This window comes from Vidua macroura, chromosome 3 (genome assembly GCF_024509145.1).
Source record: "Vidua macroura isolate BioBank_ID:100142 chromosome 3, ASM2450914v1, whole genome shotgun sequence".
NCBI classification, from domain to species: Eukaryota; Metazoa; Chordata; class Aves; order Passeriformes; family Viduidae; genus Vidua; species Vidua macroura.
Genome location: NC_071573.1, coordinates 79,013,982 through 79,302,339, shown reverse-complemented (window position 1 = coordinate 79,302,339; position 288,358 = coordinate 79,013,982). Strand labels below are relative to the sequence as shown.

Genomic DNA, 288,358 nt, shown 5'->3' with positions numbered 1-288,358 from the left:
TATGGCTCTACCATCCCAGAACAATACTCTTACTTTCCCAAAAAATAGCAAGTATTTTATTTTATTGGTCAAGCAGGAGAGCTGAATCTTTCTCATGCTCATGACTTATAACTCTTCATGTGACAGGTCCTGATGGTGAAGGCATCTGCTTTGCTCTTTGGGAAGTAACTGGATTTCATCTGCTGTATTACAGAGTGCTGTTGAACAAGGTAGCTGATGTCGGAGTTGCTGTCCTGGCCATTTTCTGGGAGGATGATATACTGCCTAGCTGTGCACAATGAGCACTGTAAGCACAGCCCTGGTATGGTTTTATCCTGCAGGACACCGAAGTGTTTGCAGCTGATAGAGATGCAGGATACCATCAGCGACCCTTCAAGTGCTGAGCTGGGATTTTGTCCACGCTGCTGCACCACCGTTTTCACACGAAAAGAGGTGATAAATAACAGCCCTTTGTGTGCCTCTGCCTGGAGATCCATGGGTGAATCCTCCCCTCCTGTCTGTGGCACTAGTGAGACAGAGATAAGCAGGGGCATACATGAGAAGCCCCCGAGGGGTAAGGGACATACCCAAAGCCAGTGTTAGCTGTGTGCAGTGGGCACGGTGCTTGTGAAGTGGGAAAGGAATTGCCATAACGTTGGAACTAACATTCCTGCTTGAGCCATAAAGAAACCAGGACCATATCTTTGTGTGTCATAGCAATCCTAATGCTCCTGGTGGAGCTAGGGAGGCTGGCAGGAGGAGGTAGGGGACTGCAGAAAGCCATACTGCTGTCACAGTTGAGCTCAAGCAGGTTTGTATGGGCTGGTCACCCCAGGATGGATACATGCACTGCCCTTTCCTTTTCCCATGCAGAAAAACAGGTTCTTCTGTCACCATACCTCTTCCTCAACCCAGCAGATACATCTGCACACAGCTGGTTGGGAGACAGGAGGGACAGCCAGGGACTTGCTGTGGTACCTGTATTTTCCTTCTCATTAGGAGAAGCACCATCTCTGATTTCTATTTTATTGCCTCGACTTCCTTAACACCATTGCTTGTGTGAACAATAACTTTCTAATGCCAGCAGTATTAAGGCACTGCAGTAAATAGGGGCATTTTCAATTCTGAGCCATTCTTCTCTCTTCACTAGGACACTTTATGTATTGTTCAAAACTGAAAGACTGAAAATACAGCGGGAAAATGGTTTCTCAGTGGCACCAGTGATCTCTGTTAAAAATGTGTACTGAAGAGGAAAATCTCATCTGCCATGTAAAAGAAATTCAAAGATATCAGCCTCTGAAAAAATATGACCCAGGTATTGAACAGGTCTTATTCTATACCCTCAGACACATGATACAGTGTAGGGACAGGGTTTTTTCCCACTGTTGTATCTACATATGCTATCTCTTTAAACATAAACAAATACCTTTCTGCAGAAGATGACTGCGCCTTTCCTTCTTTACTGTCAGCAAAGATAAGAGATATTTTGACTGATAGAGTCATTCAGGTGGGGAGAATGTGTCATGATGTCCTCCTCACAGTGATAGGTGGCTCCTAAGTGCCCCCCAAATTGCCTCTTCTCTAGGCTGAGAAAGTGAGGTCCCTCAGGACATCCTCATGGAGCCAGTGTCCCTAACCATTTTGCTGGCACTCTGAATTTGTTCCCATTTACCAATGCCTTTCCTACTTATCAAGGAGCTCTAGACTGGATGCAGAAACTGGTGTAGTCTCATGAGTAAAGAGGGATAATCCCTTGCCACTCACCTGCATCACATGGAAATATATTTCCATGATATATGCAAGTAGCAGGCAGATAGATAATGATGTCCCAGTGAATTCTTTGTTCCAGTTGTGCTCTCAGTGGACTTCCACTTCTCAAGGCCTCTACATATTTTGGAGAAAAGCATAAATATTTTCTTCCAGTGTCATGTTGGCCTTTGGAAGGCTGACATCACTGTCTGGTCTCCTCCGACACAAAGGGAAACTGTCTATAAAATACCCTTCCTTTTTGGTAATAATATCTTAAATAGACTTTGGTATCACAGCAGTAAAGTAGGTTACAATATTTAATAACATTTACCTTCCATAGTGGACCTGTGAGACAGAAAACTAGTTTCATCTTGAATTTATGAATATGTAAATGAAGCATGGAAAAACGAATAGATTTATAGGTAGAAAGGCTGTCACAGAATAGGAGCTGAACTAATATCTGCTCAGCTATCATGCTCTGTGTTCTGGCTGTTTCTTCTTTCCTGCTTCTATTTTGGTGTCATGTTGTCTTCATGGATGACATGACTTGTATCACTGCACTCTGTCGAGATGTGCAGCAAGATGCAATCTGATCCCACACACCCATGGAAGTGGGAAAGCACTTGGGTTAATCTATCAGCTCATCAAGAGAGTCCCAAGGGTTGCTGAACTTTGTAATCTCCTTTTTTTTTTTCTTACGCTGCCTTGAAATGAGCTGATTTTTCATGCTATAAAATGATAAAACAAACAAATGCAGAAAGTTAATTGTTCAAATGCTGATCCAGGAGTACTAGTGGAATAAACACAATCTTCCTTTTATCTATTCTGCTTTTCTGTTTGGTTTTGGCATTGAACCGTCTCTGTCCCTCTTTGCCTTGTTCCAGTGCACAAATCATACATGGATCTCCCCAGCTCCCACTCCCTATTTCATTAAAAAAATGGGATATGAAAGGTGTGCAGAAGCCCTGGAGGGAAGTGACACAAACCCAGATGTTGTACAATCTATGTCCCAGCTGCAATAAGCCTGCATGTGGCAGCTGCTTTTGCACAGCCATCAACAACAGCAGCTGGAGGGGCTCTGCTGTTAATGGCTCATCCCCCAGGAAGGAGCTAGTGTGAGGAAAACCAGCAGGCTTTATGTACAAGATATCACATTGCTACGCTTTATGTTTCGGTTTTGTTATAAAACAAGCAAGAACCTAGAGAAAAAGAAAGCAAAATTAGATATGGTCCCTTGCCCTAAAAGTGCCATGAGATATTACTCCCTGCCCCCTGATTAAGCCCTTCCCTTTCTGATTCAGCCAATAGGAAATCAAGGTATTTGTTACTGTATGAACTACTCTAAATACCTTTTCTAAGGCAGTAAAAAATAAAAGTGGTCTAAAAGCAAAATGAAAATGAAAAAAAATCACAAGCTTTAGAGCCTGTCCAGTGAATGCATATTCCTAGTGGGATTTTTTTCTCATCCTCGAAGAAAAAGGCATATTTTAGGACAAATAAAACAAAATAGAGGTTTATATCCTCACTAAAGAAAAAGTAGTTTCCACCTTCATTGTCACTGTGTTTTGATATATGTTTAGTTGTGTTATATCCTAGGATCATCTAATTTCCATATAAAGTGTAGCTACTTTCAGTTTTACTATATAGTGTTCAGGGGAGACTTTGATTTGTGTGCCCTAGGGTGGACCTGAGAAATGCATAATTTTCTTTAAGTCCCTTCTGTCATCAGTAAATTCCTGTTCAGATTACAACATGGATGTTTAGTCAGAGGTCTGCACTCCCACGGAGGAGAGTGGGAGGGATGATAATAAATGTGTGGACCGAAGTGGAAAAAAAAAAGGTAAAAGAAAAGAAAGGAAGAGAGAGAGAAATTCCATTAAGAAAGGTTACTGAATCAAGAAGAATTTATCAAAAGTAGACTGGTGAGAGTGGCTCTTGAATTTTTATGAATTTGTGGGGCAGACTAGTCAGTCTGCTTTGGACTGTAATTTCAGGTAATAGCAGAATTGGGACCACTAGGGCATAGTCTGTCACTGTTTCTAATCTCCACTGCTCTGGAACAACAGTTACGCATCAATTCAATTAATCACCAGTGATAACAAAAGTTGTTTTTTTCCCACTTTAGAAATGTTATTTTTTTTTAATTATTTTTTTTTAGTGCAGAACTTTATCAGACACAATTTCTTTTTCCCTTGTGAAGAAAAGCTTATGAAGTTCATTTATACAGAGAGCATAAATCCTATCTCCTACTGTTTTCCCCTGTAACCTAACATGAAATATGGCTTATAGCTCAACTAATTCTCAACATTTAGTGCGAACTGATGAAAGTAGTTCATCATTCACAGGGATGCAGCAGGCTTGCAGCAGCACACACAGACCAGAAAAGGTGCATACAGCCGTGTCATGGCATGACACATACAGTCTCAGATATACCAAAGCAGCCAGGTATCTTCATGATGTTCATTGGGGATATATACCATTAAAAAATGAGTGCTTCCCGTTTTACAGCAACACTGTCTCTCTTTCTTGTCACTCTCCCCCCTGCCCAGATTTATCTCCTTTTCTTAATGACTCCCTTTTTTCAATTTGTGTCTCTCTCTGACAGATAATACTTTGTCTCCTTGTTCTCTTGGCTTGGTATGTGTGTTGCCTCGTTTGCTGCTCATTATTTGCACTATTTATTTGCAGGACATAGATACAAGTACTTGCCCATAATCAGTTCAATAATTCCACTTCAAAACAAGCCATTCTGCTGCCACATATAATCCTGACAACTCATTATCCACCAGCCCGGGTAGGTCTGGCTATTGCATATTAGCTGTGCTGCGACATCAGCCTCTTTCCCTTGCCTCCTACACTTTAATTCACTAGTTAATTCCCCTTTCCAAGTTTTACCTTCAGTTGCATCACTGCAATGGGAAGGGAAGGGAAGGGAAGGGAAGGGAAGGGAAGGGAAGGGAAGGGAAGGGAAGGGAAGGGAAGGGAAGGGAAGGGAAGGGAAGGGAAGGGAAGGGAAGGGAAGGGAAGGGAAGGGAAGGGAAGGGAAGGGAAGGGAAGGGAAGGGAAGGGAAGGGAAGGGAAGGGAAGGGAAGGGAAGGGAAGGGAAGGGAAGGGAAGGGAAGGGAAGGGAAGGGAAGGGAAGGGAATGGGCACAGCAATCCAGCAGGGATGGCCAGTTCTTCCTGACTCCCCAAATACCATTTTTCCTGGTAAGAACACTTGAAACTGTATATTTCAACTTGTGACATATAAATTATTAGCGCTGACATTTACAATATCTCCCATCTGAAGCCTGAGAGATAACATTTGCCAGCCTGCAGGCAGGCAGGTGTGATCACCCCATGTAATGGAAGGGTAAACCGAGGCATAGGGTGAGGACATGCACTTGCCAAAGGAAGTCAGCCCTGCACCTTAAATCATTATGTGCAGTTCCACTATCAGATGGATGAATGAGACAAACCTCTGTTGAGACACAAATGCACCCCAGCACCACAGTCCCGGTGCCAGCCAGTGATCCCAGCAGAGCGGGCAGTGCAATGTTTTGCACTGTCCAGGGGCTGCCCTGGAGAAGTCACTAGGAGCAGAGCAGAGTGATGGCTCCAGGGACACCAGGCACTTCACAGGATGGGGAAGTTTTCCTGCTGCTGCATGCAGGAGGATCTCGTCTTAAAAGATGAGATAAGGGATGGTCTCCATGGCGAACAGGAGTATCTTGCTATGTTCCAAGAGATAGCAAAGTCAGACATTTAGTAAGGCAGATGAGGACCTAACCACATCCTTCATAGAGTGGCAGGAGCATTCACGTACAGTTCCTGTATCACTGTGAAAGGAAAAGGTTGAATATGAAGTTTACTAGGCAGCAAATAGATGTGTCTTGTATCTCCCTCTCTCCTTCAGTCAGGAAAGAACAGGTCTATTTCTAGTCATGGAGACCCAACTAACCAGAATGTTTCTTCTTGCAAAGTGGAGGACAGGGAAAATTTCACAGCCTGATTTCTCTCAGATGGTTTGTGTAAGAGTCAAGTGTGCATTTAAAGCTGAGCACTCACGTATAGCTCAGAATATGAATCAGAGTTTTGGCTCTGGTTCCTCTGCAGAGACAGCAGCCCCAGTGATGACCAACGTGGTGGCTCTTGCATCAGCTCCTCAAAGTGACAAATGGCTCTGACTCAGTGTTTGTGCCAGGCCATACAGCACCACCTGGCTCAGCCTTTCAGGTACTGTCACAGCACAAACAATGGAAAGAGGCTCTGATTTTTTTGGACACTCAGTGGAGCCCTCAGGTAAGTTCAGCTACCACTGCCCTGAGGCGGCTGGGAAGGTCCCAAGCAGGTGTTGTGCACTGCAGCACCAAAAAAACATTGAGTGCACAGCAAACTGCTCCTTTTGTAGCACTAACCTGTGTCCCCACTCCACGTAAGGCATTCACCCTCCTGCCCGGTGTAAAGGACGTGCTGTTCATTCAGCACCATTCCACACCAGCTCCAAAGGAGCAGTCTGCGCAAGCAGAGGCAGCACGTAGACGCCCATTTCCAGTGCATCACTGATATGTGACCTCTGCAGCGATGCCCTGCATGACAGGAAACCTCAACACGTCTGACACGCCAGTTCTGTGCGATCCTGGGCAAGGTAAGGCAAGCTCCAGGCTTGCTCCAGCAAGCTTTGGGAGAGTGGATGCAGATGGCTTTAGGAGAGACCTGTTCACACCTCTTTTATACCTTTGAGTTCTGTTTGTTGGCTGCTTTTGGCTGGGTTTGGTGTCAATGCTTAGGTCAGAGAAGACCAGTCCCGGCTGAAGAAATATTCTCAGCTCTTTTGCACCCAGCTGATGCCCCCAGGATGGAGGGACACAATAAAACTGATACCTCGAACAACTGGGCAAGGGGGTGCATCATCTGCAGTCAGAATGCTCTGAGGACAGTAACGTCTCCTGCTTCTTGTCTATCTTAATCTTTTTCCACCATAGGGCTTTCTTTTTTGTTGTTTTTGGTTTTTTGTGGGGTTTTTTTTGTTTGTTTGTTTGTTTTGGGGTTTTTTTATTTTATTTTTTGTTTGTTTGTTTGTTTGTTTTGTTTTTGGTTTTGGTGGGTTTTTTTTGTTTTCTCTGATCACCTTCCTAAGTTGTGCCAACTGACTGCAATTGTCTCCATATCATCCCTCAAATTCATAAACCATTTTCCTGGGTCTCTCTTGTGGTTGCTCTTGCATGACCCTTACAGAAAATGTATGCAACAAGAAAGGGCTTTACACAGTAAAAGAACTGCTCGCACCAAAGGCCAGAGAGTCAGAAGGCCTTGGGTGGTCACTTCAGCTTCACATAAAAGCCAAAGAGGGATATTAAGCAAAGGAGAGAGCAGCAGTGGCAGCTGCCTGCCACGACGGTAGCAGGGCTAAGCACAGAGTGGGGGCTGTGGCTGAACGTCAGGCAGGCTGAAAGCATTTCACTGTGAGCTGCCACTGCCGCTCCCTGGCCCAGCCTCTCCTCTCCCACAGGAGCACTCCTTTGTCCCACCCTCCACTTATTCTGTGGGGTGAGCCGGGCTGTGTCACCACCCCAAAGGGACGGGGCTCATCACACCACCAAGACACATCCCTGACTCTGTGGTTTGGGACCTGCTGGCACTGCCCAGCCCCAAGGCTGACCAGACCTACCTTTCACAACTGGAAGCTTTTCTGGCATTTTTGCTCTTGTCAAGTCAATGAAGTATATTTTTATGGAAGGGTCAGAACAGTGCTGATGAACACCCTTTACCACCCCTTTGCATATTTAGCTTGCTGTATCTCCTGGTGATGTGCCTGTATCCTTCCTCTGTGAAAGTGGTTTCACTAACCTTAATGTCTGATTGAATCTCCTGTCTGTTAAAATCACTTACTGCCTCTGCCTTCCCCATGCCCCATTCCTGCCCAAGGGCTGGGCGTCACAGAGTCATGGTGTTTCTTAAGATATTTAAGAGAAACATATAGAAAGAAGTGGAAGAAATATAAGTACAGTGATGACCTAACACTCTGGGACAGTCATTAATAATCTAGGATCTAGTGCAATGACCTGGATGAATTAGGGGAGCTGTTAGGAAAGAATGAAATATGGCAAGTATAGGCTCAGCACAATTAAGAGAATTGCAGATGCAAATACAAAACAGGTTATCCATGAGTGGACAAGACTAGTGCAGGGAAAGAACCTGGGGTAATCAGTCATGAAGAAATAAAGATGAGTAGTTAATGAAAAGCCATAATTAAGAAAAGACAAATACAGTCTTGGGATGTATGAGAAGGAAAATATTATGAAAAATATTACCTAGAGTGTTTTGTCAGAGCAGCTACCATCAGCTGAGGTGCAGCTACTAACAGCACTGGTTTTGCACCTCTGGAAGGAGAAACAATACTCAAGAGCTCCCTTCCCTCCCTGGGCCAGCAAAGCCTCTGTTTGTTAACAAACATTCATACACTGCAAGGTCAGTCAATTTTCAGGCTGTTTCAGGGGCTGAAAGAGCAGGGAGAGCTTAAGCCTTCCTTTCTGGATCAGATGGCTGTTTTCACATCTTTATGTTTGAGGTTCATTTTTTAATTCTCTTGTTAGTACACAGTGGGGTGATTCCTAAAGCTATAGCAAACACATGTGTGGATGAAGAGTTTATCTTCTGCTCACAGCATGCTATTGTACACACTGTGGAAATTATACACAATGGTGGCCAATGCAGAAGGAGATGTGACGGTGCTGAAATGCAGGTGAGAGTCTGCTGAGCTGTAACCAGGCAGCATCTAATGTCTGACTAAAGTTACAAAATGACTTAAATTTTCCTGAAATTGCTGCTTCCAACAGCTCCCATGCTGTATGGCCAGCAGCATGAGGAGAGACAGGAGGACAGTTGGCAGTAGTCAGGGTGTCAAGCCTCTCAAGATAGCTGATGGCTGGAGGAATTGCAATACTCAAAGGTGGGATGTCCGAAGGTCATAGTGGACTCATTGCAAGTGCTTGCCTGCCTTATTGCTTTTGGAAATTTTGTCCACCCACAGGAACAGTTACCCACCTGGGCTACCCAAGCACTCTGGGATGGTGGGAGACTGACCCATAGCAGGCAGAAAAACATGACTCAAAGAGAAGATAGCTGCTAAACTCCAAAAATGATGGGGCTATCATGAAATACAAATCACTTGAGCTAAAATAAAAGCAGAATGTGTTGTAGAGAATGGGTAACTGGCAAGACAGGCACTGGCTGTGTCCTAAACATGAACAGACAAGGTAGTCTCAGAATGCAGCAGAAATGGAAATGCCAGTGGAAATGCCAGCAAACACAATGAGCAGAGCAGGAGTCTGCTGTGGTTCTTAATATGTCAATGGAGAACTATTGCTGCCATCAGAGTACATTTCCCAGATGATGAGCTGTATATCCCTACACTTCTCCTCCATGGTGGAAACATGAACCCTCTCAGCCCTGTTCCCTGGGGACTCTGCCCTGGTCTGACTGTGTCTTGACCACCCATCCATCACTTGCACTGGAGCTGGGTGTGGACTGGGGCACGGTGATAAAGAGGAAGGTCAAGGTTGCCTCAAACCATCTTGCAGGGAGACCCGTGGGGCTGATCTTACTTGGTCTCTTCCTTTCCCCTGTGTTTGCCATGTCAGGGGATTATCCTCTGAGGAGACTGATGGATTGTATGTTGGGATAGGAGATGAAACCAGAAGAAAAATATTCAGTACTCAGGAGAAGAGGACAATTTTGAGGAAGACAAGGTGACTATCTACCTATCCAACTTCCTTAATCCTATAGAGGCAAGAAGTTACTTTAAAAGTCAATATTCCCTCTGTTTCCTCACCTACCTGTCTTTGAAGTGAGCTCTTGCCTGAGTTCTTTAAATTCAACAAGGAAAGGAGAAGGAATAGGGGTTGTCTTACCTCAGGAAAAACATCCATGCTGATAACTGTCTGACTTCCCTTTGATGTAGTGAAACTTGAGTCTCTAAGTACCACCACAGTAAAACTGGACATGCTGGGCTCTATGCCCATTTTAATGCCTTGAAGCTGTGGAGGGACTTCTATGATCAAAAGTTTGCTGCTAGTAGACAGGAGGTTGGTCTTGTCCTTCCTGTCCTAGCTGGGCTACAGCAGCTGACATTGCCATCTTAGTAGTGGTTTTTAGCTCTTTGGATACAGTGTGTCCCTACCCCCCCTGACACACAGGAGAGAAGACTCCAGTAAGTGTTTGCACATCTAGAAAGCAAATGTGATTCATTATTAATACAGAGCTGTTAAAAGTCTGTTGCACTTTAGAGACTTTAACTGATTGACAGGCCTCTGACCTAAGGAGATTTCTTTCTATGTTTAAGGATCACAGGACAGGTAAGCATGGCAAACAAAGGAAGGTTGGATGGAAGAGGTTGAAAGGCCACAAAATTAATATTACATGCTAGCATGGTTCATTACACAAAAGTCTTACACACGCTGAAACTTTGCTGACACTAAGAAGTCTGTAAGGCCCAGAAAAGAATTTGGTATTTTACTGTTATGAGTAAGTTTGAGTGGTTTCTAGGGAGCTTGCCTAACTCCAAAACCTTACTGAAACCACTGGAAAAAGCAGTAGTTTTCCATGAGGAGGTGTTGAGTAAGTGCTCCTTTACTCAGCAGTAGTTACGGGCTCATGTGAAGATCAAGACACATAGTGTGGGGGTTTTAATGCAAATATTTGAGAGCCTACTTTGGGGCTGTGAGTCAGAGGTAAAAAGATGACAAGAAATCCTTTAAGCTGTAGTCTAGAAATAGCAGGTGGAGCAAACTGCTGCATGGCCTGGGGTCAAGGCTACAAGACAGGCAACCTCTTTGGGCAGTATTCCAGCTGAAAAAAGAGGTTTCAAATTTTGCTACGGAAAAGGCTTCCTGTGTTCTTGGTCCCTAAATAAAAAAGGTTCTTCAAAGAAACATTTGATCACATAGTGATAAAAGGCACAGTAAAGAAGATCATCTGCAGCAAATACAAGTGTAGGAGCTGCAGGAATTAACCAAGGATATATCCAGGTAGCAAAGTAATAAAGTCTGTCTGAAGTTACCCCCACATTGCAGCCCCACCTAGGGCTCTTAATCATGCTTTAGCTCCAAATTCCCTATTATTCATATACCAAATCCTTTGAAATCTGACTTGAGCTCTTAGGCTTTCCATGGCTAAGGATATGGCTTAAAGGTGTTGGGATACCTCTAAAAACTGTCTTTGGAGTGGGGAAACATCTCCTGCCCATATCGCAGACTTTTGGTAATGATTGGTGGGGTAACATTGACTGTGATCCTTTCAGTTCTTTTACACTCCTACCTTGGAATGCATGAACCAGCCTCTGGAGGGGCTTTTCTTCTCTTCATCCTGAGACCCGTGGGTGCTCAGCTTCAGTCAATTAATTGCAATTAACCTTCACTAATTTGCAGACCTCTCAGTCAAACAAGGCAAATCCCATTGGAGCTTGGCTGGCAGTGGCCAGGAAACCTTAGTGAATCTACTGAAGAGAATGTCATACATAGGGGTGTCCTCTTTCCTTCTGTACATTTACTGCTCTCTCTCTATTTAGTCTTCTGAGGCATACATGGGCATGTTTTGTTTTCATAAGCACAAACCACTTTTATTCCAAAAACAAATTTACCTTTTATTTAGGTATCTGAATAGAATTGCACTAGATAATTGTGGTCCTGATTGCTTTCATAAGCAGTACAAATGTGTCTTCTTTGCTTGTTTTGTTTCATTTTGGTTCATTTTTTCTTTTCCATATGCCTATATTACGGGAAAATACTGAGCCTACACAATGTATGCAAACACAATTTGTGGTTTAAGCAAGAGGAATCACAGTTGGGTGACATTCTGTAATTCATCAAGAGGTCTGACACTGTGTTATGAACAGTTATACCCTTTTCTGTATTTTATTGTTATACACTTTTCTGTATTTTGGAAAACCTTTTTCCCAACAAACATTCAAGTACATTATTTGATCAAGCAACAATAACACTTTAATCTACCTTGTGTATTCTCTTCAAAATAAGAGGTCAGAGAATAATAGTTCTCTCTGGCTTTAAAACGAATCCCTTAACAAATGGTTTTAGATGCAAAGATATGGTGAAAGGATTTTTCTTACTTGGAGAATTTAATATTTTGCTGGAAGAAAAACCATGTCCATGGAGTCCAAGATGACAGATAATGGGACTTATTCCTTTGGTGTCACAGATGTGTATCCCACGCAGATGTACAGCTCCCCTGTTCTTCAGCAGAGTCACTCTCAAATCAAGGTCTGATGCCGTTACTTCCTCCACTGCTATCAATCACCTCTGGATTAGGGGCCTTCAGAGGATAAAGGAAGAAGTGTCTGAATCTATTAATTTGCATCCTTGCCCCCCATTGACTCAGTATGAAGAAAAGGAGACTTGGCACATGGTGGCAGAAACTCAGTACGTTATGCAGAGGGAGTGAAACAAGCTGTGAGGTGGGTAAGACAGGTGTAGAGCAGCTGCAGCACTGTGGAGTTCACAAAATTCAGTCTCACAACTCAATGACACCAAGTGGGTGTGGGAAGAGACCTTGATCAAACTGTTACAGGATTCTCCTATTCATCACCTATATGTTCAACTCCTGACCATGATTGCCACAGAATATTACTGATCTCAAGCACTGATTTAGGAGCACCTCAAATACCTGCACATTTCTATCAAAGTCAAACAACCTTGAGCTGTGCTTCTTTTTCTTACCAAAAATTAAATTAGTGCTGGGATCCAGTTCTCCCAGATTTGTCCCTGAAAAGACATTTGCCAGTTCTATCTTAGTTTTTCTGGATATCTTCTTTTGCTACCAGGCAAAAATTGATACTTCCATAGACCAGTCCATCCCACACATCTTCCATACCTCCTACAGGAATGTAAAGTACTTGTTAAGCTTTTAAGTGGGCAACAGTGGGTAATATGAATGTGTCCTATAGGTAATATAAATGTCTTCTACAAGGACATGGGTATTACACCATGCTTGATCAGCATTTTGTTCACTGCCCACTGTTAGCCCCAAAACGGCATAGCAAAATTCTTTTCTGTCTTGGCTGTTCCTTTGAAAAAGATTAGATGCCTGGCTGCTTTCAAATTCATTTAAAAGTCTAGAATGCAGCCAGATAGCACAACAGTCAGTCATGACTGTTTTTATCAGGACCTCATCTGTTTCAGGATGTCAGTGGAAGTTCTGCTTAACCAACAAGGGTAGAAGTTGCCCTAAGCATTCCCCCCTCCCTCTGGCTATTATATTGCTTTGCCAGCAGTTCCTGTAATTCATCTATAGTTTTAGGAACACCTTTTGCTGGAAGTTAGAAAAGTGAAAGAAAACACTGGAAAGTTAAATTTAATAATAAGTTAATAAGGATAATTCAGCAATAGTGTAGAAAGACCATTTGTCTGAACAAAAAGCTCTGGATATGTATGGCCATGTTAGAAAAGGCAACAGTCAAAAATAATATAATAAGGAATTCTGTAAAGCTAAGGGGTCAAAGTGGAGACCCAAGATGATATTTTTCTACCTGCAATTTTAAAGCATTTCTAATGACACAGGACTTTTGAAGGAGATGGGGGAAAATGTATCTTTCAAGTTTGCTCATTTGGCAGACAGTAATTCAGCTGAGCTAAGCAAAATGGAGCTGATAAACGCCACTATCCTTGGTGGTAAGGGGTTTTTCTCCTTTATTTTTAATGAATACAAGAAGGACCCAAATTTTTTCCTACAGAAGACCACATCTGGAGATCTGCTACAAAATTCAGGGTCACTGTCTTGTTTAAGATGGAGCAAAATAGAGCTACCTAAATTTTTAATAAGAAAGTAAGACCTGAACAGAACACAGCTCCAACATGCTATGCTAAGCTGCTGCCAAGGCTGGCCATCTTGAGGAGCTGCAGCCATGGGTTAAACCCCTGTGAGTCTCCAGGACTTGGTGGTACAGGCACAGCAGGATCATGAAACATCAGCCTTGGCTGATCCAAAAGCTGTTTTCACCCAAAAAGTTGTTCTTTAAAATGAAACCCAAGCCTGTAAAATTATTTTTCTCTTTGTATCTTTTAATAGAGATGAGCAACATTTGTCAGGTTTTTTTTTTTTTTCCACTCAAATTACAGCCATAATTCTAGATTCTCTGCAGCATTTTAGGTAAATTTCCATTCCTTCCTTTTCATGGAATACATACTCCTGGAAGGACCAAGTGGAGATAATCTAAATAAATATCATTAATAGTTTTATGAAGACAAAGGTAATTAAAAAACAAGTCCCAAATGTTTGTGAACCTTAGACTAATTTCCACCTCATTGATGCTGATGCTGCACATCGCAAATCTGAGATGGCCTCTCGTGTCTCCCTGATGTTACTGATTGAAGAAGGTGCTGAGATGAGAACCAGGCTCTGCATTTCACATTTTAAGGTCACTTTTAACAAACGAACTCATTTCACACCAAGCTATCCTAGAGCATCTTACCATAATAAACATAATAATTAACAAGCCCTCTTGAGGCTTGCATAATAAGCAAGCCCTCTTGATAATTTTCAGGCATGGGGCAGTTGACCTTTTGTAGGAACTTCATGCCTCTCCTCTAGCCCATCCCTGAGGGTCTGTCACAGCCAGCTCTGCCCACAGCCCTGCTGAGAAACCTGCTCTCCTCTTCTGCCCTGTGCTGCCTTGGGCTGCATCCACTTCCTGCTAGCCAGGCATCCCATGGGTGTTGGGAAAAAGAGAGCGCCGAGCTACCATCTGGAGCTGATCTCAAAGCTCATAAAGCTTCCTCTCAAGTGCAGGGTCTGGGTAATCACACATGACCCTGCATGCAGATGGTGCAAAGCACCAGGCATTTGGAAAAGCCCAATTGCACCCAAGGAAAACCAGGGTTCTTAAAATTTCAATTAGTTTATAAGAGCACATGCATTGTTGAAACGTCATCAATGATGAAGTAATTTGCATTTAACTCAATTATTATGTTGTGGGATTCACCAGAGCTCTTCAATTCAGGTTACAAACTGTGTTTTCCTAAACAACCAGGACAGGCTGCATGTTAGTCACCAGTTTGTCTCATGGATGCTTCAGCCTGGGTGGTGGAAAAGGAGGTGGATGTGCACAGTAGTCCAATTGCAAAGAACATTGCCAGCACGATGAGGGAGGTGATCCTCTCTGTGTAGCCCTGGTGGGATGTCTGGAGTGCTAGGTTCAGGTCTGGGCTGCCAGTACACAAGAGATTTTGACATACTGGAGTGCATCTGGGAAGCATCTTCATGTCCCTCTTCTGAACTCACTCCAGTGAATCTTGGAGAAAGAAAAGCATCTCACCAGCTGGGGAATTCCAGCTTCTGCTACAGGGAGGAGGCAACCCAGCCTGAACATCAATGCAGTTTCCTAGAGAGCATCGACCGTGGAAGGTTGTTTGGTGTAATCAACACAATCCACATTTCCCAGACGGATGGTAAAGATAAAAAAATGACTGCTGCCTAAGGAATTTATTTTTTTAAGCTAAAAGGCTGTCTCTATTGGGAGAATTCTACCCCTCCACACTCAGCCCCTCAGTGATGCTCCAGGAGAGACTGGCTGGCAGCAAGAGCCCTGCTGCCTCTGCCATCCTGAAATGATGACCCTCTTCCAATGCCAAGATACTCCCAAGTTAGCAATCATTCAGCTGAGGTATCCCAAAGCTGCAATGGCTATAATAAACATTCAGAGAAAACTTCCTGGATGTCAGCAGAGGATAGAGCAATATCCCTACAATGCTATGAGAATTTTACCATGTAACAGTAGCTCTTTCCATGCCCCATAGCTGCAGGTGTAGTGGGATGACGGGATCACTGTAAGGTGTGGGTAGTGACATGCAATCTGAACACGTGACAAGACAAGTGTTGTCTTATTTGACTTTGGTTAAAAATTATGATGGTCTGTATACTTGCTGTATCACGATGACCTTTTTTCCCAGTTTCCACTTCCACTTTAGAAGATGGTCAGTTAGCTGCACTTACAAATTGCCAGTAATCCTTAGCTTAAGAAGAAAAAATTCACTGCTAAATTACTATTATCTTGTCCTCTCTTATTAGAGATTCTCCTATTTACTTGTATTTCTTGAAGGTTTCATTTCTCTTATCATTGGAATTATTATAAATATCTTACCTGTATTTGGTATTCTCCAGTTTGGTAATATTAGATTATAGTTGTGGAAAAATATATAACCCCTTGTTTATAAACCTAGAATCATGCATCTAGGCAATGTATCATCCAACAAATTTATTTGTTTGTATTTTCCCAGTGGTGAATCACTTTCTTCACACCACTGTACTCTAACCTCGTAATGACATTCATTATCATAACATATTCAAAGCCTCTGCCTTTGGCTTTGAAGTAAGGATTGGTTCTTATAAGTAGTAAGGATTGATTCTTATAATAAAGATAAATGGGATGGGAAATCTGGTAGTTACTGCTAAGCTAAGTTACAGTAACTCTTTAGAATAAGAGTTCTACATTCATTTGTCAATTAGAAGTTAATACATAACTTGGATTAAAACCAGGTATTAGCATCTGGACTTTTCCCAATTTTGTTCTGAAGGACTGCCTAGAATCATTGAATCATTGAAGGGTTTGGGTCAGAAGGCACCTTTAAAGGCCATCTAGTCCAACCCCCCATGCAATAAGCAGGGATGTCTTCAACAACATCAGGTTGCTCAGAGCTCCATCCTGCCTGTACCTAAGCGTTTCCAGGGATGAGGCACCTACAGCCTCTCTGGTCAACCTGTTCCAGTGCTTCACTGCCTTCATGATAAAAAATTTCTTCATTGCATCTAGTCTGAATCTACCCTCTTTTGGTTTTAAAAATTACTCCTTGTCCTGTTGCTGTAGGCCCTACTGTAAAGTCTGTCTCCATCTTTCTTACAAGCTCCTTTTAAGTATTGAAAAGCCACAGTAAGTTCTCCCTGGAGGCTTCTCTTCTCCAGGCTGAACAATTCCAACTCTCTCAGTCTGTTTTCGTAGGATAATTTTTGTGGCTCTGTGGCATGGTACCCCAGCAAAGATGTTTCTCATCCCATATTCAAACTTTTCTCTGTCCTGGGCTTTGAGATGTGTCCTACCCTGCTATAATGATCTCTGTGTTTGCTATCTCATGATAGCCTCATTTCAGAGGCTGGCATGCCTTCCCTGCTGCAGCTATCAATAATCCTGTGATTTTTAGCAATGTAGTAGTGGAAATAAAGGCAAATCAGGCTTCTGAGAGTCTCAGTTAAGTAGGAGGGAGGTTTTTTTGCATTTGATGTAAGGAATTGGCTTATGCTGAGGATGATGCATGGAGTAATTTTTTCTCTACCCAGAAAGGGCAAACAGCTTTATTTCAGCAGAGAAGTTTAAGCCATCTTTGTTTTAGCTGGGAAACAGATTATAAAAGATATCAATGCTTAGTAGTTAGGATGTGTACAGATTAAGTTCTGGGATCATTTTGCTTTAGGGAATTTTGGTAAGACATCTGCAATAGTAATATAGCAACACATATATACAATAATGATGATAAGGTAACCATGGCAATGATGATAAGACAGAACTGATTCCAATGTCAGCCACAGAGGAGAGATCCATGAAAATAAACAGTTTAAGAAAATGAGCATGTCAAATGCATATGCTCAGGCCTAAAAGCCACTTGTGCAAAGGGTAGTTGCTTTACCCATTAGAATATCATCTACCCTCTTGTTCCTTTTTTTTTTCTTGTTAAACTAGACACATGATGGACCTGGAGGGTATAAAAGACTGTTTGAGAGATTTGCCTTCTTGATTTTAGCAAGAGAGTGAGTTAATAAAGATTTTGGCTTCTGAGGCAGCCATACAAATACCGCAGTAATAATTTCTGTTTGATTGGACAGGCGAACCAAGTACAAGACAAAATGTTTGAGCATTTCTACTTTTATCTCAGAATAAAGCTGAAGTCAGACACAGAATTTCTTTTAAAATTAGAGGCAGCAGTTTCTGTCTGGGATGCCTGTATTATCATCAGAGGCTGACAATGGAGTGGCAGGTCTGGGAATGGGGATGATGTCAGGCCATGCTCAGGCACATGCACAGCCCCTTACTTGTGCAGTCACAAGAGCCCAACCAGGTTTTCCAGCTCCACTGTTGAGTCCCAGTATCTCTCAGTCCTCTATACACATGTCACAATCCACGTAGCACAGTGATCTCATAGATGTAAAGAAGTGCAGCAGGTAAAGAAGGGGACCCCATCAGGGAGGGTCTTTAGAGATGAAGAACAGTAGTTTTTCAAGCAGTAACCAATCCCATAAACCTGATTAAGAAAAAAATTCCCATTGATTTTTGCAGGAATTTTCCTGTGTTGGACTTACAGTATTCAGCCCACTGCAATGTATTTCACAAGCATTTGATTGCAAATATGGTTCACAGGTCCATAGGCTTGGATTAGCATTGTTAAAGACACTGAAGTTTCCACTCCTCCATCTTTCAGGCTTGCAGCTTCATGGCAGTATCAACTGTTGCTTTTTTCCTCCTTGAAACAGAAAGGAAAAATACAAATTTGCAATATTACAAATCTGTTTTGCATAAATCCTTGGGCCAAAGCCATCTCTGATGGAACTCTGTTGCCTGGAGTTGTATATATTTTCTTCCTGCATTTCATTCCAGAAGTGTCATCACTGTAGGCAGTAAGATGATTTGCTAAGAACAATCGCAGAGATTATCACAAAGAGATCCTGATCTCAAACCTAATCCAAATCTCTGTCTAATACTCTTCACATTAAGTCCAAGTTCAATGTACTGTGCAGTAAATGATGCACTTGGCATCTCTTGGACCAGGCAGCAGAAGAAGGTGATGAATGCATAAAACAGGACATGGATCATGGCCAATTAGTGGTGCAGAAACCATGGAGGGTCCTTCCGAAAATAACAAATGAGCCTGGCAGGCTGGCATGTCTTTGTGCAGTGACCTGGATCAGGCAAGTGTTGAAGACCTTATCAGTGTGGGCTGGTTCTGGTGCTGCAAGATGAGCTTAGGAGGCCCTGCTAGTCTGCAGGCACAGAGCAGCTGCGTGAGGAAAAGAACAAGAAGAACTTGAGATATAAGTCAAACTTGTCACTGCAAGACATTTACAAATCATCTGAACTATGGTCCCCATTACTCAGAGCCTGCTTCTGTCCAAGAGAGATATCTATCCAGCAGGGAGGAGGAGAGGAAAGTCAAAGCACAGATTTCAGCCAATTCCTTTCACTAATTTTTTCCCCTTCAGTTTTCAAGAGGGGAAAAAAGCATCTGAGGAGCTGGGAACATCTAGTCAGGTCATTAGAGGTCCATGAACCCAACTGAGCTCAGAGCCCACCAGGGCAGGCAAAACACAAACAAACCATACAAGTTGCTCCCTTCTGGAATGGGGCCGCAGGATAAAGAAGGGAAAGGGCAGAAGGGGAAACAGAGGCGGAGAAAGATGATGGGATTTGTCTTGGTTTGTTGTTGACCACAGTGGTGGGCACTGACCTCCCAGGAAGAGGTTGGTGAGACAACATGATGCCCCCAGCTAATGACTGTCCTGGTGGGTACCCTCTGGTTGGTCAGGGTGGAGTCCAAATGTACAGAGGGAAGATTCTGTTCCAATGTAAAAGAAAACACCTAGTAAAAATAACACTAGGGTTTTGATGTTTACAGATGTCACTGTTAAATGAGAATGATCAAATTACTTCACTGTAACTTGATGTCAAGGTGAAACAGAACAAAAGATGAAAGGACCAGATTTTTTTTTTTTTTTTGTGACACCAGAGAGCACTTAGAAGAGAGGGAAAAAAAGCAAAAGAGAAGAAAAAGGGAATAAATACATTTGAAAATCTTTTCCTCACAGCTTTTGTTTAAAGGAGAGCTAGGTACTTATATGTACTTAATATTTCATACTTGTTTTTCAGGCAAAGAACAGGTGAGAACTCAAAAGAATGTCTTCTTAAGTCCCATTGTATTTTCTTTCTGTTTTTTAACCTTACTGGTTTTTTTATGTGGCTCAAAAACATCTTATATCAGTTGTGCTTTGGATTTCTTTCCATCATTAAGGCCTTCAACAAATAGTTTTCTCCACAGAAACACTTGGGGGCTGGATATTAGAAATTGTAATTTCTAGAACCTGACGCATGAATTGATGAGGTATAAGTGAAAATGAAGACAAAGGCAACTTTCTTGCAAAAGAGGCAGTTGGAATTGCAGCCTGGAATTAGGCTGTACAATGCATATTCCTGACACCAGAAAAGTTTTACTCATTCTTCTTTCTGAGCTTGTTACTGATTCCATTACAGATAAACATGTTGACAGCTCATCTTAGGAAAAGAAACATCTCATCTCTATAGAGAACCACCTGCAGGATGGGGTGTGTGGCTGCATAATCTATACAAATCCTTAGGCAGAAAGAACTGCATCTGTCTAGACAGACAGGCAGAAAAATCTTCAACATTATTGTCTAGATCTTCAAGTCCTCAGTAAGAAAGTGACCCAGGACTACTAGCTACAGTAGGTTGTGCTGAATTTTTGAGCATTTTTATGTTGGGATTGAAGCTGTGCAGAGAAAAGAAATTCTGATTAATGTAAATTTTCAAGGTCTTCACCATGAAACCCTTACGCTTCAGAATTCTTCACAAAAACTTTTTGAAGATTTAAGTTGCTCAAAATACGTTTCAGCAATGATACTTCATTTTTATTTTATTTCTCTGAAATGTTGTTGCAATATAAAATAGAATACACAAATAAGCAATTCAAAGGAACACATTGCCTTTAAAACTAGAAACCTTGATGTTTAATTCCAAAATACAAGATAGTTCAAAAGAGGATAGTCTGATATCAGAGCTACTTTTGGTGTTCAGACTGGAATTTGGCGAATTTGACATGGTTATATAATAGAAAATGGTACTGCTAGTTTTTTTCCTGTCCAGTCCTCATGGACATCTGTTAAAATGGGTACAAATTATTAAGTATTTATCAATATTAACATTTTTCCTTGCTGCACAACAAAGTTTATCAAACAAGTATTGTAGCTGTTTTTTGACATACTTTAAAGAGAAAAACAGCACTTTGTTTTATATGAAATTTTATACTGCTTACAAAGGAGTTTTTATTTTATAAACTCAGTTTATAAAATTGTACTAAAAGCAACAAATGATTGGGAGAGAACACAAAAATATCTGATTGTATCAAATAATCAAATTACTTATTCAAACACCACACATATATAACAGGAGACTGATTACTATTCTGTAATAGGGCCACAACACAGTTGATCCTATGGTACAATAGGGAAGTGACACTGTCACATTGCACAACCAACCTTGGACGTGATAACTGTGTAGATAGGGTGAACAGAAGCTTTATGAAGGAACAAAATAACATTTTAGAGTTCAGAAAAAATGTACGCAGAAACCCCAAAAGTTGCCCTTTACCAGGTAGACCCAAAACACTTGCTTATGACCAGTGGACTTACAGCCACAAAGGAAGTCTGGGACCCCTTGTGGAAGAAGCTTTCTGAATTTGAGATGGTCATGAACTGGAGCTGTACAAAGGCACTGGACTCCAGAATAATACAAACACTGGGGAAAACAGGACATTCAGTAAGTCAGGAGGAACAGCAAGGAATATTAGAAGTTGGGAGGCTTCACCCTAGGAATGAGGACTGGGTCAGACTTCCAAAGGAGTGGAAGTGCTGTGTTAACTCATGGTCTAGATGAACAGAGGTGCAACAGCACGACATATGAGTTTATCCACTTAAAAGTAACCCAGCTGTGAGTTAGTTGAAGTTTGCTAACTGGAAATGACAGAGAAGAAAGAGCTGGGTGGACACAGTCAGCTGACCATAGCTATGACATTTCCATAGGTAAATAGGCCAGTTGAGCTATTTACACTTGATACATGAACACAACTGTTTTGGAGACTTAATCTGGACTTTTGCATGCAACTGTAATTATTCATGTTTCAGAAGGCAGCTTAAACTAGACCAGGCAAATGAAGAACTGGTAGGAATAGCCAGGGAATGGAAACAGCTACAAAAGTGAAGTCTAAAAGAAATTACACTTTTATATATGTTATATGGTAATAAACCATAAATTCAGTGCCTACAGTTACAACATGATGTTTTCCTAAAAAGATTTATTCCACTTCCTGCAAGTTTGGTAGCTTTAATCCAGCTGTTTTTACACTGCCTTTTATCAATCAGCTTATGGCAGAGTTTAGCATGTATAAACTTAGAGAGCAAATGCTGAGACAGAATCTGATTGCCACTCATAAATATACTGAAGGTGGGAAAGGGAAAGCAATAGAGAGGAACAAGAGCTAATGAAGCTCCAGGACTACATTGTCACCTGGACAAGAGCTAAAAATCGTTCATAAGCAAATTCAGTCTGGAATTCTGAAGAAGGATTTTAACTGTCCAAGTAGGATAGCTGGAGAATAGCTGTGTAGTACAAAAAGAAGGAGCAGAAAACTTAATTGGTTTTACAGTTTCATCAAACTGAAACTCAATTAATATTTTAAAGGGATTTCATGGCATAGCTCTCTGAAATAATTGAGATCTGGATTCAGTGATCCAGATCATTGCTTCTAATTCTATTTTACTAAAATACAGCTGTAAATAATATGCCCAGAAAACACAAAAGACAACAACAACAACAAAAAAATCCTATGAAAAAAAGCATAATGGAGAAAATAGAAAATAGGTACAAAGGGCAGTGTCACGGTTCCAGGAGAAAGAAGAATCTGAACTGGAAAGCAAAAGATGCATAGGGAAGGGAGAAAGCACTAGGCAACACATGAGAGTTATTTAGTAAAAAAGAAACCACAATGAAATTGTTTGTGTCAGAAACACTGTGATTTAGTATCCTTATAAAAAAAGATAGGAAATATGAGCTGTACACAAAGGGCTCTCACAAATGACCCTGGCCTGGGAGGACCTGAGAGGTAAGTCAGAATATGGAAATAACACAGAGTGGCCTACAGAGTCTGGGGACATTACAAAAGAAAATAACAAGATGAATTTCCACTTGTAAGCATGAAAATATACCTGAGGCAAAATCCTCCAAAACACTTGTAGTCAATGGCAAACTGCTAGCAGGAATACTGAAACACTTTGCAATGAGAGTGGGTGGCCAATTGAACATAAGTGCACATTACAGTTTGGCTGCAAAAATGCTGATGGCAATTTTAGGGTGAAGTTCCCTTGATATTTGAATCAAAGGCAATAGAGATCTATTTTCATCATAATTTTAATGCAAATGTATCTGGAATAATACACCCAGTTAGGGGCGTTGCTGTGCATGGACAAATTGGTAAAAGGAGAAAAAACAATAAAACATACTAGGAATCTAGACAGACAGTCTTACAAAACAGATTTAAAAGCTCTGTGTGTATGAACAACAAAGGTCCTTTCAGCCCTGCTTTTCTGTGACTCCATGCTAAGCAGGTATAGATTCAGAAGACAGGAATGGCAAAGGGGAGGTAACACTTTAGACTACTGCATAGAAACAGAAGTGCCAAATGGGGTGAAACTAGCAACATGAAACCATAGGCTGAGTAGCAGGTAAATCTTTCAAGATGTAATCAGCTGTAGAAAAGCTGCTGGGGGACCTGGTGGAAGCCTGGTCACTCAGGATTTTTGCAAGGCTGGACAAAACATTGGAAAATGTACCATAGGGAGCAATTCTCTGCTGGCCAAGAGCAGTGGAGCAGATGATCTAATAGGCTTCTTGCATCTCTAACCTCTGCAGTTTTATGATTTCTTACTGTAAAGCACAATATTTCAAGAGGAAAAAGAAATAAATACAAGGTAAAATATTGGATGGTAAAAAGCCCCAGCAAACAAACACAAAACAGATGGAGAATGAATCAAGTTCTGTCCTTTTGCCTTTCTGTATTTAAAGGAGTTGCTTCTGGCACATTGTTTCCTTGTCAGAGGCACTTCATTTTCTTTCTTTCTCTTACCATTTTCTCTCTCACTACAAAAGCAGAAATAGCCACTTGGGACTGCTGATGTCTTTCTAAGGAAGGATGCTGCTCTCATGCTGTGGAACAGCATCAAGGCTTTGGTCAGTCAAAACATAAAAATCTCATTGTTTTATTTGAAAACAGATTTCTTTTTAAATCAAGGCCCAAGCAATTACATGCATCGTGGTATATTCCCCAGCACAGCAGTCCTTCTCATCTTCTGCATTTCCTTCCTCACCCCTTCCAGTACAGACTCTCATTTTACCACCTTCTTCACCCATTGCTTTTGTGGAAGCTGAGCATTCACAAGTCCATACTACCTTTAGGGAGAAGTATGTGTGAACAGCATGTCCAAAAAAAAAAAAAAAAAAAATCAGGGACAGTAGTTCAGGTTTTTCAGTGCGTATTCATTTGTCCCTTTCATCATTAGTGGGGATTGTGAGACTTCTGGTGACTTTGAAATTTTGATCAGCACACAGGTCCTGATGACAGGCAAATGCACTTTCAAAGGGAATAATAAACTGATTTTCAGAAGTCATGGCAGCTTTGACATACAAACATGTCATCTAGATAGATATGTAACACAAGACTATGCACATCGGCTGTTACCTCTGTCTGCCCTGGGGCATTCTCACAGCACGTGGTCCCCCTCAAACACCAGGGTACAATCTACATGAGATCAACAGGGTTACTGAAACCTCGAGGCATTGTTTCAAAATGCTGTTTGAGCAGGGGTTTCTTTGCTGAGGTTTGTTTGCTGGGAGTTTTTGTAGAGAAGGAGTGTGGTAAATATAAGAGGGCAGATTGTAATTGTGTGCGTTGAAAAGAGTTTCCCAAAGCAGGAGCTTCAGCAACACTTCCTAAAGACATATGTATGATATTACTTCCTCAAAACCTACTTTCAGATAGCAGTAATAATCTAACTGTGATTTTGGTCATGACAATACCTTTAAATTGGGTGGGGTTTTTATACAAGGAAAAACTGTTTCTATTTTTTGTGCAAATCATGCATTCTGTATATAGACTATGAGTACTTTATCTATCAACAAACTGCAGCCAGCTTCAGATGAGTAGCTGTGATTTACCACAGAGCAAGGCTGCACTTGCACCGTGAGAAGAGAGATATTCAGCCTAGAGACTGAATCCAGGATCTTAGAGCTTCTGTCTAAAATTGCCTGCACATGCTGGGATAGTTAGCCTGTCAGGACCAAGCAATTCCTAGGGGAATGTCCTCCAGCACATGGCTAGTTTTCAGAAGATAAGCAAACCCAGCAGACATGCTGTTGAGTAGAAAGTGGTCCGAAGGTGCTTTGCATACCAGTTTCATTCTTCTTCCCTTTGCCATGAGTCAGTCCTTCCCAGCCTACTTTAGTCCTTTAATATTTTGACTTCTGAAGCTGGAGAAGGAAAAAAAAAAAAAGAATTAAAATCAATCAAAAGCCTGAAGTAGCCTTAACACAGGCTGTGGAAGAGTAGAGCCTCTCTGATGACAAGCTTGTGGTCAGAGGGTTGCCTGGAGTATCTGAGGGAAGGGGATCTGCCTGAAATGGCTGTCTTACAAGACATGAGGGAAAAGAGATTCCCATTTACCTTATAAAACTACTGGCAGCACATACAAACTTGTCACAGTTTGTGAAATTAATGATAGCAATGGGATATGGGACTTTCAGATTTTACATCTCAGCTTCACATTGCTGACAGCTCACTGCTCATCGTTTCCAATTTGGGGGATCTTCTCATCTATTTTTAGTTACCTAAAGATCTGGCATATGGTCTGAGCTTGTCATTTGCCTTCCTTTTAGAATCAGTGGAGAGGGCCATGACTACGTGAGCTGTGCCATCCTGTCCTGCAGGATTCTGAGCTTGAGTGGGGATGTCAAACTGGGGACAGCAGTGCTCACTGATCTACAAGCAAAGGTGCTTGAAACAGACGGAGAAAATGGCTTCGCTCGCGCAATTAGGAAATCTGGTTTTGTGCTCAGCTAGAGCATTGTATGTCAGTGAGAGAAAATATGAACCATGTCTTCATGCTCAGGTTTGCCCAATGTCTTTAGAAATTACAATAGGGTCTCTGATATTCTTATCTTGGCATGTCAGTGCATGTACACCCTCGCTTACACAGGGACATAAAAAACAATACAAGCCAGGAAGACAGAAACACTTGCAAATACCTCTTCAGACAAAAGAGAAAAGTCAGTGTTCTGAGCTCTGCCTGACTTTTAAAATCCTCATTTCCTCACTCCTGACAGGTGTGAACAGGATACCATCCTGTTTGGGGACTGTTTTCTAAAGGAAACACATACAGTAAATGAACCTTGATCTAAAGTTAGAGAATGATATGAGTCCAAACCATCTGGCTTGGGATACAGCTTCAGCCTCCCTCTTTACAAAGCTAAGGTTCAGCCTTTTTTGTGTTCCTTTGAGGACTGTCCTTTGCTCCTCTTCAGGCTATGTAGTCCTTGTGTTCATATACCCCTGGGAAAAAAAAATTAAACCAAAGCAAAACAGCCCAAAATTCATCCAGGGGTTGAAAGGAATATGTTACGCCACACAGAGCGCCCATTACTTTTGTTGACTTCAAGGCCGTAGTCACTCACAGAGAACGGGGCGAAAATATTTACATTGGGATTTCAAGGAAGACTGCTCCTATAAATTAGTAAAAGGCATGAGTCATCCCAGCGCAGTGTTGGATCCAGGAGATGCAGTTATCAGCCCAGCATAACACTCTAGCATCTGTCCAAAACACTGCACACCCTCATTAGCACGCTATTCCTGGGAGCTATGCAGGCTGAAGGTTGCAAAGAGGTGCTATTGTTATACCAGGAGTAATTCTTATGTTTTATTGATACCCAATAAACTGTGTGTTAGCCTGAAAGCACAGAGAGAGAGAGAGGGATCAGAGGGCTGGAGTAGTCTGTTATATAACACTCAAACACAGGGAGTGGAACTGGACAAATCCTTTTCAATTACTTTTTTTCAATAAACGTCAGGTTTGGGGAGGAGGACCATCTGAGCAATTTAATAATTAATAAGAATACATTCATCTCGCTGTACAGCTGGACACATCACCTGTGAATAAATCCCCCAGATAATATATTTGTGGATCTTCATAATATTTTTTCATTCTGGTTTTTTTTTTTTTTTTGTTTTTGTTTTTTTTTTTTTTTTTTTTTGTGTCTGTCTAGTCCCAGTTGTCCTAGGATTTTCCTGGAAATCAACTAGCAAGATAACCACTTGGGGGAAAGGGAACAAGCCTGTGGACCTCAGGCGCTTGGCTGTTCAGGAGCAGAAGTGATGTTTGCAATGATTAGGGCTCATGGCAATGCAGGGAACCTGGCTGGTGAGCTGCACAGCTTAGGTGATGCGACAGGACTCTGGAAAAGACAGATAAATATGGGTGCTGTGCACAAGCTGGGAATTACTGTGTGTGTGTCAATTAACCTTGCAGATCACAGGGTTTATTAGGCTGAATTATTTATCCCAAAGATAGAACACTGAAAGAAAGTAAGGCATCATTAAACAGCGCAGCCTTGCGCAGAGTTTCGGCAGTGAACCAAGTTTCCGAACAATTTAATTTATTAGGGACCTAAATTGTACTAGATTATCAAATCAAGTGGAATAGAGGGAGGCAATGCATTTTATGTTCAGTGTTCAGAATGTAATAAGTGTGTTATTCCATTCATGCCATGTCTCAGCCTGAGTTCTGAAGAGAAAGGGATATTTCCTCTGTAGGGTAATTTTCCATTTTATATCCATTTTTAAAAACTGTCAAACTGTTGTCATGAAGGAAAAACATTTCTAGTTTATCACTGAAGCTTGAAACCTGTTAAATGTTAAATGGAGCACTACATATAGTCCCAATACAATGGGAAGAAGCTTAACTGTTTGAAGTCTGTCTTTGTGAAGATTATACCCTGGCAGAAAAAGACAATAGGAGAGTTTTGCCTTGGGAAAAGAGAGATTGACAGGCCTGCATGTTTTTCTGCAATCAATATTGTAGACAGAGCTCTTCTTACACGGTGGGGTTCAATTAAAGAAAAAAACATGTGAATTTGGGGGAATTCCCTAAAGAGTTCAAATCCTTTCTGAGAGGAGGGAATATTTTTTTCAAGATGAGCTTGCATGAAAAATTCATGCAGTGGATGGATACATTCATACAAAAAGAAATTTGATAAATAAATAATTGTTTTAATACTGAGTTACATATCAGTTGCCCATCCATATTGACCACTTTAGTTGCAAAACTAGTCCTTAGTGTAAACATGTGTAAAATTAAATCATCCAGAAAAACAAAATAAGACAAAAGGTCATACATGTTAACTGAAGCAAGTAGTTCATACTAAAGTCTCTCACAACATCCAGGAAATAAGAAACTGCCACATGCAGACAAGAAACCAGTACAGGGATGAACACAAAGAGACAGACAAAACACAGCATGAGAATGGGTGATAAGCAGAGATTTGCAGCCATCAGGAAGAAGAGAAGAGGAGGCAGCTGCAAAGACAGGAGGCCGGAAAAGATAGACGAATTGAGCTGGAAATATATACAGTTATGATAGCGGCTATGAAAGCGATTACATGAAGCTGCAATTAGCTAGCTGCACTTGACTGCTATTCAGCCATACTTGCAGCCCTCTCCTCATTTTCCCCTGTATTGACTGCATGAGAATCAGTTATCTTTGAGTTATGTATACAACACCTGGGATAGGCAAATAAAGCCTGGTCTAGGATCTCTGCATCTCCAGGCCACGGAGAAATGCAAGAGGACAGGAGCTCAGGGAGAGCTCATCAACTAGCACAGCCTGCATTTCTACTGCACTCCTTCCCCACCAGGAAAGCAAAATCAAAGAGGGAAGACTCCAATAAGAAGACTCCAAGAAGCTTTTTCTTCTAGTAATTTCTGTGTCTTTGGTACCTGTCAGTTCCTCTCCCTCACTTTTTTTCCATCTTTGCATGGCTGTTTTTTGTGTTGTCTCATATAATTTTCTTTCCTCAGCCAGTTCTTCCCTGAGATATCTACAACTCAGTGAACAGTCCTGTAAACATCTTTCCTTTCCTTTTCTGCACCTTTCTCCACCTGCCTTCTCCCCTACCCATGCCCCTTGCTACAAGAAACCTTCCTTTGTGTTTCTTTCCCAATCTGTCTCTGCACATATTCTTTGGCCATGTGATTCTGTCTGCGCCAAGGGAAGCCCTAGGACATAAGATTGAAATGGCCTTTTCTTCAGTTGTAGGGTAAGCTGCTCCAGTGCTGGCATGATCCTGACAAATTAGATGAAATATTCTTTAAGAAGCTAGAAAAAAAGCTAGATAGTCGCACAATCACTAGCCCTTGATCTCACAGGGGACTTTAACTTATCAGATGTATGCTGAAAATATGAAACAGCACAGAGGAAGCAGTCTAGAAGGTTCCTGACACAACTGGTGAATGAGGCAGCTAGGGAAGGCAATCATGAAATGACAGAAATTGTTAGAGAAGCAAGGAGGAGGATCAGCAGAATTGCTAGCTTGGACTTCCAGGGGACAGACATTGTCCTGTTTAGGAGCCTGGTTGAGAGAGTCCCTTGAGAGGCAACACTAAGGGCTAAGGAGTCCAGAAGAGCAGGACATATTCTCCAAGAAGGAAATCTTAGAGGTGCAGGAGCAGACCACTCCCATGTGCCAAAAGACAAGCTGGTGTGGAAGACCAGCCTGGCTGAACAGAGAGCTTTGGATGAAATTAAAGAAGAAAATTACCTTTGGAAGAAGGGGCAACAACTTAGGAAGACTACAAGGATGTCGCATGAGGTTATGCAAGGACAAAAAAAGGGGCCAAAACCCAATTAGAATTTAGGGCTATGGTTTACTGGAGACTTGGGGATGCTGGGTTAATGGTTGGGCTCAATGATCTTAAAGGTCTTTTTCAGCCTAAACAATTCCATGATTCATCTTCCTTTCCCTTCTCTGAAGGGGACTCCCAAAGCCTTGCTCTGAGCATTTGTCTTGAACTGCTCCCCAGTGACAATGAGCGTGGCTTCCTAAGCAGACCAAAAAAATGAGAAGAAAAGTCATGCCTCCCATCTTTCCCCCTGTAACAGTAATTACCTTAAGAAAAGAAATTTTTTCCAATTTTTTAAAAAAAGAAGACAGAATTAACTCTCCTTCAGCCTATGGTACTACAATAGCCCATGCTCTGCTTTGACTCATGACTGGGTTAGTCACCTTCAAGTTAGAGAAGAGCACTATGTAGTAAAAATACTAATTTTTAAAGAGTTAACTAAAAACCAGAGGCTGGTGGTTGTTTTTAGTTATAGGATACATCCAAACTGCATTGCTTAGTCCCAAACTGTGTCCCTTACTACATTAGATGTTCCACCACAAAAGAGCCCCTCTGTGAAGGAGGCTGATGAGCAGAACTTCATGGTCATTGCAATGGTGAAGACAGGTTTTGGCAAATAGTGCTTGGGCAGAGAGCTAGGTTTATGTAAAATAACCCCAATCTCTGATTTATAAATCTGTAAAATTCATCCTTGCAGTGAAAGGAGAAAACTCATGTGCCTGGGCATTTTTAAGGTCTTGTCCAAAAGACCCTACTACAGAAAAGTCATTTAATCTACCTTAGAGGGATGAAGGGCTGAGTCAACCCTGCTAGGATTTGAACCTATCACTCCAGGGAGCCTAATTATTGCAAATGTGGTGTTTAAACCACTAAACCCTTCCCTCCTGCTCTAATCACTTCTCAAAGAGTCCGTTTTGATCCCCGAAGTTTACACAGCACCTGTGATAAAGGCAAAGTATTTAACAAAGTCTCTTTAAGCTGAGTATATCATTATTCATATTACAGCAGGTTTAAAAGAGCTGGGAAAGGATGAGAACATTGTGCTGCAACAAAGATCACAGCAGCAGCATCACGAATTGCTTTTCAGCTCCACTCTCACTTTTCTTTCTGCTACACAATAGAAAAATAGAGTGAGAGGAGAGCTGAGACAAACTGTGTGTGCTCCCTCCATGCTGCACTCCGAACCCTGGGTTTGCTTGAAGGAGGTTTCATGTCATGTGTCTTGGCCGCAGGCTGGTGCACACCTGGAGGGTGACAGCTGAGTGAGCTTTGTTCCCCTCTGTACCCACGCCAAGTGTCACCAGGAGCCATGCACTTGGGAATGTTCCTGATAAGGGCATGACTGTGCTGCAGGAGCACGGGAGGCTCGGTGTGTGGGCACTGGGAGGGCATCGGTGCTGCAGGGTAGCAGGTGATAAAATATCCGTAACAGGAAATGCTAATGACAGCTCCTTGAGTTTTTTTGCTTATCTCAGGATGTTGGTAGTATTTCTGCACAATTTAGAAGGCAGAAGTGGAAGCTGATGAGAAGCTTGACAAGTCTCCTGGTTGGAGGTGGAAGAAAAAGCAGGGCTGAGGAATAAAAGGAAGACTTTTTTTTTTTTTTCAAACTCTGGGCTTAAAAAAAAAACATATCCCATGTTCCTCCTCAGAGATAACATTGCAGCTAATAATTTTGCCTTTTATTCCCTGGGAGAAAAGGAAATTTTTGTCCCCCCCTTCCTCCTTCCATTACCTGGAGGGATGCATTTTTTTAGTACTGACACACAGAGAGACTAAATCTAAAATGCTAATGGACTGGCAGTGTTTGCAGTGGGGTGAACAGTTTTCTGCTGGAAGGCTGGTTGGCAGGATACCGTCCTGCAGTCATTGAATCATTGCACTGAATCACAGCCATGTTGGCAGGATCCCATTCTGAGGAAGTTCACAGTACTGTCAAACACCTGCTGTTGCCATTGAATGGTATTATGCAAGATCTGAAATTCTATTTATCGAAATCCCTATTTGATTTTTTCCCCCTCCTTTTCAGTCACTAGTCTCAAATGACTGCAGCAAAACCTATTCCCAAGAGCATTTTAATTCAGCCTGATTCCAGGATACCAGTTCTCATAGGGTGAAAATCTGCTCTTCTTTGTGCTGATGCAGAGATTCCAAGGTAGCACAGGATATAAAGATACACAATCATTCGTACAGCATGCACTCTGAAGAGTTACTCAGGTAAGAAGATCAAACAGACTGACTCACAAAAGCCAACCACCTTTTATTTCCCTTGAAATCCCCAGGTGTACAGCCTGGTGGGAGAGTCCACTGCTATAAATAGGTTTTATCTCTTACTCTTCTTAAAGGTAGCGGTCATTTCAAGTTTGAGTCACCATTATGAGAAACTTGGCTTACACACAACTAGGAAGTGAACAATGCCAGGCTATGAGAGCTAGAGAGCAAGTATGCTTCTCTTTCTATTAGCTCATAAAATATAGTAATTTAAAGTGGTATTTCACTGGCATGACCCCTACCTTCTGTCCTGCCATACATCCCATTTCACCTTGATGTTTTGGGGCCCTTCCTCAACAGCAGCAGCTCCACTCTGTCTCTGACTTTACTCACAGCCCAACTGGAATCAAGCATCTCTGGCACATCCCTGCCCCAGGGCAGCCTCAGCCATCCCAACTTTCCATGCAGCCACCTGTATCATGACCAAATCTTCTCCTTCTTTTTATTTCTACGGACCTGGCATTCTCTTTCCTGCAGTCCTCTAATTTTGTCTGTTCTGCAAACACCACTCCCTGACTGACTCTTTCCTCAACCAGTGAATCTGATCTCTGCACAAAAAACGTCTCTTCCTGTCCAAACTAAAATATCTATTTGGTTAGCAATTCATGAGGCGATGTCAGCAAGTTATGCCAGGCTGCAACAGAGCTCTTCCCATCAAACCCCAGTCTTTCCTGACAGTTCTTTCTTGAGCCATTGGATAACATCATTAGCTTGCACCAAACTCACAGTCCGTGTGTGAACTTCTCTTTAGCTTCTCACACTCATCCCCTAGCTTAAATTTCACCCTTTTAAAAGTAAAAATAAAATCTAACTTCCTTATCCAGTTACACAATAAAACCCTCAACCAGGAGCTCATTAACTGGGGTCTCAGTTCTTGCTGCATCCTTTACTTTAGCACTAACACAATCTTGCCTTGCCAGTATTCCTCTGAGCACCACTGCAAAAATCATTTTTGTAGCCTGTCTTTTTGCTCATGTCACCTCTCATTGTGAATCCCTCCACTGGCTGTCATTGCTCTGTTGTGTAAAGATATTGCTTGTCCCTGTGCTGTCATTTTCTTTTTAACACTTAGAAGATGATTTCTGTCTCCCATTTGCCCATGGCTCTCATCTCTGCTGCCCCGTTTGAATCTCAGACAAGTCCATTTTCTTTCATACCATATTCTCCTCCACGATAACACCTGGAGTTTCAAACGGCATGTCCCCAAACAGGTGTAAAAAATGCCTTGTTTTTGTCCTTGAAATCCTTCCTCTACACTTGCCTTGCATGGGAGAGTTACAAAAGCCTTCATATAGTTAGGCTGGCAACAAGTTCTTCATGATGACCAAGAATCCCTCTCCAGCTGTACCCTTCTCCCTTCCTTCCTTCCTTCCACAAGAAATCACCATCTCTTCATCAGATTGTGACACGATAGGATTTAACAACAAAAAAAAGATTTCAAGTAAGTTTCTTTAAAAGAAACCAACCAATAATCAAGAAAAAAAAAAAAAAAAAGCTCTATGAAAAACTGCAAACCACACACAGTTTTACACACGTATTTTAGAACAGAGCCCCAGAATTAGTTTATATTTGTAAGAGGGGTGTGACGGAACCTGCAACTGGGGTAACAGAGATTGGTTGCTGGGATATCAGTAATGCAGAACTGTGTCCAAAGCCACTTTCTCCCCCCAGTCATGTGTAGAGCCTGTGGCAGTGCAAGGGCCTGGACCCCTCTCACAGATCCCCAGTTAGTGCCAAGCACTCAGGCATTAATCATCTGCACACTTGCTGTCTTCAAGCTGATACAAGCTATTCACTTCTAAACTAAGAGCTTGGAAAGAATTGCTTTCAAAACCAGGAAGCAAGAGAGTAATTAATATGACCTGTCTATCTCCCAGATTATTAAACTGCACTATAAATGTTTTGTTGCTGAAGATTAATTATGTAAATCTTCACAGGAGTCTCACACAACTGAAGGAAATATTAATGTTTGTTCATCAGCTCTGATTTTTAGCTCTCAGCTGCTTTCTAGAGGTTGTTGGAGTTCTAGTCTGCTATCAACATCACACAATTACCATTAGCAGTAGCCCCAGTGCTTTGTGCTGCATGTAGCTAATAGCTCTGTGTGCATATGGTTGACTAGAGCTTGTCACAGAGAGTCACACAAACACTGTCTGAACCTACAGAAATGGCAGGTCAGAAGCTGCAGCTCTGGCTGTGGTCACACCCACTGTAACCTGCTCCTAATTGCATGACCAAGAGTTGCCAGCTGGTTCATGGAAAAATATTGCTTAGTGAAAAATAAAAGAAGCTGAATTTTTAAGACCATTGAAACATTAAATTTATTTTTATTACTTTTTCACTGTGTAACACAAATGCCATTCTGAAAAGCAACTTTGAAGGCTTTCATGGACTCCTTAGAGCTTTTTATTTGCTACTGGCAAGCAGAATCAGCTAAGAAGTATTATTTCTGCTGAAATTTTCATGAAGCTCAGTGAAATTACTTTCAGCATGTCCAAAACTCATAGGCTCAATAGAAAAATATGTTTTGTCAAGTTGGTATTTTGTCAATAGTCAAGTGCTAACATGAACCTGTGTCTTGAGGACTTTGTGGGAATGTGATCATGTGTTCAAGCTCCAGCTTCAGTTTTTGCTACCAGCATCTCCACTGCTCAAAGTCAAGATTTTGCAACCCAAGAGCTCTTCTGGACAGAAGGGAAGCTGTGGTGCAGGTGGAACACCTCATTACAAAAGCACAGTAAAAAACTAATTTTAAACAGGGAGCAACTCTGCATTTTAAGTTACAAGGGAAGGTGCATACTTGGCTGCACAGTTTCAAATTTAGGATTTCTCTTTTGTACTCCAGGCCTCACAGCTATTTAACAGTTTATCTTTACTGCTGAATGGAGATTTTCTTTATAAAAATGAATCGCTTTTATTAGAGCTAGCCATGGGAAAATTATATGGCAAACCTGTCTCTTGTTGATCCCACATATCTCAGTACATTGTTGACCCTGAAACATAAAGTCAGAAATAAAAGATATCATTGATTTTCAGTCCTTCCCTAATGATCATGTTAGCAGAAAATCTCAGCTACCTTGTTTGTTTTATACAATCTCCAAGCACCTCTGTGCCTCCTCAGGAGCCAAACCCAGTACTTATTAACACCCTGTTCCCCCAGGCTCCTTGTGGAACACTTGGTTGCTGCTGCTAGTGGCTTTCATGCATAACTGCACAAAATTACAAAACAAGCGTGTTAAAAAAAAAAAAAGCATGCAAAATTAACATGTGAACAAGCAACAGGGGCCACACAACTGATTATATTTTCACTGTCATGTTGTATTAATTAAAGGTTCCCATCCCATAATTAAAATGAAGCAACCAGAGAAACTCCACCATGTTTTACAGGGTGGCTGAATCAAAGGGCTGCTCTTAGGGGTTTACAATAATGCTGCCAGGTAGTACCCAGGGCTTTGAGTGAAGAGATCATTCTAAACAATGGCATTCAGAGCTTGGATCCCGATTTCCATGAAGTATAGGCTTGTGACCCAAGGTTTTGTTCTGGCCCCATCTTTAATTAGAACCTGCTTTGGCTTTCCCTAACTCAGCTTCAATACTTGGCATGGAACTCCTGCATATTTAGATGACAACTAATGAGGATTTTTATTAAACTTGAGCCTCGTCTGTGTGGGAAAAGGGAGCAGCTTTTTAGAATCAGATGGAAAAGACTTTTGCCTCTGGAATATTTCTCAGCACGGAGCAAAGAACTGGGGGAGGAGATGGCGATAGGAATGCTGTCAGTGCTGCCACTAATGGGGCCTGCCTGGGGCACACAGTTTGGTATCCCTTGGAAGGTGACCTTGACTGCTAACATTTGCATGTTAGCAGCCATTTGGCATATTTGATTGTGTCTGCAGCAGAAAGAAGCACAGTTCTCTGAGAGAGATGTAGCTCAGATCAATGTCTTCAACGCCACTGTCCCCTTGTCCTGCCACTCTCTGCTCTTTGCTAGTTAGTCTGAAAGCACAGGCTACAAGAACACCATGGCATTGCCCCTTCTTATTAGTGTGGGGAATCAATTCCATCAAGCACCATCCATACAGGCTGACTCAAGGTACAATCTGCAAATTAGAGGCCTTCTCAAAACAATTAAGTAATTGAAATGGGTAAGAAAAGCGTTTGTTGTCCAATGAACCAAACAGCTGGCCATTATTATTTGCCTTTGGTGTGATTTATCAGGCTTGGACATGTGGGAGAGACTGTAGGTGTGTGCCAGAGGTATTGCTGGGTCAGATCCCAGAAAGCTTTGTGACTGCAGCTCCTGTCATTTCCTTACCCCACAGGATCTGTCTTGCAGAAGGTGGAGTTATGACAATAATTCCCAGTCCTTTCTGCCACATGTTTCAGAAGTTCAGCAGATGGCTGTGTGCTCCTACCACCTGGCCAAAGGGTGCTGTCACCCTTCCAAACACATGGCATTAGCACCTCTGAGGGACAGGCCAGCCCACTGATGCTGATGTGCTTTAATTCATGATATCAGGATGGCTAAGAGCACACATGGGGCTAGATAGGATGGCTTACCAGATGGGTGGTAATTTGTTAAGCTGCAAAAGCTTTCAAATGAGTAATCATAGGCTAAGGTCTTCAGCCAACATAAGAGTCATCTGGTTTGTCTTTAATATAATTGTAGGAAAAAAAAGGAAAATAGAATTTTGGGGCATAGTGTATGCCAATCCTTTTATTTACTTCAAAAATAAAAATCTCCCTTCTGCCTTCCCTCTCTGCTGCTTAAAGTTCAACCACTTATCAAAATAGTGATGCCCTTTGTCCTGGTACATTACTGTAATGCTAAAACATATGTTATATTAAATATTAAGCAACTGCTAATTGGAGCATCATTTGGCCACAGAAAGAGGTGGCTTCATATTGTCAATGGTTGTTTTCAGTCTCCTCAGAGATAATAGGATAAGGTAACTTTGCTCTACAGTTAGTTTTTCCTTTTACTCCATCAGCCTTGAGCTTGAGAAGCATTGCATCATCTCCTGAAATCAGTCTTGTGCTCCCTTTTGCACCACAGTGTATGTACACTGGGAGTCTCCACTGTGGGCAATATTGCACAGAGTATGAGCTGATGAATTGAACACTGGATTTCAATTCAGTTTTCCAACTGTCCTCCCGGGTGAACACGGGAAAATCACTTCATTTACCCTGTGTTTCTCTTTCCCAGGTATAAACTACAGGAGGAAAACCATCATGTTTAAGTTATTAAGGTTGTCTTCTCCCTGCAGGTCATAGGAAGAAATATGCATTGTAAAATCCCATGCTGGAAAATCTTTGTCAAAATCATTGCATCAGCTATACTGTTGACAAATTCTTAATAGAGATTTCATTCAACACACCTGGAGATGATGAGTGGCTTACAGCTACAGTTGCAGTGTGAGATGAATAACTGTCTGATTAATTGAATGGCGGTGATTTTTCAGAACAAGATGTGTAACACACCTTCATTTGCATGGCAGGAACTTCAGGCCTTAAGATATTTTCCAGATTCCTGAGCAAAACCAGCTTCTCACTGAGAGCTGCAGCTGGGGCAGTTGCAGGGAGGGACCAGTTGGAAGACCTGCAGAGCTCAAGGAACAACAGAAGCTAGGGGAAAAGACAGTGCACACTAGAAACTCTGACCATACTGCAGTTTGGTCACTCTTTATCCTTTCAGCAGGGACAAGGTGTAAAAGTTAGCAATTGGATTAATAATTAACATTCCCCAAGCTTCTTGGATGTGGTCAGGTTTTTGCAGCTTCAGATATACCAAACTGGGCAAACTCTAGTCTCACAAATCTGGCCCTGTGGCCCATATTTCCCCAAAATCCTAACGGTACTGGTAAAAACTCTGAGGCTTCAGAGAAGAAGTCAATCATTGGCAACTCAGGGTTGGAAAGAAGCTCTCTCAATAAACAGTTTGTCCCCAGAACAGGGAGTTATCCTTAAAAAGCACTAGGTACCTGACTTACCAGGATAAGTGACTGGGGTGGGTGATGGTTCTCTGTTCCTGTGCTCTTCAACACCTTCATGAATGTCTTGGATGCAGGACTGGAAGGAATTCTAAGCAAATTCACAGATGATACAAAACTGGAAGGAGCTATTGACTCCCTCAAAGGCCATGAGGCCCTGCAGAGAGACAAATTAGAGAACTGGGCAATCACAAACCACATGAAGTTTAACAAGTGCCAAACTCTGCACCTGGGATGGGGCAACCCTGGATGCACGGACAGAGGAGAGAATGAAATGCTGGAAAGCAGAACCACAAAAGGGACTTGGCATTCTTGGTCAGGGGAAAGTTGAACATGAGCCAGCAGTGCCTTGGCAGCCAGGAGGGCCAACCCTGTCCTGGGGGACATCAGGCACAGCATGGCCAGTGGGGAAAGGGAGGGGATTGTCCCACTCTGCTCTGCACTGGGGCAGCCTCATCTCGAGTGCTGGGGGCAGTTCTGGGTGCCACAATGTAAAAAAGACATAATTAGAGAGCATCCAAAGTAGAACTACACAGATGATGAAGGATCAAGAGATGAAGACAGATGAAGAGCAGCAGAGGCCACTTGGTCAGTTCATCCTGGAGAAGAGGAGACACAGAGGAGGCCTCATTACAGTCTACATCTTCCTCATTAGGGGAAGAAAAAGGACAGGCATGGATCTCTTCTCCGTGGTAAATTAACCAGCTAAGGCTGGTTCAAAGGAGAAAGCTGTGGAGGAAGCCATGGTTTGGCAGTTCTGTGTTCCTCTTGGCATGCCTTTTGCTGCCACAGAATGCTTAGAGCTCTGGGATGTGAGGTTTTTGGAACCTTTACCCTAAGCATAACTCTAGGCCCAGTTGAGGGAGGAAAAGATGCATGGGGAGGATGCTGGTGCCAAGCAGAAAGGCGTGCAGGGTGCCATGTTTTGGCAGTTCTGTGGTCCCCTTGGCATGCCTTTTGCAGCTGCACTGTAGAGCTCTGGGCTTTTTGTTTTTCAGAGCCCTAACCCTAGGCATAACCCTAACCCTAGGCATGCGCCTCACCCTAGGTGAGGGTGTAAAAGATGCATGGTTGTGAGGCTGGTGTCAAGCAGGAAGGTGGGGAGGTAGCCATGTTTTGGCAGTTTTGTGTTCCCCTTGACATGCCTTTTGCAGCTGCAGTGTGCCTGGAGCTCTGGGCTTTGTGGCTTTTGGAACCCTAACCCTAGGCATAACCCTAAACCTAGGTACAGGAGAAAATTATGCATGGACCTAATGTAATGGCCTGAAGGTTTGTCAGGGTAGGTTTAGGTTGATTATCCAGAGAAGGCTCTTTAGCCATAGGGTGTTTTGTCACTGGAACAGGGTCTCCACGGAAGTGATCACAGCACCAAACCTGACAGAGCTCAAGAAGTGCTTGGACAACACTCTCGGGCACATGGTATCATTCTTTGGCATGATGCTGTACAGGGCCAGGAGTTGGACTTGATGATCTTTGTGGGTCCCTTTCAACTCAGCATATTTTGTGATTTTGTGCAAAGTCCTCTACTTCTGAATTAGAAAGAACAGGTATAAGCCGAGCCTCTTTGTATTCACTTCCCATCTTGCTGCCTAAAGGATGGATGAGAGAAGAACTGCTGAGCCACCTGTCTTTGGGGCAGGAGCCTGGGCTGACCCTCCTGGCCATACAGCAAGGCTTGGCTATCAGCTTCAGAGCTGAGCCAAGGAGAAATGCTGATGGCTGCAGTCAGGAAACAGTGAGGCAGTATGGTCTGAAGAGTTATCCCAAGTTAGAGTCACTGAGGAGCAGCCTCATCCACAGAGCATCCATCCTGTGTGGCCAAATCCACCATTAGCACATCTCTAGATTTGCTTACTCAACACAAGCTGTTACAGGAGTGAGACATTAAAGATTTGCCTGGATATTTCAGTGATTAGAAGACTGTTTTTTTCCCTTTCTTAAAGAACTTAGAAGTCCTGTTCTGTTTTGCAAAGAGTTAATTCTCTATTAAGAAATAAAATGCAAAAAAAAAATATTTTCATTGTGCAGGCCCCAGGTTTTTGAGATGCTTCAGTGGGCTACTGGGAAATCTCTTTAGGACAGAGTCTGGCTGAGCTGTCAGATTGACTGCTAGAGGCACAGCTGAGTTTCAAATGGGTGAGCAGTGTGCATGTGAGACACATCCCAGAAAAGGAAGATGTTTGACAAGTGAAGTGTTTTTATTTTATGATGGAGAACGAGCAGGAACATCAGACAGGTAAATCAGCCTGCCAAGCATGAGAGTTCCTGACTGACAGGCTCATCACCAGCCCTGCTTGCTCAAGAGGATCCAGCACTCATTCTCCTGAAAAGCAACCCTTTAAATTGTTATTTGCTGACTTTTCATTACTGATTATAATTGCCATGTGCAGGTTTCAGAAGAGCAAAGGGAAGCCTTTGCTTTGCAGGCAGGGGAGAATGGGACATGATTCTTCTTGAACCAAACAGAAATGAAGGAAGCTGGTGCAAGTGAAAAAAGCCTGGAAATGATCAGAATAAAAACCAAACAATCTGGTGCAAGTGAAAAAAAGCCTGGAAATGGTCAGAATAAAAACCAAACAATCTGAGGCAGAGAAGCAGGACTACCACTGATGTTTATCATAATTTAGTCATTAAAATCACAAAATACTAATTAGAATATATTTAAGGATTGACTCCTACTAACATGCTCTAGCAATGCAAGCATCTTTATATAAGAAATTCTGAAATATAGCCCTGTAATTTGAGATTATTTACTATCATGTTACTATACAAACATGTCTAATTAAGCATTTTGCTGAGTGCTATGATAAAGATGTTCAAATAAACAGACTAGAAGGACAGCATGAGGACATTGGACAGTGTGACATAAATTGTTCACCCATCTGAATGTGAAATGCCTTCTTTAGTCACAAGTGCCAAGGCCACTAGTGAATGTGTCCTTTCATCTCTGAATGGGTGAAGAAAAAACCTTGCAATACAACATCATGCATTTTGTATGGACTGTATTCAGCAAAGTGTTTAAACGTGTGCTTTAATCTATTACTATTCAACAGTTAAGTACTTAACTTTTACTAAAATCCAGGAGAAAAGTTATGCTGAATCAGACACTATACGCTGAATATTTTAAAGCAAAACTCTTTTGGCAATGCTTGGAAACACTTTTAAAACTTTATTGGGACCATTTTGAGATCTCTGTACTTCTCAAGCTCTGGTTACTGTAAGGTCAACTGTACACACACCAGAAGAAAACAAATATTAAACTTAATTAATCCAAAGTGATTCATAAAATGTCTGAAATTATTTTCCCGTACCTAGGAAAAGGTCTCTAGGAAAAGCTTTGAAGTCTGCTATGTGGAGAATACTCAGGGCTAAAGACAAAAGCTAAAGATCTTGGCAGAAGTCTTTGATGTTCTCCCTTCCACCACTGTTATAAAGTTCACGGTTCTACTCAGTAAATTATAAGGTATTTGATCCTCAAGCAAGACTTGGCACAAAACTGAGCCCTGCATACAGTAGCAGTGAAAACAGAATAACCCCAGGGGTGACGGCAGGGAGGATCTTTGGAAAGAAATAAATAGGCAGGATATCCAAAATGGCAGCAGCTGGAAGCTGCTCCGAGGTGGGATGTCAGGATGAACCCCCTGGGAGATGCGATACCGCACAGAGGGCAGGGGAGGAGGTCAAATGTGCAAGGCCCTGTAATTTGTCAGACAGCTAACACCATCATTACCTGTGTGTGTGTGCATGGGGCATGCTTGACAATAAATTACACGCGCAAATTTCCAGGCTAAATGTCCTCTTATTGGCAGTACAGACCACTGCACCACCCCCGCCCCCCATTAGGAGATATTGTTTTATAATGGGCAATAAAAGTTGGCTCTCACAGCGTGAGCCTGAAAAAGAGTCACTGCTGAAATTAGCAGCAATGTCAATAGTTTGGATTTTTCTGCATATTACATATTTTTCCTTTTTCTGACACAGCTGGGAGGAGGAGCGTGGGCTTGAAAATAGTCATAGAAGTGGAGAAGGGGTCTGAGGGTGGAGCAAGGGAGAGGAACAGGGGAGAAGAAAAGGTCTCTTGTTACCATTGTTACCCAGTATCAGGCACACCAGCCTCAAACAGCAGGCATCAGGGGCAGAAGCCAACATCTGAGCAACATCAGTGGAAGAAAGAAGGTGAGAGGACACAGAAAAGGGAAAATTAGTCTTCCCATTCCCAGTGGAGACAGGATCAAGCCCGGAAGGAAGGAAAACCAGCAGCCACTTCCATAAGGTGACTGCAGGGAGGAGATCTGTCCCATCACCCTGCTTGGTCCAAGAGCAGCATGTGACTTATCACAGCTGTATTGCCTTTTTGTATTGCTTTCTCACAGCCATCTCTGGCTCAGGATGAAGGCTCTCTTTTGCAGTTGACAGATGCCACTCCCAACACTTTCAGGGCTGGGAACCAAGGAATTGCAGAAGATGCCACTTCTCCAAATTAGATAAAGGCAGAAGCCTTGGCAGTGGCACTGACACTTCTTATCTATGCACCCTGTTGTGTTTCAGCCATAGTGAGCCTGCCTGGAGTGGGAATAGGAGAGGGTGGTGAACGCAGCAAAAATATCAACCCTGTGAAATTTAAATATGTTGAATTTTTCCTACATAAGCTGTATCTAGTGCTTTCCTAAGAGTCCAATACTCCTGTTTCTTTAGACCCCTGCCTTGTTACTCCCAGAATAGCCATCTCTTTATATCCTGTTGAAAAACATCAGCTGCTGCACTGGTACCTCCTCTGATAACCAATGAGGAGAATTGGCACTGAGATGGAAGAGAACAACTGCAAGGTAATGCACACTGAGAGATACCATTTGAACTACCCATATGCATTGCTGGGTTCTGAATTAACTAAAACCATTTAGAAAAAACAAAGGTCCAGGCAGCTCACTGAAAAATTTGCTATTTTATGCTGGTCATTATCTCAGATTATGTGGAGGAGAATTTTTAGTATTATTTTTGTTCCATTATATAAATTGAAGACCTTTGTTCCATTCTGGTTATTTCCGGTTGAAAAAGAGGTATGGTAAGAATAATAGGAGCCTGGGGACAGGTGACAAAGAGGATTAGAGGGATGGAAAAGCCAGGGTGTAGAAGAGATTGAGACGTAGGATTTGTCACAGTTCCAGGGTTAGCTGCTTCTCTGACCTCTTTCTAGTATAGAGGCATGCTCTGCTTCTTCAGGCCCCTGTGGGAGTCTGTCTATCTGCTTGTCCTTTCCCTGCTAACAGCTCCCTGACAGCTTAGTGAACATGTCTTTCAAGGAATTTGCTTTTTAACGTCCAGCATGCTTGGGATGTTTTTACTCCTGGCCTTGGCAAAAGAAATATATAGCTGGACTCTGAAAATAGCATCCTTCCATCTCTGGCTGTTTTGTCATGACCCCTACCATGCTAATTGCTAATCTGGAGGCACTGTGCAGCCTTCCAGCTAGTGAGTTCCCTGCTATTAAACTGAGCCAATGTTTGCATAGAGTAGTGTCCACTGCCACTCCATCACATACCTTATTCTTAGTGACTTAAAAGCAGCCCTGCATCCTCCACACTCTGGTTCACTGATGGTGACACATACTTGAAGCCTTTTTCCCTTTTTAAGAATGGGGGTTCTGTTTCTCCTTTTCTAGTCAGAGGGAACTTCACCAGACTCCCATGACTTCTCAAATATGTTGGACCGTGACTTAGCAACTTCCTCCACCAGTTCATTTACGACTCGTGGATACATCTGATCAGGTCATGGACTGAATCATGGAATCATAGAATGGGTCGTTTTTGAAGGGACCTCAAAGATCACCCAGTTTCAAACCCTCCTGCTATGGGCTATGCCATTCACTAGATCAAGTTTCTCATGGCCCTATCTAGCCTGGCCATTGTGGCAAGCACATTTCTCTCTCTCTCAGGATTTTTCATAGAGGTGCACAGAGAGAAAGAAAGAGAAAACAATTTCTATTTCTGCTCCTTGTTTTTCTCATGTGGAATGTGTTTGGAGAATTGTTTACCTGGGGTGATTGCTTGATTGGATTCTGGTGAGAATTGTTTGAGCCTGATGGCCAACCAGATCCACCTGTCTGGATTCTGGTGAACAGGGTCACGAGTTGTGAGTAGTTAGAGAAAGTAGCATGTAGTCTTTAGTATTTTCCTTTATATAGTATATTAATGTATTATAGCATAATTATAATAAAGAAATAATTCAGCCATCTGAACTGGAGTCAGACATCATCATTCTTCCCATTGGGTTCGCCTGCATTTTACAACAGGGATGGAGCATCCACAACTTCCCATAGCAACCTGTTCCAGGGCTTCACCACCATCTGAGTAAAGAATTTCTTCATAACATTTTCCCTACTCTTTCTTTTATCACTGATGTACCTTTTAGTACATCACTTTTCTTGTTGCCCTTGACATCCCTGGCCAGATTTAATTCTATCAGGGTTTTAGCTTTCATAACCTGATACCTGGCTGTTTGGGCAATTTCTTCTGTTCCTCTGAGGCTACCAGTCCTTGCTTCTTGTTTTGTGTTTGAGTTTGTTCAGGAGCAAATATTTCATCCATGCTTACCTCCTGGCATTTTTGTCTGACTTTCTCTTTGTTGGAATGCATCTCTCCTCAGCGTGGAGGAAGAGGTGATTCCTGAATATCAACCAGCTCTCTTGGGCCCTTCTTCCCTCCAAGGCTTTATCCCACAGTGCTCTATCAAGCAGATCCCTGAAGAGGCCAAATTCTTTTCTCTGGAAGTCCAGGGAAATGACAGGTATTAGCAGGGGAAATTGCTCTGCTCTTCCCCACTCAAAGCTGCATGGCTGAATGAGCATGATGAGGAGAAGCTCACCTGAGGCTGCTCTGGTCCCCAGGGAAGGTGGACTTAAATACTCCTGAGATACTGAGAGAAAGCCACTAGGCTTGTTTCAAGCAAACGTAGAGGGCTGAATAAACCCACCTAGCGCCTCTCATTTCCAAGGATGTTCCATGTTAGCCTACTGCCATCAAAAATAAAGCAGGCACTGAAGAGTAAAGAAGTGATCAGCAATTTTTCTAATATATATAAACATTCTAGTTCTAAATGCCCTGGTCTGTAAATTATTTTGTACCTTAGCTTGGTGTCATTTGGTCTCTCAGCTGCCCAAGAGAAAAATCAAAGTGGCATAGGTCCACTTTTGGCTCCTATATGCTTACACATATCAAAAAAACAAGCTGATGCCACTGAGGTCTGAATGAATCTATTCCTAGGAAAGCAATGATGAAAAAAATCAAAAAAATCTTGTAGGGGCAACTAACCCTTGTGAAGAATTAATGGAGAAAGCTGTTCCTGTAAAAAAATTAAGAATTAGTTGTGCCTTCAAATCTCCTCAACTATGGAAATGTAAAAATATCTTCATTTTTCATTTTTTGTATATATAAGCCTGTTTTGCAGAACTGCCCTTCTTTTACACAAACACTTACCACGGTACATACCCTTCCTTCCTTTGCTGTCATAAATTATCTTGTGGATATGCTCTGTGAAGTTACTAACTGTAGTTTAGCTATTAATCTTGTCTCTAACTTTTTGTAGACTTCATCTCCTTGCCAATCCATCTTAGGCAATAAAGAGAGATCTTTGGTCAGGGCTCTTCTCCCCTCCAGGGGAGTGTAAAGTGTCTGTAACAATGCACCTTTTAATGATGCTCCCCTTTGGCTTTTACTGGGCTCATTGCAAGGCTTGTACTCCATTTTCCTGTAATAACTCAACTGCCACCAGGTTGGTGCTCCTGACAGTTACATCCTTTCCAAGACTTTTCTGACTTGCCCCATCTGGAGCAGGGAGATGCAAAGCGACTGCCGTGCTCTGGGGAAGCGATAAGGGCTCACCTCTTCAGTGACCTGGAGTATGTCCACTGGGGATACCATCAGCAGCAGCCAGCAGAAGAGCACATGAATTAATGCTCCCTGCAGATCCCTGGGGTGGTGTTATTCACTCGTTTCCCTGCACATCTTTCTGCAGACCTGAGCACATGTATAGTTTGTGCCATGTTTACCACCTTAGCCTCTTCCTTTAGTGGACTGCATCAAAATAGAGTCAAAGAAAATTCATTCCCTATACTAGATGCTAATACAAATAAGAGAACTCTTCAGCTGAGTGAGTTCAGATGGTAAAATAATTGGTGTAACTATACTCAGGATGAATATATGCATGCCAGATGCAGTCAAAACATTTATGTCCTTTACCTCCAAAGCACACAACTCTACCAAATAAGAGCATTTTTGCAGGCTCAGCCAGTGGAAAGAACTGATAAGCACTTGAGCGACCCTCATGTATATTTATTCTGGTAGGCAAGGGTGATGGGTGCACACACACACACAAACGCTTATGTACCTTCTTCTATTGCTATATAGTATTTCTGATGTATTTTAAAATATTAGAGACTATACATGCACCTCCCACCTTGCATACCAGACTAGGAGGGGCAAGGATGAGCAGCGTGATAAGGCAAAGGCCATGCATGAAAATGTAGTGCCTGGAATTCTGTTTTATTTTTATAGGTCAGCACCTGATTTTGGTAAAATACGTTAGGAGGCTAGTGTCCTCCCACACCCAGATGGGCTCGGGCATGCCTGCTTCAGAGATTAAGGCAACGCCTGCAGGGTAGGATGGAATTCAACAGCAGCCACATCAAGAACAGAAACCAGTATTTTGTTGAAAACAGAATAAAGCCAAACAAAAGATCCTTCTCTGAACAGCAGCACACAGAAATGTGAGAATATCCCTTCCTGGGAACATTTAACTTCCCTTCCCTTCCCTTCCCTTCCCTTCCCTTCCCTTCCCTTCCCTTCCCTTCCCTTCCCTTCCCTTCCCTTCCCTTCCCTTCCCTTCCCTTCCCTTCCCTTCCCTTCCCTTCCCTTCCCTTCCCTTCCCTTCCCTTCCCTTCCCTTCCCCTCTTGTCCTCATCCTGAAAATTCCTGAACCCACAAGTTTAGCACTAGCTGTCTTTCTCCCCCACTTTTCCTCTCTCTTCATCGTTTTATATAACAATTAATTACCTATATTGCAGGGCATGTTACATCTGGCATGATGATATTTTATATATTGATAAAACAGGTATAACCACATAGATATCCCACCCCTTCCTGTTTCCTTAAATATGAGCTCTCAAAAAAATATTGAAAATTAAAGTGGTGGGCTGAGACTGTAAGACCACCATGGCTGGCACAGAAGTGCTGTGACTGACTGAAGTCGAAGTCTCCGTTGCAAGGCCCAGGCACCACCCTCCCCTCCTGCATCCTACTAAGCAAGGAAGGTAGTCAGCCATAAGTGACATCTAGGAACTAAATACTTAGGACAGAACATAACTTTTGCTAGGAACATTGCACTGTGACCTTAGAGTTTGCTGAGAGAAAATGATTGAGCCTCTTCCTTTGGACATGGTCAGCAGAGGAATGGCCCTGGTGAGACTACCTTCACTGGCCTATTCCATCATGACCTTGTCAACCCAGGATATGCAGAGAAGGGCAATAGTAGTTCCCGGCTTGTGAATGGTTACAATTCTTCTTAAGTTTGATAAACCTTAGGGCAACATTTTCCACTAATAACAGATGAGTGCATGCAAAGCTGGTAGCCTCTAAAACTAGGCGTGTGTATCCCCCCTACCAAGACTCAGTTGGCAGCTACAGACACAAAGTGCAAATTTTAGGAAAGTGCACCCCAGAAAATCTAGGAAAACTGTAGTGCACTTTGTCATGCTTGAAGAGTTTAATCCATTGAAAACAGAGATCAAATTGCTGATAAGCAATATACTTACTTAAGGGAGGAAAAAAAACCCCACTCTGACAAGGTAGAGTTGCAGTAAATAATTGGTAAAATATATTCACAGCTCAAACAAATTGCAGTCTTCTGGAGGAGGCTGGTGAGTTGCTTTTCCCATCACGCTGTAACCTTCCCTCTCAGTCTGAGACTATTAACTTCTGACAAGGTGTGAGGCCTGATTTAGACTGATCTGATCTGATGGAGTGACCTATTTCTATTATCTGCTCCCTCTCTCCTCCTGCTGCTCTCTTCTCTGATGGCCACTCTGGCTCACTCCCACAGCTCTGCCAGCAGCTTCTGTATTTCAGCTCTTGGAAGAGTCACCATAATAATGAGAACTGGACATGGTTTCTTAGCTCACAGGAATTTTTGAAGCCATCTCTCTTGTCTCACACACATCACAGGGAACTCTTACACAGTACTTTTTCCTTTATTTCTTTAATGTCATCACTCCCGTTGTAGCAGAAATGCCCCTCAAACACGTAAAACAATCTGGCTCTATGCTAGCCCACTATTTCCTGACACTTTTTCTCCCTTCTCTCCACCTGATGCTGAGGGTCACTTCTCCCTTGGGATTCCCACCCTGGGAACAGGGAGGGGCTGCGGGAAGCAGAGTGGAATGGAGGTGTCTTCACTCTTGACTTGGACTACAGAAGGCTGCACATATTTAGGTGTCTTTTTCTAGAGCAACTATGCAGGATCCTATCAGGTTCTGAACTTGTCCATTCTTGGATTTCTTTTATAACTCACTGTGAGAAACAAGCCAAATTCTCCAGAATGTGGGGGATTTTGCACATCTTTTTTATTTTCCTTTAGATTAATATTTTTCTTTTATTTGTTTGTTGGTGGTTTTTTTTGTCTGCACTCTGCAAGCTATTGCCCTTTTCAAACTGCTTGACAGAACACTGCTTCATGACACAACGTTGACAAGCAAAATATTGAATGGTTAAATGCTATTTTCTAAAACAACATGGGACAGCTTACCACCAAGAAATTTACCATAGACAGAGACATGGGAGAAAAACCATCACCACCTCAAGTCAATGCTGGCACTTGATATAACATTAGGGTTCTAATTGTCTTAAACCAGGATTTTGTGACCTAAGAGAACTTATGAAAAAGTTTCGATCTTTTACAGCTAGTCTTTATACTAGGACAAGCTGAAAGAGCTCGGAGATTCTGACCCAAAGTGAAATTGATATGAATTTTAAAGGTGAGTGTAGATAAAGTGGGTGCAATGATCAGTTCGAATATAGTCTATTAGTGCTTGTTGAGGCAATTTTGTATTGTATAACATGATAAAAATTGGACAAGACCTTATTTGGTTTCTGTGTTTGAAGCTTTAGCAGGTATGTGTCCCATGTCTAATCAATACCAAAACCATGTCCTGGTTTTTTTGGATGAGTCCCAGAGTCACTGCTTAAGGACTGATGGAACTTAAATGCTGGGACTTTACTTCATTGTGCAGTTTTCCTTTCCATTTCTGTATAATCATTGTCATTCTGGAGAGACAAGGTATTGTATATCAAGGAGCATATTCACAGGCCTTTTGTGTTGGCTTTCATCATGATAACAACAAAAGTACTGGTGGTAGCAATAATACAAGCAGTAATAAAAATATATATGCATGTCCTGAATTACACCCTATTGTGTCTGAACTCAAATCTTTGTAAATGCTGATAATATTTTGTCTTCCTAGACCTAGAAGATGGTCTACTGTTTCAAGCTTTTCTGCACAGAACCTCTTTTCAAGGTTGAAGCATTGTTGGAAGCTAACAACGGTGGCTTTGAAACATGTTATTTAAGCTGGAGAGTGACAAACACCCTACCCTTCTCCTGGGAGAGTAGCTGTGCTTTCACTTAATGAGGTAGCTGAAGACATGTCTGGTCCTTTTCCTACTTTGAGTCCAAATGCCAGAGGCAAAATGATGAGCTTTCCTTGCATGTGTGCAAAGATTTCAAGCTCTGTGTCTCTATGCACTTGCAGCTGTTGTCACCTTTCTGGAAAGGTCATTTTGACTTGCATAGTTATTAAATCCTGTCTCTTTTGTTCTACCCAGACCAACCCTAGGCCAATGCATCGATGAAGCGATGTCTGATTCTTTGTAAAACGGAGCATGATGGCTCGACTGTATTCTGCTTCTTTTTGAGAGTGTGGCATTGCTCAGTGGCAGGGTATGTGGGTCTCTGTGACCATTATGCCTGTTAGTACCACAAAGGGTAGCAAAGCAAGAGTACAGCTGTGCCAGTTATGATAACTACCTGGTTCAGTGGCACCGAACAGAGAGAAGCATCACTTAGTGATTTTTGCATGCACGGTAACAATGAACTATCCTTCTACCCCAGAAGATGCCTCAACTTGGAAAGCACATTTGCTTCATAACAATGGCTGTGTCTTCTGCACTATGTTCTTTACAATGTACACTTCAAAAAGATTCCTGAAAAGAGACCCTATGTAGCACCTCTGTGTGTTATATTCAGAGCATATGCTCAAAGAGAAATCTTATAAAGCTCTTCTTCGTGTAGCACTTGGATAATGAGTAGCCCCAACATTCTAAATATAGGGTAAATGTCACATGCACATGGAGGAATTCATCCATGAGATTCATTACAGATTTATGATGCACAACTCATTAGGTTTTGTTATCTGATTCACCAAGTTTTCAATGAAGACAGATTGTCAAAAGGAAAAGAGGAGAAGAAAATCCAGTCAATTTATTCTAAAGAATCCATTCTATCCATAGGACATTATTTTGTGAGAAGTCTGCTTTAAATCAGGATGTATGCAATTGGTTAATGAAACAGCTTGATTTGATGGTACTTGGTTGTCCTTATCAAATAGTATTTATTTCATCAAAGCAAAGGAAACAGAAACTCATCCAGAAATTGGAAGCCTTGCTCATTAATCTAATGAGAGCTGTCTTCTCTTCCCATTTCACTTTCATGCCTGTTGGGGACAAGAAGGTTGTTTGTTTTATCATCATTGTCCATACAGCTATCCCACTCTGCAGAATCCATGATGACTGCATTTTTGAAAGAGGGTCTCCCCAGGGACTGTAATTATTCATCTTTCAGGAGACACAAGATCTATAATACACAAGTGCTGCAGACAAGAACTAGTTTACAGGTTTATCTCATGACTGAAAGTATAATCCATCTTCCCTGGCATGATTTAGGAGGTGCTGCCTAAGAAAAGAAAGAAAGTGGGTCAATCCCATTTCAACTTGTATTCCCCTATTCACACAGGTCTTATTCTTTTAATTTCTCATTGAAGAGAATTAACGCTTGAGTGAGCAGAAGAAATGGGCCCTGTTTCCTGTATCCTGTAGCACACCTTGTAGCCATTAGGGTTGTGCCTGCACCAGCTTTGGACTCCCTGAGAGCTTTCTTGCCCCAGCAGCGACCCAGACTGGCATCTGCTCTGTTATGAGGAAGCAGAACAAGGAAGCCCTGTTTCTAGTGGAGATAAGTGGCTTAGGATCTGGAAACCTTGACAACTTCATGAGGTAGGAATCAAGCTATTCATAGAGAACTTGAGTGTATTAATGGAATTTTCCTAATGTTTACATGGTAGGTCTAAGCCTCTGAACAGGAATTCCAAAATTTTCCATGTTTCCTCTAATGAATGATGCCTTAAGACACTTCCTTGTGTCTCAACCCTTCCTCTTTTGCCAACAAGTCAGTCACTTCCCACTATCACCGCAGACTAGCCCTGTAGCTATCAGTACAACTCCTTTCCCAGAAAAGTTTATTCTCAAGATGGGACTTCAGGTAGTTTAAGCTTCTTGGAATGCAATTTAGCATCTAAAGACACTGAAGACACAAGACTGGCATATGTTCATGCATCTGTTTAGAAGTCCAAGTTGGGTGTTCAAAAGAAAACATGAATGGACATGGCACCAAACTGAGAATTCATCTGCAGAATAATAAGCCATGTATGACCGTGTTGCCTCCTTAGAACTTATTTTTTCACCGTCATCCCCCCATATCTTTAATTTCCATCTATGCTAAAATCCCTATTGGAAACAACCCATTCCTCTGTGTTTCTTCTCCCCACACCCTACAATAACCATCTGTTATTTCTAAAGGGTAAACATAGCTTGTCTTTTTCATTATGACATAAAATGTTAATCAACAACCCTAAAATATTTGCATTTTCTATAAAAACCTTGGCCAAATCTACTTTCTGTGATCTTACACACAGTCTTGCCTGCTCACCAAGCACTAAAAAGCCTTCTAAAGGATTGTTAACAGAGAAACCACAAGGTCTCTAGCAATGGGTACATTAGGAAGCAGGCATCAGTCCTGGGTGCTCACACTGCAAACTATTTCAAATACCAGAGTAAGACAGGAACAGCTACACTGTGCTCCAGACATCTAAATTTAAGGATTTACGTTTCTTCTGATGCAACAGATGACATTATGAATCCGAAAGCAACAGAAGGAATGTACTGCTCTGCCTTGCTTTTGCCATTAGAGATTAAATCAGCTCTGCTAGGTGTTTGCAGATAAAAAAACCTAAAAACTCTAAAGAAACCAGTTCAAAATTCAGCAGTGGTCTTAAAGAGTTTGAATCCAACCACCTCAATTTTAGCTGTAGTTTTTAAATACATCTAAAATATACTAAGATGGGTAGAAACCCTAAATCTAGGGTTCTTTGAACATATAAATCCAAATATCATTGTTGCTTCTTGAGGCTGTCTCTGATTTTGTTAGGCAGAATTACTGATTTTAGTAAGGAGCCATCCTTTGAAATCAGTATGATTTTCTGGGCAATATTTAGGAAAAACAGCCTCATCTCTAATATTTATACTCATTCAATTATGACCATCTGAAATGAACTAAGTTAAAAATAAGTCTAATTTATTTTTTACCATTTCACAGCAATGAGTGAGCTGGCTGATTTATATGATCATTGGTATCATCATAGTGTCTAGATGAGAACTTGCTTACAACTACCTTATTTTTTCTGGCTTGTGCACTTCTGTGCAGACTCTGGAAGGCTGCAGACACTGCAAGAAAATAATCACAGGCAAAAAGCACCCCAATAAATTAATAAGATAGTTTCCATAAGTCCCAAGTCTTGAAACACAAAGAAATAGCCCACAATTAAATGAAATTTCGGGGTTCACCTATTCAGACCATGTTCATTAAATAATATAGATCTTCCAAAATCTTATTTATTTGTTGCAAAAGCATTTTAGGTTTTCAGCTCACCCTCATTTTCATGCAATTTTAGGATGGTAAACTGCAGCAGGAATTGATTTGTCTGGAATTTGCTAATTCTCTGTACCTGCCTCCCATGTTACTATAGTTTCTCCCTGACACCTGCCCTTCTGTGACATTTTTCTGGGAAGCTGACCACTGTGCTTTAATTTATTAAGCCCTCCACATGAAGATATCAATTGCCTCCTGGCAACAGGAGCATTCATTATATGTCTTTGGGGGACAGGCACTTTCAAGAAAAATTTTGTGAGTGAGGGACACCACTTGCTGTTAGCTCTTTAGAAAGGAGGACACTTTTTACCCTTTCTTTCATCAAAATTATTCAAAGGCAGAAATACTGACATTTCTGCCAAAATGGTCACTTACCAAGAGGTGGAGACGCAGTTTTAGAAATGACACGTACAACAGTTGTGCCTGGGCTTTTGAGAGCAAAAAGAGTCTCTTGAAAGGGAGATGCACATATACATGACTCTGTGCCTCTGATAGTTTGTGGGTTTGGCTGTGAGATTTGCTTGAAGCCCTGGTGAAGCCCAGACTCCCAGGTCCCAGGGGAATGCTCACTGGTTTCTACATTCTGTCACTTGTTTGCATGAAGGAAAACAGCAAACTTAGTCTTACCAAATATTCTAAAGAACTGAACTGGGGTGTTTGGGATATTATTAGAGGACTAGACACTAATTTATAGGCAAGCGTGTTCTTGATGCAAATCTGCTAGTGCCAAGAGGGTCCAATCATTGCATGTAAATGGGCTCAAAAAATGCATGTAAATGACTGTAAATTATAAACCATAATTTTTAAAAGAATATATGTTGTAAAATTGATTCTAAAAGGACACTTCAATTTCTGGGCACCAGGACATAGAATGAGGAATTGATGAGCAGAAAGGAGACAGAACAGAAGGCCAGTAACAAGACAAAATGATTTGACACTGCATCTGGAGAACTTGTAATTCAGATTTGGAGTTCATATAAAAGCTGAGATATAAAGTGAGAAAACTGAGACAGAAAATGCCCTGGCAGACATTAGCTTCTGAAGCCACAAGACTGCTTGTGCCAACACTCCAGGTCCCACTCCTGTAGAGCACTTTGCACACAAAACCTATCTCACAGCTGGCTCCATTGTCCCCTTACATCCCTGATCTCTTCTGAGAACATCCCCAGGATGTCTGGCAAAGAGCAGATCCTATCTGTGCAGGGTGTTAGCCAACTGCTGGTTTCCCCCTCCTGTGAATCTTGCAATCAAATTTAAAGAGAAGTCAAGGTACTTTATAATGAACGACACTGGGGAGACAACAAAGGTAAATTGTAACCAACTCATGCTTTTAGCATGCCCAATGCCAAAAGTTTCTTCCCATAGCAGGTTCCTTCAGGACTGAGCAGGACGGTGCCTGGGATGAGGACAGGATATTCTCCTAAGGAGGTTGTGATAGTGAGCAGCAGCAAAGAGAGGCTGGAGAAGCAACAGGAAGGAAACTGCTCTTTCTTGGCAGCAATGCAGCGTGGCAGAGACCATGAGCAGAGTGGGCAGCACCACAGGGCAGATGAAGAAATATCTGGGTGGACAACAAGAACTGCCTGTAGCAGGAAGCAAAGGTTTGTGCTTGTAGAAGAAAGGAGACTTTCCTAGGAATCTAAAGAGCACCATAAGAAGTTCATAGATGTTGAGAAAAAACTGAAAGTTACTGGACAGAGTGAAGAGTGAGAAAGCTTCGATTAACCCATTTTGCTTTCAAGCCTTTTCTTTAATTTGTCTCACCCATCAGTACCTTGGTTTGTTCCGCTGCTCTGTTCGTGTTGTGGTTCAATTTGTTTCAGGGGGTTGTTTTGTTTATTTGTGCACATCTGTCTAACAAAGCACAACTTTCTTCTCTGCTAATATGCTTGCTTAAAAGAAAATGAGAGGTGCATCCTTCTGAAAGTGTCAGATATTTTGTTAGGCCAATCCAATGATACAACTGATAGAACCCAAAATAAAGCCAAATCAAACCGACTTCACCAGGCTGTACATCAAAGAGCACGTAGTAACAGATGAGAAAAGCTTTTCAGCAGCTTGCCACTATGAGTTAACTCAGTAATATACCAAATCTAGAAATACTTGCCATTTCACAGGCTGTTGGATCTGCTTTAAACAGCAGATAACTGCGGAAAAAAGCAAGATGGGATGAGGTGTTCATTCATGCATTTTTGGAGGGGATCAGTCCATGGATATTAAGTCAAAGGCCATATGTGTGATGATACAGCGAAAGTGATTTTTTAAGACAAAATATGGGCTAAGATACCTTGCTGACCACCCATTTGTGCTTAAGTGAAAGGACATACATCACTGGAAAATATTAATAGCTAGTCTTCAGGGAAAAACAGTGGAATACAGTCAGTATTAATCACATCCCTGACTCTATCTCAGGAGCCAAGAAGAGGTCATTTTTTTTTCCATCAGGAACATCTTGGTACTTAAAAGAAAAAAATGCATTCACACTTAAGGGTTTCTGTGGTGTAACCATAGAGATGTGTTAATGTAATAATCACACACAGCCATGTAGGGGCTTGTGCTGTTTTGTGCAAAGGGGCTTAGCAAAGTCCAACCTTTCTCCACACAAATGCACCCTTTTGTAAGTAAAGATAAGGAAATATGTAAGTTTTACAAAAGCAAAGGTTTTATTAAAATTTAATAAACTTAGTTCCCCTAATTATTTTCTTTGTGGTCTAAAATTGTGACAGAATCTCCACATTATGCAAATCAGCACACCCAGGGTAGCTCTGGGGATTTGCTCCTGCTAAGAAACCAGTCCATCACTTCCTCAAGGCTCTGACATTTTGAGGACCATGTTACGACACAGAACAGCAATTCTGAAATGCCAGAGCAATCCCACTTTATCACCACGTGGTCCTGCTGAGTAAAATAACAAAGCTCACTTTCTCGGTGCAGTGTACATTTCAGCATGCAAGTTTATTTTTCTGCAATGACAGTTTTCTTCCTCCTCTAATTTCACCAGGAATTACTATGGGCCTGCATACTCCTCAGGTGATACTGGCTTAGCAAACTGATTTGTTACAGCTTCTGGACAGAATCAAAATTCATTACATTAATCAGATTCTTTGATATTTCTGTAGAGCAATGCTCTCAGGTGTGGTGTGGAACCACAAATACAGATATTCTTAGTGTCCAGTAGTTTTTAAAACCTGGTGAGAAATATCTTAACGGACAGTTCATCATCTCTGCTGATGTGTGCACATGTACTGTTAACATTATACTGAGCAGGCATAGTAAAACCCACCAGAATATCCTATTTTCTGTATTTGTAACAAGTGAGTCCACCTCTGTGAGAATCCATTTCCAGCACAGTACAGAGACATCTGGTAATTAATAGGAAAGCCACAAATCATATCTAAACTCACCTAAACAAAGCCAGAGATGGTCTAATTTATTGCTAGTGGCAATCCTGCTTTGAGTTGCTGTAGGTAGCCCCTAGCAGCCCTCTAGCAGTTAACAGGAAAAGAAAAATTCTTACTGGACTTGAAATGAATTGCCTGTGTTTGGGGAGAGTAGATTAAGATTTTAAAAATTATGCAAACATTTCCTATTTGACCAGGAATTTGTCCCCTCTAATATTGAAAACATGTTTCATTTTCAGCTTGCTGATGCATTCAAAAGCATTATTTCTCTAAAAAGTGAGAAGATAATTGCCTGCCTGAGAATGAAAATGTATTGTGATACCTTTAGCTGTTTTCCGTTCTGCAGATCCACAATACTCCTTTGAGTTTGTGATTGGTGATACACACGATGTACTGTAACAAAATGTTATCTTGTTTTTGTGCTACTGAAAGGGTTCTTGGCTGTTTCTTTCCTGAACTGTGGCATCACAATATACATATTGTACTCACTGGCAAACAATTCTCTGACTGCTTCCATCTCCCACCTTGCTACGGGCAGAGCTGTATTTCGGCACTGCGCAGACATGCACTGATGAGTGCTGAGCTCTACACCTGGACCTGTCCAGCAAAGGGCAGCAAGGCTCGTGAGAGGTCTAGAAAACATGTCTTTTGAGGAACTGCTGAGGGAGCTGGGGTTGTTTAGTTCCAAGTAGAAGAGGCTCGGGAGGACCTCATTGCTCTCTGCCACTCCCTGAAAGGAGGTTTTTGGGGGCTGGTCTCTTCTGCCATGCCTGCAGTGTCTGGACTAAAGGGAAAGGCCTTGAACTGAGACAGGAGATGTTCAGATTAGACATTAGAAAAATATTTTTCACTGTTAGGGTGGTCAGGTGTTGGAATAGGTTGCCCAGGATGGTGGTGGAGCTATTCAAGAGGCATCTGGATCTGGCTCTGGGTGATGTGGTTTAGGGGATTAGGGGTTACAGTGGCAGTGCCGGGTGGATGGTTGGACCAGATGATCCTAAAGGTCTCTTCCAGCCTTGATGATTCTATGATTCTGTGTAGGCAAGACTGCACTTCTACATGGATCCAACTTGCCCGCCCTGGCAGTTTCTGCAACATGGCTCTGAAGCTTGCTTGCTTGCCCATTAGGGTTTCAGAACGAGGAAAATGTGGACAATTTTCCAGAGACCAAGAAGATACTCTACACAGGGGTCTGCCCAGTGTATCCTCTCTAACCCATATTGCTATGTCCCCTCCAGAAATTTCATTTAACCAAAGAAGGTGTCATAAAAGGTAGGGTACAGTCAGAGCTCTGACTGAGCTGCAGCTGAACATGCTTCCAGCAGTTAGGAGCAATAAAGAAAATCCTCTTGAGTGCTCAAGCAGGGAATTAATTTTTTCCAAGCTGTATCTTCACAAAGGTGTTTAGACTCCTGATAGTGGCACCTGAAGAACTGAAAAACAGAGAACTTGCTTCAAACATAAACATATTTGGGAACTTTGTACAGTCACATTGTTTCAAAACAACTGTTTGACAAATGAGAGCATGGTGAGTGCTAAACAAAGGTGATCTGTTCAAATAATGTCACAGCCTGAAAGAAAATACCACTATCAGAACTAGTCAAGTGTGCGTCCATCATGACTAATAGCTGGTGTCAGTCCCCCCTGAGTGACAAGCCCTGTGCTCTGGGGCAGGTGGAGCCCAGCAGGGCTGTGGTGGCAGCACACCAGCTGGGACCCTCCAGCTGGCCGGGGGCTGCGGCGGCCCCAGGGCTGCACATAGGGAGCCACGGGAGCAGGGCTGGGTGACTCACAGTGCTGGTAAGGAGGCAGATAAAGCACCCTACAAAATATAGGTCACAAGCCAACGCTAAACTAACATGAGGAACCAGTTCATTTACTGCTTGACAGCTGAAATGGGTGGGGTTAGGGAGGAATGAATCTACAGGTCCCTGAAGAACTCATCCTGCTGCTGTCCACAACAGCATGGATGGTATCAACAAACATATGAGTATTAATGGCACTGCAATTCTGCTATTTTTCATTTAAAACCCCCAAAACTATCAATCAAACAAACAAAACCAAAGGTAAAGCTTTAGCTGTAAAAGGTCCAGTGGAGAATCAAGAATTTCCCTCCTTTTCTTGGTTTAAATCATACCCAGTTCAAATTATATGAACCCATGTACCTTGAATCTGTAAGGGCTTTGTTGTGGTTACCAGGAAAATAGGAAGAAATTACTGTCCCAGTGATTTCTTTTTCAATTATCAAATAAAGGGTTGATGACTATAAAATATGAGTGACTTGTACAGAGAATATGTGATATCTTTTCTCGTTGTCCTGACTACTGCCCCTGTAATCATATAAGTAATTGAGAACAGACTGCACCACCCTTTATAATTCCCCTTCGAGGCACTTAGAAAGGATGGGAATTCATTCTGTTCCATTTGCAGCCAAACTTTGCAATTCTGAAATTTCCTACCCCAGAAAATCACATTTATGAGGTAAAACGACCATAGGGGGAATGTGAGTCTGATGGAGAAAGGAGGCTGATTAGGTTATTGGTGTGTCCACAGTAATAATCATGTTTAAACTGGAACTGGAACATGGCAATGTCCTTAACAGGCCTCCTTGATCAGACCCTATAGAAAGAAAGTGGAAAGAAGGGAAAAAGGTAAATCCAAAGAAAGAACATGGTAGAAATAATGTAGAGCAAGGAATATGGGAAGAAAATGCTGCACCAAAAAGCCAGCAATGGGCTGCATGTTTTCCCATGTATCAGGGATCAGTCAATCCAACTCATGGTTTGTTCTTACACCCTTCTTAACTGCACGGGGTGCCTGTTCAGCATAATACAAAATGAGATGTGTTTCTGTATTTTAGCAGAGTTTTTAAAGTTCAAACCACCTTTAAAGTGCGTTAGCAATCCTATAACACCTGACAAAGAGGAAAGGCTGGGTACAGTTCTTCCTCCCCAATACACCCAGTCTTCTGCGCCATACTCTCTGCCCCCAAAAAAGACATGGTAAGAAAGAGGCATTCTAATCTTTACAGACCATTCACTTCAATGGGCTTTGCTTTGCTTGAGCCCTCCACTTTTGTATTCTAAAGAAACCAAGAGAAAGCTTGTGAAGATCAGAGGCAGCTGAATGTCTTTATGTATAAAATAGCTTGAAAGGTAGGGCTTAACCCAGCAAAAGAGAAAAAAATTCACAGTTCACCTACTCCATCCAGTCACAGATTTGTAATTTTGACACTTGTGATAAAGCTAAAAGAAAAAATGTTAAAATTACATGGGGAAGGGAGGACGGTAATGAGTCTAAACGAAAAGCCTGAGAAAAATAATTTCAGGACTTAAATTGTCCCTATAGATTTCCTCTAAAGACTGACAGCATGTGGTACTATCTTACTCTAATTTTCTCCAAAGGGAAAATGTGACTCTGTATTAACATTGAATTAATCAGAGGAGCCAAATATATCTGTATGCACAACATATCTGTATCTCCCTATCTCAGAAAACTTTCTACCCCAACTGAGCACCAGCTGGAGGTGAAATTCTTGCAATGGAGCCCTTTCTGTTTAATCCCTTAATCTTCTCAACAGTAGGGATTCTCTCTTAAACCCAAGTGGAAAGTAACATCTGCACTGTTGAAAGAGAGAAAGCACCAGAAGGCAAGCCACAGAGGTCTCAGCTTCCTCTCTCCCACTCAGTAGTTTTCTCTTGAAGATGCCTGTTTAAGGACAGTTTACTTTTAATGGCAGTGGCACAGATCAGGCAGAACCCCAGAGGCTGAAATATTTTCTGTTTCTGAGCAGTTATGGCTCCCCATTCTCATGATGTGGCAGAAGAACTTTAAATGACAAGGAGACCACAGAGATGGATTAACCTGCAGAGATGGATTAACCTGTAAGTGTTGTTATTCCCTGAAAGTTACTACCTCTCCTCCCTTCAACCTTCCCTTCTTATTATTCATGGTTAGTATTTTGACAGCTTGGACCACAGTGATGTTCCTGTCTGTAGCATGTCCTGACTGTCAGTCCTGGAGTTTTATCATGGGTTTCAATGTCTCTTTGAGATTCGAGGTTAAGCAACATAGTAGCACAGATTAATTGAGTGGTTGCCTCCCAAATGCTAGGTCAAAATTTCATGGGTCTGCTGGTTAACTCAGCCTTTCAAAACCTCATGAAAAGTCAGGCACAGCACTCACAATCTTGTTATGTCTTCTGACAATCTAATAGAAAGAGGAAAACATCCCTCTCTAATCAGAATTAAATGTAAATATGTCTTAATATATAGAATTCTTATGTATAATGTCTTCAAAATATCAAACCACTCTGAACTCAGGTGACCAGATGGGCTGCTAATGTGACTCACTTCATTCTGTTCTCTCTTTGAATATCTGTCTTGTTTCCTCTCTGCCCCTTTTCCTCCCTTTTTAAATTCTCACAATGCTGCAGCACAAGTATCTGTTGCAGAAAGGAGAGGTGATGGTAGCTAGCCTTATGTTGTTAGACTGGCCTGTTTCTGAAACAGTACTCACAGTCAATTAAAGCAAACTTTTTACCAATGGCCAAGAAAATCTTCACAGAAATTCTTCACACTTACTTTTTTAGTGACCTTTCGACTTTATAATAGTAATCACTTGCTCTGGAGAACAGAGCCTGACCCATGCCGTATCTTAGGTTAGAAGCTACTTTTTGGAAGAAATACTAAGTTGTGAGTCCAAATCAGGCATATGCTGAAAAAGGCAAGTGCACAATGATAAGAGTGCACCTTTTTGGTCTTCCATCTGAAGTCTGTAATTTATCATAGGTTGCATTGGATATTCTGTGACTTCTGGTGAGGATTAAATATAAATAATGCTTTACTTTAGCTTTTTGGGCTCAGAATCTGTGACTTATTTTATGGTTGCAGAAAAATTGGTATGCAGGCCCAGTGCTTCCTTCAGTCTCAGCTGGAAGCTTCTGGCTCCTCACTAGGGTGGCACCTGCCCAAGAACCAGTGAGTTACTGAGCTGTGACACCACAGAAAAGGTCCCCAGGTGAGACATTTAGATGGCACTGCAGTGGTGTTCCAGAAAGATATTCAAGGGACTGGGGACCTAAGTTTATAAGCAGCCCTGAAGCCCCATGAGCATATGTAGGGCATCATGCCTGTGGGTATTCTCTTTATTCAAGTGATGCTGATAATATCAAACTCTTCCCCTACTGAACACACCACACTTTCCAGGTTGTCTGTGTCCAAAACAGACCGGAGACTTGAGGCAGACCTTCTGCTCTCCTCTGTCTACCAGCTGGATCCATCACACAGAAGACATGAGGGTATCCCAGACTCTCGCAGAATCAGGTCTTAACAAAACATATAAGTAATAACCTAAAGATAGGTAAATTATTTCAATGGGGAAAATTTAGGTAAAGTGACTGAAAAAGATGAACTAGAAAGGCTGGTAAAGAACTTTTCTCCTATCCACTGGGTCCTAGATAGGTCGGTACATTCCTCCAGTCCTTGTTCAACTTTCAGTGCCTTCATGAGCCAAAAATACCCCAGTAAGGTTTGGCAGTAAGTCAGCTTCCCTGTCAGGCCTCCTTCGTCTCTCACACGCTTCTCAGTCTGTTCCTTGCTTGTTGCCCCTTTTGTCCACTGCCCATCCCACCCTTGTTTGGGAAAGCTGTACCATGCCCACCTTTTCTTAGGGAAAAAGAAATCATCCTCCTTTCACCTCCTCCCCCAAGGTTTGGCTAGACCCAGAAGGCAGCAGCGAGGACATTCTTACTCTCATAACCTCTGCAACATGATGTACAACACACAACCGTGGGCCAGAAATAAATTAGAGAAGGAATACTTATGTTCCAAGGTTGTGGTATACTCTGCTGCTTTTATGTCTGCAGTGTTTCTGGTGGGGCCCTTTAGAAAGCCAGAGTTAATGCAATGGTCTATGAGTAACAGAGTGCAATTAGTGAAGGCTCCTGGAAGCTTGCAAAGCAGGAGAATCGATCTTTGCAAACCTTGGCCTTAGCCTGGAAAGAGGTGGTTTATGATCATGGTGCTTTTTGACCTATCAGCATCACGGCAGTATATTACAAAGGCTGTTGCTGTTCTTCCCTGGAGCAGCACTGGAAACAAAAGTGGATTAAGGGGCAGAGGGCACTGCACCACCTCCTCAGCTATCCAAATGCAAAAAGATATATATTGCATGGCCAAGAAGAGCTTGTAATGTAACAGCTTAGTACTGTTATGAACACACCAGCCCAGTAAGAATCCCCATGCCGTTGCATTCAGAAAGTCAGGTGCCTCCCCTCACTGTGTATTAACTGGGAGGCTCAGTGGTGAGCACTGATTCATGGTCAGCATCTTTCCATTTCTGCCCTGACCCAGATTCTGAGCTTTTGCTCCAAACTGGCATGACACTGCAGGGATCAGGGGCCATTTGCTCTGTTGTTGGCAGCTAGGTACAAGACTGTCCAGGGAGAGGTGGAGTGGAGGTGTTGGAAAACGTTAAGTCTCAAAAATAGATATTTTTACCTGGGAAACCCTAGAACGCCACTGTGCAATCAGGCAATGCCAGGGACATGCCATACTCTGCCCTTAGGAGCCAACAGCTCTGCTTTCCTGGGGGCTTTAGTGGAATTGCAGTTGGTGGTGATGTAAGCACACGAACCTCTCCCTTCCACTTCTCTTGATCCCATTGCTTTGAATTGCAGATTCAGGCTGAGCATACAAAAGAACACACTGTGAGAATATGGTTTTCTTTCTTTTCTTTCTTTTCTTTCTTTCTTTCTTTCTTTCTTTCTTTCTTTCTTTCTTTCTTTCTTTCTTTCTTTCTTTCTTTCTTTCTTTCTTTCTTTCTTTCTTTCTTTCTTTTTCTTTCTCTCTTTCTCTCTTTCTTTCTCTCTTTCTCTCTCTCTTTCTCTCTTTCTTTCTCTCTCTCTTTCTCTCTCTCTCTTTCTCTCTTTCTCTCTTTCTTTCTCTCTTTCTTTCTCTCTTTCTCTTTTCAAAATCTCTGCAAGTGTGCTGAGAAGGGGCGGGAAGGTGTCTGCCGCTGATTATTACTGAGACCACTTGTGACACTTTCTCATTAGCCTGTGTAATGGGAAGCCAATCTGCTGCTCAGGAAGCAGCACTGCAAATTATTTTCAGCCACAGATGATGCAGTCTGGCTTTGAACTGCTTGGGCCTTGTTGCAACAGAAGCACCAGCAATATTCATTTAATGTGCACTGACCTTTCCCTGACCTGGGAGACAGAGACAGCTCCTGCTCTGGCCTTTTTCTATCACCATGCTTTTTTTCTGTAAAGATTTTGCTTGGCAGACTACCAGGAGGAAAATTCTAAATGCTATCTGCAAAAAAAAAGTACCAAGTTTGTTTGGCTTCAGTACAGCTAGGGGAGAGAAACAAATTCGTTTATCTCTCCTCTCCTGTAGCCATGCTGAGGACACATGGCAACTTTTGAACCTTAAAGGACAACGATGTGGAGTGAGGACAAAGGAGTAATCTGGACAAAGGGTGCCCCTAGGGCATTAAAAATAACTACTCCCCTCACCTTCTGTTGCTGCAGTAAGCTCACAGCACTTGTCACTCAGCAGGAGATCTGTATCAAATAGGATGAAACTGGGGATGACAGGAAGCTCCTGAATGTAGACAAATCCATCAAGCCCATGCTTTGGACATGAAACTCTGAACTACTACCTGCTCCTAAAATGATATCACTTTAATATGCAGTTGTAGGGGCACAAGTTTTCATTTTCTGTGACGGCAGAAGAGAGACTGGGGATGATGCCCTGACCCCAAAGCTTGACATACTACACAGTGGCAGGCCAGCACAGCCATAGGACCAATTGCACCAAAATCTGAGCACCCACAACAGAGGCATAAATGAGAAGGGGAAACACGAGACACATGTGGAAGGGCATGAAGAAACACCTCTTCCTTGAAAATCAACCAGAGCTCAAGGGAAGAGGTCATGAAGAAGCAGAATACAAGATAAGAGATTACTGCTTGGTCAAAAGCATAAGGGTTGGATGAGCCTTTACTGACAACACTACACAACCATCACAGTGCCTGACTGGGTCAGGCACTCAAGACCTGATCACAGAATCACAGAATCATTAGGGTTGGAAGGAACCTCTAGAGATCATCCAATTCAACGTCTGTGCCAAGGTAGGGTCAGCTAGATCAGGCTACACTGGAACACATCCAAGTAGGTTTGGAATATCTCCAGAGAGGGAGATCCACAACCACCCTGGGCAGCCTATTCCAGGGCTGTGCCACCCTCAATGTAAAAAATTTCTTCCTCATTTTGAGGTAGAACTTCTTGTGTTTTAATTTATGGCCATTGCTCCTCATCCTGTCATTGGGCATCACTGAAAAGAGTGGCACTCTCCTCCTGACATTCACCTTTGAGATGTTGTATGAATTGATGAGGGCCCCTCTCAGTCTTCTCTTCTCCAGACTAAACAGGCCAAGCTCCCACAGGTTCTCCTCATGAGAGAGATGCTCCAGACCCCAAATCATCTTTGTGGCCCCTGCTGGACCCTCTCCAGTAGCTCCTTGTCTTTCTTGTACTGAGGAGTTCAGAACTGGACACAGCACTCCAGATGTGAGCTCACCAGGGCCAAGTAGAGGGGGGAGGATCACCTCTCTTGACCTGCTGGCCACACTCTTCCTGATGCACTCCGGGGTCCCACTAGCCCTTCTGGCTACAAGGACACACTGCCAGCTCATGGTTGTCATCCACCAAGACTCTCAGGTCCTTCTCAGCAGAGCTGCTCTCCAGCAGGTCAGCCCACAGCCTCTACTAGTACCTGGGGTTATTCCTCCCCACATGCAGGACCCTGCACTTGCCCTTGTTGAACCTTATTAGGTTTCTCTCCACTCAGCTCTCCAGCCTATCAAGGTGCCACTGAATGGCAGCACACACTTTGGGTGTATACCTAATGGTATACTTTTGTATCATCTGCCACCAGAAGGCAATTTTTGTTCAATTTATTCACACTCCATCTTGTTTTCTGCCTCCTTGCTCTACAGATTACTCTGAAAGCTAAGAAAAACATACTGCAATTTCAGTTGCCTCCTTGGAGGAAGGCCTTTATATTTCCTTCTCGGCCTTTCTTGTTCTCTGGTTTATGGATTGCTGACATACTCGTGTGGCCTTTGTTTTGACCTCTGCATTATCTGCCAGGGCTTGACAGAGCTCATCCAAGGAGCAAATGGCCATTTGTCAGAAATATTTATGCAAAGACCGAGCAGTGATGTCTCAGAGAGTCTGCCCTGGATGCAAAAGGGTTGTGCCACATCAAACTGTTCTGACATCAGTTGTCACCTTGGCCAACCACGTAAGCAAATGTTGGTCTGGTACCCACTTCAAAGAAGCTGTGCAGAAAGATCTCACTTTTCCAAACTGCAGGGCTGTGAATGCTTCCTCTAACATGTTTGCAGAAACTGTGAGGCTTAGAAGGGATAAAGGTTCCATTCCAGCTATTTATCCTGTATAGAATCAGAAACCCAAAAAGACATAGCCAAATTAATTTCTGGCGAAAGAGGAGTTTAAACAAATTGCAGAGTCACGGGACAAAGCCTTGCTGCCTAGAAAGGCCAAGAGGGAACAATACTAGAGCCAATTGTAATTACCTGCTAACCCTGGTACTTCTAAAGCTGACCTCTCATTGCTATTGCTGGCTGCTTATTTTTTACAGCAATCTTGAATGTTTACATTGAATTAATAAAATGCAAACATTTGGGTCATTTATTTCTGGGCTTGGTAATTCTGACATTTCTGGTACTTCTTCTCCAGTGTGCAGAAAGCACTCCCCCCCTCCCTCTCCTCCAGTTTTGTAAAGGTTCCAAGTAGCTCAGTATAATCTCTGCCCTTTGTTCCATGATCCCCTGTGTGGGTCCTTGCCCTGATTTGGGATCAATCTGAATATATCCTCTGACAAAATGACTACACCCCATCTCAGCACACTCCTGCTCCACATTCTGCTAAGTTGATTATAGGGCTAATTGGACACAGGCAACAGAGCAATTTAACTTCCCTGGAAGATGACAGCACTTAAATGCCCAGAGCCATTGAGAGTAGCTCCACGCAGGAGCTAATTTTTCCACCTCACTTATCACAGGCAGCTTTCATGCACTGGAAGTTTTAGGGCAATACTTCTCATCAGAAAAGAAACCAAGTGTTTGGAAGCACACTGCATCAGCCCAGGACATTAATTTTCTCATTCTCTAATCTGTGTTGAGGTGTGCCCCAAATGGCCCTTTTCCCTACTGGGAAACATAAAAGCCAGCAGCATTACAGCTCCTACAAAAAATGATGCAGAAGATGGAGTGAGCCTGCTGCTGTTCACTGAAGAAAGCTGAGGAAAATGGGGTGAGATTGGGAGGGAAAAAAAAAAAAAAAAAGAAAGGCAGACGAGAGGACAGAGGCTTCTCCTTCAGCTGAGTTGCTCCTTCCTGGACAAGTAAAGTTATGTCACTGAACAAATTTGGGAAAAACTTTCTGGTTATCTGGCAAGAGGCTGCTGAAAAAGAGAGCTGAAGAGTGCTCTTGATATCCTTGTAGTTTTGAAACCTTTCAAAGGAATTGTTTCCTTCTGGTATTCATCAGTGCTGGTTTCCCATGGGTGTGATAGGAAGGGGGACTCTTTTAAAAAAAGCTTTTAGCTGCTTGAAGGTCACCTCAAACACCACTCTGGAGACAATGACATGGGTAAACATTTCAGCCTCACCTATGCTCCAGCAGAAAGAACAGAAACCTCACTGGTTTTGTGGTATCAAAGTGCTCCCTTGTGAAAATGAGAGAGCCCATATATCCAGACATCTCAGTCCTTCATGTGACTTGAACCCCACCACACACCTAAGCCCTGTTCACAGCCATCCTTCCATGATGGGCATGGGGCTCTGTGCTGGGGACACACAGCATTGCCCTAGGAAATGCAACCTGTTGTGCGAGAGCACGTCGCCCCCTTTGCCAAACAAATAGCAGCTGGGAGAAAACATCTACCCCTAAATGTAGATTTATTAACACTCAGCACCAGGAAAGTCAAGGTCAGGGGTTAAAGCTTGCCTTTATCCATCACCTCTTGATATGACCTTGGTGGGGCTTTTTGCAAAGGGCAGGGACAGTTGAGGCTGTAATGAGCTGCTCTTCCCAGGAGACCCAGCACGATGAAACAGTACAGAACATCCACTTTCATGTATCAGTGCAAGAATACAGGTTTGATTGGAAAGAAGTTTCCCATTAAAAATACATGGGAACTTACCTCAGAGAGACAGAGAGTAGACCCCACAGGATAAAGTCTTTTCAGCCAGCTTTTAATGAAGACAATTATATCCATGCATCTGAGGCTTTCCTTCTTCATTCTTCTCTAAAGAAAACAGGCTCATTTCACGGGGCAAAACTAGAATGAAAAATAAACTTACAACTGTTGTACTTTAACTGGGTCAATTACATTTTGAAATCTGAGTGACTGTGGTTTTAATACAACTAAGATGGTCCATAAAAATATTAGCTCACATGAATGTGTAATAGCTGCTTTTCAGAATGAAATGGTTTTTAAATTCTGAGGAAATTAATAGTTTCTAAAGAAAGAAGAATACAACTTGGGTGGTCACTGAGACCATTTATTTTAACGAGTTTGCCAATAGATTCAATCAGACAAGGAAGGATCTAATGCTGCTTTATTCTGAGTACCTATTGAGGCATTCATTCATCTCTCAATCAAGACTGGATGTCACAAGTTTTGTCATTTGTTTGAACTTATATTCCAAACATGGTAAACAAGGTGCTCTTTGGTGCCCTCCTTCACTATTTCCTGTCCTGTCCCTCCCTCTCCAGGCACACATGGAGAGCCTGTAGCAGTTTGCTCAGTGGATTTGTGCATTTTACCCAGTGAACTACGGAGTTTGTTTCACCTATCTGTATTTCTGAATTTGAACTCCAATCTCTTATTCATAACTGATGTATCTCAAAGCATGGAAATTCACAGCACACAAAATATCCCCTTCTGCTCGACTGGTTCTCTGTTACTACTGACACTGACACAGGGCCATTATTTTTATGCAGGTAAGGACAGGGAAGAAGGCCACTCAGTCACCAATCCAGACTGGAATGATGCCAAAAATTACTGGTGTTTCATGTGGAATAAAGGCAGGAAGATGGTGCACAAAAAAACCAGTTTACACCCGTCTGCTAGCAGATCTGATCCATCAGGATTAGATTGTTCTGCACCTTCTGTGCAGTACATCATCTTCTGAGGTTCTGAGGTGAAGTTAGGGGTGCAGATGGAGTTCAAGCATCATTCTTAGAAAAGAGAGATGCTTTGGAGTACTCAGATCATGATACCTTTAAAGGTGCCCAACAGGTTCAGAGCAGACACTGTAAAGAATACCTCTTTTAAAATTGTCTCCAGCTGGAAATCAGAAGACAAATGAACCAAAGTCACCAGCATTTTTTAAAACTTTGGTCTTGGTTTAAAGAGCTGAACTGTGAACATGGTATCATGTGAACCATAACAGCCTCATTAACTTGAAGCAGACCTGGACCTGCAACTCTCTTAGAATGGCCAGGGCCAGTCACTTCTTCACCCACCTCCAGCAGCAGCACTGGGGAAAACAGAGGCACAAACATCTGCCACACACACGCTCCCACTCAGGAACCATCACACCAGATGGTATTAAAAAAACCATCAGATAGCACAGGCAAGAGCCCAGGGACAACAGGGACTACAGCAGCACTGAATCTTGGCTAACTCTAAAGCTGGGTAGATTGGGCAAAATGGCTCTTCTGTTCACTCTGCCTTGCACTGCCCTTCTACGAAGCAGCCACAGTGGGCCACCATCATGGCACTTGGCTGTGTTCCACTCCATCCCCAGAAGCTGTAAGAAACTCACACAGGGAAGTACCCTTTATCAAAGTGCCCAGCCCTGCCAAGACAGGCTTTGGGTTCAAATAACATTAATTTGCAAAATTCTCTGATTTCTCTCTGAATGTCTTCTGTGTTGTTTAGGCAAAGTGTTTTTCTTAGAGCAGTCTATTTTTTCTCAATATTGCATTTATAAGAAGAATTTCCTTACCCAGAACCAGCAGACACTCCCCCTGCTCCACACTTCCTTATCTTCCTCTCTGTCCCCATAAAACTATTATTTAAAAACAAGAAAAAATACCCTGGCAAACCATTTTTCCCCCCATTCTCCCTGCTATCTGTTTAAATATCCTTGACTGCAAGACATTCAGTACAGAACAGTCATCAATTTTTAATTCATTTAATCTCTTGGTAACAGTGTTCTTGTGAACTGAAGGGCCCCTGAGGAAACTTCAGAGAAACCTCAGACACTGGATCCAGGAATGAAATTTTGAGGATAGAATGGACTCTGTGACACTGTATGAGTTAATGGAGGAAACAAAAGATACTTAAAACCAAGAACCTTTCACCCCCAGCCAAATCAAAACACATTGTAAACCAGAGCTCTGTACCCTAACATGGCACAGATTGAAACAAGCAGCAGGGAGAGAATTCCCTGTGTCAGAGATGTTCATGATTCAGCAAACTTGGGAAGGAGCCCTCTGAGTAAACATGTGGGTTGTCTGTGCTCCTGGTCCTGCTCCTGCTTCTTCGTTCTTGTTCCAAGAAGCTCAGAGAACATCCTTTTATGCTGTCAGTAATTAAATTCTGCCTGCTTAAATGCCCTGGAAGTCTCAAGAGAGGACAGTTTTTCTCCTTGAGTCTATAAATGTGGGGGAATCTAATACTGTGTGTATCTGCATTGTTCTCCAAAGAACTGCCACTCAAAAATGCACAAAATGCTACCTGTGTACAACATTAATATTAATTGGCTCTGTAGGCATTTTAGGGTAGGTAGCAAGAGCATTCTTGGTTATACTCAATCATGTCATATAATGGTAGCACTCACAGGCCCCAGATGTACTGGAGTGTTGCATGAAAACAGGGAAAGAGCAAAACCCTTTCCCCATTATTTTATCATCTCATGAAAGAGGTTAAAAAAAACTTATAGGTCCAGTTCTGTGGCAGCCAGAAATTATGTGTTTTATCTGAACCCAAGTTTTCTCTTCAATGGCATGTATAAGAACTACATTTCTCTGAGGAGGCTTTTGGAAGGAGAGACAGGTTTGATCACATGCTGTACGATACCAAACTTAATGCACACATAGAGCCACATCAGCTCTACAGCACCCAACAGCACAAAATGCACATAGCTCCAGATATCCAAAGTGTCTGGATCCCACTGACTATCACAGAGAAACGCAGTGCTAACAAGGGTGACAGCAGAAAGAAGCCTAAAGCCTCCAGCCAGCCTCCTCAGCACCCTCAGCCCTCCTTCTGAGTTGAGATCCCTGGCCTGAATTTCCTTACCTGTAATACCTGGCAAGCTGCTCTGTAGGGATGGGAATGGCTCAGTCCTGCTCAGCTTCTAGAGGCCAGTGCTAAATAGCTACTTCAAGCAGACTCAGTTGTAAAGAGACTGTGACTGTCACACAACACAATTCCTGTCTTTCCACATGCACCTTAACGTAACAGGCAGGCTGCTGCTGTAATGACAGGCAGCACAAGAACACAAGGCAATTACACTTCAGGGCTACTCAGTAAATTGGTATGGGTTTTTTGCAAGATTATGCAATGTATAGGACATTTGGGGTCTATTTTTCAAAAAGTGTGACTAGAAAATCGCGATGCAAAACATGGCCTTGGTGCTTAGTGCTAAAGCACTTTCCACCAGTAGAACTGCACCTCATCCAGCCAGCCACAGAAGTGCTGGGACAATGTGCAAAGTTACTATTTCTTGCAGAGACTTCCCCTATTTGTGATGCCTTTTTCTAAACAAGTTATTTGCCATTTACCAGCAGCAACCTCTGATTCTTTGCCTGTGTACCTCCTGTTCTCTTTCACACTATTAAGAACATTATTTTCTATTCTTCTGTCAGTGGAGTGTGCTGATGATTAGCACTGCAATATCTGGTCCCCTTTATTGAAAACGTTAATCCTTCCTTTTTGCAGGGTTTCTTTAGCCAGGGGTGTTAATACTTGGTTAATAGAATCAGGCTGCCTTTTTCTGCATCGCTTGAGTTGCATGTGTTTTAGGAAGGGAATTATTTTTTATCTTTTGGTCAGAATTTATTATAGTCTCTTGTTTGGTTCTCTTTTTTTTTTTTCCTCCAGAGGGGCTGCTTTGACTTTTCTTGCTTTGTTTTGTTTTTGGGTTTTTGTTTGGGTTTTTTTTGTTTGGTTTGGTTTTGTTTTGTTTTGTTTTGTTTTTTCTGTGATTATGTTCTAACATTTAGCACTCAGACCACTCGTTGTTCTGTGTCTTTTTTGGTTCCTGTAGTCTGTAAAGGGAACTTAAGAGTGTGTCCATCAAGGAGGAGTTACCTGTGTTCATAACCAAGAAGACTGGGAGCTGAGAGGCTCCCCTCACTCATTGCAGAGGTAAGGCTTTCCTTGGCATTCCACAAGCTTCCCTTCAACCTGCAGATCCTTTCAGAATTTTGATAGTAACTAGCATCCACCAACTGCTCATAAGACATTTTTTTTCCATGGAGAGAGCATGATGTGAAGCATGGGTCACCTATTGTACCTTCAGGAATCACAGATCCTGCCCCAGGGGAAAGATGAGGTTGCCAAGATGCAAACCAGAGATGGCTGAAGAATGAAGTGTAGGTAACTTCAGTGGCATGATCTTTTAATCCTGATCAGGCAGCAGTTCAGTGAAAACTCTTCTTGTTTTGATGTGAAGAGCACAGGCCCTATTTCCCACAAATTGCTGTTGTGATGATTTTCTTTAAAAGGAAAGACATCACCTGGAGAAATGCAGCCACTCAAGGAAGAAAAATGCCAAGTCATCTGAAGATTTGTCTCTCCTGATTGCAATCACATTTTATTCTACTGTAAAGAGAAACAGTTTTGACATGAAACTAGGAAGCAGTGGATGTTCAACATGAGGCTACTGTGGATACGGGACTCCAGGACGATTTTCAAGGTCGCCTCAACACACAGATGTGCTCCCACTGGAGATAGTTTCGAAAGGCACACCTAAAGCTGGATGCAGGCAGCCAGCGGAAGGAGCAATGGGGGCACTGCGAGGCAACTTTCCTTGCGCCTTCTACTTGTCAGACCACGAGGCTGGCAGAGCTCTCCTGTGACCCTTCGCTGCTCCAGCTCCCCGGCACAGGCGGGCCCCGGCAGCGGCCCCGGCCCCGGCCCCGCCCGGAGCCGCCGCCCGCGCACGGCGCCGCCCGGTGGCAGCAGCGCCGCATTGCACGGGCAGCGCACGGAACCCGCCCTGGGGCTGCGGCGCGGGTTTGAGCGACAGCCGTCCCTAATTATGTTAATTGCACAGCTTCTTCTTCTTTTTTTTTTTTTTTTTTTTTTTTTTTTTTTTTTTTTTTTTTCCTCTCCGGAAACCCTTAGGCTTTTGTTTGCAGGGAATAAATAAAGAGGGATTAGTTACGTTTATCTGTGTTTTCCTAAGTCTTTACGGAATAACTGTTACGTGTAATTAAGTAATTTGTCTGTCCTTGACCAGGCTGATAGCAGCAAATTACCAGACATTACTGATGAGGTTCCATTGCATTTTAGAAATAGATTACATGGATCTGGGATTTATTGATTTTTATTTCTTATTTTAGACAGGATCAGCTGGAAATAATGGTCTTATGAAGGTGAAAATGCAATGTGCTTTTGTGCTTTGACAAGTTGCCTTTATCTAGCAGTATTGTTTGGCTATATGTGGATGTGGGACTCCAAAACCATTTTTAATGTTGCCCCAACACAGAGATATTTTCCCTCTAGAGAGTTTCAGCAGGCACACCTGGAGCTATGGGAACTGATTGAATCCCTCCCTCCACCCACCCATCCATCCAGCTGAGGGGCTGTTGTCTTCTCCACAAAGGATCTGCACTGAACCAGCTGCACGGCAAGTTTTCCATTCACAGCTTTCCCCTGCCCAGTGTCAAACATGCTGATTGGATATATTCAGGCAACTTTTGTTAAGAGCAATATCATCCTGGATCTGTCCTCTGTGATCCTGCTAACTGATATTTAAATAATTCACACTCTTCAAGGATCCAGCTTAGCTGCTTCCCCTATACTTTGCTGCATCTCAAATCACTAATCCATATACCCTTTTCTTCAAATCTGCTTCCTGTGAGGTTTCCCATATAATTGTCAACCCAGATTGATGAGTTTCTCTTCAGTAACCACAAAGCACTGATGTGCAGAGAGAATGTCAAAACATCATGTTTAGAAATAGATTCTCTTGTCCAAGATACAGATACCATTTCATTCACATACTTTGAAGGCACTTTATTGAGCCTGCCAGATCCTTACAGACTCCCAGGGAATATGTTCTCCTGAAAACTGAGACTGGATTCTTCACCTTAAAATTTACTAATCTTATTACATCTTTGTTTTTTAGGTATATATGAATTTACTATAATCACACAAACATAGTTCATACTAAACATATGCACCACTCTGCCAACAGAAGGCTTGGGAGTATGTCCACAACTCCTGACAAATTGCAAAGAGGAAAAAAATCTTCCAAGGAGATACTGCACTGGTGAATTTGCCAAGAGGCCTGGCCAGAACTGATTACAGCCCACCATGGAGCTCTAGAAAATGTGGCATCAAGGCTAGGACTTCAAAACTGAAAGGCAGCAACTAATCATAATTAAAGGGTGTGCATGTTTTTTTCATCCCCTGGGAGCTAGCTCTTGGGGTAAAATAAGAAACTCTTTCACTAAACCCCATTGTGTGGCTTTGTCTTCCGAACACACTGGGGAAAAGAAGGGGAGGAGATTCAATAAGTGCATCCAGGAGAAACTTGGATTACAGCCAAGAGTCGTGATCTGGACAGTGCCAAGACTGTCAGCAGCACAGAGAGGAGGGGTCGCTTCCAAAAGACTTTTTGCAGAGATTTTATCCCTGCCAAACCCTCCTCCCAAGCCTGTAAGTAAGCCATGGTGGTTATGCCTTTTTTTAGTACATGCAGAACCTCTACTACCAGAAATTAGAATGCCATTGTGATGCTTCTGTTTCTTGAGGAAATGTCAGCTGTTTCCTCAGAGAAGTAAGCAGCACCCAAGGGCAGATGCCAATGCACAGAAAACATTTTAGGTGGTTTTGGTCATGGGCCAGCCCATGCCTGTGGATACCTGGGCTAAACTGGTCTAGTTTTCTGGGACATGGGATTTCAGGGTTTGTTTCTCTGACAACCTGACCTGGCACACAGGCAGCAGAATATGCTCCAGGGAAGGCAGCTATTTTCAACAAGAGAAATGTGAGAAGGTGGGAGTCCCCCAGCCCAGTCTGGGGCAGCCCCAGCAGCCAGCGGGGCTGAAGCACTGGCTACCCACTGCTTTGGGTGAGGTTTACCAAAGTGGGATAAGCAGACTCCAGCTGCTCACTGGCATGGCTAAAGGACAGTCCCCCTCCCTACTCCTCTCCTCCTCTCTCCCCTGCTTCTCTCAAATCAGCTCTTGCTCTCAGTCTGCCCTAGGTGAACGGATTCAGCTCATTAAACTGGCTGAAAGATAATTAACTATGCCTGTTAGGGAAAAAGGGCAGGACACACTCCTCAGGGACAGGGAGAGGCAGCCCCAGAGACATTTCTCCATGCTGTGAGTGGCTAGTCTTGACCAATCCTCCCGTTCAAACAGGCCAAGGAGGGACAAGTAATCACAATTCTTGCACAGACTACCTTCCTTGTGATCATGTGCCCTGTCCCCCTACCTGCATCCAGGCTGGCAGCTAGAAGCCACCAGGGAGCTTCACGTGCCCCTCACACACTACATACACCAGCATGAAGGCACCTCCTCTCCTCTCTTCCACCTCCCACACGCAGCATCACCAGTCCGTGGATCTTGCCAGAAGTCCACCACTGGCAGCTGTAGCTGTGCCACCTTAGCCTGAACAGACACATCCAAGTTTTGTTCCCACTGATAAGTATGTGAGGGTTTCATAGTGCCCCTGAGGAAGGATGATAATTATTTTGCTTATTTTAGGAGTTTTTATAACTGACCTCTCTGTTGTCAGAACTACAAGTCCCACAGATCAGAATATAAGTTACATTGTCTTTTGCCATCAAGAGGAGCACAAACTTCTCTCGGTTTCTTTCTTCTCCTCCATGGGGAGAAACCAAACTTGTTTTTTTCAGTAGCTCAGTCATTGCCCCTTTGTTCTGTTTGTATAAAGCAAAATGCAAAGGATCCTGAAGATGCAACCAATTTTTGTATTCGTATTACAAAGAACAAGTATGTCAGAAATCTTTTGTTGTTTTCCCTTGGAACCTGTCTTTCTACATAAGTGCTTCTTGAAACATAAAAAGTAAGTCCTTATTTCATTTCCCTTTCCATTTGGAATGGGTGGAGAATCACACAACAGAAAAGGACAGTTCATTTTCCTAAATGTTTTTTTCTAACAACCAGCAGGATGGCAACTTAATGCTGACACCATCTCTTCAGGTCTTAGGGTCTCGACCAGGTCACTACGGAGAAAAAAAGCCCAGCGTGTCTGGATTCCTTGCACCGGATTTTCTGAATGGCTGCTCCTGCAGCTCTGCGGCTGCTGCCCCACACTTCACTGGAGAGCGCTGATGTCCCATGAGCTGCTGCTCTGCTGCCTGCCCTGCCTGCTCAGCCGGGCAGCCTGGCAGGGACCCGGCAAGTCCTGCGAGAGCGCTGCGCCGCGCTCTGCTCTCCTGTGTGCTCTGCTCTCCTGTGTGCTCTGCTCTCCTGTGCGCTCTGCTCTCCTGTGTGCTCTGCTCTCCTGTGCGTTCTCTGCTCTCCTGTGTGCTCTGCTCTCCTGTGCGCTCTGCTCTCCTGTGCGCTCTGCTCTCCTGTGTGCTCTGCTCTCCTGTGCGTTCTCTGCTCTCCTGTGTGCTCTGCTGTCCTGTGCACGCTCTGCTCTCCTGTGTGCTCTGCTCTCCTGTGCGCTCTGCTCTCCTGTGCGCTCTGCTCTCCTGTGTGCTCTGCTCTCCTGTGCGTTCTCTGCTCTCCTGTGCGTTCTCTGCTCTCCTGTGCGCTCTGCTCTCCTGTGCGTTCTCTGCTCTCCTGTGCGCTCTGCTCTCCTGTGCGTTCTCTGCTCTCCTGTGTGTTCTCTGCTCTCCTGTGTGTTCTCTGCTCTCCTGTGCGCTCTGCTCTCCTGTGCGCTCTGCTCTCCTGTGTGCTCTGCTCTCCTGTGCGTTCTCTGCTCTCCTGTGCGTTCTCTGCTCTCCTGTGCGCTCTGCTCTCCTGTGTGCTCTGCTCTCCTGTGTGCTCTGCTCTCCTGTGCGTTCTCTGCTCTCCTGTGCGCTCTGCTCTCCTGTGCGCTCTGCTCTCCTGTGTGCTCTGCTCTCCTGTGCGCTCTGCTCTCCTGTGCGCTCTGCTCTCCTGTGTGCTCTGCTCTCCTGTGCGTTCTCTGCTCTCCTGTGCGCTCTGCTCTCCTGTGCGCTCTGCTCTCCTGTGTGCTCTGCTCTCCTGTGCGCTCTGCTCTCCTGTGTGCTCTGCTCTCCTGTGCGCTCTGCTCTCCTGTGTGCTCTGCTCTCCTGTGTGCTCTGCTGTCCTGTGTGCACTCTGCTCTCCTGTGCACGCTCTGCTCTCCTGTGTGCTCTGCTCTCCTGTGTGCTCTGCTCTCCTGTGTGCTCTGCTCTCCTGTGTGCTCTGCTCTCCTGTGCGTTCTCTGCTCTCCTGTGCGCTCTGCTCTCCTGTGCGTTCTCTGCTCTCCTGTGTGTTCTCTGCTCTCCTGTGTGTTCTCTGCTCTCCTGTGTGCTCTGCTCTCCTGTGTGCTCTGCTCTCCTGTGTGCTCTGCTCTCCTGTGCGTTCTCTGCTCTCCTGTGCGCTCTGCTCTCCTGTGCGCTCTGCTCTCCTGTGCGCTCTGCTCTCCTCTGCCCGCTCTGCTCTCCTGTGCGCTCTGCTCTCCTGTGCGCTCTGCTCTCCTCTGCCCGCTCTGCTCTCCTGTGTGCTCTGCTCTCCTGTGTGTTCTCTGCTCTCCTGTGTGCTCTGCTCTCCTGTGTGTTCTCTGCTCTCCTGTGCGTTCTCTGCTCTCCTGTGCGTTCTCTGCTCTCCTGTGTGCTCTGCTCTCCTGTGCGCTCTGCTCTCCTCTGCGTGCTCTGTTCTCCTGTGCGTTCTCTGCTGTCCTGTGTGCACTCTGCTCTCCTGTGTGCACTCTGCTCTCCTGTGTGCGCCCACCCCAGCATCACAGGCTGGCCTCCCCCAGCAGGCAAGCTGATAGGGCAGGGGCTCTGTGCTCAGGTCTGGCTCCCCTGCACAGCGTCCTTTCACCTCTGAACCCAGCCAGGCGTTCCCCTGGCCAGCAGTGTCACCCGCAGAGCTGTGCATGGGGTGTCACTGACCGCTGGCTCAGCCCGGCCATCATCTTGCCAGGTGCCAACCTTTACCTGACTCCAGCCTGCTCCCTTCACACGGGGAAAAGATCACTGGGGCACAGCTCTGTGTGGCCTTCAGCCCAGATGGAGCTTGCACTGTTCTGAAGCACTCCAAAGCACCGCACTGTGCTTCTCATTCTTGTCACACAGACCCTCTTCCCTTGGCTGCCTCGCAGACCACAGTAGTCAGGCTTTAGTTAGTCATACGTCTCCATGCTGTCTCTGGAAAGATGCTGTGGAGCAGCTCTTTCTCTCCAGACACCTAACCTGGGTCTCTTTACCTCATTATCTGTGAAATAGAGGCCATCTATAACAGATTTTTTCTTACATCTGATTGCTGACTGTGTGAAAATCCTTGCTGTAATACCTTCTCCCCATTCAATTTTTAGCAGATTAGGACACAATTCCACTTTATTCAGAGATGTATCATCATTCTTTCTGAAATCCTGGAGTGTTTGAGGATAGCTTTTAATTTGGGGGGCTGTAGAAAGCATTGGCTCTCTCCTGCTTTTGAACTTTCAGCCGGTGCAGGGGACCAGGAACAAAAAAAAGGGACAAACACTGAGTTATGTGCTTACTGAATGAGACTCCCTCTATTTAAAACCAGTTTCATCTTAGGAAAGGTTTTCTCTTGACAGAGATTCTTTACTCTAACACTTGTAATGAGTATTTATTACAACAGTTGCATTTGTTGTATGTTCTTGCATGCACTGGGCTCTCTGGAGATTTAATGTAGCTAAATGAGACGATGGACTGGATTTCTGGTGAAATATCAGATACTTGTCCTCTCTTAAAAAAAACAAAGCAACAACTTCCTATAGTTTTTCAGCTTTTCTTACATGGCAGCACCCATTCTGTTTCATATAGTGCCAACAAGACACTTTAAAATTTCCTGGACCTTCTACCTTGGCAGCTCAGCAAGAACAGCTTTTTCTGAAACCTCCCTAATCAATTGACTTTGCCAAGCCTTTTGCTTAACAAATCCTGCAATTGCTTCCAGCTTTTTCCCACAAGTGATACCAAATTAATGGATTTGCAGTCTCTTGGCGAGTCTCTTGGCCTTTCCTTGTCTGATTAGGCACACTCTGGCCTGCTGGGAAAAATGTACTGCATTGATAAAGATGCTGGAAGAGGTTCATTTCATGTCCCACTTTTCTTTTGCATTCTTGGATTCATGCAAGTCAAAATGTAACATTGGCGAGATTAAAAATCTCAAAGTCCCTCAGTATGGGCACATCTCACGTCATGACTAATCCACTGTCTTAGGTATCCTAAGCAGTCATGCATGCTATTCCAAATCTGTCTTGTATTTAAGAACTTGGCCCAAATTCATAAGAGTGTATTCTTAAAATATACTTGGGGCTTAACTGCACATGCAAATAAAATGTTCATACAAGTAACCTAAGGGCCCAGCAAACCTAACTTTATGCCTCTGTCAAACAATCCAAACCAAAGCAGTATATGAAATTACTACATTTTTAAGCATGGATATTTTGAGCATACAACTGCTTTCCGAATGCTATTTTCTCTGTCATATGTTTAGAATCACTGTCCTTAAACAACAGACTTTTCTTAGAAAGAAAAACAACAAATAGGATTTTGTAATGTTTTTAAACAGTTTCAGTTCTATTTCTGCCTTGTACCAGATATTGTTTCATTTCCAGATAATCCAGTAAATCTCAGAAGTAGCTAACTCTTGCACCCCACTACATATGAAAATGCTTGCACTTCACTTTCCACACTCTTCCTTTGGCCACCAGTCATGCTGCACATATGATAGGGTTCAAGTCTTCTTTCACAGAATCTGTGTTCAGACTGCTAATAATTTCCAGTTCCCTAAGTGCCCCCCTAGAACTAGCAGATTCCTCTGACCCTAGGCTTTTCTTGAGGACAGATACTGATTGTTGGGCTGAAGAGATGCTCTAGGACTTGAGGATCATGAACCTACATTCCGCAGCATCCATGGATAGGAATCCCACCACCAAGCCTTTGCATACCCTGGGCAGGAGAGCTCTGCACAGCTTCTCCTGGCACTGAGCCATTTCACAGCCAGGAACACAGCCACAACCCAGTGAGACAGAAGGAGAGGCAGAAAATCCTTTGGTCAGCCTAATTACTGAGTTACAGCCTGGGAGGGGAGAGATACAAACCTCCTGGACTGTTTCTGTTTAATTTCTTTCTGACAATAATCCAACATGTACACAGGAACACAGAATCAGCACTTTAGTTCTGATCCTTGGTATGGATGTCATCTGCTCAAGAGAGTCTTGGATAGGATGGGAGCTATAAATCGTGGCGTATGTTTGGTTTTGCATGCTAGTCATACATTCAGAGATTATAAATTCCAATTTTAACAGTCCTGTTCTCCAGCATTTTTCTGTCATCAAACTATTTCTTCCCCCCTAAATGCTGGGAATGGAAAAAACAGGGATTTGAAACATTCTCAGTTCAGAGAGTTGTAGGCAGAGTATTTGAGGTAAATCTCCCTATTTGGTCAAGAGCTCCTCTGAACCTGATCACCCTTCTTTGTTTCTGGGGTTTGGTAACACTGCTATATCTCAGCAGCTCTTTATATTGCTATACAATTTTCCTTGGGTTTCTTGGGGGGTTTAGGGTTTTGTTTGTTTGTTTGTTTGTTTTTCTTCCAAAAGGCTTATTTCTCCTGTTCTTACCCCAGCAGTGAGTACTAGATCAATGCACCTTCCTTCCATTCCTTTTTTTTTACCTGAAGTTGAAGGTAACTTTTGCTGGACTGACAATCCAGGGGATTCTCAGCATTTTATCTAATAGTGAGCAGTAGGATAAATGTCACTCAGTCTCTTGGAAGATGTCCTCAAACGCCTCTCACTAGTTCTGATCCACAGCCACTCCAGTAATGGTGTCCCTTGAAAGGGACTCAACACTTGATACATATTACTTCCCACTATTAACATCAATACATTTCTCACATTTTATAACTTACTCTTACACCCATCTCTAATAAACCCTCAGTGGAATAAATTTTATCCTTTTTCTGACAGTACATCTGAAAACTCCTCTTTGTCCCAGTAAAACTGTGTGTAATGCCTGTGTCCTTGTTCCCAGCAGGCTGTCTAGGACATTCTTGATACAGCTCTTGGTTTCAGGTCAATCCATTTAGCATCTCCTCCAACACTATTAAGAAGAACACCTCTGAGCAAACAGGACCTGACACCATTCTCTGTTGTCATCATTTACCTTCATACTTGGGCAGTGACAGTGTTCAGAAATCACAGTCACATCCAGAAAAATGTCTGGCACCACTAAAGAGCAGCATCAACCCAGGCAGCTCCTATGGCACTGGGACTTAACAGGAATGCAACCAGGGCAAGAGATGTCACTCAGTCCCTCTAGTGATGTGTATGTCTCCATCCTGTTGTATTTCACCATGCAGGATACCAGGGCTTGCTTCTGGCACCAGGGCAAAAGCAAAGAGGTTCACTGGAAACAGCTTCTCCTCCCTCACATGTGTGAAGGAGAAAATAAAGAGTAGAGCAAAAAGGAATCCTGCTGAAGGCATCCAAATGCTCTTTCTGTTGTCATGACTTCTTATACCTGCATGTTCTGGCAAGACAAGAAAGCCATTGCAGCTCCTGGATGTTTCTTTTCAGTCACTGGCTCTTAGTCACGCCCTGTGCTTTTTCCATACTTCAGGGAGTTCCATGATCTGTTTTTGTGGCCTTTGGGTTTGGGACTTGCTTTTTTCTTTTCTGATAAGATATTTCAGATAATCTACAAGTCAACTATGGGAGTATTAACTTTTGCCCTAAGCTTCAATGTGAGCTAGGCAGCTATCCTTTGTGCAAGAAATTTTTGTTTTGTTGTCAAGGGTTAATTATCTTCACTGTAGTACTTCTTTGTTTCCCACTCTTACTGTCTTGGAATTTAAGGGTTTGAGGCAAATTTCTTTGTTACAGATAACAAGCTGCTATTTTATCTTCCCTGAAATTGCAAGATTGACTGGGAAACCTTAGATCAATCACAAACTATGTTAGGCCTTCACCTTCTCTGTAAAGTATCAGTTTAAAAACATACTTCTCATTTCAAGGGCAGTGCAACACTTTTCAAATATTTGTAGCAGTTTCACAGATAACTTTCTCTGTCTGAGTGGATAGAAAATGATTAAAAACATCTTCAGGACCAGCTATTGTGGAAAAAAGAGCTGCCTATTGTGTTCTTTCTCCTCTGCAGAGCTGACCTAAAGCTGACTTGGTACTTTCCTCACTTACCTGTTTCCATTTTCCCGGAAAACTCAACACTGGCAGTGCTTCTCTCTGCCTTGTAATTCCCAAAGTGCTGGCCTCATGCAGCTTACCCGTGGTGCTGTGTGCTGCCTGTCCAGCACTCAGAGCACTGGAGTATCCCAGAGGCAGGATCCCTCTGCCATCTCAAGCTCTAGCTGCTCATTGTGGGGTTAGCCTGACAGTTTGAAGCACATCACAGCTTGTCCCAGCCAATTCTTTGCAGACTCTCCGAGGCCATAACTTCTTCTTGCTTTTAGTGATCATTTCTTGGTCAGAGTGAATGAGTGCTGCCACCTCCAGACATACTTTTCAGGTATTAACCTCCTCTCAGTTATTTGCATTCACAGTTATACCAAAACTCTTGCTGGTGGAGCAAGCTGGTTGATCCACAGCACTGGAGGACATTATGTTACTGGAGACCTTGCTGGAGAAGATCCTCAGTTAAAAAATACCAGGAAATCTTTAACGGCTGCCTTCCTGCATTTGAGTTTTGCTGTTAAAAATTTCTTGGTATTTTTTTGCCCTGTCCATACTCTTTTGATCCAAGGGATAAAATATCTATGAGTTTGCCCATTGATCACAGCTGCAGTTACATTTTCAGCCTGAATGCAAGAGTTTACAAAATGGAAAATTTGAGCAGACATCTGTGGATATTCTAAACATAAATCCAAAATAGATTTTCCCCAGCATATTTCCCTTAGTATGAAGTGACACTCTCCTGTATAGCAGCTCATGTGCTGCTCCACCAAATGGAGAAAGACAAAAGTAGATGTTGCTGTTAGTGGAGACCATTTAGCTCATTACCAGCTGATCATACACACATGTGTGTCACCTGAAGAAACAGGACTGGGATATTATTAGCAGGATGGGGAGAACCAAACAGAAGATTTGGAGCATTACAACAGAATTCCAAAGTATAAACCAGACTTTAAGGTACCAGCTCAAAACACCAAATTGTCAGGTGTTGAAATTGGCAGCATCTACATTGGTGAAGGCTATGTCCTGGAAGTGTGCCTCTGAACAGGCTGCTTTGCTAGTTGTTGAGATGCCCACCAGCAAGGTCTTGGCATAGTCTCTACCCTGTACTGGATCCCAAATGCCAGCTGAGGCTGGTCAAAGCATGACCAAGGAGGCTGACCTGATGCACATTGTCACAGAGCAGTGAGAAGTCCCAGTCTTCAGCTCCAAATGAAAGAGAAGCAAGTTTGCCTGTTATCCAGCACAGAGCTCAGAGCCTGCTGTGTGATGCACATGTCCAGCTCAGGAGATTTTTCCCCTTACTGAGATAGAGAAATGGTACATTATCTCAGTAGACTTCTGAAGAGAAGAACCAACGGCATTTTGGGTTAGATCAACTCAAACCATGTTACAGGACTTCTACACAAAACACCCACTGAAGCATCTAGTGATAATGGTTTGTACACCTGACTTAAAACCTACATTTCTGAATATTCTCTTGCATGGCTTCATTGTAGTTCCACAGAGGTGCAGCACCAGAAAAATCTTATCCAAATATGTGTCAAGTTCACAATTTTGTAAGTCCCAGCTGTTGAAGAGATCAGAGAACTTCCAAATGCAAGTGCATATCCAGTTTCAGCTGGCAACTGCCAGCATGTTAAATGAAAAAAATCCCAATCCCACCCCCCAAACATATTCTTTGCTAGGCACTGTAATATATGACCTTCTTCTGTAAACTTCTGGCATCTCCAGGTTTCATCCATAGGAAAAGAATAGTTGGAAAAGTACCACAGCTTCTTTTAATAAGATACTATTGTGTTTTTAGTGAACTCCAATATCAGGAAGCATTTTTCAAGTGCATCACAGAAAATGAATTTCTTGCAATATTCCATAATTGAATTGCATTTTAATCTATCATTTGACCAATAATGCAAGACATTTATATTTTGGGATTTTCTGTCTCAAAAACAACTCTTTCTCACAGACCCCACTTCTTCATACCTGTGACATCACATGAATCATGACATCACAGTCATTACCATGACTGTGAGATACTTGCCTCACAATATTACTGTGTTATCAAACAGAAGCAGCTGGGTAATGTGGGTGAATAATCCTGTTCTGTATATTCAGCAATAGCAAAATGAATACCAAAAATTACTGACAAACTAAATAGCTACTTCTATAAATACTCCCCTTGCAAAAGTTCACCCTATTTTAAAAGCCACTTGTTAAATGCTATTTAGTATATATATAAAGACTAGTGGATGAAGACCAAAGTCCTTGAAACAGACAGGAAAAATACCTCATTACTAAATGTAAAGTAAAGTTCTCTGTGTCTTTGCTTTATTGTATGACTTTTGTGTCCCCATCAGCCAGAAAGAGGCATTTTGCTTGCTATCACTACCAGCTGCTTGGCATTTCTGGTTTTAAAAAAAAGTAAACAAGTGTCCTGTACATCGGTTACCATAGCACTTTTCACCACTGCATTTCATTCCTCTCAATGTTGAGAGGCAACATTAAATCCCTGCTTGGATTTAGAACCACCAACTTTCTCCACAACAAATGGAGACAAGTAGGTAAGTGACAAGTAGTGAGGGTTGAGCACCAGAAATCTGTTCTGGAGAGTCAAAAAATTCTGCTTCAGTGGAAAAGGAAGTATGATAGAGCTGGAAAATACCACAACAGTTTCAAACTAACCTAATTTGGGCCAATTTAAAGCCAATGCCAGTGAGCAAAGCACCTTGAAAGGAAGCAAATTTCAGCACCCCATGATCTGAGTTGCTTGGGTACTCAGCAAGATTACCCACCATGTTGTTATGACTGATGACAGCACTGCTGACCAAAGAAAAGAGCCCAGCAGCATCTGGGCATTGTGATAGGACTCATTCTTAGAAAAGGTATCCTGCCCTGCAAGTGGATAAACTTTGTGCTACGGAGACATGTCCTGTCCTTGTGCTTAGATAGTGAAGCAAGCCCATCCATATTGCACACAAAGTCCAAGCCACAGCCCAGTGAGTTGTCGCTGAAGGCAGATCTGTCTACACATGGAGAGAAAATGTGCACCAAATAGCACTGAAAGCTCCAGAGGAGAGTTTGGATAATAGAGCTGTTCCCTTTCCTTCACACCGAAACAAGTAAATGAGATCTCTTTCCCCTCTTCTCTCTTTAAAATATTAGAAATCATTACCAAAGCTTGGCTATTATATTCCCTGTGCTTAAAAGCCCCTGTTTTCATGTGAAAAGAACATTGAATGCATCACATTTATTGCTGAACCAATGCATTTGCCAGTTCTCTTAAATGCCAGAACAATTGCTTTAACAGAGTTAATAAGGGGGGGTGGTGATGCGAGCAGCCTTATTTTTGTCCTTAGTGCCCCAAAAGGAAATGTGTTTCTTACTAATAATAGTGTATGTGACTGAAAATACTAAGTACATGCAACTGTTCTCATTCACTTGCCAAAACGGATAATTCACATCAGGGCTTAAAAAAGTAAAACAAAATAAACAGAAAACCACCCCAAGTAAACAAATTAACCCTTCCCCTTCTACCAGCAATTCTCCTAAACTGAAAGCTTGAATCTAAATTATTTTGCCGTGACCAGAGGGTGAATTAAAGGGAAGAAGAACAGAGCTTGTGTTAAAATTCCCTGAGGAGCTTGTAAGAAACCATCCTGTCTGACACATTTTTTTTTCTCCAGTCAACCGTTAAGCACGCCCTGCCAGTGTAAACCAGACCTGTGGAGGAAACAGCTTATTCACACCCAAATTTACTTCTAGCCATGCATTTTTTTGTAGTACTCAATACAATTCTGACAGGCTCAAACATTCATCAGTCATAAATTCATTTTCCTCCTGCCTGCCCCTAGAGAAATCATGTAACTGGGCTTAAAACCAGAGAGACTTAACTGAAATTTATTAGTAAATGTTGCACAGTTTTGTTTCAGTTCCTGATTCTCAAAGCTACATGTACTCTCTGCTGCATTTCCAGGATTTTCTGTAACCACAATGACAAGGAATGACGTTCTTTACACCCCTTTATTTCCAGTAGCTGAAGCTGTAGGGGGAAAATAAAAGTGAATCACTATCCTACAGCTCCAGATGGAGCAGATGTAGCAATGCTGCTGCCTTGTTAGTTCAAGCCCAGCACGCTTAAACCCGAAACCCCAGCACACTGCCTTCAGGGGTGCTAGAAGTGAATGCCACACCTAATTCCAGGGGACAAAATGGTACAAGATAGTTGGCTGAGGGTATATGCCTGCACCTCATTAACAACATGCCTCAAATTAGCAACCAGCTCTCAGAGAAAAGTCTTCTGCTTGAAATGTAATGGACGATGGCATTCCCAGGCACTTCTTCCCTGACTTGGGAGATTTCAGCACAGCAGGAGCACTGTGATGACAGAAAGTAGCCAGGGGACCCTGTACCTGGGATGGCACCTGCAGTGTGTTCAGTGGTTACCAGGAGCCTGTTCTCAGGCTGGGGTGTGCCCCTGTGGGTGGGCTTGGCTCAGAGGGCCCATGGCCAGCAGGGCAGGGCAGGGGGGAGCTGGAGACTGGCCCCACTGCAGTGCTGATGGGGCAGGGGCTGGTGGCCAGGGGGTGACATAGGGTCCAGGGCCTGGAGAGGTGAGGGGAGCCCCACGGAGTGGGCAGGGACAGGCAGGGCTGGCGGTGCCGGGATGTGCCATGGCAGGGCTGTGACATAGTCTGGGACAGGCTGGAGTGGATCTTCTCTCAAATGTGGCCTTTTTTCCCTTCAGGAGGAAGGGGATGTTTTGGTGTTCTACCACGTGCACACAGATACCTGCAGATCTCTAAAGCCTTCCCCAAAGCCACTATAGACACCCCTGTGCAAAAGATTTATTCCTTCCTAAATTAACCCTGGGTTCATAGAGGGACCAGAGGCTTATAACAAGTACACCAAAAACCTGCTGCCTGCTACAGGAAAATCACTCTGTGCCTTCTACTCCCTCTTTGGCTACAGTGTACCAATGAGTAATTGTAGTGAGCATTTTCTTCCATGGAGCAAGGGCTCTCTAAATCCTCAAGAACCTCTGGTTGAATCCATTTAAGACAAAGCAATAGCTTAGCAGTCAGATCCTGAAAATCTATTTTTGACAGCCCAGGACCTAAGGATAGATCCTTCCTTTCCTCCCTGTTGGTGCTCTCTGGAGGCCAGCATGCCAATGAGACCTGGCATCCCCTGCCCACCTGCCCTGAGAGAATCAGTGGGTCCCTTCTTCCCCATCCAGGGTTTTGGCACAGCAGGATCACAGTTAGATCCAGGCCCACTTCTCAGCTCCCTTCTGTATGGCAGCTGGACACGAAATCCACACTGTTCCTCTCAAAGACTTGTATTATTTGTGCAACAGGACTTCAAAGGCTGATCAGGTATGAAGCTTTTCTAGTTTCTGGTTAATATGATGTATTTATTCACTGTAAGAACACTGCTTTCTAGTTTAATCTTCCAGGAAAAAAACACACCAAAATAAAGTAAGGAGTAAAGACTTACTAAATAAAACTCTTAACCCTGTCTCAATAATCTCCAATAGTAGAAAGCATTATCAACCAGTGCTGTGGAAAGAGCTGACCCAAACCCTTCCTCCTCTCCTTGCTTGGACAGAGTCAGTCCAGGCAGTACTCAAGCCTTCTCTTCTTTCCAAGCCTCTTCAGAAATGCTTGGTTGTGATTTAATAAAGACAGTTTTAAAGTAAACTTTTTCTATATCTTATTTTATGTCTGTCTTAAAATGTAGGGATCTTAAGGCTCTCTTGGCTTGGCACACTTGGATCTGCTCTGCTACAGGGTCAAAATAGCCACTAGTGAACATCAGAAGGCATGGCCTGTGAAGGTACAATCCCTCTGAGATCTGTTTGGGGCATCCCACACATCATTTTTAGTGTACAATAGATAGAATAAACTGATACTGTGTAGACTGGCTTAGCACCTAGACAGAGGCAGCCTTGCAAACCCAGTGCTGCTATCAAAAGAGCAGTCATAGTCCAGCTCAGAAGCATCTCCCATCTCTCACAAATTGATTTAGTTTCTATTCACCCTTCAATGAGCTCCAAGAATTAGCAAAAAACAGCTGATCTCCACAGCTGTCTAGATTTTGGGGGAGATGGTGAGGATCTGGGATCCACAGGGTTAGAGATATGCCTATGGGCTTCTGCACAGTGTTAACAGCCCTTCTACCAAAAAGTGTGGGGCACCAAAATTCTGCAGTGAAGAAAAAGCCCATTTTTTCTTATGTATTTGGAATGACAATCCAGCACAACCAACAGCCTTCCGGGTGCCCATTTTACATCAGCCCTGGTACATAGATTATTTTCCATGTTTTGGTAGTGATGTGACAAGCTTATGGCCTACATGGTAGGAGAAGTAATTCCTTTAAAAATCATTCCTAAAAAGCAGACACAGGTAAAAACCTAATTATTAGAGGTGTTCCTAGCCTGATTAGGCTTACAGTTATTTCCAGTTCATGTATAATGCTAACTAGTCTAATAATTTTTTTATTGTCAAGTGTGAAAATGCAGTATTAAAGGCCACCTCCTTATTTAAGACTGAGAGTGTGAAATGGGGAAAGCGTTAAGAAAAACAAAACAAAACCAAACCAAAACAGAAAGAAAATTAAAGCTCTGTATGGCTTTTTTTATTGTTATTTATTTTCAGTTGCTGAGAATTTTATAGACTCTCTTTCATCTTTGTTCCCTTCAAAGACAAGTCTATTTTTTCTTCATTCTGAAGGCATTCATTCAGTGTGAAGCAGTGGCATGGCTGCCTGGGCAGAGAGCTGTCAGCAAGCCCAAAGTGCTGCCATGCAAACCAGGCCCACATCAAAACTTGCCACAGGTCTCATGAAGCTGTCTCAGGGAGAGCCATTTTCTGAGAAAAATATTTCCTCCTTTCCCCATCTTCCCATTACTTTCACCATCCATATTTTTATGGAGGAGCCCTTTTAGCACAGTATTTATTTCTGAGTCATACAAATCAGCTCCAAAGCTTGGGTAGTGCCAAAAATGGGCTATTCATATTCATTCGTGCTCTTGTGCACATCTCTGCTCTCATAAAATGGAACATGTGTCTGATGAGCTTATTTATTTTCTAAATGTGTGGCAGGAAAAGATAGAGAATGTGCAGGAGATAATGGTAGAAGCACTGGAATAACATCAATAAGGCATTTGCAAATAGAAACTTCACAGTTTGCCTGATCTCTGCCAAACTCTGTGAAGTTTGGTTATAATGGTGTCGATTTTATTGTTAGGCCCTTAAAATACACAGGCAAACGCTTCCGTCGGTTAATTCCCAAAATAATGATGCTGCTCAGTACAGAGATGACTCACTCCAAGATGCCACTTGACTGGTTGCTGTTCACTTCCACAGGGTAGAAAACTGCTCAGGTTGTCACCTGAGCTGTCGCTTAGAGCCTTTTGGGGGCCAGGGCTTTTTGAGTACCCCCATCTGCAGTAGTTGGGTCTGCTGGGACTCATCCTGCACACAAAACTCACGGTCAGCTCCCATACCACAGCCCTGATGGATAATGCAGCACAGAAAATGCTCGGGGAGCAAATTTCTCCACTCCCTGGTGCACCCACGACATAACAACACCTTGCAGAACAGGTAGACCACCACCCCAGTGGCCATGGGGAGCACTCATGATGCTGGCCTGCAGCATCTCTTCCCACATAAGAGAAAAAGGCATTATTTTCACTGTAAGATATTGGTGCCCCCTAATAGGACCCCATACTAAAATGGAAGATGCTCCCCACCCAGCTATCTTGTGTACACAAGGCAGTAGTTAACTGATCAGTCCTCTCTTTGGCAATAAGCATGCAACCTAGATAAACCTATATCTACCAAGTTACTACTCCTGTCCTTTCTCCAAAGATATTGAACATAATTTCAGGTTCTGCAAGTGTGTTTCTTGCCCACATTGCTGACACTGTATCCCCTGTGTCACAACATTCTTATATTTACGCTAAAAGTATGATGGAATTAAAGAGCACGATTATGAAATATCCTTAGGGAATAATTTTGTAAATATATATTCAGTGCTATGAGTCCACTTCAACAGAAAAAAAAAAAAAAAAAAAAAAAGAGAAAGAAAGGAAAAGAGAAAAAAAGTCTCAGCTCTTCAGAAGTATTTTTATGAACCTCAGGGATGAGTCATCCCTGGCAGAGGAGATTTAACAGGATGCAAAGAAGGGCTGATTCCACACCGAAGCAGGGAAACCACCACTCCTTCAGTTTGATGAAGGAATCAATTCAAGGCTAATTTTTTTTTTTTTTTTACTAGAACTTCCCTTACCGCCACAAAGAGCCCCCAGCTCCTCATACATGACTGACAAATTGTCCTCTCTATTTCCACATTGTGCACGGACAACCTTGCCCATAACCTGGGCCGGGGGATGTGTAATAACAGGGACAAGAATCCCCTGCTACCCTGAGAAAAACCCAGAAGGGCTGCTTCCTTTTTTCTTTTTTCCTTCCCAGAAAAATGCATCTCCTTCAATAACCACCCTCTCCTTTCCTCACCAGGCATGGCAATTCAGTATCAGACAGAGCCATCTCTAATCTCCCATGTACCTTTCAATTTACTTGCTGCCAGGGCACTAAGAGTCGCCTCTCTCTGTGTGGCAGATAAAATGAGCTCAAAGTTACACTTTCAGGGATGGAGGTCAGTTCCCTGATATATCTAGACTGAAGCCTCTAATCACTTGAGATTTGTCCAAGTGAGAGCTGTGAATATGCTGCATTTCTACAATCTACTTATTAACATGATAACAAATGTAATGGATGCCTTCAGATGCTTGAAAGCTGAAGGCAGAAGCAATCGTGCATACACATAAGGACAGCTTCTACATTTTCAAGCCAATTTGCTACTTGCCTAGAATTAAAAAGAGGATAACAAGTTCAGATCTGCAAAGAGTTTAATGGGAGCTAACAAAGTCTAACTATGGCTGATGAGGCAGAGATGGATGATGTCTTCCCTACTGCAGATAGGATTTTATTTTGTGGTCTTAAATCTTTTAAGTCTAAATTTTAAATACTCTGTTACTGTCTACCATTTTGAAGTTTGTGTACAGCCTCCTGTAAGAGAGTTGCAAAAATCCATTTGGGATCATTTTTCAATCAACAGGTTAAAAGAAAGGCAAAGTGCTCCCAGATATTTTTCCAATGTATCTTGCATTTCTAACAGCAGAAAGTATATTTTAGAAAAAGCCCTGCTCTTGGTGCGGGCTCAACAAAGTTTTCAAAAATCTCATTCAAAACAAATTGATAAGAGGATTTTGCTGAATGAAGATTAGAACAGTCTCACCTATTTTGGTGGAAGGACCCTTTCCAAATGCAAGTCAGGAACAGCTTTTCCATTGTTCTCAGCTGAAAGGCAGTCATGCACTTGGCTTCCCAAAAGTCCTGGGCCAGATTCGACACTGCACTGTTACCTGCATGACACAGTCAATTCACCTGGAAGGGAAGAGCAAAGATCCTTCCTAACACCAATAACACACACACTTTGAAACAAACATGTGCTACTTACTCCACACCTGGAGTGGGAAGGAGGGTCCTCAGTTTTTAAGCCTTCTCAGTTTTAGATCAAATTGGGGGTCATAGATCATACTTCTGAGGCAGAGGTAGTGTCTTTCCTGCCCCAAGCACAGCTATACAGTGCCATGTGAATAAACAATAGACCAAGGCAAGAGATCAGAGAAATATAACAGTGCTCTGACACCTTGAGTTTGGATTACTTACAAACTGCATCAATTCCTGGCAAGGCTGACCTAACTTGTGATCCTGAGAGCTCGAAAAATTGAATTCCACAGAGTTCACCATGTAGTGTTTTTTTGATGAAAACTTTAAAAAACAGTGTTGTTTGGTTTTTTCCTCTCCACAGCAGGAAAGTTCTAAGAGTGTTGCATAAGCGTCGTGACTTCTCTTTCTGCTTTGAGACAAGTTTCTTTCCGTGCTATGCACTGAGTTCTCCTTGGGTTTTTCTGTCCACCCCAGAGGATGCTGTGTTTCCATGATGTATTATTAAAGTGTGTATGTTGTTTATGAGCTACCCTGATATCCTTCAGTAGGGAGACACAATCTAAATGTAAAATAGCATTACTGTGATAAATAAGGAGAATTCAAAGCTGTGGCATCTTCACTGCATGTACGAGATGTGCTTGGATACTAAAGCTATCCTAGTTTGCATGTAAAACACTAATACTTTGTAGTTTCTTCACTGAGATCTGTAAGTACAGAAACAAAGTGTGACTTCTAAATGACTAATGTTTGCGACTGCACTGCAGACCTGAGACATCGCCTCCGCAGCCACCTGAAAATGACTGACTGGTTAATAGCAGGCAGGATGGAATGGCAAGAAGAAAGGCCTGAAGTGAAAAACTGCCCCATCAGTTGGCAGGAAGCTTAGGAGGTGTTTTGTTGATTCATAGCACAAAAAATGTGAGAACTGGGGGAGACAGAGGCCCCAAACCTAGAAGGCTTCACTGGCATTAGCAAGGCGTCTCACGGAGAGACGGATATAATTCCCTCCCCGAGAGATCTCTGTGGGGACTGTGTACAAGAGCCACCAAAAGTGAGGCAGCAATGACCCCACTCTGCAGCACTCTTTTGACTTAATAGGAACAGCTGGTCAGTGAAGTGTTTGCTAGAAATTTAACAAGGCTCAAACCGTGAGAAACGTCTGCCAATAAATCAAAAGGGAGCACCAAGCGAAATGAGTTTTAATTTAAATTCGTACCTAGGGCTGATAGATGAGGGCTTCATGGCTCTTCTGCATTGCATTAGCACACACAGGTCTGTGCCCACGCAGCAGCAGCAGCAGCTCAGGGAAGATGTTTCTGGGTCGCAGCGTGGGGTCTTGGGTTAAGTGTGTGGCCATCGTGCACCACACCAAGGGGGGCTGTGGGGAGAGGCAACAAGGAAGTTCTCCCTAATGACACAATTTCCAAGCCATTTGAACACCATGAAAGCCACCTTGGCCACAAATGTTTTGGGGTCTGCTGTGCCCCATTGCTGCCACCAGCTTGATTCCGCTGTTCCCTATCAGAGCAAGCTGCCATAGCAGAAAAGGCTGTGGCCATAAGGATAATGTTCCCCCAAATGGTAGCTGGGGACAGCAAGGGGAGGGAAGTCAACTAAAATTTCTGTTCCCTTGCTTGAAAAAGCCCTCAGTGAAAGGCCAGCTTTCCCTGAATCCACAGGATATGGTGGGTGTGGGCAGAAGCCTCCAGATGGTCACCTCACAGTGACCAAGGCCATCACAGGTACAGGGGGTTCATGAATCCCTCCCGCTTCCCTGAGCAGTTTTCAGTCTGGTAGCAAGGGTTGTATTTCAGCTTGAGACACTCACAGGCAGACTGGATGCCTTTGATCCCCTGGGGGATCAGGAGAGTCATGCCAAGGGAAACCTGGGTGTTTGCTGATTGTGCCTGCATGTCACTCTGCTCTACCAGGAGCTAAGCTGACTTATTTTCAGGGAAATGCTCAGTCACACTTACTGTGACTTTGGAGAAAAACTTTGTGGTTGCTCATGGGCAACTTGAGCATTCACTATAGTGGCAATTCCACTGCAGACTTTGTGCCACAGCTGAGCCCATTTGGCATCCATGCCTGCTGGTTTGTCTGAAGGAAGCTGGCATCTGATTTCCAGCTGTGCTGCACCATGGTTTTCTGTGCCCTGGGAAAACTGAATCTACTGCTGAAGCAGCATTCACTTTGCCAGGAGGTCTTGTGGTGCCGTCAGTGGAAATAATCACTTTTCAGGCTGTTGGGGTAATGCAAGCAGCCAGTCAAAACCGCATGAACAAGAATAGCAATGGGATGTTGCTGCCTCACAGATGAGAGAGCACAGCCAGGTGCCGAGGTGGCTGCCTGTATGTCTCCATGATGCAGGGTCCTGGAGCCAGGCACCCCAGGGGCCTCTCCCTACCCTCCCAGCCCTCTGCCTGTGGCTGGAAAGCACTGCAGAGGTACATGGACAGCACGCTGTGCCTCAAAACATCATTTGTGCTGCCCAAGGTGGCTTGCTTTGGATCTCACAGGGCTGCTGGATTGTTTGCCCACAGCTCATGATCCAAGATACAGGGCTGGTTGTCCCTTCATCTGGGATGTGGCATCACTGGAGAGGCAAAGGAGAGAGAGTAGGTAGGAATGGCTGAAGGATGAGCTGCTGAATTTATCTGGGCTGGCCTTGTTGCATCCTGGGTTTGGGTTCAGATTAGGGGTTCTGATCTATGTTAGCTAGCCGAGTGCTGTGTACCCCTGCGCACCCCCTGTGTTTCCCCCACCCGCCGCGGTGGTCGGCTCCGTGTCTCTTACTATTGTAGCTTCAGCCTGCCACTCCTGTAACCACTCCCCGTCCTGTCCGGAGAGTTCTGTGTCTGTCACCCCAATCCCACAACCCCATTCACCCCGGAGCCCGGTGTCCACCCCTGTCGCATTCCCGTTGGTTGCCGTGGTCCACGTCACCACCACGGCGCCTGTCCCCATTGGGCGGGAGGGCTCCTGCTCTCCTTGTCCCACCCCTGATAAAACCCCACGCCTCCCAGATCTCGGGGCCATTTTCATCCATTCAGAGTTGGGAGCGGTCTGCAGCTTCTCCACCGCAGCTCCTGCGGCCATTAAAGCCTTCCAGCCATCCACGCGGACGAATTGGACAATTCCTTTGCCTCTTTGTTTCCTCTCTCGCACCGATGGCAGAACACAGCCGGCCCGCCCCGGTGTGCGGCAGCAGAAGCGCCCGGGAATCCTGACAAGCACTGGCCCCGCCGAGAAGCAGAGGCGCCCAAGCCGGGCACTCCAGAGCCGACCGGGGCCGGGAAAAATAACGCATTGTCGCATGGCCTGTCACTGAATTCTGCATGGCTACTCTTTGCTTGTGTTGGCGAATCAGTTTGGCTGCTTTTTTTGTTTTTCCCCCAAATGAAATGAGAGATATCCACAGCATGACTTACGACAAAGTGTACCAGGGGGTATTTCTGGTTTATGAAAAAATCTAAATAGATGCATCTGTATGGAAGGAATTGTGATCACTGCCTCTTATACTCACCAATGCTCTGACTGCAAGAAACTTCAACAAACTTATTTTTTTGTAATGTTTTCCAGAAGTTTCAAACAAAAGAGACTGAAAATAGTGGACAAAATAAAAAAAAAAATTAAAAAACAAAAAAGCAAAACAAAACAAAACAAAACAAACAAAAACCCCAAACAACTTCTATGCATGCACACACACATATATGCACATAAAATGGATTAGATTAGTTCTGAAGCTTTCTAAAACAGTAGCTAAACTTTTTAAAAGCCAGAGGCAACCATATTTTCTTCAGAAATGATCTGGTAGGAAAATATCAAAAGTAGAATGTGCAGGCTTTTAAAGAAATGTGTAGGAGCAAAACGAGCTCATTTCTGTTTTAATCCAAATTGAATCATATGTCTTATGTCAAAGCTATAAAAAACAAGGAAGGTAAAAGAGGTAATTCATGTTCTACAAACTTTTAAAAAAAATTGTGTTACATTATTTCCTTCTCTTTACACAAAAGAATCCAAAAAAAGGTATCAATTCCTAGCAAGAAAATTTCACCTCCTTCCTACCATTAAGAAGAAACTAAGGAAACACATCCCCTTCTGGTATAGTCTGTTACAACCCCTCAGGAATCAAAGGAAGTAGGACAGTTTCCAACAATGGAGGACATGATCCTCAGATCTTTAGTAAGTGAAAAAGCATCCTGTCTGGAACTGTTTGGGAGAGGAAGCTTATCCAGAGCTAGCTAATAAAATACTTTTGGTGCCCTGTAAAGGAGCTCAGTTGCTCCCGAGTTAAAGCCACTGCCATTGCCTGCCTGTTGGTGGAAGCGCCGCGTCCCCTGGCCCTTTTCCCCAGCCCTGTGCAGGTCAGAGGAGCTGCCCGGTCGGCAGAGCTGCCATCTGTCCCCTTGGACACGTCTGCCATTATGTAATGGCCCAGACTCGGCCAACTGACCAGGCAGGGCTCCCAGTGGCAGTCTGCTGCCACTGTGGATATCGAGTACACTGCCCTCCCCTCAGGTCTGGGGAGCCCAGGGGAGGGACAGCATCCAGAACAGGACTGCATGAAGGCCCTGGGTACCAGGAGCCTGCTTCTTCCCTCTGCTTGTTCACAGAATCCTCAGATCCTACTGGTGCAAGAGCCGAATCTGTTACACAGCAAGGGCTGTGCCACAGACTCAGCTCTGAAAAATTACAGCGAGCCAGGTAGTTCTGGAAAGCACAACACACTCTGCATGCACATCCTGTCTTCATGGCTCAACATGCCCAGCTGGGACAGTCAGACACTGCACAAATGAGCCTGAGACTGGGCTAGGACACAAGGAGGATAAAAGACCTAAAGATCTCTGGGCAAGCTGAAAAGGTTCTAGTAGCCTTGGAGCCATATTCAGCTAAAAAACCTTAGGCACTGATGCAACAAAAGGATAATGTCTGGTCCAGAGAGTATTTAGAGTGTGTAAATTGGGTTCCTGCAGGACACAGACCTCCCACTGATATTACAGACAACTTCAGAGTACCCAAGCAGCTGAAGACTCCAGGAGGGAGCCACATCCATCCAAACAATACAGACTCCCTGCTGCCTGCTCAGCACTTCCCTTGGTACATGAAGCAGGACCAGCCATCTCTCCCTCCATTGCTGCAGATCAGGGTGCATCCCCTCATTTCTCTTGACACAGTGTGGTGGAAGGTGATGTCGTTTCAATCCACCCCTGGTTTTTACTTCCTTCCCTTCTCAGAGCAGACTGAGAGATCTTCACAGCATGGCTTCTGTCAGTGGGTCCCAGGCCACAATGGGGACTCCTGGACACAAGATCAGAAACTAATAAAATAATAAAAATCCAGTAAAAGTTCTTGCAACTACCTCCTCCAGCTTCTTGCTTTCTCATCCCCCTCACTCCTGGGTTCTGCAGCAATAACAGCAGCAGCAGAATTTCTGTGAACAGAATAATACCACAGAATTCAGGTTATCTCTGGAAAATCTTCCCAGAACAGCCTAAAGTGGCCATATGATTTTAGAAAAAGTGGGAGGATGTCACTTTCACTCAAAGGCCAAGATTAATTGCTTTAGCTGGATCCATTAATCCTGTCTGAGCTGCACAGGTCTCCAAATCGCCTGCCTCTTCTGGGAACATTGAAATATTAGCAAACTAATGCAAAAACTATCATCACCCCAAGATGTGTTCATATCGTGCTAAGAAACTATTCCATGCCTTTGCACAAATTATGTTGGCCTCTTAAACCACCAAAGTAGCCTTTATTTAAGAGATTTAATCAGGTTCAGAACAAACAAAAGATCTTTCAGAAGATCAGAGAACTGCATAAAATCACTACCATAAGGAGAAAGATGTTTCTGAGATGCTCTCTCTATTTATTTTCTGCATGTGAAATCAGTCAGTCATTTTGAATGCTTGATAAAATCAAGGACAATTAAACTAAATTGAGCTTTAATTTCAGACTGTGACATATGTCTACGGCTAAGTATTTCTTTCTGAAATGTCTGGAATTACTAACCAGCAGCAGAAGCTAAGTTCAAATATCAGTCAAGGTGGCAAAAAGTTCTTCACTGATCAAAAAGCAGACAATAAAAGTGTTGGAATACTTTGCACTACTCTGAGAACAGGACAAGGTCAAGCAGCAATGACCAAGCTAATGAGGAATCCCACCTTTCTGTGCAGGAGGATAAATGAGCCCCATTGAGGGCTGAGCCCTCAGTATTCCTGAACAGCACCAGTGCCTGTGATCCCAGCTTCCTGCACACTCAACACCACCTTCCTGAGCTGCATCACTGAAGATCTGTAGAAAAACAATCCTTTATTAGCAAAAGCACAACTGCAGCAATTGTTTTTAATCCCAGTGTCAAATCCAACTTTCATATCTTTTAATACCAAAACCATTTTTCTCCGCTTCTTATGTCTATGTACCTGCCTGTTACAGGGTCTGGCTCTTCTTTTTCTGAGCAACTGGTGCTTCCCCTTGAACTGACCAGACAATTGCTCCTCCTGACAAAGTTTGCTCAGGCAGCAGACTTTATTGCCACCCCGCATTAGCTCTGAGTTTGACTCTGCTCCTGCATCTTTGATGGCAGGCCTAGGCTGGTTGTTAGCCTGGCATGAAGTGCTGTGCCTGCATGATTTTGATCATGTTCTTTCCTTTAAAATCCTCAGATGACCTATGAGAAGAACAAAGCTTTTCCAGGCTGAGCAGATGGCTTGCAAAGGGATACTTTTTCAGGAAGGGCAGGCTGTGTTAATGACTTTTCCAAAGTTCCATCATCCCATTGCCAACAATGTCATTTCCAGAAAGTGAACCCTGTGGCAAGACATCAAGGAAAGATGATTTTAACAACACAGCACTATCTTCTGCCTATGTGAAAAAGTTGTAAAGACTCTTTGGTCACTCAAACAGTGATCCAGATGAGTTTTCTGTAGGTTCTGGATGGCTGAAGTCCTACAGAGGGGAGCTGAAGGGAGATGACTTGTACTTTCTGGAAAAGTCAAGTCAGTTGAGACTAAAGAAACTACTGAATCATTTCATTAGAGACCATATGGATTCGGAAAAGGGTTTTGATTCCATCCAAACCTTCTCCTAATCACAGGAAGCTACGAAGTAGGATATTACACAGACTAGGGGAAAAAATTTCTATCAAACTCCTTATGAAGTTGCTCATTTGTGAAAAATCCATCCAGCTCAGTGTCTAAGGCACAATGGCTGGCCTACCAGCAAGGCACTATTCAAATCCCCTCTGTCCAGTGACAGCTCTATCACAGCTCTAACACAGAGGAGGTGTTAGATGTCTTACTAGAGGTCGGCAGAGCAACTTACGCAGGGAACTGTGGGTTCCTCTCAGCCTTAATGAGCACTCATTTCTGGAACAATAAAATCTCCTTTTCTCAGTGACGACTTTGAGAGAAAAATCACCTATGAAGCTGATTAAGATGCAGCTTGAGTACAGTAAAACCTTCTAATGTCTATTTCCATCTACCTTTGAAATGCAGGCTGCTACACAGAGGCAACCAAATGTCCTAGTTTAACCTCTTATGTGGTTATCAAATCAAAAGGAAGAACAGTGAGAAATTCAGCAAATCAGAGGCTTCACAAGAGGGTTCAGGGACTTCAAAACAGCCTCTTCTCACATGCAGCATTTGCATGGGAGAGCAGGGGGAAGAAACAAGTGTGTTCAGCTCTCCAGTTGATTTAGGACTTATTCCTGTAACTTTCTAACATCATTTTCTATTATAACAAAATTTAATCCACTTCACAGGAGTGACTTATTACCAGTTCTGTTTACAGCACAGAATGCCAAGAAAAAACCATCTGAAATAATGAATGTTACCAACTCAAACAAAATCTCTTGAGAACAGGACTCTCTTTTTTTCTATTATTTATTTCTTGGAAAGATATAGAAATGCTATTCGTATGATTAGCTACCCAAGTAAATCAGAGAACAGCATATAAATAGGATTCACTTGCAAAATGGAAGCAGAGACAGACCCATGGAATATGTCAAAAGGGAGTTTAATTATGCCCTGTTTTTAATGAGTGACAAAACCATGCCATGAAATCCATAACTGCGGTATCAGAGAAATTTGCAACTCGGTAAAGTTGAAACACATATTTAATTCTGCAGTATGCACAGACACGGCTGAGAAATTACGCAAAATTTTCTCTAAGAGACATCAAAGCAGTTAACTTCAATCACATTTTGCTGGGGCTGATATTCTCTTTCATTTTCAGAAAGTTTAGGGAATTAACAATGGTCTTGGCAAACATTTATTCTGATGAGTTAGTATGCAGTCCTTCTAGCTATAACAAATATGCTCATTCCCTGGATCTCAGTGTACACATCATTCTCTCTCCCCACCAGCATTTTGGAACAGAGCCCTGTGTGTTGAGGAAGTTACAGCAATAGAAAACCCTACCCCCATATCCAGTCACGTGGATATCATGAAGCTGAATTCTTCTTTATCCAGGGGAATAGAGGAGGAACCAAGAAATGCTAGACCAGGTCAGCTGAATGTCTGTGAGCTGCCTCTGATCCTGCCTGGATACCACATCCTGAACTTAGGTGATTCATCTTCCCTTCAACAGGAGCCATCACAGCCACCTTGGTTGTGACAGTCTTCCCTCCTTCAGGACATTGAAGCCCTAGTCCAAAACATGGCTACAGAAGGTCTTACCTTCACATCACTGTGTTTTGATTTGAGATGGATTGCCACACCTGGAGCAAATGATTTTTCCTCAATACTGAGCAAAACAGAAGCAGGCAGACTTTGCGAGCCACCAGAAGCTTTGAGTTCCCATTTAGGGAACATCAGATGAGGAAATGATTTAGGCATCACAGACATGAAGGAATGAGGCTGGGTTCCTATTTGGGAAATTACACTGCTTTAAATATAAGGCTGAGATTGGAGATATTTTTTGCAAAATCATCTTCTAATTACTCCAGGCTTTATGCACTTGTGGGTTCTTCAGTCCTTGCCTCCTTGGGAAAATGTTTGGGGTTGTTGTGGAGGGTAGTTTTGTACTCTGTCATAGGATCATGGCTCAGCAGAAAGAAGCTGTAGGTTTTGCCATGGAATGGCATTCCAAATTGCAGCTCCTCTGACTTTTTATCTCCATTTGCAAAACAGGACAAGAACCATCTTGCAGGAGCATAATCCAGTGTCAGTGAATACTTTTGTGACCCCAGAAGGGAGGCTACTTCAGAAACACAGAACGTTATTTTAAGCATTATTGTCAATGAATGCATTTGTGACACCAATTAAAAGCTTCTAAGAGACCACCTGCTTGTAAAACTTTGAAGTGCAATGGACATTGACAATGGGCTTCTATAGATGCTATCTTTCAGATTTAATCTATATGTGCTGTATGTGCACAAGACGTTGCACAACAGCCATTCACTCATGTTCGAAAGTAATTGTGGTATTCTGGATGATGATTTGTTGATTAGTTAATTGCTGTCACTGAACATACTGTATGTACATTAGCTGTCCTGTTTTAATGAGAAACAGAACTCTTTAATGTTCCTCTTCTGACATTTTTTCATTCTTAATATGCAATTTAAAAATTACAAATGCAGCCATCAGAAGAGGTTGGACTAGACAGTCTCTGGAGGTGTCTTCCAATTTCAGCTATTCCGTGACTTTGTGAAAATATCTTGGAATATTTAAACAGCATCAGGGGGAATATCATCACCTGTATGTGAACAGATACTTGAGACACCAACATGGCTGGTAGCACAAATGAGACTGAAGTGAGCAGCTTTTATCTCACACTGCAACAGAAATGCCTTCATTACAAAATGTGAATGCTCACTTAGTGCCATTTCAGATAGGTGCTTGTCCCATGTAATTTGTAAATATTTCTCCTGAAAGGCAGGTATCAAAAGCCATTATCTGGCTACATTTCAGCTGGACCCATCTTTCTGCACCTTACTCAACACCAGCACAATGAATGCATCTCTCTGTAAAGACTGAAAGAAAATTCCACATCAAAAAGAGCACAAGGCTGGGCCTTGGGCACGTGTATCCCTGGGGAAGGGTACACACACATTGCTGCCTGACCTTGTGAGCCCTTGGACTCGTCTGACCTGTCATCACAATGGTGGTGGCACAAACTGGGCTCTGCATCTCTAGGTTTGGTGTTCCATTTGGCATGGTTGATGCTGACATCCTGCTCCACAAAATTAAAAAATACCCCCCTCTGCCCTGTAGTTTTATGAGGACCACATCTACCTGAAAGTTACCTTGGTTGTTGCTTACCCAAATTTTTGCTGTGCTGTAACTTTCTGTCAACATGATCATCTGTGTTTCATGGAGTTTGTTCTGAATAAGCCTGAACAAAAGTTTGCATTATATCTGCTAAACAAAATTTCTGATTTGTGATACAAAATGGCTTAGCTGGCACCCCACAGCCTAGCACAATACATGCAAGCCTGTAGGTCACCTACAGATCGCCCGCCTGAATGTCAGAATTAATTTTGTCACTAAAGTACCTGCAGCACATCACCTACGATGGAGGTGATGTGACACTCTGATACCATTTATTTTAACGAACAACAGGCACTCTTTGAATGTGAATTGAGTTCCATTGCCACTTAGAATCTATCCAGGAACTTGAAAACAAGAATTTTAGCACTTCCAGTCTCTGGGCTGAAGCAATTTGCACAGAGTATTACAAGTTATTTTCAAGGCTCATGTAACAAAGCTGAAAAAATTCAGTTTATGAAAAGTGCAGAATAGATTTCCTGAATTCTACCTGCTGACTGTTGCACTGAAGAGCACATGGATAATCTGAATGTTGCATTGCCATTGCTGATCACCATTTACCCCATGGACTAGCTGGCCAGCATCTAGCAAGTGAACAATCCTCACATGCATTTTGTAGCACAACAAACCTGGACTTGATGATCTGAGAGGTCCTAAAAAAAACATTTTAATAGTTTTATGATTCTAAGGCACATCACAAGAGGTGATAACCCCTTCAGCTGTCAGTCCATTTGCTTTAGTGCAGTGGAGAGGGGATAAAGGCCTAGAACCAGTTCACTTGGGAAATGAAGCCCTGCTGCTGTGAGGGGGGAGGAACCCATAGTAAAAAATTACTTTTCGAGAAAAGAGCATAATTGTGAGACATTTTGTAGTTGTAATGCCTCACGGATAGATTTGCATTTGCATATTACACACTAACCAGTCCCTTGTGCATCATTTAAACTCTCTTCACACAGGCAATGCTCTGTCAGTTTTCATAACCCAGCTGCCTGTACAGGAATTGTTCTGTTTTCCCTCCTGAAGCTGTATGTGAAAGCAGAAACATTCTGTGCTCACAACTGGTTTTGTGGAATAGGTATTTTTGTCAAATCTCCACAAACTCCGAAAATATTTTGCCTATGAATTGAACAGGAGCTGCTACATAATGCAGTAAATTTTGAATTTCATAATCAATGAAAGCTGATCTTTTTCCTCCTTGAAGCTATCATTAGCAGATGTTGCAGGTGTTTGGTATCTGCTGCACAGTGCTCCACAGAGACACAGGTACATAGGCTCAACTCTTTTCTCCACTAGTAGGGTGAGGAGTCCCAGTGTCACATGCTGCTGTTCTCATTCCATTTGTGCAAGCCTCATGATCACTCCCTGTTCCTTCACAGCTCTGGGCCAGCATGACCAAATCTTAACGAGTGTGTCTCTAATTTTCTGTGAAGCATCAAGAAGCCTCAGTGGCACAGACAGATTTCAAAAGGACAACAGTTATTATACACAAACCCACAAGTATTTGCACAGCCACTCTGTGCCAAGGGCTCTGTGGCTCCTGTAAATTGAAGACAGAAGAGTTATAGGAGTTGGTAACTACAAAGCTGTAGCTGAAAGTGACCTCCTTTTGCTTTAGACCTGTGTGCCTGCATACCTGCTACTGATGGACAGTCAGCCCATTTCCACCAGTCAGAATGACCCAGCCATGCACTTCACCTCTCACTGGAGCTAAACAGCCTGCCCTGTTTCCCTGGAATCAACTTGCCTTCCCTGCTGATAAAATTGTGCCCTTGAAGGAAAGGAAGAGGGGTATTTTGCCACCCCATTAGACCAAAGCACCTCCTTCAGATACCTGTGCCTGTCTCTAAAGTCTCCAGCCCCAGTCCAGGGTACTGAAGAGCATTACCAAGCCATGCAGTCCAAAGCTGTGCAGAGGGGAAATACAAACAAGCCTGTCAGTATCCAAATGTCTTGGCTCACCTCCATGGGGCAACGCTTTTGTAAGGCCATGATGGAAAAAGCCAATTTGTACTTTTACTGCTACAAATGCTGGAGGAGATTGGGCTGGAAAGGAGGGTGCAACACCAGGCTTTTCCCTAATGCAGTCACACTGCTCTCTCTGTGCCTGGGGAGCTGCAGCAGGCAGCTTGTCCCACATGGAGGGAGAGTCCAGCACCACTTCTAATGGGTGCACCAGGCTCAGCAACAGGAAGTCACCAGCCTCATTTAGCTACAGGCACTTCTGAAAAATGACTTGGCTGTGACACCAGCACCAAAGGAAGTTGTGGTTTTCTGCTTGACGTTTGTAAGAGGAAGCCAAAGGCCAGCTGCTGGTTACACTGGCTGGCACAGGCTCCTCTTGGTTTCAGGAATAAAACACACAGATTTGATGAAAGCAGCAAATGGTGAAACGCACAAAGCCAACCATGACTGCTTCAAACTACAGCATTTACCTGCTGTAGATTATTTTTGCAGAATAGCAGCAGGTCACTGACTCACACGGATAAGTATTACCTGGCAGCAGAATTATCATCGATTTCATACGATTGATTTCTCAGCCAAAAAGTAACATACTAAATCTTTTCTGTTAAAAGAACAAAGTGCCATGGCAGGAGAAAGTAAATTATTCTGGAAGACCACAGCTTAAAGACCAGAAAATCTTTCAGAGACATTTTTCACTGCCTGATGGAGGAAAGAGACTTGTTTTGCTCCTTCGTGCTTTCCAAGCAGTTATTTTATGGGTCTCAAACCTCCATGTTGTCAAACCAGAATTCTTCATTTAAAAGATCCTGCATTCAATAGTCTATCAACCGAACCAAAGGAGATTATAAGAACTAAAATATACAATGAAACAGGACTGACTGCCAAGGAAACTGACAGGGGGAATTCAAACGAAGACTGTTTTTCTATTCTTATCTTACCTCATTATAAGTCAGAGCTTTTGTTTACCCTGGAAAGAGCCATGTTTCTGGTTTTGCACTCCTTCTGTGCCAGTCTGAGTGTGTCCCCTTGTTCCTGCAATGCCAGGCCTCTCAGCAGACTTGCTTTGCTCTTGGTCCACTTCATCAGAAATACTACATAGCCATGTTTGTGGCCAATTTATGACGCTTCTTAATCTGGAGTTCACCAGAACAGTATTTGGCAAAGATAGCTGCCTGGAATTTATTCTTTTACCTCTCTAGTCCTGGACTCTGCTCAGTTCTTTGTCTGAAATTAATACATACACAGGTAAAATGTGTGTATTCCTATTGGCAGGATATGAGGTAAGAGGAAAGTGGAACATGGAACCCTGGCCCCACATTCCCCAACTTGAGAGTCCAATTTTCCCTTGCCGTGGAGCCAGGGTAGGCAGCAGGAAGGCCAAGGCCATACCCAGCTGCTGCAACAGTAAAATCTGTCACGAGGAGCTCTATTGGCTCTGCACATGGGTTTATATAGCACAGATTTACCTAAAAAGGGCTCTGAAGTGTCTCCATGCTCCTGTGCTCTGATGCAGAGATGTGTCTCACATTCACTGTGCTACTCCCAGTGATCTGGGAGTGTGCTCATGCCCAAGGATGTGATTGTAACCCCAAGCTTTTGGAGCTCAGGAATGGTGTGGCTATTAGAAGAAAAATGTCTTACTGTAACTCTGCTCTTTTAGCACCTCACCACAAACACACTGGCTCTTGGTCCTCCCTCATTGCTGCCAGCCCTCTCTCTTGGCAGTGCACCTGAGTCTCATGGCTTCAGGGTAGCTCCTCACCTCCCACACCAGCCCTTGCTCCTTCCCTTGTTCTGCTTCCCCTGCTCACCACTTCTTTTCTTGTGTAAATGCCTCTTAGTGTCACTGATGTCTGCTCTGCTCTCATCTTTCCACTGGAGTTCCCTACTCCTAGTGCCATCTCATTATTATTCTCCCTCTTCCCTTCTTCTTCCATACACGAGATATGATCAGTCCTGGCTGCCTTTCATGCCCCTTCCTCCACAGGACCAAACTTGTAGCATCTGTATGGTGTCCTGTACTGTTGCCTGGTCTCCAGTTGCTCCCACTTCAATGCACTGATTTTCTGGCCACAGAAAATCTCAGCATCACCTTCTGCACCCACAGCAGTCTGTGGAAATTTGTACTCTTCTTCCAAGCTTTTTCTGTTGAATCATCTTACCTTCTTAAATGGAATTTTTTACCATTTGGATTAAAGTTTCCCATGCATTGATGATTAAATTAGTTCAGAAACTTTTGAAGTATGTTTTAATAACAAAATACTGTTCCTCCAGTGTTACGTTCTTGGCATTTACACAGACCTATTTCATATGATAATGTTATCGTCTCCCCATATTAGAGAAAGTTCTGAGTAGAAGAGTTAATCAAAACTTAATTTTCTCAAAGTATCATAGATGAATGCTCCTGAACCCAATTAGTATGCTTTCTGCTAGTCAAATAGACACAAAGATAGTGAGGGTGGAGGAAGGAGAAAGGAGAGATGAACAGTATTTCTGATGAAATAAATTCCCATAATGGGAGTCAAATTGACAATAATTTGATTGAAAAATGTCTATTGTTTTTACATCCAGTGCTAAGAGAATTGGAAATGGTTTGCAGTTAAATTTTACTTTAGGTTTCTTTGTAACGCTGAAAGAAAGTATTATTACTGTTCCCTCATCAAGTTCAGTCTTCTATATTTTCACACTTCTGGAAAGGCTCATGCTCATGGTCTGCCCCCCATTGCTGACTCTGGATTGAAATAAACCAGATTAAAATGAGCCCCGACTGAGGGAAAACTGTTTTGTAAATGTCTCAATCAACCTCCAACCTCAGCCCTAGAGATCTCTGCAGAAGCTCAGCAGACTCTCACCAGGGAAGCAGAGAGCGCTAACCTATACTCCCATTGCAAACATTAACTAATTTATCCAGATGTCAGTGTAAAGAGTGTGTCTTACCTTCATTTGTACAGGGAGATGGGGTCATGAGGAAGGGAAGGGGAAAAGGGCTTTCTTCATACAATGAAAACTGTCACAGCTGGTAGATGCTGTTTTGATTTCCCTGTGCCAGCATGACTGACAGGGACAGCACTGCCTACCATCGATCCTCAAGGCTGGGGTCATACAGGGATGAGCATGCAGGCTCTGAGTGGAGCACTGCCCTCAAAGAACATGAGTGGGGGGTCACTCACAGGGCACAGGTTTCTCTCAGCCTCACACCTGATCGTAGGACAACTGGAAAAGCAGGTAGGTAGGTGTAAGGAGGAGCCCAAGCTTGGGGAACTATTCCAGAAGCACAGAGGGTAGAAACTTGACACTGAAAACAAAGGGATGCAGGTGAAATCTAGCCCCTGCAGGGTTTGTGAGTCTTGGAAGCTGCAGCAACCCCCAGGCAAAGTGAGAGCAAACCTCATGCTGTAGCATAGGATTTAAAGCATTTCAGCCAAATGTTACTTCCATTCAAGTTAGCAGGACTGCTTGGATTTAGCAGCAGCTGTGTGGGGCTGGGCTGCTGGCTGGGGTTAAACCATGACAGAGGACTAATGGAAAGCAATATCATCTATTGAAAATAAATAGCTCTTGACCAACTAATTGGATATCTTTAAATGACCTTATAAATTTAACTGACATTTCAAGAGTTTCAATGCTACGAAATAAAAATATTTAACACTTTGCTCACAAAATCCTAATAACACAGGGGAGTAACATAAAATGTGACACATCATACTGATTGAGAAAGAATTGAGAGGAAGCATTGAAGAGACAAAAATCTGCATGAGAGATGCAAGAGGAACAAATCTGATTTCAGCTCCCTTTCTCTCTCTGCTGACTACAGATGAATCCTAGGAAATTACCTTGCTGTGCCATCACCTTTGAGAATACTCTGAGATTGTAAGAGACAATTATGCCTTACACATTATGCAAATATCAAGTCACACCTCTCAGGCACAGAAGCGAAGAGCTGCCATGCAGAGAAGCAGGGATCCTGAAGGACTGCTCCAGTGAAAAACCAAGCCAACAAAAACTACACAGTGTGACATGCTGGCCCAGGCACATAAATCCCCTTCCTTAATGCACACAGAGCAGAGGACTGAGCAGGGCTTAGAGAAGTTACTATATCTCTCCTGGTGTGCTCAAATGTCAGATCTGGTTTGGCATTTGCACTGAAGCACCGCAAAGTCAGAAATGGTTGAGCGAAACACCACAAGAATTGTACACATAACAAGAACATAACAGCAGTGGAGGCAGGATCTTAATTAGAAAGAAATTATAAAAATCAAGATAGGCTTTTTAGCTCCTGAAAAGTGCCACCTAAACAGCTGCAGCTTGAAAAGGAAACTGCCTTATTACAATACAAGTCCAGGGGCTGATCCAAGTAGGTGGGCTACCAGCTGTAGGGTCATGCTGAATGATAAATTGTCAGGGAAGACTCCACAGACCTCTTGCACAACTTTTGATGCAGCTGCACTTAACACTGAATGGATAAGCCACACAACATTAGCCTGCCATAGAATATGTACTTCAGGCACCAATTGGTTTCCTTCTGCTTCTATCTGCAGCAAGATCAAATTGCACTTAAAAAGGGCACAATGAATCATGGCCACTGCTGGGCTGGGGGGCTCCAACCTCAGAGAAACGCCACTGAAAAATGTGGACCATTTCTTGGAGGACTGAACAACAGTAACACTGAGGTATCCTTGTACTTTGCACTGGTACCACAGTACCACTGGAAAGGCATCAAAAGCAAATACATCTTTAGGGAAAGTATTTTAAACCATTGACTTTATTAAAATACATAATACACGTTTTTTAGAGGAATGTACTTACATTTTCTGGAAACTCCACTGAACCCAAATTTTAATTATATATTTAACAAATGACAAAACAGTGGATGAAATCATGCTGTACACCAAAGAATAGACAAGTTAGGGTATTGTTTTTCATCATCATTATTATTTTCCTGGCACAGGCTCTTCTTTGCTTTTTAGCTTCAATCTCTGGAACATCTAGTAACAGAGAAAGGAGGTTTACATTTCTCATGGCATTAAACTCATCTGGTCCAAGTGGAAGTCCATTTGTTTTCACCACCTTTATTCAAACCTTCCCCAGGAGCCTCCCCTTCCAGAAAAGCAAAGGTGATTGACCTCTCTGAAAAGCTACAGGTCACAGTGCAAGACGACTTTGACAGTCAAATGTGAACATGGAGCTCTGTACATTCTCAGAATCATTACTCTTTCAAAATATCCATTTCAAACCAAGAGTGGGAAAAAAGACACTGTCAAAATACAAGGGCCAAAACACACACATGGACTTAGTGGAATGCACGTGGAAGACAGCTTGCAGTGCTGCAGCTCTGAAGTAAAAGGTAAATCAGAAGCCAGGTTTTGTTGAAATACAGGATGCAAGAGCTGGGAAGGAGAAAGACGGAAATAACCTGGACACATTCTTAAAAAAATGAAATTTCCAAACCTCACGGAGAAGGCTGTAATCATCACACACACTGCAATTGCCAAGAACCATGGAGATCAGTGACAAAGTGTATGTTACAAAAATTTCTCTGACAAGTATAATCTGGGGGAAATTATTCATACTGAGCAAAGAAATAACTGTGTGTTTCAATGCAAGATGCACAGAGGATGCATAGGTTTTCACATCAAATTAATAAGGCTCTTTTTAAGAGATCATTTTGCAACCTTGCATAGGTGATATTATATCTTTTCAATAGATAATGTGCAGAAACTATGTACAGTTGAAAAAAAAGAACTTTGATGAAAGCATTTTTTCCCCTCAAGTTTTACCATAGTATAAAAAGTAACTTATATAACTCCTTCAGTTCTCTAAAACACATATGGAATAGCCCAGAAAGAGAAACCAGGAACACCATCTAAATGACGCCGTGTGCATTTATACAACAGGTTGAAACAACCAGAGAAGCCACCACAAAGCAGAGTCATAACGTTTACATATAGAAAAAAAAAAAAAAAAAACAGGAGTAAATTTTTTTTACAAACATGAAAACTCATTTAAACAGAAATGCATTTTAGTTATAACAAATTCATGACCTTCACTAATCAGACTACTGAATGCATGGATGACTCACACACTAAGTAAATGATAGAAAGAGCCAATTCAATCCCTGCTTGATAAATGGACAGTAAACTTTAAAATCTGCATTTGGTTTCCAATTAATCCCAGCTCAGAACAACTCCTCCCTTAGACAGCCAGACGGCAACTTCTCAAAACTAATATTATGAACATCTGCCAGTCTGCTGCAACAAAAGCCATTAGGGCATTCATGTGCTTCTTCATTTGGTAAGAAAGAAAGTCAGCCAGAGGATGAGCACAGTGCCACAGGACAGCCAACCCCATCTTTGAAAATGAGTGTCCTGTTCCCTGGGACACTCATTCACCGCCCCACAATGACTTACTTTTGCCCTGCAATTATGTCACTCAAGAGACTTCCTGTCTGATGGGGCTCTCTTCCACTGAAACTGCCTTCTCCTTTACACAGGAGCTGCCTGGCATTTGTTTTGCCATTTTGTGCCTGGATGCAAGACTTCATTATCAGCACTGCTTATTACTCTTGCATATCACAGTGATGTGTACTTTTTAGTAGTATTTACAATGGTATCACTGTGGAGAACTAAGCCCTGTACTAGAAACAGTCTCTTTAACAGAGACCTTAATACTAAAGATTTGGTGCATTTCTGATCTACAGATAACAAGGCAAAGCTAAAATCAGCCCACTATACATTTGGCATTAGGTTCAAACATGGGGAGAAAGCAAACATCTAGCACATTCCCTTGTTTCAAAGGGATGCTATTTACAAGAAGAATTTGCTTTTTTAATATTTCAGCAACAAAAACTCAGCTAATTTCAAAATTAGAGTAATCTAAGGCGACTTAGTTTTTAATCAACAGAGAACACAAACAATATTGCTGTTTGCTGTTAAACACAAATCTCAAAAATGCAGGGAAACTATGATCTGTTATACTATGGGTGACAAATCACAGCCAGTTTCATAACAACAGTAAAAAAAAAAACAACATTTCTGCTTTTTTTAAACACAGCTCCTAAAAAGTACAGCATCCCAGTATTTCCTCAGTTCCAGACTGCTGACATTATAAATTAAAGGTGAAAAGAGATCCATATATAAACAAGGCAGCTTTCCACTGACTTCATTGTACTTGGTTCTTGTCTAAACCTTTGGAAATTTAATCTTCAAATACCATAAGGTAAGGTTGAATTTCTCAGTTACAAAACAACGTCCATTTGTAAGTGGAATTCCGAAAAACAAAACAAAACAAAAACTAAACTCAAAAAACACACACAAGTATTTAGAGCAATCCAGATCTCTGTTTTCCCAGCCTTCACACTTGCATGTCACCTTCTGGAGAAATGTACACACACGATCCTCTGAGACCAAGGCCCTATGTTATGGTACGAGGTCTTTTGGGCGGCGGGGGTGGCATGAGTTCAGTGTCAGGATCAAGGTGGTGCTTCCGCGTCTGTCCTTGGGAAGCTGCTGCACATCTGTCAATGAACTCAAACAGCATCTCCTTCGTCACTGGATTCTGGATGCTGTTGCAGACAGCTGGGAACAAAGAGCACATTCTCATGTAACTAAACTGATTTGTTCTAGTTGGCACTTCAATAACTTCACCCCCTCTTGGCAAAATAACAACATACTCTGGCTCAAGTATTAAGCCTTAAACGCACGCTTTGACAAGGGGGTTGTGTCTGGAGTCATGAATCTCTGCTCTGCCCCCCAGAGAGCAAAGCAATGCCGTGGACATCTACTCCCATGGGAGTCTCTCTTTCTAAAACAAACTAAAGGCACATATGTGTGTAAGGCTTCCTGAAGCAACTATAAAACCACCAAGAACTGACATCCTACTGAGGCAAGGAACAGCAACGAGGGCCTTGTGAGACATGGCTTTGAAACACACATCAAGTCCAAGTAGATAGAAACAAGGCTGGCTTCTAATACTGAAAATATCTAAATTATGGTAACTTTTTTTTTTTTTTTCCACCAGTAATACTATAAATACCCTAAACCTGCAATGCACAGTCCTTTTTTTTTTTAGCCCATATACCTTCATGGGGCAGAAAGACTTGACACCAAGCAAATGGCATGTCTAGAACACCAGACTATAGGATGGAGGAGCAGCCACAGTGCTGTGTGGTGGCCAAGGCACACATGCACAGGCACTCTTGGGGTACTTAACACAACTCCCCAGACCACAGTTTGTAAGTCATGGTCCATGGGATTTTATGGAACAAATAAATAGGCTTACTTCACTTTAAACAAATGAAATATTTTTTAATGCCTTCCTATGTAACTTTGTATTCCTCTGATTAATCCTCCTGAGAGACTTAGAGGAGGGAAAAAAAAAGGAAAAAAGGAGGATGAAATTAAGTGGGAATCCTACAACTCTCTTGGAAGAAAGCACAAAATGATTAGAGGGTAATTGATAGCATGTAAGGGCTGGCCACAGTAAGGATGCAATTTCCATGCAAAACAATCTACTGACACCCTAGAGCACTAAATGTTAGGACTCCTTAAAATGTACTTGCAATGTAGCATTGTTATGAATAACAATGACTCACAAAAACATTCCTTTCTTTTCCTGCAGAACACCAGAAGCAAAGGATTACTTTACAATTAGTAAAGCACCTTTACGGAATTATTTTTAATTATCTCACTATTTTTGGTGAAAAGGTGCTTTAAGAGTTGCACAATATTTGACTTTAGCAGTTGGGAAGCATTACGATTACCATTAATTTAGGAACAGAATTCCAGTCTCATGGCAACTGGTTTAACTCATGTAACTGGTGTAACAGTAATTCATATAACTGGTCTATCAACTTTTGAGTGCTGCCTTAGCTTAATCACTCAAAAAGATCTCCTGTTTTCAATCTGAAAGGTAGCAAAGCCCAAAAGTAAGATTCAGACAGATGTTTATTTTGGTGCTATTTCAACCATGGCAAAAAATAAATAGCATTTTTCATCAAGAGAAAGCTAATAGAGGAGAGAGGATCTAGAGAAAGTCTCAGATGATAAAAGTATAACTTTTGGAGATTTTGAAAAATGATCAAAAGTGAAAACTCAAAGCCAAAAGAAAACTTTCTGTTCTGAAAATTCCTATAGAAAATTTGAAATTTATCCTAAAAATTCTTCCTGTAGCATTTAGTTTTCTTTTGATTTTAATTTTTAGGAAGTTCACTGTGTTTGGGGAGAAAAAAAGGTCAGGAATAACAAAACTGCTCTACAAATTGAGAAAATGAGAAGAGAGAACAGACAAATACATATGCTCTAAAGAATAAAGAAAAGAAGAATATGCTATTCATTAAAAAAAAAAAAAAAAAAAGGGAAAACGCCAGGGAAAACTAACTATTGAAACACTAAGGTGAACCAGAGAAGAAAAATTTAGGTCATGGTCACAAAGCGATGTCGTTATACTTGTATGACTTTCATGGCCCATTCCTCTTTCCTGACAGGACTGCTCAGTAAGTATTTCAGCTACATTCTGTGCTGGTTCCCTAAGGTGCCAATAGATTTATAATCTCCTAGCAAAATTACCACATTGTGTTTATTCAAGAAAATCCAGTCACTGATCAGGCAGAAATACAAGTAGAAGGGTCTAGATAAAATCCTATATCAGTGCTAGTAATTAGCATGGTCTTAAATATGATTAAATTTCATTTTGGCACTTAACAAAAGTCAGTGTCAATATGTTTATTGCTATTCAGCCTTGCACACACTTCTATTCAAACTCTTATGTTTCATCTCAAAGTAAATATCATCCTTTAATTTACAAAATTTGGCAAAATACTTTTTGGTAGAGGAACATAAAAGTTTTGTAACTCTGCATAAATATAAACCTTTCATTAGTTTCCCTGCTCCATTGTGCGTGTAACTATTGTTGAAACTCAAGATGACATTTTTCTCCTATTAATTTTCTAGCCCATCTGCCAAATAATGGTTTTGGCATTCTAATGGATTTTTTGTTTAACTAATTCCACTCATAATGTGCCAGTTTGCATTACATCCCAGCAAGCCAACACAACGCTAGGCACTGATGTCAGCTGAAGCGATGCTATTGTAAATAAAAACTTTCTTGGCTCTGACTTGAAAGGCATGCCCTGCCATTTAAAGTCATCTTTGCACAAGTGTTTGCAGTTCTGCAAAGACTTAGGCACTTGATTCTTGATTCTGTATTACCTGTTAAATTCTGCATCAGAGTATTGGTTTGACTGACATTATCAAATAACCTTGCAGCCAGAGGATTCATGCTATCTAAAAACAAGTGATGACATAAGCATTTGCAAGATGAGGCGTTACTTCAATAAGTTAGGGGAGTCAGGACTCAGACCATAAATGAGAACACAGAGTGCCTTTCCTACTTAGAACAGAACAGAGGTAAAACATTAAAATTTTAGCCTAAGAAACTTCTAAAGCAAATTGCTCTACTCACCGATGGCAGTGCTGTAGGCATTTGGAAAGCTTTTGTCTATCCTCTGTCTCATGAAGACCCAGCTGTTGTTCTCAAACTTGCACTCTATAATTTTGTTGTCATACTGTTTGAGTTCTTTTGTCACCTGTATAAAAAAAATTGTTTAGGATAAACAGATTTTAATTCACAATTTTTTCTTTCTTTTAGGCATAAATAATAGAAGATCAAAAGCTGCCCTGCATTTTTCAGCAACATGCCTCCATCCTACACAAAAAAAAATTGCACAGAATACATCTCCATTTTACATATGCTTAGCTACTTAACATTTAAAAAGTACTTTTCAAATTTGCTGTCAATATTCAGCAATTATATTATGCTAAAACATCAGCAGTGCTAACAGAGGGGGGGAAAAAGTCACTTCTGGCCCAAATGCAAATAGGTTTCCATGGGAATAAACTGCTTCCAGTTTAAGTGCTACTGCCAGCCTAAGTGCACAAAATGTATTATCCATGTTTCATCAACCTTCTTTGTTGAAGGTCTCACAGCAAAAATGTCAGATTTCAATTCTGGAAAAAGATTACAAAAAATAATTTCACTCTTTACGTGACTGAGGTTTTTTCTTTTCTTCCTTTTTCTTTCTTCATTTTTCTTTAAAAATTAAGATTGTAACTTCAAAATAATGCAGACTTTCAAATGGCGTATATTGTAGATCTCCTTCAGGCCTCTATTTATTGATTCATAGATTTGTCAGCAGCCAATATCCTGAGCTATTTGTCTCTCTATTTGGCAACACTGTGTGGTTTGGAAATGTAGTTTATATGCATTGGACTTTGTAGTTGTTTTGGCTACTTCATCCTATGCATCCTAATCTATGATACAATGCAAAAATTTTCATGTAGCCATGGTAACCTGAGAACCTTATCTAACGCTTTACCAATTTTACCCATATACTTCACTTTGTTCCAAAGAGCCTCTTCAGCACTATGAAGCTGTATTTAACTGCTAGCTGCGTTTAGTTGCTATAGTTTACCAATAAAAAGCTGCACAAGGTAACGTAACACTTTGGATTCAGGATCTTATCAAGCGCTCTCATAAAAGGAGGTGGTTATTGCAATTCATTAGCATAATTTTTCACCTCTGTTGTCTACTTGCTCCTGAGCAGTGACACGGGAATTTACTACTGACAGAGAGATGCAGATTTGAAAAAGGCCATAGCTGTCTCCAGACAGCTTAATAGCACATACAGTGGAAAAACCCATGACCCCCTTTTCCATTAACTCCCAGATAAAGACAATTAATTAAGGAAACGGTTCTGAGCATGGATCAAGTCCTCCTATACTGTATAGTACAAGATTTGATAAGGAGAATCCTCACATTGTTGGCATTTAATCTGAATACTTGTGTTCACTCCTGGATAAGGAGCCCTAGGATTCTACTTGTCAAGTGAACATGGAATTTTAAGAAAATGTTGTAAAACTTGCTTACAATTGAGTCCTGTCCTGCTGCAGCACAGACAGAGTTAGAGTCAGGTTTTCATGTCACACACTATTCTTTATCCATTCCAATACCTGCAAAGAGTTTTTTCTCTCAAATCATTTACTACTTAAGTGGAGTTTATGTCTTCTGTTGACTATTAGATTGCTCAGATTAGCAACCTTTCCTTTACAGAATGCTCTACACAGCACTGCACTTCTTCCATCTGCACTGAAAAGCTACATGCAGTCCACAGGATTGACTGACACGTGTTTATGGATGCATTATGTTTCATTAGGTGTATGTAGGAAAACACACCATCCTTTTCCAGTGTACTATGGATACATAAACCCAGGAAGAAACTCCTGGCTGTGCAGTGCCTTTGGAAGGTATATTGAAAACAGCTGCCTAGTGGAAGTGGGGGCAGTAGGGGGTATGGCCACATGTCTGATTTTCTGCCAAAGCAGGGAAATACTAGAAAGATCACCTGATAGAGAAGGAAATGCATAAATTTGCAGGTAATTACTTCAACTAACCACCCACCTCATAAGGTTTTCTCATGGCTTATCATTCTTCTGGTGTTCAGATGCTCAGAATAGCAATAAATTAGATGGCAGCTTTATCTGACTGTGGCAATTAAGCAATATTATTAACTATCCAGAGACTTGCTTGGCCATTCATTAGCAATCTGGAAGATGGATCTTTCCACAAAATATGAACACCTGCCAAAGCATTGACCTAAATGAATTTTCCCATTAGAAAACTGGTGATCACAGCCTTTAATGATTGCAAGTTGCAGTAATTACTTTACAAAGGAAGAAATACAGCACCTACTACTATTCCCTGTACTTTGTTAAGTGACCTTAGTCTTATATAGGTATTACTCTAATATAAAAGAACCTTTTAGCAACTGCTGGACATTTGATTGAAACTACACATATTCTGACCAAAACACACTTTCAGTATTAAAACCACTCTTCCACTATTGCATCTTAGCAGACTTCTAAATGGGTATTGTTTATACAAAGGACTGAACAAGGCTACAGTGATTCTTGTATCCATAATTCACATCTACCTACCATGCATATGCTACTTTCTGGTATTTCAGATTCAAAGTGGGACAGGGAAACCATCAAATTTAACTGTCTAGAAATTCCTTCCCTTTGGGAATTAATTCTCAGCTCCTCAACACAGTGTCTTCTCAATTCTCCCTTTGCAGTGTGTTCATCCCTCCTTCTTCCCTTTAAACCTTACAGTCCATAGCAGTATTTGAATAATGCACCATCACTTCTCTTCCTGAGAGGTACTTCTTCTAGCTTCTAGTGCATCACAGAAGGTCAGTTAGGAATGATGGCAGTTCTCAGCCAAAATGCTTATCCTCAGTGCTGGTACAGTGCCAGTGCTTCTGCCATACTGTTGATAAAAGGCCTTGAACCAGCATTCAGCAATTTCAAGACAGAAACTCCCACCACACCAAGGACTCCATGGAGCCTTCCTTAATTAAACATTTATTCCTTAGCCTATTTTCGGACAGCCAGTCAGAATTAGAATCCCAAAAGATCAAGTCTTGGACATGGGGCTGTCAGAGGTGGTGTGCATCAGAACAGTAGCACTGGTCTGGGCAACAACTGTGTCCTGAGCAAGGACAAACACCAACTTGTACACTTATTTCTTTTCAAGAGCAAGGAAATTGTTCAGCAGCAGCAATGTTCAGCGCTCCTGCCCGTACTTGATCTAATTATCAGCAACCAACCTATTTGCCCAACAGAAGTAATTTCCAAAAACACAGAGGAGCATCCTTTTGGATGATTCACTACATTACTGCTAGTCTGCAAGGTGTGACTGAAAAAAAACAGGCTTGAGCTGCATCCCCATTTCAGCAATAGTTCAGTATCAAATCAGACTGATGTAATACAACACCATTGCCTAAGAATGTCAGATTACATGATTATATCTTCCCCTCCCTGCTGAGAAAGGCTTCCCCCATCATCATCATCTGGACCATTCATGGGAAGAACTTCAGTGGCATAAGCTTATTTCTTTTTCTAAGAATGAAGATAGTTAAGGCTTAGAAAATCTCTCATTTTCCAGGCTCCTTCTATCCCCTATGTTCTGAAAGAAATTAAAAATATTTTTTAAAAAATTAAAATATCTAACCCATTTCAAATTTTCTTGCCCGGCTGAATAACGGAGTCATTTTGAGATGAGTAACATGCAGCCACAGTTTATGTTAAATTAGAGCAAAATATGAAAAAAAACCCTAATATATCCAGCTGAGAAAGAGAGGAACCCATTTAAATTGAATGTAGTTAGTCCCAGTCTCATGAAGATGCCTTTACTATCTCTGCTGACTACTAGCAGCCAATGCTTTTCCATGTCTCTCCACAGGGCACTGACTGTCAGACTGGTCCATTGTTCCAATCAAACATTAGTCTCATCACCCTTAACTCCAAAGGAGAATGAAATTCCTGGGCAAGCTCCTACTCTACATAAGAGGCACTAACAATGCAAATTTAGGTTTTGAGGTAATTAAATTAGTATTTCAGAAAGCATGTCTACAATGGACAGGCTTAAATTTACAAATGCATCTACTTTTCCCATTTTCAAGTTCTTTAGAAGGAAAAAAGATTTATTTAAATAAATGGAGACTCGGCTGAAAGAAGTTTTATGTGTCCATATGCATGTTTTTTTCAAAGCAATTTAAATTATTTCAGTTTAGTAAATAATTCCCTTAAAAGAAAGTGATGCTTGTAAGCAAAATCTTAAAACATTCTATTTCAAATTCTTTTCTCTTTAAATGCCTTTTTGCTGCACTTTCCCCCCTATTACCAAACATAGATAGAAAAACATTCTTCAATTCACCCATTTCTATTCTTACTCCACACCCCTAGTCATCAGCCAATTCTTAATGTCCCAAAAGAAAATATCATAATAGTACATGCAGAAATCCTTCACTTCCATGAGAGAAAAAAGGAGCAAAAGCAGCTGTTGAAGTCTTACAAAATTAAAAACATCATTATTTTCAAATAGAGAATTAAAAAACAAAAGGAACCATAACATAAAGGCAAGATGGATTCTAAATGCATTGGGTTTCTATTTTCTAAGAAGAATCTGCCTTTTTATAGCTAGCATGAGCAATGAAGGCATTTCTTTTTTATATGCTCAAATACACAAACTGTTTGTTTTCTTTTTTTAAACCTTAAGTTCCAATGCCTGGAGGCGAGAAAAGTTTAGAGCTGCTACATAAGGCCTAGAAAGTAATTCTTTCTCTTGCTGATACCATAACTACATTTTCTCCATTAGGATACATTCCCACAGCCAAAGCGAACAAACAGTCGAAAGAAGCACATCCCAAAATAAATTATCAGCTGTGTGGTCATGAAGGAGAAACCTTTTGGTTGCTTCCCAGTATCTTACTGCAGGAGAACTGGAGTCCCATACCTCCCCTAGGAGGTCACCCTGCAAAAATAAATCACATTCCTGTAAGAACCGTCCAAAACCATGACATGTGTGAGTTCCCTGTCCTGAGGGTATTGGGATATACCCAGGCACAAATGACAGTCTAGTAAATAAAACCTCTATAGCAAAACACCACATCTCAAATTCCATTATCTGTATTAGTCTCCACTGCTGTGACTGCCCTCAACTGCAAAGTACGAGAGACTATTTCCAAACTTCTCCAGTGCATGGAATGTCCAAGACAAAGGGAGAATTAAGCTGCCTACTGGTACTATGACTCCACAGCAGTAAGGCAACACCTGAAGATCAGGGAGACGCAATCATAACAGTCAGGGAACAAAAAGAAGAATTACATGGGAATTTGAGGAAACAAAGAGGAGTCAAGACTTTGAAGGAATAAGACGGACACAGAAAAAATAAAGAAGCAGCAGTAACAAAATAAAACAGCTTCTGAAGATAGAAAGATAAATCAAACTCAAAGCAAGATCTTTTTAAAGACCAGACACTTAAAGGTGATGAACTCCAAGGACATTCATGTCAAACCAAGGCAACTGAGAGGAAATGAGGTGTGAGAAACAGGGATCCTTTGAAAGCACTCTTACATGTGATTGCTGGTGAGGTCATGAATACAAGAAATTCTAATCACTTGAGTAAGAACATCTGAGACAGTCAGTCGACATGAAGTCATTAGAGCTCCCAGCATCTATAGGGCACAGACCAGCACCAAACACAGATCCCAAGCTGTTCATTCAGTGCTTCTTCCTAACTCTTGGACTGTTTGTTCAGATGCTTTTGAAGAACTTTTTTGCTCATTCACATAAAGTACCTCATGCTTTTCATAGTCAAACTTCACAAAGAATAAAAATATTACAAATTGCATGGTTACTAAATGCCTGTTCACATAAGCTGTGTATGCTGAACCATGTGAATACTATCTGCTGGAAAAAGTTATCAGTTAATATGCTTTGCATTTTTGCTCAAGCCCAAACAGATTTTGTAATGCAGCTTAATATCTATTTCTTTATACAATTCAAGAGATTATTTTATCAAACCATAGATTTATTGCTGAACTAAACATACTGATTGTGTTTCCTTTTTAAGGAATGTATTACCCAACAAATGGTTACCAGCTTGGGTAAACACCATGCACTTGAGATGGTTATTTAACATTAATAAAGCCTTCTAAGTGCAACTATGCTGCTTCTTATGTACATAGGAAACGGAAATGCTCCAATTTAGAGATGTCATTCCTGAAAAAGAATATTAAGAAATATAAAATTTTAGCACTTTTGTTCATGTTCGTTAAACCACAATGTTAACACCAAGCACTGTAGAATCAAGGGAAAAACAAAGAAGAAAAATCATGTTTCCAAATTAGAAGAATGAGGCTTTTTAAAATTGTGGATTTTGTTTGTTTGTTTTTCATGTCCAGTGTCTAGCACTCTCAGTTCATTATTTAGTCTTTCTTTTTAACATACAATATTTTCTCAAAGAATCTCTTATTCTTACATGTAGTAATTAAAAATATGGATACTGTTTTCTGATACATATAATGGGTCGGAGTCCTGGGGTTTTCCTGGCAAGTGACAGATGGAAACACCAGAAATAAAAAGCTTTCCTCTTATTAGTGATATTACAAGTTTAATGACTTTCAGTGCCAGCTGGAAATAGATTTCTTAATGTATCCTGGGAGGTCTCCTGTGCACCTGACCTTGCAACAGCATTTGAACTATCTGGAAGAAATCAATGTTTTCCTGACCTTTGCTTTGGACTCTCAGAGGAACACAGTGGTATCTATGAGAAAGCAGGTAACTGGTAACTGCTTAGACCAAGATGTGGAAATAGACATGTGTTTGCACAAATGTTTTGCTCAATGATCATTCTTCTAGATTTTTTTTTTTAATATATACTTTTATATGTCACATTTGACTCAATGGTAAAGCCATTTGCCACAGCAAACCAATGAACTCTTTGAACACTTTTGGGCATTATAGCTCAGGCATCTACATTACTCAAAGAGCAGGTGACCTTCCTGCTAGGCATTGACATGTCCACTTAATTCCTGAGAGAACTCTAAAGCTTTAAAAAATCCTATTTACTTTTAATCATCATCAAGAATGGGACACAGAGATTTGGGTGTCCATACACATCTTGAACAGTTAAATGAAACAAAGTAATAAATGATTGTCCTCCTAGATTGATATCCCTTTCCTCTGCACTCTAATCATCACAAGTCTCTGGATTAAAGAAAAAAAAAATCTATATGTCTTCTGTAAAAACTGAGAAACTGAAGAATTCTGTGCTGAGGATTTGTGAACTTGGCATAGCTCTGCTGTGATGAGTTCTTAAATAAAGTCTTGTTGAAAAAGCAGCTCATATAATTCTGACCCTCAGCATGCTGATGAAAGAGCAAGAAACTCTCAGGGGAACTGCAGAAACACCCAGGCATTAAGGGAGCAGCAACAGAGCTCTCAAAGCAAGTTGTCAGCGTGACCTTCCTGCAGAGAGGATGTGCATTTGGTGCAAACAGAGCTTCACCTGCTCTACGGCTCATGAATTTGTTGGAAGAGGTAAAAACAATGCTCTGCAAGCACCTGGGGTAACTTTGTGGAGGCCAAAAATAGCTACCTTGGTTTTGGCACATCATAAATAACTGGGCTAATAATAATAATAATCCCTGGAGACAGTACTGAAACTTGAAAGTGTTTAAGTTCCAAAGGCAGATGCAAGCATAGTAGTAAAATGCCACAGCAAACTGCAGAACTGTTCAGCAGGTTATGGAAAAACAAATAAACAACAAAACAAACAAACAAACAAACAAAATCAAAACCTTTCCGTGAAGGACAAGGAATTCACAGGAGGTTTCTGAAGAAAAAGCCACCCCATCAGAAAGGTAAGCAACTGTACAAGGGGGAAGAGAACAAGGATATACAGTGCAATCTGGCAAAAAAAAAAAAGCTGAAATAATAATATAGAAATGATTCTGTGAGAAAAGATTTCACTCACAGCCTGATACATTTTGAGGACTGTACCTCTGCTTGCCATGATCTAGCTTGTGAAAGCCAGTCTTAACCCTCATTTGTGCTTTGTTCACTCAGAGTGCTTTTGCAAAAGGGAGCCTGCCCCAAACAGGGAGTGCTACATAATGAGACACAAAGATCCAGGAGACAAGAGTTATACATTACTAGTAAAGAATATAGTTTGAAAACACCACTTAGCTCATTCATAAATTATTAATTCTTAAGGCTTATTATTCTCAGTTTGCAAATGGGGAAGAAAGAGATAGTTTGTGGCCACACCACAGGGAAAGCATTTACCCCCCATTAGGTTCTCTAAACCCAATCTTAATTACCCATCAGGTACTTACACTCATGCTACCAAGAAATCTTGTGACACAGGGCAGCTAAAATCTTGTTAATAATTTATCAGTAGAAACCCAAACAAGTCTTCCAGACACAAAGCAATGCTATCACTATTTTATAATCACTTTGGCAACACTATTCCTACACCTCAAAATAAATGAAAGAGAACTTAGATGGTTGTGTCAGAATAGGACTAGGAGTTTTTGTGACATTTGCTGCCTTTCATCTGCTGGAATTCACCTCCAATAGGATGGATTTCCAGACAAATGTTTGTGCTTCTCACACATAGATTTTACAGGGTACTTTCTCATATTACTGTTTTTCATCTGTTCATCTGTAGCCAAGCTCTTGCTATTGTAGGGGTCTAAGTTAATCTTGTTTTACCTGTACTTCTTACACCATACAAGGGATTCTGTCACTTGCTGTCACACAACCAGGGATGGGTTAGAAGGAGACTCCACAGTGCTGGGCTAGCAGGAGCCTCCCAGCAGCCTTTCTACTACTTTCACAAGCTTTCACTACTTTTTTTTTCACTACTTTCACAAGCTCAGACACTATCTGATGGCTATTCATGTGAGATCCAGCTCTACAAGCTCTTATCCTTATAAATTATATGCCTTTGAGCAGCTTCAGAAGATCAATTAGTCCACACTAGTGTCATCAGGATGGGGCCCTAAACCTAATTCTTGTTATTTCTTATCTGGCTTCTGAAATGTTCTCTAGAAACCGTGGGTTTATACTCTTTCAGGAAGATGCCAAATCATATCAGAATACACCAAAAGAAATTTAAACTAAAATCCAAAGTATCGAGTAATTGCAAGTGAGTCTTTTAAACCCACTTTTACTCCTAACAACACACAGCTTTCAAATGACAGCCATTAAGAAGCATATTCTTTTCTTCCATTTAGATCCCAAACAACCACTTGCTTAAAAGTTTTTTCCCCATAAATCAAAATTCACCACTGAGAACAACTGTGTCAACACTATAAGGAAATTTGTTTGCTGTGTTAAATTGAGCTTCAAAAGCATGAACTGAACACACATTTGTGATCACAAGTAATGCCTCTTCTTATAACCATTCAAAGTGTTTACCTTATTACAGCTTATTATAAATGTACTGTCTAAAATGCAGCAGCATGACTGTTCCATTTCCAGGCCCTAATTTTATGATAATCATATGTAATATATTCATATGTCTACTTCACTGCCTAACAAAGCCCAAACTGGTTAGCAGATCTGCTTCCTCCATGGTTCAAATTTCTTTACCTCAGAACGTTACTGAAAAACAACATTAAGAAAGATATAATCAAAATTTTACTTTGTATTTTGCACTATAGTAGACAAACAAAGGAGTATATCATTGGAGGCTGAATTTGGCATACTGACTTTATCAAATACTGGTATCTAAGTGGTATGTAAATTATTCAACACGCTATGCAAGCATTATTAGAAAAATGGGGGTAGGGAGCAAGATTATAAATTTATAAATGTTTTCAACATCTAGAAACCCTATTAATACTTGAAAATGTACAGAGAGAATGTGCAGATAAACTAAAACCAGAAACAGCGAAATTGCTTTTAATCTCCCATATATTTAATGTTTCAGGTTTTGCCTAGAACATATTTATAAAAAACAGTAACTTTTTTTCTTCATAAATTTCAGAGGCAATTCCTAGTTACTCACAAATCTGACACTAGAACATAGAGAGATTTACAGAACTCGTAGGAAATAGAAATTCTTTTGCTCCCCATCTACTCCATTAGACTGAATGGTTTGTCATTAGCCAAGTCTCCTAAGAACCAAAGTGCTGAGCTAGAGAAGAGAGCTCAGTCTTGCTCATCGTAGCTTTTACACAGTACATGTAATAGTTTTTTTAGACAAATGTCACATCTTGAAATCAGAGAAGTCTCTTACAGCAGAATAACATCTTATCTTTTAATGAAATTTTCAGGTTTTGTATTTGTATTATATACTTGTGCTGGTTTTGGCTGGAGTAGCATTAACTTTCTTCACAGTGGCTGGTGTGGGGCTATTTTGGATTTGTGCTGAACACAGTGATGATGATGTGGAGACACAGAGCCAAGGCTGTTTCTAATTTTTGTACTACCAGGCTGGTGGGGAGGGTGCTGGGGGGAGCTTGGGAAGTTGGGAGGGACAGGGGATGGATGGCTGGGGATGGCTGAACACCCACATGCACATGGGAAGCACTGAATTCATTCCTTGTTTTGCTTGCCTGCATAACTTTTGCTTTCCCTACTAAACTGTCTCTATCTCAATTAATGAGTTTTCTACCTTTACCCTTCCTATTCTTTCCCAGGTTCTGATGCTGAGTGAGTGAGTGAGTGAGTGAGTGGCTGAATGGGACTTGGCTGCTGGATGGACTTAAACTATGACAATAATAGAGCACAAACTTTAATTTTTGTAATACATGACAAGAAAAGTCAAACTACAATGATTTTTAAAACCCTGCCATTTTGAGGAGGCATTCTTACACCTAATTGTTGAGGTTGGACTTCACAACTCTGCTGATTCTACCTATATTTTTGTAAATAATTAGTTTTAATAGGACGAGTTTTAGGTAACTGTTAGAACCACTTGAATGAGGAAGCTGATAAATGCCTGGATGGAACACTGCAATAATATACAACATAAAGCCAACAGGAGCCAAACAACAATAACAACAACAATAAAAATAATCTCAGCAGTCCTATGACATCAAAATAATAAAGCAAAGATGTGCTGGGAAAAAAGCTGCAAAAGTCACGTTAGGGATTTTTCATCCTTTTAGTATTTCAATTAGAAGGAAAATAATCTTTTTTTCCCATTACAGATAATACACCACAACAAAAAGATTAATAGCTGCTGACTTAACGCAGACTTTCAAAAATTAGCTTTGATCAAAGGAAGTGCTGTAGTGAAAGGCAACTGCCCTAACCCACTTCTCATCTGCCTTTATAGTATTGAGCTGGCATGAACTCCCTCCCCTTTCTTGAATGGTTTCCTTTAAACTTCAAAGAATAACTGGCTTTGAGGCTTAAGACACAGAAATCTTTTTCCTTCTTCTTCAAAAGCAATTAATGACATGATGTAGAATCTGACCTACAATCTAGTATCTAAGCACACAGGTCTTCTTGATCATTGTGGGCCTACAGAATGTGAGGGGCTCGACAGAGAAGTTAATCGTGGCTCAGGAACTGCAAATGGTTTTAGGGTGCCTGCCAGCTGATGAGGTCAGTCTGCTGAAAGAAAGGTAAGCAAGGGCTAATCTATCAATGGCACAAATTTGTCGATAAATGAGGCTATAGAGGGATTCTCACTGCTTTACCTTCCATTGCAAGCTCCTCTTTCCTTTCCATGCTTTGTTTTTAATGAGTCTGCAGAGTTTGGAAGCCAGATTTCCCAGGACACCACAGTAATGGATGTGGGGTGGGGCAACACAGACTGCAGTAATCACGAGGCAGAGGAATGGACAATATTCATGGACTTTCAAGAGCCACAACTGGCTACCCAAGATATAAAGGATTTTGCAAGATCTGGTCAGAGAAACTTCTTGGTCTGTTTGGGCAGCAGTGTTTCCAGACAAATGAACAAAGACTGTATATGAGTTTTTGTTTTAGTGTCAGCTAAAAGGGATTGCAACTTCAAATGGTGAGTGCTCATAACAGGAAATAATTAATGGTTTAATAGTTGGTCCTGTCAAAGCCCTGAAAGATAGGGAATCTGGGAAAGCCCTCTGTACCTGAGCATGTTTTCATGGCTTTGTCCATACATTTTGTTATTAAATGTGGGATCAATAACAAAGTAAGCAAGCAAGAACATTTAGTCTTCATTCTTCTTTCACGAAATGACTTCACCCACTTAGTCTGCAAAAGCTAAGGCAAGCAAAGCCAAGGAAAGTCTCTTGAGTTTTCTAACCATATGATGTCTCCAAGAAAACCTCTGTCATAAAGTTGCTTTCTGCAAAGATCTCTGCATGGGCCAATTCTTAAATTCCCCAGAATTCTGAGCCTAATTTGAGTGCTCTGCTCAAGTACTACACTTTTGTTTGAGCTGCTGTACTCCCCTACCTAAAGCCCAAGACGAAAACAGCTTTAGTTCCCTAACAAATACAGCTAAAAACATTTGTTTTGCTTTCCACATGATGGAATAGTATTTCAGGTAACATCATAAGCACTTTCTAGAGACAGCCAGTCAGACACTAAGACCTCCATCCAGAAAAAACAAAAAATCCTTGAAGGCTCTTTCCCAGAAGAACAGAAATAAGAAAAGAGAAAGAAAAACAAAGTAACAGCAATGGCAACTCTGTAAATCTGTTATCCAGTAATCTCAAAGTGTATTCTTATACACTTGTAATGTATATAAATAACTTGTAACATTAAACTCATTTCATTAGCATGCTTTAGATAAAACAGCTGTATGTATGCAATTCTGCAGGTGAGAAGTCCAAGGTAAAATGGAGTTGATTTGTCAGGCAAGAGTGCACAACGTGGAAAAATTAATGAAAAAGCCTTGGTTAGTAGTTTCCTGCTATAACTACTAGCACTAATTACTAATTAGTAATTACTTAGCACAGACTTTTCCTTAAAGTTCTGAATGAAATATTAACAAGATAGTAATTAAGTAATTCAAGGTCTGTTTGCTTTAGTGTTTGCATTAGCATTAACTTTAGTATTGTAAATCCAAAATCTGACTCACTGATCTATAGACGTCCTTCTAAATTAATCAGAGATGTCCTTTGCTTTCCTTCTATTGAAGTTAAATTATTCTGAAACCCCTTTTTATGCATTAATGGTATCCAAAGTGTAACAGGAGGAAAGAGAAGGTAATGATGTAGTAAAATGCAGTAATTGTACCCTGCATTATTTTCTAAAAGAACAAAAACATTCTTGTTTCTAATCCTGCTTTTGCATATTCCTTTACATTGCTTCTACTACAGACCAGCCTCTTCCCTACATCCCAGCAGGGTTTAAAAGGAATGCTACAACATGTAGTTAATCTGCTCCTGCAATGATCACCAATCAAGCATGGCTAGCCATGACCCACTAACCAAATGAAGCAGAAGTTGGGTTGCACTTGTGTGCATTACTGTTAAATTACACCTGGGTAGGTTAATGTACAACCCTAATGGGGCATTTTATTTCTTGTGTGGTGCAGCAGGAGCATGCAGGCAATGGGCAGCTCTCGAGGCAATGAGGGCCACGGCCACCTCTGCAAGGGGCAAGAGGTTCCAGAGCTGTTTGGCTAGAGCATCACTGCCTCCCACTTAAAGCTCCATCAGGCTCCTGGCTGACCCAGTCAGAGTCCATGGATGACTTCTGCACACTTAAGTGAGACAATTGGCTTCCAGCAGACATCAGGTCATTAATTCTGTTCTGAAACAATATTGACTTCTCTACTTCATGCATGAAAAATAGAGAAAAATCTCACATCATTGCTGGTACAGAATCCAGCATGGCATCTCATGAATCTACCACTGAGAACATGCTCAAATATTTTTTATTACAACACATTAAGCTAAAATCAATAGATTCATTTACTGAAATGGATTTAGTACTTCAGCAAACCAAGGGAAAGTAACACTTTTTAAAAAGAAGTGACATTTCATTACAGCATTTGGTTGTAAACTCACTGGCAGAAATTTTTCTGTATATCAATTAAACAGTAACTCACTGAAGTTAGTAACATAAAAAGCAATATTGCGTATTTACAGTTCCCTTCCCAGTAAATGAAAACATCTACAGTTCTCAGCAATACAAATAAAGTCTCTGCACAATGGTTCTAACAATGCTGCCACTTCTGATCTTTTCAAATATTTCTGAACTATTTTCCCCAAAGATATAATACGCTATTGTCTCTACAATCAACTTTTTTTTTGTTTGGAGAGAAGCAGAAGTGGCATTTTGAAAACTTCAATTTGCTGAAATATAATAGCACTGCTGAGTTCTGTTGTTCTTCACTTTCATTCTCACTTTATGCTAGAAAGATAAAACTGCAGTGGCTTTACTACTGTCAAATAAAAAGTAAATGAATAATGGTTTGTTGACTATTACATAACAAGATACTGCATCACTATTAGTCAATTGAGTTTTAATATATATTTCTCTCTCAAATGGGAAACTTTACCAATACTATAATTGTTCTGGAAAACTGCCAAGGAAAGCTATATGTGAGCCTTGCAATAAGAACTGTGAAACCAAATTTGATGAAGAAATAATTTAAACATTTTAGTGTAAATTACACAAATAGAGAAACAAAATAAGAATTCAAAAGGAAATAATCTTACCTGATTTATTGTCTATGTACGGCTTAATTTTCCCCTAGGATTACTGCTTTGTAGATATCAAGGACATTTTTTGAATTGTACAGGTGCTATTTATCATTTCCTTGGGTAGATCAGCATCCTTCCACTTTTACTAGCATAAAATCTTATCTTTTTCCCTGCAGGCCTGTCTTTCATGGGCATAATCTAGTTTAGTTACATCTTCCTTCTTCGTTGCTAACCTTCTCTAAGAGTCACCAACTTTTTCATCAGAGCTCTAACATACCCTAAGCTCGCAGGACTTACCTGGTTTTGAAGACTTCTATTATAGGATAGAAGTGGTGGGGAAAATGGATATCTGAAAATCAATTACCAGCAGCTGAAGTGACAACTGAGCTACAGGACTTGTCTGTGGGGAATACTATACTGGAAATGCTAACTTCCAGTTAAAATAGCTGTACAATAAGAATGTGGTTCTACTCCAGCCTTTAATCACATACTTAGAAAAGCCCAGAGAGAAAGGCAAGACAAGTATTTATGCCATTATATTAGTTACTTAAAATCTAGGAGCTCGTTTCTATATGTAATTCACAGAGAGAGACTGGCACCTCTAGAAAGTGATTTGAAAAATTCAGTGAGGCAACCATCAGGCACTTTTCTTAGAGGATCCCAGACTCATCCTTGGATTCATCTGTTTTCCACTGCCTACACAAGGAGCCTGCAGGGTCTATGGTGGCTGAAATTAGATCATGTGACCTTCTTTATAGGTATTCTAATTAGACAGGATATTATCTACAACCCCATTTCCTTTCAAAGCTGATATCCTGCATAATTATCTCATTTGATATTTCTTCTACCTTCTTTGTTATTGTTTGCAACCCTATTCTTTTTCATTTATCTAAATTTAATCTGTATTTGCCTTTTACTAGCCCTAAACCAGCACAGTACCTCTCAATACGAAAATTTTTGCCATCAACTGCTTTTTCTCCAATGTTATCAGTATCTGACATTTAAAATATTTCTCATTCATGATATTCACTATTCATTTTACATATACTATAAAGAAAGGTCTCAGAAACAATTTCCTAGTCAAAGAATTTCCCTATTATACCATCTCTCACCCTTTGCAACTTCAACGTCTTGATTTATTCATGAGTAATTTATTTTAAAGACATTATCATCTGCATTTCACAAAGGTACTACAAGTTCAAGCTCATTTATCAAGTTCAACCTCATTTGTTCAGTTCAGATTCAAAATAATTCACCTCTAAAAAGCCTAATAAATTTAGATACTCTCTGCCTATAAACTGTACAGTAACAATTTGCTTTCTTTACCCCCCTCAAGCCTGATCTTGGCTGATGTTCTCATTCTTTAAAACAATAAACAACTAAGAAATGGTAAAAAATGTCTAAAACATTTTCTGTTGCCCCCTTCAATTAGAATTAATTTCTAATAGAGTCTGATATTTATAATTTTGCTTAGAATCTACTTTTTTATTTATTCTTTCTCTTTGACTGTTATCCATCCCACTGCCTTTATTTCATTCACCTCCACTACCAACAAAAGCCTCTAATAGAAAATAAAAGATGAAGAACTTATTTCAAAAATCAGAACAGATTAATAAAGAACAATTATGATCACGAACATGGTATGAAATGAGTACTTTCTGATGGAAACAATAAAGATATACAAATTTAGGACATTACTTTCTCTGAGGACAATTATCTACAATAAGTTTCCTAAATTGTCTAAAACTCGTAGAAACTTGAGCACACTGCCATACTGTCTGAGTATTATATTCTAGTAAAAAGAAAATGCAAATGCAATCACATTTATGGAAACTAAGCGTGGGGATGTCTACATCAAAGGAAAAAACAGTCCCTACAGCCACTCACTCAAGCATAAGAGCTGGCCCCATAAACAGCTGCTGTCATCAAGGTATCCTCAATTATTCAGAACAAATTACACTCTCTATGTGCAGAGGCACACCCAAACCAGGTTTGACAATGCACTTATAACAGAAGAACAGCTGCAGCAACAAATTACGATGTTCAAGAGCTTAAAATCATCATGGACAAATCATTCTCTCTGCCAGATGATTTTTGCAAAACATAAGAAAGCAAAACAAAAGATGCTGCCAACCCCAAATCACCCATGTATGGGAGCCAGAACACTCTCAAACACTGAAGCTTGTGAAATAACAATGTGACAAAGAGGACAAGGACAATAGCACAGCACAACTTGCACTACAGCACAAGAAATCTGGCAGTTTTACAATGACCTGATCAGTTATTCCACTGTGACAAGTATGAAGGCTCAACACAAAGCAGATGAGAAATATCTGCAATATCTATGCTCATCTATTGCAAAAAACAATAACCCCTGTGCTCATCTATTGCTAAAAACAATAACAATAAAACAAACCCTTCATTTCCAGGATCTTTCTCAGCAATTTTTAGCTGGTAGTGAGCAATAACTTTATGGTTCAGAAACAGAGCTTAAGCCTTTTGTTTTGCCATCTTTTCAAAGTGGAAAATAAACTGTCTATTAATGCGTTATTATAATGAGACATAATCTACATGTCCTAATGCTCACATTTATCACAGTATGTTTCCATATCATTGGGCACAGGAAAGCTACCATAAGAACAATCTGCCTACCACCTTGAAAATCCAGTTTTCTATATGACTGTACCTGTCAGAATGGTATCTGTAGGGGGTCAATGGTAAATACTTGGAAAATTACCAATAAGGTAAGAAAGCAAATGAATTCAAGAAGGAATGCTGAGGCAAAAAAAAAGAAAAAAAAAAAAAAAAAGAAAAAAAAAAAAGAAAAAAAAAAGAAAAATAGAAAAAAACCACCAAAGTCTCATGGCACATACATTAGCTACTACTGGTTTCAAATCTCATTACTTATCAAATTAAAGGAAACAGGAAACTCCAAATCAAACATCTCTAATGTGATAAAAAGCTGTTTTCTGGCTTAATCTTGTGGGTAGTACAACAGAAGTACCCCAACCAAAACAACTGAAGAAGCAAATACTAATGGTCTCAGGGATTAATTGTGGAGGCTTTTTCCAAGGGTCAGTGTTGCTGCTGGAACAGGGGCCACAGACAAGTCTGTAGGGGAAGGGAAGGTATGAATGTTAGATTGAATGTTAAATAGCAAGACTGCGACCTCCCAACACATATGCAAGTGTTGTTTCCTCAGGTATCCTGTATTGTAACACTCTTACACACCCTCTTCCCTTAATAATGCACAACAGTTACAAACCATTTGACACATTTACAGTCTCTTGGCTCATTTACATCCAACAGCTACTCACGGGCAGCTCTTCTTCCAGCCCCTTACTCCTGAGCTTTGCTACTAATCTAGCTACTGCTGCCACTTCCAATTTCTTTTCTTCTTTGCTATATTTCTTTTTAAATTAGTTATATGGCTCTGAACAATCTATAAACCTCTTGAGTTTTAGACACATTCCTGAGAACACCAGCTTCTCTCAGCTCCAGTTAGACTCACAAATTTTTAGATTAAGACAGAGATGCTTTATTTTCAACATATACCGCATACTCCATTAAAAAAATCCATACTGTGTCATTACGGGAAAACAGCTGCAGAATGACTTCAAAGTAAAACACCCATCTTTCTTCTTCTAAATAAACATTTTAGTGAAGAAAACACGGCATGTTCTTTGAAAGAGGACCATAGGATCTCTGGAATATAATGAAATTCTACCTCTTAATGAAAAAAAAGGGTGCATCTTTTTGTATTTTTTGTATTACGAGAAAAACAGACACTTTCAAGGTAAACATATAACAAGAAAGATCCCAAGATACTAAGAATGGAAGTATTGAAAGCCTTGTATAATGCAAGTTGTGGTCACAGCCATCGGAAAAGATAAGAAGAAGAACTGACAGGAATACTGTATGCTGAAATTAATTAATGTATGCTATTCAATCAGTAATAGCAGAGGCTCAGAAACATCCAACACTAACATTTCTCAATCATATATCCTTATGAACTAGTTAAGTTTCACAGCAGTGACTGCTTACACTCCAAAAAGTCACAGAACCTGAAAAATTCAGGTCAGAAGGGACACCCAGCCAACACTCAATCCAGCCTCCTGCTCTAGGCTGGTTAACCTCAAAGATGAGTCAGGTTGCTCAGGGTGTCTTCCAGTTAAACTTTGGAAATCTCCACAGACAGAGGTTTTACAGTGTCTTCAGGAAGCCTGCTGCTGTGCCCCATCAACTTCCATGCAATTTTTTTTCTTACATCCAACTTTCCAATTAGATTACTTCCATCCATTTTTCCTGCTTGTCCTTCCCCAGGCACCTCTGAGAAGTGTCTGACTTGACTTTGTTCTGCAATCTCACTTCAGATGATGGAGGATTGCAAGGGATTAATTTCATTTATTTTGCAATGGATTGCCCCCTTTACCCATCTCTTCTAAACAAAGCCTCCTTTAACCTCTCCACACAGGCCATGTGCTCTTCCCTTCAGCATGACCCCCACAGAGGGATGGCTTCTCATGCCCTGGGAGCCCAGAGCTGTGCACAGCTACCCCAGATGTCTCTCAGAAACGCTTGAGCAGAGAGCAGAGACCTTCCTCAACCTGCTGGCAACGCCCTGGCTAAGACAACCCAAGGAGTGGTTGGCTTTTCCCAGGCTCAGCTCAGCTTGTGGCCACTGGGACCTTCAGGTGCTGCCCTGCAGAGCTGCCACTCAAAGGCTCCGCTCTGCCCCTGGTGCACAACTCGAAGGTGCTGCTCCTGAACTTGCCAAGGTTCCTTTGTCAGCACGTGTTTTACTAAGCTTTTTGAGAAATGAGGTATGATCATACTGATTTTGTATTGCTAAGATGCATTTGTAAGCCCAGGGAACGGAAGGCTTGAAAAAACTGCGATCGGTTCATTTTTACAATAGTCATGAAAAGCATTTGAAAGCTTTTTTTTTCTCTACACAGTTAATATAGAGGTAAATAGAAAACAACAAAAAAAGCCCAATAAATTAAGATCTACAATCAATTAACTAGTATTTTAACCTTTCCAGAAAGCTTAATTCACCCTATGCTTGCCAAGAACAAACTTGGATTTATTTTCAAAATTAAAAAAAAAAAACACAACACAACCAACCTACTAGGAGCTGAAATAACAAAACCTGCCCCCGACCCCCAAAAAACCAAAAAACTCAACCAAAAAACCCAATAAAAAACCATATTTCAAAACAAAAAATACAATTATTCTATCTTTTTGGCAGCAACAAGAGAAAAATGCAGAGGTAATATTCCTAATTCTGTGGACTTCTATGGAACACTGCATGCTTTACAGAGAACCATTTTAAAAACTGAATTCATAGCAATAATCATGACAAAAAGCAAAATGGGGCCTGATCCATCAGAAGAGGGTGAATCTACAAATTATAGCTCATTAACATTTTGTTCTTAGGGGCAGCAATTGTGACAGCACACAGAATCACTGCTTCAGTTTTTGCAGTGCCAATGCAGATTTCATAGTTATTCTCTTTCTGTTTACATCAGCAGTTCTAAGGCTGGATTTTTAAAAAAGTATTTTATTTTTGCTCCTTAATATGTCTACAGAGAATAAATATGTCCACTGTATGCTGGCTTTTACTGTAATATAAATGCAAATATATATTAATATTTATTTCTATTATTGGTGTCTAACATTCCCAGGCAGGACTGAGAGCTCTAATATTTCAGGATCTATAGAAACACACAGGCAGTCAGGACCTCTTGCCCTTAAGAGAAGAAAATATAATCGAGAAAAGCTGCAACAAACAATGTCAAGATGTAGAGAAAGGTAAGGAGGAAATCAAGGGAAAAATAATTAAGCAATATGCTTTTTTTCTTTCCTAATTAATTCTCAAAGTAGTGGTTCAAAAGTGTCTTTTTCAAAACGAGCTAAATTCACTACCTTTAACAAACATATAACTTAGGAATGAGCAGTTGGTGATTTTTTTGCTAGCACCTTACATTTTCTAACTTGCAGTTTGTTCAGCAAATTCTCCCTAGCACCTCCCCCACCTTCTTTACAAGATATCAACTGTGTGGGTAGGGCAGAACCTCCCATGGATTCTGTAACTGCTCTCATGAAATCAGAATTTCATTATTGAATATGTTCAGATTGTTGTTTAGGACACAACGAAAGGCATCTTGAGCTTGGGCCAGAAGATTCCAAGATGTCTAAGTACTCTAGGTTCCACCAAGTTCACTCCAAGTCCTATGGTGTCCTCCTGAAAACCATCTTGCTGCTGAGAATTATTAACTTTATCTTCAATGTAAAACCTTTTGTAATTCCTGCCAAAGGCAAACACAGTCCACAACTCTATGCCAGGTAACTTTTCATGTATCTCAGAGAACCTGACAACAAAAAAAAAAGATGCTGAATTTGACTCAGTACTGTAGAATGATGTGGACACAGTGCAGAAAAAAAGGAAGGAGTGGAAAAGGACAGGTTCAGACTCCAAAAGGCAGCACTGTATGACTTCCCTTGACTGGGAAGTGCACTGACCCATAAAGACTTCCCATGAGAAGACTGTACATTGTCATTGTACCAATGAACATTAGGGCAAAATCCTAAATTCTCACTATATTGAGAAATTTATTTTGAAATATTATCTATCAGCCCAATTTTTAAAAGTTTTGATGCTAAAGCTGTTTCCATGTGTTGACTTCTGCATGACACACAAGTATAGGTGATTACCACGAAAGACAGAATAATAAAAACAAAGAGAAGGATTTCTTTACACAGTTCCAACAGCCTAATACCAGCAATTCCAATGATGCTCAGTACAGCTTCTATGAGTAGCAAGAGGATATAAAAATCCTGCTGTAACATCCCACAAAACTCTAGAAAATGTAAGAGCCACCCATCAGTTCTCTTGGAAGACTGTTAACAGTAATAAGTATATATAATTAATGTTGATTACTTTGTCCTAAAGATGCAGTTTGAACTTCAGTAGAGGCAGATTATACAGCTTTATCCTCATCTGGTGTGTTTTAATTTAGAGTGACTGTGTTCAATGAAATGTAGAGACTCAGATTACCTGGATTTATCTTCTTTCACAATCACCAAATCACGTAATTATCACATTCCTTCTCAACACTGTCAAGGTATTTTTTCCTAGTGGAGGTTGGATCCAGATCTCTAGCTCTGAAAGCATTCTTCAGCTTTCAGAACAAAATTATTTCTGTCCAGGATAACCCATTTGCTGTTCCATCATTACTTTCCTAGCTAAAAATAATCTTCTCCTGTTTTTCTTCCCCTCACTGTCCACGTTAACTCTGGTAATAAGAAGATGAAACAATCCTTCTCTGACACTATCTTGCTAAACTAACAAAGGTTACAGCTATTTTTCTTTAATTTGACAGGCCCCTGTTCAACCCAGTGATGTCTCTTTCAGTTTGAAATTACTTGCCTTCAATGTGAACAACCAGAACCAAACACTTAGAGATAAATATGCCCTTCTGTTTTCTCAGGAACATCTCACTTCAGAGATTCTAGGGCTGTACCATCTTCAAGCTGAGGACATGATTTCCCTAGGTCATATTCTATGGTATTTCACATCATATAAAACACAGTAACAGCACAGTAAGAAGGGGAGACAGGCTACAAAAGCAAAATTCAGGTTATGACTTGACCATGATAAAATGAGTTCTTTTTGCTCTACTATTTGCTCTGGTAGTGAACACAAAAATCTCTGTGATTATGTATTCAAGTCCAGTAAGCAAAGCATCAAATAATTAAGACACCAACATACTCTTAGTGGCTGTCAACAGGCTCAAAGGGAAAACTTTTAAACATTTTTTGCTAAAAAACTTTGCAGACCACACTGCTACTGTGGAGCTCTGTCTGGACAGCAACTGATTGCATGGTGAAAGTTGGATGAATTCTCTTTCTAAATTTGGAGTGGTCTGAAGACCTGTACCCTAAACAAGGGCATCCCAAGCTTTGGGATCACTCATTATCACTCAGGGAAGAAAAACACGCCAACTTCAGTTGAGAAATCAGCAGCTTATCCTACCTTAAAACATCACCTCTTAAGAGCAGCAAGATCATAAATTCATTCCTGTTCCCTCTTCTTCAGGAAAGGATTGTTTGGTAAATTGTGGCCAATCATTTCAGTAATCAGCTACAGAGGTTTGACATTGCTGAAGGAGTCATGCATTATGTCTGACCCGGTTCTCAGACACCAGTTCAGCCTGGGTGTTTGGACAAAGGTAAAGCAGCTACGGTCATGAAATTTCAGCTCACGAGGTTTCAGCTCTTGGGAACATTACAGTAAATTATCTGAGGTGCTGAGCCATTGCCTGCAGATCTTAAAGTAAAGCTGGATGGATTTGTATCGGGAAAGTCTACAGGTTCTGATTTGATATGATCAAAGAAATTATTTTGGGGTGATTACCTGCTGCAAGATCTCTCTTTGGCAGAACTTTACTATACTTTATCACGTTTTAAGTTAGAAGTGTATTTGTTGAGGGGAAGTGAGACAGTTGGACAAATAATAGTTTAGAACCAAACTACATTCCTGGAGTGTAGGTGGTAAGCTTAGCTGTCTCAGCAATCAGCAACACTGTTCTCAAGTTTAATACAATCACAGATTAGAGCTATTGATGTGCAGGTCAGAGCAGAGATCTTGATTCCTTGCTAGTCCTTGACAGCAAGACAGCTGTAACTACAGCAGCAAACTCCCCAGAAGCAAACTTAAAACAGAATCTTTCCACTGGGATCCTATCATAAAAACCAAAATACTAAAAACACATTATTATTTTCAAAATATTCCTTTCAATGTAACTGTCCTCATATTCTATCAAATCAAACAATTCTATTTTGAACAAAGTAGTAGTTACTATGAAACTTTTAATAACTACTCTTAATACTAAAATTAAAACAGTAGTAATTAATCTTTATTTAAATGGTAATTTAATGTGCTAAGAAAGCCAAAAAATGAAACTTGTCATTAGCTCATAGTAAAGACTGCCAGAAGCTTCATTACTTATTAATAATGGAGAACACAGTGTACTGAACCATTTCCCCTAACCCCAGAAGCTACTAGGAACTGAACTGCAAAAACTGACAATCCTAATAAATTGGTTAAGCAGTATGATTTTCTTTATAGATATAATTACTTCATATAGTGTACCTAAGTTTTCATTGTAATCTACATTGATGAAATCTCAAGTTTAAAAACAAAATGTCATAAAACCCCAGTAACATACCCTTCCATTGAGCAATTATTATGTATACTGGGACAATGGATTTAGTTACTTCTAATAAACAAAATTTCTATGATAAAGCTTTTGCTTTAATAGTATCCTTGTTAGCAAAAAAAATACTAACAGTATTTAGGAAAAAAGATAAAAGAAAGCTTGTCAGTTAATTCCAGCTAATGACAACACTTTATCTTCTTGATCAAGATTACCACTTACAGAAACCTTTTTCATTTCACCAAATTTCCAAGAGGTGTTTAATAAATAAGAAAACCACTGGTCCTAAACCTTTTAAGATCCAAAGAAAGCTGCAAATCATTGCATTGCTCTAGAGGTCTTTGAAGGAAAGCAGAAGTAACAGTAACCACTACTATTACTACTACTAACATAGCTTAAATGGGAAAAGATACTGAAAGCAAACATCCATGGTGTGAAACTGTTCTACAATACCATTGAATGGACATTAGAATTAAAAAGTAATTTAGAATAAATTTATTTAGAAACAAAATTCAATTTTTAAAAATAACTAGCCTCTATTAAATTGACCCCTTCAATATAACCTTAAAGAACAATCCCCTGAAAAAAAAAAGAAAGAGAAACCATTACCATAGCAGAATTTTGAAATAATTAATTGTCTCATAAGTTAACTGAAACAGCCATCATTTATATAAGTCACTGAACTTACAGAAACTCACTAAATATTGCACTAGAACAAGAGCAATCACAAACACTGTGCAAAAATTTAAATATTCTGTCATAAACCCCATTCAAAAAAGCTACACAAAAAATCTTGCAATACCTATGAACTAGCAGATTATTAGCAGAGTTATGTTCCAGGCAGATCCCTCTAGCCAGGAAAACTCTTTTTTCCCATTTCTTCTCTCCATCTGCTACCAGATGCAAGATTCAAAAGCTTCAGGAGTGAATGATTCACATTTCTCTTGCATAATGAAGTAGAGATATCCAACAGCTATCAAGCACAACCAGTGATACCACTGAAAGCAAGTTGAGCAGGAAGACCAGGTAATTTCAGTTAACCTTATCAGTTCAGCTATGTCTCAGAAACATCATCAAAATTAATATATATTAATGAATTATTGATATAAGAAAGAAAGACATAGAAAAATCACCCTAGAGGAGATATTACTATTTCAAAGTCTTTTCTCAGAATTGCCATCTACAGTTCTTCATCATCAAAGACATTTTTGTAATTATATCCTGCACAGTTTTGGAAAGCCAAACGTGTTTGCTTTTGGGAAGGGATACTTTGATAAGGAGTTTTTCTTTTTGCAGTTTTGTAAATGCATATAAACTGAAACACGAATATATGAGTACTATATATGAGTTTATACATTATTATGAATATTTCAAAGGCCTGGTAACATTCCTACTTGTCCAACTGAAAGTGCACTAAAATGAGCTGGAAGTACTGCTGTCTAATAATGGTCCACTTTGAGTAATAAATTACACTGGCAGAGGACTGTAGTGGTTTGGGGCATTCCTTAATGCATACATTTGGCAAAAAATGCTGTATCTTAATAAAATACATAATACTTGAGATGTTTGCAAATGAACACGGGTGGGTAATTTATATAACAAGAGGGACCAATCTATCACACAGTATGTAAAAGCATATTTGAACTAAAAGGTTATAAAGACTGCCTTATATATATTCAAGGACCATATGTAGTTCCCTGGTCTTTTACCTGATGGGATCATTAGTAAAAGCATATTAAACACCTGAAGAAGTGCTGGGGGAAGAATGAAAGAAACCTGTGTCAACAGTTATGAAAGACCACTGTACATCTCCAGAATACATAAACTTCTTTTTGCACCACCAGCTCTCAGTGTGAATTATTACTCCTTTTTTCTTTTTCTGGTGTTGAAAATGTCTATAAAGTTTCCATACCAGTTCCTCCTGCTGCCATGCAGCAAAAATCAATCTAGAATCTCAAGCAATCAGAGAGGAGCTTCAATTTCAAAAGCTTTTTGTCTTTGTGAACTACATGCTATTTCCCAGTTGAAGGTAATAATAATCCACACCAATCAGCTCACCACTGCAGCATTGCTTTTAGCACCAGAAGCAAAGCAAAGCAAAGCAAAGCAACAGTGTGCAAACATACACCCATATATATCCCTATAGCTCCAAAAATCAGTTCTATTTTATAGAGTACATCTTGTGGAATTCACTTATTCAAACTTATCATTGTAATCTCTAGTAATTAAGTGGAAAATAGGCCTTGTTTTTCGAAGGCATCAACTGAAATTTATTTTGATTATCCACTTAACCTATCCTGTGGCAAATGCAACATTCAGGATGAGACTAGACCAGTGATATATTACCAGAAAGTCCAGTATTAACTTACTCAAATTAACTGTACATCAGATATTTACCAAGCAAGGTACCATGTATAAAGAACTGCAGACACAACAGAAAACACAATTGTGCCCATATCTTCAACACTATGCCATCCCCTACTCTAAAAAAAGCAACAACAGAAATACAGAAGGGTAGGTAAAATACAAAATTGATCTGACATACAGGTAGGATTTCAGAAGCAATTAAATAGATTAAGTTTCTGTGGTCTGAAGGATGCAAGATGGGGTAATGTCAAGGGGAAGATAAAAATCAGGAATAGAGAATGGCTGCTCATCACTTCTCTTGACATAAGGGCTAGGTTGAGCCAAAAAGATTAATTTTGCAATAAATTTAAAAGATATAAAATAATACCTTAACTCACAATGATAGTATGGCTTTGTATGTTGAAAATATAGTGGAAAAACGTTCAAGCACACTGAGGGAGGGAAGTCCAACTGAGTCTGTTCAGCAACAGGATGGAGATACCACTTCCAGCAAAGACAGTGCATGCAAACTGCAGGAAGCTGTCTACATGCCTTGTATTTATCCTGTTAGTGCCCTCTTTCCCTAAGCATTTGCAAGTGGCCTGCCTCTCAGTCCTGCAGCTGGATCCTGTACAGCATCTCTGCAGCTGTCCTTGAACAGAAGGGTCTCTTCTTGGCCCAAAGTATTAGGAGGGGTACCACTGATGACTGCAAGCAGCAGAAAACCAGTGGGGTGTTCACCTCTTCTCTCTCACTTCCACCCAGGGGACTTAAACTTTTCCCAGCCATAGGGAAAACCTCCCATTTTGCTACTTAATATTCTTATAAGTGGATGGAGCAGGCAGAAATGGAGTCTCATTTAGAACAGGAGAAGAGTTAACTTTTATAAAGTTTTAAAGAAGAACTGGTCTGAAGAGGGATCAACAAAAGTATATAAGGTTATTTTTGAAGAAACCTCTAGCAAGCTGTTTCATGCAAGTAACATTTTAATTGTTTGGTTATTAGCCAAACTGAATAATAAGCATGTAGGAACTGGGGAGATGAGTGAAAGGGAAATAGGAAGATGAAAAGCATGCATTTCTTATTTTAAAATAATTTTAATACGGTACCAAGGTTTAAGTTATAAAACATATTTGCTAGATACAGTTGGGAATACTGTTTAGTAACATAATTAGGGATGGCAAAGGAACAATCTGAGTTTTAGAAACTTAGTTTCATTTTGATGAAAAATAAAACCAAGGTTTTTAAAATTCTGAAGGACAAGCATATGCACATGATGGAGGGAACAATGCAGCCAAGAGTGCAGAAGATGTAATAATTACAGGTATCATCTAAGACACAGGAACACTTCAGCATTCTAAAACAGATACCACATTTCCACATTGCAGTGTAATGGCTGACATGCTAATGCCTCCCTCTCTTTGTTCTAATGAAAATATCAATGACATTCATCACAATCAGTCCATATATACTTGTAAAACATTTTTGTCTGCAAGTGACATGGCAATAACTAATTAGCAACTGGCAATTAGAAACATGAAGCTATTGTAGTTTCAATGAAGAAAAAGAAACAATAAGTCAGTCATAAAAGACAAATTATTTTCCAGCAATTGTATGAGTCTTTCATAATAAATCTAATAATACTGGGAAAACAATCTGTGCTTTTTACTGCAGTGTCTTCCCTGTCAAGGATCACTTAAAGAACTACAGGGCTTCAAAAGTAGCTTTGCTTTGAAATGTCTTTGATGAGAAAACCTTCTGGTAACTAAACCAGAGTCAAAATTAATCTAAAGATGATTGGAAACATTAAAGTTCTTCGACAAGTTAAGAGCACAGATTAAACCAAAAGTAAACCCAGAATATGGTAAACAACCAAAGCAGCACTATTTCCCATTGTTTTTCCTGAAGCTATATTGATAACTTGAAGTCCTGAAGTTTTCTAAATCATACAGAAGTGAAATAATTGAAATAGCAGCTTATTAATCATACCTTAATTTGTGCAAAAGGTCTGTCAAGGTTTCCAACATAAAGAAGACCAACATTCTGGGTGAGTAGCCTAAAAAATGAAAAGAATCTTTTAAGATATCACTTTACATCCATAAGTTTTTTCTGCATCTGCAGTAATTGTTCCCAAACCCTAGCACGGCATCAATCTTCACCATAATAGCAAGAACTACCCTTGCAAATCTGATTACACAATTCTGTGTGAGATACTATAAAAAAGGAAAATGTGCATTAAAGATGGGTGCACACCAGTAATTTAGGTTCATGTTGCAAGCAGGTCTTCAACAAAATCCTTTAATAGGCTTCTTTGTGATGGATGCCACTGAGCAACGTAGAAGAATGGCAGGTATGTGCCTTTTCTATTTATTAGAGACCATTAGAGACAAAGAGACAGCAAGGGAAAAGAATTGAAAACACACACATTCAGAGCAGCAAGCCCAAGAGTTAAAACAGATCAGGGCACATAAAAGTATTCACAACAATACAAAAATGACATCACTACAGGCAGAGAAATACCAGAGAATCTCTGTAATATTGCCTAATAGTTTGCTAAATAAAAAGAGCCCCAGATACAGCTTGTGCTTGCTGTTCTCTTTGAGTCTTAATAAAGTTGTTGCATACACCACCAAGATCCAGAGGGACAGTGGGTAAGTTGTCTCGAATGCCTGTTGATACTTCTGGAAAAGAGTTTGATTTTGGCAGATACTGTGCAAGTCAATGCTATCAGTACATAACCTCCAACTTCCAGAGGAGCATTAGGGCACTGCTGTTACGAACAGGCTGACAAGAACATCACTGGCCAGCAAAAAGGGCAGGAGAGCAGTGTTCTGCTCTGATGGCATAATTACAATGTTCCTCTTGCTAAGCAAAGGCCCAGCAATCATCCCTCCATTTTAGAACCTCATAAGCATTGCACTGAAATACAGTGTCTTCATAATAATGATAACTTTTTTGATTACAAACCTCGGGAAGAGTTTCTGTTTTGACTAAAAGGGACATTGAAAACCCATCATACTCCTCAGCAGCTCCAAGTTTTCATTAAGTGTCTGCTGCTTTATATTTTCTTTCAATTTTACATCCCATTCCCCCTAGCAATAAAGCCTCATATATGAATTAAATTAAATAGCCAGATATAAGTACAAATGTAGGTATCACTCAGCTTAAGCAATGACACTGCGGTGTCTCTTTCTTACATTATTAAGCATACATAAATATATATATACACACACACACTCATAATTCATACTGAGATTTTTTTTATACTAACTAAGCCACCTGTCATTGTCAACTAATTTCTCACCATTGCCAGGCCTATTTTCATAAACAAAAGAAAACAGAAACTTAGATGGCAGTAAATAATTTTGAGCCCACAGAATGTACATACCTTAGTATGATCTTGATTCTTCCCAGTTCTGACAACAATATGATGTATATGACTTTAAACTGGTTCACCAACAGTGGGAATTGGTGGAACTCAGCAAAATTACAAAGTCAAAACATTCACACATATGAAACAGTTAAGTAAGAAAGGGTGTTGAACTATCAGTCTTCAAAAACCTTTCCGTAATTAGATATGGTATATAAATATTTCCAGTGCACTGACAGAAATACCCAAAAAAAGCAAAGACCAATAAGGATCAGACCCCATCAGCCACAGTATGGACAGGCTAGTGTATTCCTCCCTTTCCCTATCAGTGTGCCAGTCTCCATCAGGAAGACTTGTACTGTTAGGCAATGGTTTAGCAGTGGTATATGGAAGTCAGGATAAGCATACTGAGCACATTTTCAGTCACAGTAAGTCAAATTTATTCAGAACTCAGGTGTCTGGAACTGGAAAATCCAGCATACTGATCCTTCTCCTAGAGCTATAAAGCTAAATCAGAAAATATTTTACCATTTTCTAAATGGAAAGAAACATATGGGAAGTAATTAGCAAAGAAGGTTTAAAAAGAATACAAAAAGAATTCAAGGTAGGACATCATATTTCAGAGAGAGGCACCTTAAAGCAACAAGGTATTCTTACATCAAACTGCACATAATTACTATAAGACAGAAAAGAAAAAATAGTCCACTAGCTGTATTTCTAGTAAGGGGCCTTAAAAAAGAGAAGACATTCAGTGTGATAATTCCCACGTGGTTATTCACATTTTCTTTACCAGATAAAAATGTAGGATCATTAAAAATCGAAGTCTTTACAATTGCTTTAGTTAGAAGTAACAAACATCCAGGGAACCTTAAGACTGGTCTTTCCAGGAGACTGCCCAGTTCTCTACACAGTTTTAAGATGCTATCACTGATATACACTCCAAATGAACTGCAAGACTTGGCTACCTTAAGAAGACTGATACTGACACAGTACAAGCTGATTACTCTTCATTCCTCTTTCACTGCCTCTGCTAAAAAGTAATTTACTTATAACTTTTTATTTGTACACACATGGCACTTCAAAAAGCAATGTTAATGCAATGTTAGGAAAATGTTTAGGGAACAGAGTTACTTGTGTTCTCCCTTCCTTAAATGAGAGTTTGCATTCTATATTTCTCTAGTTTATTTCTCCTATTGAGTTCTGCAGTTCAAAATTATACCACCAGCACATAGTTCCATTTAAGAACTCAAGAAGGTTAAAATGAGCATTCCAATATGATCATAATTTAATATTCTGAAATATCCGTGGTTTATGCCCCTATATGGTCTGAGCAATTAAAAAATACCCAATCCCATCACTAGTCTAAGTTCTTTTACTCTGGGTTTTTCTTACAAGCATAATCTCTGTATTTCAGAGGCTGAGCTCACACAGAAGAGCCTGAAGAGGTAAGCAGGCTGTGACATGAGTCACCACTGAGGCTCTGAATAAGCCAGGCTAGTGCAAGAGTGTTACCATCTCCTCAGCAGTCACCAGTGGCAGTACCAAAAAGCCATGTGCCACTGAGGAGAGGGGCAAGAGAGAGGAGTATGTGCCAAACTGCATCTCACCCGGAGAAACTCAGCACAACTGACCTCTAAATGACACTTAGATGTACCTCCCACCAGTAGAAAGCTCAAACTATGCATAGCTGGTTTTGGAGTTCTTTACCACAATACCGGGGTGTACTTTTAAGTACCTAACATTAACTTTCTATTATAAACATCAATGTGTCTAAATTAATACATATTTTCTCTCCTAATACTCTCAGCTAATTACCCTTTGCTTTTATAGGCTTCTCAATGGTAATCAGGGTTGGCATGTAAGCACTTATATGCCAATGCTGTCTTTTAAATGTCACTCTATTTCTTACTTAGTTTAACAATTGCATAGTTCTGCTCTTAAAACACCATCAGCAGTACTCAACACCAAACCCTGATAAAAGTTGGACATCACTTGTAATTGGCCAAAATCGATACCAGGCTATAAAACAGTGATGACAATTTCACAGCACAATTATTACTTTTGAATTTCACTTCAAATAACTACCTTAAAATTATGACAAACAATCATCAGAAATACAAATGCTTACTGGCACTTCAACACATATTCATTTTTATTTAAGAATATGTAGCAATATACAAAGCTGCCTAGCTTACAGACTGTCATATATTTTATTTGTAGTCTCTCCCATTCAATACATTATCCATATAATTCCTTTTGTTTCCTGTATATTGAAGGAAAGAAACATGACTCCAAGAAACAGTAGTTCTTTAAGATGTGCTGTCCATATCTTACATGACACTCCATGCCTTCCTCTCCTATACACCCAAGTGAGCAGACCTCTAGCCCAATATGCCTGTTAGGGCTGCAGAGTTATATTTCAATGCAAACTACATAAAACCCCCAAAAGTGTCAGGACAAACCATTTCAGAGTTTTGACAATATAATACCAAGGTCTTAGAGGCCCTTCCAGTACCAAGAAAATGCTGCTAGATAGTTATCACTATATTTCCCTAGATTTGGTCTTTTCTGGGACATAAAAGCACACAATGTTTTCAAAATCCAGGGTGCAGGAGCCAGGTACTGCTGTTTGTGGGGGAAGTTGACCATAGGAGTAGGCATGGTCAGGCCACATGTTCCAAAAAGTGTGGTAGCAACAGTGACGTTGGTTAATGCAAATAAACACAGCACAGAGCTAAGAACTTGGCTGAAAAGAAACTTGGAGTAAGGCACTGTGGGGACGGCAGGGGATGTAGAACACAAGGGATGAGAAAGGTATAAAGGAGTGAAAAAGCAGCCCTCTGGGCTGGAAAGCACTGGGGTAGAGCTCTGGGCTGAAGACCAAAGGATTAGAGAATGGGAGCAGCATAAACTGATTTACCACAGGGTTCATCCTCCCTGAGCATAGCTGACCTGCTCTGGGGGCTGGGACATTGCTGGTACCATTGCCTCTTTCCTACTGCCTTTGGCCACGGGAAGCAGAGTGACCCTTGCCTGTGGACTTTATGAGGGCAGCACTTTTCAAAGAAGCCTGATCATTTCCTCTTCCCCACACACAGTCTGTTCCTGCTAACTTACTAATACATGTTAAGATGAAGATGAATTACCCTTTCAGTACCTAAAGGGGGAGGGCAATAACAGAGCTGGAGAGGAACTTTTTACAAGGGTTTGTCATGATAGGACATGGGAAAATGGCTTTAAACTGAAACAGGTTTAGATTCAGAAGGCAGGCTTAGATTTAGAAGGCAGGTTTAGATTAGGTATTAGGAAGAAGTTCTTTCCTGTGGGGGTGGTGAGACACTGGAACAGGTTGCTCAGAGAAGTAATCCATCCCTGGAAGTGTTCAAGACTAGGGTGGACCCACCTGGTCTAGTGGGTGGTGTCCATACCCATGGCAGGGGGTTAGAACTTGATGATCTTGAATGTTCCTTTCAACCCAAACCATTCTGTGATTTCAAGATAATACTGACAAAAATTCAGGCACTGCTCACCAAGCCACCAATGCTCCAACCATTAAGTAGTATTTTGTGAAGGCAGAAAAGCAGGCGTCAAAGAGTTCCCTCATATCTTTTTGGGAGGTGTACCTTGAGGACACCACTACAGCTTGATCTGTACCCAAATGCCCACCCTTCAGACTCAAAAGCTGCCTTGAAAATCCACTCAGGTTATCAAACAAGACCACCCAAGCTAGAGCTGAACACATTAATTTCTGAGTGGTTCGTACACAAAGCAGTTGTGAGTTTCCCTCTAGGCTGCCTAGTGCTGCTGTGCAGATTATGGAAGGAGGCTTCCAAAAAGGAGCAGAGCATAAGGAGCATATGCTTCCATAAGGTAGCAGAGAAATAAAGGTGCAGGGAGGAGCCAGGAGCCGCTACCTCTCACAGGAGCAAGTTACTGCAGATTAGCTGAACGCGGTAATTTGCTCCTGTGCGAGGCAGCAGCTCCTGCGCTTGCTCTGGTGGGTGCAAGACTGGTGACACATTGTGCAGGGACACAGACAGATCGGCAGCTCTAGCCAAGAGCACAGGGGTCAGATAGACTTGGAAAGCAGGGAGTATGGAGTGAAAAACACCGTGTGTGCAGTAGGAGGGCTGAAAAGGGGTAGTGGGCACTGGAAAGGTGGAATGCGTAGAAGGAAAATGATGACCAATGAACAAGCATATGGCTTGGGGTGGCTGGCTTCTCAGGAAGAAAGCTGCCCTGCAACAGGCAGTGGTGGGCACAGAGCTGCCCACAGCAATGCTTCAGTTACTCACTAGCCCTAGGAATCAGAACATTCAACTTCTTCCTTACATTTCAACAAAAGCGCTCACAAAATCCCAGAACTGATGACAAATTACCAAATAATGTCTTGCAGTATTTTATTAGGCAATCCTAAAATTTAACTTGACAAACATTATGCTCGAAGAGTAGTTCATTGCTCCACATAAGTCAAGTAGTTTGATACTTTATTTCTGGTTTATTCTTGATGGTTGCCTGTTTCACCAGCCACTGGAGCACCTGACCCTAGATGAGTTTCATTCTAGATAAGCTTGTGTTTGCTTTTAGGAGCTTGGTCAGTGCTATAGCCTGCCACCAAAGCTTTGTTGGATGTAATAAAACTTCACTGTTGTATTTTATAATCACAAAGGTATTTGAGGGCATGCAAAATTGCAGAAACTTTCAAAACTCATCTTGATACTGTACGTGTCTGTCTCTGCTTGTAATGACAACATGGATGGAATTGACTGCTTTCTGCAAAGGATAAGAGGCAGCTTCTGCTGTGGTCTGTTCTCTTACCTGAAAGAACTCTCTCCAGATCAGACAGGTTTTTTTCTGGTTTATATGAACAGCAGATTGATACCTGAAACATCCTTGGTGTCTGCCTGGAGGGATCTCGCTCTATCAGAAATGATTAAATAGGAATTCGACTGATGAGATGATGAGATAAAGGGATTAAAATATATAGATTACTTCCACTTCACAGTCAGAAGCAGCAAAAAGCAGCTACACTGGCACTGGGAACTGATGTAACAACTTCATCCTTCGTATGCTGTGGGCAGATTTGCACTCTTCACAGAGGTTGGTAGTGAAAAGATTTCAATCCTTAGAAGATTTGTGCCAAGACTGAAGCAAAACAGAAAGAAAAAAAATCCTGACACCCACTTGGGTTATTGACCTTTCTGCACATCTGCATCTTTATTGCTTTACACCTCAGTGTACACATCCATGGTTAAGGCCAAAAATGCAACACACCCTGTTTTGAAGATAAATTGGAGAGTCAGAACAAAATTTTAGGAAAATCTCTGTCGCTACACTCACAGTCTAAACTCCCATATTTAAAATAGATATATAATGAGGATTAATATTAGTTATGAATGTTTTATGTTTAATTTTAAAATGTATCTTTTGTGTGATACGCATATACAAATACTATACTGATATGCTCTGTATGTGCTTTTAACTGTCTCTGAAAATCATTCTGGATGCATTTGCACATTTTGGGCAGACATGACTGTTAGAAGTCATGAACACAGATGAACAACAGCCCTGACAACAGAAGTAACAACTCTGTAAGTTAAGTAACTGTATTTTCAAACACTGCTTGAATGCTCTTCATGGGTAGCTTCGAGGATGAAGGTACCTTTCGTATATAATGTTATAAATTTTGTATTGTATTGTACAAAGACATTATTCCACTATGTCATTAATGCACATGATGACCTGAACACAAATACAGCACTGTGACACAGCAGAAAGGACACCATAATTATGTGATGAAGCTGATGGCTTTTACAAATATGATAAATATTCTGCCTTTATCCTGTGTTCACTTAAACTGGGAGGGGAAACTGCACTGTCCTGCAATATCATAACCATAGAAGGAGAAGCAGCTTCCTAAATAGTTTTTTGAAGAATCACTTGAATTCTACTACAGTGACATTCCAAATATATTTTGTTTCTTGCTTATGATAATCATTTCCTATTGGTTTAAAACTCCAATATATACTTTCTAGGAATATAAAAAAAAGATTAATGTAATTCACTGACTATTTTAAGAGTAACACAGTGAAAATACTACACTAGGTATTTTAAATGTATAAATATTTTTTAAATATTTAAAAAGAAATAATTTAAAACAGTAATATTTTAAAATATATAAAAGGATCCAATACAAGTTCTGAAAAAGGCTAATAACAGTGCTTGTAAATTTAAACTGGCATGCATATATGGTCTGCAAACAACATGCATTTCATCTTTTTCTAGAAGTATAGAGAGTCAAGAACTTGACAGTTCCACAGAAGCAGTGCATGCAGAACAAGGACAATGGCAGAACACAGGCTTCACAGGAGACAGAAGAGCTGTCTCCTGCTTTCCACAGTGCATTTACCAACCACCTGTTTGGACTGCAAAAATATTCTAACAGAAATTTTTACTTATCAGCCAAACAAGAAAACATTTTTTGTGGACAAATATAAGCTATTCTAATATAATCATCATGGTAAGGAGGAGGCAAATAGACTGTATATCTGATTTAGGACATTCTTCCTCAAATAAGACCACAAACACAAGAAAGTTATGAGGGAACTGAAACAGATGTTATGCACTGCCACTTACAAAGTAAAAATGCAAAAATCCCTGGGTTAGAACACGAAGGAGGGAAAAAGCTAAGAAGGAATACATTAAAGTGCAAAAAAAGAGACCATAAAGAGTTTTATAACGTTAAATTAATCTCTACAAGAAACAACCCTGCAGAAATGTAAGTAAACCTCCTTCATTCCATGAATTCTGAATTTGCAGAATAGCCCAGGCCAAGTTAACAGCGACTACAATTAACATAAAAATGTATTCCAAACAATATTCCCAGGGAAAAACGCAGTGGGTAGCACAAACTACAGACTTGAATTTAACACCCTCAGCCCTCCCACAACAGTACTACAATAGCATGTGCCATTTGTCAGATTAATAAGCATGGTGCTTTCAGGCACATGCAACTGAGGCAACAATATCAATGTTATGTGCTAATTGCCCCCCGAGCTCTTATGTGTGGTACTTGAAAGGCTTCGCTGCACTACCTCACTCCCTCCAGTAAATCACTACCTGTCACTGACTATTGATAATGGGAATCTTGGCAGTAACTGATCCCTGAAAGACATACTTCCACTGAACAATGTCACCACAGTTATATACCAAAGGAAATAAAAATTACATTTAGAGGGCTTGAAACTGCAAACTGAAGTGACCTCGCATCTGAGGTAATGGTGATTCTAGACCATCAAAAAGAATAAACTGATTAACGTGAAGGTTTACTTTCAATTAGTAGGGTTTAATTTGCATCAGTTTTTGAAAATGTGTTTGGCTGTGGCAGGTGTTTTTTTTGGGGGGGAGAGTGTACACAAATACTTTCCTAGAGGCAGGGAGATTTTTTCAAGGCATATTCGCGCACTTAATAAATAAAACCACAGTATCAGATGTTCCCGAACAGCACTTCTTTTTGTTTGCTGCATTAATGTCTAGTGCTGATTATATTTTAACATTTGTCCAAAGCATGTTTGGCTTTGTTTTACAGGCAAATAACATCAAGAAGCATTTTGACTACATTTACATATAACCTATCCATAAAAAATAGAAAGAAAAACTAAGTAGAAACAAAAAGTACCTATTAAATAATCATGCCCATTCCTCCACCAATGGAATATTACTCCCTGTAGTATAATGAGCAATTTGGCCAGGCTGGCCATAAATTATCTGGAAAATGAGGCTGCTTGCCTTTTCCTTTGGGAGGTTATTACGTAGTTCAAGAGATTTCACTATTAGAATCTATTTCTGATCATAAACATCAATTTTTCTTTCTGAATATCATCCCTTTCATCTCACTGAAATATAGGACAGGAGTTAGGAACTATTCCCAATTTGCTGAAAGAGCTGCCTGACACTGGCTGTGATGCAACTCTGCCCAGATTTATCCATGTATCACAAAGCAAGAGCACTCACACAGCTCTGCAGTGGCCTCACTGGAACACCATAAATCCATATTCTAGTCTATGACCCCAGAGGGTCCTTTCACCTTGGCCATCTTTTAAAATATAACAGACACCACAATACAGCAAATTCAACTACCAGAATTAAGTGAAGAATTGATACCACAATGTGAAGCTTTGTATCATGAGACTTCAATAAAATACGAAATCTCATTACAAGTTTAAAGTCCAAACAAGGTATTTTCAGTGTTTCAAGAGCTATTTAAGAAAAACAGATTTCTAACAACAAGACACAGAAGAAATAAATGAGATAATGAAAAAAAATCTCAAGTATAGCCAAAGTAGAAAACTGGTAAAAAAAAGAATCATGTGGAAATACAGGATCATGTGAAAATACAGGAAACAACCAAGAAAGATAGGGAGACTGAAGAGGTTGAAAAGGTAGTGGATTTGTTTGTACCCACCAAAAAAATAAAGGCACTTAGTCAGAAACATGGGGTTTTTTAGTCACCAAAATGAAATCCCTGCAGAAAAGGGAGGTACTAAAAGGAAAGCTCTGGAGTTATATTGATAATTAAGGTGAAATAAATCACCAAATTCTGACATTTTTTTTTAATAGAGAGGGTCTGAATTGCTGTTTTTAAAAAATCCAAGTCAATCCTACACACAGAAATAGGGTATTTTCTGCAAACTTCCCAGAGCCCTACCCTTTAGCACAGCATTGTTCAGCACGCCTACCTTGGCCACACATGGCAGTGCTACTTAGGAGGATGCACATCCCTGCACTCACACTGTGGCTGCATCTGCCTCCCTTTTGATCATTCGAATGAAAGAGTGCTTGGAAAATAGTGGGGGACAGAGAGGCAGCACACTGACATCATCGATTCAGACTGCCCAAAGGCATCTGTTACACTCTTATTCCATACTAATTTATATTTAAAACCCCATAAAACTAGGCAGTAAGTACTTTCATATGGAAGACATTTCTTACTGTTAAGGACCAAACCCTGCTTGGAAAGGCTGATTAAATGGTCAGTCTCCATCTCGGCAAAGGCCAAGTGACTACTCCATTTATATAACAGACTGTTTAATATATTTATTAGTAATCAGAAAGTCACAGATAGAGAAAGTCTGCTGATGAAGCAAGTTATGAAGCAATGGCTGGCAACTTTTGCCAGATGACAAAGTTCATCACTTTGAAAGGAAGCTGATGTTGTATTTAGTATCACTCATACCACCTCAGCGTTGCTCACTTCCTCTGAAGTGGATGATGTGTGCTCTTTTGTGTATCAATAAGGGAAAGGTACTTACACCTTTTAACTAAGGGATGTATCATAATGTGAATAAGCCTGTCAACTAGAATTCTGTTATTTCCTAACATTTAAATGGTTGTTTTCAAAGCTCACTGAATTTTCTTTCCATGTGAAGTTTTGTCATTCCTTTATTCTTGGTCTTTCTAATGAAAAACAAACAAACAAACAAACAAACAAAAAACAACACACAAGAAAAAAAAACACAACCCACAAAAAAATACCCCAACCCCCAGGTTTTTGTCCTGCACAACTATTCTAAATCATAAGAGCAGAGCTGGAAATTTGAATACTCTGCAATTGTAACAGGTTGTTACTACTGAAAAACCGTGACAAAGAACTGGCAGGGAAGTTATGATGGGGTGATCTCATCTGGCTATAATTGCCCCCATTCTGCCCTTCATTTGACAGCACAGATGCTCCAACAGTTTTCTGGTTTTCCCAGTGCCCTGCATGCCACACCAGTGGTAGCAAGACTTCACTGGTACCCTGAGTAAAGCAGTTGCTAACAGTATCCTTTTCACAATGCAGGGCAAACCAAAGACTGATCAAGTGATCTGTATTTAATTCTTTTAACAAAAGAACAAGGAGTCACTGAATTAGTCCAAGTGAGTGAGAATTTAAATCTGATTAATATTTAAACACAAAACACATCATTAAACTGGAGCTCATAGATGCTGCTCTGGTGTGCAAGAGAAACAGAGATTTGACATGCATGTGCATAATAAAAACATCTAGAAGACTAAAATTTTCCCCTTAAACTAAAACAGAGAATACAAAATTCACCTGTCTACACTAACCAGAGATACAATCAGTATGAAAATTCCCATCTTCTTATTAAAGATCCTCAATGGGAAGAGGACCCTTAGCCATATGTATGCACACAGCCAGACCACTGCAACTGATTTCTTTTCCTTCCTGTTTCTCCACATCACTTTAATAATTTATTAAAAATAAATACTTTATTAATTAATCATGCACAACCAGAAAAATGATTGAATTACAGTCTACAAACCCTTTAGGTATGGGTTCATGGGGGACTATGCAGATTGCAATCCCAAGGTGAAGCCTGTAATGAACAATGGATTGTTTGTTTGGAATACAGGATATGGACTCAGCTGCCACTCTATCCAGACCCAAGTGCCACCAGCAGAATGCTTGAACAGCCATCTGCTGCAAACAAGCCTACCACCCAAAATAAGGTAGGAAGGCTGTCAGAGACCTCATGAACTCTACTGAATGCTTCAAGCTCATTACTGAAACCTTTACGGATGGTGCAAGATTCAGTTCCTCTGTCAATTATAAAATCAAATCCCTCACCAGTTATACACAAACTTGTAAATTAAATTTCTTTTATAGAAATTCTTCAGGTCGTAAGAGACATAAATGTAGTATTCCACATTCTGAAATGTTAAGAAATGTAGGCTTCCTGGGTGTGACAAAATAAAGGACTATCCTGTAATATCAACTAACGCTGTGATACTCATTATTGCATCCATAATCTACAAGGCATTTGCAGGAAAGCTGCCCTGTGATTCTAGCATGTTACTCTGCTCATAAAAAAAAAAAAAAAAAAAAAAAAAAATTTGCATTCTGACCCATAAAGCCCCCTTCTCTATAAGGGAAATCACTGGGGTTATCAGGGTGCTCTGCTTCACTTCAGAATGCCACATCCCCTTCAGTAACCCCTTTATGCATCTCTCTATCTTTATTTCTCCTTCATGTTCAGCTGCCCCTTGCTTTTGTTTTCTATAGACTCCTAAAGATGGTTATGTCCTCTCAATACATTCCATCCCTCTCTGACCTTTTACCCCAAATCCCAAATTTAGAGGGGAAGCGTACTTTTATCAGAGCCACCAGGAGGGGAGTGGGAATGCACTGGGACAATGGCAGCTTGAACAATGCCAAGAAATGGAAGGCAGACAGGATTAGGAACAAAAAACCCCTTCTGAGATGGAACACACAGCTCCACACACAGCTCCAAGGTTCACCACTACTGTTCCAGTTTGTTCTGAGCAGCCTTGATCTCCACTCCAGTTAAAACCTGGAGCTACTAAACCCACACAGGGCACTAGCCAGGCCCCCCCTTCCCAGGCATCTGGCACATGGTCACATCTCAATTCTCACCTGAGAAGTCCCATGCAGCCAGACCCACCACCCTGTGTGAGGAAGAGGACCAGGAAGCTCCATATTAAGGAGCTGCTTCTAGAAATTTTTTTGTCCAATAAAACCATTTTGCAAGCTCTTTGTATGCTATCAGTATTCTTCTTTTCCAATGCCAGCTTTTTAGAGTTCATTTTAAATTGTTATTCAGTTTTGTGACACACTCTCTAAAAAGCCACATAAGCTGAAGTCTGTGTGATAAGCAACTTGCAGAAATGTATCTTTTCTATAAACTGTGGGGGAAAAAACTGAATTCTTTATTAAAATTTCTGTATTATTATTACAGAAAGAGAGCATCTTTTCATTTACTGTACTGAACGATTAATTTTTATTATGTAGGGCACAAGTGAAAGAGCTATTATGATTAAATGCAAACCGCACAGGACAAAATATTGGTTACTTCCAGACCCTGGTTGATAACCAATGATTTAACTGGTATCAGGATGACCTGCTTTGTCTCTTCTTTCACATCTTTCTGAGAAGATTTATGTAATGTAAATTATTAAGTTTTTAATTAACAAATGTACAGTAAAGTAGGGGCGTTTTTTCCATTTTGCAGTCTGCCTCCAATACATATTTTTTTTACTCCAAGCAATTTTGCATGTCCTCTTGGGCTATAATTTACCCTTGCTAAAAAAAGCTTGCTTAAAAAAATTAGTGTAACATGGTCCAGTATATTTTGGTTTTCCAAGCAGAAAATCCTCATGGTGGTTTTTAAGGTACTTGCATGGATAATAAGACTTTTAAAGTAATATAGCTAACTGCAATTATCTACTAGTATTACATTAAAAAAAATCACAATCTTCATTATAAAAATTGTGAACTTAATTCAGGTTTGATTTAAGGTAGGACAGTCTCTATAAAAAAATAGTATGTTTTCTTAGGCTAAGTAATACAGCCAGAAAAAACAAGGATGGAGCATGCAAGTTAATCTCAAGTATGAAGAAAGACTTTGATGTCTAGAAATTTGGCTATTTTTTAATATATCTATGATAAGCATAACAAAACATAAGCAATTGCCTTTCCCTATATACCAGCTACATCTTCAGACCATCAAAGAAAAAAACTTATCAATCGGCATACAGGAATGAAATTTCAGCTATTTCATGGAAATTCTATGCATTTTAACCAGGACCTAAATGTTACAGCAAAAAAAAAGATAATCGCCTTTCCTGGGAAACCAACCCTGAAGACTCACATGCAAATATGGGTGAGAGAAGTAAAGGGAAATGAATAAAACTTCAGCAGGAACACAAAATTGAATCTATCTGGAAACAGTGACACAGTAATGAGAAGACACAGAAGAGAGAAAAGGGCAGACTGGTAGAGCACATATTACTGTAATAGATGATGGGAAACCTACATTTTAACACGCCCTGCTGTCAAGTTTTATATCAGCTAGGACACCCAAGAGCTGAGTGTCTCATATCTTCTTTTACAACCTTATTTCTTAAAAGAAGTGCAATTTAGGAGTGGTTGAAGTTATTCTGTGTATTCAGCTACTACAGAGGTCTGTGCTCTGGTTCTGTGCTCTGTCCCAGTACAGCCCCTGGGTGTGATTTGGTCCACAAATCTTTCTTTGTGGAAGAATTCCATTTCTTTTGGACATTCCTCTGCTACATTTTACATGCACAGATTAGTGACAATGGGATTACACTGACAGTTCCTGCAATTCTAGTTGTTTTGGTCCAAATATTTAATTCCAAATTCAGAATATTGCTTTAAATTTTTCACACCTGACATTTACACTGGAAGAAGTCTTATCCATGATCGATTTAAAATGCACAGAAAAATAATTAATTCCAAGTTAATGTTATATGCAAACACATTCCTGAAGCAGTAAAAGAATATCAATCAGACAACAACTAATACAAATACTGCAAAATCAAGTTTCAATTGTTCCTTCAGAGAAATCTTTATCACTCCTTTTTTGAAGTTACATTCAACACTACCTTGTTATTATGGCAGAGAAAATTTATTATCAGAGAGCAAACAGGCATTTCATTCAGATATAAATCTCTCAAAGCTAAGATAGAACATAATTACTGCATTTGACATTTGAAAACTAAGAGAAAGGAAAATTAAATTGTTTTCCTTAGGATCACAATGAAAGAAGGGTTTTTGGAGAAGCTAGAGAATTCTTGTTCATTAAGTTTTTATGAAGATAACCACGCTAAAATAGTCTGAGGGAGGCAAGAGTGTGCAGTCATATTTGAGAGTTTGTGGGTCAGAAATAATTTTGCAACTCTCAACTTTCTCAAGCTTGCACACATGGTACAAGCAGATTTTCTGCAACTGTCCCAACATCCCAGCCAGTTCTGTAAATGCAAGTTAGTCTGTCTGTACTGCAGTTGAAATGATGGTTATTCTCCTCACTATACATTCACTTTCTCCACTTTCAATAAACCCCACCTTTGTCTAAGTTTATCAGTGGTCTTGCCTTATATAGAAAACTGGTTAGTGTCTACAGAAACTTAGAGTTATGGGGATTGGGATGGTCTTACTGTTAGTTTTGTTTGCTTATATCAAACTTTAGTAGAAAGCAACCACAGGTACCAACAAAGAAATAACAGATTACCTAAAATGAGAGTAAAGAAGGAAGCTCACTAGAATTAGATTTCCTCCACCCTGCTTCTTCCAGCCACTCACCTTTCCCACTGCTAATATCATTCCATAACTTCTGTATTTCTGACTTATCAGGTCCCCTTATTAATTAAACTTGATGATAAGGCTTTGTCAAAAGAAACCAAATAAAACTGCCACCAGCTTCTCTGTTGACAGAATTGCTGTTTTAGAGGTTCAGAAAACCATTTGATTTTTTTAAAGTTAAAATAAAATCACATAAAAATATGTGATTCTGGAGCTATTACATCATAGGAATTAATGTTAAATAATTACCAAAAATTTGCCCTTCTGTCAGAAACATCTATGCACTTTGTCTTGCAAGAAATTTATATGAAGTCAAGTTTAGTGAATGAAAATAATAATTCAAGTTGAACAATAACAGAGATATGCCTTTTTAACAAGAAGACATATCACTAAACAAGAGTACATAACTAGATCACACTGTTTAAATAATAACCTGTTAAAAAACCACGTAAGAGAAGCAAATGCGCAACGTCTACATCTATAGCATCTTTATGCTCTGCATTCATTCCTAGACTGTTTAAAAATCTTTCTGCATTAAATTTTCATTTTAGAGGAGTCATCAGTTTCATAACTCAGCTTTCAGCAACAAATACTTTTGAACCAAATGCTGTAGAAAATCCTTTGGGAAATGAATGACCCTCAGTCTGTGCAGAGGAAAGCAGCAGAACAGCAGACAGTGCCGTATAATTTCAATATTAGTTCTTTTCTGCAGTCAGTACGGTTCATAGCTCTTCCTCAGGCTTGTCCAGTAAACTTGTCAAGTTTTTAAGTAATTGGTACAGGTTATACACCATGCTTTAAATATGTGGGACCAATTTACTTTCATTCAAATGTAAGTGTTTTACAAGTGTAAAACAATGGCCCCTCCTCTTACCACAGTCTGGACATAGGCATGCCTTTTGCCCATAGAGGCTCTATCAAAACACAAAATTTGCCAGCCAAATAACATCAAAAAACTTAACCTCTGAAAAGGTAGGATATAATCTTCAGAAAACACATGGAAGATTCCTACATACTGCATGTATCTGAATATTACAGAAAAACAACGGGCATATGATACATGAAAAAAAATGTGTAATAGCGTCCTCTTATTTTTAATATGAGAGCAAAAACTAAAGTAAACAACAGAGAAATTATCACCATGCAGAAACCATTAATCACATCTTATTAAATGGCTGAACAAAAGAGAAAAATGACCAGCTTTGAACATTTTGTTTTGGTGACATAATTCAAATAACTGAAGCTTAATACTTCTGCTGTTAAAGCAAACTGTATTTTAGCTGGAAGAAAGCATTTGCATGCCATACCATTGCCTCTCCAAAAACCAAAAAATTATTCCAGTTTTTCATGATACAGAATTCACCTTTTGAAACACAATTTTCTTAACACACAAGTAATGTGTGAAGATTTTTTTTAAAGTGACATTGTGCAGAAACCAAGTGCAAACATCCTGCTCAGTGGGACTTGAGTAATTTCTGCTTCTCTTCTTGAATGAGACTAAAATGATCAACAGTAAGTCCTGAGTCAGAACTGTGTTCAGATTATTTTAATTACAAATTAAGAAGTCAGAATGTTAATGACACTTAGTTGAGGAGAGTTAACCATGTCCATAGGAAATCTCCCCTTCTGAAGGATCTGAAGTTCAGATCCTTCATTAAGAGATATCCAATTCACTTCTGAAACTGTCTTACTCTACTCCACAAATCCAGAGATCTCCTGCAACTGAATATCCACTTTCAAGTAGAATTCTGTATTCCTGAGAAAAAAAGACTAAAATCCTGAGAATTTGATATTTGATACTTTAACATTCACCAAAAGAGTGAAGTGCTTTTATAAACATCTGTGTGAAATGATAGTTTTGACATTTTCCCATTGAGAAGAAAAAAAAAAATCAAATTCACTATCCTGTTTCACTCGTCTCAATCCAACCTTCTCTATCCTATACTTAGAGATATACACATTATATTTAATTTATAATCCACTGATAAATATTTGGTCACAGAGGAATCTTTTAGTACTTTGCGAAGAAAAGGCTTTAAGTATGAAAATAGCCAAAGATTATAGCTTTGAAAATATTTAGTTGTTTTAAGGGGAAAAATGCCATCTGCTGGGTACAGCTGAGGACTGTCCTTTTCTTACCAATACACCATGCTGTCCTGAGAGTTTTCTCTCCATTTCATAATTCATTTCTCCATCTGGAAAACTCATACAGATACATGCATTGTTTTTGAGGGGATGTAATAGCAAACTCATTAAAACTCTGTAACAAAAACTTCTTACCATATACCTCTCAGAGGCTGGAGGGCTGACAACAGATAGGATGACTAGCAAAGGAATAATATTGCTATTAATCTTTCAAAAACATTAGAACTGGCTCTAACACCACTCCCCCCCACCCCCAAATACTTCACAAACTCTTGTATTTTCACTTATATAAACTTCACTATTAGGTGATTTATAAGCCATGGAACACAGGGCACTGGTTGGTGGAGTACAGGTGAAGAACCACTTAGTTACCTAGCTTAAAAGCATGAAAGCAAGGCACTGAAAATCTCCTTAATAAAGGATGAAAAAGAAGTGGAGAATGTCCAGTTAAGAAATATATTTGTATGAAGAGGGCAAAAAATTTAAAAGAGAAAAACCTGATTTATTAAAATGGATAAACTTTAAAATTAAGACATGTGATAAAATGTAGATAGGGTTTCCATATGTAAACATGAAGAAGAAAACAAAAGAGTTGATTTGATTCATAACAGACAACGGGATTCCTTTACATTTTTGCTTGTTGTTAATTTTACAGTGTAAAATCTAAGAGCTGTCACCTGTGTGTGCATATACACATATGCATATAGGTATGTATATTTATAAATTAAAAATTCTGATTAATTTCATATGAAGCTGAACCAGCTTACAATCTTGAAAATATGGGTTTCAAAGTTAAAATAAAGTCTTATTTCTCGTGTATACAATGATGCTAAAAATCATGCAGCTTCTGTGATGTACATCTCTTTCTTCTGTTTAAGATAAAAGACTTGATTTCAGAATAGAATTCAGTACAAAACCATGCTTGTACTTTGCACTCACTGCTTTGTAAAAAGACAACAAGCATAAAAACTGTGAAAATAGTTTGGCCTTTTTAAGATCCTTGGAACTTTGGCCTTTTTAAGATCCTCTAGCAAGATGTCATGTTGTCAGATGGAACCAAAACTCTACTGAAAACTCTTAAATGCTTTTTACAAATTCCCACTCAAAGTGCAATACGTGCACCTGCTCCATACGCTGCAGTTACCGTTCTCTTCCCTGTCTCTCAGGTAAGTAACAACACAGATTCTCCACTACCACTGACTCATCAGGCCCTGATTATGCAAACTGATCTCCCACTGACAGATAATTGCACCCATAGCCTCACTGATTTTTATGTGCTTCTACAGCAGGACAAGCATCTTTTCCCGGAAAAAAAAAGCTAAAATCTGGGTGTTAGTTAACAAGACAGCAAATGTGAATTACCAAACCTACGGCACATCCTAAGTCATTAAACAGATATCAAAAATCCAATTTACTTCCTCAAAATGAAAATGTCCCTTAAAAATGCTAATTTTTAAAAACTCATCCTTCACATACATGTTTTTTTAAGACAGTCATCACAATTTGAATCCCTTCAAAACCAGAGATATTAGATAATTATCCTGAAAAGGGATTAAGTAGGTTTCTTTTCTAATGTCTCTGAAGTTGTAAGATAAGCACATGTACCAAGAGTTTCTCTTTGCTATCAACGAGGGAAGGTGAAACTGCTGATAATCTCCCTGTATTTCAGAAGCCCACAGTTGCATGCATACCATATTGATAACAGGGTTATGGCAGAAATGCAAACAATCTGCATCAGGGTCATTTATTTTGTTGACATATTTTGCTGATTCCAAACTACTTGTGAATTCAGTAAGACACAAAAAGCTAGGCTTCTAATTCCTAAACCAATTTCAAAACATTCTGATGGTATCAGAGCAAACTGAACGGTAGTCTTGGAGCTATGCCTGTCATGAATTATTTTTATCTTTTATATATTCATTATTTAGTACTTATATCTGTTCTTTTATGATTTCTGAGTTTGGTGTTGTCAGAAAATTAAGTAATAAAATGCTCAGAGTAAGATCAATGAAGAGCAGAAACATGTACAATATCTTTGTCTGTCCAGACTGTTTGCTCTACTCTACCATGGTGATAATTCCTTTTCCCTTTTAGTTTGCTTTATTCTTATTTGAACTACACCACAGAAGGCAAGGAAGTCATCTGAGCTGAGCTTTTTTTTCCTTTTAAATGCATGTTTCATAGAATCACAGAATGGTTTGGGTTGGAAGGGACCTTCAAGATCATCAAGTTCCATTCCCTGCCACAGGCAGGGACACCTTCCACTAGACCAGGTGGCTCAAAGTCCCATCCAACCTGGTCTTGAACCCCTTCAGGGATGGGGCATCCACAGCTTCTCTGGGCAACACATTCCAGTGCCTCACCACCCCCACAACTAAGAATTTCTTCCCAATACTTAATCTAAATCTGCCCTTTTTCAGTTTAAAGTCATTCCCCTTTGTCCTCTCACTAGAGGCCCTTGTAAATAACCCCTCTCCAGGCACTGGAAGCTTTCCTGTCTCCAGGCTGAACAAGCCAAACTCTCAGCCTGTCATTGTAGGAGAGGTACTCCAGCCCTCTGATCATCTTCGGAGCCTCCTCTGGACTCATTCCCACAATTCTTTCATTTCAAACACCATGGAAAAACACTTATTTTTCAGATCTGTAATAATCCTATACTAACGCTCCTTTCTGAACATAGTTTAAGATGTGTAGATCTGCAAATTCAAGAAAACAGACAACAAAATCTCATTAAGCAACAAATTAAAACCACAAACACATATCACCAAAAAAAAACCAAACCAAACAACTGAATATTAATTTGTACTGTAAACAATTAATGGAGAAAAATATATTCTGAGTTAAAGTACCCTTCATGACATACATTAAAAATCTAGAAAATACTCCTTGTCTGAAAAAGACCAAATAGTCACTACATGCAAAAATGCAAAAAATGCATTTCAAAGAAGCTCACATCAACTTCTAAAATCCATGTAAAGTACTTTGAACAAGATATTCACAAATACTCTATAATAAATCCTATAATTTAAAAAATTTATATGCACTCGTGAAAAAAAAAACATGTTCACAACTGAGTTCCAGTCAGTTTGAGAGCAGCATATCTATTTCAAGCTATAGCAAAAGGAACATGAACATTTTTTTCTATGTAAATTAAATGGTTTTTAAATTATGCGTCTCACAAATCTTTACAGTGTATCAATACCAAATTCCTGTTTATAGGAAATGTATGTAATTTTACTTTGCAATTCACAAATCTTCTCAAAAAGGACAATCCCACAATTTGTAAATTAAATATATGTACAATAAGTGCTCTTACTCTAAGTACTACACTGAAAAATCTCTATTTACAGTAAAGAAACCATAAAGAAAGAAAACTAAAAATGTTTCAAAATACGTATTAAAGTGTCTAACAGTTCCATGTTATTTGCAAAATATTTAACATCTGATCTGCAAATTATCTTAGAATAAGTCTGATTGGCAAGGACCATTGCATGTCATCTGCCTCATGCTCAGGACTGGGTCAGCTTCCAAGTTATATCAGGGTGCTCTAATTAACTTCTGAATGCTTCCAAAGATGGAGACTCCACCACTTGCCAGCCTACTACAGTGTTTGACTTTCATCACACCGTTTCTCCTCTGGCCCTTCTACAACGTGTGTCCTTTGCCTGTCATTTTGTCAACATCAATCTCAGAGTAATGTGGCTTCATCTTATCTACCACCTGCCATTAGGGAGTAGTAAACAGCAGTAAAGTATTACACAGCTTTCTCTTATGTGGACAGAGAAAACCCAGTTCTCTCAGCCTTTCTTTGTATGTCATGTTCCCCAATCCCCCCACGGTCTTGGAGGCACTCCACTGAACTTGCCTAGTGCATCAATGTCTTTCTCAATTTGGGGAGCCCAAAACAAGACACAGTACTCCAGATGCAGTCTCACAAATGCCAAATAGAATTGAAGAATCATCTACTCCACTGCAGCCCAGCTATCACATTAATTGGCTGCCTTTGCTCTAAGGGCTAACTCTTGCCACAGTTTCAAAGTTTTGCCTTCCAGTATCCTGAGATCCAGTTTGCCTAAGTAGTCCCAAACTTCAATTTGCCTGCACTCTGCCATGAAATTCAGGGACCTCAAAAGCCTGAGAACAGACCTTGCCATAGCAAAGGCTGCAGTGTGTACCCTCAGCCTTTTTGTATCTTTTCCACTGTTCATTGCTGCATCAGCATCACACCATTTCCTTAAGTCTTCCTCCCATTAACAAGGTACCCACAGGCATCAGTGACTTACCTTCAACTCCAGCATAGTTTTGGTTTTCCTATTTCCTTTTCTCTACACCCAAAAACTGTTTTTACATTCTTCACTGCCTGCCACTGTTTACAGATTCCATACATTTCATTGTTTTGGTGAGTTGACTTAGGAATTCCCCATTCAAGCAAGCTGCACTTGTTTGCCATATCTTCTTGAGCATTCCTGCACATCCTTGTGCATTTGAGGAAGCTGTTCTTGAACATCAACCAGCTGTCCTGAGCCTCTCTGCAGCTGAAAGGGACCTGATGTGGGACACTACCTCTTTTACATGAAAAAGCCAAAGCCAACTATTCTGAAGTCCAATTTCTTCACTGCCTGCTTCTGTCACTCCTCTCAGATTCTACCACCTTACAGTAGTTTAGTTGGGGGTGGTATCAGCCCTCCATTTCCACATTCACAAGTAGCAAGGAATCTAAGGTACATGGACAAATAGGAATAAATATCTATCCAAATGTAAATCAGAAGAGAGAAATACATGGGAAGTATGAAAATTTTGAAGATGTGGTATTTGGGAGCTTTTCTCCATCTCACTCAAGAGATAGAAATGGCTCTTAGAGTGGATAATCATGATGATAACTGACACAAGCAACTGGGAAGACTACTTTAAGGCAGCAACTATTTCAAGAAAAGAGAACAGGGTCCATAAAACATACAAGACTACATTTACATTCCAATTTGCTAGCATATAGATAATTTTAGGATGATATGAGGCAAAGCTTTTAGAAATCTGGAGAAATGAGTAGCTGAAGTAGAATAATTATCTGACAGATGGAGATTGCCCAAGACTGCCACTTGAACATATAAAAAGATGAGACCGACTTCATTTCTGAAATGCAACATTAGAAATTCCGAGAGCATCCTGACTATTAGCTGTGGAAGGTACAAGATTTTGTTCAGTGTACCAGAGTATAAATAGAGGTTAGATTCAAAGTTCTACTTTGAAAATAATTTTCAAACCCTGAAGCTTTACGAAAAGATTTTAAGTATCCTCATACAAACAATATAGCATACATATTTACAGCATAGCACTTCACTAAAATGTCTGTCTACCAGTTTCCTTTGCAATGCCAATGTTGCAGCTGCACATGCATATTTCTACCATGGTGGCATTTGGGCTTCCCCTTCCCGTGCCACTGCATTGCTCTTTCTAAACATTACATCCTCTTCAATCTGTTGCCACAACCATGCCCCTACATTTCCTCTTCAGAAGGTCAACTCTAGTAACAGCTGAATGCCTGAAGGTAATAGCTAAGCAAATTACTCCTTTACTTTGACTTGCAACTCTCACATTTCCACAAAAAGTAAGCAATTCCACAGCATGCTTGCTTCCTTTAACAACAGTACAGCCATAAACACACTGAACACATGCAAACCTGCACTCAGCCTGCTGCCATCCTCACATGGCACAACTTTGACTCTATTTGCAACATCTTGGCCTTACTTGTTCCATTATTGCCGTACAATTTCATCTGTCTTCTGCCTCATAACTCCACTGTACCCAACAGCAATGCAGCCCCAACACTGACTGGTCTTTGGGGACTAGGGGAACATGGGATTACTATTTTTATCACCAGGGGATTACTTGTAAAAACCCCTTTCTGATGCACAGCACATATAAGAACAAGTCTGTGCTCTTTGATAATGGACATTCTGCAAACAGGTGAGAAGGCAAAGATTTCACAGCCCAAACGAACAACTTCAGTATCACATAAAAGTGGGAATGGGAAGGGAGGAAGAAGCACCAAACCCAGGCCATACAAACTATCCCATCAGTTCTGCTGTCTTAGCTGATTCAATTAACTCCTATGATTTTTCAGCCAGTTACTGATTTTTTTTAAAGCAGAAGAGTGAGAAAGACTAGCTTATAAAAAGGACAGAAACATAGCTATATGAGAGCAAATCAAGAATATCACAGCCATTTTGAACCAGTTGCAGCCCTTCTTCTCCACCAGTCCTTTTTAGTTTATAAAACAAAAAGGAAAACACCACTTCCAAAAAAAAAAAAAAAAAAAAAAAAAAAAAAAAAAATTAAGAAGACATCCACTTGCCTGTAGTCATGGTATCTACATCTGGTCGTTGATTTGTAATTTCCAACTGATCCAAGGATATCCCCACTATCCTTGAATGTATTGTATTTTATCTCCCATTTTTTATTACTTGACAATGTCCAAGCTAAACAGAACCTTGCCTAAACACTGTTTGGGTTTTTGCCCCGTATGGTCTAGTTAATAATGGATACAATAAAAAAAATTACAAACATAACACTAATAAATAGTTCATGTCTACTTTAGATTACTAATATTTTTAGAGGAGTACAACTTCAAAAGTGAGTAGAATCCTTGATGGTTTTTATCTAGTACTTCAAGGTACTAGATAAAATTTATATTATATTGTGATTGGAAATAGTATCAAATTGACCCAATAAGATATTAATTCAAAGCAAATAAAGCCAAAAATTTGCTTGTAATTTGCTTTTAGCAGTCTGATACAGATAAAATTAAGGGATTTGCACAGGCTAATTAAAAATCTGTAAAAGGAAGCATGGACATTTAAGAAATTCTGGATATGGAAGTTACCAGAAATATGGTACTATGTGACATTTCCAGCTGGTATTTGTGACATTTAAATAAGACTCAGAGTTAGTTTGGGGTTTTTTGGCTTTTTAAGAAATATTCATACAACCAGACATTTTGAGAAAAAGCATCTCGACTATTTAAAAGCAGTCTTCCTTTTAATATAAGTGAGAATCTGCGCACAGCAAATAAATATCCTTCACATTCTCTATTGATAAGGTTATTTAACTTGTAGGTCATTGGGAAAAGCAGTTAATGTGCTTAAGACCCTCTTCTTTTTCATGAGCATCACCATAATTTAGGAAAACACAAGGTATACGTGAGACCATTGGTCTAATAAAGCTGAAATGAAAGAGCAGTGCTGGGAAGCAGGTCAGCCTTTTTAAAACACATGTAATATTAGGGCTTTTCAGTTCAACTGCTGTGTTTCACAAGAGACAAACAACAAAGTACTCTTGTTTAGCTGATTTAATGAGTTGCTGGTTGTTATTGCAGGGGTTTTGTGTTAGGGGGTTTTGGTGGGTTTTTTTTGAACAAAGACTAACTATATCGATGTAATGAGATTGACAGAGAGCACAAGCTAAAATTCTTGCAAACACAACACAAAAAGAGTCAATCTAACCATCATCCTGATGCTTGGAAAGGCTGGACTATGATAATGCAGAGGAGACAATTACCAAGGCTCAGCTGATAAGATGTAACTCACCAAGGTGCAATAATGCAATTTCTTTCAAATATGTGCACTGAACAGGAGTGTCAGTATTAGGTCACTGAGGTTACAGAAACCCTGCCTTTCTTTAGGATGCAATAGTATCTTTTTTCTTTATGTTTATTCTTTGTTATGTAGTCTTCATCTTTATCAGGCTTATTCTAAAAGTACTTCACAGATCATAAGACCAATCCTTTTTAATTCAATGGCAAAACTCCCTCCAATATCAAGAGTGAAATAATTGAAGCCCAGATAAAAGATCGGTCATTCATCCGTAACAGGACTACATCTGGGGTGAAACAGCAGCTATTTTGCAGTTAACACTTCTTTTGCAAACTGATCTATGGATGGAAATGCTCAACTCAAAACACAGGGGAATTTACATAGATGGAAAATAATCACACTGACTAAAATCTGGCAAACTCCCCAGAGGTAACTCCTTTATTCAGATGAAAAATGCACAAGATTGTTTACAATTGTTCAGGATCTCAATTACATATGCTATCTAAAAGACATGTCCAACAGCTGACAGAACTCTAATCTCATGTTACTGAATAAATAATGCTCCTATATGTTTTTTTTTTTCACTATTTGAGTGAGTAGGGAACTATAAATGCAAGGGCTGCATGGTTGTAGCTCTGTGATTTGGTTCAGTTTGTAGCACTACTGCCCAGGCTGTACACCGTGATAAGATCACACACAACTGCAGAACAGGTGTAGTTATGTCCGCATTTCAAGATTTAAAGATGAACTGTAAATCAGAACAGAGGACTTTCTTTCAGAGGACTTTCTTTACAGAAATTACAGACAATCCCCGTTCACATTGTTTCAGGCTGTTATGTATTTGAGATCAATATTTTAACTTGGGCTCCTTATTTGTCTGTAAGACATCAATACAAAGGCATACCTTCTATTTCTGTAAATGTTGTTTGAATTTGTGTCAAAACAACATGCAACTTCTGTAAATTCTGTTCCAGTACTTCAGCCACATCTGTAGTATTTTGCTGTCAAATGCCCAACAGATTCACTGGCTGAATGGCAGATCCCAGAGGGTTGTGATCAGTGGCACAGGGTCTAGTTGGAGGCCTGTCACTAGTGGTGCTCCCCAAGGTTCAGTAGTGGGCCCAGTATTGTTTCATTTATTCCTCCATGTCTTGGATGGAGGGGCAGAGGCCTCCTCAGCAAGTTCACTGATGACACAAAGCTGGGGGAGTGGCTGATACCCCAGAGGGCTCTGCAACCCTTCAGAAGGGCCTCAGCAGGCTGGAGAGAGGGGCAGAGAGGAACTTTCTAAAATTTGTCTAAGGGAAATATGCACAGTCCTGCATGTGGGGAGGAATAACCCCATGTGCCACTACAGGCTGAGGGCTGATCTGCTGGAAACCAGCTCTGCAGAGAAAGACCTGGGGCTTCTGCTGGACAACAAGCTGTTCATGAGCCAGCAGTGTCCTTGTGGCCAAGAATGCCAATGGTATCCCGGGGTGCATTAGGAACAGCAGTGCCAGTAGGTCAGAGGAGGGGATCCTGCCCCTCTACTCTGCTCTTGTAAGGCCACATCTGGAGGGCTGTGCCCAGTTCTGGGCTCCCCAGTACAAGAGAGACCTGAAGCTCCGGGAGCAGGTCCAGTGGAGGGCAACAAGCATGACTGAGACTGGAGCATCTCTCTTACAAGGAAAGCCTGAAGGAGCTAAGCCTGTTCAGCCTCGAGAAGACAAGACTGAGAGGGGACCTCATCAATGTCTGTAGGTATCTAAAGGGAGATATCAGAGGTTGGAGCCAGGCTTTTCTTGGTGGTGCCAAGCAATAGGACAAGAGACAATGGGCAGAAAGTGATGCACAGGAAGTTCCATCTGAACAAGAGGAAGAACTTCTTACTATGTCAGTGACCAAGCACTGGAATGGATTGCCCAGAGAGATTTGTGGAGTCTCCTTCACTGGACATATTCAAGAACCATCTGGGTGCAATCCTGTGCCATGAGCTCTAGGATGACTGCTTGAGAAGGGAGGCTGGACCAGATGACCAACCCACGGTGGTCCCCTCCCAACCTTACCCATTCTGTAGTGCTGTAATTCCTTTTTGGATTACTGAAGAAGAAAATTTTTGTTACCTAAAAAGTTGAAACCAGTATCAATGCTTGCTTTTAATCTCAGTGTGGTGGGAGGAAGCAGGAAGCCCAGTGTTGTCACATTAGAACTGCAGAAATGAGATACTCAGTTCATAAATTCAAACAGAATTTTAGTTAGTGCTCAGAACTCAGTAACTGTCTTTATACAGTCTAAAGTTAAAGATGCTTCATTTCAAACTCTGGTCAACTGTTTCAAAACCTGTTTTATTCCAAAGTTTCTTCAAATGACTTTAGAATTTATCCAAAGTAACAACTAAAGCAGACAGACCAGGAGTATTTCATTCACAGTTTGTGTTTCACTGAGCAGAAGCTACTGTTTCATAGGACATTATGTAAGATAAATACCTCTCTTCCAAGAGTGCTAAGTTATTCTTTTCTGCCCCATACTTCATTAAATTTTATTTTTATTGGATGAATGCACTTAGTAGCAGTCAATTGTCATGTGTGATGGAGTAAAACTTACCTGGAAGAACTGTACTTTATTTAAGAAATATCAGATTTCTAGGATTTTCTATATGCATGTGAGAGCAGCATAAATACTGACATATTTAAATATTACATTATTTACAGAGTAATTCAGGTAGTTATTTCCATAATACAAGAACTGCTTCATTTTCACACAGCTGAAATATGATAGAACTTTTCTAAATGTTAGAAAGTTAATTCAATTCTACAATGGATCAGCCATTCTTTAATAATTTGTTATTAACTGGTACTAACTTTTTAAAAATAGCTTTTTTGCTGGCTCGTATTTTATAACCTTTTCATGTTCTAATCAAATAATCTATGATGTAATATATTAAATATAAAACAACAGCACTTACAATTTGGTATCTGAAATCAGAGATAACTAGTCAACCAATACTCCTTTATTAATATGAAATGAAAAATGTGTTGCATTTTGTTTCTGAATCACATGCTAATACTGTATATGTGTAAACTCCAGCAGAAGTCATAAAAATACTCTTATAAAATAACGTTCCTATCAAATAATGGGCAATTTTAAAAGAACTTTTACATAAATCTTTCATATTAAATCATCCTGTGACTTAAATAAATTGCAAACAAACATAAAATGTTGTAATCAGCTGATTATCTGAAGTAAAATGAAGTATTTCTGTGTATTCTCTGAAATAGTTATGATGTCACTGAAGACTTATTGCATTTTCAAACACAAAAATTTGAACAGATAATTCTGATCTCATAAAACACTGAGAACTTATCAGTTGAGTATATTTTTTTTTCATAAAAACCTCATATCCTTAAGATTCTCTCTATTCACCAAATGTTTTCATTAATGTCACATGCAAATGTCTAAAAGTTAAATGGGCCATTATTAGCACCCTGGAATATGCAAGCAATATCTGAATCAATTGTTTAATCATACCGAGTTGCCTGTGGCACCAAGAAAAAGAAAAGTTAAATGTCAGTATTTCACATCGTCAATTGAAATGAGTCCCAGATGTTAAAACACTAAGCAACTTAAAAAACATTAATTTCATTTTAACCAAGAACTTTTCCAAAGCAGGCTTAATCTAGAGATTCAGTCTTTCCCTTCCCCTCCGCAGCACAACGAAACATGGAAATAACCCCTATTTAATATGTGCAGTGAGTGAACTAGGCAAATAGCAGGACCAATGTAAAGATTTTCATGTCTTCTGCCATTAAAACTCACTGGTTTTGATTAAGATTTTAATGGTTTTAAAGACAATACCAAAGAATCCAATACCAATTTTACTTGTTTACTAACAAGTAAAAATGTCAGGCTTTGTTTTTCTCTAAGAAAACAAGTACCGTTTTCTCTAAGAAAACAAGTGCTGACAAACAAAACTGTCATTGTGCACAGTTCTAAAGTAGAAGAAAGCTTCAGTTGTTCTCATTTTGTCTAAAATCAATGAAAAACAGTTTTAGGAATTTAAGCTAATACAGCCTGCCTACTCTCAAAAACATACAGACTAGTGCCAAATCCAAATGGGACTTTTTTCAGAAATTTGAAGAAACTTCATTTAAGAATGAATAAATTCACAATATAAACAGCTGCCATTGTTTTCAATACAACGATAATTACAACAGTTGCTTATATTTTGAATGAACAAGTTCTAGAGAATATAGAAAGGCTTAGCCCCAGGAAGTGTCAAGAAATCTCAGAGGACAGATTAACTGCTAAGGGACATTCATACCAGTGCTACAGATTTAAAAAGGGAAGAGATTACATACCCCTCTCCACCAACTCTTGTTATCTTTAGACGAAAATCAACTGAGTTCAGGCTGGGTGGCTTCCATTTCAAAATATCATCACATCGACCAGGCTTGTATTTCTGAAGTAAATTAAAATGCAGTTTAATTATGCTTATTGGTTTTCACTGGTTTTAAAAGTAACAATTCAGCCTTTCAGACTCTATTAGCTGTCTCTAATGAATAACAATAGTTAGTGACTGAAACAACGAATACCATTACCATGGAAGTAGTTGTGCTTCACTACTTTGCTTCTCCCTTTTAAAACTGCTTAGCACTGTAGCTCTGCCATTGCATATAATAAAAAGCTGAGAATGGAAATAAAAATTAGCATACTTCATTATCTTTCTCTGGCTAATGGAAAATTTCAAAAAGAAAATGAGACAGCACAGAAAGAAACAAAAACACTCATAGGACATACAAAAAAGACAAATTTAAAGTAATCTCAACATTTTGGAACTATTTTATGAACAATATTTTTGTTATCCATGCTGCTGGCTGACAAAACATGAAAAAAGCAGAAGTCACCATAGTGCCAGCTCTCAGTAACTCATCAGAAACATGTTCTTTCATAGCAAAGGAATTGAAGCTATGTAAAGATTAAAGAACATCATGATGTACAGGAACATAAATAAGAGAGCATCTCTTGCTAAAGAGAGAGGGTACACATTTGAACCACAAGTTGAAAGGAACAATTTTCTCTTAAATTTGAGCTTTAGTTTCTCATGGTCTCTGCTGTCATTTCCTAAGCTGCCATTTTGTTCATCCTCAGCTATCAGTGAGAGTTAACTTGTTGACCTCTTCCTTACCGAGTATCTTTCATAGCAATGGAGAAAATCTGAATTAACATGAATAGGGCAAAAGTAAAAGAATAATTTGCAGATGCACAGAATGAGAAAATTTACTTCTTTATTTATATACAGTGAGAAAATTTAAGCAATTTTGTATGAAAAATAAAACTAACCAGGAACATCCACCATCTTTTGGTAACAGAACAGTCATCAGCCTCACACTGCACTCCTCCAAAATACAGACTTTAGTGATGATAAACCTAACAGTTCTAGATCTAAAATGACAAAAGCAAATGAATTTTATGTTTTCTGATGGAAGAATGTAAAGTTACTCTTTCCAATACAAATGCAGAGTATCTGACCTACCATTTTTTGATGAAAAGATGGTCATTAATTCTTAATGATGCAAAAAGGATGGACCAACCTCTCTAAGTCACGGCACTGAAATTCTGAGGAAAGGCTACATCTGATCTGTATAAAAACCTTCCTCACTAGAGCTCTTGTATCCTGACTCTGACAACAGCTGACAGCATGTGCTCAGGGAAGATGAAAAGCAAGGCTAATATAGATGATATTTTCTATTACTACTTCTTGAGAAACTATCTATTCTGAAGCTCAGAGACTTCCTGATGTGGATATGATTCAAATGTGATTCCTACATATTTAGTTCTTTTCAGTTTCTCTGCATGAACTTAGATAGCGCCCCACTAAGATCATGTAAACCTCCATCAGCTGTAAAAGCCCGTGGCACAACCTTTCATGCACAGCCTGATTACCTTGCAGGAATAAAACCACTACCTTTTGTGTTTTTTGAACAAATTTTTGTTGTTTTTGAAGACTTGCACTTCCCAGGGATCATACTAAGAGAGATGCTTAACAATCAAACCCCATTGTTTCCAAGCACACCATAGTTTCATTTGCCTCTATATGCACAGAAATGCACTCAGCTCAGAGGCTATCATTTTATATGAACTGTTACAATTTTTTTTCCACTTACATTACTCTACATTTATCTTCATAAAAGTTTATGCACTCTTTTATCACTCAGCCACCCAGTCTTGTAAGAGCTTACTATAATTCTCCACATTTAGGACCAGCCCCTGCTGATCCATCAAGAAAACATCACTGAATGGTTCATCCCATTTTCATGCATGTGCATTACAGGTGGCTGGCTTCCCTGGTGAGGACTGAACTGTACCCCATCCCTTCACTCCAACTTTATAACCAATTAGACATCTCTGCAAGAACCTTTTAAGTCTCACACTACTTTAGTTTCTTCAAGAAAATTTTGACAAGAGGCTTTCTGGAAATCTTAACAAGAAAAACCACATGATCCTTACTTAAATGTGTTTTGAACCCTTTGTTGGAGAGGCATAACCTTCCTTCCAGAAAGGTATGTAATTTTCACCAACTATATTATATAAATCATGTTCACCCAGCTACCAACTACTATATTCCTTATTGTTTCTATTCCTTTGTCCATTCCAGATATCAAGCTTACAAGACTTATTTCTTCCCTGATCTTTCATGATACCTGTCCCACCTTCATTTTTTTTTTTTAATTGGCATTGTATTTTCTACCATACGTGCTTAGGTACTAATGTAGATTTTTCACACAGGATCTACTATCTAGTTTTTTCAAACTCTTTTTCCTAGACTGACAAGTTACATCCTCCTAAAAGTTAGTAAGAAACTAACTTGACAAGAGACAGGAATAACTATTCCAAGATCAGTAATGAAAAGCAATGTTTTGACAGAATATATCTGCATACCTGTAATTACACTGTGTGAACTACAATTTTGACTCAAGTTTAAAATTAACTGGCTGGCTTACTTGAAGGGACGATTGGGAGATGATTTGTTCATTAAGATGGAGATATTTTCTTTACCTTGAGAACCAGCATAGTGTGAGACAAGCCTTAAATAAACATTTTATTCTATTAATAAAAAAATAATCTCTAGCACACCTCAAGTTAGTCAAAGATATCTCACTTAGAAAGCAATAACAACAAATAACCCCTTTTATATACTTTTGACTATTACGTTTAGTTTTGACCACTGTCAAACAATAGCCTTCTCACTTCACAGCAATCTGTTGATACCAAACACCTGGTGAAGGTAACAGGTAAATTACAGCTATCTTTCAGCATTACAAAGCCTTATATAAGCCATCAGAATTCAATGCTCATACAACGAACAATTTATGCAGCTCCTCCCTGGCTTCCCCCAACTTCTTCTGTTACCATGAAAGACAGAAATCCACAGAAGTCTGTCTCAAAAGGAGAATTCATTCAAAGGCCATATGAATAATCCCTAAGAAAGAGATTAGTTTTTAACAGGTGAATCCACACATATAAGACAGCACTAGTAAGTTACTGAGTTTGAATGCTAAGTGCTAAATCAAATTCTTTAAATATGAGCTGAAGCCAAACAAGAATTTTGCTTGTTAAATATATGGAAACTTCACCTTAGATGAATCACTGCATACTGCAGACCTGTTCTGCGTGAAGTTACTCTTTATTTTAATTCCAAACCAAAATGTGAAGCAATCTGTTTGAGATCGAACTACACCCTAGCATTTTAAATATAGCATTCATAGCAATGATATCCTCATCACCACTCCCCAACAAATATCTATGTACACGACTACTTCTAAAACATACCAGATCCCCTGTCATCTCAAATACAAAGTTCATGCTTCAATCTGAAATCTGTCAACCTAGTCTAAGCACAAAAATTAGAGTTCCACACCAAAAAGGTACATTGACAAATCAGAAACTATCTCAAATACCTTTAAAGGATTGGACTAGGTGGCCTCCTGAAGTCCCTTCCAATCTAAATTATTCTGCAAAACTGTGTCTTTCTTTGCTTGCTTATTCTTTTAGCACCCATGTTGGGTACATTTTAGTTTGCAAAAACAACGAACATTCACAATAAATGCCCCAGTTGTTCCTATTTACTATATTTTAGTTGTGATAGCTGGGCAGCTCTGCTGCATGCAAACTGGATTCCATCAATGTAACACCAAATTTGAAGTTTCCCTTCAGGGACACACCTAATGCCCTGCACGCCAAAGTACAGACACCAGAGGCCAAAGCAAAACCATTCCATTGCATTGCTACCCTGCATCTATGGGGCACAAACAAACCTGAGCTGTAAAGGTACCCTGCAACATCCTGAACTGCTGCTTCAAAGAAATAAAGGAATCAGTGCCTTCAGTTGGCTATGAACCCTAAGCTCTCCAATTTTTACATCTTTTTTACATCCACTCACCACCTACCCAACATTTCTTCTATTTTTTCAGTAGTAGTAGTAGTCGTCGTATAAATGCCCTATCTTCTGTAGCCGTTCTCTCCTGGCAAAACCTCAGGTCCTTCTTACTTTCATGAAAAGGATGAAGATCAGGGACAACAGACGTGTCAGAAGTAGCATCACAAATGTGCCCCTACTATGAGCATCTTGAATTTCAGGCAAGAATACAATAATTACCCTAAAACTCAGGCAAGAATACAATAATGACCCTAAAACTCATCCAGTGCCCTGGGATGAAGAATCTTCACAGAAGACAGCTCAACAGAAAGCACATCCTCTGGCATGCCTCTTAGGGTACTAAACCCATTGATTTCTCACCTCAAACTCAATTCCAAAGGCTCAAGTAGGTCTAGTCAAACCACTATGAGGGTTTTGTTAGACCCTTATTAGAACCATTTTAGCACTGCAGGGTACAGTTATGGGTTGCTGGTCATGTTGAACCTCAATCCCATGTCCTGTTCCAGAGTTCAAAGTCTAGTTCCCCCCTTCCTCCACAGCTGCCCAAAGAGGGGGCCACTCTTTTCTCATCTCCCATCAGATCAAGAGAAAGGCTGGTCCTCAAAGCCTCAGGTTCTGTTATCTTAAATTTTGCTGACATACTTCTTGTCAGTTGCAGATAGCCTCACACACAGGTTTGGGATTTGCCTAAAGCCATGTGTCAGCATCTGCATTCAATGGATGGCACAGCAGAAAGCTGAAAGCCTAGACAATGGAGATATCAGAGGCCCATAAGGAGGATAAACTTTGACTCCAAATAGCTGCTTCCACATGGGATAGATGTTTCTGCTTAGTATTTTGTAGGAGGAAGAGTGGGGTTAGTTTCTGGGACTGCATTCTGGGCAGGCAGTCTGGGGTGTGGGGTGGTGTTGACTCACCATGAAGACACCCACCTGGAAGGCTGAGCGACTTCAGCCTAAAGTCTAGACAAAACAAACAGTTTCTCCTAGCGACTGCAAAGGAAGAGGTGGTGGGATGATCAAGAGAGAAGTTCGTGTCTCATCAAGAAGAGGAAAAGAAGGTTTCCTTTACAAGGGTGGATGTCTCACTATCCTACAACGTCTAACCAGCCAGCTCTACCTCCCATAACCCTTCTTAAATACCATCCTCCTGAAGCACAAGCAGCAGCTAACACAGGCCACCTTACATTTCCCTTCCTCCCTATCTTCCCTTGCTCCTTCCAAATGACAGGAAGCCAGCAAATAACCCAGATCTTTCTTTTCTCCTAAGTGGCACAGAGCTGCTGCTTGTCAGCTCTAATTTCTCCTCAGTAAACTGGTCAGACTTAGCCCTGCAAAGTATCCAAAGGCTGCAGAGCTGGCAGCTGCAGGCACACACCAAATTAGAAAGAAAGATAAAATAAAGGGCACAGAAAGCTCAGGGAAGGTTTGTTTGCATTGTCATGCTTGCTCAAGAGGTATGGAAGGTTGAGGACCTTTGAGGAGTGATGCAGAGCAGGTGGGAGGGTATATGGTAACCAAGACTGGGAATCTACTGGATTAAAGGTAGTTTGCCACATTAACTATGACAAACCTATAATGACAACAAATCTGCTCCTCTTACAACACAGAACAGTATTAAACGTTTTATCTGAAGAGCACAACTTAATTCTGAAGCCTCTTAATCCACAGAGCAGCTGCTGGCCTGCCCAATCTAATAGTTGGCATTCAGCTGGGTAAACATAAAGACAGAATCATTACCCAAAATGTGTTTTTATTTTCTTGCACTACAGACCCTGGATCTGGACCCTGATGATTATAATCAAACATTTCAGGCTAGACTTTATAAAGAAATAAACTGAAGACACAGAAGTTGCTCGCATTGTTGACAGATTATGTGAATAAATCACAACAATGGATCAAGAAACCACAAGATCAAAGGCAACCATTGAGTCAATTGGATATTCATAGATTTTTAAGACTGGAAATCATTACTGGGCTCATTGAGTGGGCTCTGTTGCATAAAGGACAGACAAACTTGAACAATGTTTACATCAAGCTTATAACTCCTATTCAAACTACAGTAGTGTTTATCTCAAGTTTTAGAATGCCTGTTCAAAATACAAGACACCTTTATGAAAAATACCACATAATGAAGAAATCACAACATGCTTAGGGAAGTGACCACAGCCATTTATTATAGTTGTGCTTAAAAATGCTTATTTCTACACTGAGACTTGTTAATGCCTTGCTTTAGACTGAAGCCTGGCTCTCCATATAATTACTTCCCTTTTCAAGACAAAATGAGTAAGTCTGAGTCTCACTGCATGGATAATTTCCCCATTGGCTAACATACACATCATCATAGTGTAATTTCACAAAAGCCTTTAGAAGAGTAGCCAACAGAACTGAATCTACTATTTCAATATTCTTTTCACTGCTTACACATACAGCAGAACACGAAGTGTATTTGTATTCTTCTGCATTGCACTGAGAGGTGTTGATAACTAGCTCAAATAATTCTTTTCAGATTCATGCCTTTAGCTGGGACTTAACACACTTACTCCTGGAAATACAGCCCACATTTGTGTGTATTCAAGCCCCACCACAAGATCAAATGATCCACCTTATCCTACATGATTGATTTTTCAGGAAAACAAGTACATTTGCTGAAAAAGTTCAAATTATTAACAACATGACTATAAAAACATATGCAAAGTCCCAACACTATCATTAAAACCCTTAAAGTCTTTATAGTAATGTACTTCTTTAATTGTCACAAAAAAACCCCAAAACTTAATACAAACAAACAAATAAAACTGAAACAAAAATGTAACAAAAAACCCAACAAAATAAAAACAACAAACACAACCAAACTAAAATCTACTTGAGGAAATAAGTTATGTCACCAGCAGTTAAACTGCAACCCTTAGCTCCTTAAAAAATTCTGCCTTCTGTCTCTTCCAGCTTCCCTTCTCAGTTCCACCTCCTTCTGTTCCTCAAAGTGCCCATACAAACAACTTACAATCTCCCCATAGTTCCCACACCACCACTGTAATTCCTCGTGTATTCTATTTTCTTTGACAGGGAAAAAGCTAAGCAAAAGGGAATGTGGCATCAAAACTTTCTTGGTCATTGATGGATTAATGCTTGCTCTTGCTGTATATTGGGCAGGACATTGGGAACTGGAAAAAAGGGATATACCAGTCTGATCACAGGCCCACTACACTCCCTGGCTGAGGAGCAGAAAGTCCAGCTGTTCTTATTGATGCCAGAACCAAACTGGTTATTTGAAAAAAACTGCTTTGAGAGCAGCGGGATCACCCCTAACTCACATCCTTGGAGGTGAAGGCAAACTGTGTACACCACTGAGGTGAAGGCATAGTTGTACACTATGGGATTTATGGTGTTTGCTGGTGTCACTGGTCATCAGCAAAGCAGCTTCACAGATTATTCATTCCACCCACAGAGAAAGCTACTTTGAATGTTGGTGGTCTAGGAGAGAAAGGAGGACAATGTCCAAGAGCAAAGGCCTCCAGATTCAAACAACAGGGCGTGTGACTGATACAGAGAAAAAGTGAATAAAATTAGTGCTTTGATCTGAAGTGGACATCGGAAATAAATACCTGGACAACACTTTCTACTTAGACCAAACATCAGACAGTAAGAGAAAAATATTACTGTTCATTCTTGCACTAAAGCATCATATTTACTTCTAATTTAAAATTCATCAGAGCTGGCCAAGCTATCTGTCTTCACTAAATACATTCCATATACCACAGAGGCAGTAAGAGAACTCTTAGAAAGTCTGAAGAATTCAGAGGCATCCAAGAAACTTCTATTAATGAATGCAATAGATGAAACTTTTGACAAATGCATTTCAGCAAGGGAAAGATGTGTAACTTCCAAAGAAAAAAGGTGTTTTAAAAAAAAACTTCTTCTGTGGCAGTCGGTGTCTCAAAGATTATCAGGATTCCTTTGTTCTTTAAAAACCAAATCAAATGTACCAAATACGGATTTCTTTCTTGTAGAAATTTGACATAATTTCTGTAAAAACTCTGTATAAAAAGTAGGCATTTCTTTTAATAAATGTGAGTCAACTGTTCCTGTATTTGTAAAGGAAATACAGGGAGATGTGATTTGTAAGTACCCCTAAGAGTGATCAGGCTAAGAGAAACTCCTGGATAAACACTGGTACTTTCCAGACACTTGTCAGTTCTGAAAGGCATTTTCATAGCTGAGACAAAACACAAAAATCTAAATACAGAATGGAAAATCTGTAAGAACACAAAATGGCTGCAAATTTCATACAGCTCCAAAACACAATTCAAATGCTTTCCAATTTCATGCAAACAGTTTTCATATGTTCTACCAAACCCTCCACCAAGCATATCCTGTGTCTAACCATGGAGAGATACCGTGATGCCCTAACTAAAACATGACCAAAAAAAAAAAAATCTAATTCCTTTCCTTTATAAAACTCTTTTAATGAAAATAAATTAATAAATGATGCTTTTAATGCTTAGTGTTCTAAATTACTGATTCAAACCATCTGAACAATCAAAGAGCTGCACTTCTCACCAACATCAACTTTTTGCCTGGTTCAGTGATTTGATCAGAATAGACACAACAAATATTTGATCATTTTGAAAATAAGGCTGTTAATGAATTCCATACATTATATAAGGTAATGTTGCCACATCATGGAAAGCAAATCTGCAACAGTAACTTTAGAGACTCAAAAAGATGGAGAAAATACAAGCTCCTTGGCTAAACTCAAATAATAAAGTGTCCATGGTTAAGACAAAAGGATGATAGAGCCAACTCCAGATAACACAGCTTTAAATAATTCATTACTTGACAGTGAAGTCTCCATGCTGTTTTAATTCCATGTAGTGAAACAAATTTGTGTTAATGCTTCCATTCCTCCACTTTAAAAATCAAAATAATGAAAAATTGATGTGTTTTAAGACACAATCACATCTGTATTCCAGAAATTTTTCCTTTAGAACGTTAAAGAATTAAGTAGGAATTATACTTTTTAATGCACTACTTTTTAATGCACTAGGACTGGTTAGCTATGAATAACTGTTTTGGAACAGCTGTTTAAGAAAATGTTATTGTACCACAATTTATCTTTTATGAAAATGTGACTTGAAGGTATATGAAGTAGAATGAAAACTATTATAATGAAAATTACCTACAAAATAGTAAGCTTAATTGTCATACCAGAAGCAAAACCTGCACCCATTTAAATACTGTTAGATTATGTTTTATACTAACGATTTAACACTTGAATGCAAATCAGGTTTAGAAGGTTAACCTGTATGGAAAAAATATTTTGTTAATATGTTAATAGAAAACTGCTTTTTCCAAAAGTGTCTCTGATCCTCAAGGTAATGTAATATTTATATTGGACATCTCTGGTAATTAGTGGGCTAAACATCTTCTCTTGCACTTTAATTTAGCTTTATACCTCCAGCTTCATTAAACATCTTGTTTCATGGCTACAGTAATCGCTTTTCTCAGTATTCCATTAAGCAAGGAGAAAAATATGAGGACATTTTATTCATAACTAACATAATTTACATATTAATCATATTAATATATGATAAATGTAGTGCAGATCACAGCCAAAACTCTATGTTTATGGCAATCAAAATATAGCAGCCACCAATTTTTTTTTTTCCTCCTCCCCCCAGCACATTACTATGAGCAGCAGAAACCTATTTTTGATCATTTCTGTCCTTTCACTGGTATAATGGTCTGCACCTAAAAACTCCAATACATAGGTTTGAAGCAAAACCAAAAAAGCAAATGGCTTCAAATCATTGGCTAATGTATATGTGATCCAAAATGGACCAACTGGTGTCTGCCTTTGATTATAAACTCTACTTTTGGCTAACTAAGGTAACTGTTGAAGAGCTACATACTTCTACCTTTATGACAAATAATCTCCTGTCAAAAGAACTATAGTGCCCATGGTCAAAGGAATGGTCCATGGTTGCTACTTAAGACATTAGATTTATATTGCTATTGATTATTTTGTAATCTTCTTATTTTTCGCCATCACTAACCTCATTTATAACTTCATTGCATATGTGCTATCTAAGTCTTCTGAAAAGTTAATACAATAATAGCAACACTCAAGATACTTCATAGCAACACTCAAGATACTTCAATTGGTCTTCTACTGCTGTATTTCACTCTACATTGCACTTTCTATCACTAAGTTAAATTGAGATGGCTTCAGCATGTATCATCAGTGTAAACTGTCACCAGGAACTACTGTATTTACTTCTCCAGATGAAATTTTGTTTCAAATTCAGCTTCACAACTCATTAACAGTCTTAACCAGAAATTAGTACAATGGAAAAGCTCATATCTACACAACTTTTTCTTAGCCATACATTATTAATTTCTACCTGTCCAGAAACACACATAAACAAACCCAGAGGTAAGAAGCTAAATGGCTTAAAACAGCTGTCCATAAACTGTTGGGAGAACCAAGATAAAACAGAAGCACCCCTGGCTCACTCCTTTACTGGCTTTTCTTTTTCTCTCTTAAAGCTTATTCTTCTTCTCTCTGCCCCAGCAACACAACAAATCTTTGAAAGACTCTCAGGGAGATCATCTTCCCTCTGATCTTCCTTTCACACTTTTATTGTGAAAAAAGCCTTGGTCACGTGAAGCCAGTAACGTTGGAGAACACATCAATTTTCATTGTATAAAGTGATGTGTAGTTGCTTCACTGCATCACTTGTTTTATGAGCCTTACTGTTTATGTCTCTTTACAAGTTTAAAGTGCTGTACATACCAGCCAAAACCTTCTCTCATTTCTCAAACCCTATGGCACCAATCTCTCTTCACCTTCTGTCCTTTCATTTTTACCACCTCTGTCCAAACTCAAGCTTAAGTGTAATCATTTTAAGCGTCATCACTTAAATTTACACCAGAGAAAGAAGGAAATCAGTCTCTCAGAGGACTTCTTTCTTTTTGGCTAGTTAGTTTGTGATGAAAAGCCCCTAGAAGTCCCACAAAATCTGGGTTGGATCAGCAGAAAGTATTCAGTGCTTCAAGCCTGACATCCTGGTATAACAAAAGAATCTCCATGAACTGAGCAGCAGTGCTTTTGGCTGACTCACTACAATAACCCAATTTGGAAGCTGGGTAATTTATCAGTATTAGAGGCCACATTTGCAGAAGCTCCAACCTGTAAATTTAAGGTTTCATTATAACATCAGTTTTGTTGACATTTTTAGTAAGCTCCGATGATTATCAGTATACCGGGAATAACATTTCAGAAAATCCCCTCAGAGCCCAGGAAGATTAATGAAAATTACCAAACTTAAACAAAAAAAGATTCAAAAATATATTTCAAAATACTTCTTGAGGAATGCCAATCTTTAAAAAAAAGAATGAAGCCTTACATCAAAAGGCAATCATTAGGCTGGAGTTTTTAGCTAGACTGAACATAAGGACAAATGTGCAAGTACTAAGAAATTGCAGCATGTTAGTCTCAGACATAGTCCAATTTCTCTTTGTAATTCCAGTGCTAAAAAGTCCCTCGAGCTGAACAGATATGCCTGAAAGATGATGCACAGAATTGCCAGGATTTTTTCTACATGTTGCTAAATGCGTGCTACACAAAATAGTCATTAAAGGCTAGCTTATTACATCTTATAGGGCTACAAATCTCCTTGAATTAAATATTCATGAGTCTTGCTTGGAATACTGAATCCTGTGGTATTTTATAAGAAACAATAGAAACTAGCCTCCATATTCTAGTATATAAATTAAAAAATTGTGAGTTTCAATGATATTAAATTTATCATTAGCCACTGACATGAAAATAGCAAACCACATATTTCACATCCTTATTTTCAAAAGGAAACATTCATACAACATGGGAGTTAAGTCCCACCAGTAGAACTCAGCATGTGCTCTGCAGGGCTTTCACTTGGCAAGTAGCAAGCTGATGTGCTCAGAGATGAAAAGCAAAGTGGGGAAAAATGTATATGAAAAAAAATCAGTATGTACTTTCTCTTTCAAGTCTCCAACAAGATTAATACAACTTAAAACTGCATTTTTAGGAGACTAATTTGGATACTGAGCAGGGAAAAATCCTCATCTAAGAAGAAAAAACATACCACACCAAATAAGAAAATGAAGGGATCCTGCCCGCTCTTTGTGTGAAATTAATCCTTGTAGTTCTGACTTAGGAACAAACAAGCCAGTGTCTCTAGGTAAGAACAGGTAAAGTTGAATAGCATAGCTATTTGCTGAGCACTGTAAGCAAAGGGACAAGAAATATACGTTGTATTTTAAGAACATTACTCAAAAAAAAAATCTAGTTACTGTGAAATAAGTTGCTATCTTTCTTGGGAAGCACATTCTTCCATTAAAAGCAGTGGTTCTGATATAAGTTGTTAATACTGCCTTGTAACCAAACAATAGTTCCTACCACATCAGATTTTTTTGCCCCTTCTACAGAGCATGACCACACAAACGCCCATCAGACATGCAACACAAAATTTCTGGTTTGAATACTGGGATTGAGCAACTGCCATGAAGAACCTGTTCCAACTTCTCTGCTGCTGGCAGGGAGCTTTCATTCTGTTACTGGCAGAAGGGTTAGAATCAGACTTTTTCCTCCTTTCCCTTTTCTTAAATGTTTCTTCTTTAATTATACCAAACGTTTAAATGTTAATGTAGCTGTGCTTTGAGCAGGCAAGCAGCTGAAGGGTCAAAGAATTAGGGGAGGGGGTAAGTGACAATTACCATTTGCCAAAACAAATGTCATCAGGTTTAGCTGCTATTTAACAGTTTAACATTTTAACAAGGAAGAATAGAAGGAGTAGTTAAGGACAAATTTTCCATAAACAAATGTACAATGTATTTAAAAAACAGAATTATATTTCTGAAGAAAGAGAACTGCAACTCATAGCGCCACATCACCAGCATCCATCAAGTGAATTGCAATATCTGATGTGCAGTCATTGAGAAATTCTGGGAGAAGAAAGCAGACAAACCTGAGCCAGTTCACGAGAAGCTTCTTTCAAACCTGATTTCTCTTCCAGGAATCCTTTTTCTTAATATAATAAAAAGACCACAGTCCTTTCCTTAACCTCTAGAACATAAAACACAACTGAGAACACCATAGGAAAAGAATACCATCACTGATTCAAGCAGGACTTTGTGATGATATCTTCCAACCTGCAAGATAAAGCGAGTTTATCACTTCTATATAAATGTTACTAAAATGTTGCCATCATGAAGACCATGCTAGTATGAATTCTGAGCTAATAAATTACATCTCTGTGAAGCTCAATCCTACTTGTGAAACAACTTCAATAGAGTCCTTCAAAAACTTTGTTAAAGCAGAGTGAGTGGTACAGAGATAACAATAAAGTGAACAAGCTCACCAGTCATCTATCCAGCAGTCATCTATCCAGCAGGTACTCCAGAAAGAATTAGAGAGTCATGTGGAATTACATCTCTCTCAACACCAAGAACAATAAGCACCATGCTCATTTTATGAGCTGTCTTGTAAAAGCCTTTTCTCTTGTATAGTACATCCTCAACAGAAGGAGAACCTGGCTTTTATAAACCAAAATCATTCAATAAGCTAATTGTTGAAATTCAATTCTAAAGCTGGGACAAAAAATATGAATCTTAGCAGATGGAGAGTCAGCAGTATCGGTTTTGGCAGAAAGATCTAGAAATTCAGTTCAAGTGGAAATCAAAGGCACTTTAGGTAAATTGAGCTATAACAATGATAGCAGTGAAAGTTGAGGGAGAGTATTAGGTGAAGCACCATTCTGCATTTACCAAAATACTAAAATAGGTGGATCAAAATTTTACCTGTATTACATAGACAACACTTAGGTTATTAGGCTTTTGAGCACATTTTCTCCTCAGTTGCACATGTGTATTTGCGCTTTCAAAATGTGTGAAATTGGGAAAAGCTCGGGAAAAAATGGGTTGCAAAAGGGGTAGCAGCTCAGGTCCTGACAACTGTTTTTAACTGTTGCAAACAGACATATTACAGAATAATATGCTCCAAGAAGGTATTACAAAGGATCTAAAGCTTTAGACTTCCCCTCACAACTGGGGGTAAAAGAGAAAGACCACTAAAAAAACAAAACCACTCTAGGACACTAAAACCTAATTAGAGCAGAAGAGTGGTGTACAAAGGGAACAACAGTCAGCTGTTCATTAGGAACAGAAGGAAAGCAATTTTGTCTTGGGGTGGCATAAGAATACTTAATGGTGTTTAAGTCCCTGCATCTCTCCTCCCCAGCACCCTTTGTACCAGGAGGGAATAGGTCACACAGTGGTGCTCAACAACCAGTATTGTTCCCTAACCCCTTCTATTCCAGCACCTGGGGATCACAGCCATGTACATTTAAGTAAGTGCAATCTTGCAGAAGAGAATTGTATGTGTAACTCAGTCAGAAATGCAAGAGAGCGGTCAAAAGCTACCTGCAGGTGACCAAGACATTGCCCTAACAGTCACTAAAGGAACTTCCCTTTATGAACAGCTGCCAAGATTTTCATATCTCAAAACCACTTCTTTCATCTCAAGAAAAAAAAAGAGGTTTTGTAATTTACCCCTGAGCCAATAACTGAATCTTGAATAGTGAGCGATATCATGACTTGAATTAAAAATTTGCTGTTATTCAAAATTCCCCTCCAGTACAAGGCAGTTCTCACAGTATAAAGCTATTAGACAGCTAAACATTTTTTTTCTAAAACCAGCAAAACACTACTTTAATAGTTGTAGGCTTATTTAAGCAACCAAGATGTGCACAAGCAGAGCAGTATACCCAGTTAAAATCAAGCTGGAATATCTATTCTAGTAAAAAATATTATCAAAAAGCCTTGCTTTATGTTTGATCATGTTAATAACTGATCATGTTAATGAATGTTAATAACTTTTTCCCCCTCCATTTTTTTTCCTGGCCAGTCACCATTACTATTCCTAAGAAATTAATTCATACATATTTGCAGTGAGATACTGCGAAGTTTCAGAAGTAATGGAATTACACACACCAAATTTGATAGAGGACAGAATCCTACTTCTTTTGAAGGCCTAGGACAATATGCAAGAAAATGTCATGGAAACAGAAGCTCTCTCCATAGTAACACCATTTGTGGCACTGTAGCTAGCCACTCTAAGATCCTCCAAGACAAGGTATTAGTTTAAACCCAGTTTTCATTTAGTATTTGTTCCATAACATTCCATATCTCTATCAGCCATAAAGATTTATTAAAAATATTAATAGTTCACAAGAATGCAGTATCAAAGTCAAACATAAGTATAAGGGCAAACTAATCAACTGTGATAAAGCAAGTCTGAGTAACATTATCTTCTGGGAAAAAAGCCAAGAGACTGATGGCACTGTAAAGAGTAATTGTATTACAGTACAGGCTCTGATTCCATGCAACAATTGTCAGATGTGCAACAGCATCTTACACGAAATACATAGAAGGAGCTACAGAGTAAGACACATAAAAGTAAAATAAATTTTTTAAAAATATAAAAATATATAATTACATGTAATGACACATTACCTGCTGTTACACAAAAATTTAAATTTTTTATCAACCAACGCAGCAACCAAAACCAGCTGAACAACTAGCATTGTAACTGCTCTCCATGGAGATGGACCAGCTTAGTGCACAGCAATCAGAGCCATGGGAATGATTTTCAATGAAAATTTATTTGACAAATTCGGTCCTGTTTGTGAACTATCTGTATGCAGTTCATGACTCTGACCAAAAAAAAAAAAAAAAAAAAAAAAAAAAAAATCCTGATTAATTTTGTGGCAATGCTTGTTGGCCCATTTTCTGATCTGATGACCAATGCAAAGTTTCACTTCCCTGACTGTTACTAAATACAAGGCATGTGGTACTACATGTCCCTTCCATCCAGAAACTGAAAAGGGTCCGTAGTGCAAAGAGGTACAGAAATACATTACCTCTGACATTTTTGCAAGTAAAATACCAGGTCTTGCAAGCATAGAAAAGAGAACTCATCCTGCAGAATTTTTTTTAAATGTCAACAAATAATCAAAAAATTATTCATCTGGTTATTCATATGCAAATTATAAAATGTTACACTTGTTCTTTTACTGGTTCAAGAACTTCAATGAAATATAAAGTTTAAACTGAATCCTGTAACAATGAAAAGCATCATGACTGTATTACTGTAATACTTAAGCTGTCTGAAAATAAATTAAAATAAATAAATTTACCAGTCTTTGTACATGGAAGTAGTCCCATGCTCTCTATATATTTTAGAGAGTAGAGCTGATTCTACTCAAAAATCAAGCATCCTAGTGCTTAAAAAAAAAAAAAAAAAAAAAAAAAAAGCTCTGAAGGTTTCCAAAATATAATCTATACAATATGGTCCACTACGTACATGTTTGCCTTACAGAAGAATCTGTATTACTTGAAACTCATACCTTTAAAAAATATTCTGTAAATAACAAACAAAGCAATAATGCTTTTGTCTACTGGCCTTTGTCTACTGGCCTTGGAGTTAGAAGAGTAGAGGGAAGGAACCCCAAAAGCCAAATATGAATTGACTTTGCTTGATGTTAGTTGATGGTAAGACTCCTGCAAAGGAATATGCTGCCTAAAAACTAGCAAATACTGACCTCTGCCAGTCTCTTCTTCAACTAAATTCACATATTTTCCTCATCATCATATGCATCAGACAACTTGCAGAACAGATTTAAGTAGGAAACTGGAATTTTACATTTCATACTTGAAGAAAAAAGGAACAACCTTGAAACTCTTATTTTGTTAATCACATAGCAAACTTCTTTTTTCACCTGTTTTGAGCTCTGAGCACTATGATCACTGGATCCTGTGATCAACTTACATTTGTTAAACAGTTGTTTCTAAAACTATTTAGAATTATCCCTTATTCCTCTGGTTCCTTTTTCTCATTACCAGCAGAACAAGCCATATTTTCCCTTAAAAATGGCAACATCAATTCACTGTCTGACAAGTCCCACAGATACACATTTCAATTGCTCTCATAAGTTAAAAGCTCTCTAGAGAATCTCATGTTGCTTAAAATACATTTTGTTTCAGTGGTTGGATGAATATACAGATGCAAGATCTCCCTGGGATGTCTAGTGATCGCTGTTTGGAAACAAGCAACCTACTGTTTGTGAGTTCAAACTTGTCAAAACTTTCAGATAGGATGTAACAAGTGCACTAACTGGTTTTTAAAGAACAATTCAAAGCACACAGAATATCTGCATTTTGGAAATTTGGGAAAATTTCCAGCTAAGACTTCTAATAATTTTCCCCTTTTGGAACAAACCAGCAGACATGTCATAGTTGTACATTCCCCTATTTCAGTGGAAAACTCCTAGAGGAATGTGGAAAAAACCTGAACTTCATTTCAAAAACACAACTAGCAGCATAAAAAGAAAATAAGCTTTTGCTTTGGGAATATGTGTGCTAATTACATAGGAAACTTTAATCAGGTTTCTGTTCTTTGACTTCTATAATCAAGGCATGAAGTCCAGCACTGTCCTTCCACCTCTGTACTTAATAGACCTGTATCATACAATCACATCTGAATTATTCACCACATGCCTCACTGGAAGACAATGAAATTTTCGTAGAAGCATTTTATAACTTTCATATCAAGCTCAAGACTTTCATTTTTAATCATGTTAATGGACTTGGTTCACTATTTTTGTAATATCAAAGGCTAGGCAAGCTGATGAAAGGAACAGAAAGTACAATTACAATGAAACTAAAGTTATTGTCAGTCAAAAGGAGACTGAATTGTCACACAGTGCTCTGTCACACAGTACCTCTCCAGTAAAGAATACTATTCCACAGGTACCTCTGAGCCTTGCAGAGCACTGTTCTGTACAGTATCATGAATATGATTATTTTAAATGTGCAGTCACCAATAAACAGAATGACTTTCAAAGATTTATCTAATAATACATGCTAGCACCTAAGAAAAATATGTTTATAATTAAAAAATTCAGTTACCCTTAGGTGATATTTATCATGTGTTTTCAAAATTGCTGTTTATAAGACCAGTGACCCAGTAAACATTGCAAATTACAAATAACAGGGTAATGTAGAACAAATCATTCTGCTTTTAAAGTAAGTGTCTCTAAATGTTTTGACCATCCAGATACCACAATGCAAGTGTTGATACTCCTCTGAAAGTCATCCTGTTTCGTCACATCTCGTGTATATACATCTTTTTTCTGAAATGCTAGGCTACTGCTTACACTAAACAGCAGGATGGAGATCTAGCTAAATATTCTGTTTATACCAACACCCCTATTTTTGTTTTACTGCTGTGCTCCTGCCTAATAAAGAATGTGAATATTTTATGAAGAACTTTCATGAAAACTTGAAAGGTTTGTTGGCTGTCTTGTTCTGCCATGTACAAAAAAACAGAACTGGGAGAAAACAATCACAACAACCTAGTTCTTCCAGATACTTTGCTAAATCTCTTCAGTTTGATAGAAAGAGTACAGAGGGATCATAAATGAAGTACTCTGTTTATGGATAGCTATTCTATGATCTGAAGAAAAGAGAGTGTTGACAAAATACTTTCTACTGTATTGTCCAGTTTCCAAATCATTCCTGATCTATCAATTTCTTAGTACTGGAGAGATTGCTGTATATTTCAGGATGAGTCAGAACACTGCCATGAACACAAGTGACCACTTCATTAATCCATTCAAGAGCTGAATCAGATGATTCAGTAGAGTTCTCACTGATTCAAAATCAAAAACTCTCTTAGATTTCCCTATGCAGTTATAAAAGAGATTTTTTTTTTTTTTCAAAACTGATCCACAACACATATAAATCAATGTAATTTCTGGAATACAGACCTACTCATTTAAAACAGGTATGTTTTGCAGAAGCTGAACCATTGTGTTGGTATTCTCACCTGAAATCCCATTTACAGTATGTATTCCTAATATTTACCTATTTACTTTACATGCAACCATAGTTAGAAGCATGACAACAAGTGCACTCCACAAATTCCCTGACAGCTGGCTTTGAGACAAAGAAACTATGCAAAAAACATTTCTGAAAGCCTTTATGATTGATGATTCTACAACTTTATTTTCCCAACATTTAAAACAGTAGCAGGCAAAGAAAGTGTTTTTTTCATTTCCTAAACAACACATGCAGAGACATCACCATATATTAATGTCAATTGACAATCCCAAAAATGACTAGTACACATAATGTAGGGAAGATCTTTCCTACTGCCACTGGCAGGAAGAATGATTAAAGTGCACAACAGAAGTTCAAGAACCCATTTAGATAGCACCCATAAATGCAGTTCACTGCCTGAGAAATCAGAGAATGTCAGGCAGTACAGGTTATTAGCAAGCAAATGAGACTCCATACCAATTAAGACCAACACTCTCCTTAGGTAATCAGACTCAAGGCACTGATATCTATTTAGGCTGACATAATAAGAAAGTCAGGTTAAACAATTCTGGCAAATAGCAAATAGGTTTGCATTTCAATCTGAATGTACTTGAGGACCAAGAGCAGAAAGTTAAACAAGAAAAACTTTTGCTACACCCCAACCTCACCATATTTAGAGCTAAAAATTATTCATGAAGGGAAAGAGAGAAATGTAGATATTTTCTGGGGTGTGAGTTATCTCAGGTTCTTGGAAAGTAAGTGGAAATCATAAAAATCTGCTACATTCAAAAAACATGGTACTTGTATCTAAGAGTCTAAATCTAACAATTTAATTAAATAAGGTGTAATTAAATTAATAAGACCTTAATTATTGGTGTTGGGTTAGCATTTCTTAATTTTCTAGTTTTCTGATCAAAAAAAAAAAGGTAGAAAACGAGCCACCCCAAGTGAGCAAAGACAAACTTGAATTGGTATAAAAGTTTTGCTTGTATAGTCACAGAAAACTCCTCAAAGGATTGTTGTGTATTGCTAATATATTTGGGCATGTTTGTAAAGTATATGAAAAAACAGTGTATTTGAGATAGGAACAGCTACTTAAGAGATTAATTGCAAGGAACATTGCCATGGAAATTGAATATAACAACTACTCATAGGCAGAAAAGAGTTGCAAAGCTCAGTGGCATTTTCGGAGATTGACAGCAAGTTCTCTGTTAAAGGAAAACCTACAACTGCACAAAAAGTGCACACTCATATGACAACAGCATCCCCTGACTAGCAACAGATTCAGTCAGGAACATTACTCTTACAGAAGAAATCACATTTACCAAAGAGCTACTCTAAAGATGAAAGGTTACAGTAATGTGGATCAACACAAAAGACTGATGAAAACTATTCTCTCCAGATTCTCCTTTGTTCTGCTGCAAATTCTAGAGAAAAAAAAATCAGGTGGTCTTAGAATCTGTGTTAACAAACTGAAGTGTTGATGTCTTCTCCCAGTGATAGGATGTGTGGGAACAGTTCAAAGCTGTGCCAGAGAGTTTTAAACTGGATGTATTTCTGTACTTGAGAGGATTGTGAAACATTGAACAGGCTTCCTAGAGAGGTGGTCAATGCCCCAAAACTGTCACTATTTAAGAGGCATTTGGTCAGCGTGCTTCATAACATGCTTAAAATTTTGGTCAGCCCTGAAGTGGTCAGGCAGTTGGACGAGATGATCACTGTAGGTCCCTTACAACTGAAATAGTCTGTTGCATTCTATTCCATTCCATTGCCTCCAAATCTTACATGAATCACTACAAAAATAGAAAACTAAATCCAGAAATATGTGTTTGTTAGAAGCAAAAATCTATGCTATTATATTATTCTTCCTAAACCTTTAAATATCAGCTTTGGTATTGAGAGTATATTTGGTATATCTGAGTCTGCCTGAAGCCATTACTTGCCATTGCATCAGAAATACATGACAATAATTGTTACCCCATCACTGATAAACAGGATATCTGAGCTTCAGAAATGAGCCAGCAAGTGACTATGCCTATGATTAAAGATTTACACATCATTTGATAAAATATATACTGTGGAAGAAAAGGCTTTCCAATTATATAGGATTATTTATGACAAACTGGCACTGCTTAATGAAACAAATCATGGAGATATTTTATTTGGTGGTATCTTTTGGAGATATTTAATTCAGTTTTAACTTCAGTGATTTTGGAACAACTTTCACAATGACAGAAAATAACACAGCCTATTTTACAATGGGAATAGCACAAATAATTAACAGGCAACCAAGCATTTCAGATCACCACTAAGTCTGCCAAGGGAAGGGAAGGAAGATATAGTAATAACTCATGCAATGTTATTCAGTTATAAAAACCTATTCATTATTCTTTCATTTTAAAGGCTAAGCTTTCTATTAGTATTCAGTATGGGGAGTTATGTGTTAAATAATTCAGCTGTTCTTTAAAATAACATTTATCTTAGAAGAACAGAGCTCAGCAGCTGCCCTTCGTCCTTCCATCTAAAAATCCCAATTCCACACAACTGGACTTTATTCCTCATCCAAAATGAGAGCATGGAGGAGTACCAAAAAGAAATCAGCCTGAGCCAATGCAAAAATGTAACACAGCTCAGGAGGCAAACACAAACCATAAGATTTTAAATTGTGATACAAGCTTTCCACAGATGTTCAAAAGCTGTCCTTAGGCCTTCTTAACTGATCGCCAGTGAGCGTTCATTTAGTTGGCTAAAGTAAGAAAATAATTCCTACATCCTTTCCTGAAGCAAAGGAAAAGTAATACTTTTAGTCAGCAAGAAAGCTGGTTATTGGAGATTACTAGCATAAAAATTAGACAGTCTGAGATATTCAGCAAAAGTACGATTTACAAGGTAGACGTGAAAAGTAATTTCACTGATGAGTGGGCAGAGGCCAGAGAGCCAATTCTGCCATCAGAAGAGGTCATTGCTGAGATTTTCATTAAAAATACACTGGTAACCTGCAAGTGTTCTAAAACAAATGTAAGAAGTTTCCTGTTTTGAAGCAACGTTTCAAAATAAAGGACTGGAAGCTTCCAAGCTTTACACAAGTATTCAGAGTCTGTAAATAAGGCATGTGGCTTTCACCTTTAAACTAACTCACTCTTCGTCTGGGGCATGATCCCAGGGTGAGATACATGTCCATGAAATTTCCTGTTGCTCTGTTTTACTCCTACTTAGCACTTACCTTCAGGCCCTGCTCTGCCAACCTGTTACAGGTAGAGGAACCAGAAAATTAAACTGATGGAATAGAGCTGATTTAGGCATATTGGAGTTATAATGATAGGATCTTAAGTGGATAGACAATGATGTAAGGAATAAAAGTGTCAGGGAGAAGCAACAGAGAACGGAAATCAAAAGGAACAAGGAAACAGGCTGCTGGATAAAGAGAATGCATGAAGAGAAAAAGAGTAAAGGTAAAGAGTACAAAGGGAAGCAGAGAAGCAATAGTAAGAAGACATTTGTCTCTTGCAATGGAGTTGTTAAGAGTAGGATATGTTAATGCAGGAATTGCAAAAGAATCACACATCACATCAAGCTACTTACAAAGCATTCTTAAAACATAAACAAGGCAAAAATATCCATCACGTCCACTAAACATGCTCTTCTCATGATCTGTGAAAGCTTTCACACTGAGAAGGGAGGAAATCAGAAGGGGATGGGATGCCTCAGCCTCAGCCTTTCAACTGTCACTGTGAAATGAAAGCCTTTCCGTACCCCAAGCAATGCCCAATATAAGTAACTCAAATAACCAATTGATTAGGAATAATAATGCTCAGTTAGTCTGATCTTGCAAAATAAACCAACCTGCACAGGCAGAAAACAATCTCCTTACTCCTTAATGTTGTTTCTACCATCATGGGTCACAGTGCAAAACAATTTCTGCTTCAGTACAACAACCTTGCTATTCATAATAAGAATTTAGATAGAAATACTAACAGGAGAAAACAAACTCTCTTACATCTAACTGAAACCCTAGATTCAGTAGTAAAACTTTTTCACAAATCGTTTTTCATTAAAGCATACCAATATCTCAAAACTGGACTAATACAGAGGCACTTGATGCCAAATCTCTTCAAACCAAAGAGGAAAGTGAGAAAATCGAGAGCTCTTAGAGGCTAAAAGCATATTCACAGATAATTTTGGATATTTTGAGTTTTATTGCAAATCAGAATTAAACTAAACTTCAAGACAACAAAATATTCTTTCTCCATCCATATTGACTCCCAGTATCACTGCTGCCTGTAGCTAGTGGGGAATTGTCCGAGGTTGAAAAGCAGGATGTTTTCTATTGCCATCTGTGTAGCAGTTGTCTTCTGGGCAGTTTTCCTTATCTCCTGTTGATGGGCCCATGGATGTCTCACCACATGACTCAGAGATAGCTCCCTCCAGGAGCAGTTTCTGTTTAACAGGTGATCAAGGACCCACCCATGACTCAGAATGACATCAGCCCATTGTGACATGCTCTGCCCAGGGGGGAGGAGCTAAGCATTCCCACCTCAATATATTCTGGGATTTTGGACAGAAAGGCAGCCTTCCCACAGGTTTCCAAGAGGACACAGCTGGGCGTTCCACTGGATGACTACACCTTTTCTACAGGACCACTGCTCCAACAGAACCACATTTGCCACTCCAAGAGGTCTGCAGCCACTCCAATTTGGACTGCTACCAACATGCTGGCCAAAGGGGTGTCAGGTTGTATTCTGACTTTGTCAGTGGTCTTCCTTTTGTATTATTGCATGTATTTTGTTTCTTTTCCCTTTTCCCAATAAATTGTATTTCTGACTTGGAGTCTCTCACTGGTTTTGCTTTCAAACCAGAACAGGAATATACATATACTCAGATCTGGATGCCTTTGTCTAAGATCAGAGGAACACCTCTGAGTAAACCAGGGCACAGGAGAAGGGAAACTCAGAAAAGACTTTCAAACAGTATGAACTAATAAGCACAATATTCCTTGTAGTAAATAGTTAACTTCTGCATTCTGCTTCACCTATCAAAAATATGGCAAGTGTGGGTAATTTTCCCCAAAGAATTTTCTGTCTGTACATGTTGACATTCTGTTTATCTTCCTCTGCTGCCACTTCATTCTTCTTTGTGATTTTGCTTCAATTCCTGTCTACATTTGTGTACTCCTCAAAACACACACTGGATTTCAGGAGCTCCCAAAAGATATTCTTGAATTTCCCTGATCTTCTCAAACTCAGCATCGTTTCTGTCTATCCATTTTTTCTGCAAGATCAATTATGTCAACAAATATGGTTCTTCATTTTCTTCTGGATATGTCATGGTCTCTTCACTTGAGACAACAGGTTTTATAAAGGTCTCTAACTCTCACAATAACCAAAGTTCAGGGTTCTATATCCCAATCAGCAACAGGAGGTTGTTGTTTTCTCTCTGACAAGACCTGATAGATCATGCATTCAACTACAACACAAAAATTATTTTAGTTAGTATTCTCAAGAGGTCATTCATGCACTGTTACACTGTTGCTCTTGTATTGTTGCCTATTTATTTATTCCCTCTGTATCACATAACAAAAAAAGCCATCTCTATCAGCTTCATCCTTTTCAGTTATTCAGCTTTAATGCTTCTTTCCCAAGTAACAGGACTACAATAATATTTTTCACTCTAAATATATTACTGTAGTGGAAAACCAGCACAATTACGTATACTTTCTCAACTAAGAAAGTTATCACACTGAGAAAACTGCATATTGCTTCATCCAAGAAAATCAGTTTAATAACAGAAGCAACAAACTTACTCAGAACTCCATAAACTCAGAAACAATATTAAAATCTGAACATTAAATTAAATAAACATATTAAGATGAATAACCTTTATAAGCATTTATAAAAGAAAATTGTTTTAGTTGGGTTATACATTTTTTAGTGTGCTAAGTAAGAAAACACAAGTTCTAGAAACAAAACATATCAGATATTGATTTCCTGTAACAGTGACTAAGAGATAAATTCTTCACTAAGTTCATTTCAACTAGAAAAGGTAATTACAAATTCAGCTGTAGTAACTCTGCTTAGCTTAACCTCCAATTTTCAGAGAAGTGCTTCTGAGAAACTTTTACAATTGCTTTAGATTCTAACTGTATCTAAGATATCATCAGGATTTCTTATGAAAGTTTGAACTCTCTTTACCCCAGTAGTTCTGCTTTAAATTGGAAACAGCTATGTATTAAAAAAAAAAAAGAAAGGAAAAAAAAAAAGTGGCCTAATTGCTTAATTAGCTAATGTAGACCTTGAAATAGAGAGGTTTATCTTATTTCCAGATGGGAGTGTCATCACTCCTTGCTAAGATCTACAGTATAGGAAAGTAGACCAGGAAAAATATGTTTCAACTGGAAAAGTATACACATGTACTTTCCACGAGTAACTGGAAGGGTAGAAATATCAGTCAGAAAAATCAGTCAAATTATCAGAAATAATTGAAAACAATTCCTTGCTTGATTCAGTCAACACACTGGAGGGAAGGGACGCCATCCAGAAGGACCCTGATAGGCTTGAGGTGGGCTTGTGCAAACATCCAAGTTCAACAGGGCCAAATACAAGGTCTTGCCCCTGGGTCAGGGCAATCCCAAGCACAAACACAGACTGGGTGGAGAATGGATCAAGACTTTCTCCCTGGGGAGAAAGACTTGGGGGTGTTTGTGGACAAAATGCTCACCAGAAGCTGGCAGTGTGCACTTTCAGCCCAGAAAGCCAATCATGCCCTGGACTGCATCACAGGAAGTGAAGGCAGCAGGACAAGGGAGGTGATTCTGCCCCTCTGCTCTCATGAGACCCCAGCTGGTCTGCTGCGTCCAGCTCTGTGACCCCCAGCATAAGAAAGACAGGGACCTCTTAAGAACAAGCCCGGAGAAGGGCCACTGAGATGATCTCAGGGCTGGAACACCTCTCCTACAAAAACAGGCTGATGGAGTTGGGGATGTTTAACCTGGAGAAGAGAAGGCTTCAGGGAGACCTTAGAGCAGCCTTCCAATATCTAAGATGGGCCTACAAAAACAGATGAAGAGGGACTTTTGACAGGGGCATGCATTGACAGGATAAGAGAGAACATCTTAGAATTCAGAGTAGGTTTAGATTAGATATTTGGAAGAAATTCTTTATTATGAGGGTGGTCAGGCACTGAAACAGGTTGTCCAGAGAAGCTGTGGATGCTCATCCATGGAAGTGTTCAAGGCCAGGCTGAATGGAGTAAAAGGTGTCCCTACCCACTCTCTGGCAGGGGACTGGAATTAGATAATCTCTACAGTCCCTCCCAACTCAAACCATCCTATGATTTACAGGCTAAGAAAAAAGCCAAGATGGATGATACTACAGCCATGATCTATGCCCATATACAGTACACACTGCAGTGTATCCACTGTATATGATGCAACAGGAGGAGTAATAGAATGGATGAGGCCATGCTAGCTTGAGAACCACTTGCATTATTTTTTCCAGTTGTCTGTAGTACTTCTGGTAACTTCTCCCCAGGCCACTAATACACCTTTACACAGGCAGACATGGCTCAAGAATTTATCATGCTTCAATTGCACTAAAACAACATGAGTCACAAATTTTAATGAAATTTTAATGTGTGAACACCCTTGAAAAAAGCAAAATAACATGAGAGCTCAAATCAATGGTTGAAAGACTCATGGAATGCATGCAGTCATAGAAAATCCTAAACAGAAAATTATCCTAATAATTCCTATAATCCTAAATAGAAAATTATTTAGCAGCACACATCCATAGTAGATACTCTAAAAAAACTACCACTGTTGATTAGTAAGAAATCACACATACTACAAATGAGATAGCAACTAGTCAGAAACAACACTGCAAAGTAATCCTGACCAAAACAAAGATTAGCTAGCTAGTAGATGGATGAGTGGGGAGGGAGAGCAAGAATTTCATCTGGAACTAAAGGGAGAAAAAAATCCATTCTTTATGCTACTTACTCCTGTAGGCTGAAATATCAGTCCATCCACTTCATGGCTAACTTCTCTGGCAAAGTTTCCTTCCAGGAGCTGTAGAACAAAAGAGAAAGAAATCCTTTTTCCATAGAGAAATGCACATCAAAGTGAGTAGTAGTGGATTATATGTTACTACTGCAATCATTTGCCAGTAAACAGCTTATTTATGGTTTAACATTAGAGCTTGGGAAATGTCAACGTCAACAAAGTAGCAGTTTCTACAAAGAATACTCAAGGCTAGAAATACTTAGAAACCAAGATGATTCTATATACTAGAAAACTAAGAAATATAAATTCTAATACAGGACACTACAGTCATTTGTGGGCAAATTAAAAAATTCGTTTTCCATTTTAACACACAAGTAGCACTTTAGATTGAACTTATTTCCTGAAAAATACTTCAGGGCATCATTTGAAATTCATGTTTGACAGACTTCTTAACTGGGGCATAAACCAGTAACACAGATACATGACTGTAAAACCAACTCTTTGAATTAATTTGTATCTTGAATAAAAATATTGAATATTCTATTTAATGCTTTCAAAGACTGTGAATTCTGTATGGAGGTAAATATATCCATCAAGATAAATTTACCAGAGAAAAACCATCTAATTAAACAAATTACTGAAACAGCTAGTCAACAGTTATGAAAATTGATGATATACTTCTATACTAAATTCTGACTTGCCTAAGGAAAAGCAAATGACCAAAGAGAATTACAACCGACATGTAATTGCAAAAATTAGGAGAATTACCAAAATATCTCTTTATTAACTTCAATTTGTTTAACTGTTGAGATGAAGAATCTGTCCTGAAGTTGTAGATACTTTTGGTAATATTTGAAAAAACTTTGGCGTAAAAGTAACCACACAGTGATAAAACATAGCAAATACGGAATCAGTAAATCACAGTCAGTTTTAAAAGCATAATTTTGGCCTGGTCAAAAATCTTGTACAGAAAATTTTGTACCATTTTCTTTCTAGAGCTCAACTTAATAACCTGCTGACCAAATTATGACTAAATTATTCAAATGAAGTCAATAAAGTATGAAAGGAGCTGAGAACTAACATTTGTATCCTACTAAGGCTGTACAAGTAAAAGCAATGCAATTTTATGTTCCGTGGATCAAAAACCTGATGGCCAAAAGCTTCAAACAATAATGATTCTACATATTTCACTTAAATCTGTAACTGTTTGCACAGAATGACAGAACATTTTGCTATAAGAAGCTAGCTTTTTCTCTTACCCAGTCATTAGCCTGTATTTGTGCCTGTATCTCCAACAACAAAGAAAGCTCTCACTATTCAACTTTTAGATACAATTTCACTGGAAAAAACACACTATGAGTGTGTTTTCTACTCAAGTGGAAAAACACTTTAAGAATATTTAATTCCGAGTAAGAAACTATCCAATGAAACACAATTTTTCAGAAGATAAAATCCCTAATTGAAACTTGAAGCTGCACCTTGCTGTTATAACCTATCGCTATCTTGAAATTTACAGCTGAAGCTCACAGTGTAATGCATCTGCTACCATATGACTACACAAAATAACAATACAATAACCCCAAATTCTTTCATAAATCTATTGTTAGTCTTTGTTTTTATTAGAGCAATGAGTGCATTGGAAAAACATTTAAACACAGGTCAAAAAGTTTTTTAAATAGTGGGGTTTTTTAATTTCTACACAAACTAAGTCTTCCATGGATCACTTACAAGTTACTTAGCAGTTCCAAAACTGATTGGCCAGTCATCTGTAATAAGAGTATGCTTCAAACTTACAAAAATGCACAAGACTGATTTCATTAAATTCAGGTACCAAAAAACCTCTCACTGAATAACGTTAATATTAAGGAATAATGATATTTAAACCAAACAAACAAATAAAAAACCAAGCAAATAAAAACAAAACAGAAACTTCAAACTAGTTGAGACTAATTTTTATGTATTTCTGACTAACTTATCAAAAGGCATTAACCAAAGTGGCAAAGAGAAAAATCAATCACCTCTATTTCTGCCTCTTTTTGAACTTGTTAAGGGAATTACAATTTGAGGAGACAGTTACTTCAGTGCTGGACTTACAAAACTGAATTATGCATTCCATCCCAAAATAAAACTTAAGAATATAGAGACAATCTTCGAAGTTGAGTATGTGCAAAAGCAGAAAATAATTATCATGCTGTTTGGCAACTCTCTCCACTCTGGTGAACATGTAGTTTTTGAAAACTACATTCAAGTACTATTACAACTTGATAAATGGAGAGGAAAATATAAATTAATTTTTTTCCATTTCAGAAATACATTCTGATACTTTTCATTCACTATTTAGCCAGAATTAAAAAATGTAAAGGCATCTGTCCCATCAAGCTCCCATCCAGTTTCAGAGTCAAACATGTTCTGTTTGGAGGTCCACAGCATTTTCACTAAAACAGCTCCTCCCAAGTGTCAATTAGACATTAAAGACAAAAGGACTTTAAATCCAGAGCAAGCCTCAACAGATCACTACCCTTCTTTGTACTCCCAGTTATCCTGCTTTCATTCTCATTAGATCAATTACATGTATTTGAATGATAAGACTCTCTCTAGAAAGGAATTTTCACTAGAAAGGATTAGTAACTGGGGGAAGGGAACGGAGGAAGGAATGTACATTTTCCCTGGCATTATTCCCATAACAATTTTCTTGAGAATTAAACTCTGTAAAGGATGTCTGTGAACAGCAGAATACACAGACATTGAATACTGCAGAAGGTTTGGAATGACACTGAAATGAGCAGAAAAGGAATGTTTGACATACAAGCAAGTACTTTTTTCTCTAAAAAAAGTTGCATTTCTTCAGTTTATGAACTTCAAATGCAAATGTCATGGTTCATCTTTTAAAAAAAGTTGTTCAACATTCCACATGTTCAAATTTCTAATTAACTTGAACAGAATGGTCTTTTTTAATCGGTGCCATGATAAATGGCACACCTGTTTGACTGGGATGACTGCCATGGATCAGATAAAGTGCAATGCATCTCAATGACATTTTATAAAAGATGGGTAAATGATGCATGTGAACCAGCTCTTCTGGCATCCAATTCCATGTTGCCTCATGGCATTTATTTCCACCTGAGATCCTCTTTGTTCACTCCTTTCAGCTTCCTTCTTCCCCATGAACACTGCAATAAGCCATATACTCATATTACAGTTTATTATTTAAAACTTTTCCTTTCATACTTTTCAACTAAATTTAAAATTATCCCTACATCTAATAACACTTCTCTAAGAAAAAGAATGGTATAATTGCATGGATTGAGTGGAGCTGTACAATGAGTAACAGGATTTCTCCTTGCTCCTTAACCACTGAGAAGAGCAGCAAAAGAGCACTAATAACTTGCTGAAGCTGATTTTGCTAAAACACTGAACCAGCCAGCAGTTCTTCTGTAGATAATTGAAAATTCACGCTTTAGAGATCTCTCTGTACTTATACCAACAAAGAAATCACTTTGCTCCTTCAGCAGGAAGGGGAGAAAATTTAGGTGCGTACAGATTCCATACAATGCTAGTAGGTATCTATTCAGTATTACTATTTCAGTAATGAAAATTACTGTTTTGGTATTTCTGAGCCAAGACACATAATTCTATGAGTTCACAGATATTACATTATTCATAAAATAAATAAGTCCAGCAGGTACTACTGTGCCTTTTCCTTTCCCTTACCAAAAAAAAAAAAAAAAAATCTCATGGAAACACAACACAATGTGAATTATGAAGATTCTAAAATATAATGAGGACTCTGCAAAGTCATACTGACTTTCTAAAAAAAATTTACTACGGTCCTTGTACACACATCAGTGTCACAATATGCAAATACTGCTAACCATTTAGTCTGAATTTCTGATTCAAAACTGACGCTGCTTGCTAGCCTCCTGAAATACTCAGGGATACAGAAAAAATCCCTTTGAATGTTATAATACAAGACAAATACATGTCCCTTTTCCTTGCTTTTTCACTTTCAGAACTGCTATATGCTTCACTTCAAGTCAAGATAGAACAACTCTGCCTGCAGTCCCTATGGAGTTTTCCAGATCCACCTTCAAATTACTGGTCATCTCAACCTGTTCACTCTACAGAGAGCTGTAACAGGGAACATACTTCACTCTAAAGTATTAGTTACAAATCAACTATTATTTGAATTGCCAGCCAGAACATCAAACACCTTCATACATGGGCCTACTGTCATTGCTAACTTTACAGAGCCAGCATCTTCATCGTCTTAGGTTTCAGTCCAACTTAAAGGACCATCCCTTTCTCCAAGGATGACAGCCCTCTCCATCAGCCTCAAAGAAATTCTCACATTCTGACAACTGTTGAGTTATATAAACATGAGCTCATACATCTCTGTAGATAACCTACTACATAAATCTTCATGAATCCTGTTTTTGAATGACATCAGAAATCCCACAGAATTACTTTTATGCTAAGATCATTTAAAATAATGCAAAAATACTCTGGCTCAGATTCATCCCAACTATCACATTTGCCAAAAATAAATCAGTCTGTATCAGGCAATGATGGAGCTATCACCCAAACTACTAACATTCTAAACTCCAGCTTTCAAACAGTATATTTTGAAAAGGAGGCCTCCTGAAAAAGAACTAAGCATGCATTTGGTGGGGTATAACCTTCCTTTCAGATGACACACAGGCTGCTGTGCAATGCTTCAAAATATTATCAAATGCATATTATCAAATATCAAGTGAGGGAAGTGGTTCTCTAAGCTATGGCTGTAGCTCCTTCCTCCTCACCAGGATCTTTCCAGTTTCCCCTGTCCTGCAGTCTTCTTTGGTTTGTTTTGTGTCTAAAAGCAGAGAAGGTATCAAGAAAGGAACAGCTGCTTTCAGTCTCAAAGCAAAAAATCATCAAATAGCATGTGAGTAACTATGTCATAGGGGAGAAAAGTTACATATATTATTTAAAAATTAAATGCAGAATCTCAAACTTTCCACAAATAGAAGTTGGCTAGTTCACATTTTAACAGAAATAAAGCCCAAACCAAAGTCTTCTGAGAAGGTTTGACTTCGTTTCACTGAGTGTATTACTACAAATACATGGTATAACTTTCAAAATAAACTTTAGTGACTCTGGGGAATTCATGATTTTGGGAATTAAAGGGAGAACACACCTTCTGAAGTATAGATTTAAAAAAGGGGAAAAAAAAACAAAAACAAACACATGAAACTCAATCCATGCAGACTTTTATCTTTTTCACATTCAGGATTCCAACAACTCATCTAACATTTAACATTTATTTGTTTTAGCAAGTAAAACAGCTGATCTAAACAAACCTAGTGTAAATTAACAATCTGGGGGCAGATGGGAGATGATCAAAGACACATCTCTGGCAGTTCTATTGCTTCCTATCCTCCCTGTCCAAACCAGACATAATCTGGATCATCATTTCAGACTAACTTTCAGACAGCTATGAGGATGAATCCTCCTCTCACGCATATTTAAGTTCCTCTTCAAGTGATATGCTCAAGTGCCAAGTAATTTATTTAGAAAGCTCTGCAATCTCAAATTACAGCATGCTGTGATGGAGAACCACAATCTTCATTAAGCTGTCCAACGAAGTACTGCCTATGCAATTAAAATATTAATTCCTATTTCTCAGCATGTTTTTTTCTTCCTTCAACTTTTCTTCCTTGCTCCTCTTTTTAGACTCTGACCAAGACATCTCTTAAAGGTTTTTTTTTTAGAAACAAGGTTCACTTTTCAAATATTTCACAAGGAAGCATATGCAACTCTTCAAATATTTCAATGTGTCCTCAAAAGATATCCCACAGATACCATGTTTTTATCAAATGAAACCATGCCATTTAGACTACAGAGAATATTCCAGAAAGGCCACAGCAGCAGAAAAAAAAAAAAAAAAGAAAAAAAAGAAAAGAAAAAATGCAGTCCCTGTTCTCTTTCACAGGAGTCTCCTTTCAAGGAGATCTCTGCATACTTGAGCACTTGCCTAAATATTTGACCAGCCAATGGCTTATTACAACTGGCTGCTTGCCTCAAAGTGGCTCCTTCCAAGTAACTCTGAAGATCCTGAAATCACAGCCCATGGTCTCAGGAGTGTGACTTAACACATGGTCATAAAGTAAAGATTTCTACTTCATTGTCAACATTCATTTCCCTCTCAAAACCACAAGTGATCTCTCATTTATATGATTTCAAGTTTTCCCCCAAGTGACCTATAAAAATGTTGAAAAGCAGATTTTCAATAATTTAACATGACCTGGTTTCCCCTGCATCAGTCTCATTTCCTAATCAAAATATGATATGCTACCTTACATCAAATAAATGGGGTAAGAACAATATCGGTTGAAGTGTATCTGCATCAGGGTAATGTCCATTCTATAATGCATCCTCCTTCTTTAGTCATTGTATTTAGCTATATTTATCTTACCAGCAATAAAAGGCAAGAAAGAAAATGCATCATAATAACTGAGAGTACAGTTAGAAAACCACAGCTTATACTAAATATTCTTAAGCTAATATGCTAAGAAAAAATCATGAAGCAACAAAATATTTCCTGGCCCATGTCAATGATCTAAAATATGCATAAAGGAAAAGTAGGATCGAAAACTGTAGAAAATAAATTAAAATCTGAGCTCTCTAAGAAGTAATTGCTTAAAGAAGTTTCCTATGCTAATTAGGAACTGACACATATTGAAGATAACTGCTACATTTTTAGTAAACCAGTGAAATTATCTACTTTGCCCTAACTGTATAAGGAACACCAAGTATAAAATTCTCACTTGCTCATTACTTAAAAAGAAATTTCATGCTTTTGGGCTGTAAAATCAGGGCTGTAAAACTGTATGAAAATCCTTGAAAAAATTCATGCTCAAAGCTCAAATCCTAGCTTTCACACAGCCATCCAACTCAAGATGCTAATTCTAGACAAAAACAGAGAAAAGCTGCAAACATTATTATGTCTGTATGAACACGTACATATTGCAAGTACTTGATATCAACCAGTAACCCAGTAACTAAACAAAAAGAGCAAAAGTAAACTCTCAAGGTTCACCTGTTTAACAAAATCATCAGTATTTTGAACTGTGTAATCTCTGGCAACAGCTGAATCATATGGTGATGAAAAACACATCAAATGACTGTGTAAAGATGCATGGGAATTTTTTCAGTTGATAAAATTTAAAAATATATACTTTTTATAAAATATTATTTTATGGAAAGCCTTTCAATTTGTTAATTTACTAGAAGCTCTGAAATCAATCATACTGAAAGACTAAAAATAACCTCTTTACCAAGTTAATCATACAGAACATTTTGGCTCAAAAGACATGAAAAACACCTAATTATGGCAATAGATTTGTTCCCTATAAGAATGAAAGCAGATAATGGCAGCATTGTGAGACTGATGTTCACTAATATGATCAAGAGACTAATTATTATCCATGAATCATTTGTAGCATTCAAAACTTGATTAATGTCAGGTCAAGTTTAACATGTGATAGGTTTTATTAGTAATGCTCAGCTATCCCACAGCTTGTCAATGTACACCAGTGCCATCTGTTAGGTGTACGAATAGCCAACAGTCACAACAAAAACACATTGGCAACAACTGGTCACTGAAGTATGTGTTAAGAATTCCATAAGGAATACCCTAATTATTTTAAACACAATAGACCAGAATCCAGTACTAAAGACTTGCTAAAGATAGGAAACTTGTAGCCCAAAAAAGTGAGCATGTGAGGCATGTTTTTGTCTTTTGAAAGGTCAATCGAAGGTATGTTTAATAATATTGAATACTTCACAGTCTGACCAGTTTCTAGCAACAAATATTTTTTTTGCAAGAGGAGTATGCAAGAGAGTAGCTTCCTCTCTACACTCCTCCATGGATGTTTAGCAAGCATTCCTGTAGAGAATACACTTTTTTACCCTTTTGAGCATCACTCATGGTATTCAAATACATATGGTCCTAATGGCTCATCTAGCAAAACACTGTTAGAGGATGCTCAATCTGAAATTCATATTCCACACAAAAAAAAAACCAAAAAAAATTCACTTACAGCCTTCCATTTGTTTTAATTACACATTATGGCAAGAAGAAATCCTTTTGTGGGAGGGTCATTTTCTAGTATTTCCCAGCACTTTGTGGAGGGATTTACCGGGGTCACCTCTCCCATGTACAGCCCATTACAGCAGGACAGAAAGTCACCTGGGCACTTCCACTGAACCTCCACAGCTCTGCACTAGTAACAGTGTGAGCAGCAAGGCTGAAATAACATGAAGTGGCAACAGACAGGTGCACGCACAGAGAGGAAGGAAGGTGACCTAATTCTGGGTTTGCTCTGGCAACTATGTACTCTCCTCTGTCTACATCTAGTTAGAAACTCAGCAGGAGCATTGAAAGAAACATTTTCGTATCTCATCACTACAACAGCCCTCTCAGACATATTATAAGCAAGTTCTCATTTGATGGCCCTCTTGCATTCCAAGAGGATGAAGCTGAAAGGCTGGATCTGGGCTGCCACTGGTACCTGCATTCTGCACTTGAGCTCCAAGTATTCTGTTTCCTGCAGAAAAGTGTGATGTGCAGGGCTCCCAGACTCCTTTGTGTCTAATATGTAAAAGTTAAATATGCTGAAGATTTAATGCTAGTCATCAGACCCATCAGACCATAGACCAAAAATAACATAATTCCAAGAACCACAACTACTGCAGAGTGTCTTCCTCAACCATTTGCTCTTATAATTTCACAGTCAGTGATTGACATGGGCCCAAACTACTAGTCATTAGCATTCTAATGACACCACTCTTCATTATCCTTTAGAACAGCAATTCTGCAGAAAAGTCTTCACTGGAGTCCACATATTTTTTCCAGTAGAGGAAGGCAGTAGAAATTCCAGTTTATAATCATGTGATAGGGAATGAGCAACACCTCCGAGCAAGAAAGCCAAAGAGATTCAACCCTTCTCTTTGTAGCTTGCTTTGTGCCATGATGCACTCTTAGGAAAAAGTATGTTGGGAAGCAACCTTGGATGTTGAAGTCTAAGAACCACACTAGCTTCATTTCACTACCCAGCCACACAGGGAAAAAATGCTATTGTGAACAAGAGTAAAATACATTGTGAGGGTGGCATGGAATCAAGTTTGATGGTTCTATTTTTTTTTTTTTTTTAATCCTTTTGGTTTTGCAGCTAATTCATTAACAGCACTCTTCAAATATGCTAATAACACTAGCTATATGCCATGTTTCTTAATTATTTGGAGACATCTTAGAAAAACCTAGAGCATGCTACAGTAAGAGCCCCACTGAGCTATCACCCATGTGCTGGTTCTGAGTGAACAACTCCAAAGGTTATGCATCTAATATATTCAAAACAATACCCAAGAATAACATAAGCACTATGTGTGTTAATGCTGAATTTGACAGCACATCTGCATTCCTGAATTCAAAATAAGCATGAGGCATTTCTCACTGTCAATCTCTTCTCAAAAACACAATTGTGAAACTGACATCAATTAACTACGATGTTTCCAAATGCTTCTTTCAAATAAGAGAAATAAGCTCCTCCAAGAAACTCTAATTTACTTTTGTGATAGCTTCAAAATTAGAGAAACGTGGACTCCTTGAAGCTTTGTGGGAATAACCCTGCCAAACAGCAATATTTCATATTTATTTTTACTGATGAAGAAACAGCAATATATTTCATGGCTTGGCCATTTCATGTACTGTGCTCTTCACAGTTCTCTATTTCAAAGGGCACGGTGCCTTCCTTTTCTTTCTTTTAGGCACAGGGTATGTTGCCCACATCACCCTCCCCATGCCCTCCTACCTGGCAGAACACACCCATCTGAGATAAGAGTCTTGCTGGAGGTGGAGGAGATTTAACAGGTTCCACTAACAAATGTTTTGAACTATTTACACATTAGCTGAAATCTACAACATTCCTGAATGGATGAAAGATGCTCGGTAAAGTCTGTAATGTCTTCAACTGAGCAAGGCTCTCATTACACTGATGCTTGCAAGCTCCCTAATACTCTGGGTTTCACCAAATACTGCATTCAATAGTTCTTCTGATGTCAAAGGAAAGAATGGCACTGGGTTGAGTACAATGCCCTGACTGATCTTCCACAGTTACATACTTGATAAGGTTTATCTATTATCCAGCCCCTGCTTAAACTGTTCCAACATAATGTGGTCTCTGGTTGCCAAAATCGTGGATAGGGCTGTTTTAATTAAGTCAGATAATTGAGGATTTTATTTTATTACGCATTTCTAATAAGACTTGTCAACAAAGACAAAACTGTATATACAATAATTCAGTTAAACACAAAACTGATATACAAGAACATAATGTTTTCATACATTTACTGTTACAATTTCTGATTCAAACTGGGCTAATATTTTATACTGGGCCTGAAGCATTGATTTTAACACAAAAATTAACTTTATATTCTGGATGTTTAAAAAAATCAGATTCTTCTGCTATATAATGGCACTTGAGGGCTTTATTTGCAACAATGTTGGAATTAAAACTATAAAGCCATAATAGTAAAATGCTAAGATTTTGTAATTTCTTTATTTTAAAAATTAATTTTGTTTGAGGTCTGGTTTTGAGGTTTTTTTCTCAGAATTGAGCAGATTACAAGAAAAGAAAGAGCTAGCAGCGATGTCCCATAATCTTGCATCATAATAAATTGCTTTAAATTTCACCCCCATCTTTACCATTTTCTTTGTGCTTTTATTCATTTTATCCAAATTAAGCGCATGTCTCTCGAACGTCATTCCAATAGGAGAAGGCTGCTGGCTTCCCTGTGGAGCTGCATTGCCAGAAGGCAGTTTGGAAAGTGACAGGCTGTGAAGTGGCACAATGGACAATATTAAACAGTTGCCCCTCAATTAATGAGTGGAGTGACCCACTTAGTCACCACAGCTGAGTCTTCAGAAGATATCAAATATACAATTCAATTGTTCATACTGGCATACCAATTGGTAATTAGGTCCAAACAGATTTGCATTTCCCTGGTTTGGTAATACACCATAAAACTGAAAGAAGAAATAATTGTTAAAGACACTTTTCCTACTTAGAAAGGTATATAGTATTTCCACTGTACAGAATACAGAAGAAATAATTTACAAAAATGGTAGAATGTTCAAATCTAATGTTAAAGTGTTAAAAGCTAAGCTGAATATGTACTGTCTTGGTGTTTAACAATGTGCACCAAGTAGAACACTTCATCCATAAGCCTTTATTTTTCCACTAGTTTCAATGCTTTCTTTCTCACACAATAGTTTGACAAGTCAGAATTTAATTGCACATTCCATTTTTGAATCATTCTACATTAATTTAATTTGTACCACTAGCAGTATCTAACATGGGCCACAAGTTATGAAAATAATCCTTCATGGAAATATCCAAGACTCTTTGTTTTAACTTCAGGAGATCACATTCTGAAAAATGAGAAATGTAACTAATGTGTGAATAATTTCTTAAAGAAAAAGAAAAAAACTTCTTTCCTAACCAAAACACTACTGTGCTGAAATATTATACTTGACCTTCAACATCATAAATAATAACCAAAAGCAAGTAGCCTAATCCTCTTCTGTCTACTCCAGGAAACAAACACAGATCCTTCTTCGTGAATGGGTCTCCTTAAGTGACTCCAGCAAAGCAAGGAGGCTGAGAAGTTAGCCACAGCTGAGTCAGTGTTTGCCCTAGCTTGGGGGAACCCAAATCTAAGCCAGTAGCTGCTGCCTCCCTGTCCCACAGAAAGCAAAGGAACAGTCAGAGGCAGCTGGACACCCCACCAGCACTGGCCTACAAAACCCTCAAACTCTCACTGACAGAAATTATGTTTACCAAATAGCATTCACATCGCTGCAGTGCTGCAGCTGGCTGCATGAAACAGCTGCAGTTCAAGCACCGAATTTCAAGTGGCAGCAACCTATACTCAGCTCAAGATCTGCAGTTTAGTCACCTATTTCATCTTACAATTTACAAAGCTTCCACTTGGGCTGACTGGCTGTACTTACCTTTACAATTCATGTGGTAAAATAACTTTGAACAATCAGGCTGAAGTACTACATGCTGGGATATAAGGCAGCTGCCAAGTGAACATTTCAAATTCTACTATAAGAATAAGGTAACATCTTTGCAACTTCTTATTCCCTATTTGTTTACTAAGTTCCTCAGGTCAACGACTATTTGTGTTTACAGAAAGAAAAGCATGCCAAAAAGGTTTAAGTGAAGGTTACACCAGCACAAAAGCATCTAAGGGTGGAATATGGCAATACTGCTTTTATTCCATTAAACTTTCCATTCCTGGGGAGATGGACCAGGAGTAAGTGAGGAAGAAATGTAAGAAATGAAGAAATAAAAACAAACAGAAGCAAAATGGTAGAGGGGACATGGGTTAGAAGACAATTAAAAGGTGATAAATAGGCCAAAACCTTGGAATGGAACAGATGGAGTGAGGAATATGATGTAAGCCAGACATGAAGAATGGCTGCCAACTCTAGGGCAGGAAATGCAGGATTGAAAGGTGAGCTGATTAAACTACTCCTGAAGGCATAGAAAATCAAAACAAAAATAAAAACAGAGGAAACAAGTCTTCTTGGCAATAAAAAACCTCCAGATGGTAACATTCCCTCTCCACTGACATGGGGAATTCAAGATCTTCAATAAATAGACAGAGAATTTGACACTTCTGGAACCACCACAGTTGCCATGCAATTCTTCTGTCTTCTGTCCCATGACTGCAAAGCTTCTCCACATGTTGTCTGTAGGCAACTTGGAGATATAAGACAGGGCCTTGTCATTTTCAGTCAGTTTTGGTTAACAGCTCTCTTGGCAGACACGGATGAGCAATGTCTGCATATTCTGCCCTTTATCAGGGTTCACTCTTTTAGGGCATGCAAATACTAACTTACAGCTGCCTCAGCTGCCTGCAAAATACATGAACATCAGCAAAATGTGCACTTACACATTCTCCTGCATCATTAGAAGTCCACAGCAGCTTAATTTTTCAAAGCAAACCATCTCAACAGGATCTATACCTTTATTGGTATAAACTCTAAACATTCCACCTCTCCTAACTACAACAAAAGCATTTTTAAAAAGTAAAAATAAAAATCCAAATGTCAAATAAACAAGGAGAACAAAGTAAGTCACCTGTCAGTTCACAGATTTGACTGAAAACTTTTAAAAGGATCCTAGACCATTTAATCTTCCAGCAGACATTACCTTGTCTCTAATCCCTCTAGGACAAGCTGTCATTTTAAAACCAGATAATAGTCTAAGAACTGACAAGTCATTGACATACAGTGTGCTAACATTTGCAAAAGGTTGTTCATTTGACCTGTATCACTGTTTGACCTTTAGCCCTTTTGTTTCATTGAGAGTGATGGGCACAATTCTCCATGGGACCACAGACTGCACAGAAAGGAACTTTTTTCCTACTCCTGCTAGACAGAATTTTCAGTAGACAATGGGTTTTAGTGATGACATCCAGACTGAGACTGTCCACACAAAAAAGCCTTGCAAGAGAACTGTGAATTGGTTTAAGCAAGGAAAGCCAAGATTTGGACAACTTCCAAGAATATAATTATTTCTATGTACCTGTACTTCCTGCTCAATATAATGAAAATAAAGTCTTGCTGAAAAGCCTAATATTCCTGTAAATACAAAGCCATGGTGCAAAGCCTAAGAGTACAAAGCATTTAAAGAACTAGCCTAAAACTCAGCTTCTTCCATTGACTGCTGCAATCCTTTCACAACAGGTGGGAGAATTTGACCATATCATCTCCTTGAATTCTGATACAAATCAATAAATGCAAAGAAAGCAAGCTATGCAACAAAAGTGACCAATCATGCAAGTGTAATAACAAACACCAAAAATTCAACTTTGCTCAAAAATGTCTAAGAGAACCTGGAAGTTACATTAAAAGGAAGTTCCTAGCTAACACTAAAATACTAGTATGTGTTTAATTGATTACAGAGGAAAAAAAACTTTAGTGATGCTGCTTTCTTTATCAATATCAGAGTTCAACAAGGCAATATTTTTAGAGACTCTGAGAATACAGAACTTGCTCCCCAGTGATTGTTCGTTTCTTTTGTCTTACTACTAAAACTCAGTCTTACAAAAAATAGAAGTCCATCCAAACATCTTAAAATAACATAGAAGGCAATATTATAAAGACACAGCCCTTATTTCAAAAATCCAAAACTAAATCTCAAGACAGAACTGCCATACTTTATAATTGCACTTTAAAAGTGCATTTCATTTCACAGTAAATTGATTTCCAGATTAAAAACCAAAAAATCAGTCAGTACCTAACTCTGGTATTAACGTTCCAAATCCATAACTTGAAGAACATTTTCATTAGTGGATGTATTATATAACACAACACCAAGTTTACTGCTGTTTCAAGTAATTACTTCCACTTTTTCATTGAAAATAACTAAGTCTACATGGAAAACACTCATTTTTTCTGGTATAAATAAAAGTTTTAGCCACTTTTTCTGCTATTAACTATAGCAGTGAAGCTCCTGGCTTTTTGAGTAATCTTCCTACAGTCCACACAATCTAACACACATTTACTGATACATTATTTTTAATAAAAAGAATGGAATGGAATGTCTTAACTCAGATCATAGAAAGGAATGATGGAGGGAGGCTGTGAAAAAGAGGTCTAGAGCATTCTCTTGTGAAGTTCAAACTGCATTCTGAGAACATGTTTCAAAAATTAAAGCTTCTCAAAACAAAAATAGGACGTGATGAAGTACACTTGATTCTTTTCTTGATCCCAAGCAAACCCCCGCTACATTGAAAAAAAAAAAAAAAAAACAACAAAAAAAAAACCAATAAACCAAAAAATACCCCAAGCAACTCCAAATCATACTCCTAAAGTTTTGATGAAACCCATTCTGACAAGGTATGTTGTTTTTCAGTCTTGAATATGCTGGTGCAATCAGAGAGCCATCTTATCTGTGTCCAAGGACTGCTACTTTAATCTTTGAAAACAACAAGCCTTGGGGGTGACTTAAGAAGCCACATTTCTCTCAGTGAAATACACTCGGAAGAAAGTAGGGAAGAAACCCAGGCTTAAAAATATCACAGCTTTTCTGAGACCACTCAAGGGTGTAAATCTTTAAGGATCTTGTGGTGGTTTTACCCCAGCCAGCAACTAAGCACCACAAAGCTGCTCATTACAGTCAAGAAAGGAGGGATCCTGTTAGATCCTTTCTAAAGATGATAGGATCCAACTCTTCTTGGAAAAGAAAAATGTCTAATTGAACATAAGGAGAAGATCTACCTAAGCAGGTCCCACTTATCCTTTAGGATCCATTCAGCAGCACATCTCTGGAGAGGGATTGATGGATATGAACAGACTTAGAGGATAAAAGGAATTCCTTGTTTTCCTGCAGACCTCGGTGTCCTGCACATAGAGCTGGCAAACCCTCTCAACACATTCATCACTGATGCAAGAGGAAGTCTGCTCGCTTTTTCAGCTATACTGATGAGTTATTCATCACTATATTTGTTGCTATAGTTGCAGAGATGACTAAATAAAAACAGGATAAAGATTCTTTGGGCAAAACAATACTATTTTTAAATAGTCTTTTTTTTCAGAATAGGGCAATGATTCAATAGACTGGACTATTGTTTATAGTCTATTCTGACCATACATAATGAAAAATTCACAAAGTTATGATGAATATGAAAATGCAAGCCTTTTTTCATTACACTAAGGAAGTGTTACAGGAATCATACTCATCAAGTTCACAGAAGTAATGAAATGAAAAAGGTATTTTGAGGTAAGTAAGAGCAAGAATAATTCCTAGTTTATATATTGATCTTTTGAGAATATATTTTTATGAATACTATTATTTTGAGCAGATATAGATTTGAAATCTATTTTGAACCAACAATTATTTCTCTTAAGTGTTTACCAATATTGCCTTAGATAAAACTCCACATCAATACTGGTACTGCTACCTAAAACTCCTTACAGTTATCATAGGGCACACAAACAATTCTCAAATATTGACATAAAACGTCTTGCTTATTGAAAACAATGATCAGATTTCAAGCCTCCCAAGAAGCTTCCTGTTGTAAGAGTAGTAAAAAGAACATATTTCACTAGGTAAGATTGATTTAAATGAGGACAAAAATATCCTATAATGTACATTGTACATAAAGAAAAATGTGTAACCTAAACTCCAAAATGTAGAAGGCTTCAGAGACTATCATGATTGACACTTAAAATACCTACCTCAAACCAACCAAAAAAAAAAAAATCCAAGGAAAAAACACCAAAGCCATACACCAACCCCGAATATCCCAATAAATTAAAAGTGTATAGATATTCATATCTCAAAGATGCTTTTACGGTGGTGCTTTTACATTGGGGTAAAAAATTGTTGACTGAACTGCATTTGAAACGCAATCATCTCAAATGCAGATTGCAATGTTCTTAAAGTCTTACCTGGTACTTCATATTTATTGATAGCTTCAAAACTGTTTTCTAAAAGCCTGAGATAAGTAATAAAACAAAAAAACCCACTTTTCAGAATATCCCAAGCTGCCAGTGACTCCACAACAATTGCTGAACATTTGGTTAGCAGAGGAACTCACTGGAAGACACAACAAAAATGCTGAGGGAAAACCTATGCCTACCACTGTTATACAGCCTCCAGTACCACAACATAAAACAACTGAAATCAAGCTTACCTTTCTGGAAATGTATATGTCGAAAAATGGTTTGTTTCGAACACTGAACGGCTCCTGTGCTTTGTCAATGAGACCACTCTTCATCTTTTCATGTCGTGGAAATATAATCTCTTTCTCTATACATGCAAGCCGAACATTAAAATCGCAGTCTCCAACAGGCTGTCCCTGCCAAGTTACAAAAATCAGGATTAAAATCAAACACCAAATTATTTGAACAATCTAAGTTTTCCTAACACAATATTTAGAAAACTACAGATACATAGAATTATCAAGTCACTAAATTTTTCCCAAATGTGTGGTTTTCAAGCATTTTTTCTCAGGCTATAAGAGGTTTAGCCAAATCAACATTCACAGAAAGCTAGAAACCTGCAATATGCATTCAAGCATACACAAATTAAACACCTAAATGCCTTTAAAGTTAAGTAAAATAATTTAAATACTTCCTAATTATAGCTTTTATATGGCAGCTATAATTCTCCACATAGCTTTACTCTGAAGTTATTTCGATCATTTTGTTCACAATACTTTTAATGACAAAGCAACAAGATTTACAGATTTAAGTGAACTCCTTGCTCCAAGTGCAGTACATTGACGCCTTGAAAGAAACATTAATTAATGTTCATTTTTCTGTCACAGAAAAGAGAAAAATAGGTGCAGTTGGAAAATGCACCAATAAACAATGGCTACAAAACCCTGCAAGATATTGGATGGCTCAGTCACAAAAAGGCAGTAAAACCCTTCACTAAGCCTCAGCAGCATGTCCTGACCTTTCAAGATCTGAAATAAACCAGCAGCTTTACATTGCTCTTTCTACATTTGGTCCATTGCACCAGATCGGTATGAGCATTTGTTAGATTAGTAAGGGCTTGTAATGGAGTTCATTATATTTTGAGCATTAGATAGTGAGGAAAACATGCTATGGATATCACTAGAACAAAACAAGCAACTGTCAACTAATAAATTCTAAAGCTTGTTTCAATCAGAGGTGTCACTTTCACAGCAATGAGACACAAAACTTGTAGATTTGCATTGTTACAAGTGTGATTAAGCACTGAAAGTTATGTACATGGGATCATCCCTCATTTTGCCACCCCATTCACACAAGAAAATCATTTTCAAAACCCGTTCCTTTCATAGCCTACAGGGAATTAGCTCACAGAGCCTTGGCCTGCAAACCAGAATTTTTCAAAAATTGAAAGCAACAAGCAAAGGAAACTGGGAAGACACGGGACTCAAATCATCAGTGGCAGTAGTACAGCTGAGCAGAAGAACTGGCTACGAGGTACCTTCTATACTAAAGGCAGCTTGAAGAAAAAAATCACTGCTCAACATGCATCAGAGAGGATCTGAAGTGGTCAACTGGAAAGAAGGCCAAAAATAAATGGCAAAATGACATTCTGATGAGGCATACAAAGGTGAGAGAGCAAGTAGTATCTGACCAGGTATCTCAATTAGGAGAAAAACAGAGTGCCAATTTTTAATAGCATTGCTTTAATCAGTTCTTTCCAAAATCTTTAACATTTCATGCTCCCAAAGCTTGTCTTACATTTCTTTGCTAGCATTAGAACCTACTAGACCCATATAGTAAGTCCTCAGTTGTTCATGGCAACAGCTTTAAGAATTATGCATTGCTCCCATACAACATGTAACTCACAACCACCTTCCTTTAGGACTCTCCTTCCTTCAGTCTACATAAGAGCAGGCAGCACCATCCCTCTGTGGGGAAGCACAGAGCCACAAAGCCTGTGGCAGACACCACGGGTGAAATGTCTCCTAATCTCTGTTCACTGATCCATGCTCGTGAAGAAGAAAGCGTAGCTGGCTGTTAATGGTGCCTTCAGTGCTGTCCTTTCAAACATGAAGGTGTTATCAGTAAAGAGCCATTCACATGAATGGAAAATGAAGAGTATGGAAAAATCCAAGGGGCAGGAGAGTGGTTCACACTTTATTCATTTTTCACAGAATACAGATGCATGATCTACAGATTTTTAAGTGCCACAGACAAAATATTGGACAATCAATCAATCTTTCCTTCCTTCTTTTTTCCTTCCTTTATTTCTCCCCCTATGTATAGCATACTTGAGTACTCATCTATACAGTGATTGAGCTTGTCCTGGTTTGAACATTCAATTAAAACAGAGAAAACACATCTCAACCCCTGTAACAACTGACTGAAGAACAGATTGAAGAATTCTTTCCTGGGAAATGTGTATATATTTTTTTCTAACTTCAAAGAACCCCATAATTCTCTAGGTAGATTTCAGCAAGACCTAGTGTCCATGCTCTCTTCCCTGTAGTATCTTTTCCACTCAGCCACATTTCATTAGTAGGTCTGAAAGAGCAAATTAACTAATTAATATTTCATACATTTGAGCTTCCAATAAGCCAATAAGCAGTTAGGCTTTTTAGAAAGCTTTTTTACAATTATTCTTTCAAAAATGGTTTGTACAGTGATTTAAATTTATTTCCAACCATAAACAGTTAAATTAAAAGCTGAGGCAACTTCATATGCACCATAAACCAGCTGAATCACTTTCTTTTCCTTAAAATATTCCTTTCACTTTTCTCACCTACTTGGAACTAATTATTTCCTGCAGTTCTGCCAATCATATATTTCTATTTTAAAGCTTGTTAAGTAGAAGGGTATATTACAACTAGGTTCCATCAAATAAAGGTCAAAGCTAGGTTGACATAAGATCAAATGAGAAAGGAAAACACAGAGAATGCTGCCAAGCTACTTCTTCATCAGACTAGTAAACTAAGAAGTCAAAGAGTGTTTCTTTCTTACAAAAACACAGGATATTAACAATAAGAAAATTAGCACATAATTTAATTTAACTCAAGGACATACTGAATAAAAGCAATATTGTAGGAGAGTGGCTCTTTCTTTGTTATTAGACATTTCCCATAATTACAAAAAATGTTGCTAATATACAAGGTATTTATCCCAGACATAACCAAAATCTTGAAGTGATAAAATTCTTAGCTTTTAGCAAATAAGTAGGAGGGTAACGTAGGCTGCAATAAATAATTCAGAGACCTTGACAAAACCAGGAAGATATTATTTAATGTATAAAGCACACATTTAATAATTGTCAAAAACCAAGACATTAATGCATACATAATCTAAACCCAGGCATTAGGTAATAGCATGTTTTAGGCAATACAGATGTTTTACTAACTTAAGCATTCTGAAAATTAAGATCTTATTCCAATATGTAGGTTTTTACTTGTCTGAGAAGGATAAGCATCACTACTGCTTGACAGCATAGCTACTGAAGTACCTTAAATGGTAATTCCTGTTCTAGACATTTTTAACCTAAAGTAAGTGTGTTAGTAAAGGGTAAAACAAAATTAACAAGTAGCATGTATCTCCTACCTATGATAGAAAGTTACACTTCCCTCTCACTGTAAATAAAATTTATCCTAAAGCAAAATATCATTTAGACAAGCCTTAAGAGAAGAGTCATCTGTTGAATCAACACCTCTTCCTTGAGCAGATGAGCTTTCTTCACCTGTTGAAAATCTGTGGAATGCACTAAGGTCACAGCATGGAGTGGGCTTGCAAAATATTGTTTTGATGCTGAAACATCCTTCACAAAACTTCAAACATAAGATGAAATTTCTAGTGAACTTTGAAATCCACCCAGGACTCAACATTTCTAAATTTAAACTCCAGTTATTTCAAATTAACTTCTCAAGAGAAATCATACACAACAAGTCACATAAAAATCACAAAAAGAAATGGGGTAAAAAACACTGAAAAACAGGGTCTGCAGCTCACTTAATATCCATTGGCTTGAGCAGATGGTGGAAGGCAATTTATTTGCTGAATGGAGATTAAAAAAAACAAAGGAAAGGAAGAGGAAGAAGAAGAGGAAGAGGAAGAGGAAGAGGAAGAGGAAGAGGAAGAGAATGCTACCACCAAAAAAAAGCCACCCACTCAACAAGACCAGTCCCTCTAACAATGCTCCAAATGGGTGCCAGAAGACCAAATTTGGACAAGTGTCAGTCTGTGCTCCGCCTTCCACCCAGTTCAGTGTTGAAGTCACAACCTCATGCCACATCAGGTGAGGAAGTCAAATCCCAGGTCATGACATATGACCATATATCCAGGAAGATGGCAGGAGTGGCTGGGACGGGGATGAGAGGCTAACGTGATTTCTGTTGCACATCCTGCCTCTCTCTCCACGAGCAGAAGGTATCCACGAGGATCTACCATCACCCTCCACGGTCGAGTTTCCCTTCCCTGTGTCTCCAAGGTTACCTCGTGGCCACAGCTCAGTAAATTCCATAAACCTTACATGGAAAGTAGTTCATGCAGTGAACACACCATGCTGCACAGGCACCAAATTCCATAAAAGTATTTCATCTTTGATTTTGGTATTTACGTGCTTTTTTCCTCAATGCAGCTATAGTACAAAGAAAAATGAGTCCTAGGCCTCTGCACACAGCTGATAACCGGCATGGTCCAGGATAAACTGAGGATATTTATTCTTTTCTTCCATGAGATATGGCTGAAGTGTACCCACCAGCAAAGCATTTGCTTCTCCAGGGCAGTACCTGAAACATGAATAATTCAGCGCACACACAGAGATATACGTCCATGCACGTCTTCACTTCCTGAGCCAGAGTAGAACATATGTCACAACTGTCTCAGCTTTCATGATTTTGAGAGATGAATAAGCTCAGCCTGATATTCTACCCTGTGTTTAACGTTATTATTGACAATTCAAGGCACCCACAGTTGACATCTGTATTCCCAATGAAAGCCCATTATTAGTTTTCCCAACTTCTGAAGACCACACAGTCTAATATTTTTAGTTTTATGTTAATGATCTGGCACATATTTCTTCTGACCACGGTTTTATGCTTTTTGTACACATAGCTTTATATACAAACAATCTAAAACTGCTATTTGAGTTTCCAAATAAGATTATTACTACATTCAATGCCTAAAAGGTTTTTTAATTTCCTATGAAGTTTTCTTTTTGAAGCAGAAAAGCATTAGAGAAATGAAAAATTTTATAGAATTATATCCCTTAAGTTCTTTATTTTTAAAAGGCAAAAGGCATGACAATCAATAGAATCTAAACATTTATTTTAAAGTTTTGGCAGTTATCTAACTTTAAAATGTTGGGAGTCTTCTAACTTTATTCACTCAAATATTCAAAACATGTATCATAAGGGCAAAGAATTCAGCCTTTTCAAAAGGTTTCTAAAGTTTATCTTAGCATCAGTGAGGTACAGCATGTGAAATACTGTTTCAATTGTAATAATACAACCAGTGTGCTGCAGGAACATGATTACAATTTATATGTTGTTGTTTTGTACAATGGAATATTGCTCTGATTTACCACAGAACAAAAATGGTTTGAAGAATCTGACTTACTAAAAATATTGCTTGAGACATATATTAAATTACTGCTATTTCCTTAAAAAATAATCACTGAAAATAAAATTTAAAATGTGCAAAGGAAAGAAGTAGCCAATGGATAACACCAAGGTCTAACAGAACATACAAATATAGCTCCATGGGGTTTTTTTATAAGTAAATATAACTTGAACAAAACAGCAGGACTGTCAAAACTGTTACTAAACAGGTATGACCAAAACAGAAAAAGCAGATTGTACTACAAAAATTGCTCTCTCCCTTAATCTTCTCGGATTGCTCAAAATTTTAAATAAATTCACAATAAAAACCATCAAACTCTGTAATTGCAACTGGATGATAAATTTGCACCACCAGTATAAAGGCAACGTATACAAAGCAGAGTATTTACAACTTATTTACAACTGTATTTACAGTCAGTTGAAGTGACTGAATTATGATTCTCATCACCAACACTGGGCAGTTAAGAGGCAGAATTATGGAAATAGGCATCTAGCACAGATGAACAGCTAAGCCCTCCCTTTTGAAAACAAAGCTCCAGTTAGACACTGAAAGCTTAGTAGTTGCTATATTCAGACAACTCAGTCAAATTCATTGATTGCATGTACAGCGACTTCATTTAGAAATCCTTCTGAGCCCTCAAAACCAGAACTCAATGAGGAGATTTTACTGGGACATAAATGATTAAAACAAAAAGGAATCTTGTTCCGTCTAGACTGGTTACCTCCCCTGAGATAATTTGAGTAGATGAACTTCCCACTTCAATTACAGAAGGAAAAGTCATAGTTCTAAAAAACCCTAATTATAAAAGAGATGTGTCATTATCACCATGGGATATTTACACACAAAAAGACTGCATATGGGAATATAAGTTTTAATAATTTATTTTACAGTGAATTTAGGCTATCTTCAAAGTCAAACACAGGATTTTACTGCTTCAGTTTTTTCTAATTATTTTTCCTAGTACTTGTGTTGTATTTATGGAGGTGGTCTTACCTTAATTGGACCACCTAGTATGTGTTGCAGTCAATATTTTCTCTTTCTACTTCTATTCTCCTCACATTCTTTTCCTTTCTGTCAGCCATTCACAATGACTCTTCATAGGAATAGCTATTGCTGGGTTTTCACACGGCTGTCTTTATGATAAAGAATTATCACTCCAGTGAATTAAAGAACCATGGGAAAATTCCTTCATCTTAAAAACATTATTCAAGCCATTTCAAGATTGTGGCACTGGTGTTTTTAGACTATAAATCACTTCATTGTATTTAAAATAAGACTGTCTAGTACAGTTAGTATGAAGTCTTGTAAAAACTAGAAAGAGGGGGGGAAATAGTAGTAACGATCAGCACTTATTCACAACCACTATCTTAGAAAAGGAACCGCCTACGTTGCCTAAACCATGAACTAAAAATTAAGTATCACCTCATAACACCTGAAGACTTGTAAATATCTACCATTTTAGTACACAATCTGTCTTTAGATATCTAGTTCTTTGTGTACATGGTCAGCTTATGAGTAAGAAACACTGAAAATATAATACTCGTTTCAAGAGGAAGTGGTATTCTTCTTCGTATTTATTTTAAATAAGAGAAATATTCTAAAAAGGATGAAAATACAGCATTCACATTCTCTCCCAGACCATAACAGTCAGTGAGGCTATTCAAACTTGTTGGAATCATAGAAGGGTGTGGGTTTGAAGGGACATTAGAGATCATCCAGTTCCATCCCCTGCCATGGGCAGGGACAACTTCCACTAGACCAGGCCAGTCAAAGCCCCATCCAACCTGGCCTTGAACACTTCTAGGGATGGAGTATCCATCCACAACTTCTCTGGGCATCCTGCTCCAGTGCCTCACGAAGCTCACAGTGAAAAATTTCTTCCTACTGTCTCATCTAAACCTGCCCACTTCCAGTTTACGCCATTGCCCATTGTTCTATCACTACAGGCCCTTGTGAAAAGTCCCTCTCCAGATCTGTTCTAGGCTCCCTTCAGGTACTGGAAGGCTGCAAGTACCTGAAGCCTTCTCTCTTCCAGACTGAACAATCCCAAATCTCTCCCAGTTAGGCAAGAAAAAGAAAATACTAGTGAGGTCTTGCTTTCAACCTTCATAAAAATAATCCTGAAATATACAGTTATTATATTTGCTACATCCTTCTCATTAACTTTGACTATTTCTTTTTCTGTAGTTCTTTTCCCCTAGAAACAGGAAAAAGATGGGAAGAGACAAGGAGAAAGCCGGAAAAAATGAAATATTGTTGCTAGATTAATAGTAAAAGTTAATAATTAAAACTAAGTTAGGGAAAAGTTCATTACAACATTGGAACACTCTCAGTGCTTCCATATGACATTTCCCCAATACTCTATTTTCCCTACAGAGTTTTGTTTTGAAATATGTTGGACAAGAAAAGTCCTGCTTAAGACTTCACTGCCAGTACTTAGAAAACTGGACATGAAAGTGCAACTGGAAAACCTGCTCCACTGTAAAGTTTTTTACACCTTCCACTTCAACCATGATTACTGCCACATTTTTGAGAGATCTGAATATTTGCTTGAGACAGAAGCTGGGTTTAAGTCCACTTGGCAGTTCCTATGAGAATGACTCACAAACTGTGAGCTGAAGGAGACAGTTTCTCTATTTAATCATAAGTTTCCATACGTAAGAAGAAAAAAAGATACTGCAGATAAAAAGTGAGGGGTTTTAAAGGTTTGAATCCTGAAGCAGAAAATTGTTTAACAAAGATACTGAGAAAAGCTCTTTAAGGAAACCTCTGAAGAACAAAAAAATTGGGTTTGGACTTTATTCTCCCAATCGTATTTAAGGTTTAAAATATCTCAGCTATTTTCATTTATAACCCAACTTAAACTTTCAGGCGTGACTTTGTATTTTTTTTTTTTTTTACAAGTTTCATGGTTTGCTGGAAAAGTATCACATCAGGGTAAGCAAGTGAGAGTACAGACACAAAGACACAAACAACTGAAAAATATAAAGGATTTAGTATCACAGTAACTTCTAAAGCTACTCTTGGAGAACTACTTGTCCTGTATCTCTCTCCCAGGAGCAACACTGTGTCTCTTCCTCTGACAATTAGTGATAATCAGCCATTCAAAAAGTTTCTGGTGAGACATACTTCATGTTGAAGAACACTTATATTTTGAGAATAAAACAGGCATGATAGAATTTAATTAACTCCCTTTTGCTTTTAATATAATACTTTATTAAGCCTTCTTTATTTTGGAAAATATGGAAAACAAACCACCTTCACTGTGATCCATAGTGGCCCCTGGGTTGGGGAAAGGAGGATAAAAGTAATAGATGTAAGGGAAAGAAAGAATTCAATGGGGTTTTTTTCTTCACACAATCTAACCAGCAAGTAAAACAGTCAAGCTTCAAGCTAATTACTAGAAAATGCTCCCCAACAAGAAGCAGCTTGTTAAATAAAAAAATAAGAGCATGAAAACAGCAAAGACATCCTGGTCAGCGTGTACCAATTATCACTCTTCAACAACAATCTAAATTTTGCATGTGTCATAGCAAAGGAGATTTTTTTTAAAAAAGGGATGCAAAAATGAAAAGAAATGCTACTTTTCAGTTGCTGTGCACTTTACTGAAATACAAGGAATAACAGTGAAGCAAGCACATGGTAGCTGTCTGAAAGTTTACCAAAGAAATAAGATTTTCAAATTGTGGTGTTCAGACATACAAGTCAGGTTTCTAGTGATAGATAAAAGATGATCAGCAGGGAAGGGGAATAAGGCAAGAAAGACTTTAAAATGACAACTAGCTGTAATATGTCAATCCTACTTCACAGACTCAAAAGCTTCTGCAGCATCACTCCCTTACTGTGTTGATTCTCCATCCTATAAGCCACCATTAGTTGCTCTTCCTATACTGTAATGCTGCCCTTTTGGAATTTCAGGATACTCATATGCATTACCAGGCTGCCCTTGCTCTCAATAAACAGCACCATAAAAACTGAAGGAGGAAGAAAAAGCAAACTTAATGCACCTGTCTCAGACTGAACAGCAGAAAGCAAAGCAAGACAGCACAGAGTGGATAGTCTGTATTTCATTTACCTGACAGCCCTGAGCCATGAAGGAATGAGGTGATATACACTGAGAACATAACACACAGCACGAGTGCCAGTACAAGCACTTGGGTGTTTGTTAGGTAAGTCTTCACAAGAAATAATCTAAAGGGTGCAAGAGCAAACATACCCAGAGCGCCCTTAATTTCCAGAGTATTATTAGAAACAAAAGCATTTTAAATCTGTATTTTCAGGTGATACCATTTGAAAATAATTCAGAATTAGAATTAAGGGCAGAAGGGTGACTGGCAGCCAGGTGCACTTGTAACAGAAGAGATGCAATTAAACACTTGCATCTATGAATTTTGCCCTCAAAGCTTTCACAGTACAACTTTAAGATAAGGTTAATAGGCTAATAAGAGAGACAGCATGGACTGTGAGCCTTACATTGCTTTAAAATGAGGTTTGTAACAGAAAAGTCAGACACGGTAATGTTTTACAGGGATTTAAAACAAACACTTTTCATGCATTAATTCAATGAGCACATTGGCTGTGGACAGGATTTATGACCAGCATATCTGTTTACCATGACAAATTTTATCAATAGCAACAGCATTGCTACACATAATGACAACCAAAGAAATCTTGATCTTGACTTAATTCAATGCACAAGTATTAGGAAATTTAATCAAAATTCTATCTCCTTTCTAAGCATTTAAATAATTATTCTTTTTCAAGCATTCAGTCTATTCTTACCATTGCAATCTGGTCTCACAAAAACTTGGCTACAGTTTAAAAATTTAAAGGCCGGGGTTAGAAAGGAAAAGGAAAGTTGCATTCATTTTCAGCATCTTTGCTAAGAATGCATTAATTAGATCCTACATCATGCCAGTGTTACTGTTTGTTATTTAACTAAGTAAAAAAACAGTTGCTTAAGTTTAGTGTCCATACATTTATAAGTAGCTACTGAATATTATCTAAGAAAAAGCTTCTCAAAGCAAGGTTTTTCAGGAAAAGCTATCTCCAAGATAACTGGAGAATGAAGGCACATTCATTGTGGACTGTTTCAGATGAAAAGGGATTTGGATTTGCCTGCATTTGCTTCTGGAGCCAATTATTCTACTGTCAGCGTCCTCTGTTATATTAGAATTATCTATCAAATTATCCACAAAATTTGAAATTGTAGCTATACAGCTGCAGTTACTATAATGATGAACTCAATCATATACAGACACAAATCAAGAAAAGCAACATGCACTGCAGGAATTTTGCTCTGTACTCATTAAGACTAAACACCATAAGGAGTGTTGGGTGCTATTAGCCTTTTATGTTCAGAGGAATATGAAAAATCCAGATTTCTTGTGTGTGGAGCTCACAAAGGTCGAAAGGCATGCTTATTTCACTAGGATATCGCTTTCTTTCTATGAATTTGATTTTAGCAGGTGAGATGAAAGCAGTGAGATAGCAATGCCATTTTTTGAGGTGCTAATAACAATCAATGCCATGCTTCAGACTGAATAAAATTACAATAAAAAATCTTTTTAAATCTGAAGAATCATTTGTTTTTCTTGACACAAACATCTCTTGCAACAATATGGGATCTGTTACAAGCTTTTAGAAACCAGATGTTACAGAAACAGTAACTAAAAGAAATAGTCAAAAGGTTCCATCAGCATCTTTGAAGACAGATTTTTGCAGCAGCTATACACAATAAGCATCAGAATTCAATACAGAACTTACCATGGAAAGAGACAACCAAACCAATTGATATGTTTTGTTTAAGAACTCAAGTAAAGGTTTCTCCCAACCACTGAAATTCAATTTTATGGTTGCCTTCCTCCTAAGACTTTCCTGTACAGACATCTAGAGCCAAATATACACTATGTATGTCAATCAATCTATTCTCTTAGTTCCCTTTGTTTCTTTTTAGAATGCTGCTAGAGTTTATTCCTGACATACTACAGCAAAATCAAAAAGTAAATAACAATAAGCCTCACCGATAACACCATGGATTAAAATCTGTAACAGGAAGGTGCTTATCCACTCACTTTCTCTGCATTATGAATGCAATATTTCTGAAGGAATATTCTGACAAAGCCAGAAAACTCTGCAATGCTTAGCTAGCAAAATAGGTCAAGCATTTGAGAATAAGCTCAGCTAAAAATATCTTAGTTCGTAAGACCTGACTAAAAGATGAGGTTTGCCTGAGCAAAGGTGTTTATCAATGGGGTTTGAATGTGCATTTCCCCAGCTGCAAAGCTGCATCTCCCAGAGCAGAGTAAGCTGAGTCCAGTGGAGGGTGAGACAGGGGACATGCTGCAAATCTTCTAACTCCTGATGGACAGCAATACAGTAACTCCATTATTCACCTTTGAAACTCAACTGCTTTCCAGATCAAAACAAACTGCCAAATTCCAGAGCAATCTCTGTTTTGGGAAATTTTTGGAGTGGGGGGTTGTTTGTTTGGAAGGGGAATGTTCTGGTTTTTGAACAGGACCAGTCCTTCATGTAATTATTTTATTTGAAGATCTGCTAAAAGAATGAACAAAAACTTAACTTACACAACTTAAATAGGAACTTACTCTTTCTTGCCATTTACAAGTTATATTACATTTACCTCTCTTGGTGATAAAATTCTGTTGATCACTTCTTGCCAAGCCAAACATCCTTGGGTGCCCATTTTTATAATTAAGCTTCTAAAATTAACCTAAAAACAGCTGTGCTTTTTAATCTTTATAGTAGGGCCATGGATAATGACTTCTTGCAGCTAAAGCCCTGCTTATGCTCATACTGATAACATTATCTTAATTCATCCTTAACTTTAAAAAAGTATTACACAGTCACTAGCTCCTTCTCTCATTCCCACAGCACTTAAAAAACAAACAAAACCCAACACTGTTCAAAAGCAGACTTTTCCTAAACACTGGCAATCCTCTGGAAACCTACTGATCATTTTTCCTGTTTGCCAAGTGGGATTCATCATGTTAAGTCTGGAGACTTCTCTACAAATGAGGGCTTCCATCCCTTCCACCACAAAAGAAAGCTTAACCAAAATAATTATGAGTTTTGAAAAGCATTATTTTGCTAGTATATGCACATCCCAAACTGAATGACTGTACACTTCTAACATTACATGTTTATTTCAAAGGAAATGTAACAGCAGTGAATGGCAGGTTAGACTCAAAAGGAGAGCAGAGACAAGGCAAGACATGAAGGTTAATAAACATGGAACCACAAGTGGAGCAGCAGGTAAGAAATGTTAAAAAAAAAAAAAAAAAAAAAAAGAATCCATGAGTGGTTACAGAAGACTGTATTTTTCAGAAGAGTACATGAAAATCTTGCTTAGGGACAAGTCTTCATGGTAGGAGGGATCCAGGATACCAACACCTACTTTTCAGAAAAGGCTAGAGAAAGGACATCCAGATACAGAATTAAAATGTGTTAACTAAAAGCTTCTAGTCCTAATCTAACACGTCTTCCCCACAAACTACTCCTTTTAAAAGCAGCTGTCCTAAGTCACAGTATGACTATGCTTCCAAGAATACCTAAGTAATTTCTGGTGACTGGTACCATGCCTACACTTGCAATTCCCACTTAACACTGAGTGACTGAGCTGAGTAGTACCTTACTCAAGACTGGAAAAGTCAAATGTAGTTAAGAAGGGCTGAAATGTCCTCTGCTTTAATAACATCATTTTTGTCCTATTAGGTGCACTGAAACAATAATTTTGTTTTTCCAGAAGCATTAACAGATACTAGTGTTTTCTCCATGGGCTATTTTGACTGAATTTAACACATTGTTGTGGTTTAACTACAGTAGGTGCTAAGCCTTCCACAGCCACTCACACCCCTGGAATAACATGGGGGGAAAGAATCAAAAGGGTGTAAGTGAGGAAACTCAGGGTTTGAGATAAAGAGAGTTTCAAAGCTATAGCAAAAGCTGCACATGCAAAAAAAAAGCAAAGGAAGTAATTCACCACTTCCCATAAGCAGGGAGGTGTTCAGCCATCCTCAGGGCAGCAGGACTCCATCACACATCATGGTGACTTGGGAAGATAAATGCCACCACCACAAACATCCTCGTTCCCCCAGCTTTATATGCACAGTACAACATCACATGGCAAGGAAAGTCCCTTTGGTCAGTTGGAGTCATCTGTCCCAGCTGTGTCCCCTTCCCTACTCCTCATCAACCCCAAGCTTACTCACTGGTGCAGTAGGGTGAAACAGAAAAGGGCTTGAAGATGTGCAAGGGCTTGAGTGCTGCTCAGCAGTAACAGAGAGCATCCCTGTGTTATCAGCACTATTCCATGCTGATTTGCAAATCTATAAGCAATACCATATGGGCTACTATGAACAAAACAACTACAAAAAGACCTTTACTGTATTTGAAAGCTTGTTCTATAGAAAACAAGTTTCCCATTTCCAGTACTGTTTAACAGCTCTTTCTTGTGATCACAAAGATTTTATTTCTACACTCTATTCTTCTTTTCCACAACTTCTGCAATATATTTCCTTATTATACATCTTCCCTACAGCCTGTGCCACCAGGAGACCCTGCTGTTGAGGACTTAGCAGAGGACCAGTTGCCTGGTTTCAAACAGAAATTTGAGAAGGAGGTGACAGAGCACCCTAACAAGTACTGTGAAGCTCTGGTAACAAATACACCAGGCTAACTCCTCATCCCCTCTTGATTTCACTGCCTATATAGTTCAAACATGCTCTAGACATGGGAAATTTTCCAACAGTGTCTAGCAGAATGTTTCAAATGGCCATTTTTTCTTGAGCAAGTGGAAATAAATCAACATGTATTGTTAAGGCTGCTTTCAAACTAAATTCTGATGCATTGCTTGTTATCAAGATGCAAAATACTCAAATTATTTTGGTGTTTATATTTACTCTGAAGCTCTTACTTATATAAAAATATTAAAATTGAAGTAAGAATAACTAATGATAAGCAATAAAACTGAAAGTACTTACATTAAACTTAATAATGTCATATATCAAGTACCGAGGGACAACCTGTCCATTAACCTTGTCGATGATCATTTCCTTAAAAGAAAAGAAAAAGCATTGGCATTTTTTTCATAAATACAGAAGAAGAATGTCAACACATTTATACTTAGTGCTGATACCTGCAAGCACGATACAAACACCAGCTACATCTTTATTACAAAAAAAACTTACAACAAGTCAAGATTATAAAAATATTATTGTGGTCTTAAAAGTCTCTCATGAAGCTTTCAACAAAACACCAGGAAGCTGTGCTAGGGCTTCCCATTCTGATTTGCAACATTTATACATTAGTTTCCCCACAGCTTTCAAAATCTTAAGTGAATAATGCGTTTTTAGAAACCTTAGTAAGAACTGTGATCCTAAGCCAACCAAGCACTACTGGAAATCTTGCCCACAGTCAGAAGCACAACAGTAAGGATGTAAAGAACAAGCATTCACATTCATTTCCTCTGCTCAGGTTGGATCTTTTCATTTTAAAAGTGTCCTAGGCAGCACTGAGAGCTGCCATTTGCTTGAACGTTGTTGCATTGTGACTAAACAGGATGGCTCCTTCAGACAGAAGTATCACAGACACATCACATGAAGTCAGCTAACATTCAATATGTACCAGCAAATCAGATTAAAAATAGGCATGTAGGGAAAGAACATTAATGATCAACATCCAAACACAAAAGTGTTTCCTGAATTGAATGGTACATGCAAAAATACATACACCTTACATGGTGGTGTTACATCTGTAACTCAGGCTTCCTATGACAGGAATTAGACATAGTATATAGAGTTTAATGAACCAACAATGAAGACTGAAAATAGTAACAACCAGCCACTGGTAGATCTTTTCCAGAGACAACTCTGAAATAACCACTTCTCTAAATGCAATCCATCTTCTCCTCACCTCCTTCCCCTACCTGACTCTTGGCTAATAAATCGTATCAGCTACAGATTTTTTTAAATTAAAAAAAATTAAAAGTTAAAATTCCAAATTCACATGAACAAGTAAAACAATTGAAAAACATGAAAACAATTCACTATGACATGATGAAAACAAAATCAGGAGCTCAAGAATTATTCCAAGAAAGAACATTACATCAACTCAAATTATTTTTGTTTTGTTAATGTCTTGCTATTTTTATGCCTTACAACCTTTTAATTTCTCTCAGAATCCATAGATTCTACAGAATAAACCCAAAATGTCTGATTGACTCATGCAAGATTAATTTTTAGTCTGTACAACAATAACAAGATTCTTGAATTATACCTAGCATCTAACCACAATTTGCTTTGAAAAATAAGCAAGCAGTTCAGTTGTAAAAACATAGATTTGGTTTAAAGCAAACATAAAGCTTGAAGCATTGAAAACTAAACTAGAAGACATGAACATGTTGTTCCCAAAAACCACTGTGAAATCTAAGTTGCCTACTTAGTATTTTGGAATTTCTTCTTCTGTGAACACAATGCTGAGATGGAGACTGGGATTTCAAAGCCATGTGCAGCATTCACAGGTATTGTGAATGAGTTGACCTTACACTTTATTCCACATAATTTCTTTTTTAAAATTAAAAAAAAAACATTAATCCAATGAGTGAAAACTATTCCTTTGTAACATTACAATATCTTCCCTCTAAAAATTTAGTCACAGGCACTGTCAAATAACATGTGCAAAAAAGGTCTGCATAGAAGTGATGAAACAAAATGCAATTCTGCTTGTGTCCAGTATTCAGGTAGGACCCTGGTGAGCTCTCAAAGGAACAGCAGACACAATGCTGCAATGCCTTCTTGGACAATAACTGTTATAACTACAAGAACAGATGGGTGCGACTCAAGAGACAGAAGGCATGATATGCAAACTTGGAAGAAGGTGTAAAAATGTAATGCAAGGGGAAAAAAAAAAAACCCAGGACAAAAAAATCCCACCTGAAATTCCTGATAGTAATCTGGTGAAACAAATAACAAAGTAACAGCGAAAGAAAAGAATGGGGCTGGTTTTCATTAACTCTCAGCTGAACTGGCAAGTGAAACAACTTTTTTGAAACACATTTAATTGAGCACATACTTAGGGTTTAAGACCTCACTTTCTCAGTATGCATATTCAGAAATTCAGCTTTGATGCAAAGCTAGCATTTGTATGCAAAACCCTGAAAACATTTCAATGCCTGGTATTACAAGATTTTATGCCTAATTTTAAAAATCTGAACCTCTGCATATTCAGTTTAAGGAGGATTTAAAAATACAACAAAGAGGACCAAGAACTGTTTTTAAACATCCTTTGAAGTGTTTATTTTTAACTTTTTCTCTACTTCAGACATGCAAACATTTTTATTCTATTACTGATCAAACAAGCCTTTTTCCTCATCTCCTCCCTTCTTTTCTTCTTCCCTTGCCTCCTGTTCTCTTTGACATCCTGACTGAAATCCCAGCTACCAGAGCAAAAAACAATAGCACAATATGCCCTAGAAGATGAGATGACAAATTCCTGCACTGCTCATCTCCATCATGACAACAACATTCCCTGCTCCATTAGTTACGCCGATACAACTGTCAGAAGGCAAAAGCTGTAAAGTGAGCATAGGAATGGTTCAGATTAGAAATGCTCTAACACATCATTATTTTACAGTCTGATTTCAGAATCTTCCCTGAAATTATCAGAATTGAAAAATACACCAGGGAACAGACCCCAGAGACCACTTCAGAGAAGATGGGAAAATGTAGGATTTGAGAAATGACCACAATTAAACTCACTCATTCTGACCCGAGTAATAGCCTGATACTGTAAGACTTTAAGCCAATTTTTAGATAGCTAAAAACCTAAACCCAAATTCACTCACATGACATGTTAATATAACATAATATTATCCATAAGGCACAACTGTATCCATGCAGCTCCTTCTACAGACTCCATGCAGATTTACAGCCAGTATTGTGTGTTTCAAAGCTACCTCTGCTATTAGCACTTGTCCATTAGCTGCTGGTTTAGGTATCCACTTAACCCATGGGCCTGAAGAACAAGGTCCAGTGTTCAATTAATGCAATGTAATCTGGCAACACTGTGCTGGTGTCATTCTCCTCAATCCTGTGGTGTTGCAAAGCACAATTGCACAGTTGTACAGAGCTGCAACAGTGCTAAGAGCTTTTTGCTGGACAAGTACCAGAAGAACAATGCTGGACTGAGAGCTCATGGACTTTTTTCCTTGAATCACATCTCTAGAGAGTAACTTGGACTTAAAAGAATCCAAAATTCAATCACAAAGCAAAGGATTCAATTTTACCAGCCACTTGCAGAATGATTTTTTTTTTGTTGACATAGAGTATGGAATCAGATCTAATAATACATCTGTTTGTTTTTCCTTTTTCTCCTGTGCCTTTTCTTAATCCTTTATCCATTTACCTTCAACGCAATTTTAGTCACTGTTGTATTTCAGGAATGAAAACACTTTTTGTTTCTTGCCTTTTCTCTTAAATCTATTTTGCATAAATCTATTTTGCACCAGCTTTCGCAAACTCAAAGTTTTGAGTTCTGCAATTTCTAAGACAGCTCACAAATAGATAAGGTCTCTCCTGACAGAAAAACATAAATGCATCTTTATCTCGCTCTCCATTTATGGAGTTCCTGGCCTTCTTGAGTCTTCAAGTGTAAACAGTACTTTATATAAAAATAAAATCATTTTAAAAATTGTATTAAAATTGTAGAAGTTACTTCAAGCCTAAGGATGACTCTGCATTTTCTACTCAACTGTTCCAAAGCTAAGTAGAATGCCAAGAAAGCTCCTGAAAATAGCTATTTAGCTTTTTTGCATGACAGCCAAAACATTTGAACAAAACTCTGTGCATTCCCTCAGATAGCACTATGGGTGCAAAACACTTGGCTCCTAAAGGAGTAAGTCATACTAGTCACCTGTAGGTGAAATTTAAATTAGCTTTAAGGAGCTTTGCAGAAAACTTTCTTCCATTACAGGAGAACAATTGCAACTTGGAGATGAGCACAGAGTGCTGCAGATCTGTCATCACCCAAGACATCACTGATCACATAAGAACTGTTTGCAAGTCATTTTAGCCTGAAATGAACCACAAATGCATCTGAAATTCTCAAAGATAACCACATGAAAGGCTTACACCAGAGGCCTTAAAGCAAGTTAATAGATCCCTGAATGCATTTTATAAAAGTTTCATGTATACTGTCATTCTAAATAATGTTAGGGGGATATTAATCTTTTGTATTCTTAAACTCAATAGTTGTTTGCTACATGGCACTGATATTTCTGTTTTCTCTTTCCTTTTTTTCACATATTTTTAAGAACACTCTAAAATAATACCAATTGGACCACCTCATTCCTCATTCTATACTTTCATTCCCTGAGAGAAAGCAACGTCAGGGACAGTAAGTATGAACTACTTCAGCCTGTAATTAAAGAATTAATTTCAGCAGCTTTTCAAGCACTAATTAGCAAAATATGTTAATAGAGAAAAAGCCAACTTCTTCCAATGGATTTAAAAATTAAATTAAAATCAATCATGCATATATCTAGAGTAAAGGATCATTCATGGAAATTGTCATTTGGCATCAACATTAGACAAATATTCAATTACAAAGTTAAGTTCTTCTGATGCTTCAAATAATAGGCAAGTCTTATCCTCAAACCTGTTAAAGGAATTTCAATTGAAAAAAAATATTCCAACAGCATCTTTTTATTTAACTGACCATAACAAAACACATTTAGAAATCTGTACTATGAAAAGTATTTATCCATTGAAAGGTTTTAGTTCTGTCTCAGGGTACTTCATTCAATCAGTACTTGCTCATTTCATGTCATTTTGCTTTTCACTTTATTAAAAAAATAATGTGAGGGGAAAAAAAAAAAATCACACTACAACTGATTTTATGCCAATAAAGTGAAACACCAAAATGCACTATTAACAGTCAAACTTTTACAGAACAACAAATTAAGCAAAGTTATAGTTCATGCCCTGGATACCTGAGAGAACTTCAGTCATTCTTAAGAGACTCAAACTATAAATCTGGGGAACACAACACACCAGATCAGAGACCCTCTTCCATGCCCCACAGCTACATTATGCACTTATCTCAATATCCCTGTCTTCCACCACGTACCTATCAGCCACCTTTACTAAAACATCTGTTTGAAATAAAGAGAATAATTAAATAAACAAATTAAAGAGCAGCCATTTCCCTCAAGAACACCTAGGACTGTACCATATGGACACTAACAAGTCATTACTTTCTCAAGAGCCTTAGAAGTAGCAGGGGAAAAAACAGCAATACCAGGCTTTTTATCTGAAAAGCATGGAACCTAATGTATGTCATGAAGAATAATATTATGTATATCATTAGGAAGCTGTCTGGCTGAAGAGGCTCCTACCAGACACGACAGCTTGTGCAACTACTTCTGAGCTGACAGCATGGCATTTCTTGCATTATGCTCTCAATTTTTCAGTGAAGCAGAGGTGGTGGAAAATATCCATTCTCTGCTTCTCTGTCCCTGAGACAGTAGGGACAGAGCTCCTTGCAGTAATTGTCCTCACAGATTCAATTTAGACAAGCTTCACATGTAAATGTGTGTTCAGTAAGACACATCATCCACAGAAGTGACATTTCAAGTAGAATAATGACAACAAGGGCCTGAGAAAGGAAAGAAAGTTAATAAAGACAATATGGCTGAAAAGTGCAAAAGGCTTCAGAGGATCTATATGGAAGCTATCTCAGGTACAAAAATACTTCATCAAGCAGGAGTTACAGCAATGTAGAGTCTCCAATACTACTGAAACATAAAAGGAAACTGCATTGATCTATTAGTGTAAAAACTAGTGAAATCCTCTCAGTCATGTGAAATGGAACAGTCAAGAAAGAAATAATTTCTTCTTGTGGCTACGGTTGTGAAAAGTTTGCTACCAATAGTCCAGCCCAGCCTCCAAATACACAAATCCATATGTTTTACAGCTTGTTTTACAACTGGCTCAAAAAGTTCATTAGCAAGTTTACAAAATTTAATTTTTAATTTAATTTTTGAGCCAGCTTGTTTTACAACTAGCTCAGAAAGTTCATTAGCAAGTTCACATAATTTAAATTAGCATAACAACTTAGAAATGTTTTTGCCTTAAGCAAATATAACTAAGCCATTTCTAAATCATTCAAAAATTCAGCTGAAAATAAAGGTGACAGAAACAAAGACATCAATTCACAAAAGTGTATCAAAACATTATGAAAATTTTATCAAATTTTAGAAGTATTTCCATGAGCTGTATAAAACTGAACATGTTTACTATTTCAAAATATAAAGCTGTAGCAAGAGATGAAGTTCGGCAATAATTTTTTTAGATTTTCTTTAAGCCTTTTCTCATATTCAGAGAATGTCATCTCAATACCTTGATTTATTTCAAAGACAAACAGCTCCCCCCAGAGCAGTCATCAGCCCTATTCTGTAGGTAAGTCATTTCTTACAAAATGCAACTCCCACATTCAGCCAACGACTGAACTTATATTCCTCCTGAAATCCTATGATTCACTGATCTGGCCTGAAAATTTGGCCCTGTTTATGAACAAAAGCAAACAGCACTGAAATAGTTACAATAATTATATAGTATGCTCCTTACCCCATCTAGAAGAGTGTTTGTTAGATGTGTGCGAAGATCTTTACGAAACGGAAATTCCAGGTTGGATACATGAAAAATGGAATTGTCTCTATCAATCATATAAACTTCATTCTTGCCATCAATCAGCATCATATACCTGCAAAGGCAGTGTTAAGATATTATAATTACAGGTATATGCTCAAAATCTCTATTGTTTTGTTTTATAATAACTGTTAAAAACAAGTAATCATGACAGATATTATCTAAAAAAAAAACATTTTAAAGTATTTTTTTGCATTTAAAAGTTTAAACCTGTAAACTAACCAAAGGGATATCGCAGACCATATGATGCTGTTCTCAGCAATAAAAAATGGGGGAAGGAGGAGGAAGGAGGAGACATTTGGATTTATGGTGTTTTTCTTCCCAAGTCACTGTTGTGCATCATGAAGCCCAGCTTTCCTAGAAATGGCTAAACACATGCCTGCCAATGTGAAATAGTAACAATTCCTTATTTTTCCTTATATGTATCTCAACCCCAATCTTTCCCAGATCTTTCACCCTTCTGATTCTCTCCCGCATCCTGCTACAGGATGTGAGGGCTTAATTGCTGCAGGAGTTAAACCAGGCCACACCTTAGATATTCTTCTCACATGGACAAACACTGCAGAACTGGGCTACAGTTCTTCAGCTAAGTCCATGGAATAGAACTCTTAAGGCCCACAGAGAATTTTCACTGGCATTCTGTATGGAAACAAAGTTTTTGTTAAGCATACCTCTCTGCATGCCATCTTCCTTCATAACTAGATGATCTGGGTGGTCCCTTCCAATCCAAATCATTCTATGATCCTATGATTTCTATGATTCTGTATCTTATTTCAGAGAGATGCTGAGAAACAGCATGTTCTGACTTTGAAGACAGAAAAATCCTCGTCTCAGGACAGTGAATTACTTTCATGTAGACCCATCTGTCTGGGTCTCATGGTAATATACCTGTCTGACTTAGAATCTGAACAAGTTCTCTGTTTGGGAAAGACATTAAACTGATCCAGATATGTCTCATCTTTAAAGGTTTTGTTGATGTATTTTTTGCTGAATGGCTGAAAACTCCTCTACTCTCCCAATTTAATAAACTATTGAAATAAAACTCTGAATGTGGTCCAAACAGCAGAATTTATCAAAATTCTAATTACTAACAACATGAGACTGAAAAAAATTTGGTCAAGAATGGACTGAAAACCAGAAGTGATCTATAAGCACTTAATAATTGAAAATGTGCAAGAAGCAAGAGATAGGCAAGGTTTTGGTGAAACTGAATTTATCAATTAATGAGGGATTTGAGCTGGTTGGTTGAGGTTTTTTGATTGCTTATTTCACTCAAAAAGCTTAAGTTCATGTGCTTAATGTCAGGTTTAAAGTTTTATCCAGATGACACTACAAGCATTCATGGAGAAATCTTGTGGACTGCTGAACAGCACATTTCTGAATATTATTTTGATGTACCATGGCCATTTATAGTTTAAGGAGTTAATTAAGGTATTAGGAGATAAGCACTTACACCAGAATAGAGAACACGCCTCTGGGCAACACCACAAAGGCAAAGATAAAGATAAAGAGCGATGATTTCTCAAACACATTCACTAGAGACAGAACACAGGAATTTAACTGTCAGGCATTGCACTGCCCACTGTGAACACTACTTGCTATTATAGCTGTACATTTATTACTAATTACCTCTATTGTGTGAGCACCCAAAAGCTCCAATTAGTAACCAGGCCCCATTGTTTTAGATTCTGGGCAAGTACACATGATGACATGGTCCTACATCAGATGGCTCAATCCAAATGTTAAACCAGACAAGTGAATAAAATAACAAAGGCAGGGCAGCAATAAGAGCAATAACATAACTGCTCATTCACCTCTGAAAACTATACATGGAAGTAGAGAATTGTATTTGAGCTACAAACATCATGTCTCAAAACTGTCAGTGCAATCTCTACAAACCAAGAAATTCTGACAAATAGAGGGTCACAGTGTCCATGCAGATTAATCTCACAAGCAGATAAAATATCTAGTCATAGAAATGGTAAAATCTAAAGTTTCATTAGAAGCTACTTTTCATTCACTTCTGATCCTGAGGCAAGGCCTCTTGTTAATTCTAATTGAACAATATTATTAACACAATAATTCAGGAAATAGGATGAAAATTTCATTTGCAGAGTGACAGTTATTGGCATTAGGCAAACAGATCTCCAAATCACCTGCCAGAGTATAAATAATTTTAATTTTTAAACTTTAAAGAAATGTCAACCATCAAATAAAGTTTTCTCTTCAGAAATCAATTATTTTTAGCATACTTAAATAAAGACAACTGTATCAAAGGCTCATTTGCCTCCTCCTATATCCCGTATCATGCAGTCCACATCAGTTGGGCCCCAAACAAAGGCTAAAAGAATTAGGCTTCCATTTTCAGTTGAGTTTGTTTTGGTGGTGGTAGGTTTTTGGTTTTTACACAGTTTTGAAGCTGGCATAAGCTACAGTGAAAATCCTAAGTTAAAAACGGAGGTTTCTCCTTTATGTGGATGTTTAGTATTCTTCATCATTAAATTTGAAAGTACATTTCAGGAATATATTACTTAATGCATAAAATGAGGTAAATTACTTGGTGTCCGTCAATATATGGTCACTGAGATTAAGGAACAAGAACAGAACTGCATTTCCCAATCTCCAAATGCAACACTGTACCTACTGGAACACGTGGCCTCTGCCTTCTTTTCCATATTATTAGGATTCACAAAACTGGATTTGAAAATACTCCCCCAACACAGTACCTCACTACACATGGTGTAGTGCTTGCCAAAACATATTTACCACTAAATTGATTGCCTATTTAGTCACAGAAGTTTTGCATCTGACTTCAATTTTGTGATGTGCTTTATTTATGTTTAACTTTCTCTCAGCCAAAATGACAGCAACCATCTCAACAGTAAGCTTATATATGTTAATTTTGTGCTTCATAGAAGTTTTAAAAACTTAAGAATAACATAAAAATGCAACACTGTTTCCTCAAACTTTAAGATCCTATCTTCTGAGCTTGAGTTCAACACACAAGTAATTTTCTGAAAAAAAAAATCTACAAGTAGCAAATGGATTAGAAATATTGTTTCAAAGGAAGCTTAAAAATTTAGCTCCTCTAGGAGCTTTCTTTGCCCTGCAGTATTTCTTTAGACAGGCTGTATCAAAGAAGATTATTCTTTTCGACACAGTACTGCCATCGCTGCTTTTTTTTCGTTTTCCTTTTTAAATACGCCTGTGTCTGTATTATCACATTAAAGAATGCAAAATGTAAGAAATTCCATCATCAACTCTAAGCACGAAATACACAGCAGCTCTCCATTCCAAAGGGAGTTCATTATACAGCCTGGAATTCAGTCTTGTGCAAGTGCTGCCCTCCCACACAAATAAGCATTACCCAAATCCGAATAGCAATTAGCATCTCTAATATGCTCACAGACACAGAGGTAACAACGAAATCCTGCTACAAATATGATTTTCAATTTCTTAATATCCTTCTATGACTGGCAACATTTCAAAGCCACGAGCATGTCACTAGTCTGTAGATGGATCACCTAAGATGAGGCCAAGTCACATGAGTGCTTTACATTGGACCCTGCCACTCCCTCCTGGCAAGAAAGCATCAACTTCTGGCCAGATGCATCAAACACTGAGGAAAAGGCCAAGAGAATGAAAATTAATGACTGCCCTTTATCCACTGACAGTAGGAGATCAACTATCAGTGTCACTAAGCTGCTGCAGTTCCATGTCCTGACCCGAATCCAGACTGTGCTGGATTTAGAGTAAGTTTAAATTAGAAGAGTTTGAAGCTGGCCTGTGGCACATGGAGCAAAATACCCTAAATCCCAATAAATGGGGAAGGCTCAGCTTGCTTTCTGCTATTAATTACTGCTGGCAATGGTTGCTGCTTTAAAAGATGTCTCCTCAAGGATGACAAAGCCTTGATACAGGGACACTAACACAGGAACTTACAAGAAGACTTATATTATTTTCAATGTGTAAACAAAAGGAAACAATGTCTTTTTAATCAGCACACTGACAGTACTGTCAGCAACCACCTTCTCCAAAGTTGCACACATGTTGTCATTTGCATGAGTACACAACACACCAGCCAGCAAGACACAGTGCTTGCTACATGCAGAAGCTGCTGTAGAATTATGCACTCAACAGCCCAAATTCCAAATACTTTTTTTAAAAACACACACACAGACCTTTGGAAGTTAGACTGCTCTGAGTGTACCAACACTCTGTATGTTTCTCACTTATTTCTAGATTAAAATATTCCATCAACAGTCTCCACAGCATTTTAAACCAAAAAATCCCTTAGATTGTGACTGACAGTCATTTCCAATTAACAGCCTCCAGCTCCAATATTTCTCATTCATGACCTTGCATTTTCTATTACTAAATATCCTTCCAGTTTTATTATTCTGCTCCTCAGTGAATTCAGTGGCTGATCTCCCTCATTTGTTTATCAGACCAGACTTGGATTCTGTTTCAAAATACTTAATGATACAACAAAATTAATATTCAGGATCTCTACTTGTGGTTTTTTATGCATTTTCTTTCAAAACCATCCACTGCCATTTTCTTTCAATCTATTCTTTACGTATCTTAGAATTCTAGCAATCTTCTTAGCCTCATTTTCTCCAATAAACAGTAATTTTGTCAAAGTCCAGAAGCATGAGATACACCAGTCTTTCTAGGTCAAAACTGCAATTTTTCCCTTAACAAACTCCTACCAAAATGGTTGTACTCCAAGGAAATCCCATTCCTCATCTGTACTGCAGACTGTGTTCCTCAGTCACAGTAATTCTGAGTAATTCTATTAATTACTGCCCTTAGGGCAACCAAATCTGTCATTTAATAAAGAGAGAACCTGCATTTTTGATCTATTTTTAGCTCTCATTACAATCATAATGATTTAAATTTAAAGCAAAGCCTTGGCATGATTGATCCAAACTTACCTTCTAAAATCAAGACCTTTTTCCCTCGGAATTAAATTTTTTCCCTCGGAATTAAAATACTGTTACTAGGCTCTTGTTTAGTACATAAATGTATCTTGTATATCTCTTTCTACACTCAGAAGCACCTAAATTTGTCACCTGTTGAAATGCTCCACTAATTCTCCACCCTCATAAGACGGTAGAATTCAGCTTCTGGTTAACTTCCACAATTTTAAGGTGTCTCCATGGGGTGAAATGACCAGTTCCCTGTGCTTCAAAACTGTCTTGGTTAAACTCTTATTATGAAGGTCAAGACACTCAGCTTGCATTAGATATTCAAATGTGCTCATTGTGACAACTCTGATCAGGCATCTGCAGCAGGTTCAGTGGTAACCCAGAAGTTTTCTTTAACAATCCTGTCATGTTTTGTTTTTTTTTTAATCTGAACTCTGTAACAATTTTTTTATCTTTCAGATATTAGGAAAATAAAATGCTATTCCTCATATTTTATCTTGTATCTTTCCTAAGCAAAATGAATGCTTTCCTATATTTATGTTACAGTTAAGAAAGTTGTCCTAGTTCATCTGCTACACCAACATCTAATTTCATGAGAAGTCAGAAGGTTTCCAACAACCAGCCTCATGTTCTGAATCATTAGTTCAAGATACCACTGCCCTGACTCAATGCTAGTACAGAAAAATAAATTACTTTCTTGTCTTATTGATCACGTCATATATCACAATGGAAGGGCTATGCTTGATTTTGATATTCATAACATCATTTCAGGTGGAAAAGACTTTTAGGATAATTGAGTCCAAATGTAAGTCTAACACTGCCAAGTCCACTACTAAACCATGTCCCAAAGTGTCACATCTACATGTCTTCTAAATACCTCCAGGCACTGATGAATTGATCTTCATCAATCGCTCTGCTTCTTTGAGAACAAATAATTTCATTTCCACAAGATTAGTTGAGGTGCTATTCCAGATAATGAAGTAACCTTGTCAAGTCACCACTCTAAGTTAAAAGATACCACACAGCCTATACAGCTTTTCAGTCTCCATAATTTTTACTATTCATCAGTCTCCTCCACAGTTACCTCACTCAGCATCCAGACCTTATTCTTGCCTGCCACCACTCTCCTTTAAACTCTGAATGCAAGTTTCCCTTTTCATTTGCTTCCCTTGACAATGCAAGGTCCAGAGCAGTTATTTTGTGACTGTTATGGCCCTGAACATCATCAAAAGTGAGTGGCTGTGCAGATGATATTTACTACAGAAATATTCAATATGCCCAAAACTACAGCAACAAACACTGCAAGTTTTGATACCCAAAGGGTACCACAGCCAGGAGAAGAGATGTGACCACACTTTTCCACCTTACAAGGTTCTAAATTAACTGTCAGCTGGAAAAGCTCATATAGCCACTACTTTTTAGGGTTCAGTAAGAGCACAGAACAGCAGCAGCATCCAAACAAGCAAACAAAAAAAAAAAAAAAAAAAACCAAAACAAAACGGCAAACAAATAATTAGGTCAAATAACGAACAGGGTAGTGAAAAATATAGAAACAATGTTGCATCACAATACAACTTTATGATATCCCCTCACCTGGAGAAGTTTTTTGATAAAGGAGACAACAGCAATACTAAGGACCATGGAAAAATATGGAAAAACGGGGACCAATAAGAAATGTGGAAACGACTATAATTTCTCCTAATAAAGTATTGCAGTTGAGACTGAGCTCGAACTTTAGCTTTTCCTATTTTATAAATCAAAGATAAAGATGCTTTAATTAATTTAACAGATGGCAAATTCAAATCCAGTGTAAAACTACATTTTCTATCTTAAGTATTATTAGACTGTGAAACTGCTGGTAAAATGAAGAATTTAGCTAGGTTAAAATAGCATATCCAGTTACGGTGTTTTTCTTGTCTGTCTTCCAGGGTTTTAATGAAGTTAAGAGTGCAGTGGGGGTTTTGTTTCTTTATTTTTAGAAGGATATTAAACCTTATGGGTTAAATTTAGAGTTGTCTTGCAATCATTATTTGACTTACAACAAAGAGTAAATTAAACTGCAATTACTACATACTGAGGAGCTCTTATAGTGCATTATGACATGATTTGGCTGATGTAAAACAAAAGAATTATTAACAAGCGTGAAAAGATATTACCCAGTAACAACCTGTACACTAACAGATTAATTTTAAATATTAGATTATCTTTGTTTCACCCAAATTTTAATGATGCTAAGTGCATTTCTCAATTACTGATAGTAACACTGTTGAAAAACAACTGCATGGTATAATGTTCTGATTACTTTTTTTTAAAGATGCAAGATCAGTGGAATAAACTATATCTCGAGCTTGACAGAACTCATGAATTGTTTCATAATTTTTGCTGTTGTTGTTGTTATTATTATTATTATTATCTTCATTATTTATTGCAGATAGATTTTCAAGTTTGCTTGATCTTCTTTGGCTCCATCCCTCTCCACAAACCTTTGTCTGAAAATATCTTGGAGGTTTAGGGCAAAATTCATGCCTGAAGCAACAGGCTAAAAAAAATTTATAAGAAAGAATAACAAATTAATTTAGCATTAGATGACAAGTAGTTAGGTTGCTTCTTTCCCAAGTAAGTGAACCATAATGTCTCTCATGGAGGGCCATAACAGAGCAGTCACAAAAAGAGTAACACAGCTTTGAAACAGGAGATCTGCTTAACTTGGAACCGATTTAGCCAGAGCGTATTCTGGGTGAATTCTGCCTGCATCACCAGCACAAGCCACAGCAGGAACACAACTGCCATTCCTGCTCACAGAATAGTCAGCTCCAAGAGAAAGGGATGCCCTAGATATCTGTATAGTTCAACGGCATAAACTCAATGTCATTCTTCCCTGACTGAACATAAGCCATCACGCTTCGTGGATGTGTCTGTAATCCCCCCTAGGAGAACCAGCAGCACAGAATGTACTGTTCCACTAAAAGTGGTCTGGGAGAAAGGAAAATAAATAAATAAGCCAGTAATCACTGATACTGGTTGCTGCTTGAAAGGCAGACATACATGCAGGCACACCCTTTATCTGCATCTCATTAGAACATTTTAGGACTACAATTGAATACTCTAAGATTAGTATTCACAGCACAAGCTACATAACAAGCATTTTAGTGCATTAACTATTTATAAATAAACAAAAGAGCTTGCTTATAAGACAATCTGTCCAAATACTCAAATAGTTACATATGAATAATCAGTTAGGTAGCATTTTTCAAAGAGCCCAGAACTGTGACCATAAAACCTTGTGTGATGTCATGAGGCTTCAGAACTGTCAAGTATCAGGCCTGCTGCTCCACAGAATAGATTTCCTGTATAGTATCTCATCAGAACTGCTCCTTAAACACTTAAGGAAGGGACACAAAACCCTTCTTTCAGAGTCATGCCAGTGTTGTGAGCATAAATAAATGAGAAACCACCACCTAGAATAAGAATGCTTTCTTTGGCAATTCCAGTGATTTAGATTCAGATGAGGGATAATGTGTTCTGTCACACCTATTTATTAATTCCTCTACACTGACTCAATGACTGTAAAAGGAATATTTCAGGAGATGAAGAAGCAGCTAAGTGATATGGATGTGCCTTAGTAATAAATACAAAAATACACCATCACCAGCCCCCCATTAAAAAAAAAAACCCAAACACAAAACCAGACATATTTTTATATCCAGTGGTTCTATACATTAGTCCAACAGTTTATGACATTCTATGCTGCCTCGCTTGACTTACAGTCCCCCAATCAAGAGAGACCTCTCCTGACTCAAAATTAGTAGTTAAACAAAATGAATGAGTTATCTGATAATACCCACCAGTCTGGCTATCAAAAGCTGAGAGCTCCTTTTCTGCTGCCAAAGTCCTAGCCAAAGCCTAGACATGGCCTCATTGCCTATACACGAGGGAAAACAGGGGAAATGGACAACATGGCAACATGGGATAAAATGAGGCCATCCTTCCTAGACCTTCCTTGCCCTGAGCTAGAATAGCTTTACCTAGAGACTAGGGACATGCTAAACAAACCAAAGCGCCTTTAATCCAAACTCAATTTATAAAAGTTTTATTTTTACACTCTCAAATGAAAATTCAAGCAACCATACAATATTTATGGGTTCTAATGCTGTGGAAAACAGGCAAGTATTAGTCTTATAATCCTAAATTTATTGGCCAATACAACTGTATAGGACAATTATTAAGATGCTGAGTGAGCAACAATTCACAGCTCCTGAACCTCCAACTCTTTCATGTCCAAACGTATCATTCCTGCCATCTCACCTCCTCTTCCTCTCCTACCTAAATGCACAAAATAAAACCATGAATTAGGCATCTGCTTTTTAGAAATTTAAGAGGAATGCTATATAGAGTGCTTAACACATATGAATTGCTCCTTTCAGCAGTCATCAGAAAGGCACTTTATACATTTTAATCCTGAACCATTTATGTGATCTTTGTATACTTTCGCATAAGCTTCTGACATTATGTTATCATTACACATTTCAAAGTTAAACTGCAGGTTCCTAACAACTACTAGTACTGCAGTTTATAACAGCTAATTATTTAGAGCTTTTAATCTTGACTGGGAGTAATATCTTTCAATAACTTTCACAACTTTAGTTTCCAGACAAAATATATACTATCTCCACTTAAATATATTCTTCCAAGTAAAGTCAGTGAAATAAATTCCACATGGATTGCAGCCTCATTCTCAACCAAAATTCTTCCATCTACAGATGCAGATGCACAAAATTAGTGAACTTGTTTTCCCCTAAAGAATAGTTAAAATAATTATGAAGAGGGACCAAAAGGGACAATGGCACGTAAACAAAAACTGTGTTTTTCCCCCCATGACCTTAAAAACTTATCATAAAAACACAGTGTGGAGACTGGAAGACTGGACTAAGAACAATCACTTTAATCTTTAAAGTAAGGTTCTTCGTTCCAAATCTCTTCTTTAAGTGTCACCCCATTTTGACTATTTCATGCAATTAATAATAGAAAAACCCTTACAAATACTTCTTTGAGACAGTCAATGAAAATAACACAAATGTCTGAAGAATGGCTGTCCTATACACACAAGTGATGTGTAATTACCAGTTGAGGCTTTGCCCATTGCTGATAGTTACATAAGCACAATTGAATCAAGCTCATTTAACTTGGAATCAAATAACTTGGGTTAAGCCCAGTCATTCACAAAACCTGTCACTCCTATAAAAAAATCCATTTGGTCCTGAAAAATCTATTCAGCATATGCCCAACTGTGTAATATTTCCATCCTTTAAAATTTCCCACCACTGAAACATGCCACAGAGAAAGGAATACACAACACTACCAACAAATGGTTGTGATTCACATTTATGTATATTTCTTAAGATAAGTGGGGAGAGGAAGAAGGAAAAGAAGGTGTGGTTTCAAAGCAGCCAGATGATTCTTGTGTGGGTTCTTCACCCTATCCTATGATTAGGACGCCAACATTCCTTCCTTACTCTAAGACCAGAAACATGTATTAACCCTAAACATGATTCAATGACAAGACACTCAAAATACAATTTGTAATAGTTCACTTTCTCAGTAGCTGCCTGGGTCAGAAGGCAAGGTGCCCAGGAAGAGAGTATTCATACCTTGAGAAACATTTATTTCCTCATAAATGCTTTGTTGTGACTAATAGCCCTTAATTTTCCTGCTAACACCATTTCTGAAGATGGCTGAAAATCTCAACTCCCTACATTTTTGTCCCCCTCCTCTAAATTAGGGAAGAATTCACTATCAATTTTGCAAACCTCCATTACAGGAACTTTCCCCTACTAGGCAGAAAATTTCACATCCATGAGAACCTAGTCATGTAATTTGTACAATCTGAAAATTCATCTATGGCTTGTTTCTCATACCCAACAGCTTCCTTGAAGTTCAGTTCTACATTAATATCTTTGCTCCCAGGAGCCAAGCTTTCCATTGCAAACCCAGGACACTCCACATCTGCTTTCATGACAACCTGGTCTCTTGTTCTTAATAATGAATTCTCAAGTGTATAGATTTGGGATTTAATTGGATTAGTACTAGTCTCCAATCTTCTCTGTCCTCCTTCATTCTCATTATTATCTCAACTTCTTCTCCTCTCTCTCAGGGATAATAGTTTTTCCAGGAACCCATTCAAGTATCTTTTCTTTAAGCCTTTACAGACATGCAACCTTTTTGCTTCCTTGCCATGTAATTCTGGGCTAGTACCTTTTACCTCCTAATTTCTAAAACAAACAAACAATTGTTTATCAGTTTTCTCCTTTTTTTTTAAGTGTTGTTCTTTAGCAGTGATTATTTTTTCACAATTTACTCTGGACCAAATGATTTTGGATAACTTCTCATATTAGGAATTTACAATTTCTCAGTTATGCATGTCATCTTCATCTCATAATGTAAAGGATCAAAGAGTAAGGAAAGAAAAATTATTGAGCCATGGAAATCAGAAATGTCAACCTTGTTTTCATTACATTTATAGAAAAATTATCTTAAAATATACTGAGTAGATTTCCTTCAAGTAAGGATCACAAATATGTTTCTGAAAAGGCTGCAACTCCCAAAAAAAGAGACATTTTCTTCAATTTCTACAAAAAGCTGAACTAAAAAAAAAACTAGTAAGCTATCATAAGTTTGATAATATAGCAACTAAATCAAAATAATTATATACTCTATATATAGATATATTGATTTATTGATTGATACATTCAAGATAAATCAAACTTATTTGATTAATAAACAATCAAAAAATGCCTATCAGTTTTATCATGCAATTAAGTGTACATTTACTATTTTTATTTTGTATTAGGATAACAACAAAAAGTTAATTACTTAGGCAACAGGCCTTTCTTTTAATGTAAATGTAATTTGCTAACCATGAAAGAAAAAACAACTTCACAGATGTACCTACCTATTTTGTTACAAACACGTTAGACGACTAGCAGCAATTCTCAAAGAGCTGTTTTATTCTGCATCTACTTATTCACATTTAGATATCTGCAAGCCATCAAATTTGCATGAATATTTTTCAAATTTAATAGCCTTTGGCAAGAACTACCTGTTCTGCATTTTTTAAAATAGCTACCTTAACATAATTGAACAGCCATAGTATTATGACTATATTTATTATTTTTCACTAAAACTGCATGTGTACAGATGTGAAAGATAAAAATGGTACTCACAGAAATGTAGGAAAATAACTTACTCCCCTTAATAGGTTCCATTTAGTGCAGGTCACAATTCACCACCATAAAATCTAATCCTGTTTGATTGCATTGATTTGAATTATTCCATAGACATTTTTAAGCTTTTTATTATTCTTAGTGGTGGCAGTCTTTCCTTCAGAACTGGTGTCTCATTACTTTACCCTGCCTGAACAGTCAGCTCCACTCATTAGAACAAGCATCTGCTACAAACAGTATTAATGAGATCCATATGAAGGGATACAACCAGCCATTACCCACCTGGGCTAATCATTTTACAGTACAAGGCTGATAATGCAGAGTCATCCAGCAATGCCTTCAACATGCTCTTACAATTACCTTACTCACACAGTAACTACTATTTTAGAACAGGGCACTGCAAAATTGGGAGAAATTTGTAAAGATGTATCTACTTTGTAGCTACTGTTAACATACAACATATATTTCATCTCAACAAAGCCAAAAGGCATGATTTTACTAGTGGGAAATTTGCCCTTTGGCTTATGAATAGATTAGCATTAAAATTATTTATACGACACCAACAGTTTGACTATTGTTCCAATAAATACTGAGAATTTACACCAAGCCAGTCAGAATAGCTGCAGAATTCAGTGACTTTTATTTAAACAATAATAATTTAAAGCAGTATGATTTTAGAGGTGGTTTTCTTCAAAACAGCATGAGTTTGCATACAGCGTTTACATACCAAGTAGCTGGTACAAAGGAAATATTTCACCAAAGAGTGCCAATGCTAAATGAGCTTCACAGATATTTTAACTTAAAGTTCACTTCTCTAAACCTAAGATACAAATACACACATCTTTATACATTGGCATTTACAAACACGAGGGGAGAAGCATTTGTTCACACTGAATTTTTCCTTTTGGGACAAACACGCTCCAGAAGGAACACTGGAGCAGAACCAGGAGGTGTGCCCTGCTGATACTGGCTGATGCAACAAGGGCCCTGGAAACCAGGCACAGAACAAGCAAGAGCACAGTGAAGGCTCAGACTCTTCAAACCACAACAGACTAGGCTAAGCAAGGCTAAGTCAGAAGATTTTGAACTCAGAGCTTCAAGAGAATGGAGGAGGTTTGAGTTTTGACCCAAACCAGACTCAGAATGCACACACTTAAAAAGTAAGACACTACTACTCTGGTAAATGCCCACAAGGTATTTTATAGAATCACTATGAAATAATTTAACTAATCAATTTCACATTGTTAGACAACATTATTTGAGAAATAATGTCCTTTTATTTAGGGAAATACTTTCTCTTTTTCTAAAATTATGGGTAGAAAAAGACAACAATGCTAAGAAACCAAAAAAACATGCACAGTTCTGCCACTGGAAAAAAGCCCCAAACAATGGGGAAAGGGAAAAAAAATAACAACCACAAAAACCAAAACCAACAGCTCTTAAAACAGAGGAAAGAGGTTCAGCTCCAATCAGAATCTAGGATTAGCAAATGCTTTTGAAGAAAAGTAGAAGTCCTTAGTGAAGTCACTGACACTGCATATCAGTTAAGAGAATGTATTAAAAAATGCTTCAGTCATGAAACCTCTAGGAAAAACTACTGTTAAGAAATCAAATACAGGTAGTTAACAAATAGTGACATTTAAGAAGTCTGGCTAAGTGAGCAAATGTTGCTTTTAACTAAAATAGAACTGTTTTATTTCAGTGAGAAAGTATAACAAAGTTATTAGTTATGCATCTGCTTTTCTTTAAGTCCAACAGGGTCAACAAAAGAACAGTGCTTTTTTAAGCAAAGAGAGAGAAAAAAACAACAAAAGAGAAAAGCATGCAAGCCTAATAATATTCTAATAGGCAAGGTCTAGACTAATGCACCTAAAACCACTTTTAACAGAATAGCTTCAGAGATATTTGATGACAGGGGTTCCATCTCCAGATAATGTAAGTAGGGGATCCATAAATGGGTCTCCACTAACTGATGTCTTAATATTAAATTCAAGAAGGTCACGCCTGTCAACACAAGCATTCAGAATAATTAATGAAAATCCATTTAATTGCATATGAAGTCTGGATCACTGGAGAACAACTAAATAATTCGAAGCATGTCCAATGTAAAAATGATCATAATTTTTCATTGTTGATTAGGATACATATCATGCAAAGTGTCTAAATGTCCAAATAATAGATCAGGTTTTCATCTTTAATCTCGCTTTCATATTACTTAAGGTGATTTTAACACTGCACCTCTGTAGACCCATTTTCTTCTCTGAATATACCTATCAGTCTGTGTACCTTCATAATCTATTACCAGTTATTATGTTTTGAAAAAATTGAAGGAGCTATTTAGTTCCTTCAGTTTTGTTTTTCCTCCATTCTGTTTTCCCATCATTCTAAAACTAAAAACAGAGGATAGAATGTTAAAAATACTGAAAATTTCAACAAGAAATTACATGCACACTTCAATTTCCTTCACAAAATGCAGTCTTCCAGGTACACTACTACATTCTGTATAATTGCTTTAATACTCAGAACGTGGGCATCCCATCCACACATTTGAGTAAGAAAATGAGAATATTACATTAAGACATCAATTTTCCAAATTAATAACATAGGATATGACAAAGACCCTTCAGGTCAGTTTAAGCTGGCTGACTTCATTTGTTCAGGGTCAGCAGCTTTGGAATGCCCTATGCCCTGTACTGCTCTGAAAATATGTCTTGACCTCCCAAAACCCCACTGCTGTAACTCCCTACCCTGAGAACACCTGCACTGCAACATCCAAGGGCTTGTGCATACAGCCAGTTTTAGTAAACCAATTATTCCCACACATTTCTTAATGGTAGGACTCCATACTGACTGCAAGCTTACTTTGACTTTTCACACCATGCTCAGCCCAAGCTAATAGACCCTTGAAGCACAAACTCCACAGAGGAGAAACACTTGAACGGTCTGGGGTTTTTTTATACAAGACAGCTTAGTTCTGGCTGAATTGTGCTGAATCCTGACTGACTTCATGTGGAGCCACTTGGCAATTCTCTTAAGACATCCAATTCCCCATATTCTACAGGATTTTCATTAACTACTATATTCAATTATTAAAGATAACAACCTTGCAAAATAAAGAACTCAGGAAAAACTTTAGAATATGTCCAATAAGTCAAATTAGGATGTAGTTTGTTATTAACAAAAGGCACCCCTGCAATGAATGTAAGAGAACTGGTGAGGGAAGATAAAATTATTGACTCTTTAGCTGACATGAACTACATGTTTGAACAAAGGATCACAGGATGAATTTTAAAAAGGACCCCTACAAAATTTCTGATACTACCTAGCTTCTGAAGGATCAATTAGAAGTTCTAATTTTGCTTATAAATAAAGTCTTCACCTTAGCAACCTCTCACTGTTATGTAAGATTATTCTAAGACTTGTTGGCAAGTCATGACTGACAGACAGGCAAGGGTTATGGAGAATAAGGGTACCTGCCTTTAACAGTCAGTGTGTAAAACAGCTGCTAGAAAGAAACTTGGCCACAAACTTCAGCAAATGTTGGGTACCAAGACAGAACAAAAATTAATCTCTGAAGTCAGTTTTGTTGCTGTGCTTTGTCCTTTGTACAAGCAAATTCACTTTCCTGAGAAAATACAAACTGTCTACCGAATTTACTGTGTTTTGCTTTTTCATTTAAAATTAACTTACCGGGTGCCGTCTGCTTTCCAGCTAACTTTGTATGGCTTCTGCTCCAAAAATTTAATATTTTGCTTGTCCATGGAAACAGGTTGTGCTCCGGGGAATCCAGTCCTAATAAAAAGAACAATGTTTATTAATGGTTCCGCAATAAATAGTCACACAAGTAAATACATTTTTCACATCAGACTCAAGTCACACCTCGTACCAGCCTTGCTGCAAGGTTAACTCTGAGTTAGAACATCTTCTCCAATAAACTATTTTGCAATAGAAGTCAAAAGCCTATCTCATAAGAACAAAGTTATTTGCTTATGACAAAACACTAAATTATGTGGAACTTCAAAGTTTTAACTTCGCAGAAAGAGATATTTAAATTTAAAATTACAGGCATGATAAGCATCAACAAGTTAGGAAGCAGTGCAGATCACCAACTTTGGAGTGGAAAAGTTCAGAATCATAGACACTAAAACCAATATTTTCGTTAGCATTGGACACAAATCCAAGTTGGCTATAAAAACGAGCATTATACTCTCCATACTTAAGTGTAATAGCAATGGTATAAATAAATCTACTGCTTGAGAAAGAACTAAGCTTTACACAAATAGCTGGACTAGGCTACATCTGGAATTTGAACAACAACATTTTGTTATCTCAGTGGAAAAGTAATTCTAGAACCTTGTTTCTTAACATCAAAAACTGATCATTTTATTTCATAGTACAGTGCAAGACTTTCACTGCCAAGTGTGTTTGAGGCTTTTTTTTTTTTTTTCTAAACAATCCATGGTCACCTTTTCCTCATTTTCACAATGAGAAGTTTCATTCTGCAAAATACAACACTTATTTCTAGATAGTATAACTAAATAAGTTCTAAATATTTTCATACCCTTCCCATCCACAGAACTGCTGACATTTTTGCTGTATTCCTCCTAATTTTGGTTGCGTTGTCACCTGGGTCACACATTTAACTGTTATTCCTTCCAAGAAAATTGCACCCTAAATTTAAAAAAAAAAAATTAAAATTTAGTATTAAAGCCCTCATAAAATCAAATCAGAATATGTCAATACAAGATTAAGACTGTTTTCACAACCCTCTAGAGCAATATTAGCTTAAACAGTCCTTAAGGATTCACCCCCAAATGTCAAGATACATTAGCTGAGCTTTGCCGGGAAACTCACAGGTGAGCCATATTATAAACCCAGGAACTACATGAGTTATTTATGAGGAAAACATATAATTTAAAAAAGGCAATAGTGATAAGGCAAAAGGAAGGGATAGCTAGTACTTAGAGGCTTACACTACTTAGCTAATACTCTCAGGAGCATTGATCTAGGACAAACTTAACAAAAGAGAAAATATAAACAGCAGATTTGTACCAAAATATTTGTGTAAATATATTTTTATACTTTATTCTCAATCTAAACCAGGTTATTAGAGTGGAACTACTATCCTGAAAGCCCCAGAAAAGCCTATGTAGAGATCAAAAAAAACAATTTGGTAATAAAACTCTAAAATAACTTGTACATTCTACAAAAAAATTGATGCCAAGAGGAATAAAAACAAATCTTGCATTACAGAACACATGAAAGCCATCAGGTCTACAAAGCTACCAAATTAAAGATTTCTATGGAGATCTCAAATCAACCAGACTTAATTCAACAGAATGTCAAATAAATTTTCAATGCACACAAAGAAGATGAAACCATGACTATTCACCTGCTGAACCCTGCATGTGAAGATTCAAGTATCTCACACCTGTTCTCTAAAACACCTGAAAGTAGCTTTAACAAATCCAGCTGCATACCACTAATGAAAGGAGTAGTATTTTTCTCCTCTGCATTTCCACACATTGTGGCACTCCTGTGTTATACACTTGAGCAAATCTAGGAACTAATTTGGCAAAAATAACATCATAAATTGGTAATCTTCTGCCAAAACAGTATCCTAAGCTAGATGACCATAGGATAACTCAGTACTAAGACAGCACAAGGGAAGCAAAAGGGAAAGCACGGAAAAGCAGAACCACAGTTTTCAGTACAGCCTGCAGTTAGTTAAGATTGGCTCAGTCACATCACCAAATCACATTCTGAGAACAGAACATCCTAAAGAAATATACTGGTTCATAACCTTAACTACCTTGAGCTCCACAGACCAAATCACATTCTGAGAACAGAACATCCTAAAGAAATATACTGGTTCATAACCTTAACTACCTTGAGCTCCACAGACTTTCTGTGTGTCACTCACCCCATACAATTTACAGGGGCACCAGCTGGTGCCACAGCACGCAGGAGAGTGGGCGAGAGAGGCAGACAGCTACTCGTGCCTGGCCAGCAGCACATTGTCTGAATTCTGATAAGTGGTGAAGAGCACCAGGAAACAAAGGAAGATGGTTCTGCCTTGCTTCTGTGAATAATGGCAGAGTGGAATGGCAGTATGACTGTTAAGATTGAAATAACAGGCAGGAAACAGGAAAGATTTTCCAGAAAAGAAAAAGTAATAAACACAAAATTCGTACTTGAAAGTGTTTCTTGCAGATTATCTGTTTCAAGTATAATCACTAAGGCACAGCACTATGAAAACAATGTGAGTCACTTGGGTATTCATGCTTGGCTAACTTAGCACTCCAGGTTTCATGAGGACATTCCTTGGATAAGGTGCTAAAACTGAGCCAGACCCGTGCAGTTTTTATCCTGCTGTTCAGCTACCAATGCCTTTGGAAACAGGACACTGGAGACCATGGTGCAAAGACTCCAGAGAACTCAGATCACCAGGAGCACACTGACTCCTCAGCACTGATACTAAACCAAGAGTTATAAGCCCTAAAGGATCCAAGGAAACTACATGCACTGGTATCTACACTGTGCACAACCTTCACACCATCTGTACTAATCAATCTTGCCCCACTTGCCATGAATTTTTCCACCCATCACTTCATCTGAAGGAGAAGTGGCAATGTTGATCATCCTGTGTTGGTTCATATCCTAAACACCATCTGGAGGAGTGGGTGAGTGGGAACAGCCCCAAACACACACCTTCCTGACCCTAGCGACTATCGCCAGGCCTGGGTGAGAGCTGTCTTCAGCTACTCAGACTTGACTGCACGCCAATATGCTCAGAGCCTGCCTCCCAGAAGGCAAGAAACATTCCAAAACATGTCAGGAAGAGGTATCTACTAAAATGAAGGAAGTGAGAGACAGAGAGTTACACTTATCATCTTAGATTTAATACCTACATACACAGGACCAAATCACAGTAACTGCCTCTTAGCATGTACAAGCAAAAAAGAAAACAAAATCATACTGACTGTCACTCAATAGCAAAGGTGTTCCACTAAACATTTGGTTTTCATAATGAAACAGGCTTCACAGAATTGGCATTGCATGCATTTGCCTTGGTTTGTCTTTTGTTTGCTTATCTGGTCCTCATAGAGGAACTCAGAAAACATGGGGCAGATGTAACTTCCATACACCAGAAGTGTAACCTGTTTCAAAACCAAGTTCATAGGAGTTAGTGTTTCACTAACAAAATGAAAGAATCTGCAGGGTCTGGTTTAGGCATAAAATAATCAATTTATTTCCACTAAACTTCCTATTAGCATTCTTATTTTTGTGACATCTCTGACTTTAGTAACAGGGATACAGACTGGGATGGTAGTTTAAGATTCAGTGTTATCTTTCATTTTAAAAATGGGCTGGAAATAACACTGTGCAATTCAGCATAAACAAAGTTCTACACTTAATAATGGATAAGAAATTATACAAACACACACTGGTAGATAATTAGAGAAAAAGACATGGAAGCAGCAAGAGACCAAAAGCTGAATTAGTATTGTTCTGCCTTGTGAAAGGCAATTATGTTGAGATATATAAACAGAAGTATTAGCCTTAAGACATGTGAAATTAATTTCTCCCTATTAAGCCTTACTAGGATGGCCTCAACTAGAGGCTTGCATTCAATTACAGGCACCACAGCATCAGGAAAACATGAGTCAACATGACAGAATACAAAGAATAACAAGAAAGGTCAGTAGTACAAAAAAAATAGACTATAAGGGAAAAGTGAGCTAATAAGCATTTAACATGGAGAAGGAAATGATACTCATATTCAAGCACATAAAATGGTGCTGCCAAATAAAAAAAATAGCATTTTTCCCATATTCTTCAATATGCCCAGAGGCAGAACAATAAATGCAAGGGTTAAACTTTGCAAAAGAGAGTTGGTTAGGCAGAAAAAACTCAAGTCACTAATATTTAGAATAATTGTACTGTGATAGTTAACTAATAAATATTATCCTCATTACATCAAATCAGTTTAATTGCTTCCTTCTGTCTCAGAGATGACCACAAGACACCTGCACTCAAAATCATAACGAAAATCATTAACAGCCATCATCTCTTCCAGACTGTTTAAGATGTCACCATTAATTTCAGAAGCACTGCATCTCACACCCCATAAAATGCAACTTACATGGGACTAGAAGAGACAACATTCCTTAATAAACAGTAAAAGTTCCAACTGACCCATGAAAGGTTTGTAGGTTCTGGCTCAGAATTACAACTTTTTGTCCGATTTGCAAAATGAAATGTTTTTTCCTGAAGTGAGATTCTAAGTGTCAGTTAATAATGTTGTTTTGATGCTACAATCAATACTGCATGCACTGACAAAGTCAAAACTTGTTTGGATTTCCTGTGTGGCACCTCAGACTGCAACAAGCATATTTCCTGGTACCTGTCAACTTCCTTCAGGTGATGACAAAGGAAACTCTAATGGCTTTATGTTCTAATGATTCTTAACACTTTCTGTAGTGTAGGAAAGAAAGCCTGTCAAGATTTTTTGACATCAAAATATGGAAGTTTTAATGAAAAATGCTGCAGTAAAGTTTTTCACATCAGAGTTTCTGAAATGGACAGCATATTAACTTCATTTCACAGGCTAGCTAGCAGTTGCTTCTGACTATTCATTATCCTAGCAAGATGCCTGGGAGCTGTCTCCTCCTCTATTACTAAACTTTTCTTCAGTCTCCACAAAGATTTGGATTGAAATGAGAAAAATTCAGAACACTGCTATCACTACAGCTACCTCTAGTTTTACACTGCCTACCCCTAGGCTTTTAGGAAAGAGATGAATTATAAAGGTGGAAACATCTGCCACAGGAAACCAACATAATACTGAAAATGTAGCCCTTTAGACAGTAAAATAAGAATATCTCAGCAAGAGGTATTTACCTGATACTCACTCCCCCTGTAGACCGCATATTTACAAGGAATCACAAATATCCATCTCTACTGAGTTAAGAAGCAGTCCCATCTGCCAGCCAAGAACCATGGTAAAGAATTCTGCCCGTTCCTCCTCTTCGTGTCAAAGAATGTTCCTTCAGAGCTGCAAAACTGAATTATACGAATATGCATATTAACTAGATGATTCTTCCTTTCACAAATTCTCTAACTCATAATTAACTTTTAGTTATTAATATGCTTATTCGTATAATTTAGCTTCTAGCTTTCAACAAAACTATGGTGGCAGACAAGAAAAAGTCTGGGAAGCCAATATCATTCCTGTTAAATAGACCAGTTGAGCTATATACTTGATGAGAAGAGACTGTCATTGTAATTCATCCTAACACCTCAGTTCCTAATGCATCAGAAGGCACATCAAAAAAACTTTAAGGTTCCAGCCCCCTGAAAATATTTAGACATCAATGTTTTACTGCAAGGCTAATGGAGGAAGCCGTGATACCCCATGAATATACTTTTACTATGTCTTTACAGTGTGGGAAATTTTTTATTCCAGATGAGGGATAATTTGAAAATTTTCCAAGTTCATCTTGTTTCTTTAGACTGGATTTTGTACTCCTGTCAGGTTAACATTTTCCATACTCCACCTGTAAACCTTGTTGAGCAGTGGCAGTAACAACAAAATGCTATTTTGCAGCCTATTTCAATATGAGGATTTCCAAGTCTTTGCAAACAAACACACCTCAGCACACAAGTAAAATAATTCAGTATTATTAAAAAAAAACCCTATTTTTGCACTCAGCAATAGTCTAGCTTACTTTATTTGCAAATAAAAAAAAAAGTGAGTCAGAAATTTGAAGAGAACTGAGTCATTAGTCTTCAGATTATACAAATATATTCTTTGTACTTGCGTATTAGTTCCATATCATGGTAACTACAGTAACTCATTTAATCAGAATTATGCAGCTGTATGTCAGAAATCACAGTAAGTGATCAGCTATATCTCTTACAAAGCTAAAACAGCTTTGAACACATTATGACCTCAAAGCTGCCTTGGGTTTTTTAAGCTCATATTGCTTTTTGCTAATCCAATTTTCAATCCCACAAAATTTCCCAAAGAAAGACTACTTACCAAAATGAGCATTGAATTTTAAAAATTTTGAATTTCATCCACATGACTACAAAAAACAAGAGCTGTTTCCATCCAACTCTAATAACATTTCATCTCCAAAGACAGACTGAATAATTCAAAAGCACTTTACTGTCTCAAAAAATTGTTATATTAGAAAATTTTTAAATCATTTTTACAACTGGAATATTTGAGGTGTTGAATATTAAAGAGCATGGTTCACATAGGAAATACAAAAAAGTTTACAATGTGTCCACAACTTTTTCCAGTTACAGACAGTCCCCATTTGCAAGAGCAGTGACACATGTATAACATGTATGATGAGATAACTGATGGGTATGAGGTTATGAAATTATGTTTAGCAATTTGAGTATTAAATTCCAAATCAAAATTACCAGTTTTAGGCGTTCTTTTCTCCTCTTGCCAAAGGAAGAGCTTGATGATCCGGGTTCGGATTCTGGGCCTCCAGTTTTACCATTATCATCATCCTCCTCTTCATCTTCATCAAAGCACCATTCTGGAAGCTCTGGTGGTGCTGGTGCATCATCTTCATCACCATAACGACGAAATAGTTCCTTCAAATAGTCACCTTTATAAATACCTGGAGGCCTGGCCTGAGCAAAAGTAGCCACAGCAGCCTCAATACTGTCAAAAAAAAAAATTAAAATCACTCTGGATGCTTAATTTACATGTCTTAGTCATGTCATGCTTTACCAAACATAAGAATTATTAGGACTGAGAATCAATACAAATTCTGAAGTGGTAATTGCAAAAACATTCCTTATATTTGAAAGTCCATGCTTAGATCAGTCAGGTAGCAGTTGCTCTTGCACAAGATTCTGTATAATTTTGTAGGCACTGCAAACGTTCTCAAGTAACTGCAGCTGCTTTCAGTCCTTATTGCAGCTCCTAGTGGTCTGCTGATCACTCTTTTATCACAGATAAAACTTTTTTTATTGCTACAGAGAAGCAATGGGTGACATGCAGGTAAATACCTGAGGACTGCATGAACACAAAAAAAAGACCAAAGAAACATATCAACAAACTTAATGGAGAAAAATGCAAATGTTTAAATTCAAATATGGTTACATTTTTCTCTGCTAAGAGAAAAAGTCTTTCCTCTCATTAGTGGTTTTGCCATCATACTGGGAAAAGCCACCCTAACCTTTTTTAATTAATTCTCTTTCCAGAAGTTTCTCATAAAAGGACTGTAGTTCAGAAGCCTTTTACTGTGCACCTAATACTTAATCTTGCTCAAATAAATTGGAGGCTGGACCACAAAAAAATTAGAAACCAAAACTAACAGTCATGCATCTTTACCAGCCAAGGGGAAAACTCTCCTAAACATACAACAGTGAGCACAACACAAGGGTTTTATTGCTGCCATTTTCACAGATCCTATGAAAATATTTAACTAAAAACATTGGATATGATTCTGTCCTCCATTTATCATGGCTACGAAGAGCAGTAAGGCTCCAAGAATCAACATTTTAAAATCTTACTATATAGGGGAGAGGAAAAACCACAAAAATAGAGAGATGTCCCTGTTAGGCTTCTTGACAAGCACATGTCTTAAAACTGGAACAAAAGCACATACTATACCATGTAACTTTTTTTTTTTTTCCAGATATTTAATTCAAATTGTTTTTTTCTCTGACCTGTACAGTATAGAATAGAGCCTGAGAACTTTAAGAGGTAAATTTTCCAGAATAGACAGAAATGGTGTCTAAGAACCAGTAAAGTTGATTCACTCCTCTGATCTTTGTAAGAGGAGAAAACAAGACGCTATCCAGAGTGACACTATCACATGGTATCACTTCAAAAATGACAGTTTAAGAGTCTGAGTTACTTAGAAGGACCTTTTTTCCCCATTCTGTTTTCTAAGACTCCCAATTTCTTTCAAACAAGACATTTTTTACTTTGCTGTCTTTCTTAAATTGTTTCACATCTTCCATAATGAATGCCACTGAAAGGACAAAACAAACCAAAAGTTATGGGGCCTGGAAAATGCTCTTTTTTGGGGGTTTGTTTTTTTTTTTCTGGTGATATTAGAAGAACTCTATAATCTTCTGGAATAAATGGCAATAAAAGCCAAAAGGGGTGGCACAGATTTCAAATATAGAATCCTAACTGAAAAAACCCAAGGTTTCCAGGTTCTAGAAACACAGCAGTCTTTGGGGAAAATGAGTTGTTGAAAAGAGAATCAAGTAAGGTTTCTGACCTTACTGGTCAGAAAGCTGAAGACCTTTCAGGCCTTTCTCTAAACTAACTATAAAATATATCCCACTGTACACAATACAGCAGCAACACTCCTACATCATACGCTTATGGAATGAATACGGATGGATTTTTCCATCAGGAAGATCTTATTTCCTCATTAGCAAGAAACAGTGCCTTGTTTTAAAGAATGAAACAGCAAATTAGATTTATCTTGATACAATACTCAGCATTAATCAGCATCTTGCCAAAATTGTTTCTTTCACTGTGGACATTTTTCCCTACCAGGGGACATCTGGATGTTCTATTAAAATAATCGGACAGAGATTAACAAACTTGAAAATTAAATTAACTACCCAAAGCAAAAAAAAAAAAAGACATGGCTGTTGAGTTTTAAGGCTTTTCTCACCAAGGTTTGAAAACAGAGAAGTGACATAAAAGTAGGAGATCCAAAGAGATTCAAGTCCCTTTCATCTTCAGAACAAAGGATCAATTCTAAGTCTAATTATTGCATGCTACTTTAAAATTGTTTGATTAAAAGCCTACAAATTTTCTATTTCATAGGAAAAACAAGAATCATACTATAAAGCCATTTGTGTCTGTATCTACTTCCTATACACAGTTAGGATCCTGCAAAGATTCAGCCACCCATTACTAAAGGTTTTCCATCTCCATTACTCCAATATCTTTATTCCAGGTTTACTACCAGACAGGAACAACCTAGTTCTTTGCAAACAGCTTGCACATCTATGCTAAGCATAATAACTGTATATCCAGTCACAAGAAAATCCTGCAACAGGAGCAGAATTTTCTTCACTTAAAGGACCACACATAAGAAATATCATCAGAATGTTTAACGGGCTTGTCAAGAAACATGACTTTCACAGGACTCTGTCAAGAAGGAAATAGTGTTTTGTAAATACTACAAAACAAAAGTTATGCATAAGTTATGTTCAACAGGATGGTACAGGCATTGTTTGGATTTGGGGTTTCTTTTAAAACTAATGTTATCTAAAAAAGATAATTACTCCGCATGAAGGAACCAATGTTTTTAAAAGATGGAAAAAACAGGTGAGTGTGTATAGAAGTATGCTGTAGACTTTAGTCAAATAACAAGCTGGAAACAAAGGCTTTGTTTGCCCCCAGTCCTTCAGAAGCATGAACATTACTCTGTTGTTGCTCTAGTTAATCTCTTCAGATTTCAAAAAAGCCCAAAAAACCTACACACATGCCTACATGAAAAAGATGAAAATGTACGGAAGAAAATCTTTCAGGAATCTCTGAACTCTACATTCTTACTTAAAATGTGGGACATGTCATGGGAAAGAGACACAATATGACACATACACTGCTAAAGGCCCACACACAGCAGGTACAGCTGACTTTTGACCTACCAGACCTGGAATTCTTGACTGCAACAGGCTAAGCTACCAAGGGATGATAAAAATAATGTTAATATGGACTGTTTACTCAAGATTATTACGCAGCTATAAAACAAGCAATAGTGAATGCATTAGCATAGCTGTCAGGACAATGAGTGAAATATACTGAAGAACCCTTTGGCCACATTCCACAAATCCCCAGGAACTAACATACAAAGTTACCTCCAGTCCATCTTCTCGACCAAAAAGGCACAGATCAAAAATCCAGTTCTATTGAAACCGTGTGTACAATGGACACCTAGAAAAGACAAGAAAAGGGCATAATCACTTACAAGTGGTTTAACAAACATATTTAAGTATCAAAAGTGTGGGTTTAGATCCTTCCATCTTCATCTGTAACATTAAAAGGTTATCTCCCTTCCCATCACGGCAGTACAGACCACATAAGGCACATAAGCCTAAAAGGCAATTTATTACATTCTTTCTGCAAATTAGCAGGAGCAGGGGTATAGGACATTTCATCACAATCAAGAGCACTAACTTAATGTGACTGAAACATGGTAATACAGATAAGATTCACAAATCTGCTCAAATGCTTGTCAGAAGGCAATATAATCAAATTCATTAACTGAGCTTTTACTGGATTCAACAAGCATGACATTTCATTTCATACCATCAGGCACAAAAATCATATTCATATTACCTTTCCTCAAAACTGAAAGGTGTGCCAATAGACCATAATTCTATCTCAAATTCACTACAACCATGCTAAGACCAGACTTATTAATTTTGAAAAAGAAAAGAGAATGTACAAAAAGAAAACTATACAACAGTACAATCATCTGGAATTACTTATCTTTTCAATGTGAAAAAAAGAATTAAGTCTTCAGCCTCTGTTTTACTGAATTCATCCCCCAGTGAAAGTAGGGATACGCTGTCAAATGCATTGCATTTTTTTTTTCTCTCAAGGCAACAGCACCATCTAGTGATACACAGACCAGCCTCAAAACTTGTGCTATTAAAAATGTCATGAAGGATTCAGGCAAGATGTTGTCTCTTCCTCCCACTTATTTTAAAATTATAAATATCATTAAATTTTCCACTAATATCAAGAGCAATTATTCTTAACATTTTTTATTTGTTACCATAGAATCATAGAATTATTTAGGTTGGAAAGGGCTTTTAAGTACATTGAATCCAACCATGAACCCAGCACTGCCAAGTCCACCACTACACCATGTCCCTAAGTGCCACACCTACACAGCTGTTAAATCCCTCTGGGGATGGGGACCTAAGCACTTCCCTGTGCAGTTTGTTCTTGTGCTTGACAACTTCACCTTTTGCTGAAGAAATTTTTCCTAATGTCCTAAATCTCCCTGTGTAACTTAAGACCATTTCCTCTTGTCCTGTCAGTGGTTGCCTGGGGAAAGACACCGATCCCCACCTGGCTACAACCTCCTTTCAAGCAGTTGTAGAGAGTGATAAGGTCACCCCTGAGACTCCTTTCCACCAGGCTAAACTATCTCAGATCCTCAGCCACTCCTAATAAGACTTGTGCTCCAGACCCTTCACCAGCTCTGTTGACCTTCTCTGGACACACCCCAGAATGTCAATGCCTGAGCACCAGTGCCAAGCACCGAGGGACAATCACTTCCTAATCCTACTGGACATTGGCCTTCTTGGCCACCTGGGCACACTGATGGCTCATGGTCAGTAGACCAGCACACCCAAGTCCTTCTCTGCCAGGCAGCTCTCCAGCTGCTCTTCCCCAAGCCTGCAGCATCAGCTGGGGTTGTTGTGACCCAAAGTGCAAGATCTGGAACACAACACCATGAAGCAAGCCACTTAAGCTTTAATTAATTTGCTCATTTCTCTACCACAGCTAGTAAAGTAAGGTTAGTAAATAACAATTCACTTGATGCATATTCAAACAAAATGTGAATATCTATCTTTTCTTACACTCATCTACACTGAGGTATAAACTTTTTCAACAGGAGAACCAAAGTACCTACAAAAAGTAGACTGATGAAAAAAAAAACCAAACCAACTTTTAAGTGGGTAAAAAAAAGTAAGCATTAACTGTAGCAGGATCGGTTTTCGTGCCTGCCCCACTAAGGTTCCCTTCTTGATAAAGCAAGGAAAAAATTATCATTATTTTTTTTATTCATTTCTAACCATTTAAAAATACTAAAAACTGTGTAACTTGCATCAAATTAAATGAATTTTACCTTCCTTATAGAATCTATTCCTAACAATAATTTCTCCTTTGTTTTCTGCTGAAGCAAAATTTTTGTATGTCACATCCTTAAGGCTGGCAGGCATAATCCTGTCCTTGGCTCTTTCTCCTCGGCTCTTTCTAAATGACTTTTTTCCCCTAAAGAGGTGAAACATCTAAATAATGGAAAAGCATTCCACAATTCATCAAAGACAAAAACTTAGTGACTCAACACTACAATTGGCATTTTATAAGTTGAAATATCAACTAAATAGGTCTGCTACTTATAGGATATCACCATGCTATCCATGCACTATATAAATTGCTGACCTTAACCACTATTTTGAGTTCTAAAATATTATTGGAGGACCAGTGGAAGAACTGCAAAAGGAGACAGAAAACAAGGAAGTGCTAAAAGAAAAGTGAGTGGGATCAGTCACCAACAATATCTTGCTTCTGGTGTAAGTTTTGAAATACTGTTGGTGACTAGTTCCACTCACTCCCATTTAGCAGTTCCTCATTTTTTAAACCAGAGATGAACACACAGGTCTCTGTCCTGGTTTCAACTGAAGCAGAGTTAATTTTCTTCACAGTGGCTGGTGTGGGGCTGTGTTTCGGATTTGTGCTGAACACAGGGTTGATAATAGAGAGATGCTTTTGTTTTTGCTGGGCAGGGCTTACACAGAGCCAAGTTTTTTTCTGCTTTTCATGCTGTCAAGCTGGTGAGGAAATGAGGGGTGCCTGGGAAGCGGGGAGGAGACACAGCCAGAACAGTTGACCCAAACTGGCCAAAGGGATTCTCCAGACCATAGAACACTCAGTGCATAGAGTAGGAGGAAGAAAGAGGAATGGGGGGACATTCAAACTGATGGCGTTTGTCTTCCCAAGTCACTGCTAGGTGTGATGGGGCCCTGCTCTCCTGGGGACCAGCTGTGTGGGGTTTGGCTGCTGGCTGGAGTTAAACCACAACAGTCTCGAATTAAACTGCATTCGGTGTGCAAGAAAGAAGTAAGCAAGTATCTAAAAGAAAACTAGGTGAAAAAATGTGTGACCAAATTAAATCTGTCAAGCACTCAAAAAAAAAAAAATCTCAGTAGTATCACATCCTGCAACAGAACAAGAAGAAATGGCTACAAATTGAAATACAATAAAAACCAGCTGTGTATTGTAAGAACAAACACTGGAAGAGGCTGCCAGAAAAAGTTGTGGAGTCTCCAAGCTTAGAGGCTGGTCAAAAGCCAAATGGGCATAGTCCTGAAGAAGTTGCTTTAGCTGGCCCTGTTCTAAAGAATGGCAACTGAGTAGTTGATTTCCACAGGTCCTTTCCAATAACGTCAGCTATCCTACCACATACCTGGATGAACCCTAAACTGCATGAACATACCAGCTTAGTTTACCAAGCTTTTACCAATGACACCTGCACAAACAACTGTTCCATGCACTCCTAAGTCACACAGACACTCAGATTCAAGAAGGCTGCAAAATTATCATCCAAGAGGATTGAGGACAACACCCATTCTGACTCTGGAAACTCACATGCAAAGTAATTTCTTGTCTCTAATACTTTGCAGATAGAGATGAACATTAATATGATTGACAAAAATCAGAGTAAAATAGTTTTAACTAAAACTAGAAGGGATGCAAACTAAACTCAGAACTTATTTCTCTGAGTAAAAAAAAAAAAAGTATGCTTAGAACATTCAAATATTCACTGCAACAGTATACCACAGAAGAAAAACTTAGCCTAGTATCTACTACCAGTTCTGTGAGACTTGCTAAAGAATCTCTGATAATCCAGTTACCAAATACAACTTCAAGTAAACCAGACCACCAAATACATAACTTGCATTTGCATCAGCAGAAGTTACAAAACCACAGTGCAAGTATCATGTATTTCTAGACAGCTCTTGGGCCTGTGTAATTTTCTGCATTACATCAACAGCTGTTATCAAACTGATGGATGCAGAAACATTATACTTTTTGTAAAAAATAAAAGAAACATATTAGCTTTGCAGCAAAAGCAATCAAATTTATATATGCTTAAACACCATACTGAGGAAATTAATTTGCTCAGACTTCTAGGAATAAGAGACTGCAGTTACAAGCAAATATTAAACAAACTAAGAATAAAAACTAATGATGGATATAAGATGTACCTATAAGCTCTGAAGGATTCTTATCACTGAAGCGTTCGCATACACGGATAAATGTTTCTGTATTCTCAGGTGTAGGGCACTCACCATGCCTGAAAAACACAAGAACACATGGATTAGGAGACACCTGGGGGAAAGGCAAAAAGAGAAAAAAAAATTAGTTTCTTCAGTGTGATCTTTCAAAATAAAAGCCAAAGAAATAATTTAAAAGTGCACACAACTTACCCTTTACATTGGAGCTTAATATATTTAATTCCCTCTTTCTCTATATCATTTCTATCATAGAATCTAGTGGTGTTGGTCAAGTCTACCAGCAAACCCATTTTAACCTAAAAACAACAACAACAAAAAAAAATAAACTTCTATATGTGGTTCAAATACCAGTGCATAAATACTAAATGTCTAAAAACATAATAACTAAAAGCAACCACAGGCTATATTTGTACGTTTAAAATAATTAAATATTGTATTTGTTTATAAAATCTGTATTTTATCACCATTACAGACATCTGCATTTCTTTGTGAAAGCTGGTGTCTAAATTAGCACTACTCATCGACTCAAAAACTTCAGTTTGCTCCAATCAATGATTCTAAATAAGAAAATTCTGCTACCAGCAGGAAAATCTGGTAAAGAATTACCTTAACATGCTAAAAAGACAAACATGATGGAATCAAGTGCTCTTATGCAAAGCAGAACAGTACTAAACACTGGCACAGTGAAAGTACCATAAGAAAAATTAACTACTGAGACTTACATATAAGTACACCCTCAGAAAAAATAACTCATTTTAATTTACCTATTAGAGTGCACAACAATGCAAAAGAACAAACACGTTTTCAAATTTAAAAATTAATCAAATTAATTAAAATCTTAAAAACGTCTTATTTAAAGCTAAAATGCAAAACAAGTTCAGATATTGAAACATGCTGTCAGCAGCTAGGGTGGCAGTGTCAACCAGCCAGACGTTAGGGCATTCCTGAATCCAGGAAGCCTTGCCCACTCTACCCTAATGTGTCACCTTGTGCCCCAACTCATTTTTTTAGTGTTTGTTTTTATAGCTGGAAAACAGGTCTTTTAAAGAGCCTTCTGGAAGTTACTACATTTTTTTAGAAGGATGGAAAGCAGAAATTCCACTGGGTGGCACAAAACATACAGTGTATCAAAGTATATCCTACTGATCCTTGTTCCAAACAAAATTTCCAACAACAAACCTATCAGTTTTACTCTGCAAAAACAGCCCACTAATACACCTGAGCAAAGGAAGTATTTCTTGTTTTCAGTCTTGTAAGTGCAAGCAATTGCTTTTGGACAAAAAACTCAGTGTCATACTTTCAGGTGGGACCAACAGACTGGTAATAATTTAGCAGTGCAGTTGGAAGAACACCAAGTAAAACACCATTCCACACAATTCAGAAATGTAAAATACAATTATAACTAGAATACACTTCAGAAACAGCTATTTCACGTGAATGTGTTGTTTAGTATACCTCTAAAGGAAAATTTCCAATTATCTACAGATAGTTCTCCAAGATATTCAAACTTCTGATGATATACATTTGTAATACTTATATATTTTCATATTACTTTTATTTAATAAACATTAAAAAGCATCATGATGTTATGTCAACAGCATTAAAACTTCTAAAGTAATATCTACATCAGTTTTAAATTTATTATTGTCAACTTTGCATATTGTATTCAGAATACTTTATTTACTTATTAGTGTGTTTTGCAGACACACAAACCACCTCACAAGGAGGTCCACCTGAAAACAATGTTACAGCACCTGAAACTTCAAATATAAAGTGTCAATTGAGCTGCTAAGATGCAGACTGATGGCATCCTAGACAGTGATTAATTCTGTAGAAATTATACAAAGGCAATTAATTCAGTGATTACTTTCCTTCCTCTCCATTCCTTACAGCATTTTGCAAATGTCTCCAAGACTACTTAATTCAGGCCTGTAGGACTTCTCACGTGCTATTCTTTTGCCATTATCACAAATAATTTCGATCATATACAAGTGAAGCTCATGTGAAGTGACACTGTTCCTCACACACTTCAGGGAGCACTAAATAGGCATCGAGTGTAATTTATCCAAAGCTATAAAAGCATTTAGGGCTATAGAGCATATAAGACCTCAAAGCAGCTTTCCTGCTCTACAGAAAGCCTAATCGTTTGCATTCTCAATCCATGGGATTGACTGCACATAGCACATTACAATTTAGAGAGTGCAAAGCACAAAAAAATTTATCAAGAAATTTTTAAAGAACAGGAGGATTATACAATATATCAAAATATACAACTATGATTTTCAAAAGATCCACACAAAAAAGAACACCGGTACCACTGGAACAAAATAAAAGCCTTCCCCTCACTTCCTCACATTCCAGATATCCCCAGCTATTAATGCCTTATGCATGTGCTCTTCTGCTGCTGTGCAATAAAATGGGCTTTGTTAGGTTCCCCTGTATGACCCCAGAAGTTTCTCCTTAGACACTGGAGATTGAAAACACCCCCCCCAGGAAGGAGAGAGTATAGTACAATATACTGAATTCATTCCAGTCTCAATAGTTTTTCTTGCATTTCTTATTTAAGGAAAATAGTTTAGATCAGTGATTGAGTTACCTGTGAAAACAATAATGTGGCTGAAAATTGGTAAGTAGTTTTCCTAATAGGAATTCTGTAACTTGAGTGTACTAATTACCCAAACATTCTTTTGAGTAAACTAATGTCTTAGCTCTGTGTGACAGAAATAAATTTACCTGTGCTAACCTACCTACTCAAGAAATATTTTTTTTTTTAAATTATCACGCTGTCACCAATTGCTCCTGCAATTTGTTTAAGAGAACATTAAGATACTCTGCCAATATTGGCTATAACAAGACAAATGGGGCTACCATGGCTAATCAAATCAGTTTCTAACATTCAGATTTTCAACAACCAGCTCCATGAGAAAAGGAATCACACAGGAAGCTTGTTACAGACAGTTCTACCCAGACAGATGTTGTCTTAAATGCTAAACCAGTAAACCTTCCAAAATCTGTGGTAACATCAACATCTCTCTATTAGAGAAATCCAGATGTAAAAGTTTCTGCTGAAGTCTTTTATCTGGGAGCTAAATTACATGGACTTAAGTAATAACCAGTTTTCAGAAGTAATTATTCTGCAAAGTATTAGCAGTAAAAAACACACTACAATAAAATTACAAGAACCATGCACAGTGAGCTACTTTCAGCCCTCTTACAGGGCTCCTCAATTTCACATTTATTTCATTGCTGGCCTGTTGGCAAATTGCTAATCTATAAACGGAGCACTCCAGTAACCACTACATAACTTGGCAAATAAAAAATAAATATAGATTTTCAAACAGCAAACACTCATCAACGATGCCAGGGTCCAATATAATGTAATAGATTTGACAAGAACAGAAAGTTTGAGAGAAATTCTATGTTCTGCTTGTTAATCAAAATTACTAAAATGTAAGTCGGGATCCTCATGCTACTAATTTTACTATCAAATTCTAATAATCTGATGTCACTCAAGATGTGAATATGTAGCATTACAACAGAACTGACAGATGTGACTACTGGAAAGGCTACAGTCTCACCATAATTATTACTTTTTGGTGGCAAATCACTAAGGAGGCAAGCATTTAGAAATTCTGAGTAAGGTTGTGAAATTCTCTGTTACTTCAAAATATACACAGAATTTTAAATTACTTTAAATATGAATAAGATTGGTTTGGGAAAAATTCCAGGTATGCCTATCACATCCAGTCAGAGTCAAAAATAACATAATACATACAAGAGAAACTCAAGTAGAATTTAGATGCACATGTCAGATACTGAGATGTTACAGTTTATGGTTTAAACATTTTTATTAAGGATTTTTGTCCATTAAAACTGTGTAATGAAGCTACACCAATAAAAGCTGCATCACCAAAGCCCACCCTGAATGGGCCCCCTGCCTGAGGCCCCGGACTGTAAGCTGATCTGAGATAAGGTAAAAGTGACACTATTCTCAGGGCTGGCCTGGGCTGGGGGAGAAGAATTCCTCAGCAGAACTAAGCCCAGCAGCTTCGGGGTGGAGCCGTAGCCCCAGGCTTATCTGCTGCCAGGTCTGCACCGACTCTCGCCCAACCCGCGGGAGGAGGAGAGGTTTTGGGTGTGTAACCTCCGGGCAGAGGCAGTGAATGCCCTGCACAGACTAGCTCAGCTGTGGGGACCCCAGCCCAGGAACACCACATCTACAGGACATTCACGTGAGGGACAGCAGAGAGGATGTCATGGTCCATCAAAGACCCCCTGAATGGTTCCCCAGACCCTGCACCAGAGCACTGCACGAGATGCAAAACGATGCAACTGACACAGAACCTTGACAGGGACAGTGCCAACCTCTCCCTGCTCAGGGGAGGCACCTGGGTGTTCCCACCTGACCCAAACATATATTAATCCACTGGATTCTACACTTCGTGGTGAAGGACCCTGCCCAACAAGAAGATCAAGAGGGGAGCAGCAAGATGTCATCTATTTAATCAGTTCCTGTCACCCTTTCTGTGCCCCACCCACTTCTTTTTTCTATTTCTGTCTCTTTCCCTTTGTTTCTTTTACTGTTAAATAAACTATATCCATTTTTTGGTATCAACATTTAACCTCATTTGGTTTTAATCTTCTTTTAGGAAATACTTTGAACCTCAGGATTCTTACCATTTTATTCACAGAGAGTTCTGTTTGATCCTCTGTGATTAGAGTGGATCATAAAAGCACAGATGCAAGAACTCTAACAAGAAAAATCCTACCAGTTCAAGCACTGAGAACAGGCACATATGCTTCACTGATCGTACTTTCTTATCACATTACTGCACAGGTACTCCTACCACTGCTACACTGAGTAGTTCACCACCTACTTCATACCTAAACTTAAATAACATTATTAAAATGAGGATTCCCACCTTTTAGTCACCTAATTGTTCTGATGTTTCAGGTCTGATACTGTTAAACAAATTCAAAATTAATTTAACCTCGATCAACAGCAAAAACTAATCAAAAAACCCACAGAAAAAACACCACTTACATGATTCATCTCATAGAGACAATCAGAACAAATGGCACTAAACTTCTATCTAAAGTTTAATAACCAATTAAATTAATTAGGTGGTAGGCCTTTCTTTGCCTAGCAGGCTCAAAATCCCATTTCCTACATCTCCAGATGCACTGGACTGGCCACAACACTACAGAGACCTGCATGAAGGCTGGAAAGGTCCTGTTCCCACCTTTATTGTCACAGTTGTGTTACAGCCCAGAACAAAAGGCAAACTGAAGAACACAGACAGAAATGGGCAAAACAGAGAATGAAGAAGTGAGCCAGAACCACAAGTCTGTAGTGGTGGATGCCACAAGGTTTAATAAGGCAAAGGGCAGGGTCCTGTCACAGCAGCCCCGGGCAGTGCTACAGGCAGGGGGAGGAGTGCCTTGAGAGCTGCTCGGCAGAAAGGGACACAGGGGGTGCTGGTTGACAGCTGCCTCAGCATCAGCCAGGGCTGGGCTGCCCAAGTGGCCAAGAAGGCCAATGGCACCTGGCCTGTACCAGCAATGGTGGGGCCAGCAGGAGCAGGGCAGTGATCATCTCCCTGCACTCAGCACTGGTGCACTCACATATCGAGTGCTGTGTTCAGTTCTGGAGCCCTCGCTTTAAAAAGGACATTCAGGGGCTGAAGGGTGAACAGAGAAGAGCAACAAGGCTCATGAAGGGTCTCTTATGAGGAACAGCTGAGGGACCTGGGTTTGTTTAGTCTCGAGAATTCTAACCTGTAAGAAAACACTTTTGGAAATCCATTAATTGCAGAGGAGACCTGGAAACATAAACAAACAAAAAAAATTTTCTCTACAGGTGTCCCAAACAAAGCCATCAACAATTTTTTCCTTAGATCTGAAAAGCAACACTTGAATAAATATTAATAATGAGAGCAATGTTTCAATTATTAGAAAATTTATCTTTACCTTCAGACTCTTTAAGTAGTTGGATAACATACTCGGGTGAAAACGATTTTCTTCAGCAACCTGTTCATCATATCTTGGTCCTAACATTGTCTTCAAAGGTAAAAACTTCCCTATGAAAGATAACATTTTGCAGTATTTTATGCATATGTACAGTTACAACTTAGCATTTCAAACCAACATGCTGAGCAGTTTTAGACATTCACCTTCAATAATAAATAATTGCAGAAATATTACAGTCAACAGTAAATTGGAATATTTTCTAGTTATGAGTTCTCAGAATTCACAAGTAAGTTTAAAAGTTTAAAGGAAATACAGGTCAGTTCATCTAAAATGGAGTAATTTAACATTTTTTGCTAACTTTTGGTGTGATTTAAGTTGGGAGGGCTACAGCACAACATAGTATAGAAAATTAAATTCAGTACAGTTGAAAACATGAAAACAGCATTTTAAAATAACAGTTTGTCATCCAATCATGCAAACACCAGTTTTGATTACCTGCAAATATAACATACAGTAAGGATCCCTACAAAAAAAAAAAAATTAGCAACACTCTGTGTAGTCTCAAATAAGCATCTATCTTCCATGAAATAGACAGATATGGAAACTATGAAGCTTTATGGAACTGGTTAGCTCAGGTTAGATACCGGTGAGCAACATGAGAAACAACCTCACTTTTCCCTTGAGATAGTTCCAAAATTTACAGCTAAAAGGAGAGTTCTCTGTCATACAATCAACACTCACATTAAATGGTAATAAATTATAATCACTTCAACTCGTTTGACTGTTAGAAAAAATTCCCTTTATTGCCCTTTGCCTTTTCATCTCAACCCTCCACCCACCCTGGTAAAAGCTGTTGGGTTGGATACCTCCCCTCCATTTCCTCAGCTCTTCAACTATCTTTTTCTTTTTCAACTAATTTTCTTGCTTCTTTGTGTTCCTTGTCAGCTTCATTCACACCTTGTCACACTATCATTCAGCCTCTCTCTCAACTAGCCCTTCCACTTTAACTTGCAATACTCCTCTGTACAGACTGATTATGTGAATCCTAAATTTACATGATCTATACGCAAAAATTTATTCTCACCCTAATTTTTGAAAAACAACATCGTGCTTGACAGTTTTTTTTGACTTTGCCACTTATCACACCCATACTAACATATCTACTCATTCATTATGAAACACAAAGAAGGTAACTAAGCTTTTTTATCCACAGCACTCAAGAACAGGAGCTGCACTGATGAAAGAGTCAATGGCTACATAAGAAAACCACCATCCTTTACAAGATGCTGGGAAAAGAGAAGAGTGGGAAAAGTGCCTGGAGGTTACAATTGTTTCCTGTAGTATCTGATATGAGACTGTACAGTCGCACAGAAGACTCTCCTGTTCTCCATCTTCAGGAACAAAGAATGAACATGTTCATTCTCTTCCTAGTAGCAAACCTTAATTTAGTGTCTGATTTGCACTCTGATTTCTTTTTGATTAACCAAAATACACTGCTGTTCACTGACAGAAAAAGACAAAGTCATCTAGTCAGCATCCCCTGCAGCATTTGAATACCTACAGACAGCTGTGGAAGTGATTAATATTTCATACAGAGCCCATTTACTATGACTTTCAAACCTGAAACACAGATATTTGGAAGAATTTAGATGCTCAGCTTCTATAAATTCCAGTTTCTTCTTCTCTACCTGGAAAATCTGCAATTTCGTTTTTGTACAGATGCTTGAAAAACTTCTTCCCCATGTGCATACAAGCCTCCAATAAAGCATCATCAAGCTACTGAAAATCTAAGCTTTAATTCTAAAAATATTTCTAAACTTTTTGAGTAATATGGACGAGTATAAAGGAGGCAGTAGCTACTGTCTCTTCTACAGCTTTGCCTTACATCTTGTGCTAAAGAAGTGATGCAGTAACACCTGATTGCAACTCAACTTAAGCCTCCATGCATAAGCTTTTGAAGATTAAAAAATAAAGTGATACTTTACATGAACATCAAAGCATCCCAAGTCATTCAAGTACCTCAACTACATTATGACACTAATTGTAACTCCTCAATAGAATTTCCAAATTAACTTCAAAATGTTACTGGAACCCTGACAACAGGTTATTACCTACTTCCACAATTATGTTCAAATTTTTCAAATAGTTCTGGAAAGCGGCTACTAAAAACCATTTTCCAAATTAATTACCTGTCTAGCAGATGGTATTTCTTTAGGCTGAAAAACAGGTAAAAATTCTAAAAATAAGAGCCCAGTATATCAGAGCATAGACATCAAGCGGATAAATCTGAGGGAAATCAAAGTGAACAATGTAAGATATCACATTTTCTACATGTACATGCTCTAACTTTGTCACATTTTTTATCTTCAAATATAAATTCCAGAGCATACAAGTGAAAAAAATACTTTTAATTTAGCCTGATTTTCTGTGACATGAAGCTATCAACTCAAAACATGACATACATAATTAAGTATGACCATGGTATGTTTAGATTGAGCATTGATTAGGAAGGCTAGACTGGGAAAAGTGTGAGGTTGAGGGAATAAAATTAAACAGTAAAATACACAATTAAAAAAAAACAACAATATCTCTACAAAGTTAACAGTTTTCTGATTCAAGAAATCAGAAAATGAACTATGCTGGATCAAAGCATCCGTTTCACCTAGTATGTCATCACCAACACAGGCCAATAACAAACAACTAGGAAAGAGAGTAAAACAATGCCATTGGCAATCCATCATCCAGATTATTCTCCCCAACTACAACAAACTACAGCTCAAACTTCCTGAACCAGAAGCATTACTCTTATTTAAGGTGTTTTCTCATATGCAATATGGATACTTTTCCATAATACCCAGAGTTCTGCATGCTACATGTGTGTCTAGAACAGGATTTACTAATATGCATCAATAGAAGGAGGCTGGAAAACACTGTTGAGACACTTTTCATGCCTCTTCCTCTGTATCTTGGTAGCGCTTTTCATGGCAAAATTGCCAAGAGAATGGGTTTTCAGTGGTCATGAAAAGCAGATACCTGCTGGGATGGTGCTGCCAAGGCAGTAAGGCTGAAGCAACCTGATCACTTCAGAGCTAAGCATTCAGAGAAAGCTGTTTTCATCAAAATGACTGAGGTTCTACTACAATGCAATGAATGTGAAAATGTGCAATTCTGAGGATAAAACCAGAAAGTGGCACAAAACTACCAATATTTAAAGAAGTGAACAGGAAAATAATGGGAGACATAGACGAATTCACGTTGTCCAGGATAAAGAGCCCTGTTAACCTGAATGAACCCAATCTCAACAACAGGAGAGTTTCAGGCCTCATTAGAACTTGTCTTGAGGTCATCTAGAAATTCTAGATGCCACAACCATGAGACAAGAGCCTCACAATCAAACACTCAATGAATATGAGTCCACAGAAGCCATACTAAACTTGCTTAGCAACACTATTACTAATATACTATCAGATGGAAATAAAGTCACATACAGGTGCTTAGAAATCTGATTTAAACACTAATTAAAACTAGAATGTAACATCTGGGAGATAGTACCAACATCAATTAAACCCTAAAAATCATCTCACGTAAAACTGCTAGATGTCTTTGAATGTAAAACAGCAACAAAGGGAAGAAGACCAGTGGCATACCATTACTTTTGGTAAGTTGTTCACACTAAAAAAACTAAAAATCAAGTGAACAAGAACACATCCTGATAAAGCACACAAAGAAATGAGCCAAGCACTTCCAGTTTTTTTACTTTGCATTAACTTCCTGTGCATGATCGCATGGAATGGAAAAGAATTACCTTGCAGTTCCTGAATAAACAAACACACAAGCAGTGATGGCACAGCAGATGACACACTGATGACCCTCATTCATGCTTACTCTAGGTTGCTATTTCTGAGAAACCATGGCTCAAAAGACAGACAAACAAAAGCCACAACTAACAGAGATCAAGAACTTGCTGAGAAGAAAAACACAGAATAAAGAATCATTAGTCTGTTTTTGTCATGGTCAAAGGCTTAGGTTATCAAATGTCCCTCATTAGATACAAAGTAATTCGTGAGGCCAAGATCAGGAGAAAGAGATAATGGACATGAGCAATCCAACAACACCGTTATTTAACTCAGCCAAGTTCAGAGAAGTGTAAGGAACTTGAGGGAAACCAATAACCCACAAAATGAACAACTGATGCTAAATACTGACAAATGCCAAATAATGCATATTGATGATTACTGAGGATGAAACTAACTGAGATGTCTCACCAGGTTCTAAATATAGTCATCAGTGTCTTCCATTCTACAACCAGCTGCCACCAAAAAATGTAAGATGGCATGGAAATGTGGGATAGAAAACACAGGAGTTGTAACTATTAAGCAAATCATGGCACAGTGCCAGTTTAAATAACACACTGAGTAGCACACGTCGTGTTTTGAAAACATACCTTCATATCATCACAGAGAGGAATATGAAAGGAGTGAAAACTAGAAAATATTGGAGAAAAAAAAAAATAACTGGAGGCAGGAACTGCTTGCATTAGAAAGAAAAGAAGAACTTGAGAAAACTGAAAAGACACGTTTGTTTACTTTATCTCATACCAGGCAGCAGAGGAAACATTCACCTGAAGTCAGAATGATAGCTAACACACACTATATGCCAGAAGACTAGATACCGAGTAACAACCAAGACAGTGCGTTATGGGCAAGAATATCCAAGAAGACAGCAACCACTGACAAACCCTGAAATACAAGTGTAACACTGGAGTGTTACACTTAAACTCATTTTCCAGCTAAAGCACTTAGGAGTACATTGGTGACTGGAAGGGCACTGTCAGTCGGCAGAATAACAAATTGACACAGATATGACTTCAGAGCATTCCGGAAAAAGAGAATCAAACGTGGAAGAGGCTGCACAAAGGAATGGTATCACTAAATTGGTCACGGTGGAGGGGACCACAGAGGGCCAGCTGGTACAACCTCCCTGCTCAAGAAGAGTCATCCTACAGCATATTGCACAAGACTACGTCCTGATGGCTCTTGAATATCTCCAGTAAGGGAGACTCAACAATCTCTCAGGGCAATCTGTTCCAGTTCAGTCACCCGCACAGTAAAGAAGCTCTTCCTCATATTCACGCAGAACTTCCTGTCCATCAGTTTCTGCCCATTGCCTCTTGTCCTATTGCTCAGCACCACTGAGAAGAGCCTGGTTCCATCTTCCTGACCCCCCCACCCCTTTAGATATTTATACACATTAATGAGATCCCCTCTCAGTCACCTCTTCTCGAGGCTGAACAAGTTCAGTTCTCTTAGCTTTTTCTCCTAAGAAAAATGCTCCAAGCTTCTCATCAACTTAGTAGCTCCAGTACGGCACCTTCTGCATGCCTGGCTGTCATAGCTCTCATCAGATGTGACAGCTAGGAAAAGTTTCAGCCCGAAACTGAACCAATGAGAAGCGAGAGCAGGAAGCGAGGCTCCGGGGGGCAGGAGAGGGCCCGCACCCCCGCACCTCTGGGTGAGGCCGGGGCGAGACCGTGTCAGACGGGGGCACAGGCCGAAGGGAGAGCGAGCCCGGCGCTGCTGCTGCGGGCCGGGCTCTCAGGAGAACAGCCACCCAACGGGAGTCAGGTCCGGGACAAACACCGGCCTGGAGCTCGGGGCGGAGCAGTGCACAGCCGTAGCCCCGGGACAAAGAGCTCCTGCCGGGACGGAGGGCGAGAGGCCGCGGAGGCTCCCGGCGATGAGGAGGAGCGGGACGGGCGGGCAGCGGAGCGCCGCAGGGGAGGGGGCCGCGCCCGCTGCCGCCCCACGGCCGGGCAAGGCCGGACTGGGCCGGGCGCTCACCTGCCACGGGCTGTCCCCTCCTGGGGCAGTGGAGCCAGCGCGGCGGGATCTTGTTGTAGGACATGGCGGGGCCCGGGCGGCCCCGGGGGGGGAGGGAGGGAGGCGGGGAGGGGGCGCGGGGTGCGGGGCGGCCCCGGGGCGCTCAGCGGCCCCTCGCCCGCGGCGCCTCCATTCAGACCCGGTCCGCCTCGGCCGCCGCCGCACACGGAGCGCCGGGAGCCGCTTCCGCTTCCGGGGCTCCGGGAGCAGGGGTGGTGCCCGGCCGGGAAGAGGGCAGCGTAAACCAGAGCTCCTCATTCAGCCTGGGAAGCGGGGTGGGCTGGGGGAGGTGGTCACCAACTGCTTCAGGCTCCTCCTCCTGGTGCAGAGAGGGGCCACAAAGCTGGTGAAGGGGCTGGAGTGCAAGTTCTGTAAGAAGCGCCTGAGGGAGCTGGAGGTTTTTGGCCTGGAGAAAAGGAGGCTCAGGGGGAACTGTATTGAACTGACTGAGAGAAGGCTGCAGCCAGCTGGGGTTCGGCCTCTTCTCTCAGGCAACCAGCAGTAGAACAAGAGAACAGTCATAAGCTGCACCAGGGAGGTTTTGGCTGGACATTAGAAGGAATTTCTTCACAAGGATGATTAGGTATTGGGATGGGCTGCCCAGGGAGGTGGTGAAATCACCCTGGAGGTGTTTAAGGAAAGACTGGACGTGGCACTTGGTGCTATGGTGTTTGATCATAGGTTGGACTCAATCTCAGAGGACTTTTATGGCTTAATTGGTTCTGTGATTCTGAGTGAGCCCCTTCGAGCCACTACAGGAAAGTAACAGGACTGGAAACAGCTGGGGGGGTCATTTGTCCAGCCACAGGAGCAGTCAGCAAAGGCTGCTGCAAATGCAGAGTTTACAGGTCTCAGGGAAGAGTGAGCAGGTGCTTCAAAGAGAATGTAATCCATGGCTACCGATGTAGCAGGCTGCATCAGGTTTGGGAAACAGCCTGAGTTGAAAATAGCTGGAGGCTTGGACAGACATAATTCCTCAGCTTTTACTTTTTGCCAGATGTTCCCTTATAGCCAGAAGTGGATGTGGAAGTAGGTGGATCCTCCTAGTAGTGCAGCTTAGTCTAATCGGGATATAACAGGCTTGCTAGTGTGGCAGAGATACCTCTGTCCTGGGCCTTCTGTTTCTTTTGTGAAAAAAAGCACACCCAGAAAGATGGCATGCAGAGAGAAACAAAAGCTTTGTTTCCATACAAAATGCCAGTGAAAATTCTCCCTCGGCTTTAAGAGGTCTGTTAGGTGGACTCAGCTGAAGAATTGTAGCCCTGAAGTGTTTGTCCATGTTAAGGAATATTTAATGTGTGGCCTGACTTGACTCCTCTAGCAACTAAACCCATACAGCCACTTACTCTCTCCTGCCTGTGGCAGGATTGGGGAGAGAATCAGAAGGGTGACAGTGAGAAAGATCAGAGGTTGAAATAAATATAAGGAAAATTAAGGAATTTATTTACTATTTCCCATGGGTAGGCATGAGTTTAGCCATTTCCAGGAAAGCTGGGCTTCATCATTCACAACGGTGACTTGGGAAGAAAAACACTGTAACTCCAAATGTCCTCTCTTTCTCCCATTTTTTATTACTGAGAACAATATCATATGGTCTGGGATATCCCTTTGGTCAGTTGGGGTCAACTGTACCAGCTGTTCCAGCTGTATCCCCTGACAAATTCCTGTGCACCCCCAGCTTGCTCACTGTCAGGGCAGCATGAGAAGCAGAAAAGATCTTGATGCAGTGAAGACCTATTCAGCATTAGCTAAAGCATCCCAGTGTTCCCAATACTGTTTTGGTCACAAATGCAAAATGCAGCACCCTACAAGCCACTACTATGAAAATTAACTGTCTCAGTGATGTCTGAAAGATAGTCTGGAAATAAATCCCCAGAGACTGTCGCCCTGGTTATCAAGAGTTTTCTAAAGCCTTCTGAGTTTACATTCTTGTAGAGAACTTTCTCACACAACTTTCTGTAAATAACCTATTGTTTTGCATTCTTTCATAGAGGCGGAGAAATTTGATGTACAGGTAGTTTGTCCAGTGTCGTTGGAGAGGTGGCACGTTCACCCTCCAATCCACTGGCATCTTTTGAGAACTATAAAAGATTGGAGTCAGAAAAAATAAATTAGTCTCTTCATCGTGACCAAGGCTGTGGTGCGTCGTTTTTGCTTGTGTCATTTGGTGACATCTGGTGGCCGCCGGCGTGTACTACAGCTTAGGTCGGGTGAGAGTGTGCTTACCCCCCCCTCCTCTTTGGCGTTTTGCCTGCTGTGTTAGTGATGGAAACCTCTATCGGTTTCGGCATGGAATCTCTGATGTTGGATCTCTGGAGGGATGTCCTGCAGAGGAACAATGTTCCCATCTCCTGGAGTGATTTTGAAAGGCTGTTTTTGTGGGCGAGGCAGCGGGGGTTCTTTTCTGACCTTAGAGAGGTGTGGTCTCAAGTGGGGGGCAGTCTCATGAAAGCCCTATTTGATGACTGCTCTGTGGACGTTGGGCCATTGCTGGTGCAATGGAAATTGCTAGACGTGGCTTGGCCCGGATCTGAGTTTGGTAGCTCTCGGGGCTCTTTAGGGGAATTGTCCGTCTCGGACGTGGATGACGGGGAATCTGAGTTTCTGCAGGATGCAGGCGCTTGCCCCTCTCCCCGAGACGGTGAGCCGGAAGACGGTTCCCCCTCTGAGGTGGATCGGGCTCCCAGCCTGCTGGCTTTGAGCGAGCGGTCGGTGGAGCCGGCTCGGACGCCTCGCCCTGCCCCGCGCCGTAGGCGCAGTGAACCGGGGGCAGAACGGCCCTCTCTCTGCGCTTTCCCAGCGCTCGGGGACGAGGTAGGGTCCGGGGATCAGCCCCTGCCTCTGACTGCGTCTAATTCGGTGACGACGCTTTGTCCGAACTGCGGCGTTTCTACGACATACCCCCTGGGGCCGGCGGGAGCGGGCTCACCCGCTTCGATCTCGGGTTCGTCTTCTGGGGGGAGGTCGTCTCCCATTCCTGAGCCCGCGCAGCCTGCTGGGCATGCGCCGGCAGTGGAAGCCGCCGGAGGCGGGGCGTTGGTCGGTGTTCCGCCAGGCCCCGCCCCAGCAGGCGGGCAGCCCGCCCCGCTCCGCCCGGCGGGGGCGGTGCCGGTGCCCGCTGCGCGGCTGCGCGGCACGGGCCCGACGCTCCTTGGGGCCGTGCCGGACTCCCTTGTGTCGTCCCGCGGTGATGTGCCTCCGCGCGCCGCGGCTCTCTCTGCGCCCCACCCCTCCCCCGCGCCGGGGGAGCGGGGCGCTGCACCGGGTTTGCGGTCTGGGCTGGCGCCTGTGTCCGCCACGGTGCCCTCTGCCAGTGCTGCGGTGGACGGCACTGCCGAGCTGCCGGCTGGTTCGGCTCCGCCTTCCCCGCCTGCCGCGGGGGCTGACGCTGCGGAGCAGCGGGGCGCTGAGGTGTTTACTTTTAGCGCGAATGCTGACGCGGTCAGCGGGAGACCAGTAGGTTCCCGTGGCCGCGGGTCCTCCCCATCGGCTTTGTGGACCCTCCCCGCCTGCCAGGTGACCGTGCGTCCGCGGGACCACGGGCGGTTTTGGCAGGAGGTCCTAGATAAGGCTGAGGAGATGTGCGACTCTGCTTCCTCGCAGCGTTTGCGAGATCGCGGAGGAAGTTCCTCTGCCTCTGCTGATGCTGCGGGGGGCGGGATGTCAAGTAAGGTTGCACTGTCCCGCAGTCAGGCGGCTGCTGCTGTCTCTGTGGAACCTACGGGACGGGACACGGCAGATGATGCAACCTTACTAGGGGGTCCCCAGGCTTTCCCTGTGCTTACGGGTGTTACTCATAACACCCATCAGCCTTTATCGTTTAAGGTACTGAAAGAAATCCGTGATACCGTTGCCCAGCATGGTGTTGGGTCTGCTGAGGTCATGCAGACGCTCCGAATGCTTGTCGCTGATATGCTGACACCGTATGACATCCGTTCTCTGGCACATGCTCTTTTTGACCCTGGGCAGTTTGACGTTTTTGAGGACAAGTGGGCTCGGTTGGTGGCCAGTGCAGTGGAGAAGAATGCTACGCGGGGGCCACAGGATCCCAGGAGTACAGTTGGCGCTGACATGTTGCTGGGCACAGGCAATTACGCTGATCCTCAGGGGCAAGCCGGATATGGTCGCCTTGTGCTTGACCAGTGCCAGACGTTGGGTTTGGCAGCGCTGATTCAGACTCTAGAAATGGCTGCTCCGTTGCAGCCGTTTGCGACCATTGTTCAAGGGGTCGATGAGCCCTTCATGAAATTTGCAGGGAGGCTGACTGCCTCTGTGGAGAGGCAATTGGCAGATCCTGAGTCAAGGAGACTTGTGCTTGCGAACCTGGCCAGGAGCAACTGTAACGCAGAATGTAAGAGGGTCATACGGGCTCTTCCTAGTACGGCTACTGTCTCGCAGATGGCAGAGGCCTGTGCAGACCTCAGCCCCTCGGTTCAAAAGATGTCTGCTTGGGCTAATGCTGCGCAGCCAGTCTGGGCAGTGCCGCAGGGCTGGCAGCAGCAGTGGGGGAGTGCTCGGACCAGCACCAAGCAGGGGAAGAAAGCGCAGAAGGGAAGGTTTCCCCTGTTCTTGTGTGGCCGGTGTGGAAGGCCTGACCATATGTCATACGCCTGCAAGGCAACTGTTCATGCTAATGGCCAAGCACTGCCAGGCCCGGGAAATGGGAAGCGGAGCGCGAAGGGGAAGCGCGCCCAGACACAAGTTCATCTCCAGACCCCAGAGCCCATGGAGGTTTGCTCAGCCAGCTTGCAGCCAGCACCCGGGGATCAGCAGGCGTGGATGTCTGCACAGCAGCAACAGTTGTTTTAGAATTGTCTAAGATACACAAGGTTCCCCTGGATGCCTTTGGTCCCTTGGGTGAAGGCATGAGTGCTCTCCTTATGGGGAGGTCTAGTGCCACCCTTCAGGGAATCATTGTGCACCTGGGTCTCATTGATGCAGACTTCACAGGGCAGATCTGTGCAATGGTTTCCACACCCACCCCCCCCGTCACGATCCTGAAGGGGACACGGCTTGCTCAACTTGTACCTTTTAAGTCTTCTGTTCGCAGGATGGCTGATCGGCCGCGTGGGGCTGGCGGTTTTGGGTCCACTGGACCGCCTCAAATTCACTGGACCGCTGTCCTGACCAAAGACCGTCCCAAGATGTCGTGTACTCTGTCCATCCCTGGTGCGACGCCGTCAGAGATTCGCCTCCGCGGGCTTCTCGACAGCGGCGCTGACGTCACGGTTCTCTCCCTTGCCGCCTGGCCTCCGGACTGGCCCCTGAATCCAGTGGAGACGTCTGTCGCAGGACTGGGGGGAACGGCGCGATGTTACGTGAGCCAGCGGTCCGTGCTGGTCACGAACCCAGAGGGACAGACGGCCTGGGTTAGGCTGCATGTTACTTCTACTCCTGCTAACCTCTGGGGGAGGGATGTTCTGTCTGCGTGGGGGGTGCGCATCGGGACGGGTTTTTGATGGGGGGCACTGCGACGAAGGGCGCAGAGTGTCCTACGCCTCCTATACGGTGGCTGGTGGACACACCTGTTTGGGAGAACCAGTGGCCCCTCCCTCAAGATAAATTGAGCGCCCTTTGAGATTTAGTGCAGGAGCAGTTGGACCAGGGTCATCTGGAGCCTTCTACCAGTCCCTGGAACACTCCTGTCTTCTGCATCAAGAAGTCTGGGAAATGGAGGTTGTTACCTCCATTGGCATACCAAGACCTCCGAAAGGTCAACGCTGTGATGGAAAGCATGGGAACATTGCAGGGAACATTGCAGGGGATGGAAAACATGGGAACATTGCAGGTGGGCATGCCATTGCCTACCATGCTTCCTGCAGATTGGCCGATCTTCATCGTGGATTTGAAGGATTGTTTCTTTACAATTCCTTTGCATCCCCATGACAGACCAAACTTTGCCTTCTCGGTGCCAGCAATTGACAATGCTGAACCTGCACAGCGATATCAATGGAGAGTTTTGCCCCAGGGGATGCGCAATTCCCTGGCCATATGCCAATGGTATGTGGCTCGTGCCTTGTCTGGAGTTCGCAAGCAGTTTCCTGGTGCACGTCTGTATCATTATATGGACGACATTTTGGTGGCTGCTTCCACCCAGGATGAGCTGCTGAGGATTCAGCCTCGGTTGCTCGATGCTTTGCATGCGCATGGACTGCAGGTGGCTCCAGAAAAGGTCCAGCAACAGCCTCCTTGGAAGTATTTGGGGGTCAAAATCCTGGAACGGATAATCCGACACCAGGAGGTGCAATTTGTGCATTCGGTGAAGACACTGAATGATGCCCAGAAATTGATGGGTGTCATCACTTGGTTACGTCCGTACCTGGGACTAACTGACGCACAGCTGTCTCCTCTGTATGATTTGTTGAAAGGAGACTCTGATCTAAAGTCACCTCGCGCATTGACCCCTGAGGCGCGTCAGGTGCTGGAGGAGGTTCAGCAGGCTGTTTCTGCCCGCCAAGTTTATCGCATTGACCTCTCCATTGATGTCACTGTGTTCATTACCACTCCAGATTCGCATCCCACAGGTATCATTGGCCAATGGAGTGACGAATGGTCTGACCCCTTGCACATCTTGGAATGGGTTTTCCTGCCCCATCAGCCGCAGAAGACGGCGACTGAATTGGCTGAGTTGCTTGCTCGTTTGATAATCAAATGCCGGCAACGGTGTTTGCAACTGATGGGTGCGGATCCCGCAAAGATCATACTCCCGGTATGCCGGGAGGATTTTGACTGGAGCTTTGCACACAGTGTGTCCTTGCAATGTGCTCTGGAAAATTTCACAGGGCAGATCACTTATCATCTGCCCAGCCACAAGCTACTGCAGGTGGCGAAATCCACAGAAATTTCTTTGCGGCCCAAAAATAGTCAGGAACCCGTGCAAGGGCCCACTGTCATTACTGATGGTTTGGGGAAGACAGGAAAGGCCATTGTTACTTGGAAGGATGGATCTGAGTGGCAGGTTCTGGAAGGTCATCAGGATGGGTCAGCCCAATTGGTTGAATTGAGGGCTGCTGTCATGGCATTTGAGAGATTTTCCCAGGAACCTTTCAATTTGGTCACGGATTCCGCCTACGTGGCTGACATTGCGCAGCGACTGGGTCATTCAGTCTTGAAGGAGGTCAGTAATCCTGCCTTGTTTCATTTACTGAAGACCTTGTGGTGTGCCATTCAGGCCCGGGTTTATCCATTTTACGTTTTGCATGTGAGGAGCCACACCAATTTGCCAGGGTTTGTGGCAGAAGGTAACGCAAGGGCTGACAGGTTGGCTAACCCGGCGTGGGTAGCACCTCAGCCTGATACACTCGCACAGGCCAAGGCATTGCATGGGTTCTTCCATCAGAACGCACATACTTTGCAGAAGCAGTTTCAGCTGACGCCAGCTGAGGCTCGTGACATTGTCGAGTCTTGTGACGACTGCCATGCGCTTGCTCCACCTTTACCAGCAGGGGTAAACCCCAGAGGCCTTAGGGCCTTGGAGCTTTGGCAGACCGATGTCACTCAGATTGCCGAGTTTGGCCGGCTCAAGTATGTGCATGTCACGGTGGACACATTCTCCTCCGCGATGTGGGCTTCTGCTCACACTGGAGAGAAGGCCCGCGATGTCATTGCCCACTGGAGGCAGGCCTTTGCCGTTCTGGGTGTACCTTCTGCCGTGAAAACCGACAATGGTCCTGTTAACGCATCACAAAAGGTGCGGCAGTTCCTGCAGCTGTGGGGTGTGTCACACAAGTTTGGTATCCCTCATTCCCCAACAGGGGAATTGTAGAATTGCTATTGTAGAACGTGCTCATGGTACTCTGAAGCAGGTTCTTCAAAAACAAAAACAGGGAATGCAGGGTGAAACCCCACACAGTCAGTTGGAAAAGGCTTTGTACACCATCAATCATCTTACAGTGCAGCAGAACTCAAATAACCCTGTCATTTTGAATCATCATTTCTCGTTGCAGGCTGCGGACGAGGCACATCAGCCTCGAGCGAAGGTTCGAGTGCGAAATTTAGTCACCAAACAGGGGAAGGTCCCTATGACCTTATCACTTCGGGGCGCGGGTATGCTTGTGTGTCCACAGATACTGGGACACGCTGGGTACCTTCGAAGTGTGTTCACCCTGACCTGCAACCGCAGAGACAGAATCCGGCCGAAGGGCAACATGGAGCCCGTGACCAACCTGAAAGGCATCAAGTGGGTGAATTGTTGAGTGATGACTCAGATGCAGACAACGCGAGTGATCACTCTGATGAGTCCTCCATGAATGAGCACTGAACATTGTTCATTTTTCTTTTCCTTTTTCTTTTTTAAACTGAAAAGGGTGAGACGTCGCCCTGGTTATCAAGAGTTTTCTAAAGCCTTCTGAGTTTACATTCTTGTAGAGAACTTTCTCACACAACTTTCTGTAAATAACCTATTGTTTTGCATTCTTTCATAGAGGCGGAGAAATTTGATGTACAGGTAGTTTGTCCAGTGTCGTTGGAGAGGTGGCACGTTCACCCTCCAATCCACTGGCATCTTTTGAGAACTATAAAATTTGGAGTCAGAAAAAATAAATTAGTCTCTTCATCGTGACCAAGGCTGTGGTGCGTCGTTTTTGCTTGTGTCATTTGGTGACAAGAGACCGATGTTTATAGAGCAGGTATTTGTTTATTGCAGCACTGGTGGTGAGAGGGATATCTCCACCTAACGCACCCATCCTTGTGCTGTGGTATATTTATACAGTAAGTGTTGCTTAGTATCACTATGTCACTACATCATCACATACATGCCAGAACGAATTTACATTGTGTGATCTCATGGTTATTAGATCGTACTTTTGCACTGTGCTTGCACCTCCCCAATTTGGAGGTCTTCTTCACATCTGAACTTTTCAACTTTGTCTTCGAAGCATGCGCATTTACAGTGTTCCTTTGTCTGTTTGGTCTTAACAGGCAAAAATTCTTTGTTTTGTGGCTAATTGGCTTTGCACTTGCCAATTTTTCATTAGTACTATACTTATCCATCTGTAAAACTATCCACCTGGTGAGTTTTTTCTCTTTTTTTTTTTTTTTTTTTGTCTATTCAGCATTAAGCAACTAGTTAACCATATACTAGCCATTACATAAAAAGTTATGACTCAGGTTATATAAGTATCAGGTTATATAGATATATAAAAATTAATGATTTAGGTTATACTGATATCAGGTTACATTTATATATTAAAAAGTCATGATTTAGCTTATATTAAAATCTTAAAACTCAAGTTATATAAGCACCTTGTAACTTTGATCTTAGTTACGTTGGCATCATCAGCCAAAACCAGTACAGATGGCTTCAGTGAAGCATTAGGAAACAACAGCAATAGATTAATTTTGTTCCTAATTTTCTAGTAACTTACATTTCAGTACTGTTCTGTCTGCACTTTCTGTTTTGCCATAAGCCAGGTGTGCTGCCTTTGCAAGTCAGCAGGTGCCACAGCTTGCAGAACTAACTAGAGCTGTGTGTACAGATTTAATAGGAAGCCCTGAAGTTCTGTGAATACATTGAAACAATGAAAATAATTTCATCCGTCTAGAATTCATTACAAACTTCATTATACATTTTCCTCAGACATTTTATAACTTGATTTTATTAGACATAGTTTCTTCCCTACAATATCCTCTCATAGTAATTCAGGTATTCAGCTAGGTAGTTTGCATAACTGAGTTATTATACTATGTTAGAAGTTTCTGAATTTTGTCTTCTAAGGCTTTTGTCACCATCAGATACTAATCTTCTCATCCTAGCTAAAATTGAAGTTCTTACTACCGCAAAAGACTAATCAT

The 288,358-nt window shown here is 39.7% G+C and overlaps 1 protein-coding gene across 2 annotated transcripts; it reads right to left on the bottom strand.

Annotated features, from left to right (window-relative positions):
• Positions 1 to 108,267: 108,267 nt before the first annotated feature.
• Positions 108,268 to 278,707, bottom strand: RNGTT (RNA guanylyltransferase and 5'-phosphatase). Of its 2 annotated transcripts, none has more exons than XM_053973871.1 (16): positions 278,528 to 278,707; positions 272,688 to 272,797; positions 266,910 to 267,013; positions 266,688 to 266,776; positions 262,539 to 262,614; positions 259,113 to 259,362; positions 253,237 to 253,346; positions 252,366 to 252,467; positions 236,444 to 236,579; positions 229,802 to 229,873; positions 215,405 to 215,569; positions 198,650 to 198,718; positions 171,657 to 171,757; positions 142,080 to 142,146; positions 113,982 to 114,105; positions 108,268 to 111,097 (listed from the first exon to the last, which is right to left on the bottom strand). In XM_053973871.1, exons 1-16 carry the CDS (start codon positions 278,589 to 278,591, stop codon positions 110,934 to 110,936), a joined length of 1,803 nt encoding a protein of 600 aa, XP_053829846.1. In that variant the 5' UTR covers positions 278,592 to 278,707; the 3' UTR covers positions 108,268 to 110,933. The 2 variants fall into 2 exon arrangements, with proteins under 2 accessions (XP_053829846.1, XP_053829847.1); XM_053973872.1 differs by lacking the exon at positions 278,528 to 278,707 and adding an exon at positions 277,962 to 278,017.
• Positions 278,708 to 288,358: the final 9,651 nt, after the last annotated feature.

What these genes read in the sequence shown, in the direction of transcription:
- RNGTT (XM_053973871.1), bottom strand. Translation starts at nt 278,591, where the DNA reads ATGTCCTACAACAAGATCCCGCCGCGCTGGCTCCACTGCCCCAGGAGG. An exon ending in CAAACACTCTTCTAGATGGG is followed by an intron (nt 229,874 to 236,443) that starts GTAAGGAGCATA and finishes TTTTCTTTTAAG; the next exon opens with GAAATGATCATCGACAAGGT. An exon ending in ACATATACATTTCCAGAAAG is followed by an intron (nt 198,719 to 215,404) that starts GTAAGCTTGATT and finishes TTTGTTCTACAG; the next exon opens with CTCCTGGAAGGAAACTTTGC.